We start from the raw sequence: 287,410 nt of genomic DNA, 5'->3' as shown, positions 1-287,410 counted from the left end.
TGTTATCTATTTATTTTATATAAACCTTTAAAAAGTAAACGCTGTTTTTCGGGGTCCTACATAAAAGCAGGCTGAGGGCCAGACTCAGCCCACAGGCTGCAGTTTGCCAACCCCTAGACTGGAGTAGCAGCTGAACTGATGGTGGCCTCACTCCAGTGTCTGGTGGTTATTGACGCTGTTCGCTGAAGGCCTTGGGGCTCTTCCTCCCAGTGGATTTCCATTCTCTCACCGCTGGAGAATGTGGCTTCTTATCCTCCTTAGGCTACAATGTCAGTCTGTGGGCAGCATCCAAGAGAGTGGAGGCGCAAGCTGTCAGACTTGGTAAGACAGCCTGGGGAGTCAAACAAAGTCACTCAACCACATTCTGTGATCAGAGGGAGCCATGAGGCCAATCCAGTTCAAGGGCAAATAGACTCCTTTTCAATGGGAGGACCTGCAGACGTTATGGCTGCAGACAGCAGAACTAAGTAGCAGATTTCCATTGTGGTACCTCCGATGGAGATCAAGGGCTGATGCTAGCCTTGACATTAGATTGGCTCTGAAAGCTTTATTAAGATAACTTTACATAGAGCCATAAAATGGAATTTATAATGTATAATGGCAACTATTGTTCTTACTCTCTCCTCTGCCCATTCTGCCCAGCCTGCTTCCAGTTCTGTGAGCACGCACTCATCTCCCTCAGCACTTGTTTCCAAGTGTCTGTGGCGTGAAACCATCAGCTCCCAGGAGAAGAGACCATGCCTACTGCTCTGCCTGGCTGGAGTATATCTTCAATACATGTGTATGAATTTTTTTTAGTACTGAAGTAAATAAGTCAATTTATTTTTATTTGCTGAAAACATGACTGTATACATAGACGAGTCAATAAAGTCCAGATCGACTTTAAATCTAAATATGAATGATAAAATACTAAATTCTAGAAGAATAATATTTAAGTATTTCAAGATGTTGAGATAACAATATTTTCAATAAGACACAATAAGCTCCAAGCAGAAAAAGTTGAGGAATTGGATATCATTAAAATTAAGAACTTCTGCTCATCAGAAGACTTCAGTAAGAACGGAACCGCAGCTGCACGCCAGCTAAAAATATTCACAATGCAAATGCAAGTCAAGGGGTTTTTATTTTACCAGGTACTTCTCCTTTGTGGCGCTCCTCACAAGGGGCAGTTTTTCATTTATTTGTGTAATTCTCAGGTTAGTTATCTGTCCTTATCTAGGTCTGAAGTTCCATGAAAGCAGTAATGTTCCATGATTTTACTCACCGTTTTGTTCTACTGCCTGATATTGTGCTTAATGCATAAAAGGCAGTCAGTCAATAACTTCTTAGTGAATGAATAATTCTAATTTAAACCTAACACAACATCAATGAAAAATCAAAATGGCATGATATATTTGTGCATTTAATTTTATTAATAAGATCATTTTTATTTGCTCATCTCTATCAGTCTTCTGTAGCAAGAATATGGAATATATTTAAAATTATACAAAAAAAGCAAAATGAATGATAAACAGGAAAATCTTAAAAAGTTGAAGAATGGCCTGCAGAGTAAAGACATGAAAATTTGAGGACTTGAACTATATTATAAAGATTATTTAGATTTATTGAAACCTAATACACTACCCCACAATAATTATTGAAAGCAAGATATGTATGGAATTTAACTAGCCTCACTGAGGTTTTAAGTCAGGTTATTTGTTTACTTCATGAAGATAAAACTAGTTTAAGACTAGCTCTATCTGTAAATTCCAGGACAGTATGCATCAGTTACATTTCACATTCAAATACTGTCCAATCAATCAGATATTACACTTCTTAGCCATTCTCCAAGAAGAGTTAGGAAGCAATATGCTTAATGATAAATTTGAACTAGCAATGACCTTTAAGGATATATTACATTTTAACTTTAGATTTATCTGCAGGTGAAAATCAAAATGTGACAGCAGTTTGTAATATATGCCGTGTATGTTCCAAGGCAGAAGTGATTCTGGAGAGTTTTCCAATCTATAGAAAATGCTGCTACTAATTGCTCAGTTGGATTTTTTACTACGTGTTTTCTCCAGATCTCATTGTAACTGTGTCTTCTTCCACTTGATGGAAAGCTTTGACACTTTATTATGCTTTGAAGCAGCTGGGGTGTATTTCTAATTGATGATTTGTTATCTTATATTTCTTTCCTGACTGTCCACATTTTTCATTCTCCTCAGCACTTTCCTCCCGCGTCTTCTGTCTTCCTGAACTAGATGGATGGTGATGCTTGGTTGCAGAAGTGCACATGCAGGCAGTATTTCCCACTCTCCTCTGCTTCCTTCCATCGGACTGCAGATAGCTGCAGGACTGATGCCACGTGATATGTATGTGGCACTTACACACTCACGAAGTGTGTTCACATGTGCTGTATCAGTTCATTATTAATACATCAGTCCTGTGGAATGGACGCTATTGCCACCTTCATTTGGCAGGCAGGGAAACTGGTGAACAAATGTTCCCGAATACCTCAAATTTAATGTGCCCATGTCAACCTCAGTAGCTTCCCATGAAATCTGTTTGTTCTCCTGGATTCTTGCTTTGGTTAAAGCAGCCCCACTTATCAGTCACCCAAGTTTAACCCTCCGTTCTTCCTTCTCCCTTATTCCACAAGTCCAGTCAGTCACCAAGACCCCGAGGGCACTCTTGCTGTCTGTCTCTGTCTCTCTGAGACCCCTGACCTCCTGATTCCTACACTGCTCCCCAGAAAGCCTCTCTCTCTCCTGAGCTTGTGCCATAACGTTCTATCTGCTCTCCTGACTTCCAAGTTGCCCATCTAGTCCTTCAAGACACCATGAGGTCTGTCTCCCTCAAACCCAGATCTTTTTTTTTAATTATACTTATCAGTGTGACATTGGTTCATAAGATTATGTAAGTTTCAAATGTACATTTCTATGATACATGATGTGTATATTGCATTGTGTGCCCACCGCCCAAAGTCAAATCTTCCATCACCATGTATTTGACTCCTTTTACCCTTTACTACCCCCCAAGCCCTTTCCCTTTGGTAACCACCATATGGTTGTCAGTGTCTGTGAGTTTTTGTTTGCTTGTCAGACCCAGCTCTCTTCACGTGCTCCTGTCCACAGTGCAAAATCCAGAGCTCCAAAGCTCTTCCCAGTTCGCCCCAGCCTGTCACCTCCTGCTGTTCCGTTTCCTGCTGTGGGTGCGTTCTCATGCACTTGTCTTTGTACCCGCTGTTCCCTCAGAAGGCAGTTCCACTCCTTGATCCCATGGACCTGAGAAGCATACCCACCTGGCTCACCAAGGCCCACATCTTCTGTAATAGTGGTGGAATCACTGGGCAGGAGTGGGAGAGGAGGAAAGTCTTGTTAAAAGAGAATTTTGATTCGGTAGGTCTTGACAAGAGGCATGGGAGTTTGCACTTTAACAAATTGATAGGTGATACTGCTGGTTGGATGCCCACACTTTAAGCAGCGTGAGAGTCCAGAGCTACCCTGTCCAGTAGAACTTTCTGTGATAAGAAAAATGCTCCCTGTTTTCCAATACTGCAATGTAGGCACCGATCACTGATAGCTACTGTGCGCCTAATGAGACCGAGGAACTAAGTTTCAAATTTTACTTAATTCAAATCTAAGTAGCCACATATGACTAAGTGGCCACCAGGTTGAACAATGCAGATCTACATATATTCCTTTTCATCCATCAAGACTCAGCTTCAACATGGCCCAGTTTCAGGACCAGCTATGTAATTTGTGGAACCCAGTGCAAAATTCAAATGCAAGGCCTCTTCTTAAAAAGTTATTAAGAATATCAAGACAGCAACAGCATAACATTTAACAAAGCACAGGGCCCCATGTGAGCGCAGGGCCCCTGTGTGAGTGCAGGGCCCCATGTGAGTGCAGGGCCCCATGTGAGTGCAGGGCCCCTATGTGAGTGCAGGGCCCCATGTGAGTGCAGGGCCCCTGTGCGAGTGCAGGGCCCTCTGTGAGTGTAGGGCCCCATGTGGGCACAGGGCCCTGTGTGAGCTCTAAATCTTTTGTTGTCATTTCAACCATCTTCGCATCATCTTCACCAGGAGAAGATTCTATTTCAAGGAACCACTTTCCTCATCCATAAAAAGCGACTCTTTATCTGTTGAAGTTTTATACTGAGACTTGGAATTCCTTCACATCTGCAGGCTCTACTTCTAACTCTAATTCTCCTGTTATTTCTGTCACATCTGCAGCTGTGTCCTCCACTGAAGTCTTGAACCCCTCAAAGTCATCCATGAGGGTTGGAATTAACTTCCAAAGTCCTGTTGATGTTGATATTTGACATATTCCCATGGATTGCAAATGCTCTTGATGGTATCAGTGATGGAAAATCCTTTCCAGACAGTTTTTGATGTCCTTTGCCCAGATCCATCACTGTCTATGGCAGCCATAACCTTATGGAATGTATTCTTAAATAATAAGACTTGAAAGTCAAAATTACTCCTTGATTCATGGGCTGTTAGTAGGCATGGAAACATTAGTCTCATTGTGTCTCTCCATCAGAGTTCTTGAGTGACCAGGTGCATTGTCAATGAGTAGTGATATTTTGAAAAGAATTTTTTTTTGAGTAATAGGTCTCAACAATGGGCTTAAAATATTCAGTGAACCACGTTGTAAGCAGCTGTGATGGCTTCCAAGCTTTGTTATTCCATTTCTAGAGCACAGGCAGAGTGGATTTAGCATAATTCTTAAGAGCCCTAGGGTTTTTCGAATGGTAAGTGAGCATTGGCTCTAACTTAAAGCCACCAGCTGCATTAGCCTCTAACAAGAGAGCCAGTTGTCCTTTGAAGCTTTGAAGTCAGGCATTGACTTCTGTCTAACCATGGAAGTCCTGGATGGCATCTCCCTCCAACATAAGGCTGTTTCAGATACATTGAAAACCTGTTGTTTAGTGTAGCCACCTTCATTGTCTGAAATCTTCTAGATAACTTGCTGCAGTTTCTACACCAGCACTTACTGCTCCACCTGGCGACAACTTTTTTCTTTAAACCTCATGAGCCAACCTCTGCGAGCTTCGCACTTTTCTTTTGCAGTTTCCTCACTTCTCTAAATCTCAAAGAATTAGAAGAATTAGGGTCTTGCTCTAAATTAGTTTTTGGCTAAAGGGAATGTTGTGGTTGGTTTGATCTTCTATTCAGACCATGAACTTTCTCCGTATCAACAATAAGACTCTTTCACTTCATCATCACTTGTGTGTTCACAGGAGTAGCATGTTTAACTTCCTTCAAGAGCCTTTCCTGCGCATTCACAACCTGGCTGATTGTTTGACTTAAGAGGCCTGGATTGGGCCTATCTCAGCCTTCCTTCCACCTGCCTTCCTCACTAGGCTAAATCATTTCTAGCTTTTGATTTGAAGTGAGAGACATGAGACGGTTCCTTTCACCTGAACACTTAGAGGCCACTGCAGGGCTATTAACTGGCCTAATTTCAAGATCGTTGTGTCTCAGGGAACAGGGAGGTCCAGTGAGGAGGAGAGCAGTGGGGAATAGCTGCTCGGCCCACAATATTCACTGATACAAGCTCACCACCTTAGAGGGTGTGTGGTTCATGGTCCCACAAAATAATGACAAAAGTAATGTCCAACATCACTGATCGTGGATCACCATGAAAAATATGATAGTAATGAAAAGTTTGGAATATTGTTAGAATCACCAAAACAGGACAGAGACACAAGTGAACAAACGCTGTTGGGAAGGTGGTCGCTTGACGCTGGGCTGCCGCAAACCTTCAGTTTGTAAAGAAACAACAATATCTGTGGAGCACAATATATTCTGAAGCATAATAAAGTAAGGCATTTAATAAAGATGGCAAGGCAGAAATAAATGATCGGAGAAGGAAAATTAATGCACTAGTAAATAGATCTTTGGAAAAAGTAAACTTATTAGTTCTTTGGAAAAAGTTTCTAGTTAGTTCTTTGGAAAAGAAAACAGACAAACCATCAGTTAACCTAATCATAAAGAGAAAATACATAGAATAAGAAATTACAAAGAAGATACAAGGTTTAAAACAGAAGAAAATTTAAAGCATTTAGATGACTTCATTTAACTTCATGCAAATACATTAGAAAACCTACTTGAAATAAATAATTCCCTTGGGAAATGAAAATTTCCAAAAGTGTTCATAGTAGGGATAAAAGTACAAGCAAATCAATTTTCATAGACGAAACACTACAATTTGAATGTCTGTCTAACTAAAACTAGTTGAATAAATTGTGGTACATTCAAACAATAGAATACTATTAGGCAAAGATCTCTATGAATTTATATGGAGTGCTTTCAAGGAATATTAAATGAAAAAAGAGCAAGGTATAAAAGAGTATACATAATATAAACAGTTTTGTGAGGAAAAGAGGGGAATTAAGCCTACATATATTTGCTTATTGATAAAAGAAGAAATATAAGGATAAACCAGGAACTAATGCGAATGTGGAAATGAAGCTTCTCTGAGCTTCTCTCTTTATATGGGTTTTACTTTTGAACTATGTAAATGTTTTGCATATTGAATCAACAAAAATTTAAAAAACCCTGATATCGAACCCTGATATTGCTAGGTTAGCCACAAATTAACCTAGCTAATGGAACTGTCAAGTTGATACCGTGACCATTCAGGAAAAAAAATAATGTAACTAAATTTTTAGCATAGTCATCCCCTGATGGAATGTATTTTTAAGTACAAAAAGAATTGCAAAGAACTATTGACCTTTTGCTAGTAGGTTTGTTTTTTGTAGTATCAGTGAAGGAATTCTGAAATTGTTTTGTAAGCATTGTCATTTAGGGACAATTGTTGGAAACCAGGAGGTTTCCTCACTATGGTAGAAGGGTGGTACCAATTGGACTATAAGTTTAAGAAGAATCATGTTTTTTAAAAATATTGTTTGATTTGAATTGCAACTATTGGTATTATTCATGGTTCTTTAAAATTTTTATTTTCTAGCTGGCTCTCCTGAAAAAGCCTAGAAGATAATATTCCAGTAACATTGGGCATATCTAGTACACAGATGCTGATTTCTAAACACTGTTCTCCACTGAAAGGAACCCAGGTCCTTAGGAGAAAGTGCTGATCCCAACAGCTGGGATACGGGGAGGACACAGTGCGTTGGAAATGCCTTGTGCTCAAAAGTGAGGAAGTCCTCAAAGCTAATGGTGACATGTAAAAGGACACAGGAGCTAACTTAAAGTTGCTTCTGCTGGCCAAAATTTGTGTTAAGTGAAATATCAAGAAGAGTAGTGATGGTAATGAATTACATTCTCTTGAGTCAGAAAACCCATGAGTGCTTAGGGACAATTCAAAATAAAGATGGTGATAGAGGCGAGCTTTCTTCTTTCAAAGCTTGCCAGCTAATACATTTAGGAAAAAACTGCCCTGGCTGTTGTGGCTGCATTGGTTGGAGTGTCCTCTCATAAACCCGAAGGTCATGGATTCGATTCCCGGCCACAGAACATGCCTGGATTGTGGGCTCAGTACCAGGTTGGGGCACGTACAAGATATTTCTCTCTCACATAGCTAGTTCTCTCCCCCTCTTTCTCCCTCTCTTCTCCTCTCTCTGTAATCAGTAAGCATGCCCTTGGGTAAGGAGAAAAATATGTAGAAAAATATAGAATTAGAAAGATCACCATTATAATAATTCAAACAATTATCATCAATGGATGCTAAAATTATTGGGTGAAAACCTGTTGAGGATTATTGGGCAATATGATATTCACATATCATCATGTGCCACCCAACAGATTATTTATTAATAAATTAATAAATTTATTAATAAATCAACTCTACTTTATTACAATAGAGTGCACACACACACACCCCCCAGAGTGTGTTGAGATAGCCATGATACTTGGAAAGTTTCAGTAGCCCAGAAGTGGGAGATCTCCAACAGTAATTTTTTGTGGCAGAAGAGACTTCCATTTGTCTTTGGGTATGATGTTTTGGAACACTCCTACATCTGGAGGCACAAAAACATTTTTCCCGAGGGAACCTGAGGCTACCAGAGGAGAGAGGTATAGGTTGAGAAGCTAATCCAAGTCCTTTATTTTTTAACATAAATCTGATGTGTCTTGCCACAGAGTGGTATCTGAGCAAAGCCAAAACCCTGCAGAATCGTATCTTCCACAGGAGAAAGGGTCATTTTTCATACTTGAATTTAGATTGTGCTCTGTTAGTTTCTGTCACTGGGGATGTGCACACGTCCTTCTTTGTGAAGTAACGCTCAGAGAACCAGGGCAGAACCCTAAAGCTGCAGGAGAGAGACACACCTGATCTTCCACCAGGACTTTGAAGAGGTGACCAGCACAGAGCAGATTGTGGATGCGCCCAGTAAGATTCCATAACCCAGAATGTGCTGATGTTGGCTGCTGATTTACTGTGAACATGAAGTTTAGGAGCGGGTAGGGCTCAGGGTAACCATAGCCCTGAGGGTTGAGCAGGGACCATTCTTTTGCGAGAAAGAGTAATTCTACTGGTAATCCACCTGAATAGTAGTTATAAATTACTGAGGAACTTGAGAGGAAGAAGAGCTTTTTCCTGGCTTGGGTCCTCATTGAGAGTTTAACATAAACCTTGAGGCATCAAGAGAGTTGGGAGCTGAACAGGGAGGCAGTCAAGGCAGGGTCCCACTGGAGGGTGGCGCCTATAAGAGATGCCATTTCTTAGAGCGGTCAGAAGTGAGTACCTACATGAAGCTTCCTTGCCAATCTGTCTCAGCTGTGCTGCGGGGATTAAGGGAAGAGAGAGAGTGGTAACGGCAGAAGTTGAGGTAGCAGAGATGTCCCCAGTTAGCAAAGACACTGTTTTTCAACATGTACAGGTCATTAGACATAAATTTTACAAAAGTCAGTTAACTAATGGCGTGTCTACCCATTAGTCATTGGTTGTGTCTCCCTCTTATAACAGGTCCACAATCTCCTATCAATAATACCAAAATCCCAATGGTTTCTAAATCAATATTTTTCATAAGTTTACAACTATTTCATTTGCTGGCAAAACTTGACTAAGACTTCTATGAGATTATTTATACTTTTTACTTATCTCACTTGGTTTCTAAATATTCATATGATTTACTGCAGAAAATTGATGTGTTTGTTAATAGGGCACTGCCTCAGAGTTCTCTTGGCGTGCTACGTGGCATGGGCCCCGTAAATCTGAATTCTAGAACTTGTTGGCGAGAGATAAGCATTTAGACCTAGATAAGGGATTGGTACCTGTATTAACTTTCATGCAAGTTGGAAATCAGCCTCAGGGCCCGGTGGGAATCAGGGCCTGTTTCCTTTGGTTCTTGGAAATAAATGCCCTACCCTCCCCTGCCTACCACACACATGACCTTGCTCTAGGATAGAATCTGCAAACTGGCGTGTATCACTTGATCGCGGATCTTGCCTGGTCCACACACGTTTAAAATACTAAGTTGCCAGCCATTGAAACTCAAGAAATTACCCATAAAAGTCTAGATTTCTAGTGTCCCGGGAAATTGGAAAGCTAACATTATTTAGTCTGTATTCCGGCAGATCAGAAATTCGTTGGGACTGAACAGTGGCTGTTTTGTTCAGATGGGGCAGTTGTCCTTTTTGACACAGTCTCCACCATGCCCAAATAGCTACCAACTATGATGTGAGGTTCAAATTAGGAATCCATCTTCCTTCAAGTCAGTAGTTATTTTTTTTGACAGGGATGAAAAGGGTTGGAAAGCTCACTTCATTTATTTTTATTACCCCTCTAGGTCCCATAGACATTTTAATGTTCAATCCTTGCTATATCCCCCAGTGAAAGTTTTTTTCCTCAAACCCCTGGAAACCCCATGCAATGGGGGTTGCTCTGTCACTCTGACCCAGCAATGACCTTAAGTTGACTTTGGCTCTGGTCAGAGCCCAAGACACTTTTCCGTAAGAGGCTTGCTCCTCATCTGACTCACTCCATGTCCATTTCTTTCTCCAGGTCTGGGAAATCTTAAGAGCTGGCTGTCTTCATTTAAACCCTTTCCAATGAGTGCATATCTGTAGAACCGTCCTGTAGCTTTTCAGCCTGTGCCAGCTGGTGCTGCTTTCATTCTGTCATACTGAGGTCATGACCCTGGCAGGCAGGGTAGGAACTGTCTCCTGTGAATAACTGTCTCCTGTGTCTCTGGCTTCGATGACGTGCCCTTGTTCTGATCCCCAATGATCCTAAATGATTTATTTCCTGGTTTTCAGTGTGTGTGTGTGCGTGCGTGTGTGTGTGTGTGTGTGTGTGTGTGTGTCTGTGTTTACTGCAGAGCTGGCACTTTTGTGAACCTGACCACACAGCTCCCAGGATGGACCCAAGGTCTTCATCCTAATAGGTGATGGAAAGAGAGCACTGAGCCAGGGGCCAGATCTGGCCTCTACTCCCAGCTACACCCTCACTGGCAGGAAGTCCATGAATAAATCACTTTCCTCTCTGGCTCTTGGCTTTCTCTATTGTAAAGTCAGGCGATTATACTATAGATGTACTTGATATCCTTTTTGTCCTGCTTAATAGTCACCCCCCTCCGTGGGTAAAACATGTTTGATTCATTTGCATGAGGCCACTCCCTCTTTGGTGTCAGTCTTGGTTGGGGGACCTTAATAGAAGAAACCATTCCTCTCTTTATCAGTTGCCCGAAGAATTTCTCACTGATCACGGAATGCACAGGCACACCTCATCCTATTGCACTTCTTCACACTTCACAGAGGGCGGCTCTGGTTTGCTTATTGTTCACAAATTGAAGGCAAAAAACCCTCTGTCAACAAATGGATTCTGACTCACTTTATTGCCGTGGTTGGGAACTATACCTGCAGTATCTCTGAGGTATTCCTGTACTCCAGAGGTGACCTCTCTCCTGGGTGCCAACGTAGAGCCTGACTAAGACCAGATTCAGCACAGCGGGGTGGGGGGCAGTAGGCCCCCGACCTTGAGATCAAATCCTGGGCAGGTAAGTGCCCTGCTATGGAGAGGAACAAATGGAAATAGATGTAATTTAATTCCATCATCCCTTTTGGTCCTTCCTGCAGAGCAGTCTGCTCCTGTTCTTGAGGTCAGATATTGGCCTCCTGCTGGCAGGCTTCATCTCTCATGGGCAAGGGCAAGAGCGAGGACCTTATATCAGACCTCTGTTCGAATCAGGGCTTAACCACTTAATGCTGTGTGACCTTGAGTCATTTATCTTACCTCTCCTAGTCTGAGAAATGGGGCAGTTATATTGCCTTTTACTTAGGTGTGTCAGGATTAAATGAGATAATATATGTAAAGCTCTTCGTACAGAGTCTGGCACATACTAAATATCCAAAAGGTTGTGTATAATTTTATCATTATTAGCACATTTTAACTTCCCAGGGCCTCCCAGCCTCTCAGTGAAAAATTATGTCCCATCTCAACAGTATGACAACAATTTTTCTTTTTTCTCAAAAATTGGCTTCCGAAGAAGGCACTCCATTTAACTCCTGTCTTTGCCTTCCAAGTTCCCACTGACAGCCTGAGTAGATGCTTCCGGCAGTACCTAATTTAAAAAAAATTAAAGGCCACAACTCAAGCTCCATTAAACCTAGAAGAATCAATTCTAAACTAAAAGGCCACTGCTTCATTTTACCCTTGAATGTAGCCCCTGATATAAGCTACAGATATTCTTAAGGATCCTCTAATAAAAGAACATTTCAGTGATCGTGACATTTTCATTGCTTTAAACATTTTTTTCTGGTACAACAAATGGATATGTTTTACTGGCTTCAGTGAGGATTTTTTTATTCATATTTATTTTCACATGCAATACTTTAACTCATTCTGTTAAAACAATTCAAACAACGCAGGTAAAATGAAACTGTGAAAGCTCTTCTTATCACCATTCCTTCCCCTGCAGCTGCTCCCTGCCCCGCCCTGCATGCCCCGCCCCCAACCTCATCAAAATTCTACTGACCTTCCAGGAGAAACCACCACTGGCCTGCTCTTTGACCTCTTTCTGAGTCTTTTCCCCCATGAGCCATTTGAGAGTGGGATTTCCACATGTATATAAATGAGTGTGGGCTACACTTCATACTTTGTGTCCAGCCGTTAGAATAGGGTAAAAGTGATGGCATGTTACTTTCAAGATTAGGTTACAAAAGACAAGATTCCGTCCTGTTGTCTTTCTCTCTGAGCCCTGGGGGTCAGGGGCGGGATACAAGCTGCCACATCGTGAGTAGCCCTCTGGAGAAGCCACGAGGAAAACATGCTGGTCTCTGGTCAACAGCCATTTAGAACCTGAGATTTGGAAACAGTCACAAGAGTGAGCTGGAAATACATCCAGCTCCTTTCAAGCCCTGAGATCACTGGAACTGTGGCTAATGCCCTGACTGCAGCTTCCTAAGAGACCAAGCTGCCCCTGCTTCCTGGCCCACAGCCTGGAGACAGTAAGTGTCTGCTGTTTTAAGCTGCGAACTTTTGGGATCATCTGTTATGTATCAGTAGATATGATGGTGAATTGTGCATGTCAACCTGACTAGGCCATGGTGTCCCTGCTGGTTCTATTTCTCTGGAGAACCCAGACTAATACAGACTTTGATACCAAGAGTGGCTTTTCTTTGATACCAGAAAGTTAAGGATCAGTTTTCTGAATTGGTTCTGAGGTTTCTGGAAATGGCTCTCCAATCTAATTAGATGAAAAGATACTAATGACTGTATCACTAGAGGAGCACTTGAGAGGCCAAGATACGGTCTGGTGATACAGGTATGCAAAATGTCTGCATTGGGTACCCTTAATCAACCTTTCATTAGAAGTAAGGATCTGGGTGACTGCGCGTAGGGTACTTGCAAACATATTTGGAAGTCTAAAAAATATCACAGGGTTGCCTGGCTGCTCCTAGTGTTGCTGGACAAAGTCGAGAAGGAAAAGTGGGTTTCCCCAAGGGCGGGAGTTCAACTTTCCAGCTCAAGCCTCACCTAAGTAACCTGAAAACTTACTTCTACGTGACGTGAAGGATCTAATCTCCTATAGCTGCAAGGCTGAGGTTGCTTAAAATCAGCTGCTGAATCTCATCCTGTGATCAGCTGAATTACAACACAGTTAACTCACAGCCTCTGCAGGGTGTCTGTTAAATAGGGCATTGATTGGGAAACAGTGGGATCTTGTAAACTCTAATGTGACATGTGGGAAGACCCTGATGAAGCTGGAGACATTGAGCCCCTAAATTCTGATGAGTCTTCTTTGCCAGTGGAAGGAGACTCCCCACCCCCAGCAGAAGCACCTCTCCTACCTCCAAAGGTAGTAGCAGCCTCTCTACCCGCCTCTGAAGGCATTAGCCCTGTCTTGTCAGGAAACTGTATTGGCCTCACCTGAGGCAGTCGCGGTACCGGACCACGTGGACTCCTCTTGGGCCCATCCCCACTGCCTCTCTCTGCTTCTAGTCCTATAATTAGACTTGAATCCCATCAGGCTCCTAAAAATGAGGTCTAGATTGTCAGAGGCATGCAGCCAGAGCTGTGCGCCCTGCAGTATTCTCGCAAGGTAATTCGGGGAGGAAGTGGTGGCGGTTTCCAGGGCAGGAGGATGCGGTGCTATTCAGGCGTGCACGGGCCAGAGTGACCATTCTGAGGTTTGGGAGGATACAGCGTTGATAAAACTCACGGTAAAGCTCTGGCTTCATTTACGCATGCTCTAAGGAATGGTCACATTTCTAAAGCTTCAAATAAACCAAAAGGCCCCCCTAAAAGAAAACCTGCTAAGAAGAGTAGATGCCCAGCTCCCTCCAAGCGGTGAGAAGTTGGGGATAAGTGTTTCGCCATTTGGTGGGAAGATGGCTGTGTTTACCTAGCTACCGTTGCTTCATTTGATTTTAAAAAAGAAATCTGTGCCCTGGCTGGTGTAGGTCGGTGAATTGAGCGTGGGCCTACAAAAAAAACAACCACGGTTCGATTCCCAGTCAGGGCTCATGCCTGGGTTGCGGGCCAGTTCCCAGCAGGGGATGTACGAGAGGCAAGCATACATTGATATTTCTCTCCCTTTCTCCTTCCCTTCCCCTCTAAAAATAAATAAATTTTAAAATCTTTAAAAAATATATAAGAGAAAATTGTTTTGTGGTTTGCACTGGATGTGGAAATCCAGACCAGAAAATCAGTCTGATCTACTTTCCCCAAAGCCTAAAGTAGTTAATGGTACAGAACAGAAGAATGAAAATTAAAATACATTTCAACAGAGGAAAGTGAGGACTTCTCCAAGTGTCCTGGAAATAAACCAAAAAACATCAAGTCAAATCTGCTGCTTCAGGAACAATTTTGTCCCTGCACATCCCCACGCCACCCCCAGGCCAAGATCAGGACTGGGACCGGGAAAGCTGGTCTGAAACTTCACAGCCCACCGCTGCACCACTGCCACACTTCCTATCCGTCATGCTGCTGACTCCACTTCTCTGTGGACCACCAACAATTCCTGCCTGCCTCCCCCGCCCCGACCCTGCCCCAACCTGCCACATGTACAGAGGCTGATGTCCCGGGAAGGATGTTAATTCCTTGACATATGAGTGGCTGTCACACTGGTTCCTATAATATATGGGTTCCAAACAAAATTTTAAAAAAAGAAAGTGCTCCAACCTGAAACCAAGAAAGAGACGCAATGCTTAGTGGATCTCTTCAGATTTCAGAGGCAACACATTCCTCATTTAGGTGAATTACTCTGGCCCATTTACCCACTGACGTGAAAAGCTGCTAGTTTTGAGGGGGGGCCAGGAAAGAGAAGGCTCTGCAGCAGGTCCAGGCTGCTGTGCAAGCTGCCTTACTCCTCAGGCCATATGACCGAGCACATCCAATGGTGTCTGAAGTGTCGCTGGCAGACAGGGATGCTGTTTGGAGACTGTGGTGGGCCCCTTGGGGTGAACCACAGAGCAGGCCCTTTGAATTGTGGAGCAGAGCCCTTCCATCCTGTGTGGATAACTGTTCTCCTTTTGAGAAACAGTTCTGGGCCTTGGTGGAGACTGAATGCTTGGCCATGAGCTCCCAAGTTAGCATGTGATCTGAGCCACCCACCATGAACAGGGTGTCATCTGACCCACCGAACCGTAAAGTTGGGCGTGCGCAGCAACACTGCCTCATCAGATGGAAGCGGCATACGTGGGATTGCACCCCAGTGTGCCCTGAAGGCACAAGTAAGTTCCGTGAAGAAGTGGCCCCAATGCTGCTTCTGCTACACCACCTTCTCTCTCCCAGCCTGTGCCTATGGCCTTATGGGGAGTTCCCTGCAATCAGTGGGTTGGCAGAAGAAGAGTAGGTTCAAGTCTGGTTTACTAATGGTTCTGCCCATTAAACAGGCACCACCCAGAAGTGGACAGCAGAGGCACTACACCCATTTTTGGGACATCCCTGGGGGCGATGGGCAACTTCAAGCATTACACTAAGTTCACTTTACTTGGAAAAAGAAATGGCTAGACATGTGATTGTATACTCATTCACGGCCTGTGGCCAATGGCTTTGCTCAGTGGTCAGGGACTTGGAAGGGACATAATTGGAAAATTGATGACAAGGGAATTTGGGAAACAGGTGTATAGATAGACTACACTGAATAGGCAAAGAACATGAAGACATGTGAATCCCATATGAATGCTCACCGAAGGGAGACCTCAGTAGAGGAGGATTTTAATGATCTAGTAGGTAGGATGATCCTTTCTCTGGATACCAGTCAGCCCCTTTCCCAGCCACCCCTGTCATCACCCAAAGGGCTCACGAACAAAGTGGCCATGGTGATGGGAGTGGAAGATGCTTGCATGGGCTCAACCACATGGACTTCCACTTACAAAGGCTGGCTGGGCTGTGGCCACTGCTGAGTGCCCACTCTGCTAGCAGCAGAGACTAGCAGCGAGCCCTAGGTATGACGCTCTTCACTGGTGCACGCAGCCAGCTACCTGGTAGCAGGTTCATTACATTGGAGGGCTTCCATCAGGGAAGGGGCAGTGTTTTGTTCTTCCCAGGAGTGACTGTGCTGGCTGGGGGTTGATCCTGGCTGTCAAGGGAAAACTGGACTTCTACTCCGCAACAGAGGTGAAGAAGAGTATGCCAGGCACAAACATATAACACATTAGGGTAAGATTTCATAAAGAAAGTAGAACGCAAATATGATTTCAAGGAGAAAAGAATGATGTGAAACTTTTGACTATTAAATAAATGCTTGTTTATATATATTTTACATGGATGCTGGTAACTTTCAAATTGTTAAATTGAGTTTCTATTGAATTTATTCAAAGGACTGGTGTGTTTTATTGTCAATATTTATAATATACCTCAAATTATAACCACTTAAGCTTATGTTGAAACATTCTAGGTAACTTAAAATTGTGTAATAGAGTTTTAAAAAAATTCTTTGGAAGATTTACTGGCAAAAAGTTTGAAGACTACTGCTATAAACAACAACATGGAAAAAGGAAGAGGAAAGAGGTTAAAGATTTTTCATTTAAGTTATGCTAATTCTTAAAAACAATAGGGGAAAGGGCAATTATTCAATCTTCTGGCACTAACATGCTGAGCAGAGTCCAAAGTTTGAGGGGAAAGTGAAAGCTACTATCTTCCCTGTAGAGGCATAACCTAGAAGTTGAATTCATCTCTTTCTTCTACTTCTATCCACTAAACCTTAGTTCAGAGCCATACATAGCTATGGGAGAGGCTGGAAATGTAAATCTAATTTTGATGACCAAATGCCCAACTAAGAAAATAAGAGGTCTTGTTATTTTTACAACTGGTCATGCAGCTTTAGTTTGGTATTAATGATTTCCTTTCTTCTTCAATGTTCTGTTTCTTTAAGGACAGAGTACATGATAAGGAAAGCAGGAGCTTTCCTTATACCACTGCTTTGCATTCTCTTTCCAATAAATAAATTCCTGTTTGGAGGCAATATTGACTAAGAAAGAGTGATGGCATAAAGAATATTCAATAAGTACACAAATATTAGTGCTGGCAGAAGAATGATGGGTAGGGAAAGCCTATTCAAATGCAGAGTTAAGCATCTATTGCTGTGGTCTACATGATGAAAAGGGTCAGATAAAACCAGCCTGGCAGAAGGTAGCTGTCAGAATCCTAGAGGCATGGTACCATCCCGGTGCTAGGGTTTGCTACCTTGCTGGGTTTTAGGTATTCACCAGTGGTAGGGTTGGCCTTTGTGAGGAAAAAGCCCATCCCGAGTGCATGCATATGCCACGTTTGCAAGCAACTATTGGTACTTTGTTCGTCAGATAATTGAAGACACACCCAGCAGACTGAGGAAGAAGGATGACTGACATTCAGGGAAACAGTTCTCCTGTGCGTATGGTAACTAAGAGCCTTTCCCCCTGTAGGTTTGTGTCGTTGAATAAATGGGACATGGATTAGTTAGTTTGCCTTGTAGTAAAATAAAATTTAACAAGGCTTAAGTAAGATAGAAGTTTAACTCTTCCATGATAGTTTAAACATAACCAGTCTTGGGTTAGTATGGTATCGGAGATCCAAGTTTAACCTGTCCGATTGCTCTGTTGTCTCTAGCGCACTGCAGTGCTTTGATGGTGGCCAGATGGGAGGAGAGTTTGGGTGAAGACGTGAGGGGATTAAGAAGTACAAATCGGTACTTACAGAATAGCGATGGGGATGTAAAGTACAGTATAGGAAATGGAGTAGCCAAAGAACTTATACTCATGACCAATGGACATGAACAATGGTGGGGGGGACTGCCTGAGGGTGCTAGGTAGAGGGGGACAAAGGGGAAAAAGTTGGGACAACTCTAATAGCATCATCAATAAAATATAATTAAAGAAAAGAATACTGCATGCTTGCAAGCTTACAGTGGAAAAGATTCATCATTACATTCACATGTCGGGCAGAAAGTCTGAAGTCTGAAGGGAAAGTGAAAGCCAACTCCCTCCCCTGCTGAGGCAGGACCCAAAAGCTGAGCCCATCACTTCCTCGTACTTCCTGTCCACTAAACCTTAGCTGAAAGTTGTAGATGCTGCAAAGCAGGTGGGGCAGTTCAGTTGCTCGCTTATTTCAAGGGCTCAGAGCTCACATGAGGCTCATAGCTCTTCTGTTGGATGGTACAGACAGAACATTTTCATCCCTTGTAGAAAGTGGTATTGAACTGGCTCCTTGGGCTCAGACTGCCAGTTTATAGGGTACAGAAAAGCTCAAATAACAAATTAAATTAAATGATGTCATGAAGAACTAACCAGCCAAATGCTGAATCTGAAGCATTCTAATGGATAAATGACCAAGTTTTTTCAATAGTTAAATGATATTTTAAAAGGGTTTTAATAGACATAACATTCACCTGTGAGGAGTAATTTTTGAATCCTAATTTGAACACACCAGCTATAAAAAAGATAAATTTGAGATAGGAAAATATGAATATAAGCTGCATAATATGTTATTATGAAATTGTTAATTTTCAAAGATATAATAATGGCATAGTGGTTATGTAAAATATAAAATCCTTTCAGCTACAAAAGCATACTAAAGTATCTAGGATTTGCTTTAAAATATTTAAGCAAAAAACAAAGGGAGGAAGATAGGTGAAATGAGATTGGCCAAACTTTAATAACTGCTGAAGTTATGTGATAGGTACATGAGGATTTATTATGATATTCATAATAAAAATGAGAAAAAGAAATAAAGGTGGCAGCTGCTAATAAGCCCACGCTGATTATTGCTCTGCAGGAACAAAGCCTTGAGTTGCCAAATGTCTACATTTTTCAAGAGATGTATGTTAAATAACAAAATCCAATTGAGTTATTGCAGGTCTAATTAGCTTTTTAAAAACAAGTGGTGAATTGCACAACATCCAGTCTAGTAAGCGGGTAGGTGCCCCGAGGGGCTGTGCAAGGGGGAAGGCATTTTCCGGCAGAAGGAGGAGGGGCTGGGGAAAGGAAAATCACCTCGTCTCCCTTTCGGGGGCGAAAGGGTTTATGTGGCTGACGCCTTCATTGGTGCTGAGGAGAAAATTCCAGACTGACCGGTCAAGACTACATATCTAGGAAAGGTTAGAACTGCAATTAGTTAGGTATTAAGTTTTGGTCTGGTGATATGGGTTCAGCACAAGTGACTTAATGTTGGGCCTGTTGTCTCTCTTTTAACAAGTGAAAAGAGTTTTAAAAATTAAAGCTCTTGATTTCATACAACAAAAACAATGTGACTGAGCAAAACACATCTGTGGGCTGGAATTTGTCCTTGGGCCATCTGTTCCTGGTTTAGGAAAAACTTGTTTTGGTAATGAGGTGTTTTACCCTGAATTTAGAATGCATTCAAGCTTTCAAATAACTTCTGGAAACCAGCAGTAAAGGTTGAGCGTCTGAGGACAGGGAAGTGAGTGACACATCCCTGCTGCTCAGATGTGGCTCTGAGTCTCACTGGCCGGGGGGGGGGGGGATGTAGTGAAAAGCTTATAGCACAGCCTAAGTGTATTGGGGAAGAACAGGCAGAGATGCAGAGTTAGCCCAGCCACAGTGTCATGGCTGAATGGTGACCCCCCCCACCCCAAATGCACATGTTGAAGTCCTAACCCCAGTACCTCAGTATGTGACTGTATTTGGAGACAGGGACTTGAAAGAGGTAAATTAAAATGATTTGCTAGCGTGGGCCCTAATCCACTGTATCAGAAGAGGAAATTAGGACCAAGATAATCACAGAGGGAAGACCAAGAGAAGACAGAGAGAAGACAGCCATTTTGCAAGCCAAGGACAGAGGCCTCAGAAGAAATCAAACCTGCCAACACTTTGGTCTTGGGCTTCTAGTCTCCAGAATTGTGATAAAATAATTTCTGTTGTTTAAACCATGTGGTGGGTGGTATATTTTTATGAAAGTCCTTGCAAACGAATACACAGGGAAGCCTTATTTTGCTCAGGGAAATCTGTGAAAGGTTTTTAAAGCGCTACCCATGTATTTACAATAAAAGTCCCAATTTCCTTGTGTCATTTCAGGAAATTCTAGGTTCAAGGCACAGACTCTGCATCTCTCTAAGCAAAGTCATCTCTTCTATGACTTTAATTGCTTTCCATATGTTTATAACTTTGTTGTGGACTGTTCTGCCTGTTCTAGGGATTGTAACTCTACCCCTGTAGCTAAGGAAAAGTCAGTGACCTTTGGAATGCGAGCTGCAGGAGACAAAGCTTGTCTCTGGTAGCAAATGCTGCCTCAGTTTCCTATCCCTGCCCCCAAAGCATGGTCGGAAGTCAATGATGGGTAAGACCCCTCAGAGGAGGGGCAACCTAGGCCAGACACGACTACTTGGGAGGCCATCATGGAAGGATTCGGTGGGGGGGGGGGGCTGCGACAAAGAAGGAGCAATGGATTGCTGTCCCCCCACCCCCAGTTTTGACATAGCTCGAGTCCCCATGTTCTCTGGGAGAAGCGCTTCCTGGCTCTAATCCCCTTAAGCCTGAATACCTGATGTGGAGGGGTGCAGCTCCTTGCCTTGCTAGAGCGTGTCCTGGGGAACAGTCTGGCATCACAAAGACTTCCTGATAAACCTGTGAAATCTGCTCTGCTAAGAGTGCTTTCATTCATATGTTAAGGGTTCAAGCAGGAAACCCTAAAACCCCTGTTCCTGACAGACTCTGACTTGGACTAAGCCCTCATATTTCTTTGAAATGTTATCTACTATTTGATCCTTGCCCCCCCCCCCCCCCCCGTATTCCAACCCAATAAAAGCCTCTGGAGGAGGAGGCTCAAGGCCTTTTTCCCCTGAGAAACTGGCCACTGCTCAAGCCTTTTTCCCCTGAGAAACTAGCTATCTCTCCTCCCCAAGCAGATCACATCCTGTCTTAGGCATGCTTACTCTCTTCCGTGCTTGGCACGCTGGGGGACTTGCGAGGAAAGTCGCCCCCACACAACTTTAAAATCTGTCACTCAAGCATCATTCTTTTCTCTACACCTGACCATTCCACTAGCCACTAGACATGTTCACCTAGCTTTCTCCTAAACCCTAAGTGAAAACATCTTCCTGTTCTACCTACTCTCCAAACACACTCCTCTTATCTTGTTGGTTACTATTCTTCAGTTGCAAAATAGAGAAATTTGGGACTCGGCCTAGGCTCTTCCCTCTTCTTTACCACACATCTAATCCGTCACCAGTTCCAGCTCACACCCCTCCTAATAATCCTGACTCCCCTTACTGCGCCAACCTGCCTTGGTTCAGACCCTCACTCTTTCCTCTTTAGATTATTTCCTACTCTTTTTGGTCTCTCTCTTCTCCAGTCCTCCATTTTGCCTTGGAGCAGTCTTCAGAAAATGGAAATCTCACAATGTCATGTCTCTGTTTAGAATCCTCTAATGATATCCCATCATCCATAGCACAAAATGAAAAATCTTATGCCTGTCAGGCAAGGACCTTCCCCAAGAGGATCCGGCCTGCTTTCCTTGGTCTCATCCTTGCACTTCTCCATGTGTGCACAGTGTCACCATGCTCAGCTGCTAGGAGTTCCTCAAATAAGCCATTATTTCACAGGTCCTTTTATAGCATTCTCTCTCTTTTCCTTCCCTGTTTGCCCGGGGAGCTCCTGCACATTGTCGAAGACTCTCCATAGTCATCAGCCCCTTTACGGAGTCGTGCTCACCTGCACCTTCCCATGCACCTTCTATTCTTGAAGAAGGTTGGCGGAGACCAACCAGCACAGGCAGAAGACTAATGCCTGTAAACAGCTCTGCCTACCTGTGCTCTAAAGTCACCCAGAGGCACCCCGGGAAAGGTGCTGGTCCTACCAGGATGGCCGGTCACAAGCTGCCGTCAGAGGAACTGGGAGCCACTGGTCTGGCTGTGCGGCCACACCAACAGGCAGGCCATCCTGCTAATTTGAACTGTTGCATGAGGTCTGTGAATCCTTTTGGCGGCCCTCCCTTTGATGGGACACCTGCAGGCACACAATTAGTGTACATACACGTACCTGTGCCCAGGTCGTTGGGACTCTCCCGCCCCTGATGCTGTCGTATTGACGGTGAGCATCCTCACTAGAACGGACCTGCCTGTCCTGCCCGTCGCATCCCCCCCTTCACTGGGGCAGCCACTGTGATTGATCAAGAAAACCATCTGCTCCTCAGGTATCAGAGCTCCCTGCTCCCTGACGACTGCCCCTCCTCTGGGACTCAGGCTCTGGAACGAGCTGCTCCACACCCTCCTTGTCACTGGGACACCACCTCTGGAACAGAGTTGTCACTGGAGGAGTTGAGTAGCCAACACCAGATCATGGCCAGTGTTTGATTCTCCACGAGGGATCTGCTATCCGTCTCTTTTGGTCCTAGCAAAAGGGAAGAAAAAAATCTTTGGAAGCAAGATCTCGTTATCTCATGCCTTTTTGGTTTCCTGCATAATCACTTCTTGTTTGTTCTTTTATAATAGTTCGCAAAACATTTTTAAACATGCTGATTTGCCACCGCAGTGCTAAGTTGAGTAAATCATAGCAGTGGAAATCAAGTACTAGTTTTAATGTTTCAAGGCCCCCAAAACTAACCTGGGTTAAACAATAAAGGGAAGTTAGTGTTTTATGAATGGTAGCTGAAAAATCTGGAGGTCGGGCCAGCTTCAGGTGGGCTGGACTATGCCAGTGACTGCTGAGTCTTCCAGGAAGACCACTGCTCTCACTGAACCTCGGAGAGCAGATGGAGCACAGGGACACCAGCTGACAGCAGCCGGAGGATGCTCCATGGTGTCTCCCTGGGGGTCAGCCTAGGAAGAAGTAGAGACCTGCCGCTCCGTCTCAGAGCATGGGGAACACGGGACATTGGGTATTTCCCAGGACCTTGTCTGCACCTGGCAATGACATACGGCTCTGGTGGGCCCACACCCCACCTCAGAGAATCTGAGGAAAGGTGCGAAGCTCTGAAAAACGGCTTTTACTTGGGTCATTCCGACAGAAAGTGAGTTACATAAGACAAATAGTTTAATTAGTTGGACTGGACTATGTTGACTAGATTGGAATAAAATTTACCTTTTCCTTCTTACTACTCATTGCATTGGGGGCTTATTAAAAATATCAGCTAAGTTATGGAGAAGTTTTTAAAGGCCACATTGTTTACTGAACATATGATTATATAATGAGTAGATTTGTGACCTCACTGTTAAGCTTATTTTGCTATTAATAAAGTATGAGTGTTCACGAAAAATTTGCAAAGTTGTAAAATGTGATTCTTATAGAAATATTTTTATAAATTACTGTAAATATTTTTATAACTCACCTTCCAGTGTTTTTCTGAGTAGATTTACATAGTTGAAATTATGTAGGTTTTTTAAAAAATATTTTATTTATTTATCTTTAGATAGGAAGGGAAGGAGAGGAGAGAAATATCAATGTATGGTTGCCTCTCATGAGTCCCCTGCTGGGAACTGGCCTGCAACCTAGGCATGTGCCCTGACTGGGAATCGAACCGCGAATGTGTGGTTCGCAGGCCCGTGCTCAATCCACTGAGCTACACAAGCCAGGGCTATGTATGTAGGGTTTTATTTCTTTCTTGTTTAATATTATATCAAAGCACTTTTCTTTATCTCTATACATATAATTTAAATGAGTATATTATTCCATTTTATAATACCTCGGAATTTACTTAATTAATCTTTTGATGCTGTATCATATTCCTTAAAGAAAAGGAAAAAGTAAAAATATGTCTGTGTTGAAATGTACATACAAGTTACAGAATAACTTTAATTATTTCTTATGCTATACTGATTCTTTTCCTGAACTTTATCTTGGTTTATAATGAATCATATTGAAATGTTGGTCCAAAGTGCCTAATAACCTCTAAAAATGAAGTGTCACGTGCCTCAGCAATGCTGAAGTTGTTCACCTGACCAATGCGACAAAGGCAGATCAAAGGACAGGGGAAAGTTAGCTGGTGAATGTGGGTGGAGTGGATTCCCAGGTAGAGCCGGGACTCCTGGTAGGTCAGTGGACTGGATGTCTGCCCTGCTGTGCTTGTGCAAACTGACCAGGTCTCTGCTATAATCTTGCAGACTAACGAGCTCGCAGAAAGGATTTAAAAAGACCAGAGAATGCTGGAGCATTATTATTTCCATTTTTTTCTTTTAAAGCACACGCAATCTCTCCTAATTGCTTTTAATAGATGGTTTTTATAAGGAGAAGTATGTATGTGTATGTGTTTCAGTGTGAGTAGTGTGTCTTTTTGTGCGTGTTTGAGAAGCACTTCCTAGTTTTGCACTCAACAGCATCTCCCTCAGTGTGCTGGCCTCAGACGGCTTGGCTGACTCCTTTTCCTTGCCAGAGGTGAAACCAAGTGCAGAAAACAGTTGACATTTTCCATTTCTTTGGCACAAATGACCTGGATCCTGAATTTCACTTGGCTCTGCATAACTAGCTACATAAATGTGCATATAAAAAATAAAATTGAGTGAGAAAAGAATGGGAACATATAAAATACTGTCTTTCCTTTTACTTGATGAAGCAATCAAGTTGTTCTCTAAATATTTCCATTGTGTAAATCAGCAGTATTTCATGGGCATTGTGTTGCATTTCTGGTCACATATTTAACTGCACATCTCCAAAATGGTAATAGTTACAAGGTACAACAACATGTAAAAACTGTTCTTAAAATTTGCTTCTGGTAGCGTAGTCGTTATGTTGTATGGAATCTAAATTTCTTATTTTAGCACTGACTTCATTCCCATTCGGGAAGAAGTTTCAAAAGGAAAATATCTAAAAAATGGTCAGATTTTCCTGTAGTTGAATTCTGATTCAGTATGTAGGGTCCAATTATAATGAGAGCTGTACTCTGGCCCACTTATTAAGGTCAGCGAAGATAGAATTCTATACATCTTAATCAAATCTCCTGTGACTAATTCAGTCCATAGGATTATGCTTGTCAATATTTTACATGAGGCTTCCAGTAATAGTGCTCATCCTATCAGTCAATATCAAATTAACTCCAAGATTACTGAAAATCTGGAATAAAATACTGAATCATTCATTTTTACTAGCATAGGTAAAAAAATATGTATTGCTCTGGAGAAATGACTCTTGATTTTTTAATGTAAAATTTATGACATGGTTGGAACTGTGGAGAAAGCCCTGCCCTCCCCTCCACGCAGGAGGAGCAGCTCAGAGAAAACAACCAGCAGCCGTCATGCCTGAGACATTGGTGCACCCTTGGCTTGTATACCTGAGGCTGCCTGGTCCCAACTCAAGTTGCGGAAATTCTATTCAATGTAATGTCGAACTAACGCTTCAGCTTAATAAGCGTTTAATGAGCAAAGCACAATGCCAGTTTGCATTAAAAGGGGACAGAGAAGTCTCATAAAATCTACGGACTGCAGCCAGGCCTCACTGGAATGGAACACGGACCAGACAGCTTCCTCCTCTTCCCCAGACTCACAAATCCTCTTCCGTTTTGTCCTCTGTTTCTTTTTTCTCTTTGCCTTCATGGCGTTCTGGCTCTGCCATGTTTCTGCTTTGTTCCGCTTCATGTCGCCCTCCGGTTTCTCCTTTTACTTGCTTGCATGTGACCCGTCAGGGATAACCCCAAATGACTGCTTTGGATCCTAAGTCTACATGAATCTTCCAGTTAGGTTTAGTGCATTTACATTACGGTGTGTGTGTGGGTTTGTGTTCAGTTTCCAAAATCAGAAGAAGAGAATCTCATTGGTCTACTTGAGTCAAGTATTCACTCCTGCTCCGATCGACTCTTGCCACAGCAAGGAGGGTTCAAGGGTCAGGTATAATTGGGGATGTTCCCTTTATTCTATGCACTGCACAGGTAAATTATCCAAGAAAAATAGGATTGGGAAGATGAGCAAAACGCCAGTTCCGGTCCCTACATTTCAGTCTTATGGAATAGGCCAATATACTTATGTATGTATCATTTTAGCCCAGGACAGATTGTGATAAGTATACAGAAAGATCCTAAAATATGGAGGAAGGCAGGATCGAGATAACAAGGTTGTAGGAACAACTTCTGCGCTTGTTGGACACTTGGTATATCAGTAATGCCTCAAATAATAGCCTGGAGGTGAGGAGTGAGGAATGAAGCCCACGGAGATGTGGTGCGGATGTAGGTCTCACTTGAGAGGCAGCTGGGTGTCTATTCTTCTGCAACAGGAAATCATCAAAGGTTTGTGGTCAGAAGAGTCGCATGATCAAGTCTGTGTTTCAAGAAGATGTCTTGGGGCATGGTAGATCAATTTAGCGCGGTGTGGGGGTGGGAGTTCCTGGAGGAGGACAGGCGCTGGGCAGATCAGCAAGGCTGCATGAGGTGTGCCAGGGTCCGAATTAGGACAAGGCCATGGACGACAGTGCTCATGAATAATTAACATATTTAAGAAAGATGATGTAGCTTTACTGTGGAATGTATGAATAGTAGCTGGAGTCTGGAATGCTGGCAAAATGTTAAATATTCCTAATAAAATCTGACATGATTTTCAAATAGTTACTTTTTAGGTGTAGGGAAGAGGAAGACTATGAAGATGGTGAAGTGTTATAATGGTAGGTTTTAGTTAAAAAAGTACTTTCTGTTGGCCCTGGAGGACTGCTGCCAATGGTCAGGATGGACGCCCCTGCTCGGTCCACACCTGGTGCGTTGGTGCCATAGCTGGTGTCTCCATGGGGGATGAGGAGCCGCACGGCAGTGATGGGGTTGGTGTGAGGGGAATTGGAGCTGTGCAAACACCAGTGCAGGGGACACAGTGTCGAAACTCGGATCAAAATGCTGATGAGAAAAGAAATCCCAGGGGCCGCAAGTTGGAGAGTTCCATCAAATGATAGCATCCTCGTTCTCTGGAAGGTGGTATGTACAATTACCTTTAATTATTTTAGAATAATTTTCTACACACCTAGATACTTTCTATCAATCAGACCATTTTCTCTATCTGGAATACTTTTCCTTTACTCATTGTATACATGAATTTATTCTAAATTAAAGCGACATATTCACATACCACATAAATGCATTCTTCTCTTAAACAGTACTGAAGTATAGAAGAGGGTGGATTGAAAAAAAAACAGAATTATCTTTTGGAAGACAGGCCCTTGTAATGCAGGCTTCCCCCACTAGGGGAGTGTTCTAGGAACCCATCTGTATCAGTGCACCAGCTGGCGTTGTTGTGAGAGGCTGCGTTTGGTGTAAGTAAATTTTTTGGGAAGACTCTTTCATCATGTTTTCCCATTTTATGATGATGATGGGTGATTTACAAACACACCTGTCCACACAGTGCTGAGTATTCAGAAGTTTCTGACCCAAAACGGTGTGACCCCTGTGCCCCACCCTCCCTGTTCAACTGATGTCACCCTGAGTGGCTGTTTTTTGTTTTCCCAAATGAAAAAACTCCTCGAAAGCAAACATGCTGATGTGGAAAAGGTGAAACAAAAAATGGCAGACGCACTAAAAGGCATCAAAATCAATGAAAACTGTTTTGAGCAGCAGAAAAATGTCTCAATAGGTGTATTGCATAAAATAGAGAGTACTTTGAAGGTGACTGAAAGTTAAACTTGTCAGAATAAATACACGATTTTTAATGAATAAATTTTAGTTTTTTGGGTCCCCCCTTGAATATAAAATATTTCCCTCTTCATGTAAAAAGTTTGGCGTATCAGCGTGCCAGCTGAAAAGGCATGTTTCCCAGGCCTCCTTTCAGCCACGTGTGGCGTGTGATAGTTCTGGCCAATGAGGTACAAGTTAGAGTGTCTTAGGAGACATTTTGGGAGCCTGAAGGTGCTCCCACCTGGAGAGCTACCTTTGGACGTAAGTGGCCAAAATAACCCCCTTTCTTGTTTGTGTCAGGGTTCCTGTTCTAGGCAGCTACATACTGTGTACTTGCAACCTCTAATATTAGTTCCACCCCAGAGATAAACATTCTTAATTTTTAGTGTATGTCTTTTGTCACTCATCTATAGTCATGCATTAAATTTTTATTTATTTTTCCCCAAATGGGATAATACTATATGTATTATTCTGAACATTCTTTTTTGACTTAATAATGTGACATCTTTACATGTCAGCACAAAAAGAGTTATCTCACCCTTTTAAAAATATTTTGAAAAAGATTTTCTTTTTTTTCTTAAAAATGACGCTTGCTTATTCAGCAATGAGGAAAAATTGGAAATAAAAAGCAACAAATGTCCTTAAATCCCACTGTGTTGAAGTAACCAGCATATCAGTGGTGACTATTTGTTCTGTTAGGGTTATTTGGAAATAACAGGAGTCATTCTCTCTGACTTCCGCCTGCATGTATATGTGTACGCACATCCACAAACATGCACACACACAGAACAAGCATAGGCACAGGTGCAATCATGCACACACATGCAAACATACACAGCTACTACACCTGGAAAAAGGAGAGAAGTAACTCACAACATCAGAACCTATTGAGAAGTTTTTAATTTAGTTGAATTAAATAGAACTAGTACAATGCTTTTGGAAGGTATGACTAAAATAGACATAGAAAACCAAAGATATACCCAGATTCAAACCAGATACTATTTTAATATCCACAAGAATTATAGAATTAATAATAAGTGGTTGAGACCAAAACATATCATATTAATATTTTATTTAGCTAAAGAATTTGTGTATATTCAAAATTATGGAGTTGTAATATTAGTAAGAATTTTACCTATTAAATTAACAAGGTAGTCTTATGATTGATTATAAATTCAGTTCTAGAGTTTAAGGCTGATTCAAATTTATGAATTTAAGTAAAAATTTTACTGTTCGTATATATATTAAATATTCAACAGGCCTTAAAGTTTCAACATAATTTAAGTTGAACTCATTTAATTCATAAGAATGACTTAATTACTTGGGAATATTTGTCATTCAGACAATTGAAGGACTTAAAAAGAATGCATTAAGTGTATAAATACAGTTTAAAATATTTAAAAGAATTTAATTGAGTTAGAAAACTTAACCAGCTGTTAATTGAAGGTCATAAAAGTGACGGTTCAAATCTGCTAGGCTCAGAATGGAATAATGGGGTTTGTAAGCTGAACTTAAATGTTTAAGGAAGAACTAAGTTAGACTTTGTGAATTAATAAATTGATTTTAATTTTTAAAACCAAGTTACCTCTAAATTGCTTTTTGTGTGACTACAAAGAAATTCACAGTTATGCAAGGGAAAAAAGCTGAAGTGAGGGCTTAAAGAATTGTTGAGTTTGGATAAACACTTCTTTACCTTTAAAATATATTGTGTCTTATATCCCCTAAGGCAAAGACAGAAGAGCATAAAAACCATTAAAGATTTATAGTTATGTTTTTAAAATAATGTTATAATTTTAGCACTGAATGTTTTTCTGCTCTGAAAGATAACAGAACTAACACTGGTAAGACAGGATGAACAACCATCCCTTCTGACTTAAAAATATGGACCCTCAGTGCTAAAATCAGTGTCCTTGGTCACCTTTGTGGAAGGCATGGTTAAACTCTCAATTTTAACACCTACATTTGAGACTTAAGGCTTCAACTTACTATCTATTTATCATGGGCAAATGACTTATTTTTGTGCCTCTATTTTCTTCTCTGTAAAATGGTGATAAAGCAATGAATATCCCCAGATGTTGTGAAAATTAAATGAGTTATGATATGAAAAGCACCTACAATTGCACCTGGGATGTAATAAACACTAAGTATTACCACCTGCTTTTGCTGGGGCCTCCCCCACCCCTTTTTTTTTTACTGTGTTTCTTTTATTCCTTTGCTTCCCCAGCTGTTAAACCTTCATTTTATACTTAAATAGATCTGATGATTACTACCAGTCCTTTGATCATGGCTTGTCCAGTTTTGACATTTTTTTGTTTTTGTCTTGTTTTTCTTCTCTTGATTTATTTCTTGGTTGACTGGATTTTATAATCAAGTAGATTATTTTTTTTAAAAAAAGAAGCTCATAGGAGCTGCATTCTCCAAGTTCTTTGGTCTTTGAAAATGTCTGTTGCTTTGCCTAGTGACCGAGTGATATTCTTGGCTGGATGTACTACTCTTGGGTTCCTTTTTCTTTCAGCTCTTGGAAGACAGTTCTCCAATTCTTTCTGGCACTGATGTTTGCCATGCCAAAGTCTGAGGCCAGCCCGACTCTTTTTCTGTTATAAATGCATTGTTTTGCCAGAATGCCTGAATATTTTTTAAAAATTTAATTAATGTTTAAAATTCTTAAAGCTTAATAACCACATTATATCTTGATCTATGTCAAGATATGTCATTTTTTTCTTATAAAATATGTCCTAACTACAGGTTTATTATTTCTTATACATCAGTGAAATTTTACTGTATTTTATTTTAAGTACTTTTCCCGTTTGTTGAGTTTTATCTTAGGTCACCTGTTGAGTATCGAACAGGTCATCTTTGTCTATTCTTTATTTTATTGGGTTCTCTGAAATTGCTTTAATCTCTTTGCCTGCCTCCTCAGCATTCATTACGATGTTCTCCAGTCTTTCTTGTATGCCATATATCGGACAGTGCTAGGCCTAACTGATATAAGTTTCTTCTTTTTCACTAACAGGACCCCAGACATACGACACAGTTCTGGCCAAAGAGCTATACGTGTAAGTCTACCATGTGGCATTTAGGAAAACTCCTTGTAAGTCTACACGTGGGATTTACGTCTGACCAAACAGGCGTGTCCCCTTTTTGTTTCTTTCTTCCATTGTAGATGGGAATACAGATGCAAAGCATAAGGAGAAGAGCTAACTTGGTAGTGTGAGGTGTTTGCAAGGATGAAAAATATGTGCCAGAACTAGCAGGCTCATTGATGGCTCTTTTGAAGAATCAAGAAAAAACCACTACCGCAATTTATTTAAACAATTGTTTAGTCAAGTTTTCTCTTACATACAGTTGAAAATAATTCCTACTGACACAGGCCATTTACTCAATATTTAATTCTTAGCAATGTTAAAATATGGAGTACTGTATTCATTTTTGTGTCATCTTTAGTTAGAGTCGTCCTAATCTATTTTGGGGGGGTTTGCTCCAATTTTGATATATGTGCTACTGAAGGGAGCAGAATATTGCTTTTTCTTTAATGGTGAAAAATATTTAAAAGGAAAACTTTTTTAAAGATTTAAAAGTCAGGCCGCCAAGATCAAGATCACCCTCAGTGATGACTGCCTGAGTCAGTGGGGGGACCACCAAAAGGGGGAGAGATGCTGTCGGGGGGCCGTTCTCCTCAGCGAATCCAGTGCTCTTTCCACCAGGCCATCGTTGCTATTTTCAAATAAGACGACCAGGTGTTGTTAAAAAATTATATGCTGTTTCCTATTGCTTGTTAGGAAGTAATCCAGAGGCTCGAATTCAGAATTTGAAATGAGTTTGAAATCACCCTGATAATATGCATATTGGATAATACATTTAATAACAGATAATTAAAGCAAGAAAGCATGAAATAGTCCAACTCATAAAAAGGGACTATAGTCGATATTGGCTTAGGTTTTGGAACAAACCTATACCTTTTGTTATGACTGAATTAGAGTTGCCTGGTGGCTGTGCCCAACTTAATTAGCACTTAGGCAGACACAGTCACTAACTCCTCCAGGTCCCCAGGACACTGCTTGGTTATTGCTTCCACTTACTATACTAAGCTCACTGATGGGTAATGCCTTGCAGCGCTGAGAATACCTGGTCCTAATAGGTTTCGACTTCTACATGATTAGAAGGAGAAGCAATTCTAATTTAGTTTCTCGTTCGTTTTAACTTGAGTTAGCAGATGTTCTATGTTTACTGCGGTCAAATACATAATTTGCATTATGGGAGAGCCTATAATATCAATTTGTCAGGGTCTTTTTTTTTTGTTATAATGTGGCTTTAATTTCCTGCAAAATGTTGCTATAAAAACAGGACACATTTACTTTGTAATTCATGTAGAATACCCCCAAAGCAAAAGTGTGCTCATAAAAATCAAGCAATATTTTAACATTAGTTTTGGTTGAAGAGAGAGTGAGGGAAGTAGAGGGAACGAAGTAAGGAAAGGGCTACAAGGGGAGTGAGGTGGACAGTGAAGCTCTTGACCTGCCCTGGAGGCCACAGCAGCTCTCCATGGGGATGGGTGGGGCAGGGGAGGGTGGGGGAAGCATGCGCCTGGAGAACGTGCCTCTTTCTAGTGTAATGTTACTATTCAAAAACGTGTCTTGTGTGTAAATTTTTTTCACAGGCATGTAGGTGCTGAAGAAGATTTTTGTGCAACCACCGTCTGGACAAATGGAGGGGGATGCACATATCAGCACTTGAGTTTTGTAAGTGCGTAAACTTATCTAGGGTGGTAGACCGTATTTAGAGTTAATCGAACAAAAAAAAAGTTTGTTATTTTAAGCCTCTGAAGTTTGGGGGGAATTTTTAGTGCAGCAATAGATAACAAACACAATGTATATCCTAAGATCGTTTTGATGACTAGATGACAAGTGAAAAATACATATTATCATTATGATAATATGTGTTTTATCATATTATACCAGGACTCGGGTGTACCAGGACTCTGGTCAGGAAGTTACTTCTTTTATACGGATTGCACAATTCTGTTCATGTGTTCAATTTTTGGCACTCTGACAACTTTTAGCTCTTGTTTTTAGGTTCTCTGAATTCTTCTGCCACTCTTAAGTTAGGGGTTACAAACATTCCTACTTTCACTTCACATTGGGAATATAATTGGCAAAAATAGTGAATTTCTAGATCTTACAATACACATAAAATACATTATGTTGAAAAAGTATTCAAAGCTCTTTGAACACTTGCATATACTCATATAGATGAATAGGGAAAAAACTGGTTTTTGGCTCATATGCTGAAAAGTCACTTTAGCAAAACGCACATATGCTCTGTAAGGGTTTACTATACTTTTCAGACCATAAGACGCATCTAGGTTTTAGAGAAGGAAAGTAGGGAAAACATTTTGAAGCAAAAAAATGTGATAAAATATTTAATAACATACATAACATAATATTTCACCAATGTAAATGTAAACAGAACTCAACAGCAGCATTAACAACCATTATTCTTCCCAAATTGGGGGCGGGGATGGGGGGAAGTGTGTATTATAGTCCGAAAAATGCAGTAATTAGAGGGTGGTTACTTCTATAATCTCCTGTATCTGGGCCTGAGTCTTAAAAACTAGGGGTCTTATCAGTAACAACTTCACCTTTACAGATATTGGTGGATAATGCTCACAGGATAGTATTTTAATCAGATAAAGCCCAGGTCGCCCTAACACGATTCTGGTGGAGGCTGAGCAGGCCAAGAAAACGAATGGAGAGAGCTGGATGGGGAGCTCAGGTCCTCTGGGGGCTGAAATACTCAGCCCCCGCTGTGTTCTCCTGCAGGAACGTGAATGCCGGGTTGCCCGATTCTCCCAAGTTTCAAGAGAAGATGGCAATCTGGGGAGTTGCTTATACTTAAAATTTAAAAAGCCCTCTATTTAAAAATATTGTATCATTTAAAAAACACAGATCAAATAAAATGTCTGTTGAGCCATTTCCCAGGTACCGAGAGATGAGCAAGAAGCTGGGTGTATGGTAGTAATTACATCGTGGACTAAGTCTGTGCCTCCTGGGAGTTTCCGAAGGTTGTGTTGTGCACGTTTCTAGGTGTCAGGTAACAAGTGCGTGGTTTCTGTGAAAAGGCTGGTGCTGTGCTGCCTCATCGGGCAAACTCAGTGGTTAAAGTCTTCTCACCAAGGGCTCTCATTCATCCAGACGAAAACTAGTGAAAATTTCCAAGACAGACATTTCCCCTGAGTCTGTAACCATGTACAAGTGAACACACAATGGCCTACAACCATTTTTACTGGTAAGGAGAATTCAGAAAGGTTTTCAGCTGATTTACTGACAGGAACTTTTGGCAAGCGTCTGATTTCTACATCAAAGTAACAATCAACAAGGTCATTATTCTTGTTGTTGATGTGTTAGAAGTTTGTGTTTTTTCTAATTAAGAGATTTTAAGGAGCTATTCATACTTTTTCCTTTTCTTTTTCTCACAATCTCATTTTATTAGTTCTTTAATTCAGTGAATTTAGAAAGAATTTAACAAAGAAACCAGGAATCTGTAGAAAACAATTACAAAGCTTCAAAAGTTAAACATATTTCTTTTAAAAATATTTTATTTACTTATCTTCAGAGGGGAAGGGAAGGAGAGAGGGAGAGAAATATCAATGTATGGTTGCCTCTTATGCATCTCCCGCTGGGGGGAACTAGCCTGCAACCCGGGCATGTGTCCTGACTGGGAATCAAACCGTGATCCTTTGGTTTGCAGGCCCATGCTCAATCCATTGAGCTACACCAGCCAGGGCTCAAATTAAACATATTTCTAAAATTATTACCTAAGCTTTTGTTTTTCAGGTTCCAAAGGTTTATTTTCTTCTTATTTTTCCAAAAAGTTTCCAAAAATGTTCTATACAAAAACATATTAATCACACACAAAAAATTTAATTTTTTTTTACAAAGAAGAAGAAGAGAAGAAATAAAATTGAAAAAGAAAGGAAGTGGAAAGGATGTACATAAAATTGTTAATCGTGGTTTTCTGAGCTAACTAGAAGGAGCACAAATTAAAACTGAAGTGTATCATTCATACTTCTACTCACTCAAATTATATTTATCACTACCACATTATGACCTCCAACTGAACACCTGGGCAACTCCAGTGGTGTCGAAGACAGGGAGCTCCAAGGCCCTGGAAGTATCGGAGTAGAAACCAGAATGTCACTTTTTAGGGAGATGATTCCCACCAAGCATGGTGGGAAGTAGGACAGAACAACTTCTCAAGAATCTTCTAAATGTTGAGTACTGGCTCCCTGAAAATACTGCCGCAGCAACCTATTGATGAAACAAAGCCGTGTTCATTGCAGTAATAGAGGAGAATTATCACTGTTTCAGAATGTGGAGAGCGAAGGAAGGATATTTATGAAGTTTTTAGGGTATGGTTTAAGGTGGGCCTTAAAATGCAGGGTGTGGGAGATGAGGGGGAGGGCCTGGGGATGGCAGGGGTAGAGGGGAGGGCTTGATTAAAACTGGCAAGGTCCCACAGAGTAGTTTACATTTGGCAGCTCCAGGGAGGGGCGGGTTTCAAAGCAAGTCTTGGAGAAACCGAGTTGAGCCAACTGTTATTAGTTTAGTACTTTCAGGAAGTTCCTGAAAAAAGCAATAACATTTACAAAATTATTTTCTTGGGCAAGAGTTTCTTAAAATAGGGAAGTCATTTTACTGCAGTTAAACAGTAAAATCATAATGCTAGAGACAGTTCTTCATTCTCCGATGCTGCTTTCCATCCTGGCAGGGGTGGAGGGGAGGGCTTGATTAAAACTGGCAAGGTCCCACAGAGTAGTTTACATTTGGCAGCTCCAGGGAGGGGCGGGTTTCAAAGCAAGTCTTGGAGAAACCGAGTTGAGCCAACTGTTATTAGTTTAGTACTTTCAGGAAGTTCCTGAAAAAAGCAATAACATTTACAAACTTATTTTCTTGGGCAAGAGTTTCTTAAAATAGGGAAGTCATTTTACTGCAGTTAAACAGTAAAATCATAATGCTAGAGACAGTTCTTCATTCTCCGATGCTGCTTTCCATCCTGGCAATCCCGAGATGCTGTGATTTCTCTACTTTACTTGGGAGTAGGATAAATGAGAGGAAAGAAGAATGATGGTCTTCAGCTACCCTTTTAAATACAGATAGTTCTTAAGTGCACTTCATTTTTCTTATTTTAAAAAGTTGACATTTTTATTATAAAATCAATACATGTTCATTATAGAAATTTTAAAAAATAGAGAAAAGTTTAAAGGAGATGGGGTAGGGTTTTCTCCTTTACCTTTTTCTCTATTTCCTGAAGTTTCTATAATTAACTTCAAACTAATTAACTTGAAGTTTCACAGTTGATGACATCTTAGATTTTAGAAAAAGAAGTTTATATAAAACTGGAGGGAAATGGGATGGACGTAGTTTATGATGTACATGTAATAGTTTATTACATTTTTTTCTTACTTTCACACATACATGTTTAGGGGTTGGATTACGTCCTCCCAAAATTCATAATCTGAAGCCCTAACTCCTAGTACCTGTGAGCGGGACTGTTTGGAGATGGGACTTGTATGGTGGTGGTTAAATTAAAATGGGTTTGTCAGGGTGGAGATCCCTAATCCACTGTGATTAATGTCCTTCTAAGAAGAAAGATGGACATACAGAGAGATATCAGAGGTGAGCACACACAGAGTAAAGGCCATATGAGGACACAGCGAGAGATGCAGCAGTCCCCAAACTAAGGACACAAGCCTCAGGAGAACTCATATCGGCCCATTCCTTGATCTTGGACATCCAGCCTACAAGACTGAAGAAAATTTCTGTTGCCTAAGCCACCCAGTCTGCGATACCATGTTACGACAACTCGAGCCGACAAATACAATGAGCCTACATAATTACCTCTTATCAGTAGTGCAATGGAAATTCCAGTCCAGGACTTCCATGTTTGAATGTGAAATTCTCTGCCCACCATCATGGATACACAGTCATGTCGAGAACATGGGCTCCTGGTCGTGATTTCTTAAGCAACTGTCAGGTAGACAGTTGCAGACAGTTTTATTTTGAGGCTTATCATGGAATTCCAGGGGTTTGACTATGTTATTTATTGGGTTAAACTCTTTAGATGAATTGAATTCTTTTTTGAAGGATGATAAATAGCTTCTCCTAACTGTCAGCATGAGACATTTGACAGATTGATGGTCAATATCTTAGTGACTGTCCTTGATGGAGCACAGAGGAGTCATACCAACCTCCCCTTGCCTTGAAAATTCTGTGTTCTATTCCAAAAACTCTGATAATCAGTTTCTACAGCCTTTTGACAGCATGTTCCGGCATGTGGCAGGCTGTCATTTTGCAATTGTGTTAGTGACAATAAGGAAGACAGCTTTATTTATGTATGCGTGGTCATTCCTCAGCTGCTAATATTTACTTCACATAGGGAACACTTCTGCAGCTCTATCTCTATGCTCTTTGGGTACACAGTTTTTGAAGACAATTTAAGAAAATTAGGACTCCAAACGTAGGTAAAAATTTAACCTTAAATGTGGTTATCAATGCCAACTTACTACTCAGGTGATTGCTGACAAAATATTTTTAACTTCCCTGGTCATACAAAACCAAAGACTTTGCTAAGTTCATACAATGTGGCACCTCATCCCTTTATTGCAAATATAAGGTGTACCTGAATTTTTAGATAAGAGTTGAATAACAATAGATATCTAAGGAGAAAGAAATATGAAAAATCCTAATTTAGGACCAAGCTTGAATACAGCCATTTCTGCCTTCTGAGAAGAGTAAGGATGGGCAGGATACAGTAATTCACACCTGCAGTTGGACGGCATGTCTCTGGTTCTCTCTGCCTTCTCCTCACAGACTGCCGGGGTGGCCAGAAGACTTGACCCAAAAGAGTACCCAAAGCGCAACTTCGATGGTTTGCCAGGTACGACTGTCATGCAGTTCCACCCTTCATACCTCTCATTCAAAAAGTCCAAAAAGCTGCTGTGTATGTGTGAAGATAAGTTTAAAAAAATTCTGCCTATAAAGGGAAGGAAGAATGTTGCCTCATTCTTTCCTTTTGAAAGAGTCTTTTTAGAAACAGAACAGGCCCTGAGTTTCTACTTGAGCTTTTGGAACATATATAAATCTCTCCGGGGCTAGAGAAGTCCCACGTCTTGTTTCCTGCTGCGGTCCAGCCACAGCAGGGTCCAGGGATTCCCGAGGTGGGTAAGGCGTTGGCGATGGGTAACAGACGACATCATGCCTCAAGGGACAGTGAAGCTCTGTTCTGTTTATTGCAAGTACAAGCAAGTCTTTATATTTTCATTTTAGGTAGTGATTAACATTTGCAGTATAGCATGATCAGTTAAGCAGAAAAAATTAATACAAAGGTAACCAGGAAAAATACGAAAGTTCCCATAGATTCAGTTATAATAAACAAAGATTATTTTGACCAGGAGAGCCATAAATCAGACAATTAGAAGTAGCTGTATGTACAGAATTTGAATGTCTTATTGTTTATTAAAAGTCTTAGAATTTGGCATGGGGCAAAAGGTATGCTAGACCAAGCAGAGGTTAGGAAATTCATTATAAGGCCTTTGTGATGTCTAACTTAGCTATCTATCCTTTTCTGTCTAAAATGTTTCTCTGTGTACTATAAACTCTGACTCTTTAGTAAATGTTACTACGTGTTTAGTTTGTAATAACTAGCCAGCTTTTGTTATTTATTTGCCTGTCTAATTGATATGTATTCTTATTCAAGGTAAAGGAGGGGCTGTTACTCTAACAACATTTAGACATACAGGGACTTTGTTCTCCGGTCAAGAAATTATTTTGTACAACTTCATTGGAATTATGCTAATCAATGAACCTGAAGGACAAGTGTCTAACAATCCCACCACCTTTCAATCACCCAAACAAACATGTAAGGAGAAATAGGTAGGAAATCCAGCCACAGTTGCCTCTGCCTTGCAGATCATCTCAACCGTCCCGACCATATCCCTGGGCTGTGGGTAGGGGTCTATATAGTTTTCACTTGTCTCCTTGGAAGACCCTTTGTATCTGTGGGTAAGGAACAGTCGTGGGAAAGTCTTTCTAATCTGTTCTTCCCTCAACTGTTGGCGGCACAACCTATGTTTGCAACAATAACCTGGTTCTTTATTAACTGGCCTTAACTGTTGATTTAAGAGATCTAATTTATTTTTCTTATTTCCGGTGCACCATGGCAGTCCTGATTGCTTTAAGTTGCTCAAACCAGGGTAATTTATACAACTTGACATGTTTTCCCTTATGGTTAACAATTATATTACTCTGGCTGTCGTACACCCCTGTATAAGGGAGAGGGGAATCTGTGGAGATTTCTCCATCCTTCCAGGCAGTTCCATGGGGAATACTAATGTTTTCCCCTGAACTGGTCCCTCCTTTGGGGGTGATTTTTCACAGGAATAAGTAAGTACAGTACAATGTCTATATTCAGTAGCAAGAGTAAAATAATTAAAATGAAACAGCCGATTGTCAACCCATTTTGGATGCCACATTCTCCTCCAGGGAGATGAGTTCCTTGAACTTGAATCCTCCATGCCCGGACCTTGTCAGACCACATGGTTGGAAGAGGACATGGCAGTTTCCCTTTGTAGATGTGCCAAACTCAATGCCTCGTATTCCCTTGAAATGTCTCACAGGACTCTGGAGTGAGTCTATTTTGAGTGGCTCTTTGCCTCTCAAAGACTTCAGAGCAGTTTCGTAATTCTTCTGCTTTACTTAACTACCTGTGTGAAATTTCATCCTGACTTTGGAGTTGCTCGTGGGCTATCTATGTGTGTGTGAGCCACTCTGCTGTGTCTACTCAACACTCAGGGTTTTCCTTTTTCTCTTTTCTTGTTGACATCCAGGGATCTCGCTTTATTGGTAGGACTTTTAGTTCCCTAGCATGCGTAAATCACTTATTTTGTGCTTTAGAAAGAAGTCAAGAAGAAGATGTGACCTTTCCGTAGAGAAGAGAGATGCTATCCACAGCACAGCATCCTTCACAGAAATAATTTTTCAAAAGCACAAGTTTTGAGCCAGGGAGGATCAGGAGCAATGTAGCATCTCCTCCCTGACCCTCCTCCCTCCGAACACAACACATGGATTTTATTAGGATCTTCTTACAGGAGGTGACATCTGGGACAAACATATAAACTGTTCATTTTTGGCTTAATAGGGGTCGACCTTATATGGATTGTTGATTTCTATTTTTCTCAAGGAACACTTGTGTAATATTTTCCCATGTTATGGATAACTTTTAAAACACCCATTTTGATGACTAGGATAACATAAAATGGATACAGAAAGTTTTATTTAACTATTTTTCTCTTTCCTTTTATAGATATCATTTACATAGCAGTTCTTAAAAAAACCTTTTTATTTGGGAATAATTTAAAAACTATGGAAAGTTTGCCAGAATAACACAAAGAACACCCACATACCCTCTACCTGGAGTCACTTACTTACCTCGCCTCCTCCTCTGCCTTAGCCTTTGCTCTTTGCTGCGGTCAGAGGAGTGTTTTCGTACCAACTTAGGTCAGAGAGCGGCGGCGGGAGTCTGCGAATTAACTGACAACAGCCAGATACACGGGACAGAAGACCAGGCTGATTTACACCCACGTGGGAGCACTTACAGTAGTGCATTTAGCAGTTTAATGGGAGGAAAGGGTGCAGCGGGGAGCGGCGGAGAGGTGGTTAAGGGCTTCTGTGGGGAGGTGGAAAGATTTGATGGGCATTCTCATCCTGAGCAAACCAGCAGTGTCTTTCCTGGTTGGGAGCTACTCCCCGGTGGAGGAATTTCTGGCAGCTAAATTCTTACTTCCCCGTAGTAAGAGTCTGTTTCCTCCCAAATAGAAAACTCCCCTGGAGGGGGGTTAATAACAACTCTATTTCCAGGGGTCTCTGCTTTACTCAGATGAGGAAAGTTCAAATATAATCTCTCTCTCTTTCTGTCGATGGTGCCTCCAGCCCAACATCTGGAAATCACTGGCTGTCCTCGGGACTGAGAAGCTGGGTTTGTAGTCTGCTCCGGTTATTAACCTTGGTTTTAGTTTTGTGTCCATAGAAATGCGGAATTAAATACTTGACTGCTTGAACCATACGAGGCTAACTTTGGGAGCCCCCTGTATCATCACCGGTTCAGAATAGGTCACAACAAAACACGCCACACTGGCACACTGATTATTTTGAATTAATGGTCCTTGTGAAGCAGCCAGTACAAGAAGGATACTCGGACCCTCCTTTGTCCCCCTGAAAGTTGGAGGGAAACCGCCCACGGAAAGAGTAGCGTCCCTGGACCAGGTGGGTAGAAGGCATTCTTAGCACCAGAGACAGGAAATTTACTACTGAGAATTTATAACCAAACCTTGCTACTTTTCCACCATTTTATTTCCCCAAGCTTAAATCCCTTTGTCTTGCTAATTCTCCACGAATGTACTGTTTCTTTGTCTAAAATGTATAAAAGCTTCCTGCTTTGGTTACTTCTTTGGGTCTCCTATTTTTAGGGGGTTCCCATATGTGCATACATAAATAAAAAATGTCTCTTTCCTATCAGTCTGCCTTTTTATTTCAGGGTGGGTCTCAGCCAAGAACCTAGAAGGGTGGAGAAAATTATCTTCCTCCCCTGCACTGCCTCCTGAAACAGACACAAGGCTGGAACTGAACTGACCTGCTATCAGGACTACGAGACTGGTTCAAAGAGGTGGAGGAATCTGCCCACTCAGCTTCTGGGCTCTGGAAGTTTGGGGAGATTATTTTTTAAGACAGAGCAGACACAGGAGAAGCTCTGGAAACAGAGTTGAATTTACCCCTTTGAAAGGGAACTCTCCATTGTTTAGTGTTTACCTCTCTGTACCAGGGAGAGATGACTGTAAATAACAATCTGCAGCCCTGGCTGGTGCGGCTCAGTGGATTGAGCGCCAGCCCACAAAGGAAGGGGTCACTGGTTCAATTCCCTGTCAGGGCACATGCCTGGGTTGCCTGCCAGTTCCCAACAGTGGGTGGGAGAGGAGCAGCAGATTGATGTGTCCCTCCCTTCTCCTCTCTCTCTGAAAACAAGTAAATAAAATCTTAAAAAAAATAACAACCTGCATAACAACCTTACTTGTTTACTGTGTCTTTCCTGATAACCTCCTATAACTGACCTCCCCAGGCCCCAACAGTTTTCTTGAGCTGAAGATGGCGTTTAACTTGGTGCCTTGGGACAGTTTGGGGAATTTTACCTGGTTTTCCTGGGTGTCCCCAATGTATATATGAGGCATACATGTTGACAAACTTCTGTTTATCTTCCTTTTGTCAATCTGTCCTTTATTATGGGACAGGTTCTTAGCCCCAGAAGTTAGAAGGATAGAAAGTTAGTTTTGCTCCCTCAAAGTGGGAAGACACCTTGAGACCATGCAAAACATTCTGCTATTCATTAAAAGTTTTTCTCTGTATTTAGCATTTATTGATGCCTTTTGCCTGAACCAATCTATGCAGTTTGGGCTGAAAAACTGAAGATTTTTTCAATCCCAGCATTCTTTTTACATTTATAAGTCAGCACTTTCTCACACCTGCAGTACATGAAATTGTGCTTCTTCCCACCCTCGTGAACATCTGTTATCTTTCTAACATACTAGGTTAGAAAGTGTATTATATTTTTGTGTTTCTTAGTTTGTCAATACATTTATTAATTTTTAACTGTGTTCATTAAAAATCTGTTTATATATTATGTCTACCTTTATCAAGAGCTTAGTGTTTTATATATCTGAACTGGTGTTTATATATATTAATGTGAATAACCCATTTTTACATTTGTGGCAATTATTTTTCTAGTTTATTTGCATTTCAATTTTGTTTATACTCTTACCTTAGATTTACATACTTATTTTTTATGTTGACTCAGATACATCCACATTTCCATTTTCGCGAATTTTTTTCCATTGAGAGAATACTTAGAAGGTCTGTTTCATAGAGTAGTATATAACAAATTACGTCTAAACACTTCTGTAGTGATTATGTTAGGCTGCTGATATTGAAAGGGGCTTATCGTTAGGAAAGAGAGGGGATAAAGAACAATGATGATTGGTTCCAAAGGATAATTTCATAAGAGTAACAGTTATTAATACTGAAACTGTTAATGAAAAAGATTGTGTGTGTTTCTAAGATCTCTTTTAATATCAGGATCATTCACAAATGTCTCCTTAGGGTCAGGTATAGTTGAAAGGTAACATTAAGCAGAAGACTAATTGCTACAAAAGATCAAACGGGGTAAAGACGCCCTCTAGTGGAAGATCGGGTCCTTCCTCCAGTCGAGTGGAAAGAAGAGAAAACGCTCCACTTATATGATTGCACTGTGGGCTTTTGCTTTCTCTCCGAACAACAGAATCAATAACAGAAATTAATTCCCATATATGAGAAATTAATTCCCATATGAATTCCATTCATACGTTCTTTTAAAGTTGGTTTTATTTATTTAAATTATTTCTAAGGTGCATTATCCTATAAATAGAAAAAATTGAATCGTTATTATCAACAGTCTTTTGTTTCCCCTTTTGATAAAAAGTCAATCACGCCCTGGCTGTGTGCCTCAGTGGATCGAGTGCCAGCCTATAAACCAAAAGGTCACAGGTTCAATTCCCAGTCAGGGTACACATCTGGGTTGTAGAACAAGTCCCCCACTGGGGGCCAGTGAGAGGCAACCAACTAATGTTTCTCTCCCTCTCTTTCTCTCTTCCTTTTCCTTTCTCTAAAAATCTATATAAAAAAAGCCAACTTCTCTTTATTGACAACTAACTTTATTCTTCCTCATATGGTTATATAAGTAAATATTGATGTGTTCAATAGAGAGTCTGTCTTCAGAATTTGCTTTAATTTCATGAAACAAATTTCCTTAATATTATGAAAAAAATTTTCAAAGTTATCAAAATTTCTAATGACAAATATCTAGAAAAGAAGACATTGACAGAAATGCACATTTTAAGACTTTCAATTTCGATGTGCTTGGAAGAGAGAAAAGGATGAAGGGACTGAGAGCACAGAGTTGATTTTTGTGTGTGTAAGGGGAAGGTATACTCACAGAGGCTGGCCCAGGGTCTTGTTCACAGTAGAAATCAATAAGCATTATTGATTTGAGGTGAGACAAGTTATTCCCTAAGCCTCTGAAATAAAATCTCTTCTCTTTCGGAAAGTTGTTAAAATGACTAAGGTGATGAAATACCTGCAAAAGGCAAAACTCCGCTGTTTCATTGATTTAAAACTGTCTTCTAGGCGCCCACACAGTCCTTCAGTTGTGACAGGAGAATACTGAAGTGCAATATTGGAAAGATGGTCTTTTCAACAAACAGTTCTGGGCCAATTAGATGTTAATCTGGACAAAAAAGGAATCTTAGTGTAAGAAAAATCAGTTGCAAGTGCATTGCATAAGTGTGAGCAGCAAAACAGCAAAGCTTCTTATAGGAAACACAGGCATCTCAGGAATAACAAATATTTTCAGACTGGATACATGTGGCACTAACTACAAAGGAAAGGGCTGATAAATTGTAGTAAGTGAAAATTAAGAACTCTGCATAAAAGCACGCTTACAAGAGTGAAAATGCAAGTCACACACTGAGAGAAGACATTTGCTCTCTCTCTTCAGTGAAGGGCGGTTATCAAGAATATACAAAAATCTCTGCAAATCAGTAACAAGGAACACAGGAGAAAACTGGACAAAAGACTTAATAGGGACCTTACAACAAAAGATATTCCAGTGATCAATAAACTTATGATACTGTGTTCAACCTCCTTAGTCATCAGGGAAAGTAAACTCAAATCAAAGTGAGACAGCACTGCAACCAGAGATGTGTTGGTGAATGTTTGACAGGGGCCTTCCAGAGGGTGGAAAAGGGCATACGTGTGTGCATAATAAATTGACAAATAATAATAACACATACAAAGTGTACTCTTTACTGTAAATTCCATATAGCTGATTGATTCTTACAGAATGCTTTTGTTGAATTGTGCTAAACTTTGTATCCGTATCTAAGGTTGTATTTCAACCAGGCTTTGATAATTTTTTTTTTTTTAGCGATTCACATCCTATTAGCTATAAGCATGACGCTTTGGGGTCATTAATATTTTCCGTATTACTTCCTTAAGTCTGTAAAAATCAACAGAACAATAAATCAAGCCCTGATTGGCAGCATTCCCCAGTTTCCATGGCATAAATACGCCACCGTGGTCAATTTCGAACTACCTACAGGATGCTGCTGCAGAAGACGCACAGCAGCGCAGCAGGTGGCGTTTCCATCACACAGATAGTAGTTCATGGAAATAACCTTACTAGCCTAGATGACAGTCAAGTGTAGTCAAATAATTAGGAGGTAATGAATTTTGAGTACTTATTACCTTTGTTTTAATGTAACTCATTTAAGTTTACACAATTTAATTTTCAATAATGATTGTATTTAAGAACCAGCTCTCAAGGGTACTGAAAATTTAATAGTTGGCTCCCGAGAGCCAGTGAGAGCGAATGCCAGTATCCTGTTGAACCTAACAAAACCTACCTAGCAGGGGAGGCCCCGTGCGTGACCCGACAGTTCAAAGCCTGGATATAGCTCCATGCACACATGAATTCACCAAAGACACTGGCGAGAATGGTCACAGCAGCACTATTTGTAAGACCCCTGAATTAAAAGCAACCCAATCGTCTATCAATAATAAAATAGACAAATAAACTCTGGTGCATTCAATAGGAATAAACAAACCATTGTTACATGTGCCAACATGGATGAATCTCATAAATATCATGTTGAGTGAAAGAAGCCAGAGCCAAAAATATACATGCTGCATGTTTTTATTAATATAAAGTTCAAAAATCGGCAAAGCCATCTCCAGAATGAAAGTCAATAGAGTGGCCGCCTTGTGGGGCTGGAGTGCAAGGGGAAGTTCTGGAGTCTTGCCTCTGCTCTTTTTCTTAGCTGGCTCTGTTTCCGAGCATGTAATTTATGACGTGTGTGCTTTTCTGTAAGTGTTGCATTCTAATAGAGTATACTTTAAAACACTTTTAATACACACTTCCCGAATTAGAAAATAAATAAAACTGACCTAATAATTTTGAGGTACAAGTAAGTTGGCTAATTTAATTATTTATGAAGAAGTAGGGGAGTAGAAATGGTAAGTGACAGAGTCCCATTAAGTCACCCTAAGACCCATGAAAGGAATGTCATTCCTTTGTGACTCAGTCCTCTCTGCTACAAAACAGCAGTATTGGTGGATCACAACAATGATTGAAAGGAAAAGTGTATCAAATATCTGTATTAACCTTAAACATAGCTAAACCCTTTATGAAGCTAAATGATGTCAGAGAGTAATGTATCTGAAAAAAGTCGACATGGACCCTAAAATTATGACTTTAATGGTAAGGCTGAAATCACCTTTTTAAAAGTTTTCAAAGACATAATAACCTTGCTCATTTCTCCCCCCATGGCTTGGACCCCAGAGAGGGAACAGCTGCAGGCTGGGAAAATGAAAAGCGAAGGACTGCCTCTTAGTGAAAGACGTGGTAGCTGGTTGAACAAATGCTGGAAGTGGAGTGAGGACTCCGCCAACCACAAACGCAGTGGGAGGCAGGAAGCAGCTGTCTGCTGAGATGCTAATTGTGACATTATATGTTGCAATAAAAATATTTGCCACAGATTAGTAATTGCAATAAAATTGTATACGTAGACCTTCAAATTCATATCAGTGTCTTTGGAAGGTTTTCTCTTCCTACAGCTCATGAAAATGTGACATATGAAAGGACAGTGAGCTCTCTACACCAAGACCCTCCTTCTAGGAACTTTGCTGCTAGAGCACATTTTACATTTCATAAATTTTTATGCCTGTTTTGCCCTAGACTTTCCTTTCCACATGAATTATTTAGCAGAACTTAGTTTGAAAATGTGTGATAAGTCTAAAAGAGTAATCATTTTAGATGGATGTGATAAAAATAAATCATTTCTTGAAGGTTTGTGTGAGCTTCACACTTTGGTCAAGGGTGAGAACCATCACTGAGCATCAGTTTTGCAATAACTCTACCCAATCTCCTTTGAAAAGCAGTTGAAGGTCTTGGAACTATTTTAGACATTTGGCTCTGCACACTCGCCAACCTGATAAATGTGACTAATAGGCTCGGACTGACCAAACAACCACATGAAGACATCATCTGGGTAAATCAAACAAGGTTTACATACTTAAAGGTGCAGCACGTAGTCAGAGCAGGTAGAGTATTCAGCTGTCACTTCCTTTGAACAGAAAGTAGTGCTTCCACGTGAGGACCCCTCAAAAGGGCCACACCACAGACGCACAGCTGGAGACGGCAAAGCTGAATGAATGAGGCTCTCATCAGGCCTTTTGGAGCTCAGCTGCTCCTTCAAACAGTCTTACACACCGTGCGCTACAGCAGCGCAGGACAACTGCACCCTGGCCAGGTGCGCCTCATCCGTGACATGTTAGGTTTGCAGAAGTAGAGTACACAGTAATCACATGCCTAAATAAACTCATTCAGCATGCTTAGCCTCTTCAAGCTAAAACAGCTTGGGCCAGATATAATCCTGAACCTTGTGCTGTGGAACTAGAGCAAGGATCTGTTACCTGGATAACACTGGGAGTTACGCTGATGCCCGTCTGGACCAGCTCTTGGGCCCAATCTACAAGTACAGACTTATGTGGACAAGAAATCATGAGAGTGAAGAAGGAAAAAAATATCTGCCCCCATCATAGACTGTCAAATTATGTAGTCACTAGGCGCTGCAAGACAACTTTTCTACATCATTATTTAATGATGGTTTTATTTTTGTTTGTTTTTGCCTTCTACCCTGTGCACTGAGATATGAGAAAATCTATATCTGGCCACTCTTCATCGTTTTGGAACAGCTTTTCATTAGCTGAAGCACCCAGTTGCTTTGGACATGTCCTTCCTTTCAACCCAGTTTTGAATAATAGGATGTCAAGTTTCAGTGTCTCAATGAAATCCCAGCAATTTGGCTTCATTATTTGGCTTCATAATATTTTAATCTGGAAAGAATTGCTTGATGTCACAAGCAATTCTTGTGGCATCACAAGAATTGGTCTATCTTAACTACTCTTTCACACTGACAGCCTTACTCATCCGGTCTCATTCTCATGGGACAGAGAATTGATGGGGATCAGAAGCCAGACTCAAACCCTAACTTTACCACCTACAGTCTTGTGATTTCTGTTAAGTCCCATAGACCTTGAGCTTTGCTTTCTTCATCAGTGAAGCGGGATCAGTCTACCTTGTGTGCTTGTGGTGACCGTTCACATACTGTTTGCCACCTTGCAGAGAAAAGTCTTTCACATGTAGTTTATGCTCAGTAAATATAAATTGTGTCTAAATCTGACAGGTTAGTCTTTTGCAATGTAGCACATGCAAAAATTCTTTATAGTTTATACTTTTCACTGCCATGGATGAGTGTTATTGAAAAACCTCTAAATTTCAGCAATGAACTAATTGTTAGGATTTTAGAGGATGAATTTGTTGTGTTCTGAACAGAGAGAGGTTAGAATGCTTGCAGCTAAAAGCATTTCCTTGTATGTGAAGTTAAGGCTGTGACTACATGCCAAGCAACTCATGAATAAATATAATATTCTGGGCCACGACTTACCCTCTTGGAAGCTTTTTGAGAAAATTAATCAGTCTAGCCAAGAATTTGTTGAACTCAAGTAAATTTTCACTGAGCTGTTTGATTGTTCACTGCGTTAGGTGGATTGAAGGTTATTGGAGAGGGGCCATAGCTGACAGTGTGGTGGCTGGACCAGGAAACAGCAAGCTGCACAGTGATGCAGGCAAGGAAAATCTCTCGGTGTAGGGATTAAGATTTTAATTGGTTTCTCAGAGCCCTTGCGGACTCTATTTAGGAGCTAATTGCGAATTTTAAAGGACTATTGGAAGAGTGCAATCACAACCATTAGACCATTTAGGGCTGTATTACACCATTTGGGCTTTCTATCTTACATTCATAAATATTAATTGATTGCATTACCACTGTCTAAAAATGGCCTGATAAATATTTACCAAGAACAGCCTGCTATTAGACTTCCTAACTTAGTGCTTCCAACTGTGTTAATTTTGTCAATGCATGTGCAGATTACTAAGCTTGTATAGGGACTCCAAACTCAGAAGAGGCAAAGGTCGGGAAGTGGGAGGGAAGTATTTGAAAATTAACAAGGAAGGGACAGGATGGTAGCAGGTCGGAGGTTCATCTCTCTCTCCGCCTCTAGTTACTGGCCGATGTCCTCCATCCACTCACAGAATCTGGGCTCTGTTGATTAAAGGAGCCTGCCCTGAACTTCTGAGCTAGTGATGCAAAGAAGCAGAGGCTGATGGGAAGCCTATGGTGGCCATATAGGGAGTTCCCAGGGAAACAGGGTTTTTGCTCCCAGCAGCAGTAGCTGCACCTGACTGAGGTGCAGGCTGCAGCCTGTGTCCTGTGAAAGTGTGGCCTGACTGGGTGCGTTGGCTCTGCTGTGTGTGTGATTCGGGGTGCTCCTCCTGGCTGCAGGGCCCTGAGTCTGGTCTTCCACCCTCTTTTGGATTTGGGGAGCCGACTGAGAGCAGGTTCACAAATTCCTTTCTGCTAAATTAGCCAGAGTCACTTTCTTTAGCCTGTCACTAAGAATATAATGTGATAGAGTAATTAATTACATTTTTAAAAAGCCAATGTTAGGCTGTCAAAAATGTCCATAAATCGGATTTGTTATGGTGCACCAGTTTGAAACCTCCGAGATACATTATAAGCTCCTTTCTAAATGAGTGGGGGAGGAGGCAATAGGAACAGAATCCATGCAAGTTTGGTGTCTCCATTTTTTTCTCCTCGTTATCCAAGGAATATTTCATCCTATCTTTTTTAAAAAGGTAGTAACTTTAGAAAATTGTTATAGGTTCAAAGAAAAGGCAAGGGTCAGGGGTGGAGTGTCTGGTGCACAGAGCGCATCTGGTTTGCCTGAGCCTCGACTCACCGGGGTGCCTGTGACAAGCGGGCTGGAATAATGCGTATTCCACGAGACCTAGAATGATAGTGCAGCCCAGTGAGGAGGACAAAGGAGACTTTTTCCTTTTCTCTTTTTAACATTCATACAATCAGTAAACATTATCTACTTTGGGCAAAACATTGTGCTAGCTAGCAATCTGGACTCAAAGAGGTACGAGTCTTCTTAAAGGAAACATATTCACTCATTAATGCATTCATTCATTCATTCATCTTTTAAATATTTATTAGACTCTACTGTATCAGACCTGATGGATACAAAGTAGACAAGATATAGTCCTTGCCCTCAGAGACTTATGGTTAATAGGTACAATTTGCACAACTAGAGAGTTGGGTAGCCTCGTGATACACAGGAGCCTATTATATATATTTATTTACTTATTAGGTTATTTATTTATTTGTTTTTGTTAACATTTTAAGGATGTACTGCCGGTTACCATAGCTTATGGTATTTTTTAAAAAAAACTGATACTCACTGCAGTATCTTGAGTTCATAGATTTAAGCAGTATGTATTCAGAATGTTATAAATATACACAGATTATACAGGCAAAGGTATGTTCCCAAAAGTGACATGTACGAGTACATTAATTAAAAGCATGCATCTAAAATTATGAGCAAGCACCTTTTGAAATGCAGAAATGTAAACTTTTAAAAAATGAAGATAGTATCTATGCACTTCAAAAATTGAATGCAGTTTATATGAGAGATAGATGACAGCTACAGGACTGTACTCTTCAAAGCCAGTTACCCGATATTTTTCCTGTTACCTAAACAATTACAAAGACACTGAAAAGAAAATTACACTTGCATTTTAATCACCGATCAAGCATTAAGGAAGTTCTGCAAAAAGTTAATGCAACTGAAAGGTTTCAAACTCCAAATTAAAGATGAAAATATGGGTTGTGAGCAGATGAAAAATAAAGCTACAATTGGTTTATTGAGTGGAATCAAAAGTGGTCAATATTTCTTTAAATCTGGGAGCGTAAGACCTAGTTGGATCAGTAAGCTGTGAAGCCATGAAGAGGTAAGAAAAATCCAGGAGTTCAGTCACAATTCACATGCACCGAGGAGGCTGGAGAAGATGATCTTTAATGTCCCCTCCAGCACTGAACATCGATTATTCCGTGACAGCTGTGCGAGAAGTGTCAGGGGGCAGAGCACGATGAATTGCAATTCAGAGGTGCAGACAGTAAGTACTGTGAGGTCAAAGAAGGGAATGACCGCCCTGGGCTGGAATGTTTTAGGAAGACCATTTTAAAAAATCTGAGCTTCTGAGCTACAACAAAAGCCCAATTCAATTAGGAGAGTGACTGGCAAGAGTCTGCTTATAATACAAATTCAGGCCAAGCTGAGGAGAATAAGAAACATAAAATACTGTAGAGAAAAGAGAAAGGAAAAAGACAGTATCAGCAATTTGGTTTCTGAAACACATGAAAAATATTAAGTAGCTATTATGCTTTTCATCCTTTTAATACTCTTATAAGGTAGGCAAAGTATATCAGCCCCACTGAGAATCTCCTGTGAGTGAGGAATCTGTTAAAAATGTGCTCCATTACAAATAATAGAAAAACTGACCAATAGTGACTTAAAGAAATAAAGTGGCTTTTTTTCCCCTCCCTTAAATAGAAAGAACTCTAAATGGGGCCAGCTCTTTCTAGCTCCCTGCACACCGGGCTGTAGCAGGGTGGCAGTTGCCTTTCTTGCTTCTTTTTGTAAGGTCAGGAGATGGCTGCTGTACCTCCAGGCACCACATTTGCATTCTAGACAGGAAGCAGACAAAACGGCAAAGGTGCGAAGGGCGAGGGCAAGGGGCACACCCACTGAGTGTGTGCCTTTCTACTAAGAAAGCTGAGGTTTTCCTGTGAGATTGCCCAACAGACTTTGCCCTGTAACCTGCTGGCCAGAATGACGGCCCGTGGCTGCTCTTACTGGTAAGGAGACTGGGGAGAAGTGTAATGTGGATGGGGTTAATCGGTCAACCAATGATGAAGACCAAAGTGCAGAAGCCTTGTGGGGAAAAAAAGGACAAAAGGGAAAATCAGGGAGTTGTTTTTCTTAAACAGAAAAACTTACCCTATATGTTTAAAAAGCAAACTTTTTAAAACTTAGTGGTAATTGTAGATCTGCTTGCAGTTGTAAGAAACAAAACAGTAAGATCTCTGACCCCTTTACTCTGTTCCTGCTGATGGCCACCTCTTGCATAGCTGTAGTACCATATCACATTTGGGATACTGACCTGGATGCAGTCAAAACACAGAACGTTTCCATGACCTCTAGGATTCTTCAAGTTGTCTTTTTACAGTTTCACCCACTCCTTTCTGCTCTTTGCCTCTTTATTTATTTATTTCTGATAACCATTCATCTGTTCTCCAGCTCTTTAATTTGGTCATTTCAAGAATGTTATGTCAGTGGAATGATACAGCATGTAAACTTTTAGAATTGGCTTTTTTTCTCTCTCCACTCAGCGTAATTCTCTGGAGAGTCAGGCAGGTTGTTGTTTGTAAATTACTGTTACTGAGCAGACCAGGGCCCTTCCATGTGGTGCCTTGGTCAATGACCCAACAGTTAATGCTGGAAGGCGCAGGTCTTTACATACCACATTCCAACCTTGGGAAAGCTTAGAGCACCTCAGCTCGGAGCTCTCCTTTCCTACGAGACCCAGCACTTCCCATGATGCCCACCAGGCTACTAGCCAAAAACATCCCCAAAGTTCCCCTTGTCCTCATCTGTGCAGGTTCTGGAACTCGTTGTTATCAGCCTCTGTGTAATAGTTCAGAAAAGCGTGTGTCATGTTACTCTGGATCATGGTGAAACTCAGGAAAGGCACAGGTCTTAAAAGTCCAGGTAAAATCCAGGTGCAGCAGATCAGGATTTTACCAGGCAGTACTTTGCAGCTCCGGGTCAGCTGGAGCGGGCACGATCACAGCAGCAGCATCTCCTTTCTCATTAGTCCAGGATGCATGGCCTCCTTCCTCACTATAAACTGCACAGCTGCTTGCTTCCTTCTCCCTTCTCACTGCTCTCTTTCCAACTGCAAGGTCAAGAGAATGAGTGGCTGCCATGCCTCGTTTAAATCTGGCCCGGAGCTTCCACGATCCCATGTCTGACTCCTCCCACAGTGGGTTACATTTGCCAGTTCCCCATGTCTTCTGACTTCTTCTGGCTGCCATTGTCGGTCAGGGCAGGTGTGGCCCTGAGAACTACCTCTAAACTCTCTCATAGGTGCAGGAAACTCCTTGCTACAACATGGGTTAAAGTCACGCCCATTTCCCTGGACCCCATCTCCACCCCCTCAAGTGCAGCAGACACAGCTTTTTAATATAACTATGAAGTAAGCCAAGTTGTCATAGATAGGCAAAACCTCCCAATCACTGTGCTTTGCTTCCCCCAGCCCCGAAGCCTGGTTTATGGGGGGAGGGGAAGGGGTTGGGGACTTTTCTCTGATCTCTGCTCTATCCCTAGGACAATACTGTAGTTAATTTCTTCTTGTTGTTGAATGGTGTGGACGTAATACAGCTCATTTAATCATTCATCCATTGAAAAATATCTGGGATGTTTTGGCAACTAACAAATAAAGCTGCTATAAACATTCCTGTGCACATTTTTACGTGAACATTAAGTTTTCACTTCATTAGGATAACTGCCTTGGAGTACAATTGCTAGGTTGTGTGGTAGTAGTATTTTTAGTGTTTTAAGAAAACTGCCTAGTTGTTTCTAGAGTGACTTTATCATTTTTCATTCCCATCAGCAGTGTATGAGCAACCCAGGTTGTTGGCATCCTTGCCAGCATACGGTGTTCTCACTACTTTTTACTTTAGCCATTCTGATAAGTGGCCAGTGATGTCTCAGCGTGCTTTTAATCGGCACACCCCTAATGGCTAATGACATGAAACATCTTCATATCTGTTCACTTCTCTACTAAATAGTCTCTTCAGTGCAATGTCTATTCATGTCTTTTGCCAATTTTCCAACTAGATTGTTTTTCCACATTGAAGTTTTGAGAGTTCGCTACACATTTGAGATACTAGTCATTAGGTGGTTATGATTTCCACATATTTTCCCCACTCAGTAGCTTGTCTTTTTATCCTCTTAATAAAGTGTCTTTCAACACAGCAAGTTTTAAAATCTTGATGATGTCCAACTTACCAACTTTTCCTTTTATAGGTTATGCTTTTGGAATCAAATGCAGAAATTCCTTTCCTAGTCCTAGATCACTAAGATTTTCTCATGAGAAACGTTTTTGTAAAAGTTTTACAGTTTTACTTTTTATCTTAAATCGGTGATGCATTTTGAGTTAATTTTTGTAGGAGATGTGAGACTTAAGTCAAGATTTATTCTTTTGTTTATGGGGGGACGTTCACTTGTTCTAGCACCATTCGTTGTGAAGGCCATTTCCTCCATTGAGTCTCTTGTGCTGTTTTCAAACTTCAGTTTGGCATATTTGTGGGAGGTCTATTTCTGGTTTCTTTATTCTGTTCCAATGGTCTATGTGTCTGTCTCTCCACAAATACCATGCAATCTTCAATACTGTAGCTCCATGGTAAGTCTTGAAATCGAGTGAAAAGATTCCTCCCATTTTACTTGTTTTCCCAAAGTGTTTTAGGTATTCCATTTCCTTTGCTTTTCCACATAAATTTTAGAATAACTTTGTTTTCATACAAAAATCACCTATTGGAATCTTGACAGGAATTGAACTAAATTTATATGTGAATTTGGGGAGAATCAATATCTTTACTAAGTCTTTCCAGCTATTTAGATCTTTTTTTATTTCTTTTATCAGCATTTGTAGTTGTTAGCATGTGGGTTTGTACATGTTTTGTTAAATCTACCTAGGTTTTTCATTTTTTGAGCAATTGTGAATGGTATTGTATTTTTAATTTCAGTGTCAGATGTGCATTGGTAGTGGATATATAATAAATACAGTTATTTTTAAATTTTTATCTTGGATGTGTGACCTTGATGAACTCATTAATTCTAGGCAGTGTTTTGTAGATTCCTTGGAATCTTTCCATGTAGGCAATTATGTTATTTGCATTTAAGGGCAGCTTTATTTCTTCCTCTCTGACCTGTTTACTTTTTACTTCCTTTTTTTGCCTTACTGGGCTGGATGGAAGTTCCAGCCCAAGGTCGAGTAGGAGCGGTGAGAGCGAACGTCCTTGCCCTATTCCTAATCTCAGGGGGAAAAGCGTTAGATCTTTTACCATTGATTATAATGTTAGCTGCAGGGCTTTTGTTGATGTTCTTTATCAAGTTGAGGAAATTCCCCTCTATTTTTATTTTCTGAGAATTTTTTTCTTCAGCCCTGGCTGGTGTAGCTCAGTGAATTGAGCGTGGGCCAGTGAACCAGAGGGTTGTGGTTCCATTCCCAGTCAGGGCACATGGTTGGGTTGCAGGCCAGTTCCCAGCAGGGGACACATAAGAGGCAACCATACATTGATATTTCTCTCCCTCCCTTCCCCTCTAAGGATAAATAAATAAAAAATCTTTAAAAAATATTTCTTCATTGCCTGCTTGTTTCTGGTATTGCTGGAACTATTCTGATTTTAATCCCATGTATGTGACCTGGCTTTTTCTACCAGCAGCTTCCAGGATCTTACTTTCATCACCAGTGATCTGGACCTCAGCATCACGATCTCTGGTGCATGCCTATTTTTATCCATTTTAATGAGAATATGGTGCATCTTTTCAACCCATAAATTTCATGTCCTTACATTCTGAAAAACATTTCTTGGATTATTTCTTCATTATTACTAGTTTTTACAATTAATTGGAAGGCCTTCTTCAATCACCTGCTATAAAGATCACCTTGCTTATTTCTTGAAACTTGGATGAGAACACTTGGAAAAAATACGGTTGTATTCTTCAAATACTTGAAATTCTGTCCTGAGAAAGAGTTGTTAGACATGGTCTATGCTGTTCTATGCTCAAGGTATGAAGTTACAAGGAAATATTAAGTGTACTATCAGGAATCACATTCCAATTGGAATGGCCTAAAATTAGCATGGACGTCTTCGCAAATAATTATGCTTTACATTTTTTTTTTCTTTCATCTCTTCAACAAATACTCATTTGAGCATTTAGGATGTGGCGGACGTTAGATATACGATGGTGAACAAAACAAAGGGACTCTCCACAAAGTTTACTCTAATTTCTACGTGTAAGTGTTCACTGATAACTTTTAATCATTTCACGAAAAATCAAGTTCCCACTGAGGCTATCTGAAACGTGGGCGAGGCTGGGTTGGAGTTAACTCCGGCCCGTTAACTTCCTTACCGATTTTCTCCGATCGGTAAGGAAGGTAACAGTGAAGTTGCTGGGCATGCGTGTCAAGCACCGCCGCACGCCGGAACCCGGCCTCTTTTCCTCCGAATCCACGCAGCCGCCGGGCCACCAGCCCGCCCCACCACTCGCCTGGACCCTCCCCTTTCACCGCCCCCATCCACCCCTTTAACTCGCGACTCTCAGCCCGCGAGATTTGGATCTCTCCTCTCGCGAGACCTTCACCGTAACGTGCACGCTTTAGTGGTTGTTGGAGCGGGTTTACTTCCGTTGTGGTTTGTCGGCAGGTCTGGGTCTTTCCCCGAGCTGTTGAGTAGGTTCCGGGAACCGAGCGAGGGCTGCTGTCGCGCGGGCGTCCCTGTCTAGGCAGTGGGGCGGACGTCCTGGGCTTGGGCCCGCCTCTGGCCACGTGCGCGCCGCGGGTTCCGGGTCCCAGTGAAGTGTTACCTGGGGGAGGCGGGATCCGGTGGGTGGCCCACGCGCGCGGCGACACTGTCCGGGGACTGCTGTAGCTCCAGTCCTCCAGTCCAAGGTACGAGGGTGTTAGAGCGGCCTCCGTGCTGACCCCGCCCTGGGCCTGCCGAGGTTGGCACCCGGGTGACAGGTGAGGTCAGTGGCTCGAGAGCGTCTTGCAGATGGGAGTCTCCGGAATTCGCTTCTTTTTGGTATTAAAGAAGTTATTTATCCAGTGTTACCAAATGGAATTGGTTTTCCTTATTTGCTGTGTTACGAGGCTTCAGAGAGAGACGAAAGATTTGTATAAAGTGAATAGGGAAATGACAAATCCCACGATAATCTCTTTCTTTTTAAAATTAGGGCATACAGCATAATGGAGTATATGACAGAATCCACCGATCGCACCCCTGGACACATGTGAGTCACTCCCCTTTCCGGTCCCCTTTAAATTTAAAGATGTTAAAGTGAGTCTGAAACCCAGCCACATTGGGGGACGCTTTTGTTTTTAAAAGGGGAATTCTTCGTCTAAGTGAAAGAATTGGAAAGTTTGTTGCTGCAGATATTTCCCTTAAGAGAATATATTCACCATATGTTCTTCTAGGTTAACCACATGTGGTATTTAAAGTACTTACAATGAAATAAAATGAAATATTCAGTTCTTTAGTCTTGCTAGCCACATTCCAAGTGCTCAGTAGCCACGTGTGCCTGATAGCTACCATATTGGGCATCACAGATTATAGAACATTTCTTTTGAACAACATCAGTGATTCTCAAACATTTTCTGCTCCCAGTATACCCAGGATCATGACACTCCCATTAGTTATACTGAGTCACTAGACATGATACTCTTTTCATCCTTTAAACATTTTCTGCTCTGGGTAAATGTTTATGTTTTGGCAGTCCCTGTGCTATGCTGAGGCTTTAAAAAATTACTTTTGACCTATAATGCCACCTGATTACTGTTAGAAATAATTTAGACTCTTGAGGCCCTTTGGACAGTAGGTAAAGAATCTTAAAACGCTGAGATTATAAAAAAGAAAGGAAAGCCAAAATTCCAGAAACCCTCAAGATATGGTGATTCTTTACCTACTGCCCCTTTGAAGATTGTTTGTTTTCCTATTTGCTGCTTAAGAGCAGAGATATTAATGGCCCTAACATGGAGGATTTTGTTTGTTTGATAGTTTTAAGATTTAACCAGTGCATTTATGAAATCTAACTTGTAAATTTTATGCTTTATTTTTTTAAGCTTGTGCTGCGAATGTGGTGTTGCAATTAGTCCAAATCCTGCCAATATTTGTGTGGCCTGTTTGAGAAGTAAAGTAGACATCAGTCAAGGCATTCCGAAACAGGTCTCTGTATCTTTCTGCAAGCAATGCCAAAGGTATGCTGTGATACTATTCACCCTACTTACAGTTGAGATGTATGTATAGGATATGCCGTGGTTACCAAGGTACATGAAAAAAGTGCATGTGATTGAGATTTAATTTTATTCATGTTGATGTTGCCAAAGATTTTAGAATTTGTAATTTTGTAGTGTATTTTTTAATTTGCCCTGCTAATCTGGTGAAGATAGTGTAGAGGTATTTGAATCTGGTCTGTTTCTCTTAAGAGAATAATAGGTTTGATATATAAAGTCAATAGATACCAAGCTGATGTGTGTAAGAGTGAGAACAGTTTACTAAGGACATTCTTCTGTTATTACCATGAAAGATTTTTTTCCCCCTCAGTCAGTAGAAGCTGTGCATGATTTAAAAAAATCACCTATGTTTTAAGTGATATAGCAAAGTCTTTAAACAAATTACATCTATGAATGTTCCCATTGTAACTAAAATCACAGTAGTTGATGGGGAAAAAAGCTCACATATCCGTAATGGTCTGAAATGAAGACTGGATTTGAAAGCAGAAGACCTTCTGAAATTGCTTAAATTCCTTATTTATTAACTTCAGTTACTGCCATAAACTGCTTATGTCTGCCTTGTAGGCCATTGGGTAACACAAAACTGCCCAATGAAACTGTGTAAAATTATGCCTGTGATTTCCCAAATGGGTTAGGATTATAGCAGTTCTTAACTTTTGTGGAGGGGGAGGGGTTTATGAATGTTTTTGCACGTTTGAAAAGTGTATCTCCTGTACATACTCCTGTATAAACACATGAAAGTTTGTGCTGTTTCAGGGGGATTATAGTTTGCAGGCGTTGCGAATGTGAAGCTTAATTTATTATAACTGTTTGCTATTCTTAAAAGCATGGTAGAGTAAAACACTGGACAAAGAATCAGGATACCTAGTTTGTTTTGGATTTCCCACAAATTAGCTTTTTTAAAACTCTTGACTGTTAACCTCTTTAAGCATTAATTTCCTCATCAGACTGAAGGGGCTTCATTAGATGATACATGAAGCCCTTTCTAACTTGAAAAGCATGCTTATATCAAAGCAACTTGTGTAATATTTTTGAATGAACCTTTAAAAGTATGCTAAAAAAGAAAAAGGACTCACATAACACATTTAGAAGTACTCGGTATTTAACAAGCCTTTATTGGGCACTTACTCTGTGATAAGCATTGTCCTAAGTCCTGGTGGGCTGGGCTAAAAAACTTAGAGTACATGCATGAAGGATTTCAGTTTTAACTTAGATGCTATGTAAGATTTAAAAACTTGAATTTTACAGCTAAAATTTGGAAAAGGAATTTAAATAGGTGAATAATCTGAACTATTCTGGTACATAGTATGAGGTATTAATTTATCTTTGTGAGAAATAAGCAGTTCTTAAGCATTACAGGTATACATTATAAATCATTTTAATGGCATTTTAAGATGATTTTTACCTGCTTTTCAGAGTATAGATTCAAGGAACTTTTGGTCATTTTGTCATCTACACTAGAATTTTTATGGTGCTTGCAGCTCGGCTTTTGCAAATGCCCAGAATTTTACCTTTTTAAGTAAAGCTACTGGTCTAATGGAAAGTTTTTTAGAACTATTAGAATATATTTGGGTTGAGTGCTTTAGATTAACTGTGGGTTATTATATTTGGTTAATAATCAGTGTTATATCTGCATATGCAGATGGGAATTTTTATTTTTCCTTGAGAGATCCTGGGGTTCAGGATATTGTCTTCTCTCTCAGATATTTCCAGCCACCAGGAACTTGGATACAGTGTGCATTAGAATCCAGAGAACTTCTTGCTCTGTGTTTGAAAAAAATTAAAGCCCCTCTGAGTAAGGTAGGTCAAATAGCTGAAAAATTTTTTGTAGGAATATCTTTTTAATCTCTCATTTTTGGTAAATCCTTGTATAAGTAGGTTTTTCAAAAGTTACTATTAAATGTTATTGTTGGTAAGTATTCCACTATAAATGTTGTTCCATGTTTAAAGTTAAATATATTCTTTTTTTAAAAAATATTTTATTTATTTATTTTTAGAGAGAGGGAAAGGAAAGGAGAGAGAGAGAGAAAAACATCAATGTATGGTTGCCTCTCGCGTACCCCACACTGGGGGCCTGGCCCATAATCCAGGCATGTGCCCTGACTGGGAATCGAACCAGTGACCATTTCATTCACAGGCCTGCACTTAGTCCACTGAGCTACACCAGGCAGGACAAATATATATATTTTTTTATGGAAATGAAAATAAGTCTGCTTTAAAAGATTTAATATAGAGTCAAATTTGTCAGTCATTTATCAGGAACCTCTTAACCTGCAATAATTTTGGGGGAAAATATATGTATGAAATTACTGCTCAACTTTGTCTTTTTCCTTGTGTATTGTTTTAAATCTTCATTTTGTTGTGTTTTGTCTTTTATTTTTGTGTTCCTGGCAATTTTCTTATCTTTATCTTTCTGTATTTGTATTGATTTTTTCCCCCAGCACTAATATTTTTTAAGTTTCAGAGTCTTGATGTATTCTGAGGGTTTGTTAATAGTTGTTTTTTTTTTAAACATTTCTATTTCCTGATTTGTCTGTCTCTCTCTGTGTCTCTTTGTCTTTTTTCTCTGGAGTCTGTTTTTTGTATAACTTGGTCTTTTTGCTCTTATACTTCAGGCTTTTGTCAAATGTCTGGTGAGCCCAGTGTGGTGATGGCTGGAGCTGGGCTGGGCAGAGGGGGACAAAGAGGATGGAAATTGGGGACATCTGTAACAGTGTCAACAATAAAGAAGTTAGCCAAAATTTTTAAAAAGGACACATTGCTTTCTTTTTTTAAAATCCTCATCTGAGGACATGCTTAATTGATTTTTACAGAGAGTGGAAGGGAGAGGGATAAAGAGGGAGAGAAACATCATGTCAGAGAGTAACATCGATTGGTTGCCTCTCATATGCACCCCAACTGGGGACTGAACTTGCAGCATAAGCATATGCCCTGACTGGTTTATGGGATGCTGCTCCTGCTGACTGAGCCACACCAGCCAGGTCAAGGTCACAGTTCTTAAGATGAGAGATGTTAAGTATATTTGCAAGGTGTCCTGGAATAATAAGGTATAGAGGGAAACATTTGTAAAACTGCAAAGATGCAGAAGAATTGTCTGGGAGATGTCCTCGAGAAGTAGGAAAGTGATAGGGTGTAGCATACCAGTGGAAGAATACTTTTCTTTGTTCATTCACAAATACTTGGCACTTAGTCTTTACCAGCCTTTTTTGGGAGCCTGGACTGTTTCACAGAACAGAAAAGATCTCTGCTCTCTATCAGGGCATTCTAGAGGTTGGTCTTGATAACAGGAGCATAGACATTTCATTTATGATAATGGAAAAGTGTTGGCATGTGGTAGCTTCTGGAAAATCTCTCCTCTTTTTTTTAAAATTGTGAAGACAGATGGGTGGGCAGTAGTTATTGAGGGAAAATCTATTATCAGGTGTTTGAGAAGAGGGGAAGGTATGAAATAGACCTCTGGGCAAGTGGGAAAGGGTACCAGAACGATGGATGGTTGCTGGGCAGGGCTGAGAGTTACTGTTATAAACTTAAAGAATAGTGTGGTGTGTGTGTGTGTGTGTATATTTCTCTAGCCCCATCATCTGCATAGGTAAGGCATAGAGCAGGCAGATCACTGGATTTAACCAACATGATTTAGCCAGATGAGTAAGGTAAAGTGAGAGAGGGACCTAGGCAATTGAGTGTATACATGGGAACGAGTGAGGATTGATCTTGAAATTAAACTGGGATAGGATAGAAATGAGTAGATAAGGAGGGATGGGAGATAGTGGAAAGGTGGTAGGATGAACAATTTGTGGATTTCAGTAGATTGAAGGGTTTTTAGTGTCCAGGACTAGAGAGAATGAGCTGAAAATGTAGATGATAATCAGATGTTTGGAATTGAAGGGGTTGGGGTGGGAGATTCAGTTAGTTACAAGTAGGAAGAAGGACAAGATCTTGTGGGGAAAGGAACTCAAAAAGAAGGGAGAGACTAAGGTATTTGGGGATTATTTATGAGGATATTGAAATCATTAAATATTAATATTGTGGAAAAGAGTGACTGATCCAGGATCTAAAAATCTGTGAGAAATGAAAGCAGTGACCCAAGGACTAATAGATGACTAACAAAGAAAGAGGTGGTTAAAAACAAATTAAAAATAAAAAAAGCCCTAGCTGGTGTGGCTCAGTGGATTGAGCGCTGGCCTGAGAAACCAAAAGGTTGCCGGCTTGATTCCTAGTCAGGACACAGGCCTGGGTTGCATGCAGGTCAGGACCCCAACTGGGAGCACATCAGAGGCAATCAACAGATGTTTCTTTCCCTTTTTTTCTCCCTTCCTCATCCTCTTTCTAAGAAGTAAGTAAAATCTTTTTAAAAATTAAAAACAAAATAAAAAGAGGTGGTGACATAGTCCCAAGACTTCAGGTTTAAACCTGGCTGTATTTTAGGAAGAGGCAGGGAGAATGGTTTGGAATAAGTGGTTTAAGGACAAGAAGGTTACCTCTGTGGCTCATGGTCGAATAATGGGAGGAAAGTGAGAAAAGTATCAGTCATTACTTTAATTAGCTGCAGAGGAACAATGTACGAGGTCTGTCCAGAAGGTATCCAGCCATGCAAAATGAAAAATAGAGACATTTATTGAAGAAGATAGAAGAAACATTGTACACAGCACAATGATGCCTCAGTCCCTTTCAAAGTAGGCACCTTGGGACCTCACACAGTTCTCCTAGTCACCATCAGCTGCCCATCATATTTTTCTGAATCTTGTTGATCTGAAATCTCTTCCTTTTCAAAGGTGATTTGAGTTTATAGAAAAGTCAGAAGTTGTGGGGCTTAAAAATCTGTGCTGTAGGGGGGCTGAGTCACCTGGGTGATTTGATGTTTTGCCAAAAAACTCTGTATGAGACATGATGCATGAGTGGGCACATTGTCATGATGAAGCTGCCAATCACCAGTTGTCCATAGCTGTAGCCTTCTGTATCATCTGAATTGTTTCCATGGAGGAATGTTTGAGCTTAATGCAAAATAATGCTTAATGCAGATTTGTTGATCTGCTCAGTCATTTTGAATGTGATGACCTTACAGTGCATGTGCTCACTCAGTGGCATCCACTGCCCCTTCTGACTGGTACAGTGAAGTCGTTATTGTTCATACATGTGCACATTCCAGTCCACTCTGTTTGGCTGCCAGTTCACACCAATGTTGCGCAAACTGTTCTCATTATATTAACAATGGCTGGGCTTTTCCCAAACAGACCTTGTATATAATCGAGATTTCGAAGGTAAAGGGAATGTTCTGTGAAAAGTTTGGGGATTTAGGAGGTTTTGTTGATAGTGATTGTTGAGTTCCAGAGTGTTAGATGGGACAGAATAAGGAATATGTGGAACCATATGGAGTTTGGGGTGTGGATGATGAGGGGTGACTGAGGTATTTGGGACTGCAGTAAAAAAGGATAAAGGGCCCAATAAAGTTGACTAGTCCTGGTTGTCTGAGGACAGACAGTTTGGTGAGACTGTTGGGCACTGGTGAAGTGGAGGTCAAGGGTCCTCCTCCATTTCTGCAGATGGAGGTTGGAAACTGAGTAAAAGGCAGCCTTCGTGCCCGTGGGGCTTCCTCTCAACCCCTGCGGATGGAGACTGAGGGAACAGAAGCTGCCTGTCACCCTCTGTGTGTGCTGCTAGGGTTTGCTTTAGCGGGGAGCCTAGTGGTATGAGGAGAGTCTTACCCTGGAGTGCTGCAGCTACACTAACTAGTCTAGCTCTCACCAGACAGGGCTTAGTTAAATTATCACCTGCCCATTGATGTCTCTCAAATCTGTTATCTGGAGCTCAGATTTCTCCGTAGAATTCCAGACTAAGTATTATGTCTTGTTAGCTACTGAACATGTTCACTTGGATATCTCATAGATTAATCCTCTTAAATGCAAATGTCCGAAACCAAACGCAGCATCTTTTCCCTATTAAATCTGTTCTTTGTGTCAGAAAAATAGTATTATCTAGATGCCCAAGCTGGATACTTGAGCATTATTCTATTGGGTTGGCCAAAAAGTTCATTTGATTTTTTCCATAGGGTGGCTCTAGTAGTGCTTGGTTGTCTTTAACTTCATTTGAAACAATTTTGTTAGATTGTGTTATGACAGCTGTCATATCAGTGTACATTAAAAAAAACTTAACAAATTGGTGAATTTTTGTGTAGCCATTTTAATATTGAAGATGGAAGAACATATGCAACATTTTTGGCATATTATACATTAATATTTCAAGAAAGGTACAAGTGCAACTGAAATGCAAAAAAAAAAAAGATTCGTGCAGTGTATGGAGAAGGCTCTGACTGTTTGAATGTGTCAACAGTGGTTTGCGAAGTTTCACGCTGGAGTTTCTGCTGGACAGTGCTTCACGGTCAGGTAGACCAGCTGAAGTTGGCAGCAATCAAATTGACACATTAATTAAGAACAATCAGTGTTATACCACATGGGGGATAGGCAACATACTCAAAATATCCAAATCAATAAAGTTATTGGTGAAATGAAAAATGTATCTTTTATTTTACAGAAAAGCTAAATAGACTTTTGGCCAACCCAGTAAAATCTGTTCTTTTCCACCTGCCATATCTGGATATTAAATCCTATAGATTTTATATGTTAAATAGCTCTTGGATCTTTTTGCTTCTGTTATTTTTAGTACTTCCCAGTTCAGCTTGCTTATAACTCCTGCCCATATTATTGAAACAACCTCCATTCTTATTCTCTCACCTCCTTCTTCAAAACATCAACTTCAGCGATATTGAGCTCTGTTCAGCCTCTCACATACAGTCAACTGTTCTTGCCTCTGCTGGTCCTGCTTATTTAGCAGTGCACTGCCATATTCAGTGCACGAGATGCTCTCTAGTGAATATTTGTTTGTTTGTTTGTTTTTGATTAAGCCACACACTTTAATATTAGATAATTCAAGTAGAAACTTGTGTTTACGAGATTTCTGGTGGATGATGAGGTCACAGCATCTTTGCTTCTTTATAAAAAGTGTAATGTCCAAAAAGAAGATCCATTCAAAGCATAGTATACTATTTTAAGGAAAGGGTTTTTATTTTTTTCCTATGCAAGTAGTATTTCATTTTTCCTTGAATTATACATGTTGTACTAATGTAGTTCTTAGATTGTCCTTTTATTTGCTGTTTTTGTTGCCATACCTTTTATGATACTTTTTTTTTTACTGGTTGTATTGGGTAGTGATACTAATCACAGAGTCCTTAAACATCTCATGAAATTTATTTGTTAATGAATTGTTCTTTTATGTTTTTCTCCTCATAAGGGAACTCAATTTTTTTCTGTTTGTGTTTCTTGGAAGGTCCGGCTTGTAGATGCGGGCTTTGTTTGGACTGAGCCCCATTCTAAGAGACTCAAAGTTAAACTGACTGTTCAGAAAGAGGTAAGCCGTGCATAATTTCTCAGCGTGGTTAACGTGTAGGTAGTGAAAGTGAAGGGGCTTTTTGTAAGTTATTTTATGACTTGATAGCTTAAAAGGACATGAATACACTCTTAATTTTAACTCCTTGTTTTCTTTTGGATCATCAGCATAGATGATCAGGTCACTCATAATAGCATCCATTGCTTATGGCTTATGGTTAGGGGGCTAAGGTCATGTTTTCAAAGTTACTTTATTAGAAAAAAATTGAAGTGAAAACATGAGCGAGGGCAGTGCTTCTCAGACTTGGCTGGTTATCGCAACTCACAGTAACAGAGCTAGAGTCGGTTCGCTGGGTGTGGGACACAGGAATGTGTACGTTTCGAAAGTTCCCGCGGCGATTTCAGGTGATTGGCTGTGTCTGGAAACAAATTAGGAATGTTGTCTTTTTTGATAGTTTTTTGTCTTATTTTTTCTTCTGAGGATAAATTATATATACACACACATATACAAATATATATATAAGTATAGATATAAAAAATCTGCAAAAAAATCCTCACAAGCGCTTCAACTAAAGGTAAATTTGAAATGTTAATATAGTCAGTCTTATGAATTAAACCTATATGTCTCTCTTGAAATAGTATAACTTGTGACTTTACATTGAACTGATTTATTATTGATATTCTCAAAGCAATCATGGAAAAATATTTTGAGTTAAACATTAAAGTGTCTTTTTAAGGAAAATACTTGTAACTAAATGGAAAGAATGAAGTAGCATGATTGTTGTTTTTTTTTTTTTAATCAGGTGATGAATGGCGCCATCCTTCAGCAAGTGTTCGTGGTGGATTATGTTGTTCAGCCCCAAATGTGTGGAGACTGCCATAGAGTAGAAGCTAAGGATTTCTGGAAGGCCGTGGTCCAAGTCAGGCAAAAGGTGATGAGAGAAGGATGATGAGTGAATCCTCCAGCTCGTGTTTTTTCTTTGTCAGTTACAAGCAGCTAATAAAACCTCCTTTCTTGTTCCTTTTTTCTAAATTCTTAATGCTCCCGTGATAGTCTAGGTCTCTGGAGCATTCACCTTGAGAAATGTGATAATTTCTACAATGTAATAATTGTAGATCATCTGTAAAAATGATTTTAGTTTTAAAAACCAATGTGCCATATCTACGGGTGGCTTTTCTTTGCATTTCATCTATTAATCTAATATTGTATTTATGTTTAGACTTTGCACAAAAAAACTTTCTACTACCTGGAACAGTTAATTTTGAAATATGGAATGTCTCAGAATACACTTCGTATTAAAGAGATTCATGGTGAGTTAAAACGTAAAGGCATTTGAAATGATGTCAGAACCCTTTAATCACTGATCTTGCATATCTTGAGAAAAGTGCTTAGAAGTGTGGTCCTGATCTTTAAATTCAGAGGAAAAATGAGTATCAGTTATGTCGCCTGAAGAAAATCTTGTAGGCTTTGTATCTGACCTGAGTATTATCTGTAGAGGTTAATAGTCTATGTTGGTGAAGCATAGTTTAGTGACTCTGGTTTTAGAAGTAGGGGGCACATATCATAAAGTATAATTTATACACTGTGCTAGAAGCAGTGAGACAGAATCTTGCTGCCTGTTTAACCTATTGTCTGACTCTGGCTACCTCCCAGGAACATAAGTACCCCTTTGTACCTGGTAACTTTGTTTTGAGTAACTCTTGGGAATAAGGAGATCCAAATATTCTAGCTAAGGCAGCTAAACAATTATATTGTTCATCACTGTGGCAGAATTATCCTCACAGATTTTTTTTTGTAGTAAAAGACATGGATACATTTCGGGACATACTTTGCAGTCACTTTCAAAACCAAAAATATAAGTTTAACCACCCCCTCTTTTTTTTTATCCAGAGGAGTTAATGTCCCCCTTGCCCCCATCCCCAAGAACAGTGGTTCTTGGTTTGATTTAAATGAATGTGTTGTTTGTTTGTGTATTTGTAACTTTTAAAAATCATAATCATAAAAATTCCAACTTGGAATAATATGTGAATAAAGGATGACCGGGTCCCTTTTATCTACTTGTCATTCCTAGAGGTAGCCCCTTAAAACAAGATAGTGTGCTGTGTACTCTCTGTGTACATTGTGACGTAATTGGTTTCCCTCATGTGGGATAATTCTGAAATATTCTGTGACTTCAACATGTTACATTATATATTTGGAAACCTTTCCATCTCATTGCATGTGATTCTATTTCATTATTTTTTACCACTTCATGTGTGTGCTTATTAATCAATGTCTTTAATTAGTTATTTCCTATTACTATATTTTGCCACATATAATGTGCATTTTTTTTGCCCAGATTTTTGAGGGAGAAATAAGGATGTGCATTGTACCTGAGTATTACGATTACATGGCATGGCCATGATAATCCCGTGTATAATACGCACAAAAACGTGGGTACACATTATACACGGGAGCTCATTATACATGCAAAATATAGTAGTTGGCTTATAAGATGTTTCATTTTCTTTTTTGCTGCAGCAAACAAATGCTGACATAAATGCCCGTGTGTTTGTTTATTTAGTGGTTTTTCTGTGGCATTGAGTTTGAGCCGAAATTGCTAGATGAGTATGCTAATACCAAATTTTATGTGTACTGCTAGGTTGTCTTCCAAAATAGTGCCATGTTACAGTCCCATGACTTATGAGTTTACATTTTCCCCAAATGCTTGCCAACACTGCGTAAGATTGTATTAGCCTTCTAATTTTTGTTGTTCTAAAGGAGAAAGTAATGGCATCTTGTTTTATTTTGCATTTCCTTGATTACTAATGAAGGTTAATATTTGCATATGTGTATTAGCCATTTATGTTTCTCTCCAATGTGATTAACCTGTTCTTCATAATGTATTTTTCCTCACGTTATTCAGGATGTCAGTCTCACTACTTATGCGTGTGTGTACGTGTGTAGAGTGCGAATGCCTTTGGGAGCATGTTTTCGAGCAGGAGCCTGAAAGAGCACACACTTTTTGTAGTGTGTAATGTCTTATTAATTTTCCTTCTTTAGTTATGTAGCTATGGCTTATGACTTTTGTGTCTCACAGGGGAAAGTTTTCTATACTCACAAGATTGTTTTTTAAGAGTCTTGTGCTCTACTGACTGAGCTAGCCGGGTGCACCTCCAAGATTATTTTTTAAAAAGTAAATTATAGTTTATATTTTACTTTTGGATCTTTAATCTTACATGGTAGGAGTTTTTCCCAGTAAGTTAATTAACTTGCATTGTCTTAAAACCTACTACCAAATTGTCTCTTTTCCCCACTGATTTGAAATATCTCCTTATTCTTACATGTTAAATTCCTTTATATACGTGGTTCACTTCTTGTTAATTTTGTCTCACTGCTTCTACCACAGTATATAAATGATACTTTATAATGTGTACTCCTTACTAGTTCCTTTTTTTTTTTTCAAAACTTGATTGATAGTAAGGGCATGGGTTCTAAAACCAGATTTTGTCGGTTCGAATCTCTGTCCCATCAGGTTTTTGCTGTCTGACCTCAGGGAAGTTCTTTAACTTCTTTGACCTCAGTTTTTCTATCAAGAAAATGGGATGATGATAGCGCCTCCCTCATAGGAATACTGCGAAGATTAAATAATGTGTGAAGCATTAAGAACCATGTTTGATGCATAATTACACTTACTCAATTCTTTCCTATACTTGTAACATTTTATAGTTTTTCTCATAAAGATTTTGAGTTCCTTGTTGGCATTTTGAGCTACTCTGTACTATTTGTTATTGCAGATAGCAACTTTCTCATTATGTTTTCTAATTCATTGTTGCTAATATATTAGAAAGCTATTGATTTTATATGTTGATCTTTCTGAAATTTCATAATATCACTAGTAGTTTACAGTTGATACTCTTAATTTTTAGGTAAACAGTTATGTGTTAACAGTGATAGTTTTATTTCTTAATTATGTTTTTTATTTTAAATATTTTATTGTGGTTTTGATTTATATTTTCCTGATTAGTGACAGTGAGCATTTTTCAGGTATTTGTGGGCGATTTCATGTTTTCTTTAGGGAAATGTCTCCTACAGTTCTGCTTCCATGTTGCAGTGGGGTTATTAGATCTGCTATTGAGTGGTAGGAGTTCCTAATATATTTTGGAGATTAATCCCTTTTAGGTTAGTCCCATTTGTAATTACTTTCTCCTATATTTTTTTAGATTGTCCTTTCATCATGTTGATTGTTTCTTATGCTATGCAGAAGCTTTTTAGTTTGATGTAGTTCCTCCCAGTTTATTTTTATTTTTGTTGCCTGTGCTTTTGGTGTCATAGCCATGACGTCACTGCCAACACCAATGTCATAAAGCTTTCCCTCTCCCTATGTTTTCTTCTAGGAGTTTTATAGTTCAGGTCTCAATTTGAGTTGAGTTGATTTTGTGTATGGTGTAAGACAAGTGTCTATTTCACACTTTTGCATATGGATATTCAGTTTTCCCAATATCATTTGTTGGAGACTGTCCTTTCCCCATTGTGTATTCTTGGCTCTCTTGTTTAAAATCGGTTTACTATATATGTGCGAATTGATTTCTAGACCCTCTATTTTGTTCCATTGGTCTATAGGACTGTCTGTTGATACCATACTGTTTTCATTCCTGTAGTTTTGTAATATATTTTGAAATCAAGAAATGTGATGCTTCTTCTTAATGGTATCTGTATATCTTTTAAGAATTTTATAGTTTTAGCTCTTACATTTAGGCTTTAAGTTAATAGCCCTTTTGAGTTACTTTTTGTTGATGGTGTGAGAGAAGGGTCTAAATTCATCTTTTTCACATGGGTATCCTACTTTCTCAGGAAAAAGACTGTCCTTTCCCAAATGAATTGCTTTGGATCCTCTGTCAAAGATCAGTTGACTGTAAATGTAAGGGTTTATTTCTGGGAATTTGAGTCTGTTCCATAGATGTACATACCCATCCTCAGGCCAGAACCACACTGTCTTGATTACTTAAAGCTACTGAGTTGTGAAATTGGGAAGTATCATGTTCCTGATAACTTTATCTTTATAATTGTTTTAGCTACTCTGGGTTATTTTAGTTTCCCAGTTACTGAGTTGTTTGGAAGAATATTTCTAAACATTTCTTAGCAGGTGGTTTTGCTTTTAGTTTCATTTTATTGCTGATTTTTCATGCTGCATTGTGATCAAATAGTGTTATCTAGTAATTTATACAATTTTGAATTTATTGAAGTTAAAAAATCTTAGTATATAATTATTTTATGAATATTCTTTTTTATAAATGTTCTTCGAATTTTTAAAAATTGTATGTATTATTTCTTGAGACCATGTTCTGTAATTTCAATTAAATTAATCTTGATAGTTTGTTATTAAATCGTTATATTATGGATTCAATTTCTATATAATTCAGTTTATGAATCCTTCCTATTTTTGGTCAGTTTGGTGTTATACTAGTCCCCCACAATGATTGTGCATGTGTTAACATTTCTTAATTTTTTTTAATAGTTTTTGTTTCTGCATCTCAGTGCTGTTATTAGGTGCATTTCTATTGTTCTCTTGGTAAATTGTCCCATTTACTACATAAAATATCCTTCTGTGTCCTGGAGTTTAGTGTTTTTCTCCCCTCCAGTTGACCTTAAGTATTATTATGTTTGAAATTAAATTATGAATCTTATTTTTGTTAGCACTTGTCTGAATTTGTTAAATAATTTGTTTTATATGATACCCCTAATACATACAATATATTTTCTGATAGTTTGCTTTTTAGTACACATTTAATTTGTTGTATAGTCATGTTAGTATATAATATATTTATATTAAGTATTTAATATATTTGTTACACATGTATTTTCTGATAATTTGATTTTTAGTACACATTTAATTTATTATATAGTCATGTTAGTAGAAGATAATCTTATTTTGCAGAATTACATTCATGTGGCTTTTGTTTTTAGATGGACTGGATTTCTATTATTCTTCAAAGCAGCACGCTCAGAAGATGGTAGAGTTCCTTCAGTGTACAGTCCCCTGTAGGTACGTTCTGAACTGAAACGTGATTAAGCCCCAGGACCTGGGAGTGGATGTATTCCTGTCTATTCTTCAGACTGAGACAGCCTCTCATGCTAATACATTTAAATCTAGTAGGCATACTCTCACAATTAGTAAGTGTTTGCTGGATTTTGTCACTCTAAGGGAAGTATTAGCCTAAGAGCATGTAAGAATCACTTTGGGGTTGTGCACCTCACTCTGTGGTAACAGGCACTGTAGTGCTGAACCATTGATTGAACATTTTTAAATAAGAGGGAAGAAAGATGGGGTAGAGGGCTTTGGGGAAAGCTTAATGGAGGAGGAAAGACTTCAGCACCTAAAATGGGAAATTTTCAAAGGTAAAGTTTACATCGAAAAGTGTGATGAGTGTGAACAAAGATTTGTGGACATTAGTTTAGCTTTTAGTGGATGCTGTTTATAGGTTAGATTGGCTGAGGCAAGGCACGTTTTGGAGATTTTTAGTAGATAACGTTGAAGATAGTTAGGGTGTAGTCATATTGGTGAAGGTTCGGATGAAATTAGGCTTCACCATAGCAGACGTCAGGAAGCTGTTTCAGACCTTTGATGCTGATTTGATTGGGTGAAATTTGATATTCTGAGACTGTACAAATAAGGCATTTGTCTTTTTATTGCTGTTAACTTTTTCTCTTAATAGGTACAAAGCTTCACAGAGACTGATCTCTCAGGATATCCATAATAACACATACAATTACAAAAGCACTTTTTCTGTGGAAATTGTTCCAATATGCAAGGTACTTTCTCTTATTTAATTAATCTGTGTCTATAAGAGTGCAAGTAATTAATTGGTTTATATGTAATTACTAGTTCCTGGTTTCCTTCTGGGGTTGGTTAAAAATTTAGAATAACTTCCTTAAGTGATTTCTAACACACTCAGCTATGTTAAAAAGGTGTTAAAAGTAATTATGCTTAAAATTAAAATTGGCATACCCTTTATTTTGGTGTACTAATTAAAAGGCCGGTTTCAGTTTTTAATGTCCTTATTCCTTAAAATTTGTGATCCTAGTGGACATAGGACAATGCTATGAAACTTTGAATACAGGAAATGACATTAAAATAAATATCAGTGAACCACTTTGGAATATGTTCAAACTGGATTTTGGCAGGATGAAACTAAACAGTATTGTGGAAATGAGGCCATAGAATCATTTTTGTGATTTAAAAACATAATCTTAATAACACTTAAAATGTAGTTTATCATTTTATTTAATTGTACTAAGGTAAAACCCTGCTTTAAAAACAGAAGTGGATTAAAATTTCAACAAATTGTTATTGAGGATTTATTGTATAGAACGCTGTGTATGAAGGATTGTGTATCTAGAGATCTCTGTCATATAGGAATTTATAATTGATATTTAAATCACTAATAATGATAAGTGCTATAATTTATTGTGAGCATTCCATATAACTTAATATCTAAGTATAGTTATATCTCAGGTACTTGTTGGCCTCAGAACTCATCACACCCTGTACTTGATGCATTTTGACAAGAAAAAAAAATGTTTCGGCACTTGGCACTTGCTCAGGACTCCTTGTACTTGCTAGAACTTGTATGAGTCCCGATGCTGCTCTGCAAGAGAAAATTCCTTATCATTTGGTACTTGTTGGTTTCGGCACTCATCATGAGTACCAGAACAAATTAATGATGAGTACTGAGGTACCACTGTGCTTGAGTGTATTTCACCTCTTTACATCTCATTATAACTGAGGTGAATTATACTGTCATTTTGAAGATGAGGAAATCAAAGCTTGGGGAGGGTAGATGACTTGACAAAAGTTACCTTACTACAAAATGATGAAGGCAGGATTCGTACCTAGGTCTGTGATTCGTAAGCTTTAAAGCTGTCACCACTAATTTATGATAGGGTACATTACCGAGGGGTGAAATGATGGCTTAATACAGGGTCAGCACAATTTTTCTGGAAGAGGCAGATAGTAAACATTTTCAACTTCAGGCCAGGTATTTTCCTTTGCATCCATTCAGCTGTTGCTGTTTTACAAAGTTGCCATAGATAATAGATAAATGAATAGCTGAGGATGTATTCCAGCAAAACTTTATAAGATGGACTTGGACCAAATTTGGCCTGAGGGACATATTTTGCAAAACCCTAGTTTAGAACTGAACATTTTACTGCTGCAGAGCCTGGGAAATATAAATTTAGGTGAAGGGCCTATTTAAGGCCTTGATTATTAAGTGCTGTGAGCGATTCATACAAGTCCCTGGATGCATACACAATTTAAAGGAGTATTTTCATCAATCTTTGGAGACTAAGTTAAAAAGAAAGGACTGGACAAGATGTTGTTAGGGATGCACAACAGGTCTTTTCAGTGGAGGAGCCTATGATTGTAAATGGATACAGCTTAAAATGTAACCCAGATTCTTTTATGTTTTAATGCAGTTTAAAAACAGATAACCCCATTGCTGGTGTAATTTCCCAGTGTACACATAGAAGTCTGCTTTTGGGGGCATTAAATATATGATTATATATTGTTATGTGTAGCCTTGAAAGAGAAACATGTGGCTCTCCTGAAATTTGTTTTTTGTGGAGATTGAAGGAAGTCATTAGTAGATTTAGAAAATCACTCTTGATGATTAGTACTTTGCTTAGAATATACACTATTAACATAGGGTGATAAGCATTCACACTTAAACTAAATTGAAATAACTTAATAGTTTGGTGAATAGGATCTCAAAAAACATTATAGCATTTTTATTAAGACAAATATCTTAAGAAAGTATGGCTTATTTTAAAGATTCTTTTGTTTAGGTACTTTGTCGATACATAGAATTAAAAATTCATTGTTTCAGTTTGGGCAGATGCACTTGGATCAGGTTTACAGTGTGAGTGTTTTTTGGAGACTGTTACTTAGTATTTGCTTCACTCTAAATGTTAGTTCTTATGTCCAGGATAATGTTGTTTGTCTGTCTCCAAAACTGGCACAAAGCCTGGGAAATATGAACCAGATTTGTGTGTGTATTCGTGTAACCAGCGCCATCCATCTCATAGATCCAGACACCCTGCAAGGTAAGTTGTAGGAGTTGTTTGCCTTGACAGTTCTGTCTAGCAAGCTGTAATATTTATGTTGTAATTCATCAAACATTTTCAATAATATTGTTATGAAAAACTGTTTAACATTTTTATTATTTAATTCTTATAAAACACTGCAATGTTAAAACTTTTGGTAAGTTAACTCTTGTATTTTTTTTAATGCTTACTGGAGGATGTACCTACTGATTTTAGAGCAGTGGGGACAGGAAGAGAGAGAAAGAACATGGATCGGTCGCCCCCTGTGTGCGCCCCGAATGGGGGTCAGACTGCCACTTTTTGGTGCCTGGATGATGCTCCAACCACAGGAGCAGCTTGGCCAGGGCCGCCCTTGTAGTTTTCACTTGAAGAAATAATTCTGTGAACTTTCAAAAACTTACTGGTTTTATGCCATTTATTTTTATGGAAATTGACTTATTTACCTCAGTTTACTTTTGTGACTAATTATTTAAGTTCATTGCCAAATTTTAGTGTATAGCAAATATTTTAAAGTTTGGAACATTTGATTTTTTATAATCCAGTAGAACACTTAGTTTAAATATGAATTTTAACTCATTTCATCATTATTATACATAATTTTTAACAGTCTGTTAGAAAAAGTATTTTTAAAAAGATTTTATTTATTTATTTTCAGACAGAGGGGAAGGGAAGGAGAAAGAGCGGGAGAGAAACATCAGTGTGTGGTTGCCTCTCATGCGTCCCCTACTGGGGACCTGGCCCACAACACAGGCATGTGCCCTGACTGGGAATCGAACCAGCGACCCTTTGGTTCACAGGCCACACTGAATCCACTGAGCTACACCAGCCAGGGCTATAAAAACTATTTTTCAAAGAATACCCCGCATTGATAGGTGTCTCCTTAGTACTTGTTTGCATCTCTTAATTTTTTCTTTTTCAGTATTTCCTGTAGTGTAAGTTTTCTGTTATTAAAAAAAATTGAGTTTATTTTGCTCTTCTCCAGAAAGTCATTTATTATCTTTGTCAATTAGATTAGAATTTATCAGTCAAAGGGTTTTTTTGTACAGTATTGGATGAACATATGTCAGGTAAAACTGAATTTTTTTATAAAAGTACCTAAGATGACTGACAGTGTTTCTAAATATAATGCTAGCACATGAAAACTATACAACTGACTGGCTCTGACCTTACATTAAAGTCACTGAGCTCTGTTGCCTTCTGATGATAATAATGACTTAAGGTATGTTTGGTGCCTGGGATTCCTCTCGTGTTGCGAGAAATTGGGACTGATTCGTGGGGTAAATGACGACTCTGGAGAGTAGACTGCCACTGTGGGTCCTGCTGACCTGGTGCTTCCCATTTTGTCTGCACCAGCCTCTCCCGAGTTATGTTTGACATTTGTTGATTTTAATGTACTTCCTTTCTCTTCTTTGATAGTCTATGCTAATTCTTAGTTGCAGATATAGATGGAAATACTTTCTGGAGTCACCCTTTCAATAGTTTATGCCATCCCAAACAGCTGGAGGAATTTATTGTGATGGAATGCAGCATAGTTCGAGATCTAAAACGCAAAGCAGGTGCCGGAATGGTATCAAAAAAGGTAAGTTCCACCCACCCCCCACACCTTTTTTTTTCCCTTGCCCAACTTACGGTATTGATCACAGTAATTATGTGTTTCTGGATAAAGCTAGTACCACACTACGTTAAAAATGCATTCCATATCTATATGCTTTTAACATATAGTCATTGTGGTGAAAATTATCAGACTTACACTGTCTGGTAAGTATATTCTTCTGTGAGAACATTTTTTTTAATGTTGTTTATTATGAAAAAGCATTTTCTTGCTTTACTTTTGTGCAGGAGGACCAAATGATCAGCTAATCTTTTTTGACTTTTTAAAAATTTTCAAACATTTGAATCAAATATAAGCTGTATTATACTAAGTACTGAATACTTTAGTTTGCATTTCTGAAACATAGGAACATTTTCTATATGATCAAAGTATTACATATATAAACATCGTCATGTATATTCACATTTCCTCACTTGTCCCAGATCATCTTTTGTGGATTATTTAATCCATTTGGAGATCATACATCCAACATGAATATTATACCTCTTATATCTTTTATTTAATAATAGCCCCCCTTTTTTCTTTTTCGTAACAACTTTTTAAGGCAACTCAGACATTTGTCTTGTGGATCTTTATTATTGTTTTCTCAAGATGTCATTTAATTTGCTACTTAATCTCTTGTAGTTCCATTAAACTGGGCAGTGGATCTAAAGGTTTGCTTAAATTTAGGTTAATTAATTTTGGCCAGAACATTTTGTTGGTGATGCTTTGTATTTTCTATGGTGTATCTAGAGGCAAGTAATGTTTGGCTAGTTCACTGAGAGCGGATCTCTCTATTATGATTCTGTTCCCTTTGTTACTAGCCTGTCGGTCTGATTTACTTCACCCTTTCCTCCTTTCCCTCCCTCCCTCCCTCCCTCCCTCCCCTCCCTCCCTCCCTCCCTCCTTCCCTCCCTCCCTCTTACATTGCCCCAAATTTAGCCACTTGGAAACCTTTACAGAATCACTTCTATGTCTTTAATTTTTTAAAATTTATTTAATTATTGTTCAAGTACAGTTTTATGTCTTTTACTCCCATCCTGGCCCACTTCACTTCCATTTTCACCCCTGTTAGTTTTTGTCCATGTGTCCTTTATACTTGATCCTGTGAATTCTTCCCCCTTTCCCCTGAAATTCCCTCCCCTCTCCTTTTTGGTCCCTGTCAACCAGTTCTCAATTTCACTGTATTTGGTTATATTTTGCTTGCTTGTTTGTTTTGTTGTTTAGGTTCCTGTTAAAGGTGAGATCATATGGTGTTTGTCTTTCACTGCCTGGCTTATTTCACTCAGCATAATGTTTTCCAGTTCAGTCCGTGCTGTTGCAAAGGGTAGTAACTCCTTCTTTCTTTCTGCTGCATAGAATTCCATTGTGTAAATGTACCATAGTTTTCTGATCCATTCATTTACTGACGGGCACCTAGATTGCTTCCAACTCTTGGCTATTGTAAATTGTGCTTCTATGAACATTGGGGTGCATGGGTTCTTTTGAACTGGTGCTTCAGGGTTCTTAGGATATAATCCTAGCAGTGGAATTGCTGGGTCAAAAGGCATATTCATTTTTGGTTTTCTTAGAAAATTCCATTCTGTTTTCCATAGTGGTTGTACCAGTGTACAATCCCACCAACAGTGAACTAGGGTCCCCTTTTCCCTACAACTTCTCCAAGTCTCTATGGGCAATTAATATTCGACAAAGGGGGCAGTAATATAAAATGGAGTAAAAATAGCCTCTTCAACAAATGGTGTTGGGAGAACTGGACAGCTACGTGCAAAAAAAAAACGAAACTCAAGCACCAACTTACACCATACACCAAAATAAATTCAAGGTGGATAAAAGACTTAAATATAAGCTGTGACACCATTAAAGTTCTAGAGGAGAACATTGACAGGAAAATCTCAGATATTCCACGCAGCAACATTTTTACTGATATGTCCCCTAGAGCAAGGAATATAAAGGATAGAATAAACAAATGGGATCTCATCAAAATAAAAAGCTTCTGTGTGGCTAAAGAAAACAGTATTAAAATAAAAAGAGAACCAACTGTATGGGAAAACATATTTGCCAATGATACCTCAGACAAGGGTTTAATCTCCAAAATATAAACAAAGAACTTACACGACTTCACTCTAAGAAGAAAAACAACCCAATTAAAAAGTGGGCAAAGGACTTGAACAGACATTCTCCAAGGAGGACATACAGAATATCCAGAGACACATGAAAAGATGCGCAATATCACAAGCTATCAGAGAGATGCAAATTAAAACCACAATGAAATACCACTTTACACTGGTCAGAATGGCCATCATAAATAAAATTTTTTTATAAGTGACTTTTACTTTTTTAGAGCAGTTTTAGCAAATTAAGAAGAGTAGGTAAGAAATTTCCCATATACCCCTGGTCTATATACATGGATAGCCTCCATTATTAATATCCCAACAGAGTCTCCCTACCCAGGAACATCGAATTTCTCTCTGTTTACTTAGGATTTTTTTTTTTAAGTTTTGTTCATTAGAGTTTTGTAGTTTTTCTCATAAAGATCTTAGCATTTCATTTTTTGGTGGTGCTAATATAAATGGTATTGTGTTTTTAATTTTAAATTCTACATGTTCATGTTGATATATAGGAAAGTGATTGACTTTTGTTTGTAACCTTGTGTCCTGTAACCTTGCTATATTCTGGCAGTTTCTTTTTGTTCATTCAAATTTTCTACATATACAATTATGTCATCTACAAACAAAGATAATATATATATATTTTTTCAATCTATATATCTTTCATTTTCTTTGCATTAGCTAGGATGTCTAGTAGGTTATTGAAAATCAGTGGTAAGAAGGAAATCCTTGCCTTGTACCTGATCTTAGAGAGAAATCTTTTGAGTTTCTTACCATTAGGTATAATGTTAGCTGTAGGTTTTTTGTATATATTCTTTATCAAGTTGAGGAAGTTCCCCTCTATTCCCATTTTACTGAGAGTTTTTAACATGGATGGTGTGTGTTGAATTTTGTCAAGTGCTTTTTTTGTAGTTATACTCTCATATGACTTTTTTTTTATCCTGTTGATGTGATTGATGGATTATATTAAGTGATTTTCAAATGTTGAATCAGCCTTGCACACATGGGGTAAATACCATTTAGTCGTGGTGTACAATTCTTTTATATTTTGTTGAGGATTTTTGTGTGTATGTGTTTATGAGAGAACATTGGTCTATAGTTTGCTTGCCTGGTAATGTCTTTGTTTGGTTTTGGTATTAGGGTGATGCTGGCTTTGTAAATGTGTGAGGATGTATTCTATTTCTGTTATCTTCTGGAAGAGATTGTGGAGAATTAGTATAATTTCTTCCTTAAATGTTCGGTAGAATTCACCAGTAAATCCATCTTGGCCTGGTGCTTTCTGTTTTGGAAGGTAATTAGTTGTTGATTCAGTTTCTTAAATAGATAAGTCTATTCCTATGTCCTTTTGACATGACTTTCCTGGCCTTTGAAAACATCCTTAGTTTCTGGCACAACACCACAATGTTTAGAATCACATTGTGTTCCAGAATCACATGGTATAGTTCTTACCCCCATGTCTGAAATCAGGTGTTTCTTCAAGGATATAAGTCTGATTTCCTTTACTGTGAATTAATATTTAGAGGTTCTTTATCTGTATACTAGTGGTGCTCATTTTTACAGAGGTAATAATTGTGTTTTGAGATAAATATAACTTTTGATAATTTGGGAAAATCAATAGAAATCTAAGACTACTTTTCACATTTTTATTTAAAATGCAAAATTTAGTAATGTGCATTTAGGAATGTGCAAAAGTAATTTAGGAACATACTTTTATTATTTATAATAAATGTACAAGAATATCCCTTTCCCTAGGCATATATAAAACGGGATAATGTATAGTTTTGTTTGTTTTCAGAAAATACGTTTAGCTAGAACAGGTTCATAAGTCTCCTATAAATAGAAGCAATCTAAGAGCTAGAAAGTGAATCCTATCACATAGGATTTAGTCTCTCTCTTTTTGGTAACTACCTTTTTTTAAAATCATTTCTTTCCCAAATCTGAGACCTTTTATTTCACTCTCTTTTTATCCCTACCTCTTCTTTGCATCTCTTTAAGATTCCTTAGTTTTATCTATAATCTTAGTATTGCTCTTGATCTTAATGGGTCTGTCTTGTTAGTAAAAGGTATTGGCATGTGCTATACTTAATTCAGTCCAGAAGTCTGAATGTCAGTTAAAATTTCTTGTAAAATTCTGTTTTGGAAGGGTACTTGAATGGTTTTCTAGTTTAAAATTTCAAACTTGGGATGCTGTTTCTGCAATAGTTTTTTTTTTCTTTAAGTGTAGCACCTCAAAATAGACACCCAAACATTTAATACTGGTAGTAATGGGGCCACTAGGATTGCTAGATTGTTTTGTCTGAACCCTGATTTTTTAACTTTATGCGTAAAACACACAGGTTGCTTAGGATTGGATTTGAGATTCCCTTCCTTTGTCACTTGCTCTCTTTGCTCAGTCTGTATTAACCCATCTCCTGGTGGGAGCATTTCTTATGAAAATTCTACATGTCTGTTTTTAGGTGACTTGTTCATATTTTATAAAAGTCTTGGTGAAAATTTTAACAAAAATATTTGAGTAAATTGTGAATCTTTTTCTATACTTAGGTAATTTGTTAACTTTGACAGTGCTTCAGAGATCTGAAAAATAAAATAATTTCTGTTTTTAAAATGAAAATTAGGAAACCAAAATCAACATTGTATTTCAGTTTTCTATGAAATGCATTTTTGAGTTTCATTTTCTTTCCTGTTAAGCATACCCTTGGGGAAGTCTGGGTACAGAAAACATCTGAGATGAATACAGATAAACAGTATTTTTGTCGCACTCATTTGGGACATCTTCTGAATCCTGGAGACCTGGTGTTGGGGTTTGTATTACTTTATAGTATTTTAAACTGTCAATTAGCATTGCAGATTTTCTTCTGGAGCCAGCAAAGCTTTCTAAAATACTGAAGTTGTTTGTTCCAAAAAGAATTCCCACTAGCTTTATGCTCATTTTACTATTAATAAGTGAGTTAAAACTGTGGATTGGACAGAAGCCCATACTTAACTGCATTTTGGCCATCATCTTGAAACATCATTTCTTCCAAGAATCTGAGTAACTGAACTGTACAGTTGTATGGTCAGATCACCTTTATAGCTCTTTGGGGGAGTGGATAGTTTTTTTAAAGCATATGCTGCTGCGCAGATAATTCACTTTTAAAAAGTGGCAGCCATGTCTGTAAGGGGTCTTCACAGGCATAGGACAGTCCATTCAGATGCTGAGCTTGTCATCGTGCCTCACACTGTACTTTTGCTTTTAGAGTTTTAGTTCCTTTACTAGAGAATGAGGGGTTTTTGTTTGTTTTGTTTATTATAAACTAAATGGAACCATGTAACTGAATCTTTCAGACTTATATGTAAGCCTGTTTTGCTTCTTTATAAATATAGGTAAGGTAGGTGATAATGGACGTGTGAAACTCACAGTGCATTATCGTCTTTACTGTGAGCTGTAGAAGTGTGTTCCCTGTAGAGTGAACTCTGAGACTTTGGAAATGGGAACGTGTATTACATGTTTGATCTTAGAAGGAACTTTGAGGGGATCATCCATAACATAAAAAGTTGCATGGAAAGGAAACATTTTTTTGACATTAAGTGTTTTATTATTTTCATTTCAGATTTGATTTGGCAAACTGTAACTTAAATGATGAGCATGTCAACAAAATGAAATCAGATAGAGTCCCAGATGTGGTAAGGCTTTAGATTTTTCTCTTTTATCCTATATTAACGAGCATTGATGTAACTCTTATGGGTAAAATGCACAAGGTCATGTTTTTAAAAATAAAAAATTAATTTAGAGATTTCTTTTGAAATTGCACTTAAGGTATAATAGCAGAGGCCTTCATTGTAAATCATTTTTCTTAGTGGAGAAAATCCAAGATTTAAAGAGTGTTTTTGTTGCTTTTATAATCAAATGTTCATATTCTGTCAAAATGCTTGATACTGTTCATAGAGGAAAAAATACATTTGCAGCTAAATTTGATGACCTTTAGAATTTATTCAGGTTTATTCTTTTGGCTCAGTTTATTTCATGTATTGTTCAATTAAGAAGGCATTTAGAGTTAAATTCTCTTTCTAGTTTGAATATAATTGCAATGAAAATGACCTTCATAGTAGCAAGTCTGAGGGAAAGAATCTGACTTTTGGGAAAAAACTTAAATTGTAACATGAATTTATAAATAAAGTCATGAGCAACAGTGAATGTGAAAGATCCTATCTCCCACTTCCTTAATCTTTTAAAATAAAATTGATCTCTTTGGCCGTGGGCAAAAATTAAGTCATGGTGTAAGAAGGACTCGTCTCCTCACCACCCAGTTGTGCTTTAGTGAGTTAATAAATTAGGAAATAAAGCTCAGCTCAGGTGTGAGTCTGAGTAGGTCTTTCTGAATAGATCGTAACAGGAGATCATGATGGCCTTACAAGATTTTGTTTTGTGTAAAATTCTTAATTCATGCTGCAGTTTTTAAAACTGTTCTAGGGCATACAGTTGTGAAAGATATATATATAGTTCTATAAGTGCTTATTAGTACAAATAAAAGGAGAAAAAGTGTCTATGATAATGTTTCAGAATGACTTACATGAATGGTAGCTAAAAACTGAACGATGGTCTAAAAAACACACCAGATACCTAAAAGTTTTGAGAAGAAAGGAAAAACAATTTTGGTTCACTGAAAAACTGCAGTTAGTAAATTTTAACAATTATGCAAATAATGGCTGAATGCATTCTCATAAAATAGTAAGTGCCTGGAGAAAAATATTAAAAGTTCTCTTGACACCGCCTCGTGATCCCTCCCTCCCTCCTTCCCTGGAGGTGTAACCACTGTGGTCAGTTTGGTGACTCGCGGGCATTCTCATAACCTTTCATTTTCTATCTTTATTGGACTTTGAGGCCATGTTACCCAGTTCCCGTTTTTTGTAACCTTCCAAATATTCGTGACTTCTAGGTATTGATCAAGAAGAGCTATGACCGCACAAAACGTCAGCGTCGTAGAAACTGGAGACTGAAAGAGCTTGCGAGAGAGAGAGAAAACGTGGATACAGACGACGAAAGGTCCCACTTTCCTTTGAACCTTTTATGGTTTTTATCTATAAAGAAGTAGCCATCACACAATTTATTCTTGAACTCAGAATTAATTTTGTGTTTTTACCAATGTGTTGATAGAATCAGTATAACATTTAACACATATTTAGTTTTTATTTCCTGGGTTATGACCTGACAATTGCAGTGTTACTGAAAATAGTTTATTTGAAAAGTCAAAATATAAGAAGTAATTAATTACCTTGTGGATATCACAAATAGCAAATGAATACTTATGGCTTGGGGTGAAAAGAAAATAGTTCATTGATATCAAATATGCTATTTTTCGAACAAGTTAAGGAGAAATAGAGGTTATGTGTTCTAGAAAAGTGAACTGGATGATTTGTAAAGTGGCCTGACTAATGATGGTAAAGACAGTGATGTATGAAAAAGTGAAGTTTTAAATAAAATCGTGTCATTAGCTGTTAGTGCAGAATAGCATATTTCTAAAACATAATCTCATAATGTAGTTTAAAACAAGTGTGTATTAAATATGTAATGTTAACTAGATGTAAGTATACTTTTGACTGTTTCATCTTTAGTCTTAAAAGTGTGTATATTTTCAACTTGGTCATAAGAGTTTTTTTTGAAAATTGGAGTGGGAAGGAGCCTTCTCATTGTATTATACTTAAATTTACGTCACCTATGTTCAGTTGTGTATTTATTTTATGATGTAATTTTGAAAGAAAAAATGTAAAAAACTTGTCAGAGTACTTAACATGCATAACTGACAAGCAAATATTTTAAAGATTTTAATCTTACATATTATAGTGCTGAAAATGAAGAAAAGATAACTTCATTCTTGCTAAAGGTGAAACATTTAAATTTTCTTCATTCTTTTATAGACAATACCAAGATTTCCTTGAAGATCTTGAAGAAGATGAGGCAATTAGAAAAAACATCAACATTTACAGAGGTAGGTGTTGGAGTGTTTAAGTTGTGTTCCCCCACAGGGATTATTTTGGTATCTTTAACTTTGATTCTGTAAATGACTCTTATGTTTTTAAAAACTACTCTGCCCAATCATTTATTTAAAAAAATCAGAACAGTAAAACTTACTAAAATGCTTGCTCTCCCACATTTGGTATCATTTGCATCCTCGCACGATGCCTCAAGTTCTGGACCCCTACACTGGTGGGTATTTAGTCACATATCTATGCGGTCCAGTCGTTCAGTGGGTGTTGAAATGCCCACTGTAGGTATGATACAGGAGCTGTGGATGCAAAGTGGTTCGATAATAGTAATCATGGTGGGGGCAGGCGCTTGCATATTTCCGTATTTGTATTTACATGAAATCCTCCTTGTATTTTTTCTTAGATCCCACCATTCCTGTGGAAGGTGACACCGATGATGAAGGAGCACCTCGAGTTAGTCTGGCTGAGATGCTTGAAGACCTTCACATTTCCCAGGATGCCACTGGTGGAGAAGGTGACTCGATGATGACGTGATGGGCTCGGCACGTTGGAGAAGACGACCCTTTGTTTCATCTGTGCCTCCGTATCAGAGAGAAGTTTAGTTTTAAACCCGAATAAATACGGCTGTTTTGATTGTTCACTCAAAGTGCTGGAGATTGATGGCTTTTAAATTTTAGGTAAGAAACGTTATGGAGAATATTACTATTACTTGTATTTAGGCCACTTTAGGTACAGGGTTTTATTGGTTTGCTGTTTTCTGAGACACAAGTATTTTTGCATAACATTAGTGCTGTATTTAAAAAATTTAAAAGTTGTGATTCCTTAGATGTTACCTAAATCTGCAAGCATAAAACAAGCTTTTACATTTTTTTACATTGATTACTTTAGTAAAAAAGGATATGAAGAATAATTTTTAATGTGAACTTGTTACTTTGATTCACTTGAAGTAGGAAGTTAGGGTTCAGTTTATCACTGGACATTAAGGGGGAAAGTTAATCTTTTTTATTAACATCTTTAAATTTTAAAAAAAAATTACTTGTTGATTTTGGAGAGAGAGAGGAAGGGGGAGAGAGAGAAACATCGATTTGCTGTTCCAGTCATTTGTGCATTTGTTGGTTGCTTCTCATATATGCCCTGACTGGGGGATCGAACCAGCAACGTTGGTGTGTTGGGACAACACTCTAACCCACTGAGCTACCTGGCCAAGGCTGCTAATATCTTTACAAGTTGATAAATCGGAGGTTATTTTAATTTTTATTGCAGAAAAAATATGTTAATTATTTGTAGATTTGTAGCAAACATAGACCACTTATTTTAAGGTTAAATAATAATTTATACCATTGCTATTTTTGCCCATGCCAGCAGGTTGTGGCAGTAGCTGCTTATGTCAAAAAATGTCTTCCTGTCATTTCAAGGATTTTCCTTTTAAAATTTTGGTGTACAAATTGAGAAGGAAGGCATTGTCTCTATGTTTCTGTCACTGAACACAACCATCACAAAGAGTATTAGAATCCAGCATGTAGATGATGAAACAGTAAAAATGGTCTTTGTGCTTTATAAAGCCACGAGTCAGCTATGAATGAGGAGTGCCTTCCGCATCCTTTAAAAAAACAGCTGGCTTGGGTTTTGAAGTGTTTTGAGAATGAACTAGTAAGATCGTATTTCTCTGAGAAGATCATACTGACTAAGTGTGCCAGAACTAAGAGCTATTTAAAAACTTGAAGTATACCAACCCCTACATAAGGAAACTGAGTGTTGAAGGGAACGTTTTCCGTTTTTTAAAGACTGGACTCCTTAGTTCTGAAGTTATGAATAAAGGTCCGAACCTTCTGTATGGCTTCTTTTCTGTCTGTGTTTGCCTGTTCTTTGTCAAGACTTTGAAAAACATGAAAATAAAAACATTTTCTCTATTTTTTGTGTCCTTGAGGTGATTGATTGCATCGGTGACATACCTAATGCAGTTTTCCAAACTGGAATTGTGTTATTTAAATGCTTGTCATGTGATTTACCCACTGAAAAATATAGTCTCCTATTAACCTTTTTTAGTCTTGCTCTTTTGGATGTCATGTCTTTCTGAGTAATGAAAAGAAATTGTTGGTTGAAATCGGCTGTGACAGATGCAGGAGTGTAGCTAAGAGAAAAGCTGTAAGAATTACACAGAGTTATACACCTTGATAAATCTACCATTTTAGAATGGAGTCTTCAGGCTCACCGGCCCCAGAGTACTCTTGTTGATGTCCCAGAGCTGACACAGTTTGGCAATGCTGGTGTTCATCAAATTCACAGGAAGCTGATTTTCAACCCAGTATATAAATGAGTAATTTCTAAGTCAGTGTGATCTGTTGTCTTCTTTGGAGCCAGATCTGTGCCCGAAGCTGCTGTTTTATAGGCAAAAGTCAGTTGAAGAGCAAGGGAACAGATGAGGGAGAGTTGCTGGTGTAATTCAGATGTTTCACAGCATCAGTCTGGTTCCTTGCCATGGCTGAACCCAGGGCTTGGGGCTGGGTCCCACGGGTGTGGTCAGTGTTGAGTCTGGGCCAGAGTTTACTCTGGGCTTTTACTTTTACTAAATGTGTTCATTTTATCCTTTAGATTACTTCATCTGTATTTTTAGTCCAAGGGATGTTTACTTCTTATAATAATTTATTTTTAATTTTGACATTTTCAGACAAAGAAAAGTTGCAAGATTGGTACAAGGAATTCCTGAGTTAAAATTTGCCAGATATTAACACTTACCTGATTTGCTTTCTTTTTAATTATTTTTTTCCTAAACCACGGAAGAATAACCACAAATATTTCATTGTTTTCTTTTCCCCCAAGGAGTTTCTTTACATAACCATAGTGCATTGATCAAAATCAGAAAATTAACATCAGCACAATACTGTCACCTAATTGAGAATCATAATGAGATTTTCCAGTTCCAACCATACAGTCCTCTACAGAAAAAACAAATCTAAGATTGTGTATCGCCTTGGGTTCTCATGACTTTTAGACTTTACCTGGGCCAGTTGCTGAGTTTTATGTTCTATGTAATTGACATTTTTCAAGAGGCCAAGCCTGTTATGTTGTAGAATGACTTCAATATGGGTTTGCCTGATGTTTTCTCATAATAGCTTCAGGTTTAGCACTTTCTGCAGGACTGCCCCAGAGGGAACAAGGCCATGTCCTCCGTGCCTTGTGTCGGGAGCACTGAGCTGTCCGTCCAGACGTTCTCAAACCCACTCAGGTTACTGCTTTTCTGTTTTAAGGAATTAAAGGTCTTAATCCTGTATAACTGTTATTTTCACTTTATTTTTTTTTAATTTCATTTTTAAATTAGAGGTAGTGATGTTCACTCTTTTGATTGACAGTGCTATAAATTTTAACACAGATTCATGTTATCCTCACCACAATCAAAATACAGAACAATTTTTTTCATTCCCCTCAACTGCCTCAAAACTGCGTTAGCCATTCCTTTGTTTTCAAACCCTTCCCCTCACCTTAACCCTCGCAGCTTCCAATCTGTTCTCTGACCTAGGACTTGCTTTTCCCAACATGTGTAAGTGAAATCGTACAGTGTGTAGCCTTTGAGCGTGATTCCCCCCGCCCCTTAACACGCCGTACTGGATATTCACCCAAGATGTAAATTACCAGCAGCTTGTTCTTGTCACTTAGAGTGATGTTGCGTTAAGTGGACGTAGCATACCATAGTGTGGGGGCGACTTCTCCGCGAGGTCCCCCCTGGTGCCACAGACGCACGTGAGTGAATAAATACGGCCGAGACAAGATGAGATCTGTTTGGGGGAGGAGGAGTGGGCTGTGGCCAGTTTCTCAGGGGAGACAAAGGCCAGCGGCGGCCAGTTTCTCTGAGGAGAAAAAGGCCTCGAGCGCCCTGCTCCATAGCCTTTTATTGGGTTGTAATACACAGGAATACAGGGCGGCAAGGATCAAACAGTAGATGACATTACAAAGAGGTCTGAGTCAGTGTCTGTCAGGAAAGGGGGTTGCAGAAACTTGGCAGACATATTCATTTCCTCTAGGACCCTTATCATATGAATGAAAGCACTCTTAGCAGAGCAGATTTCAGGTTTATCAGCAAGTCTTTGTGATGCCAGATTTTTCCCCAGGACACGCTCTAGCAAGGCAAGGAGCTGCACCTCTCCCCCTCAGGTACTCAGGCTTAAGAGGATTAGAGCCAGGAAGCGCTTCTCCCAGAGAACATGGGGACTTGGGCTATGTCAAAGCCCGGGTTGGTGGGGGACAGAGAGTCCATTGCTCTTTGTTGCAGCCTCCGAGTCCTTCCATGAAGGCCTCCCAGGTGATCCAGTCTGGCTTAGGTTGTCCCCCCACTGTGAGGGGTCTTACCCGTCATTGACTTCCGACCATGCTTTGGGGGCAGGGAGAGGAACTGAGGCAGCATTTGCTACCAGAGACAGGCTTTGTCTCCTTTGGCTGGCATTCCAAAGGTCGTCTCTCGCCCTTTGCCACAAGGGGTAGAGATACAATTCCTAAAATCAGGCAGAGTGGTCTGCAACACCATAGGTTCTCTGTTCTGTTCAGCACATTTGAATTTCCAGGTTGTGGTGAGTAGGAGTAAAGCTGCTGTGAACGTTTCTGTACTGGTTTTCATTTTATTTGGGTAAATAAACTTGCCGGATCCTATAGGTGTATATACTTGTGTATGTAACTTTCTGAGAATCTGCCAAACTTTTCCAAAGTGGTCGAGCTTCCTGCCAGCAGCGTATGAGCCCTGCGGTTGCTCTGCATCCTCACCAACCACCACCTGGCGGTGTCAGTTTCTTAAGCCATCCAAGTAAATGGATGATGATGTATTTTTGTAGTTTTAATTTGTTTTTTCCTAATGGCTAATTGTGTTGAACATCTTCTCATGTGCTTGTTCTGTGTATATCTCAAGTCTTTTGTCTACTTACTTGTTTCCACATTGAGTTAATTTTTTGATGTTCTTTCCATTTTATTTTGTATTGATTTTAGGTATGCAGCTTAGTGCTCACACAGTCATACACTTGCACAGTGCACCATATTGCATGTTATTGACTATATTCCCTGTGCTTTACTTTACATCCCACGACTATTTTGTATGAGTTGATTTTTTATTTTTATGCTTGCCACATCCCAGAGTCGGTCAGTGGGTACCTATCTCCTGGTTCCTGTGTCCTTTTAACAGCTGCACTTCTGTGTGTATTTGCTCTTGTTCATGGATGCTGATACCATAATGTAAGTCAAGTCTTCGGGCAGGGTTTGGATTTTCCTCGTTCGGGCCCCATACGAGGTCTACTTTGGCTGATTTTCACCGTAGGATTTAATTTACCTAAAATAGAACAACTTACTTAAAAATAGGCCAGCCTCATCAGTTGAATCATCCTGTGAATTAAAGGCTTGCGGAATGGCATCGTGAGAGCAGATGGAGGCCATGCGTTCTCCGTTTGTCCTGTCACGTGTAGGGTTGACCCAAGCAGGGTGGCGGCGACCTTGATAAAGGCAGGGAGTCAGTCTAGATTATCTCTTTGAACTTCAAAATAGTGTAAGGAGAATACCGTACTCAGTTTTACTTCTTTGACTTAATACGGTGTGAAAGAACTGCCTTGTTTGCCGAGGGAAGAGGCGTGATTCGGGGCGCCTTGTGAAACAAGTCCTCTGTAGTATTTAAAAGCCACTAGTAGTGGTTTGCTGGCTGCTGTGTTACGAGGCAGTGCTGTTTGTATTGCTGCATTTGATGGAGGTTATGTTTTGTTTTTGGGGGGGTTTGCACTGCAGGGGAGCCTGTCACACAACCAATTTCACTTAAGTGTGGGTATTTATAACATTGTGGTGAAGCACTTTAAAATAATATATGTACTAGCACTAGTGTACGAAATGCTGAGCAAGTAGTTCTAGAGAAGCTGTATTATATAGAAGTATAAGCACGTTTTGCAGTCAGCTTACTTGCTACCTATTAGGTATGTGACTTCAACTTCATGAACCTCTACTTAGTTCTTTATCTTTTAAAAAGGGGTAATACAGTCCACTACACAGAGTTTTGGTAAAATTCTCCAGCATGGTCAGTATGCAACAAATTGTACTCATTCAATAAATAGTATTTATTTAAAATTTATAACCACAGCCCAACCAATGTGGCTCCCTCATGTTGGTTGGGCATCCCCCAAAGCAAAAGGTCACTGGTTCGATTCCTGGTTGGGGCACATAACCTGGGTTTCAGGTTTGGTTCCTGGTTGGGGCATGTGCAGAAGGCAACCAATCGATGTTGCTCTCACGTCAATGTTTCTCTCCCTCTCTTCTCCCTCCCTTCCCTTCTCTAAAAATAAGTAAACTCTTTAAAAAAGATTATAATCATAGAGTTAGTGTTGAGCATTTAAACAAGTTGAGAAAAAGCATTTTGCATGCATACACTTTTTGGAGCAGCACAGGGCTGGTGCTAGAAGATGTGTGTGCACGTCTCAGAGAACTGTAAAGACAGAAGCATAAATTGCCCGTGTTCCCGCACTAGGGAGATTCTCACTGTCAACATTTTGGAATTCATTTTCTGTTCTAATGGAATTTGTTAGTATTTTAAAATTATTTTTTTAGATCTTCAGAAAAATGGATAAGACAGTTTCCACATTCCAGCTTCCTGTTACCATTTTATACAAGTATAATATATTCATTAGGCTTAAAGAGCCAATATTGATATATGTCATTATTAACTAAAGTTCGCAGTTTATTTAGATTTCTTTAGCTCTTACCTAAAGTACTTTTCCCCTCCGGGATCCCATCCAGGACACCTTGCTACAATTAGTTGTCCATGTCCTTAGGCAGTGGCAATGTCTCTGACTTTGCTTGTTTTTGATAAACTTAACAGTTCTGAGGAGAGCTGGTCAGGTATTTTGTATGACGGCTCACTGTTGGAATTGTCTGATATTTTTCTCTAAGAAGACTGAGGTTATGGGTTATTGGGGGGAAGACCACAGGTGAAGTGCCATTTTTGTGATTATATCGAGGGTATAAACTAGCAACACAATTTAACACAGCTGCCATTGGCTTTGATCACCTGATTCAGGTAGTGATTATCAGGCTTCTCCACTGTAAAGTACTTCCTTCCTTTCCCTTTTATGAAACACACAGGAATGAAGGCACTGTGCACAGCCCATACCTGAGGAGGAGTGAGCCATGCTGTTTCTCCCGAGAGTTGGGAAATCTGCATTAGTCACTCGGAGTTCTTCATAGGGTATTTGTCTTATTTACTAATTTGTTTGATCATTTATGGCAATGTGGACTCATGAATGCTTTTTAAAAAATATTTCTTTTTGAAGAGGGGAAGGGAAGGAGAAAGAAGGAGAGAAACATCAAGTGTGGTTGCCCTCTTGAGCACCCCCTACTGGGGACCTTGCCCGCCGCAACCCAGGCGTGTGACCTGACCCGGAATCGAACCGGCAACCCTTTGCTTCCCAGGCCCACATTCAATCAGCTGAGCTACCCCAGCCAGGGCTCGTGAATGCTTATTCTAAACTTTGGGTTATTATCTATTACTATTTTGTTGTTTACATGGTTCCACCTTTGGGCATTGGAGCTCTTTGGGTTGGCTTCCGGGCTCCTTCTGACGTAACCCAAGTGGGGTTCTGTGTTTATGTGAATTCATTTATTGCTTTTTTTCCTACAAAATGGCCATTTTTTTTGTTGTTGCTGATGTTAGCAAACAGGAGGAGGAGAATACTAGGTAAGGGGAAAGAGAAGAGAAGGTCATTTTCCATGAGGTTATTAGGGGGAAGACAAAGAGGACTAGCAATTTTCAGTTTTGGCAGTCTGGAGAGACTCCCGTGTTAGGATTTGAAAGCAGGTTCTTTTCGTTAGGCGTGTTCAGAGCCGTGATGTTCACTCTAACATGCTTCTTTACTGCTGGATATTTGGGAATTAACTGAAGCTCACGGTAGCTGGGTAGAGGCTTCCTAATTTGGGGAGTAAAGTCATATGACAGCCCCTAGCTTCGGACTGCAACCCAGTTCAGTGGTGATGACATCGTCCATGTCCTGTACTTTACCCCCATTGCCTATGATTTGAGAGTTTCCAGTGTAAGCAAGAAGATAGAAATGCCTTTTTACAAAAGTTTTAAACTTGTGATATGACGCGTCTTAGAAGTTCATTTAGTTATTTAAAAAATAGTTTTTAGTGCAGAAGAGTGTAAAGAGTTGCCGGTCTGATAATAGTTTTCCCTTACCTGGTGCTCCCCGCGAGCACAGGTAGTTCAGTGTCAGACTGTAGTGTGGCGTGTGGAGCTGTGTGTGATTTTACCCTCAGCATAGGAATGACTCTTTCAGGAAGGAAGGGAGGCTGGGCATGTTCTTTGTTGTATAACTGTTTTTTTTAAACATTTTCTTTTTTGTAAAGCATGAGGATACAGAAGAAATGTTTACTTAAAAGGGTCCCTGACATTATTTAGCTATCTTTACCATGCTATTACATTTCTTTCTTTTATATGACATCATGGGGAAGTATAATTTTACTTACACATGTGTGAAAGGAAGTATAGAATAGAATTCAGTGATTGGCTTAGGAGCTGCATGTACTGGGTTCAAATCCCAGCAGCGACCCTTAGGCAAATACTTACCTAAGTAATTTTATCTGTAAAGTGGGAACTCAGTTGTTTAAAGAATTGTGGGGTCCTATTGTTATGAAGTTAACAGAAAAGCAGTATTTTTCAGATGGTCTTTATTCTCTGTAGTGATATGAAGCACCAAAAGGAAGTGCAAAAAAGAAGACAAGTGGGGCTGCAGCAATAAAAAGGAAGTTGAAGGGGTGATACACAGAGATCAGAGCCCCAGGTGCCACAGCCCCGGGTCGACCAGCTGCTCCGTGGTTGCAGGCAGGCCCGGGCCTGCCAAAGAGCTGCTGCTCCACCGAAGGGGGCTGCCTCTGCCCCAGCCGCCCATCTGGAGTCGCTCCATTTCCATGGCAGCCACAGCCTCTGCCAGCAACCGTCACACTGGGAGGCAGGGCCTTCCTTCTGAAGTCTTCAGCTTCCTCAGTGCCCTTTTGCCACCTGGTAAGAGAGCTGAGAAATGTAGTTTGACGTCTCCCAGACTCAGATGTAGCACTTGAGAGTAGCACATAGGAGGGTGGGTGGGTTGAAAAAACTAGCTTGCACAGAGACTTTATACATACACACATATCTCATAATAACTGTGGCTGTCTCTAGGGAGGAGAACTCTCAAGGGGGCTTGAACACAGCAGTGGAAGGATGCACTGGTTTTACTCTTTGTCATTTGGGCTTTGTTTTTAGTACCTTTAGATTCACAGAACTGAATTGATTATACTTATTTCATGGCACATTGACTCTGGTCCGTGCAAGTCATGTCCATTCCTGTCTCCTTCGTCACCCATGCCAATGTAATCCTGCAATGAACAGTCTCATCCCTGTACAGTCGATCTGCTGGGAGTTTCTGGGGCATATACCCAGTGTGGTAGGTAGCCTTTCAAACGGCTCCCAGTGTCCCCTGCCTCCTGGTATTCATGCTGTACCCAGGCCCTGCTTCTGAAAGATAGTTAACACGCATCACACTAGTTTCAGGTGCACAACATAATGATTCACATTTGTATACATTGCATTTAGTTACTAGCTGCATGCCCTTCTTTAATCTCTTCCTTTTAATGTGGGCCGGACCCAGCGGTTACCTCCTAATGAAAACCATATGGCAAGTGTGATGAGATCTCACTTCTGAGCTTAGGTTACTAAAGATCTGAGACTCTGTCTTGCTAGTTCTCATTCTCTCTTCTTTGGGGAGAAACTTCCAGCAGCTCCCTAAATGAGCCCGGAAGCCAGTGGTTGGTTTCCCAGGTAGGCTAAGGTCCCTGTAGTCCCAGCTGCCCGTGACTGCTGACGACTGAGACTTTTGAGATACCCTGACCCAGAGGCGCCCAGCTGCGCCACGTCTGGGTTCCTGACCCACAGACACTTGAGAAACATGTTTGTTTAAGCCTCTAAGTCTTGAGGTGGTTTGCTACACAGCAATAAGTAGCTAGCACGCCCAGGACTGTGGCGTTTGGGTTGTAGGGCGTGTGCGTGGGCACTGGACCAAGCGCTGCTGGATTTCTGTCCTACCAGCGACGCTTGAGGCCTTCTGTGTCCACACACTTGCACTAGCGCTTGTGAATATCAAACATTAAAAATAAGTTTGGCCAACCTGTTACATATAAAGTGATCTCATTTTAAGTTTTTTAATAACATGGAATATTTCATATCTCATTCTAGCCAGTGCTTATACATATTTTTTGCATATCGATTTGAAGAAATGTCTTATATAAGTAGCCCTTGTGGATTTTAGACATTGAATATATATTCACTCATTTCATTGCTAAATTTTCAAGTACTGTCAAATACTTATTTTATAAATAATGTGGTAACAGTCCATTCACAAATCTGGGTAAAGATGAGGTGTGGCTGTGGGGTAAGTGATCTTAGTTTGATAGAACCTTGCAGGAGTGGACTGATGCATTTGGTCCCAAAATTACAGAAACTGTAAGAGAGAGTATCTTGTGAAATAAAATGTGCTTTTTCACTTTTTGTTTTTTTAATGAGGGGAGGAAAACCCCCAATTTTGTAAACAATCATTTTAGTTTTATTTAAAAATGTCCACCAGATGGCGCCAATGCCTGATAAATACTTAAAATTAGCCGCATTTATTCTCACACTTACTTTAAAATCTGTAAAAACAAAAACATATTGACAATGTAATGAAGGTTCTGTGATCCTGTAACTAAAAGCACTTAATCTGATTGCTCTGTAATTATTTACTGGAGTTTATTTCACTTGAGTAGAAAGCAGAGCATTTTAACCTCACTAGGCCCCGAATGGTGGGGTTTTTGTTTCTTTTCTAAAATTAATCATTAGGTTACGAGTAGAGCCAGGTTTGTTGTCCAATTTAAAACTATATTTTAGTGCTTATAAAATCTGCATGTTGGAGAGAATAATGGAAATAAGTGCTTCACTGCTGTAATTTTGATAATGAATCGGAAATGAGAAGAAGAGCCAACATCATCCACCTCACTCACTGGACAGATGTACAAACCCTTTTCATTTTGGAAAAACCGCATAGAGAAATTTACATTGACTATATTTAGAAATGTATATTTATTTTCTATATTTACTAGAAAATTTACTATAAATTTACATCTGTAGTCCTATGTTCAAGGACTATAGAAGTCACTTCCAAGCAACAGCCTAGGTTCCAGGTTGCAAACTAATACCATTTACCCTGAGTACTGATGAGTCAGGCTCTGGGTCTGGGATGTCTGAGTATCTTAGAAAAGTTTCTGTGAGCTCCCTCTCTCCTGTCTTCTGAGGGTTAGTTTTCGTGCCTCACTGCTGCACCGACAGACCCAAGAAGCACCAGGCTTTTTTCATCCCTGGAAAACATCTCCACAACCTTCTCACTGCTGTTCACCAGAGGCGGGCACTCAGTATGCTTTCACTGTTAGAACTATGCTTTAAAAATGCTGAATACCAATATTTCCCAAAGTATTAGTGAAACTCTAGTCTTTTCAGAAGCTACTTGGGTAACAAAGTGTTCTGTGGTTAAGCATTGGCAAACTATTTTTCTCTTCACATTGATAAAGGTCATGGTAAAAAGGCATTGAAGCCCTAGAAGCAGTGATTCTTAATGGAGCAATACTGCCCCCTCCGGGAAGTTTTATAAAATGGTCGTGAAAGTGTTTTTGTCCTCACTCTGGTGGCCCAGGGGTCATGGATGCTGGATAGACTGCAGTACACAGACAGTCCCATGAAAGTAAGACTTGTCCCTGAGCTCCTGGGATTTGTCCCTATAGTCATGAAGCTGAAAACTCTGTTCATCATTAAGCTTCAGACAGAACTGTTCTGTGTGTAAACACCAAGTAGTTGTGATTTTACAATCATTGACACTGAATGTCTTAGGAATACAGTGACTATATAAATGAAGGGAAGGTTGTATTTTCTTGTGCTTGGAGCTTTACAAAGAATTGTTTTGGTTATTTCAGGAAAGCACATGACAAGCCAGTGCCGCTGGTTGTATTCGCGTCGCTGGCCCAGCACAGCCTTGTGGACTGTGCCTGTAGCCGTCATATTCGCCGCAGTTCTCCACGCGGATGCGAGCGTCAGGCTGCGCGGGTCTTTCGGTTTAGTCATTCCCATGCGTTTGCTTATGTTGCTGGTGGTAGTGGCCTCTTTGGATGTCATGTTTGTGCAGGACACGTCTGCAAACTTGCTTCCGGATGGGAAAGGAGACCAGGACGCGTGTTTACACCAAGGGCACAATGTATCTGGTAGGGTTGGGAATCCCTATTCTCGGTACAGAAGCTGGAGAATATTCTTAACCCAGCATTTGCTAAATTAACTTGATAATAGCATATTTTGTGTAATCTGTTAACTTTAAGGAAAGCCAAATTAATGCAAACCCTGTCATTAATGAGACTTTATATGGTACTTGGTATTTCTCAAAGTGCTTTTCCACGCCTTACAGCAACTTATTTTAACAACATTTGACGAGGTGCTTAGCACTGGTATGCTCATTCTGTGGATGGAATGAGAGAATTCAGGTCACTTTTTCCTAGGTCACTCAGTGGTCTGTGGCAGAGCCACAGACAAGATGCCTGCTTCCCATTCTTCTTCATCTCACGGCTCTGAAAGTTTGCCAGTCCTGACCCAGGCCTCCCTCCGCGGCTCCACCTTCGGCTGCCCGGAGTGGGCGGGGAAGGGCTCGAACTCTCCTTCTGCAGCGAGGCCTACGGTGCAGAGGGAAGCGCACCAGTTTCTTACTTCCGGATTCCGCCTCTGGCTGCGGGCCTTTCCAGTTCATTGCCTTTCTTGTGTCTCTAATCAGAAGGGCGATCGCGGGGAGGGAGAGAAAGTGAAACTGCAATCTGATTCAAACTGCCAGGTGGAGTGTGGGATTTGTGATTTGGCATTGCTTTGCATTACTTCGCTTGCCTGTTATCTTGTTTTTCCTGGGGCTTGTGGTGGGTAACCAATTCTGGCTGAGATCACAGGCCTATCATAAGGCGTCTTTATCCTCAAGGGGAAATAATAATGGCAGACAGGGCTTATTACACATTGGGCAACGGTCTAAGTGTCTTTTGTACATTGACTTGTGTAATCTTTACAAAGATTTTTATGAAGTAAGTGATAATGTTATCTCCACTCACAGGAGGAAACTGAGGCAAAAGAGGGTGAAATCACTCACTAAAGGTTATACAGCTAGTAAATGGTAGAGAAGTGTTCAGTGCTTGGCCCCAAGGCATATACACCGAGAAAGTGGTGAAACCGAGATTGAACCTGGGCAGTCTGGCATCAGAGAAAAGGTTATAGGTTACTGAAGAAGACAGACTGGAATATACTCAGTCAGGGCAGTTGAATCATGTGGTTTTCCTTTAGGGTGAGTGTTGGATAGCCTAGTCTGAGGTTTGGTTTTGACCTCTAAAAGGGTATCCTGGCATTAGAGGTCTTTGAAGGAACTCTCTACCCCTAAGTCTCTCCATTCAGGTGTCATAGTCTCTTACATTCTATCCCTAAAGTGTCGTACTTTTGAGTTTTCTTCAGGATGAACTGTTAGAAAGATATAGTAGTCTTAAAAGACTAATGTATTAGAGTAATTTTCAGGCACATGTCAGTGACTAGCAGTTTTGAGCAAAGCTCCAAAGAGGTGGGAGGGAAACTTCTGGCCAGCTCACCTCCTTCCTTCTTTCCTTCCCTATTTCTTCCTTTCCCCTTCTTTGGCTTGGCTTGTACCTTCCATCCAAGTAATGTGAGCAGGAAATAGCAACAAAGAATAGATTTAAAAAGAGGAGCAGGATATTTTTATTTGATGCTGCTGCCAAGTTTCACCAACCTATTATGCTGGGTTTTCCATTTGTCCCTTTGATACAGGGTGCAGCCAAGGGGGGGCCCCCAAAAAAGATTTGGAATGGTGTTCAGAATTCAAAGTGTATAGGAATATTGGAGAGACATATAAGATGTCCTCACACCTCCCCCCAGGGGGAAGGGACCAATAGAACAGGGCTATTGAGAGCTGTTTTGCATAGCAACAGTTTTGCAGCTAACCTCTGGAATGGTCATTTAACATGTCTATAACCTTTAACTGGTTTCATAGATGTGTTAAATAGCTGCGGCCAAGTTTTGAGCCAGGGAGAAGGGAGTGGCTTCTACCCAAGATATAACTAGGGGCTGCGCCCCTGAGTGAAAGCGCCTGTGTGAGGGCTTGGAAAAGACTGGCTCTGGGACCTGAGACGTGGCAGCCATAGAAGGGGGAGCAACAGTTTTCAGGAGAGTGAAAAGAGTACCACTTGGCTTTGCCAGAATGGGGACCTCTGCAGCCAGATGAAAGGGAGAGCCACGAGGTTTCAGCAAAGTAAGGGTCCCCTCTTGGCCAGGTGAAGGGAGAGCCATGCGGTTTGGGGCAGAGTGAGGACACCCTCCAGTCAGGTGAAAGAGGGAGCTACGTGGTTTGGGCAGAGTGCGAACCCCCTCTTTCCCAGGTGAAAGGGAAAACCACGCAGCTTTGCCAGAATGGAGATCCCTGCAGCTTTGGTAGAAGAGGCCCACGCAGCTTTGTGATGCTTCCTTTGGCTGTGTGGCCTGGAAAGCAGGAGAGACTTTGACTGGAACTGGGTACAAAGAACTCTTGCCAGTGGACCATGAGAGGGTACTGTTACCAAACAAGAGAAGAGGTTCGAGGGGGAGCAATATATGGCCCGCCTAGGGATGCCAAAAATTGCTACACAACAGGGGCCTCTCCCAAGGACGGTATACTAATATCTACTGGGCTCTTCTGTCTGGCGCCAATTGGAAGGACATCTCTCAATGCCAGAGATTTGTGAAAAGGAAACAAAATGTTTATTTAATGCTATTCAGGCCTAACGCCTCCACTAAAATATCAAAGTCCTTTAGGGTATACACCTACACCCACACAGCTCCCGCTTCTCCCACTGTCCCAACTCCGGGTACCGTAAATCAGGAAAAGAGCACACGTCTGTGTTGCAGGCCGCTGGCACCGTCAGCTGTGTCACCGTGCAGGGAGTTAATCCAAAGTACTGTGGTACCCTCTCATGGTCCACTGGTAAGAGTTCTTTGTACCCAGTTCCAGTCAAAGTCTCTCCTGCTTTCCAGGCCACGCGGCCAAAGGAAGCACCCCAAAGCCGCGTGGGCCTCTCCTACCAAAGCTGCAGGGGTCTGCACTCCACCAAAAGCATGTGTCTTTCTTCTTCACCTGGCTGCAGGGATCTCCATTCTGGCAAAGCTGCGTGGTTTTCCCTTTCACCTGGGAAAGAGGGGGTCCGCACTCTGCCAATACCACGTGGCTCCCTCTCACCTCACCAAGAGGGGGGTCCTCACTCTGCTGAAACCGTGTGGCTCTCTCTCCACCTGGCCAAGCAGGGACCCTTCATTTCCTGGACCCGGTCTTTTTCCAAGCTCTCACACAGGCCCTGTCACTCCAGGACGCAGGCCCTAGTTCCATCCTGGGTAGAAGCCACTCCCTTCTCCCTGGGTCAAAACTTGGCCACAGCTATTTCACATATCCATGAAGCCAGTTAAAGGTTATAGATATGTTAAATAATTATGCCAGAGGTTAGCTACAAAACTGTTGCTATGCAAAACAGCTCTCGATGGCCCTGCTCTATTGGTCTCTTCCCCCTGGGGGTGGGGGAAGGACATGTTATATTTCTCTCCAATATTCCTATACACTTTGAATTCTGGACACCATTCCAAATCTTTTTTTGGGGGGGGCCCCCTTGGCTGCACCCTGTATCAGTACCACAGTACTTTGGACTAACTAGAGATCCTTCCTGACACAGCTGATACCAGCAGCCTGAAACACAGACGTGTGCTCTTTTCCTGATTTACGGTACCCAGAGTTGGGACAGTGGGAGAAGCAGGAGCTGTGTGGGTGTAGGTGTATACCCTAAAGGACTTTGATATTTTAGTGGAGGCGTTAGGCCTGAATAGCATTAAATAAACATTTTGTTTCCTTTTCACGAATCTCTGGCATTGAGAGATGTCTTTCCAATTGGCGGCGGACAAAAGACCCCAGTAGATATATTAGTATTCTGTCCTTGGGAGGGGCCCTTGTTCTGTAGCAGTTTTTGGCATCCCTAGGTGGGCCAAATATTGCCTCCCCCCTTTCGGACCTCTTGTTCGGTAACACCTTTGCAATGTTAGTGCAAATGCATTCCCCACCCAACACGTGGGGCAGTGCCTCTTTTTGAGGTTGTGCTAACTAGTCATGGAGACCAGAGCTGGCGCTTGGACAAGGCAAAGCTGCAGGTGGAGCACTGGGTGAGACAGGGAACTCATGTCGTGTCTCGAGGCGGTGGGGAGCACGTGACCGGCCAGAGATGAGGTGCAGGGGGACCAGCCCAGGAAATGCTGGGGACCAGTGGCCATGTACCAGGGGACTGTCTGCTTGCTCAGGGCTGGGCACTGGGTACTTTCAATACAATGGCAAACAGGTTAATGACTTTACTGGCATCTTTCCATATTCCCGAATTCAGACTTTAAAATAAGACAGTAGATGTTTTTTTTTGAAATCTCAGTAGTGATGAATTGTTCCTTAGAACTCCTTAACAGCGTATTTTTTTCTACCCTGTACACACAGTTATCCAAATAGTGACATTTACAAGCCAGAGTAAAGTTAGTATTTTTTTTTACGTTCCTCTTACTACATGCAAAAGGGAACATGCATCATACAGAAAAGAATGATAGGGATGATTTATTCCAAACACCACTACAAAACATTTTCATAAAGCAGGTAGTAGGTATTAAGAAGTTAGGTGCTTCGAATGCTGAACAGTCCGCTCCAGGCATGTGTCACCAGAGACACTCGGATGGAGAGCTCCGGGCAGACGGTCTCTGGAGAAGGCTGAATTAAATGAGTGGCCGCAGTGGCTTTCTGTCGCCGCACTTGACCAGGATTAAGAAACCACAGAATTCAGCATCAGCCTTCTCGGGCTCCATTCCCGCTTCGCTGTGAAACCCGAGGAGCCGAGCAGGTGCAGTGAATGCTCCGCACCTGTTAGAGTCCCGGTGCCTGTGCGTCAGGAACTGTGAGCACCTACCCGGCGATGAAGGGGAAGTTATCTTGAAAACGGAAACGTTTGTACCATTTACCAGATTGTCATCACGCGTTAATTCTAGTTCATAATGCAAGTAATTTAAACGAGGCTCCCTTTTCCTCAGTAATTGGATTCTTTGTTATGATAGTAGTCTTTTGGTAATGCTTATTTAACCATCAGAAGCATCGTGGTTTGTCTGAGTCAGTTGCAGTGATGCTGATGGAGGAAGTCTGAGGTGCGTCCCTCAGGGCCTCAGGTCACCCGCATTCAGCACTGCTCAGGGTTTGAGTTCCTCTCTAACTTTGCATAACTAGCTCCTTTCTCAGTGGAGTTGCATTCTCTTCTAAATAGTCGAGAGAGGCCAATTTCTGATTTTAAAACATCCGCAGAGCATCCTGAGTGGTCACGGGGTTTTTCTTTCCATGTGGGCCTCAGTATCTGCGTGGCTGCCCATGTCCTGTAGATTGTATAGGTGGCTGCAGGTAAGAGGGCGGCCTCTACTTTATGTCTGCGCCCATACGTGCAGGCCAGTCTAGGTCACCCAGCCAGGTTCTAAAGCAGGGGCGTCCAACCCATGGCCTGTGGGCCACATGCAGTCCAGGACGGCTGTGAATGTGGCCCAACACAAACTCGGAAATTTACTTAAAACATTACGAGGTTTTTTTTTTGTGTGATCATATGTCACAATGTATTTAATGTGTGGCCCAAGACAACTTTTTTTCATCCAGTGTGGTGCAGAGACACCAAAAGGTTGGATATCCCTGCAGGCTTGAGAGGTTGCAAGCCCTCTCTCAGGCACCATGCTTGTCCTTCTTGACTCTGACCCATGAGGCAGCCTTACATTCCCAGGGCCTGGTCACAACAGCCCAGAAAACCCCTGAGGCCCAAGGGAGCCTTAGAATTGATCAGTGTGACCTGAGGCATCAGCCACGGCACGCCTTGGGAGAGAGCTGCATTCTCCTGAGCCTCTACTCCCCAGTGTCTGTCCCCTGTGTTCTAAGGTATCTCCAGTGTGGCCTGGACCCTCCGTGCTAGAGACTGCTGTCAGCAGCTAGCTCTGTCTGCCGCAGGGGCACTGGCAGCCCCGGACCACACTCCACTTTCTGTCTGGGCTGCTCTTCATAGCGTCTTAATTGTGCGGTCACTTTTGTTTTCATCATTATAGTTCTCTTGAAATACTTCTTCCTATTTTAAGGCCCAGCTCAAATGTCACTTTTTTTCCCTGAGGGCTCCCAACTTGAGCAGCGTAGGTCACTCCATAAAGTGCTGTTGGCGTGACAGGTGACGCTGTTGGTTGGGTGCTGGGAGCCTAGACTTATCTGCTGGAGCCAATACCTAGGATGGATGGAGCTAGGGAGTTAGGATGGGATCAAATCAGAGAAGCCAAGTCTATTTTAGATCCAAAGAGCAAGCATGGGATGGATAAGGGGGGACGAAGTTCAAAGTTTAGAGGTACTGTTGGACAGAGATGAAGCTGGGAATTGTAGGAATGGAGCTGGAGGTTAAGAGGTAGTTGCTTGACCCAAGAGTTTTGTGGTAAGAAGAGCTGGGTTGTCCAGGGTTTTCTGTCCCTGAATTGCTTGATTTGCTGACAGATACAGGGCTGAGCTGGTTGGCAAGTGATGTCATCCTCATGGCTGAATAAGCTGTCCCTCTCCCAACAACCACGACTTGGCAGCCACCCATGGACCAAAGTGCCTTTGCGGGGGCTGTGGGATCCGGCACCGTGCACCAAGGGGATCTAGTAGAAGTCTCACACGCCCCTACATCAGATAATAAGTATATGAGAGGGCATTGAAAAGATGTGGCTCCTACAAACTGTGCCCCACACTTTATTAAGGAGCTCGGCCGTGAGCCTCTGGGGCTACCTTGCCAGGAGATCCCCAAACAAACCCACAGGTGCCCCTTGAGCTCTGCGTACATCACCCTCCTTCCCTCCACTCAGTGTGACTCCCAGAGCAGGCTCCCACTGCAGCAGCGGGAACACATACAGAAAGCCGACCTGAATCCATGGGCCTGGGAGGGACCACAGACTTGAACTTCAGCACCACCTTTGGAAAAACAAGCGGAACTATCATCAACCAGCATGATATGTTGCAGGATCAAGAGAAGGCATACAACCTTAAGGATTCTTGTACAAGAGAGCACAAAGTGTGGAGCAGATGCATCCACAGCATGGCTCAGAGTTGCTGGCAGGGCCGATGGAGATTAGTAAAGACTGGAGGAGGGGACTGCTGCTTCCGAGGAGAACACAGCACATCAAAGCCTCACCTACATGCAGAATCACGGAAACATGGCATCACCAAGGATTGTGATAATCTTCCAGGAACTGATCTCAAAGATGTGGAGATCTGCAATTTACCTGATAAAGAACCCAGTATAGCTGTTTAAGCAAACCCAATTACAAGATTATGCAGAAGGACAATTCAAAAATGAACATGAAAAGGAAAATGAACATGAAGAAAATGAAAGTTTAACAAAGAGATAGAAAAAATCATAAAGAGCCAAGCAGACAATCCAGAACTGAAGAATACAATGAATAAAATGAAAACTTCAACAGAGAGCATCAAAAGCAGAATAGATCAAGCAGAAGAAAAAGGATCTGTGACTTAAAAGACAGGAACTTTGAAGTTGTCTAGTCAGGAAAGAACAAAGAAAAAATAATTAAAAAAAAGGTGGGAGAAAGCCTAGGGATCAGTGATGCACAATGGAAAAAAAGTTGCAAATTATTGGAGTTTCAGAAGGAGAAGAGAAGGAAGAAGGGGTGGAAGGCTTATTTAAGAAACAGCGGCTGAGAGCTTCCACAATCTGGGGTGAGAGTTAGGTATCCAAGTTTGCGAATCTCATAAGTCACCAAACAAACTCTACTTAAAGAGATTCTCTCCAAGACACATTAGAATAAAACTCAAAATTAAAGACAAAAAGAGAAATATTAAAGGCAGCAGGAAATAGGAAGCTTGCCACTTACAAGGAAACCGTGGATTTCTCAAAGTAAACCTTTCAAGCCGGGAGAGAGTGGGATGATACATCAAAGTGCTGACAAACAAAGAAACCCAAACTGCCAAGCAAGGAGACTGTCTCTGGCAAAGTTATCCTTTGGAAGTGGAGACGTGAAGGCTTTCCCAGACAAAGAAAGCTGAAGTACTTCATCACCACTAGAAGAAATGCTGATAAGAATTCTTCCAGCTAAAACAAAAGGATGCTAATTAATAACATGAAAACATACAAAAAATAGAATATCCTGGTAAAGGAAACTGTTTAGTGAAATTCAGAATACTCAAATACTGTAATATGGTGGTTAAATATTAACCACTTAATTCTAATGTAAAGGCTATAAAGGTTAAAGTGCCAGAATATTAAAAATAGCTATAGCTCCTATAATTTGTTAATACAAAATATAAGAAAAGGTAAATTGTGACATCAAAACCATAAAAGAGTACAGTTTTTGTGTATAATAGAAGTTGCTGTCAACTTAAAATGTACTGTTTTAGCTACTGTAGAATACCTTGTGTAAACCTCATGGTAACCAAGAAGCAAAAACCTATAGCAGATTCACAAAAGATAAAGAACAAAGCATCAGAGCATTCCACCAGAAAAATAAGACAAAAAGCCCCCCCAAAACAAAAACATGAATTCACAAAGATAGGCAGAAAGAGAGGAAAAGGGGGATGATAGAACTACAGAATAGCCAGAAAGCAATAAGATGGCATTAGTGAGTCTGTGCCTATCAATAATGACTTTAAATGTAAATGAATTGAATTCACCAATCAAAAGGCACAGAATCAATGAATGGATAAATAACAAATAAATAAACAGACTTCAAGCCAAAAATGGTAACAAGAGGCAATATCATTATATGATGATGAAGAGGTCAATTCATCAAGAAGTTGTAGTAATCATAAATATAAATATATATATATATATATATATATATATATATATATATACTCATCAGAGGACCTAGATATATTCAGCAAATACTAACATTTGAAGGCAACAATGCAATAATATTAGGGGGCTTCAATACACCACTTTTAACAATGGATAGATCATACAGACTAAAACTTAATAAGGAAGCACTGCACTTGAAGTACACTTCATACCAATGGACCTAATAGACATGTACAGAACATTCCACCCAAACCCCCGGAATGCACATTCTTCTCAAGTGCACATGGACCATTCCCCAGGATAGATCCTATGGCAGTTCACAAAACAAATCTTGAACATTTAAGAAGATTAATATCATACCAAGTATCTTTTCTGGCCACAGTGGTATATGAATCTAGAAATCAATGGCAAGAGGAAAGATGAATAATTAATAAATATGTGGAAATTAAACAACATGCCTACAAAAAACCAAATGGGTCAAAGAAATGAAATGGAAAATTAAAAAAAAACATTTTGAAACAAAAAATTGAAAAACAGTATACTAAAACCTATGGGATGGAGCAAAAGCAGGTCTAGAAAGGAACTTTATAAGTGAGAAATACCTACATTAAGAGAAAAGATATGAAATAATTAACTTTACATCTTGAGGAACTACACCAAGAAGAATAAATTAAGCCCAAAGCTGGCAGAAGGAAGGAAGGAACAAATCAGAGTAGAAATAAATGAAATAGAGACCAGTAAAACAATAGAAAAGACCAGTGGAACTGAGACCTGAGAAGATGAACAAGAGTGATGGAGATGCCAGCTAATGCTGCTGCGGTGATCCCTTTGCAGTGCACGCGTTTCTGGATGGGGAGGGTGGGAGTGAGAAGGTACAGGATCCCGGATTCCATCAGAGTCGTGTTGCACACCTTAAACTCATACCGTGTTAAATATCAGTTCAACAATGCTCAGTGCTGTGGGGGCAAAAGGAGAATTTTTAAATGCAGTCTTTGCCCCTTAAGGAATCATAGTTTAACTGGGAGAGAAAAAGCATACTTTAAAGAAAAAAAGAACAGAACAGAGTAAGACGAGACTGAGTTTAATTAAGGACCACAGCACTAGATTGAAGGCCTACTAAGTGGACGGTGGTTGGGTCCGAGCTGAGGGCAAGGGAGGGCCTCCTTCTGGTGTCCGTGAATGAGCACAGACACCGGCTCGTTCACAACCAGCAGTCCACGCCCCACCATCCTCCCGCGTGCCGGGAGCCTCCGTGAGGTCTGCGCTCAGACCACACTCGGCATGAACGAAGGTAAGGACAACAGCAGAATCCTCAGAATGCCACCTTAGTCCGTTCAACGTTCTTCTGAACACGCTGGGAAGAAATCTCAGTTACCATGGGAAAGAGCTCCCTGAGCCTTTCTGTTTGGCCTGAGAGCGGTGCACGGAAACAGCCACGGCCGCGAGGCCACTGGCATTTGACTGCACATGGGCGACACGGGTCGGTCTGCCTCTGCGACTCGGAGAGCTTCCCAGCTCCACCTGCACTTGACTCACCCCGTCGGCCTCTGCTGCCCGTGCTGTGGCATGTTTTCCGTTCTGCTAGATCGCCCTCCACTGCTTGAAAACACCACGGGCAGGCACCTCTTGGTGCTAAGGGACCAACATGGCCTAGGATCTCTCCCCAGGTTCTGCACATTTAACACCGGCCTTTGTTAAACTTTTTGAATTCCTCTGGGGCATGAAATAAGATGTTCTCACCAGTATCTGGCTTTCTTGTCCTGGCCGTGCTGTCAGGAGAGAACTAGATAACAAAGCCTATGATTTATTTGGACTGACTCTATTAAAAACTGACAGAGTGATGATTTGATCCCAATAATGCTATGTTCTTACTCTGCTTTGATGATTCGCCTAGTTGTGTCTCTGCTTGAAGTGACTCTTAGGAACGAATTTAAGCTCACTCCAAGCTGTAAGCTCCAAGAGTTTAAAACAGTTCACACCACCTAAAATCTCAGTGGAACTAGCTTTATCACCACCAAATTGTATAGAACTTTCAATGTCTTTCCTGAATTATTTATAACCAGAGGATTGAAAAGTCCAGACAACTTACAAGTTCCCTTTTTGACTTACTTACTTATCCTTCGGGTGTTTCAGAGGGACCTGCGCTGGTGGTACAGTGACGAGTCTGTTGGTTGAATCGTTCTACACTGGTTCACTGGGCGTCTACTCTCTGTCATAGGTTCTACGTGTTGAGGAGAGAACAGCAAGTAAAGCAGAAACCTGCCCTCGCTTAGTTGAGGAAGGTAGAGAAAAAAAAAGGAAATAAAGTAATTAGTTATTTGAGCATGAGAATCGCTCCTGAGAAGGAGAAAACTGAATTGTGACAGGGGATGTAGTTTGGGGGAGACAAGTAGGGAAAGTGTTTAAGTTTTAAATATTGTCTAGAAAGGCCTTGCTGAGAAAATGACGTCAGAGCACAGGTGTGAGTGAAGGGAGGAAGTGAGCCACGTGGGTGAAGGGGGTAGGCGTGCAGGGGCAGCGGGGTGGGCAGGGCCCTGAGGGAGGGTGTCTAGTATGCTCCACACCAGGCTGGTGATAACATCGGCGCATGGACACAGTGTTTCCTACACCCTGGATGCTGCTCTAAAGGCTTTGTATCCATTGTTTAATCCCCTTGTGTCTCCCCAGTTCCCACTTATCGATGAAGAGATTGAGGCACGGGCAGGTTAAACTTGCTCAGGGTGACTGAGTTGGAAAGTGGTAGAACCCAGGCAGTCTGGCTCCAGAATCTGTGTGTTCAGTGACCCCCCCTGCTGCCTGGTGTTTAACCCTTTGGAGATGCGGAGGTCCTTGCTCGTCACGCTGCACTGTGTGCTTTTCAGGAGGGAAACCTTCTTGATCTCACTATTGGTGTTAGTTGTGTTTGCCTGGAGCTGCAGGCTTTTTTCAATCTAATGAACACTGTGACCTCTGCTGATCATGATTTTGTCTTGGCAACCAAATATTTCAAGGTCTTCTCCTGTCTTTTTTTCCCTAACTTCGTGTTGTTATATTTTGTATGTCATAAACTACTATATTATATCCTCGTAGATATAGGGAATGATGAATGAATAGAAATATATTTTAAAAGGAGGCTCGTGGTACTTAGCAGTTCAGAATTGGGAAGCCAGCAGCCCTGGTTCTGGGAAAAGCTGCTCTTCCAGCTCGGCCTTCGCTACTAGAATTCCCATTTGTCCATTTTCACAGCCACGACCCTTCTCCTGTGGCTCACAGTCCTGAATTCCTGTGTAGCTGATGGAAGAGGAGAGAAGCAGGCTTCTCTCTGAACCCCCAGCTCCAACTGCTGCAGTCGGTGTGGCAGTGAGGAGAATGGGCCAGGATCCAGCAGTTCATTCCCCAGCTTCTGCCTGTCTGGGGTCCGGTCCTGTGCCTCTTCACTGTAGAGTGAAGATGGAAAGTGGTGCCTACCTCTTAGTGTTGGGAGGATTAAGTAGGATCATGTTTACATGTACAGTGCATGGCACAGAGCTGACCTCATATAAACACTGTGGAAACTGTAGCTGCTATTATTACAGTTATTCTTATTTAAGGACAACAGACAGAAACCCGCTGCACTTGGTCGAGATCTGACTCTCCATCTTATCCTGTCCAATGCCCTGAGGGACCGCTCTGTGGTACTGATCCCTCGCATCTTGGCTCCCAAATAGACACAGACTATTGGGAAAAATAACAAAATATGAATGGGGAATAAAACAAGCACAACTAGGTTTCAGCTTACTAACTAAAGGTTCGGTCAGCGATACCCTGGGAGAGAGGATGAGAGGGAGAGGAGCTGTGTCACATGTACCTCTGCTTTGGAAGCTGGTCCCCCTCCCCTGAGCCCTTTTTAATTGCTCAGGAGTAGTCTAGGCTTCTCATAAAATTGGCCCCGACTTGTTAGGATCTCTTCAAGTTCTGTAAGAAGAAAATGATCCCGCTAAAGAGGCTTAAGGATTCTAATTAAATATGTTTTCATTAACTGTATTAGATTTTTTTTAAAGGCTTTTCCAGACTGTCCTCGTGTTTGATCATTTTGTTTTATCCAATAGGGATGTTGAACCCTGACCTTCGTGGAGTGGTGTGGTGTCAGGGAGGAGCAGGCACGCTGGGCCGGCTCTGGGCTGTGCAGTGGCCGCTGCAGGGACTTCGGCCCAGGCAGCGGGGTCCTCGTCTGTGAAACGGGGTAGCACCCGCCTCACAAGGCCATCGCCAGGATGAGGTGGCCTGGCTGCGGGGAAGTTCCTGGCAGGTAACAAACTTTCAATGTTGTTCGTCTGATATTTTTGAAACAAAAAAAAATTATTTTACGTTCTATCACATCATTAGGATTGCTTAATTTTTCAGGATTTTAACATCCAGTTTATGGATATCAAAGCCCTTTGCTGCTAAATCTGTCTCTTGCTGGGTTTTACAATTGCTGTGTGACTGCCTATCGGCCTGTCAAAGAAACAGCAGATGATTCAATGTTGATATTGCTGAATGCTTTGGTAAAATGGTTTTATGAAAAAGTTTAAAACTATAGTTAAAATGAAACTTTACTTTTTTAAGTTTATCTGTGGACAGATTTCACAAGTTCATAGTTTTCTTACTTTTAAGGTTTTATCTTTTCTTATGTAATTATCACAAAAATGTGAATATCAGAATAAAATCACTTATAATCTTATTGCCTGGAAATAACCACTATTAATTTTCAATATTTTTCTTTTTTATACATGTAGTTCTTTATAGGATTTTTTTCCACCTAAAAGAATATCACAAGTGCTCTCTCATACCGCTAACATTTAAATTACTTTCATAATGGATATACTCCGATCTGTATATTTATTTTCCTAATTTACACATAAGGGTTTTTCAAAGCATCTCTGCCAGAAATGTTCTTGAATGTCAACCTTTGTGTGTGTTTCTGATTAGTGCTGAGAACAAACTTCCGGAAGTAATCTTGTTGGGTCAACCTCAAGTGTCTACTGCTGTGTAACATGCCCTCTAAACCTAAAACCTGTTGACTTAAAACCACAACAATTGTTCATTTGCTCACAGTTGTGCAATTTGGGAGTAATTTGTTTCTGCTCAGTGTGATGCTAGCTGGCTGGGGTGGCTTTGCTGGGGCCGGAGGGTCCGCTTCCTAGGTGACTCTTTCACATGACTGACACACTGGTGCTGGCTGTCCTCTGGGGCCTGTGCTCTCCACCTGGTGGGCTTCTTCACTGGATGTCAAGATGGAGGAGGTGGGATTGGCCAGTACTCCGAGAGGCTGTGGCCTGGGACTGGCACAGAGGCTCTTCTAGAATGCTCTTTTGGTCAAAGCAGTCACAGGCTAGATTCCAGAGGGAAGAAAGACCACATTCTTTCTGGGGCAAGTGACAATTTGTGGCTAAGAGCACATGGTTGAGGGATGTTAATGCATCATCAAGTCATCTTCCAGAAAGTTGTGCTGATGTGCAATTCCACCAGCAGCTCATGCAAATACCCCTTACCACACTCACCAACACTGAATATTAAAAATGTTAAATATCTACTTACTTAATAAGTAAAATGTGGGATCTCGTTGTTTTACTTTGAATTTATTATTGGGCTCCCAAATATTTGATGAAAATTTATATTTTTCCATTGTGAACTGTCTGCTCATTTTGGGAGGCAACTTTGTATGTAAACAAACATGAAATTATATGAATTGTTTGTTTATTATTGACATGAAGAATGTGTCATATTTGTTGTGAACATTCCTTTTATTTCTCTAATTAAAAACTGATAATCTTTCCCTCCTAATTGAGAAAAGAATTAGACAAACTATTTTCTATTAAATTCACATGTATTGGTCTCAAAATAGTGATATATATTATAATAAAATATTTGGAATTAATGTCAGTTTTACCCAACTAACATGTCAACAGAAAACCTAGAATAATATGATTTATTAATTAGCTACATTTTGGAGGAACCTAACCAAAAAAGAATTTACATACTTTATAGGAATCCAAATGGAGGAGCAAAACTGTGTCATCATCCGTCAATTTTCTCTCTGTCTCTTAGCTGTCGGGTGGACAAGTGCCTTCCCCTGTCTGATTCTCCAGGTTTTGAACTGTAAAATGGGATAATGGCAGGTGTGCCATGAGGCTGGGGGAAGACACGTATGGGGGGCTAGCACAAGCGGGACCTGGTGTGTGGTGGGCGCCATCATCATCTGCCTGTTACATTCTGCCTCATGAATCAAAAAGACCTATGGCAAGAACATCGGAGGAAGTTCTCTGAACGGCTTTCCAGGCCAGGATCTGGGCGTTGTGTCCATTCAGCTCACCTCAGCGTCCATAACTCCCGGGTGGCTGTTTCCTCACCGCGTGTTGCATCATGGTGCAAATCAGGGGCCTTGTGGCAAATGGCACATCACCCTTGTCAGGTCCACAGCCGGAGCAAATGTCCTTGGGATCCTATGGCATATTCCTTGAGAATGACACTTGGGGAGTTTCTCGGGGCAATGTGGTGTTCAGTCTTACCGCTCTGAGACCTCTGTGCTAGCATTATGACTAATAATACCTTTTACTTTTACGGCACATGTACACACAGGACTTCCGTGTGTTTTGCCTCCTTGGATCTTCCCAGCCATCCTGGGAGGTCTGCAGACAAAGTGAGGTTATTTTCCTTTTATGCACGAGAAAGTCAAGGCTGGGGGTGGATGACTTGTCCAAAGTCACAAAGCTAGAAAGTACCAGATCCCATAAGAGATGGCGTCTACAGGTGCCACCCAGAATTCTCCTGTTAGTCCACTGCCTGACTGTCTGGCGAGAACATTGCAGTGGGGCGTCCTTGTGTGAGGAGAAGTACAGGATGGATATTTTCGTTCTGCCTTCTATTAAAATCAGTGGATGGGTGTAGAAGTCACTGTGGACGCTGTGTCATTATCTATGTTTGGATCCTGCCTCCATCTCTCGTTGATTGTGTGCCCCTGATGAAATTATGTAAGCTCTCCGTGCCTCAGTTTCTCCACATGTAAAATGAGAATAATACTGCTACCTAACTCATAGGACTCTTAGGGCTTAAATGAAACCGTCCGTGACAAGCACAACGCCTGGCTTACAAACACCTACTAAAACTCTTCTTCCCTGATGTGATCTGCGAAACTGAAAGCGTACCTCCTTCAACAGGTCTGCACTGCTGGCCTTTCACTGTGCCCTGGGTGTCAGGCACTGGTTTCAGGAAGGCTCTGTTGGGAGGGAGTATCTTCCACGGGAGCGCAGCCATCCACAGTGTGCACAGTGCACAGCTTATCACTGTTTATCAGATTAGCCCAAGGAGATGGAGCACAAGACAGGTGAGTAGTGATTGTTTCTGGGGAAAAAAAATCAGCTATTAACCATAGTTAACATTGTGGTTTATTTCTTGCCTTTCTTATATAACCTTCAAAATATTATAATTTAAAGAGAGGGGATATGCCACCCTAAATACACCACTTTAGCATATTGATTATTTTGAATTAAAGTTACTGAAGAAATGGCCAGTGTGAGAAGGACTCTTTGACACTCCTTTGTTCTGCCTGGGAACAGGAAATAAGTGTACCCTGTGAAGGGTGCCCTCCCTGTACCAGGAGGGTGGGAGGCATCCTTACCACCAGAGGTGGGGAATTTAGGGCCCAGGAAGCCATATAACCAAACTTCGTTGGTTCTTCACTAATTTACTGCCCCATGCCCAAACACCTTGATCTTGTTAGTTCTGCACAGATTCACTGTTTTTGTCAGGCAGGTGTAAAAGCTGCCTGCTTTGGTCACTTCTTTGAGTCTTACATTTTTTTTATGGGGCTCCTTTATACACAAAATTAAATGTGTTTTTCTTCTGTTACTCTGTCTTAGGTCAATTTAATTATTAGGTCAGCCAAGGACCCTAGGAGGGAAGAAGGGGACAGTTTTCGAGCCCTACAGCATCATAACAGGTAAAGACTCTGTGATCTGCCTTCTTCACTTCATGTTTACGTTACCTTCCCATCTCCTTAGTCATCCTGAAATTTGGTTCTGAGTCACACTGGACTCTGTAGGTGGAGGTGCTGTTATTTGCTACCAGTTTGGTATGGGAGAGAGTTTTATTTTTTTTATTATAGTCAGTAAACATCCTTTCACAAAAATCTTTTGAGATCTTTTCTAATTATATCCTTAAAATAAATCCATAGAAGTTGGATGACTAAGTCAAAGGGAATATGCATCTTGAGTCTTGAGAAATATTGCTGGACTGTCCCTATGAAGTTTTTATCAATTTACTTCTCCCACCCACAGTATGTGGATCAGTGATGAACTCATTCGAGACCTTCCACGTTTTCTCCGAGCCAACTTTTCACCCTTCCTTCTGGAGATATTCCTGTACAAAGCCTCCACTTCAGATCTGCCCTCAGTTCCAGCTATATTATTTTTGATTATTACTATTTTTACATTGTTTTGTTCAGTGTTTCATAAACATCCTTCATGATGCTACGTCTAGTCCTTTGCCATGCCCTTCTGGAAGTGTCTTCCTCCTCTCCCTTCACCTCTGAATCATGTCCTTAATTCAAGTCCCAGCCCAACGCAGGCCTTTCCTGATTGTCCAATTTGGCAGACTATCCTCCCTCCCTTGAGGTCCCTCCACCTCCTATTGTCTGTGCCGCTCACTTGTCACTCATCACATGCCAGCTTAGTCTGTGAACTTTTTATGTGTGCCTGGCTGTTTTCTGAAGGACAGGTACAGCATGACATTACACTGAAAGATCCCTCATAACATACCCAAATGTAGCCTTGTGTACGTAACTATGTTGTGATAGATATAATATATGTCATAATGGACAGTGTGAAGCTCTGATGAGGGTCTTTGAGTCTCACACCCAGGTCTGCGGGCTCTCAGTCTGGCTCACTCTCAGCCGGTCCTTGCACTTCTCCTGCCTATTAGGAGCGAGTTTCAGGTTCAGAGCCCTCACCCCGGCCTCAGCATCTTTGCACCTTCTCTTCTCTCCTTCCCATCTAGACGGGTCTCAAGGGCATTATGCTCAGTGAAAAAAGTCAATCTCAAAGGGTTATATACTCTTATATATCTTATGTGATTCCATTTATATAATATTCTCAAAATGACAGAACTGTAGAGATAGAAAACAGATTAGGGCCGTGATGGGGCAGAGACAAGTACCGGGAGGGTGGTGAATATAAGTGGAGAGGACAAGAGGCTCCTGGGGGCTGAGGGAACGGTCCTGTGAATTGACTGTGGCAGTGGCTACATACTCGGCATTGCATATGCATGTATTGCACAGAAACTGCACACAAACAGACACATGAGTGCGTGTAAATATTGGTGACAGCTGAATACAATCTATAGTTTACAGTATTGCAACAATGTAAATGTTCTATTTTGAGATGAAAGGTACTATAAATATTTCAAAATAAAAAGTTTAGACCATCTAAGTAGTGCATAAAAATGCCCACAAAAATCTGTCTGTTATTAGTAATTTCAATAAAGACAACAATGATTTTGAACATAAAAAAGAAAGTGAGATTTCAGGCCTTGCTGCTGGGTGAGATAGAGGGCTCCTCACTGTGCAGGTGCTTCCAGGCAGTGGGGAAGGTAGTTGGGTGAATGGCACAGCACGACAGGGAGGGGAGCACACAAACAGATGTATTATAATCTCTTAGTCAAATAAGTGGAGTATCTCCAAGCCAAGTGCGATAGAAATTGAGAGGAACTGAGAGGACTTTCAAGTGTCCTGAGGGGCTGGGAGAAAGTTTCTTGGAGGAAGTGATTTCTGAAGTGCACCTTGAAGGATGAGTCTGATTCTGAAGGTTCAGAAGAGAGGAAGGAGATTTTTTTTATGTACGTCTTACATTTTTTTGATTAAGGTTTTCTTAATCTAACTTTTACTCTTCTCTCAAACTTACTCTTTCATGCCTTTAGCCTATGAAGCTAGACGTGTTTATATATGGTAAAAATGGACCATGGGGACTGGATTGAAATGTGTCTGTTTTGAAGTTCAAAGAACATTTAGAATCACTTTATAGTTCTTCAAAGAGAATTACTTTGCAAGCAAAGTCCCGGGTTCTATTGCCATTCGCCTGGAGGTACCAAGCTGCAGTCCCAGAGCTAGGAACCCTGCCAAAATGAAAGAGTATTTCTTCACTCTCATGGTTTTTTTATTAGAAAGAACTTGAAAGATGAATTGAAATGGAAAACGATGTACTGCTGACAATAAAGAATATTGCTCCTGGTAGGCGAGGGGCACAGCAAACTGTTTTCAGTTAATGGAGTCTTGATTCTGTAGTTTCTTGCATTTACTTAAATCTGGGCTTTAGCCCAGAGAAGCCAGATTCCAAAGGAAAGCTACGTGCCAGATATAAATAGCGCTGGAGCACAAGCGATTCATTCCATCATTTGTTGCAATGAGGGACTTACATTTTACTTGGCTCTGCTTTTCCTTATTGGCAGGTGTTAACTGTATTATTTACCTAGTGAAGTTTTACTGTATTCTGGCATGCACAAATTCATAGTTTAGGAGAAGCTTGAAAGAGCCCTTTAAACTATATGTTGAGAAAAGATGCTGTTGCAGGGCCAGCCATTAGAGTTCATGTGCAGTTATAGAAAACCCCAGACATTTGGTTGAAAGGATCCCTGGGGACCATCTCATTCAACAGCCTCATGTCACAGGCAAGGAAACAGGGACCAGGAGAAAATGCTTCTTCTTCTCCAGTGAATAAGTGGTTTTCAAGCTGTTCGTTCATTCATTCGTTTCTTTAATGCCTTCTGAGCACCTGTGAGCCAGATATGGTTCTGGGTGTGGGAAGCACAGGGACCTGTTCCCAGGGAGCTTCTGTAAGTATTTGTGTGAAGGAGGGGCTAGGTAATGAACAAGTAAACCAACAGACTGCCAACTTCGTCACAGTGTTAAGTGTTATAAAGAAAAGAAGTCTGAGGTGAGGAACTTTCTGATGGGGTGGGAAAGCTGAGGGAGGGGGGCCTTTTTGAGGGGATGACATTTAAGCTGAGGTCTGAAGGATGAGGAGCCACCTGTTGAAGACACTGGGGGAGATTGTCACAGGTAGACGACGTGTCCAGGCCCTGAGGCGGGAAGGTGACAGGCAGGTTCAAAGAGTGGAAAGCAGACTGTGGGTAGAGAGGGAGATGAGCCCGAGGTCCAGGGCCTGAAGGCCTTGTGGGCCCAAGGGAAGACTTTGAAGAGTTGAAGGATTAAACACAGGAGCTGCAGGCCATGATTTATAATTTTAAAGTACTTTGTTGAGTGTGATGTAGAATGGTAGAAAGACAAGAGCAGAAGCAGGAGACCAGCACTATAGTCAGGCAGGCGAGAAGGTCATGGCCTAGAACATGGTGTTGGCAGAGGGCAGAGAGACAAGCGAATGGATTTAGGATATGTTTTAGGACTCTGGTTGGACTGGATTCATGTGTAAGGACAAATGGGAGGAATCAGGAGGGGGTTTTTTGGCTAGGGCACTCGGGTAGGACCATTTCCTAAAACGGGGAAGTCTGGAGAGGAGCAGGCTGTGGAGAGTGCCGGTGGGATGAGGAATCACTTATCTGAAAATAAAAAATAGCTATCAAGATTGGGACAAACAGGAGCAGATCTGAGCAGTAAATGAAGGCCTCACCGACAAGTTAACATCCGAAGGGCACAAAGAGCCAGCTGAGAAAACGTTCCGGATGGAGGGAACCACACGTGTGCAAAAGCACAGGGAGGAAATGGCCAATCGGAGGTGAGCCAGAGAAGCTGCCGGGGCTGCAGGGCAGGGAGCGAGGTAATTAAAAAGAGTGGTTTCTATTTTTCATGTTGCTCAGAGACAAGTTTAACACTACAACTTAGAAAAAAGAAATACTGCTCTTTCTCCATTTATAACTGACCTGATTTTCCTCACAGCTGATGTCCCAAATAGGAGCTGAGACTGAAAGCAGAGACAAAAGTGTAAACCTGTCAGTTTATGGTATACTCATTGTTTTCAGACGACTCCACTGCATTTGCAAGGTGGCGGGGACCTTGCAAAGGTGAGGTCCACACACAGTTGTCTTCAGCCCTCCATGACAGGAGGAGCCAAAGCTCCTGTCTTTGTCTAGTTAGTCAATAGGGTTGAGGGTACTTTGCTGGCTGTCTCTGGAGGACTCCTGGTCTGTTCTCTGGGCTAGTTGGCCTGGAAATCTTTCCTGCAGACTCGCCCCTACTTCTGTTCACTGTGATGCCATAGTTCCTTCTCCTTGAGGTCTGAGGGCTCCTGTGACTCCCAGTTTAAGGTACTTCACAGTCACCCCCTCATTGCTCTGTGGCATCTTGGCCAGTGGCAACATCAGCTTCTTCTCACATCCTTCACGATGCAGGCCGGAACCTCTAGATACCTTCTGTGCCACGTGAGAGCTGAGGAATGCTCTGGGTCACTAAGTGCTCACACCACATAACTGGGATGTGCTGTCGTTTTTACTTTGTTGCAGGCATTCATTGTTGTCACAGATGACCTATGTAGAGACATCTTCCCTGGGCTGTAAACAGGAAGTGGTAGCAGTTTCTCTACTCTCAGCTTTCTTCTTAACCTTTGTCTGACAGCAGCCCCTCTGATCTTGTGGTCTGGAAGGTGTGTAGCCCATAACACATATGTCCGACAGCTCGCTTTCCTTATGTCTCTTCTCTTCCTAGCAAATTCTCTGAGCTGGAAGGGGTTGTGTCCTTCTTCCTCCTTATATGGTTTTAAAATGTATTTGCAAATATTTTAATACTCTTTCCATCAGAAGGTGGAGTGTATGTCACTCCCCTTGAATTTGTAACTTCCTTCATGAAAAGAATGTGACAGAAGCGAGGCAGCATGACGTAAAACTGGATTAGCAAAGGCTATATGCTGCTTTCTCTGGGGACTAGCTCTGGGGGCCTATAGCCATCATGGGAGAAGCCTGGCTACCCTGAGGCCACCAGGGTAGACGCGTGTTGGGGGGAGGGTGGGGAGGAGGGAGAGGTCTGAGGAGCTTGTGTGCCCTGCCCAGGTGCTGACATGCAAGTTAAGGCGTCATGATCGTATCAGTCTCAACTCCTGTCTCCCTACAACCTCAGGAGACACCCTGAGCAAGAAGCACCTAACTAAGATTATTCAATGGTTAGGTTCCTGAAAAAAAAAAAATGATTGCTCTTGTTTTAAGTCATTCTTTTAGGGTATTTTGTTAATAGCTGACTAGAGTACTCACTCCTCCTAGAGATTACATTTTTATCAGTGTTTCTCTTTTATCTTAAATAATCTCTACACTCCGGCTCCTACGGAAACTGTAGGTCTAGCCCTTTAAGTAGAATGACCAATTTCCCTGATTTGCCTGGGACTTAGAGGGTTTCTGGGATGTTGGACTTTCAGTGCTAACATTGGGGAAATCCTGGGCAAATTGAGATGTGTTGGCGACTCTACTCCAAGGCTTGCTTTTGTTATATATACAAAGGAAGCTGAAATAATGTAGAGATTTTGGAATTACTAGGTATTACTATGCATTTTGAGAAGAAGTAGCTTTGAGCATGGCTGCTGACCCTTTGCTCTAGGTGGTATCTGCCCTCCCAGTGGATGGCTTGGTTGCTACAAAGCCAATGAGTGGGCTATGATAAGCAAAGATGGTTACAGGATATGAACATACGTCAAGAATACCTCATTACCTACAGTTGGGGAAAATGGCTAGATAAGGTCACTGGCTCCCCCAAGGGCAATTGTGACAAGTGTGTGATTTTGACTTCCTTCCAGGGCTCTTACCTCTATACTGTGTCACTTCCAATCCTTAACAATATTACCATGTGGATATGGTATAATAGTGAACCCTAGAAAATATTTAGGCAGAGAGAGAGAAGTCTGTGCCAGTAGAAAGTTCACCATCTTCAGCTCTAGGCAGCGCAGATTAAGCTGGAATTTAATCTCAGCCACACTTGCACACACTAAGTGCCAGAAAAGACATCTTGCTTAAAACAAAACCCTGAACCAACTTCAGGTCTGTGTTGAAATAGAGTGTTTAACGATCTCGTAAATGTTAGGGGGAAATGGTAGGCTCCGGCCCCGCCCCCAGAAGAAGCCCAGGTGCCTCTGGAGCCTCATTTTAGGGCTCTCCTTGGAGGCCAAGGTGGAGGAGGCTTCCCGCTGGCATCAGGGCTGGTGTAACAGGATATGGGCAAACGAGCCTTTCTGGGTGTGTCTTTTGCAAAGAAACCCAGACTGCTTTGGCTAATAAATAGGAGGCTGGAAACTATCTGCACTGCCTGGAGCTGAAGATGATAAACTACGTGGGAGGGAGGGTGGAGAAGGAGAGCATTACTCTGAGGTCTGACTTGGCAGCAAACTGCCGTTATGGCGCTGCCATCCCACCCCTGTTTAGAAACTGTACGTGTTGTGCTTGGGTGTGGGCTCTGTGTGTACCCAACAAGCAGACTAGAGCTTTCATCAAAGAAGGGAAATTGGTCACTGATATGACTCCAAGGACTTGGCGGCCGCAGCCCCAGCCCTGTCCTGTCCAAGCGAGCCAGGAGGAAGCTCTGTTCTGACCAGCAACGCAATAGGGTGACGAGTATGTGAGTCATACCTGATTAGTTCAGCTGACATGCGTGCAGGCATGAGCAGCACTTCATATAATGATTACAAGAAAAAGCCCTATAATTTTGTACAATTTGTGTACAATCCTAGGACCCATTCATGCGAAACTAAATGTTAAAACAAACAAACAAACAAACAAACAAGTTAAAGCTCTTGGGATAAGATAATACTTTGAGGTTTATAATCTTGTCTCTTCTGTATTTCCTCCCTTCTCTTCCTTCTGTTGAAGCAAGTAGTTAAATTGAATCTGTCCTTTGCTTCCATGGAGGGATATGTTTGGAAGAAAAGCATGTCTTTCTGGCTTCAGGGAAGTGGGCAGGATGTGGGTCAGAAAACACAGAAACAACGTATAAGGGGAACCTCATCCAAAGAGAAGATTTCTCTAACACTAGAGAGAGAATCCAGGCCTGGGAAGGGGTGATAGGAGAACATAACGCTCAGAAGTCCTGGGACAGGGATGAAACATGCCCTGAAGTTTTCAACATTCACTCATTCGTTCCACTCCTGTGTACACCACGCACTATTCTAAGAGCAGTGAACAACTTCATCAAGACCCTTGTCCATATGGAGCTTACATTTTAGTGAATATATAATGTATGAGATTGTGATAAGCCAGACACTATTCAAAGTGCATAGTGGCCTGCATTTACCTCTCACAGCCAGTTGAGTTAGACACTATATTCCCAGTTTGCAAATAAATAATTGAGACAGAGAGAGTTACATAATTTGCTGATCTCACAGCCAGCAAGTATCAGACTTGATCATTGAACCTAGACAAGCTGGCTAAATTTTTTCTTAACTGCTTGCTTAATTTTCAGGCGGGGCTTAGGGAGGGTGGCAAGACACGAGTTGAGAAAGCTGCTTGGGCAGTTTCTCAGAGACTCCCGTGCGCCAGCCTGGTTAGGGAAGCAGTGGAAAGACCCTGAAATTCTATTTCTGCCTGCCCAGCACGTGGGAAACTCAGAACAAAAATTAGACTCAGTTAAAAAATAAAGAGAATAAAAATAATGAAAAAAAACTAATAAAAGAAAGAGAATAAATATGTTTTTTGTAATACTGAATTTGTGGACTGAGGTCCAGCTGCATATTCTGAAAAGTGTGGGACTAGAGAGAGCTGTGTGCCCCCCCCCCGCCCCGCATTTCCTCCCTTGAACGGGGTATTGTAAAAGGAAGACCTAGGGTTTCATGATTGTTAGAGCTGGTAACCTAATCAGGTCAGGACGTATGTTCATTTTTTTTTCTCCAGAGAAATGAGTTGTTAGAATTCTACATGGGTGTGGTATACTCTGTGTATCTATTACTCTCTGATCGGTATGAATATATCAGATTATTTGGTTCCCTCATGAAATACAAATCAAGATTTGTAGTAGAGTGTAAATCCTGCAATAGGCAGTTAGTACGGAGCTTCCTGGGGTCAGTGCCATGAGCTGCCCACATAGGGAAAAGATTTTCAAATCTATCTAGTTGTCATATTCTGGAGATGTATTAGTTGCATAAGCAGATGCAGGTCCTAGCTGCACAGGTGGAGCCTGTTCAATTTATCTCTGTTTTTAAAAAAGAAGTCATTCTAATGCATTGGTTTTTAAAGCCAACTTTTCTTAAGGTATGGGGCCACTTCCCTTGAACCAGTTTGAGTAAGTCACCCATGTGCTCTAAACTCTAGATTTTTTTATGGAGTTGGATTACCACAAATATATAACTCGGTTTGTCTCATGCCTATAAAATGTAGTTTCCCTGGGCCGAATTGAAGAGTATGATCTCATTTATAGAGACGTAAGAACATCTCTATAAAACTGTTGCTTGAAGACATTGTCTGTTGTGTTACAAATTTTCCTTTTATGTAAGAATATGGTGCTTTGTTCCTTCTAGAACTTACAGACAAATTGGGTTCCTTTCATGATAAGCAGTGTGAACTCATGGTCCACACTCACTGCTATTTCATTTCCTCCTCTCCTGCTTGTGACCCAGTCCCTGACACTAGGCTTTCTGTCCCCCGCACTCCCCCCAGGCAGGGGGCCAGTGACTCCCAGTTCTCTGCATTCCCAGTTCGGCAGTCATCACAGGTGTTACGTGGGTGTCTTGCTCTTCCTCTTGCGGGCTCATGCAGAAACTCCCATGATGCTGCCTCTTCTTTTCCTAACCGAGGCTAAGGCGTGAGGCAGTCTACAGCATTAGAGGGGGAGAGGGGACAAAGATCTTGGTATTGGTTTTCTGTTTGTGTTATAACAGATTACCACACACTTAGTTCCTTAAAACAACACAACTCTATCCTTTACAGTTCTGGAGTGCAGGCATTCCAGAGACCCCATTTGCTTGCTAGTGAACTGGGGTAACGTCCAGAGAACCCCATTTGCTTGCCTCTTGCAGTGTTCTATGGTTACCTGCATTTTTTTGGTTTGTGCCCCCTTCCTCACTGTTTAAGTTTATCACTTCAGTCTAAGTGTCTGACATCACATCACCTTCCCTTTGATTCTGACTCCTCTGGCCTTTCTCTTTTAAGGGTCATTGTGATTATTGGGCCAAACTGCATAATTCAGGATCATCTCCTCATCTCAAGATCTTTAATCTGATCACAACTGCAAAGTCCCTTTTGCCATGTAAGGTAGCATAGTACAGGTTGGGATGGGGAAATAGCATATGGATATATTTGGGGGGCTATTATTGAGCCTACCATGAAGGCCAACAATGACCCTGGTAGGCTGGAGATCCCCCAGCAGCCAGCACATCCAAGGCTGGAATGTGCAGCAGGCCTTCCTCAAAGAGAGCACCTCTCAGTGTTGGGCGGGAAGCCCTAGTGGCTCTAGTGCCCACTGTGAGGAAACAATAGCTCGAGGCATCGGAATTGGGCAGTCCCAAGTGTTCACATTCACATTCCCAAGTGCATTAGTCAGGGTTCACCAGAGAAACAGACCAGTAGGATGTCTGTACATGTACGTGTAAACAGTAGGATATGCACATATATGCGTGTGTATGTATGGATGTACACACACACGGAGAAATTGACTAAGATTGATTGATTTATGAGGAATTGGCTCACATAATTATGAAGGCTGAGATATCTCACGATCTGTTATCTACGCTGTGAAGAACCAGGAAAAGCAATGGTATAATCCAAGTCCAAATGCCTGAGAACTAGCGGAGCTGATGGTGTAAATCCCAATCTGAGTTTTAGAGATAAAATCAGGTGTTCAACTTAAGCAGTGAGGCAGGGAAAAAAGGGGGTGATTTTCTCCTTTTGCCTTTTGTTCTATTCAGGCCCACAATGGATTGGATAATGCCCACCCATACTGGGGAGGTCCACGTGTTTTACTGAGTCCATTGATTCAAATGCAAATCTCGCCAGGAAACTCACAGATACACCCAGAAATAATGTTAATCTGGGGACACCATGGCCAATCAAACTGACACATAAAATTAAGTATCACACTGAGGGAGAGGCTGTGCGTATTTGGGTTTGTCACCCTCCATCATGAAGTTCCCCTACTAGGCACTGACGAGTTTGTATTGATTAAATTTCCTCTTAGTAGGATTGATTCAAATATAAAATTTGATGCACAGTCTGTTTTTAGTTTTCTCGGAATTAACCTGATCGCTTATTTTTATTATAAGTGATAGCAAATGCTTTTTAGAACATATTTGCCAAATATGTTTATGTATAAGTTATATATAAACATATTTAGCAAATTTTGGCTTATCTCTGATTTATGTTTAAGGAAGACAGTGAACCTACCCATCATGACGGTAACACTAAGAAAAGTCAAGGGACAGTAACTGTGAGATAAATGTGGGGAGGTGGTATGTATTATGCTTATAAATAGAAAAGAAAAATAAGGATTATTCAAAGAATTGACAGCTGATGTATAAACTACAAATAAGTACATTTGAAAGGGGGGAGCTGCTGAAGTTGACTTGGCACAGATGAATCTTATGTAGCGAGAAGAGCTATATGTTGAAAAATTCACCTTACCTTTAGTTATTTAATAGGTATTTTGATATCTAGGAGAAAGAGAAAAGAACGTAGAAAATCCAAAAAAGTTTCTCAGAGCAAAAGGACTATCATAGACCCAGTGAGAAAGGTGCACAGTGGTCCAGTGATCAAAACGCAGATGAAAGGTACCTGCATCCGGGTCAGACAGCAGAGTCCAACGGGAGAAAAAAGAGCATCCGATCTGAGATGGGGAGTGATTGTCTTGACTATTACAGTGACACAAGCCGACAAGGATATTATTTTGTGAAGTGAGGAGGATATTCTTTGTCAAATTACTCCTACCAAAGGGCCCAAGGCCAGAGTGAAATTGGAAGACAGGAAACCCTAGGAGGGAAGAGAAAAGTCAAAATGCTTGGTGACAAGGCAGAACTTTATTTATTAAAGTTTTACTTTGGAAAATTTGAGAAAGTAAAGTTCAGCATTTTCTTGAACTGAAGCAAAGAACACTTTCTAAATGAGACCGAATGAAACAGTCACCTCACCACTGAGTGAGTCAGTATTTATTTGCTCATTATGGTGACCAGAAAAATCTGGTTTGGTTTTTTAATTCTGATGGTATCAAATTTTATAAATTTTTTTCATTGGCGAAGTGTTTTTTTAGATTTATTTAATTATTGTTCAAATACAGTTTTCTGTCTTATACTCCCAATCCTGCCTACCCCCCCCCCCCAGTGCTCCCACCTCCCTCCCATTCCCCCATCTTAGTTTTTGTCCATGTGTCCTTTATACTTGTTTTTTTTCTAAAGGTTAAGCAAAAGTAGTTCAATCTTTAGTAAAAAATTAAAAAGGATGTCCCAACAGTAGAAGAGGTTCGTTCTTATACATGAACTCCATTTGCAGAATGAAAAGTGTCCTCATTTTCAATGTCTTTGTGTGTCAGAGTTGATGGAATATCTAGATATTGGGACGTGGGCAAGGAACAAGCCTACGGGAAGTGCTGAGGCTGGGACCTGTAGTGGGAAAGGAGGCTCCGGGGGGTTGGCTGGGCTTGGCCTGTACTGAGAGCTCTCCTCCTTGACAGCTGCCCTTAGAGGGCACAAAACATGTAGCCCTTATCACATTTGGAAATCCCTACATGCATTATTAACATTCAATCATGAGATTTCTCTTAAAAATCCACATTTCTGACTTCTCTTGAAACGTGATAGCGTTCTACCATAGCAGCTATCAGGGGCTGCTCGTTTGGGGTAGCAGGCCCCCCATTGTCCATATTCTTCCCACAGCTCCACTCTCTTCAGACGTAAAGGCTGAGCGCCAATTGCCATCCATCCATGTGATCGCACAGTCGTGTGTCTTAATGGTCGAATTGGTAGGATATTAGAATATGTCCTGTAACTTTGTCTGTGTATCAAAAGTGGGATGTAGACCAAGATGCCACATGATTCAAGAACTACAGGAGAAAATGTATTTTCTTCTGGCAGCTGAGAGTATCCTAGGATTCATATGCATATAAGATACATCTGTACAGAAATCATCTGCCTTTCTTACTCATTATTCCCTGTAGCCTTTAGGTTTAAGATGCCTGTTTTTTCTTTTTTACCTGTGATATCATCTCTGGGCACAGATCACCCCAGAGCCCGAAATAATATGTTTCTTATCCCAAGAGGCAGTTCCCTTTTTTTCTATGAAGTAAAACTCTAAGTATTTTTATGGTGGCAAAGTGCCCACAGCTAGGTCCATGCCAAAAGCTTAATTGCATTCCCTTATTTCTCAGCTTCCCCTGTTGACAGCCATGTAACCCAGTTCTGACCAATGATATGTAGGTGGAACATGCCAACACACCAGGGAATTTCTTGAGAAGGGGACAAGTGCCATTCATTTGGTCCTCGACCTTTACACTCTTCCTTTCTTCCCGCTTTGAAGTGGACAAGTGTTCTCTGGAGATGCAAAAGCCATCTGGTACCCATGAGGAGTTAGCTTCAAGGGTACAAGGGCAGAAGCTAATTTTTAGAGAATACTGAGCAGAAATAAAGCCAGAGTCTGGGCCCTTGGGTGCAGTTGAGTAGCTAAGCCAATTGCCAGTAAATGCCTAGGTTTGGTTACATGAGAAAAATAAATCCTTTATTGTTTAAGTCAGCAATTTTCAACTGGTATGTCGCGAGAACTTTTAAAGCACAAAATACCTGATTATTTAGTTAGGGGCAATGACCTCTTTTCCCTTAGATTGTCAAATAAAAAATGACAACAGCCAACATAACAATAGCCATCCAGTGTGAATGAATCAAAATTGTATCTGTTTTTGTCAGATCAGCAAAAAACTGTATGTTTTTGGTGTGCCGCAGAATTTTAGTGATCAGCTTATATGGCCATGAAATGAAAAGGGTTGAAAATCGCTGGTTTAAGTTACTCAGCTTTTCTGTTACTTGCAGACAGAGGCATTTCTAATTGATACATTCCTCTTCCCTCCCCTTAACTGATAGATGCATAACGGTTTCCACTGTTTCTGCACTCCTCACATCTGCCAAATTATGCCAACACCCAGTTCAGTTCCCACTGGACAGTATTTGCAACACATGGTGCTAGCACTTGGAATGGGACTTACAAAGATGAGCAAGATAAATTCCTTGTTTTGAAGTAGCTTGTTATCTCTAAGGGAGAATTAGGTAACTGCACACAGAACTGCAGCACAAAGTAGAAAAAGGGCAAAGCCATGGAAGAAGGGCCGTTGTTACGGCGTGTTCAAAGTGTGGCGACCTAAATTCTGCTGCTCTTAGTTTCTGGCTGAAGTCCTCTGGAGAGATTTCTTGAGAAGTTGGAATTTGAGATAAATCTTGAATGTTGGACACAATGTTAGAGAATCGCCTTTTAGGTAGAGCGCGTGGAGGGAGGAAAGGCATCGAGGCAGAAACAGAACACCTTGGGCAGCTGCAGCTCCCTGCTCCCACGCTCTAGGCCCACTGGTCTCTCTCCCGGGGCTGAGCCGTCACGCGTGATTCTCCTCCTGCTCACTGGTCTGTCCTCTTCTCCTGCCTGCTGGCCATCCTGGCGATATTGTTTCCTCAGAGAGGTGTGTCTGGGCAGCCAGACTCAAGTAAGTCCCACCCGCTACTCTGTCTCGTACAGTATTCTTTGGTTTTACAAAGTTCAGATGTTCAGTTGTTTAACAATTGTTAGTATTTGTGGAAGATCAGCTTTATGTCAGGCACTAGGCTCACCTACTAGCTAGATTAGTGAATAAAAAAGTCAAAACCCATGGCTGTACATTTGGATGAGGGGACAGAAGATAAACGAACAAACATAAAACAGTTACCTATCCTGTTAAATGCTAGGAAATAAGGGGGTAATCTTCTTGGGAGAAACCTGGGAACTAGCAAGATAGGATGAACTCTGTTAATGACAGAACCTACTTCAGAGGATTTTGTGACAATAGTAAAGAGAATAATATACATAAAGAGCTAAAGCACTAAAATGAGTAATTATAAATTTGTGTGTATTTCAAAGCAAACTTTTCATTAAAATACATATATAGGAAAGAGCACAAATCAAAAGTGTGCAGCTTGGTGAATTTTTATAAATGAAACATACACATGTGTCCAGCCCCACATCAAGAAACAGAATATGACTCGGACCCTCACGTCCCACTGGGCTTCCTTCTAGTCACTTCTCAGACTGAAGGGTTATTATTCTTTTGACCTCTAAGCACAGAATGATTTTACCTACTTTTTGAGCTTTATGGAAATAAAATGATAAGGAATGCATCCCTTTTCACTTTTTTTCTCCTGAAAAAATGATGTGTTTAACACTGTGGGAATTTATAAAAATATATAAATTGTATTATAAACATTGTTATTCAAAGAAATAGTTTTGGATCTATTCTAAAAATTTAGACTTCACCAAGTAATTAAAATCGGTGTTGATTTTATTGTTAGAAGAAATATTAAATTCTTGTAAATCTTAACTGAATCTTAATTTCTACATAAATGATTGTTATATAAATAATCAAATATAAAAGTAGTATAGTGAGAAAACAAATGAACATGAATAATTATTTGCACAGAGAGGAAAACAAAAAATCAACAAAATAAAAAGACAACCCAGAGAATGGGGAAAGAATTTGCGAACCATATGTCTGATAAGAGGTTAATGTCCAAAGTATGTGAAGAATTCAAGCAATTCAATAGAAAAAACAGAACAAAACTGAACCAGCCAACCAAACAACCCCCCATATAATCCAGCTAAAAAATTTGGCAAAAGACATGAATAGAAATTCTTTTCAAAGGGGATGTACAAATGGGCAACAGGCATATGAAGACACGCTTGACGTCATTCATAGTTAGAGAAGTGAAGATCAAAGCCACAGTGAAATACCACCTCATGCCTGTCAGAAAGACAAGAGACAGGGAAAATGGAACCCTTGTCCGATGTCGGTGGGGATGTAATCTGGTACAGCCACTACAGAAAACGGTATCGAGACTCCTCTGGAAATGAAAAATTAAAAATACCTCTCTGTGCCTCAGTTTCCTTATCTAAAAAAGGCTATCGTGGGGAGATTGGAAGATTAAATAATTTAATATTTATACACTGCTTAGACCAGTACCCAGAACATAGTAAGTTCTACAGCACTAATTGTTAAATAAACTGAAGGTCCATCAGAGATTTTTGAACATGGAAGTGGCTTTTTGGAGCAGGGTTTTGTAATAAAGGCAGGGCCAGTGGTCCAGCTAGAGCTACTGTTTCTGAGAGGCTGACTCTCACCAACCCAAGGTGCGTGTGAGAAATACTGGTGAGCCACCACATGCAGAGAAAAACATTAGAAATGGGATGAGAGAATTAGATTTCAAAGGTCCTGCCCTTTGCCTCCACACACAAGTTGTGAATGGGCAGTATAATTTTGGAATTATAACTTGTAATTAGAAAATTTTCATCTTTTGTAACCATCAGATGGTAGAGCACACATAGTTATTATAGTGATGGAATTTCGGACCTGCAGAAAGGAATTTTTTCCCATTGCACTGAAGCGGCACAATGTAACAGTCTGTCCCTGTCGCCTATGCGTAAGGCTGCTCTGTTGAGATTTGCAGGAATTTCTAGTGGAAATTTCCACCAGGGAAGTCATCTGTGTTGTGCTAGATTATCCCACTGGAGTCAACTGTGGAACAATGAGTATGTAGGTAGGAATCTTGGAAGAAACAGATATTACACTCCAACTGTGTAAATTGATCAGTTTAAGGACCATTTACAGAGTTAGGTAAAACAACAAAGGTTGGTGCGGAGCCTAGTAATTTTGGGGAAACTGGACCACCATTTACCTCTGAAGGGGCAATGGCAGGAAGGGCTTATGAAAACCTGGGGAGGGCCGAGGACAGAACCTGTGGGCTTCGAAGGGAGGGAGCCATCCCATCAATGGCTCCTTGGTAAGGAGGGAGCTGCGAGAGTGAAGGGCAGAGTTTCCTCGTGCCTCACCATTCAGTCTCCTGTGCACCCACGGGCTGAACCTGGATGGCAGCTGAAGGCCCAGGAGCCCGTTGATCCAGTTCATAAGCACCAGCCTTCCCAAAGCACACAGCAGGGGGAGGAGGCAAGAATGTGGACCTGAAGGGGCAAATATCAGATTTCCAGCAGAAACAGAGAACCGTGGCATGGCCAGGCAGATCGTTCGGCTACTTCCAAAGTCAACCTAATCTCATAAAACAACTGCAATAATATTAATAGTAATAATTGGTATAATAAAAATGTGGCTTTTATCTGTTTTATCTATAGGCCAGGCATTGCTCTCATCACATTGCATACTTGATTTCATTTAGTCCTCACAATATTCACACAGCTACTATCACTGCTGCCGTGAAATTAGGAAAACCGAGGCTTAGAGTTTAGAGGAGTTAAGTGACTTGCCCAAAGTCCCACAGCTCACAAGAAACTCCAGAGTCAGTTTAGTCCCGGGTTGTCTGAAGCCAAAGTCCATGCCCCCCCAACTTTTTTTTTTGTCATTTGAGTAATCTACTGATCTGTAGGGAACTGCTTCTCAAGATGTGGAAATGTAGCTTAGCACCCACGTGGAAAAGCAGTAGGGGACATGGCGGCACACAGGACCACACCTGTGAAGAAGTTTTCCCGTGGGGAATTAGACCTGCATTATATCTAGGCCGCTTTGTGACTTGCTCTTGCTAAAATTCTCTCACCCTGAGTTCAGGTACAAGCCCTTGCTATATATCTTTATAGTAATTTCCTGAAGTCTGTGCTAATTCTCCCAAGGATTGAAGTGTAACCAGACCTGTTACTCTTATCATTCCCTTGGATTTGCAACATTTTTCCACATCCTCAACGGTAATCTATAATGGCTGAACCCTAAAAACTGGTTTGATGGACTGAATTTACATATTGGGTCCTAGCAGCCCTTGGGTGCCACTTGTCTTAATCCTTATTTGTGCTTTATTATATATATTATTTTCTTAAGGTCAAATCTCAAATTCAGGGACAGCAAATAGTAGGTTTCACAGGCTTAACAGCTACAATTGATTTCAAAAACAGAAAAGGGGGAGATTTTGGGAACCACCCTGCCTGGTTTCAGAAGCTGTCACCCCCCCCCCCCCCCCCATGGCTAAGGCTGAGTGAGCAATCTTCAGACCATAAGCCACTAAAGAGACAAAGCTTATCTCCCTCGTAGGAATGTTGCTTCATATCCTTTTACTTCATCCATAACTGGCCCCCAGTGTTTGATTGGTTAGCCAATGACGGGTAAGATTCCCCAAGGGGGGATTGACCTAAGACAGGCATGATCATGGGGAGCCCCCAGGGAAGGACTTGGGGGGCTATAGCAAAAGGGGGTGATGGACTCTCGCCCCTCAGCTTTGACATAGCCTGAGTCCTCGTTCTGTCTGCGAGAAGTCTCCTAATCTCTTGGCTGCCTTACATCCCTGCCTGATATAAGCCTGAAACAATGACAGAGAGCGGTGCAGCCCTGTGCTGGGAAGCGGGGTTTCCCTGGGTGATCGGACCTAAGAAAGAATACATAAAATCCTGTGAAAACTGCTTTGCTAAGAATGCTCTCAATTAAATGATAAGGGTCTAAGCAGGAAATGAGTTTGTTTCCCAAAGTTTTGTAGCCCTTTAGCTAACTGACCCTGACTCAGAATGGGGCCTCACAGTTCTTTGTATGCTATTGATTGTTTGATCCTTACTGCCTGACAATAATTAATGAACTTTACCTGTATTCCTGTGAAAATTGAAACCCAACAAAAACCTGTCAAGGTAAAGGTCAGGGCGCTCTCCTCTTGAGAGAGTAGCTGTACCATCTTTTTTCTTTCACGGGACTCCGTAGTCTGTGTGAATTTGTCTCGTATCTCATCCATAATGCCATGGACGCTGCGGTGTCCATATCACTGATCCCCTTCACTTATGCATTTACTTAATGTATTTCTACTTAGGTGAATATATTTGCATGAAAATTGAAACACTACAGAAATTTATAGACTCAAATGTTCTATTTAGTCCTCCTTATTTCTGTCTCTCAGAACATTTCCGTCCTCAGAACTTGTCACTGTTAACTGTGGGTAAGTCTCCTTCCAGACCCTTTTCTCTATGAATTTATAAATTTACATGTACATAAGCACATACATAGCTATTCTATTTAATGTAAGTAGGGGCATTTTATTTATAATTTTCTTTTAACTTTTTTTTTTACTCTGGGCTTTATTTTCTACTTTGGACCCCTCCCTACCATAGAGGCTTGAATTATTTAATTATCCAGTAGCATATAAACACAGGTATATAGTTAGGTATGAAGCTTCCTTGTGCTTCTAGTGGTACACAACTATAAAACCCCAATAAATTAAGGACCAACAAAATTTCAAAATAAAAATTAAATTATGAGTGTTAATGCAGTGCAGTTTTACATGAAATAAAGCTGTAGGTGGTTGGATTTAATGATAGAAAGATATTTTATTTCTTATTTGACTTAAATTTTTAAAATTTTGAGCATGACGGGCCATCACTTATTTTATCATTACCATCATCATTATCATTATTGTTTTTCCTTGAAACAGTAAACAATACATTCTCTCTCTCTCTTTTTTTAACACTGCATTGTCTTTTGATCCTATGATAAATCAATGTAATAGTGCATGCTCCCCAAACCTTAACATTTAAAAAAACCCATTTAACAAAAATATTTTCTATGTATCTCTACGAATATATGTTCTGGTAAATAGACTTTTGCAGCTGATTATTATAGGAGTTACAGTCAAAGAGTCCATTAGCCTCCTGAATGGAAATAACAATTATACCATTATCTATGAATTATTCTATACAGCATGACTCAATTCTCCAACAAAGTCTTTCTTCCTCAAACTATTGTTAAGCTTTTGAATAGCACAGGATGAGGTAATTTGGCCTCCAGTTGACCTTGGGGGCTTGTTGCCTTTCTAGGTCTGTTGTAAGCCTTTCCTCAGTAGCTGCTGCAATATTATTGCACACAATGTTATTTTCACGATGTCAAAACAAAATCTCGTTTTATTAAGTAAATTAAGAGACTCAAGTTTTAGTCCATGAAAATGTCTTTCAATTTTGAATGTCTTTGCAAATCTTAAGATTTATCTTTATAATTGGTTACCACAAATCACCTAAGTATTGGATTAGCCAAAAAGATAGTTTGTTTTTTTCCACACAATGGTGCTAGTAGCTATTAGTTGTCTTCAATTTCATTCAAAACAGTTTTGTTAGATTTATTGCGACAGCTGTCATATCAGTGTGCATTTAAAAAGAAGCAACACAATTGGTGAATTTTTGTGTAGCCATTTTAATATTAAAGATGAAAGAAGATATGCAACATTGTCTACATATTATGCTTTATTGTTTCAAGAAAGGTAAAAATGTAACTGAGACTCAAAAAAAGATTTGTTCAGTGTATGGAGAAGGTGCTGGGACCGAGCCTGTCAAAAGTGGCTTACAGACTATGGGGTTTTTATAGGGCAGACAAGAATTGGTGTTGATGTTCTGCGCCCGGTTTTTTTTGGCTAGAATTTTGAACCAACTGTTCCCGGAGGTTTATTTATTTACTGAGATAACTCTGTATTGCTGGATGATGCTTCCTGGTCGGGCAGACCAGTCGAAGTTGATAGCAATCAAATCGAGACACTAATTGAGAACACTCAGTATTATACCACGTGGGAGACAGGTGATGGACTCTAAATATCCAAATCAATAAAGTTATTCATGAAAATGAATGTGTCTTTTATTTTATGGAAAAAAGCTAAATGGGCATTTTGGCCAACCCAATACAATAGCAAATACAAAATGTTGTCATTTGGATATGAGGACACACTAGCTCAAATGCATTCAGTTGTCTATTAACACATGGAAGATAAATGCTATCCCTTCAAATGATCAATTGATAATAACCTGGTTATAAACATCAGAGCAAAAATTCAGATCCTGGAATTAGGGGCTGTTTGTGGGCATTATGTGGGTATCTGGATCCAGTCTGATCCAGGATATACCCTAGTTATTTTTTCAAGAATATCAAATATATGAAAATGAAGAATTAAGATAATTGCCAGGTGTTTGTGGATAACCACCCCCGACCCTGTGTAAGTGAGAATTTCCCAGTCTCAGAGTCACTGTGCACTGTGTTCTACTTTTCCTCATGGGGTACCAAGGCAATCGGAATTGAGGGCAGGGAGGCGAGAGCTACTGGAATAGAGAGAAAACAGACCTCGTCAAGCTCTGACAGAGTTTCTGTCTGTTGCAGGCAAGGAAGTTAGTCTTGAGAATGGGACGCTGTGGTCTGTGTGTGTTTTTATCTTCCCAGCCCCCAGGCCAGGGAGGTATTTCTGCCTTCTGCAGTGAGACTCAGGGTAAATTCTTTCCAGGGATTTTTAGACCGTGCTCAATGATGCCAACCTTGCAAGTTACCACTGTGCTAGTTCACACTGTGGCTTGAGGCCTTTCTTTTTCTGTTCCAAGATACACTTGCTCCCTTTAAAAGATCAGAAGGAAAGCCACAGTAGTGGTTGTGTGGTGTGTAATGACTTCATAAATACATTAACTGCTGTGTAACTCACAGTCGGCAGAAATGGGCTTTGTTTCTAGACCTTTCCTTAGGATTCAGTATGAGTGTAACTCATTGAAAGAGAAGTGTCCTCCTGAAATATTACTTGTTTCAAATGAACTGATAGTTGGAAAAAAGAAACAAAAGGTTGATGTTTCTCTTTTCTCACCTGCCTCTCTCCTTCCTCCTTACCTCCCCCCTTTCCTTCTTCCCCCTTTCCGATCCTGCTTCTCCTCCTCTCCCTTCCTCTTCTTTTTTTTTTTTTGCAGGAAGATACCCTTTAGGTAGCTTTTTTGACTCAGAAGTGTAAAACAAGACATATTCCCAAGTTGATGAAGTGCATCGGGGTCAGAGCTGTTACTAGACAAGGATCTCCAAGACTCCAGGAGTGCTCTCCATACCAGCCATCTGCTGAGGAGCACACATCGCCACTGTATTAAGAAACACTCAGCATTGTGTAACTGCAGTTAATAAAAATAGAAGGAATGAAGGAAATAAAGAACTATCATTAGGCAAATACCATAGTGGTAACTTTTGCAGGCAAGATCTGCTGATAAAGAAAATTAGTGGGTGAAAGTTGAAGTAGAAACAGGATTATTAGCAGAAGCTCAGTATCTCCCCCAAGGCATTTCTTAATTATGAAGGGAAAACAGTAACTTGCAATGGAGAGGCCCAGCTGATGCCACAGTAACCAAGTGATCAAAGCTCATCTCTGAAGTCACAGCATTGAGACCTATCAGTATTGTGTAACTCTTGAAAATGATGCACCGAGAAGGACATAGCTGCTTAATCAGGAGGAAACATCAGATCAACCCAAACTGAGGGATATTCTACAAAATAACTGTCCCATATTAATTGAAAGTATCAAGGTCATGAAAGACAAAGAAAGAATGAGGGATAGATCGGAGGAGATTAGAGACAACCAAATACAATGTGGGATCCTGGACTGACCCAGGGACAGCCAAAAAAAAAAAAAAAACACCCTAGAGAAATTCGAGTAAGATCTGTAGTTCAGTCAAGAGTATTGTACCATATTAGCTTCCTGGTTTGGATAAGTGTGCTGTGGTTATACAACATGTTCGCATTAGAAGAACCCGAGTGAAGAGAGTATATTTGGAACAGGAAACTCTGTGAACTATTTTTGCAACTTTCTGTCAAGTCTAAAATTATTCCAAAATAAGAAGTTAAAGTTAAAAAAACCCCCAAAACTCAGGATGGAGACTCTCTCCTCTTGACAAGGGAGGAAGAGCTTGAAATTTTTAGGACCGTCCTTGGCGGGTCAGGCAAGCGGACAGGATTAAAGACCTTTGGGAACATTTCTGTATTGAAGTTTGGGCGAGGAGTTGTTGTGTTTTTTTTTGGCGAGGAGTTTTATTTTGTCCTCTCTTTCCCATTCTCCACAAAAATATCTTGCTTTTCCTTGATAAGTGCAATTTGAAAATTGTGTTGTATTTTAAATGTTATCATTATAAAATCCAGAGCACACAATTTTCCCTATTGGGAGCTCATTTTCTACTTTAGAGGGAGAGAAAATGAGCTTTGACTTTCCCAGTTACTGGTGGTAGTCTGCTTTTAGTATCTCATCTTTTAAGTGAGTCACAGTGGTATCTAAATCTGATAAAATTAATCAGCAAATGTCTACTCTCCACTTGCCGAGAACTCAGAACAGAGTTGCAATTCTCAGAAAGCTCCCAGTTTCTTTGGAGAAACAAGGTGAATGGAGAGTCGTCAGGGAACAGCCCCGAATGAAGCTCCTGATGAGGTTACGGTGCAGAATCTGAGAGCTGCAGGAGGAGTAGGTTGCCTGCAGAAGAGAGTATTCGAATAGCAAAACATCAAGTTGTACACCTTAAATATATACAGTTTTTATATGTCAGTGCTATCTTAAAGCTGTTTAAAAAAAAAAGAAATTTTTTGTCTTGAATTGTGGACAGAATTCCAACAGATGGAAGAGAAGGAAAGGATTCCAGGTTAGGAGAGAAGAAGCCACCACTGAAATGTGAGAGGCCGTGACGTCTTTATGAAACATGTTCTAGTCTGCAGAGAAGTGTGCGGATGAGCACACTGGGTTTGCTGGTCAATGACAGAAATGGCCTCCTGGGGTGAGCAGTGGACGTTGGCCTGATCAGATCGAGTAGCCAGTAGTAGGGGATGAGGGGAGCATGAACGATGGACATTTCTAGCAACTAGGTCAGGGATATGAGGTTATAAACCTGCAGCAGATAACACAGAATCTTTGAATGATTTGGAATAGGGAGGCTGTTGTAGCAATCCAGATGGGACCTGAGGCCTGGCCAGGTTGCACCTTGATAGTGGGGTTAGAGAATGTGATGACTATGAGGGAAATGGAGAGAAGTTACAGAGGACTTGGAGATTTTAGGCACGGGTGGGTGGATGCCAGCCAGTGCCACTGACGGCAGAAAATTCAAGAGGCAAAGGGATTTAGGGGGAAAGGGCATCCTTTTGGTATAAAGTCTGATATTATAAGAGATTCAAGTGAAAATGTGTTAGTAATAGTTTTTTAGACTCACTTGTTCAACAATGACCTGTTTTGTGCCAGGATTTGTGCTGGGTGCTGGAGGTACAAAAACATGTGTATGGTGTGTGTGTCACCCTCAGGGAGTCTGGTAGAGACTTGGAGGGAGGACGAAAGGCTCTAGGGGCACCAAGGAGGGATGGTTTCCCCAAGGTGCTGGGAATATGGGACCACAGGCCAGGCAAAATGTGGAAGATCTGAACATTTCACAATCATGAACAAGAAGGAGAAAGTGGAAGCCCAGACTGGCTGCATTTATTTTTAATGAAAGAAAAAAGGCAGAAGGTCAAGGTGTGAGTGCAGCTGAGATGGATGCTGAGAGGGAGAGGGAGAAAGTCCGGTGTCAGGGACAGAGGGAGAGGTACTGACAAAGTTGCAGGAGAACCTGTAGTGGAGTCACAGACAGTAAAGAGACAGTTTCAAGGAGTAGAGTCTGCTGATTGTTGAAATTTTCAAACAGCTTCGAGGGGGTTGTTTCGTTGGAGTGCAACAGGCAGCAGTGTGGGAACAAGTAGAGAGGGAATGAAAACATTGAAAGTATGGTGAAGTGAGTGAAAGAGACCTAAAAAACAGGAAGGTTATGGTGGTGGGGGCGGGGCGGGGCACTGAGAACAAGTGATGTAATGTCTTCTCCACCTGTTCACTCTGTTCAAAACATTTATTCCACTGCCAGGCACTGTGATAGGTGCTTCACATGTACTTCCTCCCTTATCTTCACAAACTTTTGAGTGGATACTATCTATTCAGCAAATATTTATTGGGGACCCCTTGGTGCCAGGCGGCAGGGGACGAGGCAACAGGTGGGCATAAATAGACACAGTTTTTGTCCCGGGGGTACTTACTGACTTGGGGGAATTGCCATTGAATGCATGTCACACGGGGTGCATAACTGTGAAAGGAACAAAGTGTACTACCATATGGGACTTGGGGTCCTTCAAACAGGGCTTTGCTCCGGTCCACCTTTGCCCTGAGAACAAAAGTTCTGCTGAACAAATTCGTAGAGGAGAGCCCATGACGTCTTTACAAAACATGTTCCAGTTTGCAGAGAAGTGTGCGGATGAGCACACCGGGTTTGCTGGAACTTTTGGGGCCACTCCGATTGTGGGCTTTGATGTTAGATGACTTCAGGTGGAAACTTGTCCTGCCGCCTTCTTGAATCTTTTGATTTATCTAGGGCATTTTTTCAAAGTCAAGAATGGTGCCAGGAGTGAGCTCTGAAAGTGAGGGAGCAGGTTTAGCACGGAGCCTGGGAAGCTGAATCGGGTTAACCAATGTCCCCTCCTCCCCGGCCTCCCAGCGGCAGCCTGGCATTTAGAACCTGAAGACGCTCCTTACCGGCGTGAGAACCACTGAGTTTCCAGCAGCATCTCCACTCCAGCCTCTGGAATTTCTCACTTGGTCTTGGCACCCTATTTCTGCTCTCCTAGCTCCTAATTACTTTCCGTTTGCTTGGATCATGATCTCTGCTTGTAACCTATGGCTGGTTTCTCGTTTTTTCTAAGTTGGTTTCTGTCTCTGGAGCATCATGCTTCCCTCACCCTGATAAGTTTCATCACTTCCCCTAACCTTTACCTAGGAATATATGCCCCTTATCTGCACCATTGTGTGAAAGCAGATAGACTTTCCAGCTTGGTTTGAGCGTTCTATTACGGTAATTAATCCAGGGTTATCCTGGTGCGGTTTGAGGAAGTGAGAAGCCAGTCTGTCCTCCCAGACGTTTCTGAGCTTCTAGGTACTTCCAGGTCTTACAGGGAAATGTGCCTTTTAAGATTTGTATCTTTGCATGACTGTGACGTAAAGTCACCATCATTGGAAAGTACTCGTTATTATAATACATTTGAGAAATGTGACTGTTCAGTAGAAAAGCATGAGCACCAAACCAGAAGCGAATAAAAACAGGATTCCGATGTGGTCCCGCTGTATTTTCCACCCGATCAGTGTGCTTTCCTGTTCGCCCAGCCATCCCCAAACTGGGTCTCAGAGTGTATCAGCAGGAGTGGTCTATGTGTACCCGAAGCTCACCAGAACGTAGCACCCTTCCCCTACATGGAGTTATCGGCTCATTACCTTTGATTTATCGAAGAGTCCGAAGCTCTCTGCTAGAGAACTCTTTCCCTGACTGGTGCTGTGAAATATTTTCTCCTCTCCTAAAACTCTTTAATAAGAGTTTTATTAAATCTTTTTCTCCCTTCCAAATAACCCAAGAATATCACCTTGAAGTGACATTTTAAGCCTTTTGTATGTAAAGCAGGCTACCACGGTTACAAAAAGCCCGGACTTTATTCTTGCAGGCATTTAATGTTTTGCGTTTTGGAAGAGATGGTCAACTCCATTTACAAAAGGTTGTATTTTGGGGCCTACACAATTGGCGAGGGAGAATATTTATTAGCGAACAAACTGATCTTAATTGCTTATTTTAATGTGGCTAATTGTGATTTATCTTTTCATGTTACTCAGCCATCACTTCATGTAGGAAGCCTTTCCTGAATACCTCCACCCACCCTCGAGAACCCTGGGCGGACAAAGCAGGACGTGTGGTCACTAGAAAGACCTGTCTAAATCTCAAAGTGCTTACCCCATTGATTGATCTCCTGTAACCACAGAGCATCAGTAAACAATACAATGCACCCCCCTGCAAAAAAACTCCAAACCCTAAAACCTATGGATGTTTAGAAGAAGGTACCATTTCATCCTGCGGTTAAATACATTTTTCTCTGGAGCTGATGTTCTGGGTTCAAATTCCAGCCTTCTCACTGACTATGTAACCTTGAGCAATTCTCTTACATAATCTGCACCTTGGCTTTTCTCATCTGTAGAATGGGGATAATAGTATTGATGTAGTGTCTTCCTAACAGGTTGCTCTGAGGATGAAATGAGTTACATATGCAAAATGCTTACAACAGTACTTGGTACATAGTACAAGCTACATAATTGCCATCTATTATCATGGCATGTGGTTGGCCTAGAAGAAGAGGTAGAGTTTGAACCGGAGCTGGAGGATGCGTGTGAGTGGGTAAAGACAGCTGTGCGCCAGGGTGTGTGCACGTTTTTATACGGCTGTAAGTAAGGATAGGCAGTTAAGGTGGGTAAGTAGCTGCTTTCATTTTATTTCTGTGGTCTCCATCCACTGCACTGGTTTGGGACAGTAATTCTCTGGTGTTTGACTCAGTGGAACCTACACTTCACTTCCCTTCTCTCGGCCTCACAACAGACACTTATATTGTCGATATGTGTTCATAATGGTATTCTTTCCAGCGAGCTAATGCAGCCTCAGAGTGCTTCTCAGCACGGCCCTCCGGGAGGGCCTCCCTGTGTTTGGAGGAACGAAAAAGACAAAAACACAGGTGCCATTCCCAGGCGAGTCCCTCATTTCACAGCAGGGAAACCTGCAGCCTAGAAAGGTGAAGCGAGAACTAGAACTTGGGTCTTACTGCTTTGTGTTTTCACCATACATGACAGGTATTTCTTTTTCTATCACACGGATCATTTGGTTGGCTTAGTTACTAATTAGAATGGTTTCTGCCACTGGTTACATTGGTGTAGCTTTAGGTGGTTAATATATATATGTGTGTGTGTGTGTGTATATATATATATATATAAATGCTTGTGTACATGTATATGCGTATATACAGCTAAAAGTTTATAAATAACACTGGTAAAACTAATGGATCACCACAGTAGTAATTAGTAAAAGTGTCTTGTGTAGATAGCAAAAGAGAGTTTGTGGACTGAGAGCGCTCAAACTGAGATGTGGAATATGGCTCAGAGCGTATTGTTATAAAGCATTTATTTAGTGGGGAGGCAGTGACTGTTTATTTGTCATGGTGATTGGTTCCTGTATTAGAATTTTCTTGATAGGAAACTGGTTCGTGGTTACCTCACACCAATTTAGGGAAACAGTTTCAGAGGCATAAGCAAGAAATGACCCAGGTCAAGTTAGCCTTGCAAAATAAGTTAAATTAGCATGCCTTGTCTGACTAAACTAATTCTGCCTGCTCGGGGAATTGTCGAGGCCGGTCTCTATTGGTTTTTGATTTCTGCAGTATCATATATATGGTATATGCATGGGTATGCAATAACTATATCACATTCAAGTGTATAGCTGAAAGTAATGATAAACACGAGGAAGCCAGGTGTGACGCAGTCACCCACCCGCGAGATGCCCTACAGCATTACAGTGTGATGCACAGCCACGCGTGCTCTGCGGCGGGACTGGCGGCGCCGTCTGTCTGGCTGCACCACATTATTCCGACAGGATCTGGTGCTTGGGGGGAAATGAAGAAGCCCCGCCAGGTTCATCGGCCGCCGAGTGGGTGTACTTAGAGCTTCATGCCCATAAAGCATGAATTGTGATCTTTTACTGCTTTTAAATGATGCATGGTGAAATGACGGAAGACATTATTACATGGAATAAAATCCAGTGGGGATGTGATATTCTTAACTACTTAGTATTTCCAGCTCTTAGTGAGTTGTTCCGTACTTTTTCTGAGGAGCTGGAGGGAAGTCGTGTTTGTTGCAATTAAAACTGTATCTAGAGAAACAGTGAGGCCTTGACTGTGTAACAGACATGTTCAGGGAACCCAGCGAGTGGCAGTGAGTCGTGAGTGGAGTGTCCAGCTCCAAGCTGGATTTTAGCGACTTGCTTAGTTAGCATTCACTGAAACCCTAGTAAAGAGCTTCTCCATCCTGGCGGAGCATTAGAATCACCTTGGGCAGCGTTTTCAAACACCATGCTGGGAGCGGGGGACTCCAGGGATTTTGATTTAATTGTTCTGGGCAGGGCCAGGCATTGGTGGCTTTTAAAACCGTCAGATGATGCTGATATATAACCACGGCTGAGAACACATGGTTTGATACGTGGGTAACAAATGTACCAATTAGCCTCGTGTTGACCCTCCTTCTTTTTAAAACTTCCCACGTGGGGGTTGCTGTGTGAGGACATGCAGAGCAGGAGAGAAGTGACAGGCAGAACACAAGGAAGGGTCAGCAACAAAACCCTCCCTGCTCGTTCGGACTTTAAAAACTCCTTGTAGGTGAATCGGTCGCTTGATACAAATTCTAATGACACATCATGTCTGGAATATGACTCCAGACACCCTAAACTGGAATGGTAAGTTTATTAATTTATTCGTGGATCTGTTCATTTAATGAGCTCTTACAAGAATGCATGGGGCAAAAAGAAAAGAAAACCGGGTCTGTACGCGCCTGCATACTCTCGTGGGAACTGACATTGCAGCTGCACAGTATGGATATATGTGGGCCATAGACTCTCACTTTTCTCTCTCCTTCCTGGGAGCTGGCTTCGTTCTCTGATTCAGGGAAATGCAGTTCAGGGCTGGGAGAACGGGACCCCCTTTGCATTATAAGGTGCAAGAGAGAAGCTACTAGATGGTCACATAGGACAGCTGATTTTTCGGATACTTTGTCTATTGGCTAGACCAGGGCATGAACCACTCTCCTTGTTTTTGATTCTTCTCAGAGCTGCCCCTCCTCACCCTCAATCTCTTGTGCCTCCCATCCAGTGGTGAAAATTGAATTTATAGAAACCAACAATTTTTCCTGCCCTGCTTGTAAGGAAGGGGCAGGGTGAGGGCCATGCAAAGGTTAAAGGCACCGAGGGCCTGTCGGGAATCAGACGAGGGAGTTTGGGGTGGGGATGAGTCGGGATGGCCACCGAAATACAAGCTGAAAGCCCCAGGGGGCCTCTCCCTTAAATCCACCACACACTGAATGAACTAGATTTTTCTCACCTGAATCTCAGGCAAAGGACCAATTGATCGCTTTTTGGGATTTTTGTGTATCTGTTGGCTTGTTTGTTTTTATTTATGGACCATATGACCTTTCTCCCACACAGCAGTGGTTAGTGTTAGGGCCACAAAGGCCATGGAATGCCAGAGAAACATCAGGTTCCTGTCAACTACCCAGAACAGCTTCAGGAAGCTGAACTGCTGAGTCATAGACTTTCATAGACTGTAGACTTTTTAACTGGAAAAATCTCTGCAGAGATTTCACTTCCTAACTTTCCAATGAGGTTACTGAGCCTCGAGAAATAGTGATGGAGTGGGACTGGCGATGGGGCAGAGGGATCCTTACAAACTAGGCCATGGAGGGAGTCATAAAAGCCACGGTTGTGTAGAGTGAGGATCAGTTGTCTGGTTATTCAGAGGATTTTTTTTACTTTGGGCAAAATGAGTTATTTTAACAAAAGAAAGTGAAAAATGAATATGAACGAGATGTAATTTAGATATGGCTCATGCTAGGGAAAAATGTGTGAGATCAGGGAAGTTCTCTGAAGGATAAAGACAGAAGTGAAGTACTGCAATTTACTTGACAGTGAGGCCTTTCCAGTATAAACTTAGGAAACAAAAAGATAATGTTCTTTTTCTATTTTCCCTCCTCTTGCCCAGTTTCCCTCTCTCCCTTCCTCCTCATCCCTTTCTTCAGTCTCATCAGAGTGGGCATCCAAGCTAAGAGACATGGGTCTCTGCTCAGTCACTGTTCCTAGTGATCGGGACTAAATGCCACCCAGGGACCTCACTGCCCTCTGTGGGTGGCTGTGCCAGGCCGAGGCTGGGAGGGCGAGGCACGGGGACCTCTCCTCTATGTTGCAGTGTCCCTCCTCCCCCACGGTCAAACATATCGATCAAGTGATGCCTCTGTTAGAGACAAACAAACATGCATAATGAAAAAGAGCAATTTGAATTTTAAATTTCATGCGGCTTGGAAGTGTGAATATTGCCAATGGAATATGTTATTTCTGCTCACAGAGAAGCTTCAGAAATAAGCTTTGTTATCACAGTAAAGTCACTATAATTTTATTTTGGAACTTCTGCCTCCTATTTTCCTATAATTCCTAAGAGAATAAGTAAAATTAAAAATTGTTCAGCATTGTCTTGCTAATGCACCATTAAATCTTCTTGGTGCTCTTATTTTCATTATTGTTGGCATAATAATGAGGGAATAAATCAAAAAGAACCCAAACTCTAAAGTTGGTCCTCAAAGACTTTCCAAGACCTGAGTGTGTATTGGGACAGTGTAATCCCTAGGAAAAACCATGCTATGGATATTTTGGTTAGTCAGTTTTCATGATTGAAAGTACCTAGAGAATAAACTTCTATTTCACGGGAAATATTGGAGTGCTTCCTTCCGATCAGAAGTATAAGGACTCTTGATGAGATATAGTAAAGCTTTAAAAGCTGGAAAAAAGTCAGAATGTATAAAGTTTTTTTAGTTCAACCTCTTAGAAATGTTCTATCCTTTCTTACGGATGGCCAATCAGCTGTAGAAATAACTCCTAAAACAAGGAAGACATTTTCTTTGAGTGGGTTAGACATTTAAGGAAAAAGATTTTGTGTATTTAGTGGAATTACCTCTTTGGTCCAACCATTAAGACTTTTCTGTCTCCAAAATGTGCGTCAAATCAGACCATGTATGCCTGTCTCGATGCTGTGACCTCCCTCAGCTCTCATCTGCATCAGGTCTCCCTGCTGAGACTCAGGTCCCTGTCCCATCTGCTCTCACACAATAATAGCCAGTGTCATCACCTTACAGTGTGACATCACCTCCCTCTCACACTGATGCCCTGCTTAAAGTCCTGCATTGAGAGAAGCTTGCGTTTTACTCTAATCTGACCCCGAAGTGCACCACTGTCCCCAACCCTCTGTGCCTTTCTCTCCAGCACTCATTTCATTAGACCTTAGCACAGTTCAGAAATATTTCGTTTGCTTATGTTTTCTTGGATAATCTTGCCTACAGGATTGTATGACCCATAAATTCAGGGAGTTTTCTCTTTCTGCCTGTTCATCTTTGTTTCCTAGTGGTAAGCTCAATGAATGGTATATGGTAGGCATTTTCCCCAGCACTTTTTAAATTAAAAAAATTCAAACATACAGTAGAGAGAATTTTACAATGAATACCCGAATATCTACCCCCTAATTTCTACTGCGCTGTCTTCATCACTTAGTTATCCATCTCTCAATTTCTCTCTCTATTAATACACAGTTGACTTTTAATACATTTGTTGAATAAATGAACGAATGAATGACTGTTACTGCTTTGGTCAATAGCTGGAATCTGTCCATTCTGAGACTGACCATTCTGTTACGTTCCCAAGGATGTGTATCTGCTAAGCTCTGTACCAGGGACTGGTGTGGACACTGGGAATTCAGAGAAATGGTTGAACTTCCTGCCTTCCAGGAGCACATGCTCTACCAGTGAGAGGAAGACAAAAGTTAGTGATGAAAAAAGAAAGAAGCAGAAAATGTGGACTTACGATTTTTTTGCACACATGACTTAATAAAGACTGTCAAGTGTTATCTTGATGTTAAAACTGCCTTAGTTTTTGGCAGTGTGTGTGTGTGTGTGTGTGTGTGTGTGTGTGTATTTGGTTGCACAAGTACATAAAAGCAATTGTTGACTTAGTGAGTGACAAAGGTTATTGCAAGCCTATTGAAACCATGAATCTTTGGCTCCCTCCCTCCCTCCCTCCCTCCCTCCCTCCCCCCTCCCTCCCTCCCTCCCTCCCTCCCTCCCTCCCTCCCTCCCTCCCTCCCTCCCTCCCTCCCTTCCTTTTCAGTTTTGTATAATGCTTGAAGCATACAGATAACAGAAGCAAAGGAAAAGCATACAAAAACTGTTTCCAATCCAGGCTAACTATGGTCAAGGTAAAGAGCATTTCTGCCTAGTCTAGAAAATCAACAGAGCAGGCGGGGCAGGTAGAGCTGTCTTCTCTTCTGCAGATTGTCCTGCCCCCAGAAAACTGTATTTGATTATATATATTTTTATACCCTGTATTTATTATTTTGATTGCTCAGAGGAAATGCTTACCTTTAAGGTGACATTCTGGGGCAGTGATTTGTAATGTCATTTATTAGGCTTGCTGTGTCTATTCACATTTATTTTAATTCTTATTTATAGAAGGAGGATTTTAAGAAGGTCAGTGCATTATCTTTGTGGTTGAATTCCAAGAATACTTAGCAGGGGTCCAGGTAATAATAAGGGTGTTGAATCACTGTGAACTGGGAATGCATCCAAGTTCATGCTTTCACTGAGAATCCTCTGTTAAATATTTAAAAGCAAAAACAATCTTTCAAAATAGGCATGTGGGCCCAGACAGCATAGAAGCGGTGAGCACAGTACATGGGTAAGCAGCAAAGGCTGTTTCTCTGACCTCAGCTGTCTCCTAATACTTACTTTTCTTTACCCCTTTTATTTGATGGAATTCTACTTTCTTTTTTAAAAAATATTTTATTTATTTATTTTTAGAGGGAGGAAAAGGCAAGGAGAAAGAGAGAGGGAGAAACATCAATGTATGGTTGCCTCTTGAGCACCCCTTACTGGGGACCTGGCCTGCAACCCTGGGATATGCCCTGACTGGGAATCGAACCAGCGACCCTTTGGTTTGCAGCCTGGTGCTCAGTCCACTGAGCTACACCAGCCAGGGTGAATCCTACTTTCTAACATGTTGGTGACTTCCATTCCACCAACTTTCATTTGTTCACATTCTTGTATGGCAGACATTTCAGGGCCCAGGGGGTCCTGACCTGGATTTGCTTCCTTGCTTTGCCACTAGGATCTAAAGACCTTGAGCAAGAAATGTACCTTTCCAAGGTCCAGGTTCCTTACCTGAAACTGGGAGACCTTAATACCTACTTCAACATGTGAAACGTGTTTACCACAGAGAAGACCTTTGGTGAGCGTTGGGTTTACTCTACCATTTTAAGATTAGTTCCCACAGTGGATTAGTAAGAAATGATGATTTAGGGGAGAAATATGAGTAAGCACTTAGACACTATCTAGTGTAGTATGAGGAATAAAGCAAATCTGGAGGTGGATATTTTATTTATAAAATTAAACCTAATTTATTTGGCAAAAATAATAAATACATGTTCAGATCTGTTTCATCTACAAACCAGGTATTTTTTGTTTGTTTGTTTTTGGCAAACATGCAAGTTAATTTGTCATGCCAAACATCTTTCTTTCCAGCTCTTTTTGGAAATTGTTTTTCCATAACACAGAGGTGCAAATACTGTCCAAAAACTATTTACATATTTACCCTCCAGTATTATTAACATTAATGTTTATTGAGAAGAAAGAAAAACTACAATGCTTGATCTTTGGCATTCACATATGACTCAGTAGCATAATTAAAAACTTATAATATTTTTAAGATAAACGCTTTGAAGGAAATTTAATAAATCTCATTTTTGCTCTACAAAGGAGCCACTACATCAACGCATTTAACTGGAGTGGTTGAGTTCCTGCTGTTAGAATCTTATTTCCAGCCTATTTATTAGCTTTTCTTCCTGTAGCCCAATACATGCTACCCCTTCGCTGAGTGAAAGTACAGAAAAAAAGCAATTTCTTTTTTCTTTCCACTCCCAGCATCATGCAAGGTAAGACAACATCATGAGTTACATCTGAATGTACTTTGATTGTATTTTGTTTCCTATACTTAAAATTATTTTGTAGTATTATACTTACTAGGTTATCTAAAATCAACATTGTTGATTTTAAATTGTTATAAAGCCAGACATTTACAGGCATTTGGAACAATTCATGAACCATGTCTGAAAGAAGGTAATTACCTCCAGCCTATTCTTTTGCACTTGAAGTAAAAGAATTTTAGGTATCAGCAGTTCAGTAAAAAACAATACTTTAGGGGGTCCATATAATTTATTCACATCTTTATATTGTAAACAAAGATATGATATTTTTGACAGTAGCCTATGAACAATTTTTAAAAAATATATCCTTTAGTATAGAATAGGTATCAAGGGAGCATTTTAAACATGATTCTGGTAGGTCTCTTATAAGCCTACTTTCCAGAAAAGTTTTATATGAAATATGCTGACTCAAAAAAAATTTATTTAAGTTGAGAAAATATGGTATGTAAGGTAAGGCCATTGTATTATCTATGGTCTGATGCACAATGTAATGTGTACAAAAGAACTGAAAAAACCAGCTATCTCAAATTTCAGGCAGGATATAAGGGTGCATAGAGAATCGAGAGCTTTTTAGGTCAGAGAGTGAAAAAAGACAGAGTACTCAGCTAAAACAAAAATTGTAAGCTACATAAACATATCAGTGCCAATTCATAGGGTGTAGACAAGATCAATTAGAAAGTGAAGTGTGATAACCACACATTTTGGAGAAAAATTCCCAAGCCAGGCGGATGTGGATTGGAATAAAAACATAGGCAGTATACACCACCATAGCAAAAATGGTTAGTAAGATGGTATTGAACATGGATTGCTCCCAAGGCTCCAGGACAGCGCAGCAGCTAATGATTTGGTATTGATAGTAGAGCCAGGAGAAATAGTCCTTCACACGCCTGAAATCCATTGTCAACAACTTCAAGCTGCAGAAGGTCCGTCCTGTTAAAGAAGGCAACAGATTAGGAGAAAACTAAAATAAGGAACCAAAAACAGAGTCTCCTTGGATTATCATGATTTCAGCATATTAAAACCTTTCAAAGAAGGTTAACAATCATTGAATGGGTTAATATCAATATGATATCAAAATATGCACAATGTATAATAGGGATTAATAATGTTGCTACTAATAATTAATACTAGATAGCAACATTATTAATAGTTACATTAATCTAAAATGATAATTCCTAGTGATAATTCTAGTAATAATAATATCTAAAACTTGAGCCTAGCCACATTTTCTGTAGCCATGTATATAGAGAAAGATGAACATGAATTTTCTATTTCTTACAACATATAATCTGAAAGAAGATTTAAAGAACTTATACCCAAAAATAAATTTAAGGTGGATAAAAGACTTAAACGTAAGTCGTGACAGCATAAAAGGCCTAGAGGAGAACATAGGCAGGAAAATCTCAGACATTCCACACAGCAATATTTCTAATGATATGTCCCCTAGCGCAAGGGACATAAAGGAAAGAATAAACAAATGGGATCTCATCAAAATAAAAAGCTTCTGTGAGGCGAAAGAAAACAGCATTAAAATGAAAAGAGAACCAATTATATGGGAAAACATATTTGCCAATGATACCTCAGACAAGGGTTTGATTTCCAAAATATATAAAGAACACACACAACTCCACTCCAGGAAGACAAACAACCCAATTAAAAAATGGGCAAAAGACCTGAATAGACACTTCTCCGAGAAGGACATACAGAGGACCCAGAGACATATGAAAAGATGCTCAGCATCACTAGCCATCAGAGAGATGCAAATTAAAACCACAATGAGATACCACCTCACACTGGTCAGAATGGCCATCATAAACAAATCAACAAACAAGTGTTACAGAGGATGCAGAGAAAAGGGAACCCTAGTGCACTGCTAGTGGGAATGCAGCCTAGTGCAGCCACTGTGGAAAACAGTATGGAATTTCCTCAGAAAACTAAAAATGAAATGGCCTTTTGACCCAGCAATTCCACTGCTGGGATTATATCCTAAGAGCCCTGAAACACCAATCCAAAAGAATCTATGCACCCCAATGTTCATAGCAGCACAATTTACAATAGCCAAGTGCTGAAAGCAACCTAAGTGCCCATCAGTGAACGAATGTATTGAAAAACTATGGTACATTTGCACAATGGAATACTACACAGCAGAAAGAAAGAAGGACCTCCTACCTTTGCAACAGCTTGGGTGGAACTGGAGAGCATTATGCTAAGTGAAATAAACCAGGTGGTGAAAGACAAATACCATGTGATCTCACTTTTAAGTGGAACCTAATCAACAAAACAAAGAAGCAGGGAAAATATAATCAGAGCCATTGAAATTAAGTACAAACTGACAGTAACCAGAGGGGATGTGGGAGGAGATAGTGGGGGTAAAGGGGGGAAGAGTTTTCAGGAACAGCTATAAAGGACACATGGACAAAACCAAAGTGGGAGGGTGTGATCGGGGAGAGAGGTGGGGGGGAAAATGCAGACAACTGTACCTGAACAACAACAACAACAAGATTGAGTACCAAAGAGAATATAACAAGTCTGAGATTGCTATCTTTAGAAGGGTCTACTTGCAAGTTTGGCCCTTGGCTGGCATCTGGAATCTTGAGTTCTGGAATATTCTCTCCATTCTCTAATGGATAAAAATGATTCACTATGCCTAGATTGTGCAAATGCTGTAATTGGTGGTGAACACCTGCTTTGTTCTGGGTGTCTGAAATTTTGCTAATTGTCAGACAGAGGGTGGCTGAGTAACTAGTCCCAATAGAAAGCTTGGTACTGAGTCTCCTTGGGCAGAAACATTGCACATATATCACTTTTTGCTGTTAGAGAAAGGGACGTAGCTGGTGTGTCCACTCGTGAGAGGGAGAGAGAATAGGGAGCCTGTAAATGAATTTGCTCAGACTTCACCTGTGTCTTTCTTCCTTGTTGATCCTGTTGAATATCCTTTCACTGTAATAAACTATAGCTGTGAGTAAAAAATATATAAATATATATTTTACATATATAAAAGGGTTTATATAAATAGGAGTTATATTAATTATAAATTATAAAGATTTATAATATATATAAATCCTGTGAGTCTTTCTAGTGAGTCACTGAGAATGTGGGTGGTCTTGGGGACCTCTGAAAAAATGGGAAGTTCAAAATGTACCTTTGGATAGTGATTTGTTTTTTGGATATAGAAATTTTGAAAGTTATATAAAAATGGTTTTTTTTTTGGCCCTCAGGTAGGAGACTTATAATCATGTGTAAATCTTCCTAGAAAGAAGAGCATCTATCATATCTTAAAATGATCCTTAGGAAGACTTTGCAGACTTTCATAGACATTATAGGTATCTATGGGTAGGTGTCTATGGGGACACAAGGTGACCTTTGTGCCTGCTTTGCTTACCCCTAAAAATAATGGTTGCCACATTATCTAAGTCCATTTTGATAACTTTCACTTTTCAAATCACAGCTAAAATTTTTGGAGATCCTTTCTATCTTCTGATGTGAAACTATTTATTATTTTCTCTGATTCTCCTTTGAGTAAAGCAAGATATTTTTGCTCCATACTGTGGGCTTCTTAGACTTTGAAAAGACTCTCACAATCCTAATGCCTGGCACAAAGATGACCATTGGTAAATACTTGCTGAATAAATGACTAAAGCAATGAATGCCAAGTAACCAACTCAAAAAAGTGATTATTGATCACTCATAGTCTCAACTTAAGTAAAATAATGGTTCACTGTTGATGACTTTCAATAGCTTGGATTTTGATAAGGCCACTTTCTGATAAGGATAATTTTCACAAAACCTTAAAATGGAAAGTCTGTGTTAACAGGTCATAATTATCTGTGATAATGGCCAAGATAATTCAAATAAGCAGATAATACAACTGAAGTTGTTTTATTTTCTTATGAAAAGAAAAGTCAGCCTCCCATCTTTCCTTAAAGCTGAGTGGGAACAAAGTAATTGGACCGAAACGCCTTGTCCTGGTAGGTGGGACTCGGTGTTTGTTTATTCCTGGCTCTGGTTCCACAGAAAAAGCAATGACCAATCGCATTAGGTCTTGAAGGAAATGAAAGACAAGACTGATCTTTTCAGTAAGAGAAATTCTACAAGCAACTGAGATTTTCCACAGAAAATGAGAAGTCCTCACCGTTTGAGCTTTGAGGCTGTCCCACTAGACAACTGTATGTTTCAAAGCTGAACCTAATTAAAAAAATCTCACTCATGGCTACCCACACTTGCTTCCTCTTCATTATCTAGAAAGCGTTTGGGGTGGTGCCAGGTAACCGACCAGGAGCATGAGAGCACCTTCGTCAGGTGTCAGGGTCCGGGCTGTGCTGGGTGAGCGTGGGAGGGTGATGCCTCAGACGGGGAGAGAGCCTCCACTCAGGAAGCTCGGCCCGGTTGGGGAGACAGGTAGCAATCAAATAATCATACAGATATATAATTATCAACCACATTATGCCCTAAAAGAAAAAAGCAATCATAAGAGGCTGTGGGAAACCTGGTCCACTCTGAGCATATCTCTGAGGGAGAGATAGTCGAGAGAAGATCCAAGGGATGATTGGTAATCAAACAGGTAAATAGGTAGTCAGGTGAGGAGAATGGCCAAGAGAGAGGGATCCACTTGCACTTTTACAAAGGTTAGAAGTGGGAAGGAGCTCGGTAGGTGGTCGAGGGGAGCAGGTAATGGAGCACAGGCATCTAGTGAGGGAGGCTGGGAGTACGAGGAAACCGAGGAGGAGGGAATGGCCAGAGGGAGGCCGAGCACTGTAGGGCCCGCTTGCATGGCTAAGTATTTGGCTTTTATCCTGTGAGTGAGGGGCGCTCCAGAGGTTTTTAACAGGGGAATGCGGAGGGGCTAAGGCTTTAAGTTCCTATGGACACATTGCCTCCCTGCATGAGTCTGAAGCCAAGTTGAAATGATTTCGAGTAATAATCGTCTAGAAAAATCTATGCCTCTGCTCTCTTATGGGTATTACTTACTGAAAATCTACTGTGTACTGAAAATCTGTCTAAAATAGTCTTAATACTCTTTTCAACTTTATAAATAAGATCAATTAGTCATTTAGAAATAATGACTTTTTTCTCTATATATTTTAGCTTTGAAACATGCACAAATTAATTGCCTGGCCATTGCTTTCTGTTCTAAAATTAAATTTCTTGCTTGAGCACCTCTGATGGACACCTTGATTGCAGCCTTGTGAGAGAGTGGCCCCGAGACAGGGGCACTCAGCTAAGTTGTGCCCGGAGGCCTGAGCCATAGAAACATTCCTCATGCCAGAGGCAGATACCTTGTAAGACCTTGCACACATGTTGCTAGTGATTTAAAGAATTAAGATAAAAAATTTTTTTTTCCAGTTTCTATAGCCCCCTGTATCATTTTCCAACCTTCTCAGTAGGCGGCTCTGACATGTAAATAGGGCTTTAGATGGTCACATCTCACTTTCCTCTCAAGAAATCTAAGAGTCAGTCAATAAAAAGTGTTGATTTCCCCCTTTCCTTGATTATTTTGCCCCATTTTTTGATGACAAGCAAGTGTAAGGATTGTTTATTCATTGTTTTTTATTATGAAAAGGTGTGAAGAAGTGAGTTTTATTATTGGTAAACCATCTGCTACATGCTATTGTTAGAATATGCATTATATTTAGGTTCTGTTTGCCTAAACTAGCAATTTTCAACCTCTTTCATCTCATGGCACACATAAACTAATTATTAAAATTCTGTAGCACACCAAAAATTATACATTTTTCATGGATCTGACAAAATAGGTATAATTTTGATTCATTCACACTAGATGGCTATTACTCTGTTGGCTGTTGCCATTTTTTATTTGACAATGTAAGGGAAAAGAGGTCAGTGCTGCTGACTAAATAATTAGGTACTGCATGTTTTAAAAATCCTTGCACACACCGGTTGAAAATCACAGGCTTGAGTAATATATTTTTACTGCTTTTTAAGTGTGTATAATCCCTATGGGACTACATGAAAGATTTTTAAAAAACTGTTTCGGACAATTTAAGATGAGTAATGTGGGTAGAAGAATTTATTAATTTATTAAACAAATGTACTTTGAATACTGCTGTGTGGTTTCTTCTGAGTAGTAATGGCTACAGAAGGAATCATGCTCATTGTAGACAGATGATACTCTTCTAGGCACCAGCAAGCCGGACCATGAAAACATTTGGTAAACAAGTTACTGCATGGCCACCAGACACAATGCGACACAAAGGGGAGTCTAATAAACAGACTTTGCAGGTTCCCTGTCTGCCTTGCTTAATTTATATTATGCCAAGGTAATAGCTTTTTTCTTCTAAAAAGATTTTTCTGAGTTTCTTCAGGCTGGTAAGAGGGAAGGTCAAAGGTCCTTTCTGAGTCTTTTGTGTCTTAAAAATAACTACCTTAAAATAACCAAAAGGCAAACTCTGCTTCCCAAGTGCAATCAAGTCACCTTCTTCAGGAAGCCCAGTGTAGTACCACATTCTAAGATGCTTAATGAATTTGATTTATTAAAGTTTCTCTAGTAATAAAAACAAAAAAATATTTTTGTAAGATTATTTGTGGTTTAGAAAGTGGTTTCATTGCATTTGCATAATGCAGAATATGACCTTGGGAGTAAAGTTAGACATTGGTTGAAGTCCTGATTCCATTACTCACTGGCTCTGTGACCTTGGTCCAGTTACTGAATTGTTCTGAGCCTCAATTTCCTCACTTGTAAAATGGAGATAATAATCTACTGTTTAGGGTTGCTGTGAGATTAGTAGAAATGCAAACAAAGTATCAGTTTAAGAATTTGCATATGCAGGAGATACAGAGGTAGAAAGAAAGAATCTAACTGGAGAAAGACATTCCTCTCTCCTCTTCTTTATTTCTTTATTCTCCTCTCTTCTTTATTTATCAAAAGTAATTATTAACAGACTGGTAATTGCACTAAAAATTGGAGGCTGGTGATGGAGACAGTCATGGCCATTGCCCTGAAGGACTATAATTCAGCTGAATATATCCCACCAATGTCTGTTTTAGGCAATATTTCCCACATATATTAGGACGCTAAAGTAGAATCCAGGAATGATAGTGGCTGGATGGACTAAAGATTGCCTAGACCAAATCACTTATTTAAAAAAATGGAGGGAGATCCAAGATGGCTAAAGAATAAGTGAAAACTACAGTAACCTCATCCCAGGACCAATATGGATTTATAACTAAATTGTAGAGACATCATCTTGAATAACCAAGTAAACACTAGCTGGAGAGAAGCCTTATAACCATGGACAGACAGAAGAAAACACTTCCCACAACAAAACTGGTAGACAATATGGAGGAGATATGAGAGGGCTGGCTGGGCTCCCATGGGTGGTAGCTGAGGTGCTGAAGGGATATTTCAGTGGCCAGGGTGTTACCCTGAGAAGAGTGGGGTCTAAACCCCAAACTGGGATCCCTACTACAGCACCAGAGCCAGAAAGAAACCCAGATAACATCCAGCTGTGAAAAGCAGAAGGGGTTCTGTCTGCCAGTGAGAGATGGCTGGAGACACAGAGATCCTCTTAAAGGAACAAAGCACAAAATTTCATTTGCAGTCACTTACCCTTGGTGCCAGCAAAGGGAGGGAAGAGTGAACTAGAGATGCTTGAGGAGAAAGTGTGGGGTTGGAGGCTCTGGGGAGAGAACTGAGGGAATAGCCCCCAGGATCCATGTGCTGAGTCATTCCCCATACTGTAGGAGCCATCTCTCTCAGGCAGAGCACTCCTCTCTGATGGCATCAGCCTAAGGGGAAGCATTAGTCCCACTCACAGGAATTACTCTGCCCCATCCTGCGGTGCTTAAGCCATGCTGATTACAGATTGCTTAGATTAAAAAACTGATCAATTTAAACAGTTGATTAGTTTAACATCTAAGGCAGAGAATACAAAGAAGCCAAATGGGGATACAATTTTTCAGGAGAACTAGATTAATGGAAGTAAGCTATTTATCAGAGTTTAGGGCAATGATTATAAGGATACTCAACAGCATAAAAAAAGACATAGAAACCATAAAAAAATCAGAAGTAAAGAATGCAATATCTGAAATAAATAATACACTAGAAGGAATAAAGAGTAGGTTAGGTTAAGCAGAGGATAAAACCAGTGTTTTGGAAGGTAAAAAAAAATCAGGCAGAGCAACGAAAACCAAAAAGAATTTTTTAAAATGAGGAGAGCCTAAAAACATTATGAAAATGCGAAGCATAAGTACATTCTCATCATGGGAATACCAGGAGAAGAAGAGAATGAGCAAAGGATTGAGAACCTATTTGAAGAAATAATGACCGAAAACTTCCCTAATCTGGTAAAGGAAAATGTCACAGAAGTTCAGAAAGCTTAGTGAGTACCAAACAAGTTGAACTCTCAGAGGCTTACACAAAGACACATCATCATTAAAATGACAAGGCTTAAAGATAAGGATAGAATCCTAACAGCTGCAAAAGAAAAGCAGGTAGTTACCTCCAATTAGACTGTCATCTGATTACTCATCAGAAGTATTTCAGGCCAGAAGGGAGTGGTGTGAAATATTCAATGTGATGAAAAGCAAGGACCTACTACCAAGGATAATTTTCCCAGCAAGGCTATTATATAAGATTGAAAGCAAAATAAGGAGCTTCCCAGACAGGAAAGAGCTAATGGAGTTTGTTCACAGCAAACCAGTACTGCAACAAATGTTAAAGGGTTTGCTTGAAGAAGAAGGAAAAGAAAAAGGGAGAAAAAACGGAGGAAAACAGTTTAACAATAAAATGGCACTACATACCTGTCTATCAATGACCACCTTAAATGTAAATAATTTAAATGCTCCAACCAAAAGACAGAGGGTAGCTGAATGGATAAAAATACCAGATACATATGCTGCTACCAAGAGACCCATCTGAGATAGAAATATACAAACCGACTAAAAGTAAAGGGTTTGAATAAGATATTTCTTGTAAATGGAAAAGAAAAAAAAAAGCCAGGGTAGCAGTACCTATATCTGACAAAATAGACATTAAAACCAAGTCTATAGTAATAGACAAAGAAGGACACTACATAATGATAAAGGGAACAATCCAACAAGATGATATAACCCTAGTAAACATTTTCACATCCAACATTGGAGCACCTAAATATGTAAGGCAAATCTTGATGGGCATAAAGGGAGAGACTGACAGAAATATAGTCATAATTGGGGATTTTAACATCCCATTGACTTCAATGGATTGATCTTCCAGAGAGAAAATCAACAAGGAGACAGCAGCCTTTATAACACACTAGATTAAATTGATTTAACAGATATCTTTAGAGCATTTCACCCCAAAGCAGTATAATATACATACTTTTCAAGTGTACTTGGAACATTTTTTAGGATAGACCACATTCTAGGACAAAAAACAAGTCTCAATAAATTTAAGAAGATTGAAATCATATCAACCATCTTCTCTGACCACATTGCTATGAAACCAGAAATCAATCACAAGAAGAACACTGAAAAACACACAGAGACATGGAAGGTAAATAACATGTTATTAAACAATGAATGGGTTAACAATGAAATAAAAGAAGAAATCAAAAGATACCTTGAAACAAATGAAAATGAGGACACAGCAATCCAAAATCTGGGGGAACATAAGGAAAGCAATCCTAAGAGGGAAATTCATAGCATTACAGGCCTATCTCAAAAACCAAGAAAAACCTCAAATAATCTAATTTCACACTTAAAGGAACTTGAAAAAGAACAACACACAAAGCCCAAAGTGTGTAGAAAGAAGGAGATAATAAAGATTAGAGCAGAAATAAACAAAATAGAGTCTAAAAAACAACACAAAAGATCAGTGAATCCAAGAGCTGGTTCTTTGAAAAGATAACAAGATTGACAAACCTTTAACCAGACTCATCAAGAAAAAGAGAAAGGACCCAAAAAAAATAAAACGAGACATGAAAGAGGAGAAATAACACCCAATATCAAAGAAATACAAAGGAGTGTAGAAAAACATTATGAGCAATTAAATGCCAACAAACTTGAAAACCTGGATGAAATGGATAAGTTTCTAGAAATATACAATCTCCCAAAAGTAAATAAGAATCAGAGAATCAGAATCTGATTACATCTAATGAAATTGAAGCAGTAATAAAAAGAAGTCCCAACAAACAAAAGCCTTGGACCAGATGACTTCACCAGGAAATTTTACTAAACATTCCGAAAAGAACTAACACCTCTTCTTCTCAAACCATTTCATAAAATTCAAGAGGAGGGAAGCCTCCCAAACTCATTTTATGAGGCCTGCATTATTCTAATTCCAAAACCAGATAAAGACACTACAAAGAAAGAAAATTATAGGCCAATATCATTGATGAACATAGGTACTAAAATCCTCCACAAAATATTAGCCAATTGAATACAGCAGTGCATCAAAAAATCATACACCCCAATCAAGTGGGATTTATTCTGGGAATGCAAGGATGGTACAACATGTGCAAATCAATAAATGTGATTCACCATGTAAGCAAAATGTAGGATAAAAACCACATGATCATATCAACTGATGCAGAAAAAACTTTTGATAAAATCTAGCACCGATTTATGACAGAAACTCTCAGCAAAGTGGGAATAGAGAGAATATACCTAAACATAATAAAGGCCATATGTAACAAACTCACTGCCACTTTCAAATTGAATGAGCAAAAACTACAAGCATTCCTGTTAAGATCAGAAAGAAGACTGATGTTTGCTTTCATTTCTCTTATTTAATATAGTATCGGAAGTTCTAGCCAAAGTAATCAGACAACAAGAAGAAATAACAAGGCATCCAAATTGGAAAGGAAGAAGTAAAACTGTCTTTATATGCAGATGACATGCTACTATACATGGAGAATCCCAAAGATTGCAACAAGAAACTACTAGATCTGATAAATGAATTCAACAAAGTAGCAAGATACAAAACGAATATCCAGAAATGAATTGTAATTTTATATGCCAATAATCAAGTAACAGAAATGGTAATTAAGAAAACAATGCCATTAACAATTGCTACAAAAATAATAAAATACCTAGGAATAAACCTAACCAAGAATGTAAAAGGCAGGTACTTGGGAAATTATAAGATGCTGAACAAAGAAATTGAAGATACAGTTAAGTGGAAGCACATACCATGTTCATAGATAGGAAAAATTAAAATCATTAAAATGTTCATACTACCAAAAGCAATTTATAGATTCAGTGCAATTCCTATCAAGATTCCAATGATGTATTTCACAGAACTAGAACAAATATTTAAAAATTTTATATGGAACCGCAAATGGCCCTGCATAGCAACAGTGATCCTGAGAAAGAAGAAGAAAGTTGGAGGAATCATGCTACCTAATGTCAAACTATATACAAGGCCATAGTAATCAAAACAGCCTGGTACTGGCATAAAAAACAGACACATACATCAATGGAACAGAATAGAGAGCTTAGAAATAAACTCACACCTTTAGAGTCAATTAGTATTTGATAGAGGAAGCAAGCACATATAGTGGGCTACCAGTAGGTCATTCAAGAAATGATTTTGGGAAAATTGGACAGATACATGCAGAAAAATCAAATTAGACCATCCTCTTATCCCACACACGAGTAAATTCAAAATGGATTGATGACTTAAATGTTAGACCATAAACAATAAAAATCGTAGAAGAAAACAGGCAGCAAAATTTCAGACATTGCTTGTAGAAATTTTTTATCAGATATATCTTCTGAGGCAAGGGAAACAAAAGAAAAAAAACAAATAGGAATTCATCAAACTAAAAGGTTTTTGCACAGCAAGGAAATGATCAACAGATTAAAAATTAAAACTATAAAATCGGAGAACATATTTGCTGGTACATCGGATAAGGGGTTAATACCCAAAATTTATAAAGTATTTATAAAACTCAATGCCAAAACAAACAAACAAACAATCCAATTAAAAAATGGTCATAGGACCTGAAGAGACACTTCTTCAAAGAGGACATCCAGAGGGCCTATAGACATATGAAAAAATGGTCAATGTCAGTGATTATCAGAGAAATGCACATTAAAACCACAATGAGATACCCTCTTACACCTTACAGAATGGCTATAATCAATAAATAAAAAATAGCAAGTGCTGGTGAGGATGTGGAGAAAGGGGAACTCTTTTGCTTTGTTGATGGGGATACAGATTGGTGTAGCCACTGTGCAAAGCAGTATAGAGATACCTCAAAAAATTAAAAAATGGTTCTGCCTTTTGACCCAGTGTCCCCACTTCTGGGAGTATACCTGAAGGAACCCAAAACATTAATTCGAAAGAACCCAAGTACCCCTGTGTTCATGGCATCATTATTTACAATTGCTAAGATATGGAAGCAGCCCAAGTGTCCATCAATAGATGAGTGGATAAAAGAACTATGAGACATCTACCCAATGGAATTCTACTCATCTATAAAAAAGAAGAAAATTTTACCCTTTGCAACAGTATGGATGGACCTGGAGGACATTATGCTAAATGAAGTAAGCCAGTTAGAGAGAGACAAATACCACATGATTTTACTCATATGTGGAAATTAATGAACAAGCTGAATTAACAAAACAGAGACAGACTCATAGACGGAGAACAGGTGTCAGCTAGTGTGGGTGGGGAGGTTAGCGGGTGGAGAGACTGAGCACAGGGAAAAAGGACTCGTGGGCGTGGACAACAGTGTGGTGGTTGCTGGGGGCAGGGAGGTATTAGAGGACTAAATGGCAATGGAAAAAATATAATAATGATTACATTAAAAATTAAAAAAATGGCTGAGCCAAGGGCTAACATTAAATTGGTTGACGTTAGTTAAATTGTTTTTTCAAACCAAATTGAAGCAATAGGACCAAGTGGAACATCCTGTTTTTGTGAACCGTCACTGGATGAAAGAAGTAGAAATTCCAATGGTGGTTTTCTGTGGTCTTTGAAGACTCAAAGTAGAGCAAGGACAGTGGGATCAGGTGTGTAGAATATGTGGAAGGCCTCAGCCCCACCCTCCTAGTTTCTCCAGACTCTTTCCTGCAACCCCACAGTTCAGATACTCCTCTAGCTGAATGAAGTTGTGAAGGCTAATTTATTGCAAATATTCCTGGGAACCAGTAAAACTAAGGTTCTTGTTAGTAATGTTCATCTTAGCATGATAAAAGTTTTTCCAGATTAAGGGGAAGAAGAAGAAGGAGAAGGATTAAGAGTTTGGGGAGCAAAAGGGATAGACTGAGTGAGTCCTAAAGGGAACCCACTGAATGGATAAGGACACTGGAGCAGTGGAGAATAGCAAGGACTTGGAAGTCCATGAAGAAGTTATCTCCCAATTGATTGGAGAGTAACAGGCTATTTTTTTATTTCTGAATCTCACTGCTCTTTTACCAACAGGTGGTGATGTTTTTTTCTCTCAGTAGATTTGTGTAGAGTAGGGAAGGATACAAAACTTCATCTCCTTTCCCAGAATGAGAGGGAGAAGACCTGGGACTTATGATCCACATTACTGAAGGGGGAGGGCTTTGTTCTGGCCTGAATGGAGTCAAAAGTTAAAATAAATAGAGCAATAAAGAAACCACGTGTTCACATGAACCCAAGTGTGAGTCATGAAATGAGAGCACAGCAAAAGGAACATGCAGGGAAGTAACGAGAAGCGTCTGGGCATGCTCAGCAGGTTTTTGGTGGTTTTCTGTCCATAGGAACAGGACCGGTGGAAAGTTAGGCAACTGCAATGTAGGATGAGTAGCAGCTGTTTTGGTAGGGTCTCACTTACCTGGGGAATATTTCAGAAGAGCTGATCCTCTTCCACCTGAAAAAATACTCCAAATTATTGGACTTTTTCATTAAGGCACTTCCATTTCTGAACTCTAGCTAAAAAGGAATGTTCCCTCCTGGGGAAAATAAAAACACCAGGAATTTCCTTCTAAAATGTCAGACAGAATCTGGGGCTGAAAAGTCAGAGAGACCTCCAACTGATTTTGGGTTAACTTCTCCTGAACTTATTTTGTTATTATACATCAATCACTCAGCTTTTTTGTGCAATATTTGGAACCTGAAAATCTGAGAAGTGAGAAAAGTGTCCTACTGTTGCAGAATGAGATGCTGTATCTAAAAAGGGACTGTGTGCTCAGAAGTAGCATTCTTTCGAAAGAACTCAATATAACTTAATTAAGTTCAAACCTTCCTTAAATCATATTATTTATTTTAAAAAGAAACAGAGGGATTTCCTTCCAAAGCATACCACATGGAAAGGGGGATTAAAAAAGAGTAAATTTACAGTGGAGAAGACCGATAACCATACTGCAGCCAGTTGGTCAAGGACCACATCAGCACCGATAAATCACATTGATAGTATGTATCCATGATATCATGCTGTGACAATGGTACATTACCTTGGGGTCTTCCTCCCAATAGCCCGCAACCTCAATCTAATCATGAGGGGAAAAAAATCAGGCAAATTCTAACAGAGGAGCATCCTGCAAAAATTCTAAGCAGTGCTCCTTAAAATTCTCAAGGTCATCAAAAACAAATGATGGGCAGTGAAAAACTGCCTAAATGAGCCAAAGGAAGCATAACTAAACGTAACGTGTTATTCTGAACGGAACCCTGGAACAGAAAAAGGATAGTAGGTAAAAACTAAGGAAATCAGGTCAATGATGTCATGGCATGTATTAGCTGAATTCAAATCGATGTCAATTGTAAAAAAAATAAATAAAAATAAAATGAAAAATACCTAAGGAAATCTGAGTAAAGTATTGGCTTTACTTAATGATAGTATATCAAGATTTGTTCACTAATTGTAACACATGTCATACTAATATAAGAATGGGATACAGGGTACATGGGAACTCTCTGTAGTATTTTCTCCATTTTTTCCTCTGTAAATCTAAAACTATTCTAAACAATAAACTCTATTAAATTTGTCTGAAGGCAAAAAATTGGGAAGAGATTTAAAGGTCCAGAGTTATCCCCATTTCAAACTCTAGTGAACTTTTCTTATGTTGTTCTGACCTTCTGGAAAACTTTTCTTAAAAACTCTTAACAGAGTTCAATAATACCCTGCCATGAAGGACTGGTTTTCAAACATTTTTAAACACAGCAGAGAGCAAAAGTACATTGCACATTGAGAAGCAAGTTACACACGCACACATAGCCACATAACCAAAAATAAATGTCTCAGAATAATACTCTGAGGTACATGCTGATAGTGTCTTTTCTACTTGTTTGAATTGTTTCTACTGTATTCTATGTTATTCTCTTTGTTCATTAAAAAATACCTCCATCGTGAGATACCACATCAATTTTTTAATTTACCAGTTTCAATCTGTAGTTAGAAAACCTTACTTTAAGGCTTAACTCAAATGTGTCTGCACTGCCCAGTATGGCGCCCCTACTCACATGTGGCTTACGGCTACCACGTGTGATAGTGTGGTTATAGAGTACTTCCATCAATGCACAAATGTTGTCTGGCAGTGCTGTGGACTCTCTCTTTGCTTGGACGGATGAAATGGCCTGCCAACCTGTCTCTTTTTTACGTTACAATCTCTCATGTTGCTGCTGGAATTAACTTTCTAAAGTTACAGACACTTCTGTTCTTGAAACCCTTAAGTGGCTCTCCATTTCCTATGAAATAAAACATTCATTCATTCATTCATTCACTCATTCATGGTTCGATTTCTCTACCTCTCCAGCATCATTTCTGAACTCTCCTGCTTAATGTCATTCACTCTTAAGCTTCCATGTTTTCATTTTTTTCTTTTCTAGAAATGTTTTTTGTCCCCCTTTCTCTTCCAGATAAAATCCTTAAAATACTTTTAAGACCTAGCTCCTATATTTTCCTTTCCGGAAACATTCTCAGGAGACCACCCTTCCTAAGGAAAATATATTGCTCTCTTTAATGTGTTACCATGGCAGCACTGTTTCAGAACTTACCCTGTGTTACATTTAGCTGTGCACGATCGGTTTCTCCTCTAAGTTATGAGGCCGTGGACTACTGGGGACATGCCACAGTCGTCTCTCTATCCCGAGTGCTCGGTGTGAGTGCGGCCCGGTGAGCTGACCGGCTGGCGGACTGAATTTTTGGGTTGTTGAAGGCAGGGACTGCACTTGCACTTATTTTTTGTTTTCATAGTACAATGTGAGGCACGTAAAAGGTGCCTATGAATTATTTTTCTCTGCTTTTAGACAATTCGTTCTAGATTGTTTTCGGCAAATCCAGTTACAATTTTTCTTTTTGTAGGATGAAAGGGAAATGGTACTAAGTCATTTTTTTTAATATAACAAATGCTTTTCTACTTTCTCACACTGTGAAAAGTTCATGGACTCCGCGGGGAATTAAGGAAATAAAACATTTGTATAGTGGTTTTAAATTCTATTAAAATGGCTTTTACCAGTGCTTACTCTGCATGGGTAATAATTTAAGACTGGTGGGTAGAAAAGTGGTTCCAATGGGAAAAAATTCCAGGATGGGAATAAGACCTGAATTCTACTGAAGCCTTTTTTTCTTATTCTTTCTTTTCCTTACTTTCTCCCCTGCCCCTTACTTTTCTCTTCTCTTTACTTTTTCTCTTTATTTCTGTTCATTCATTCACTCATTCATTCATTCATTATACTTTGTGTCCCCGGGCAAGTTCCAAATCTTTCTGTGTCACAGCTTTCCTGTGTAAGATGAAGGTAATTGATAATTGCCTCCTAGTCTGTCTCAGTGATGTGGTAAGAAGTGTAGGGATAGGTTTTTGAGCTCTTTGGAAGTAATAGTAATAGTAATAGTGTTTATTGTTGTTTCTCATGAGTCAGTACAACTTTAAACTATTTTCAAGACTTTACTAAATTATAAAGTAAAAAAGTCTTTGTGGACTATTCTATATTGGTTACTTCAATAATGGAGTGCTTTGTATGTTTTATAGGAAAAAAAGACTTAGCCCTTTTTTATGTGTGCTAATTGAATTGCCTAGTACAGCAAAAACAAAAACAAAAACACAACAGTGCATATATATAGCCATTACCACAGACACTACTTGTAAGGCCCTACAATCTCTGAACAAATTTTCAAATACGCCTCGGACAGGGTCACCAGCTAGCACTTGTGGGCTGTGTACTGCACAGTTGTATGTGATGGTTCTTGTCTTACAACTAATTGTAAGCTGCTTCTTTATTGTGAATCAGCTCATATGATTAATGGCAAAACCTCCTGTATCTATGTAAGAACTGGGCACAATATAAGTTTATTGGCTTCAGAGTTTCCAGATATCTTGCTCTAAGTTTTCTGTGAGTGACTACAATATTTTCTGGGCCCCTAAAATGTTCCATCCTTGTTTAACATTTTCCTGGAAATTTTCTTTCCATCTTAGCATACTCTTCAGCCATCCTTTGGTAAGCAATTTGTCATGCTGATATAGGGTGAAATTAGAAGTCAGACCAGAAGTGATGGTTTCAGAGTCCACATCTTTAGGGGGAGCTAAGAAAGCCAACTTAAAAAGTTTATAGTGAGGACTTTGGGCTAAGATGGAGGCATACATAGACACACTGTACCTCCTTGCACAACCAAAATAAAGACAACAATTTAGAAACAAAAAATCAACCAGAACTGACAGAAAATTGAACTGTATGGAAGTCTGACAACCAAGGAGTTAAAGAAGACACATCCAGACCAGTAGGAGGGGTGGTCAGGCAACAGTGCAGAGGGGTCATGGCAAGGGGTGGCTGGCAGACCCCAAGAGGTGGCAGATTGGGGAGGGGTACGGGGTACAAGGCCTCTGGGGGACAGGGCAGTCCCACATTTGCACTCAGATAAACCAGGTGAAACTGGGGAGCAAGACAGACCTCGAAACCCAGGGTCCCAGTGTGGGAAAATAAAGATTCAAAACACTGATTGAAAACACCTGTGGGGGGTTGAGGTGCCAGGAGAAACTCCCAGCCTCACAGGAGAGTTTGTTAGAGAGACCCACAGGGTCCTAGAAAATATACAAGCCCACCCACCCAGGAATTGGCACCAGAAGAGCCCAGTTTGCTTGTGGGAAGAGGGGGAAGTGACTAAAAGCTGGCAGAGAGTGGGGCAAGCGCCATTGTTCCCTCTTGGCCCCACCCCCACATACAGCGTCACAACCCACGCTACTGGCTTGCCTGCCCTGGGGAATACCTAAGGCTCTGCTCCTCACTACATAACAGGTGCATCAAGACAAAAAAAATGGCCCAAACAAAGAACAGATCCAAGCTCCAGAAAAAATACAATTAAGCATCGAAGAGATCGCCAGCGTATCAGATGCACAGTTCAAAACACTGGAGATCAGGATGCTCACAGAATCGATTGAATTTGGTTGCAAATTAGATGAAAAAATGGAGGCTATGCTAAATGAAATAAAGGAAAATATACAGGGAACCAATAGTGTTGAAAAGGAAACTGGGACTCAAATCAATAGTATGGACCAGAAGAAAGAAAGAAACATCCAATCAGAAAAGAATAGAGATCCATTTTTAGTTTTTTTTAGAAAATTCCATACTGTTTTCCACAGTGGTTGTGCCAGTCTGCAATCCCACCAACACTGGATTAGGGTCCCCTCTTTTCCACAGCCTCTCTAACACTTGTTGTTTGTTGCTTTGTTTATGATGGCCATTCTGACCGGAAGCAACCTAGGTGCCCATCAGTAAATGAATGTATCAAAAAATTATGGTACATATACACAATGGCCTTCTATGTAGCAGAAAGAAAGAAGGAGCTCCTACCCTTTGCAACAGCATGGATGGAACTGGAAAGCATTATGCTGAGTGAAATAAGCCACATGTTGAAAGACTAATACCATATGATCTCACCTTTAGCAGGAAGCTAAACAACAAAACAAACAAGCAAGCAAAATAAAAACAAAGACACTGAAATAGAGAACAAGGGGACTGTGACCAGAGGGGAGAGGGGAGGGAATTTCAGGGGGAAAAGGGGAAGGATTTACAGGAATTAGTATAAAGGACACATGAACAACAACTAAGGGGGGTGGAAATGGGAGGGAGGTAGGAAGTACTGGGGGGGGTGGCCTGAGATGGGAGTAAAAAACAGAAAACTGTACTTGAACAATAATTAAATAAATTTAAAAAGAAAAGAATAAAGGAACAAGAATTCAAAAAAGGAAGAGAGGCTTAGGCCATCTTTAAATGTTCCAACATCTTAGTTATAGGGGTACCAGAAGGGGAAGAAGAAAAGCAACAAGTGGAAAAGTTATTTGAACAAATAATAAAGGAGAACTTCCCCATTCTGGCAAAGGAAATAGACTTCCAGGAAGTCCAGGAAGCTCAGAGAGTCCCAAAGAAGTTGGACCCAAGGAGGAACACAATAAGGCACACCATAATTATCTTAGCCAAGATTAAAGATAGGGAGAGAATCTTAAAAGTAGCAAGACAAAAGGAGACAGTTACCTACAAAGGAGTTCCCATCAGACTGTCAGCGGATTTCTCAAAAGAGACCTTACAGGCAAGAAGGGGCTAGAAAGAAGTATTCCAAGTCATGAAAGGCAAGGACCTACATCCAAGATTGCTCTATCCAGCAAAGCTTTCATTTAGAATGGAAGGGCAGATAAAGTGCTTCTCAGATAAAGTCAAGTTAAAGGAGTTCATCATCACCAAGCCCTTATTATATGAAATGTTAAAGGGACTTATCTAAGAAAAAGAAGATAAAAAACGTACAGTAAAATGGCAGCAAACTCACAATTATTAACAACCACACCTAAAACATCAACAAAAACAAACTAAGCAAACAACTAGAACAGAAACAGAACCACAGAATTGGAGATCACATGGAGGGTTAGCAACAGGGGAGTGGGAGGAGGAGAGAGGGGGAAAAGGTACAGGAATAAGTAGCATAGATGGTAGGTAGAAAATAGACAGGGGGGAGTTAAGAATAGTATGGGAAATGTAGAAGCTAAAGAACTTATAAGTATGACACATGGACATGAACTAAATGGGGGGAATGTGGGTGGGAGGGGGTGTGCAGGATGGAAGGGAGTGAAGGGGGAAATAGGGCAACTGTAATAATATAATCAATGAAATATATTTTAAAAAAAGTTTATAATGAAACAAAGCCAGAGAAAAAAATCAAACAACCACAGGGCAGTTAAGAAACTTTCTTTATGCATTCATGAAATATTTGGACAATTCTACAGACTCCTCAGAGAGAAAAAAACAAATCAGTGTAAGTCAAAGCATGTTACTGCTTTTAGGCAAACTAAGTTACTCTAAGTTTATAATCTTGTACATAGAAGTGAATTACTGAAATAATGTACTGAAAAGAAAAAGTCACTAACAATTTATCCAATTTGTTGGTACAGTGTCGGTTTGAGTTACATAAAGAACAGAGTGTTTTCATGGTTCTGATCCCTTTACTGCCTCTCCTTTCTATTAACACCGACAAAAGCGGAATCGTGGGGAACACGTTATTCCAGTTCAGCTATCATCTGAGGCCATTGGGCAACATGGCACGTGTTGAGTAACTGTATATTCAAAGCTGTAGTTATTGCTTTGCATTTTCTGACAGACTCCAGAGGGACTTATGAGTGAAGGACCTCTGGCTTGGGAAAAATTTTGGAATTCAACTTGAACAGAAATTTCATTATAATTTAAGAACTACAAAATTTAGATTAGATCAATCTCAATGTGTGGCTCTCAAAAAGAAGATACATATTTTGAAATGGAAAAGAGCAGCAAGTACATTAATGTTGAGTAGATGTTACGAACAGGAAGAAACATTTGTAGTGGGGGTATGATGCATCTTGTCTTGTTCCTACTGATCTCTCATCTACTCAGAGAGGAACAGGGCAATGACTCCCGGTCATTTCTGCCAATACTGGAGGGGAGAGCAGGGCTGCTGGACCAAGTTTTTAAACGACAATGTCATTTCTTAGAATAAACTCTTTGTTACTATTTTATTGAGAATAACAAAGGAAAGAAACCTGGTTGTCCAGGAAGGAAAGAGGAAAGAGGATAGCTTCTGGGTAGCTTTTTTTTTTCTTTCCGAAGATATTTTCTCCGAGGATTACCAAGTTGTTTTTAGAAGTAAAAATGAAAACAGCTGCAACACTGATGATGGCCTTAAAGCCATGAGAAATTATTTTTACAAAGTCATTTAATGTACACGATGTTAAAGCAGCATTATTCACAGTAGCCAAAAAGTGGGAGCAATCCAAACGTCCATCAGCAGATAGATGGGTAAAGAAAATGGAGTATATACAGACAATGAAATATTATTCATCCTTAAAAAGTAGGGAAATTCCGATGTGTCACAACATGGAAAACCTTGAGGGCATTATGCTGAGTGAAGTAAGTCACAACAAAGATAAACGCTGCATGATTTCACTTACCTGAGCTATGTAGACTAGGCAAACGCATAGAAACAAAGTAGGATGCTGGTTGCCAGAGGCTGGAGGACACAGGAAGTTGGGAGTTGTTTGATGAGGATGGAGTTTCAGTTTTGCAAGATGCAAATACTCTGGTTGCCCAACAATGTAAATATGCCTTACACTACTGGAGTACATTTGACAATGGTTGAGAATAATAACCTTTTATTTTATATGCATTTTACTAGAATTAAAAAGTTAAATGTCAATGAATAATTCTGAAAATTATGAAGGACTGAAATTGCAAAATGTACTTAGAAATAGTCTGACTATTATTTTTAAAAAGTGATTGAGATTCTTAGTTTCCAATGGGGCATTAATAGCCTAGCAAAATTCCATAGATATATTGTCCAAAGTTGAGTCAACAGCCCCAAAGGTGTCCTAGTAGGAATCGTGAACTCCTGATTGGGGTTCTTTCTTCTTGGGAAAGCTGGGAACTGCCAGACTATAAACTTCCTTCTGAGAGGAGGGTTGACGTGTTTAGGTTTATTCTTGGCATCAGTGAAATTCCAGTAGTTTAATTTTCTATAGTGTTTGTGGAAGTTATAAATTCTATGATATGCCTATCTGTTTTTAATAAGGATGTCAAATAAGGGGCTCATAAGACCCCAACACCCACGGCACTTAAAAGGGAGTAAGAGTGAAAAAGTGGCTTAATCGTTCGGTCGAAATTACTTTTCTGTCTTTATAAACTGCTTTCCTGAAAACTGTGTTCTGTGCGTATTGTAACAAGTTCTGCCTTTTCCCTTTCATCTCTGGCTCTTGCCCATCAAACTCACAATTTGGTAAGCGAACTTACATGCTTACTGTTTGTTTCTAAGGGCTTGGTTTTTTAGGAGCTAGAAGCTAGACCGTAAAATATGAAACCTTTATCTCTTCCCTACCTATTGCCATTCTATTTAATGTAAAAAGTCCTCAGGAACAGAGAAGCCTTTTTGCCGAGGAGGAGTTTGAGGGTGAGGAAGGTGAGTTACTGGTTTGTCAACAGCGTGCCTGCTGAGCCCCTGTTCTCAGGGTTCTGTCCATGGAGACCTGGCTGTGCAGGCAGCTGGCCAATCAAGACTCTTCCAACAGTATTTTCTTAGATTACTTCTCTGTGTTTTTTGTCATTATTTTGGTAACACTGAATGAGTTTGCTCATAAAACTTTTTGTTTGTGTATTTTTTCTGTCCTTCATCTTCCTTCTTCTCTTTTTTTTCCTTCTCACTTTTTCTGGCTTATTCTTTATTTCTTATGCCACTGTCTGAAAGCTTCTGGTGATGAGCTCAGTATTTTTTACATTTTGGTGGCTAGCAACATTGATCTTTCATAGGTGTGATTTCTGTGAGAAGAGTAACACGGGCTGTTGCTTTTCCACTGCCCTCCCTGGCCTGCTTCTGTATCTTACTTATTACTGCTTTTAGGAAAATGAGTGGAGAGGTCGGCTTACTCTAAGGGTCAGCAATGATGAAGTGTTCTTTCTACCAGCCCCCAGACCAAGGGACATTTCTCTCCTTGGCTGATTATAACATTAGGGGTGAGGTGGTTTCTGAGTGGTGATGGGGGGAGGGGAGAGAAGCACAAGGCAGGAATTTATAGGGTTATGTCAAAACTTGCTTTTAGGCAATGAAATACTCTAATTAGATTTTGTAATCTTGTATTTAGAGGTGAGTTACTTAAATGATGAACTGCACTGAAAGAAAAAAGTTTACTGACAATTTAGCCAAGTAGCTTTTTCATTCTCCTGGGAAGAACCACGTGAACGTATTTCTTGTTGTTGGCTTCATTCTCTTTTGCCTTCTCCCAAGCACATGGCTGGCTGCATGCGCGCTTGTAGTGAAAAGTGGAGAAGTGCTGAAGTCCAGGCCTGTTCTTTTAAATGGGTAACAATTGTTTGTTTCCTAAAAATGTTGTTGATTCTCAAGTAAATGTGCAGAAGGCTTGTGACAACTGAGCATAGTAAGAACAATATTTTCAGCCAGCAGATTTTGTAATCAGTAGAACTACAGGCCTCCTGGGAGAGATGAAGCGTTCTTTTTCTTCTTTGAGTGAATGTGGGCTTGTTTGTCAAGAGTAACAGAAGAAATATCCCAAGACATAAAAAATATTTGGATGTAGACATTACAGTAGGTTGAATGGTGCCCTCCTCTGGCCCCCCCCAAAAATATGTCCACATCCTGGAACCTGTGACTGACTGTCATCTTACTTGGAACAGGGCTTCATAGATGTAACTGAGTTACAGATCTCAGCAAGAGATCATCCTTGTATTAACCAGGCCAGCCCTAAATCCAATGGCAAGTGTCCTCAGAAGACAGACATGGAGGAAAAGGTCATGCAAAGATAGAGACAGAGAGTGGCAATATGTAGCTACAAGCCAGGGACCACCTGGAGCCAAGAGAAGCGTGGACGGGCAAGGGAGAATTGTCCCCTAGAGCCTTCAGAGGGAGTGTGGCCCTGTGGAATCTTCATTCCAGCCTTCTAGCCTCCAGGGCCGGGAGAAAGTAAATTTCTCCTTTTAAGCCACCAAAATGTGGCACTTTGTTACAGCAGCCCTAGGAAACAAATTTAGATCTCTTTCTTAAAAGCACTGGAATCTTATAATTCAGAACTCTTCAGGGAACAGATACAGCATTTATTAAGAACCACTGTGGCAGGCACTGTCTAGCTGCTTAACTTTGATGAGTCCTAATTTTTAAAAAATTAATTATATTTACTGAGGTGACATTGGTTAATGGCAACATATAAGTTTCAAGTATACAACATTATAATTTGATATTGGCATCCTGTATTGCACACTCACCGGCAAAAGTTTAGTTTCCAGCTGTCAGCATGTATTTGAACCCCACCTGTCATTCATATATTTGAATATACTTAATTTACCCCATGGTGGACACATGGGGAGCTGGGTGAGAATCCTGGCGAGAGGCAGCTTGGAGAGGAGTGAGGCTCTGGCTCTGGACTCGGTCTGGGTTTGCCCTGGCTAAGGAACTCCACTGCGTGGACTTAATTTCCTCAATTGGAAAATAGGAATGATAATAGAATTTCACACAATTTCTGGGAAGATTAACAAGTATAAAGTATTTAGAGGAAGCATAAGAAGGGTAAAGAAATGTTAACTGTTATGATTATTACACACTATGCTAATACACAGTTGCTAAGGCAAAGAATAAAAGAGAATGAGATTTTTTAAAGGCAGAACAAGTGAACTTTATTAGTTATTACATTAGAAGTCACTTTCAGAGAGATTTTCCTTTTGAATATTTATTTAGTTCTGGCGTGGTTGTCATAAGGAGATAAAAATATATATTTGCTCATTCCAGAGATGGGGCTCATTAAGTTTTTGTAACTTGCTATTCTCAAAGTCAAGGAGGAAATAATACTGGTATTCAGCCCTGGATTTTCCCTCTCCAAAATGATTTATCACACCACACTGACTCCTATAGCAATGCTTTCTGAATGCTAAGTATTCAAGAATTATTTTTTGAATTAGCACAATAGGCCTTGTTATCAATAACTTCAAAGTAATATTAGAGCTGCCCAAACTATTTTGAAATAAAGAAATTATTGTCAACCATTTCAGAACCATAAATCTCTTAAAAATTATAGCAAAAGGGAAAAATTAAGAGACAATCATTTAGAAAATAAATCTATTTCTTTTTGTTCACACCCATTACTCTTTTTTCCACTTTCTGTAGATTTAATAAAAATGGGAAGGAAGCTAGTGATAATCTAGTTTTTTAAAAAAAATTCTATTTCTCTTTTTTCTTTCTTAAAAATAAAAGAAACAAAAAGAAAATGAACATCCTAATATGAACACTGACCATCCTCACTTTCATTGTTAACATTTAAAAAAATATCTCATTTATTTATTTTTAGAGAGAGGGGAAGGGAAGGAGAGAGAGTGGGAGAGAAACATCAGTGTGTGGTTGCCTCTCGTGTGTCCCTTTGCTGGGGACCTGGCCTGCAACCCAGGCATGTGCCCTGACTGGGAATCAAACTAGAGACCCTTTGCTTCACAGGCCCTTGCTCAATCCACTGAGCTACACCAGCCAGGGCCCACTGTCAACATTTTTAAAGAAAAATGTTCATTTATTATATTTCTCTCTTAATTTGTCCCATCTGGTTAACTAATGACTTATTAACACACTACTCCTCTCTTGCGTCAAAGGTCTTCCAGCATAAGATGCTGCTCCATTTAAATAAAAGATGAAGGATGCAGAAACAGAAGCAGCCTTTAACTAACAGACCCATAAATAAGATAGTAGCTGGTGCTATGCAATCCTGACATTGGCACTTGCACTGGAGTTGGCTAGAGGTTCTTAACCTGGAGGCCAAAACTTGGGAGGTGGGGTGAGGGATGTCTACGAACTCCTTGAAATGTTTGCAGATTTTGCATAAACAGTTTTCTGCATAAACTGCAAAGAAACCTATAATGAATGTAAGGTAAGAACCAATGTTTCAAGGCCTCATTACTAAAGCTAAAATTGCCACACTTTCCTCCTTTGTGTCATCTTAAATGCCATTACAATATCAAGTGCATAATAAATGTTTGTTGGTTGCTTAAGTGAGAACCAGAAACTTCATCTTGTTAAAGATGTTGTAATCAAAAGGGTCAGATTTCTAAAAGCAAGACTCCATGAAATAATCAGGAGAATTTACCTGCCTGGGAGGGTCCAGGTTTGGATTCTTGTCTTTGCTCTTCCACAGAATGATCCTGGGTTACTTCTCCTCTCTGAGTTGCTGTTTCTTCATCTGTAAAGTAAACATTTGAATCAACTCAAAGATACCTTCACATTTAAAACATGTTCCTTGTAAAAGATTATTAAACCTCTTTGATGGGTGTTCTCCCAGAACATTTTAGAATGTATGATAAATACAAGGCATGACAACCTAGCCTTATTTTAAAAATTCTTTTTAGAAAAGGTAACATTTTGAGGACACCTGATTGGCTAGCGACTTCACAATGTACAGCAAGGACCATAAAGTGTCATATTACCACCTATGGCAAGGTCGAGAGGGTGCCCCAGATGGGACAGAGAGATGAGGCTAAGTGCCCCGCCCCTTGCTTCTACCAGAGCAGCCTGCTTTCAGTCTGGTTTTATATAGTGCGCTTCTGGGTAATATTTTGTTTGTAGGAAATGTTTCTTGATTTGAATTAGTCTCTGTTGATATCCATGGAGAAAACAAGAAAAAGTAGATTATGTTAATCACTGAATTTAAAAATGTATCCTTAAAAAAAAACTACTGGAAACAGAGTCAAAAACCCTAGGGCGTGTTTCTTATTTTGTTATTATTAGCTTGTCATATTAGGCAAGTCAGATCATCTCTCTAAATTTCTGTCCTCAGATATAGAATGATGATAGTATCTTATTCATAAGAGAATTATAAGAATTAAATAATTTTTGAAAGTGTTTTGAATTGGGAAAGCATCATAAAGATGGTTAGTGAGTCTTCAGTAGGGTGCCTGAGGTCTATGTACTTTCTCCTGACCCTTGTAGCATTTTTGTTCACCTGAGTTAAATCAAAGAAAGTATGAGATCAAATTGCAGATACACCCAAATTACGGAGTGGAGTTCTATAGGACCAGGTTACAGAATGACTAAGGGTAAAACTTTTGAGGAAATATAAAGTCTTATTCTTTACTTTGAAAAGTCAATTGACCAAGGGCGAGATAGGGAGAAATGTGGCCTATGAGCAGTTTAAGTAAAAAAGACTAAGAAAGGAATTTTACTTGACTGCAAGTTCATTATGGGTCAATAGTGTTGTGCTGTGGTTGGCAAATAAATAAATAAGTGATCCAGTCATCTTAGTTCATTTGGGTTGTTATAACAAAATACCACAGTCTGGGTAGCTTATAAACAACAAAAATTTATTTCTCACATTTCTGGAGACTGGGCAGTCCAAGATCAAGTTGCCAGCACCGTGGTGTTCTGGAGAGAGCCCTCTTCCTGGTTTGTATCCAGCACCTTCTTGCTGTGTCCTCACATAGTGGAAGGGGCAAGGAATATCCCTGGAACCTCTTTTACAAGGTCACTAGTCCCATTTATGAAGGCCCCACCTCCTATCACCTTTGGAGTTAGGATTCAACATATGAATTTTAGGAGAATAGATTCAGGCCATAGCACCATTATATGTTTACACCATTACATAAACATTATATGTTTATATGTACTGTTCCACAGATGAGAAAAGGGGGCTACAGCTCTTGGTTTTGATTATCATCTTTCTTCTAGCTGTTGAAGACCATCCTCCATCAGGTTGAGCACATCCCTAGGAGCCAAATGGAGAAAGTCTGGAAGGTTTCCAACGGGAAATGTTGACAGAAGATTTTGAGGGAGGAATGTGTCATGGAGGTCTTAAAAAACCTAAAGGTTTTAAATGGTATTATAGGCTATTGTAGAGAGGAAGGTTTGGAATTGTTCTGTTCTTGAGAAGAACCTCAGGAAAACTTTAAATAATAACAGCTACCTAAAGGGAAAGAGGTTGCCTCATTGAAGTAGTGAGAATTCCGTTAAGGAAACTATTAAAGCAGATACTGGACAACACCTTCTGAGGGTTGCTTTCATCACAATTATTATTTGTTTCTCTTATTTGCTAGTGTTGACTGAACATAAATGGATCAAGAGGTTTTAGCTAGAAACAATGATGAAGATTTATTCAAGGGTCTTAAAAGTTTGCTAACTAGAAACATGGCTAGGTAAAACCTAGAACTGTTCAGAAAAAAAAAAGATAAGTTCTTGCTGGAAAAGTCACATCCTTGAGGGTAATCAGTCTTGATTCTTGGCCCTTGTATTGATGCAGGACAAATGTCGAGTGGAGAGGATGCTAGACACCAGGTGGGCTGGCCATGTAAACATTTTTCCCCTAAATACTTTAGGGGCTGTTACAGACTTATCTTACAGGATTTATATATGTACAGCTCCAGGCACAACTGGAAGGTTCAAAGGTTTAAGTTCCCAGGCTAGTTAAAGCAAGAATAAAATTGTTTTTCAAGCCTCAACCTACTTGATTTTAACAATTTAGCAGCTTGGCCATAGAGACTCCCATTTTATTTCTTCACTCTTTCTTCACTACAAGCATTTTATTTCCTCTCCTTTTAAGAGATTTCTTTTAGGTGATTCTATTGAACCCTTCGGAGACTATGATGAAGGAAGCTACAATGGTGACTTCCCTTGGTCTGGAAGGAAGAATTTGCCCCAAAGGCTGTGGGGCACCATGTTACCTGTTTTGTGTTTGCACCAGTGTTTGTTTCCTGCTAAATGGAGGAAAACTTGTAGAACAACAATTTTGTCTCATATTATAAACTAATTTTTCTGCCAATCAAAACTAGAACTAGGCCAACCTGATTGATTTTTTCTTTGTTTAAAGTTTTAGGCAATGGAACATTGTATTAAAAATGTAAGGGCCAAGTTCTCCCTGTGCAGTAGATAAAGCCTTAAGGAATAAGAAGAGTTGGTAACTGGAGTATTAGGGGCAGTCACATATTCTTTCTATGTCTATTTTTTTCTATCAATAAAGTGACAATAAGCTAATTTTACTTAAAAATTACTTTTCAGAGGGTGAATAAAAGAGAAGCAGTTTATCATCTTTACAAGATAAAAACCATGTTATTTCCCTCATGGTTGGGGAAGAGGTACGTGAATTCTCTCTGGTAGAAGTAGAGGGAAATGTTCAAGTTACTGGGTTTGCATAAGTTGGTCGCAGGTTGGCACTCCATCTCATTTAGTAGGTAACAGGTAACTAACTGCAGGTGAGGAAGTAGTATGATAATTCTGACTCAAGGTCTCACACAAAAAGAGGGTCATTAGATTTTCAAAAGAAAGATAATGTAACACTCAGGTTTAGATAAGACTCGACTTCAAATAAAGTTTTATTTTCACTTTTCTTTCTCCTTGTGCATCAGTGACCACTTACTGGACAGAGACGAACCGGTACTTGGACTGTGTGTGGGGATGTGGGTGTGGGCGCTGCGGAGGCATCGCGCTGCTCCGGAAAGGGTGCTCTGGAAGTGCCACCTTGAACTTTTTCTCTTCCAAGTGTTTTTAATTTTGTTATTCAATAACCTACTTTTATTCATTTCCAAATTCTCTTTTTAATCTTTTCAAGGATCTTGAACTCAAAGTGATAACTTTAGCTTGAAATTCCTAATAGACAAGCCTTGATCTTATAATAGAGCCGAAAGGGCAGGGATGCAATATTTGAATAGCATACTGTCACCAAGGAAACTGCTATTCTACATAGGTAATAATACATATTTATTGAGCAACTCTCAGAACTTTGCTAACTACTGTATATGTATTACCTAATGCAGTTCACTTAATGACACTGTAATGGAGGCACTATCTCTAGACCTACTTGACAAATGAGGACACTGAGGCATTGGAAAATTTAAAAACTGATCCAAAGTCTAACAGCTATTGTACAACACACACTCTTAATTACTCTGCCAGACTGCTGCTCTATGCAAAGAGCTCTGATCATAATCTAGCAAAGCATCCATCCATCCATTTGTCCATTCATTCAATCAAATAGTCAACAAGCATGTAGTAGGAGCATAGACTATGAATAAGACTGACAGGCACTCTCCTTGGGCAGCTTTCTAGAGAGGAGGTGGGACAGCTATTCAAGCACCTGCACGCAGTGTGGGAAGTGCTGTAAAATCACTTCCTTAGCACTTACTTATGACAGGGAAGCCCAGTGCGCTGGGGCATAGAAAGAGGCTCTAACCCAGTCTGGAAGTGGCTAAGACAGGGAGGCCAAGAGTTCTTGTCCTCATCACTGTGTGCTTCAACCATTTTGTAGCAAAAGGCATACAATGTAACCTCTTTAAAGCAAAGTCCTTCTGTGCGTTGCTCCCTTAGGGCCTGCTACATCATGGCTGCTCAGTTAAAATGTGTTGAATAAATGAAAATTCTAATGCTCCATAGTAACTTCACAATTACAGGGTATCTTTTAACTTATTTCTAATGACTCTGACCATTCTTCTTCTTTTTAAAAACTGACTCGAAATAGAGAGAGAGATCAATTTATTGTTCTGTTTATTTATGAAAATAATTGTTTATTTATCAATAATTGTTCCATTTATTTATGAAAATCATTCATTGCTTCTTGTATGTGCCCTAACCAGGGATCAAACCTACAACTTTGGTGTATCAGGACAGCTACCCCACCAGAACTCTGACATTCTTAAATGCTTCTTCTTTAAGCCTGAAATAAATATTACCTTTTGACTTAAAAAATCAAATCAGTGCTCCCTTTTAAGCCATTTTCTTAAGCCTATTCCAGGAAAGCTTCCATACCCATTATATTGGACTAGAACAATGTGTCCTCAAGGCTCTTTTAAAACAGGTGCCCTGACTAGAGATTCTGGGGCAGCCTGGGAGAGTGGAGACTCTGGTTGCTTTTCACCTTCTTCTTTGCCAGCTAACCTGTGGGATTCCATGCTTCATTCTGTAGTGATGAAAGGTTCATTCTCTCTTCACCTTTGTGAGATGGCTTGGAAATTTTTCTTCCCCTCAACCTCTTCCCTACTTTTTCACTCTTCAAATGGTGTTAATTTTGGGCAAGTGGTTCTTAATTACTTACTACACAATCAGCTGGCAGGCTACAAGAATCCAAGGCAAAGCAAGAAAGGCCAACAGAAAACCAAAAGCCCAGGCTAATGATTTCCCTCAACAAGAAAGTTTGTTATCATAAGGTGGTGTTTTATTTAGATTGTAGTTCTTGGCTGTAGAGCAGGTATTACATTTATATCTTCCTTGTGCCAGCTTGAAATGTGTTGGGGCTAATGTAGTACCTTCCTTAGCAAGAAACAACAAACCCAAGATACCAAATTAATGGTGATGGGAGGGGAAACCAAAGCTCCTAAGGGGAGGAGTTACCTTGGAGCTGGTAATCCTTGCAGCTCCTCCCAGAGTCACATGGCCAGGTTTGTGTGCAGTCTTCACACGATATAATCACATAATTTGACTTTCTAGCGTGATGCCACAGTTTAACACTGTACTTCATTTGCTTCCCTGCTTAATGTTTCTCCAGAGCCTTAGCTTCTTCTCATATGCTATATCATTTACTTATTATTATTATTATATTTTATGTTTTAGATGTTTGACATCCTCTCTACAATTTAAGCTCCCACAAGAGCAGGACTTTTGCCTGTTTTGTTTACTCACCCAAGGCCTAGAATTGTCCTGGTAAAGGGTAGATGCACAGTAAATATCTGTTGAATAAATGAATTATTAATCCTGATTAAAGTGTTATTAATAAATAATAACTATGATCAAGTTTTTCCTAGATGTATTTAATTTATAGTAAACAGACATCTAAAATTATTTTATAGAAATCTTCTAATTGGACAAAATATGACAGTCACAGGACCATCAACAGGATCTGATGGTCAGAAACCACCCAGCACCCATGTTCATCAGCATGGTATCCTCTCTTAAACATAGTCATGGAGAGATAAACCTGTGCTGGTGGGAATGGAAAAGCTTGAGGATTCCTGGTGCAGATAGACTTACTGGAATCCCTATAGCTCAGGGTAAGGTTTGGTTCAGTGTTCTTGTAACTGGCCCTGGCATCAAGTTCAGGTGCTGCTTACCACCCCCATGAAACTCAGTCACTAATTTTATATTCCTATTTTTGGACAAAGCGTTATCATCCCATTCCAAAATTCTTAGTACAGGATCAGACAGTTCATCAGAACTCAAAACATAAAAGACAAACAGAGGAATACATTAATCATTTGAAAGAGTTTTTCTTGCACTTGACATTGCTGTAACCACAGGAGATGCTTCCCAGCAGTGACATGCCAGCGCACTCTGAGGACCATAGCAGCCACTCCAGCTCTTCCTTTTTCCAAGACTCCTACCTCCAGGGCCAATCTAGTGGAAGCGAAATTGGGCTAATCTGCGTGTCAGATAACCTCCCTCTCTCATCCAGTGTGACCTCTCTGAACAACTGTCCTGCAGAACTGAGAAAGGACTGGACTTATTTAGAAGCAGAAGGAACAACTGGCCTCACTGGGCTTAGATTAATATTCTGAGTGAGTGAGTCCAAAGAGATAAGGCATTGCAAGCAAATTCTCTATAGGACTACACTAATGACATTTGACTTTTATTTTATTTTTTATTCTTTATTCTGTTACAGTCGTTCCAGTTTTTCCCCTTTACTCTTCTCCATCCAGTCACACAGAAGAAAGCTTGAGCAGGTATGTAAATACATGCAAATCACATAGCTGTGTAACATCTATGCTATACTTAATTATTTCATATCTTTCAATGTGACCCTTGGGAAAAAGCCTTATATAAACAACTGGTCTAGTGGTACATGGGGATTCATGAACTTCAAGTTGTAAACCCAACTGTTTTTTTTAAATACCTTGGATGATTTATAAAAATCGCAGCTTTATTGAGATATAATTAATATACCATAGAATTTACCCATATAAAGTACATGATATTAGTATACTTACAGTTACGCAGCCATCACCAGTCAATTTTAGACCATTTTCATCACCAGAAAAAGACACCTCACACTCTTTAGCAGTCACTCCCCATTCTTCCCCACTCCAGCCCCACCCAATTCCAGCCACATGCAAACATGAATTTACTTTCTGTCTCTCTGGGTTTGCCTGTTGTGGACATGTTATATACATGAAATCATATAATATGTGGTCTTTCACTTAGCATAATCTTTTCAGTCTTTATCCATTATGTAGCATGTATCAGCACTTCATTCCTTTTTTTACTGCTGAATAATATTCCGTTGTGCCACACGATATCATGTTTTATCTATCCATTCATCAGTCAATGGCACTTGGGTGTTTTTACTTTTTGACTTGTATGAGTAATGCTGCTGTGAACATTTGTGTACAAGTTCTTGTGTGGACATAGGTTTTCAATTCTTTTGGAGATATATATATATATACACACACATATGCCTAGGAGTGGAATAAATGGCTGTGTTATATGGAACCTCTATATTCAACTTTTTTGAGGAACTATCAATCTATTTTCCATAGCAACTCAACATTTTATATTCCTACCAGACATATATGATGGTTCCAATTCTTCTACCTCCTCTCCAACAATTGTTATTATATATGTATATATATATATATATATATATAGCCATTTGGTTGTTTTGAAATGGTATTTTGTGGTTTTGATTTTCATTTCCCTAAAAAGTAATGATAATAGGCACATTTTCATGTGTTGACTATACATTCTGTACATCTCCTTTGAAGAAATTCTGTTTCTAGAGAAATGTCTAGAAGCCCTTGCTCATTTTTAAATGGGTTTTTTGTCTACTAGTTGTTGAGTTTTCCTTGTTTTGCCTTAAGAATGAGGGATGGTTGGAAGCAGACAGCCTCAGCCCTCTCACCTGCTCTTGACTAGAATAGAGTTTCTGCAACACAAAGCTGGGGTGGGTGAGATGCTTGTGGCCTGCTTTTCCCAGAAACACATTTTGCATGCTGCAGCCCTGGACTGGGATTACTTTGAGAGGGAGCCCTCTGTTCTTCGCTGTACCTGCTGGAAGTGGGGTACTATGATACCCACCTGGAGGAGGGCAGGGAAGTGGGTTGTGGCTCAAATGCTACAAGCTCTTGCTGTTATACTGAGTTTGGTAGACTGTCTTGAATTCATTTTCTTCACTTGTTGCATTCTCTCAGGACAATATCTAGAGACTAAATATTGTTTATCCATAATTTTCACTAGATATTGTGTTGCTAAAGTGTGTTGCTACACCAGATTATTTGTGTAGCTCCTCATACCACCATTCTGGAGGTTTAGTCCCATTTGGATAATTTTTAATGACGATTTTGCATCTTGTATACTTGGTGGTAAAAGAGTTTATACTGATGTAGTAGATATTGAGTTAGAAAGAACAATTGTTACAAAAGTATTTGCAAATTCACAAACCGTGGGTTAAGAAAACTCTTTGAAGTTGATGACTGGTTAATTTTCAATGTTATACCCTGTGAAATTCTAGACTGCCTATGCATTTGGTTTGACAAACCATTTGTAATTAATTGTTATTAAATAGTTGTATAGAAGTATTTGAATAATGAGTATGACTGCATTTCATATAGGGATTTGTTGTTATTCTAGTAATCTATGTTCAAAGCCATCATGACCATTGAAAACATTCAAAATGATGCTATTTTAAAAAACATAGGAATAATTATAATGTGGAAATCAAGTCATTACCACCATTAATAGGTTTTAGGCAATAACCCAAAAAGTTCACAAGCAAAACTGACCATGCATTTCTTAATTTTTTTTTGTTTCATTCAAAAGAACTACTGACCCACAAAAAAAATCTTTTAGAAAAACAATTGTCCCAACTTCTCTGATGCGTTTATTTGTAGTTTTAGGGTAAACATTTACATTTAAAAGTTATTCAAAATCTGTATCTGGCTGTGGGCTGAGCTAATACATTAATTGCCAACCAGTTGAATATCACTTTAGCTGGAACAGACCTAGAACCTCTGCTCATACCTACCCACTCCTCTCTCCCCCATGGCAAAGTTAACTACACCTCTCTTTTGGGGTTTAGAGGTCTGGTTTCTTACAAATGATCACTTAAGCAATTTTGAGAAAATATGTAGTGCTTAATGATTATGAGAAAATGTTTTAAAATGCATTCCTTGAAAATGCATCACTCTTGGGGCAGTTGACTTGTGTGCATTATTGTCTGAAGTAGCTTATGGGCAAAAAGCATCATATTGTATAAGAAATTATTGTATATGAAATTAAATAAAGAGGAATACTGTAAGAATGAAACAAAATAGCTCCCAAAGGTATTTCTCTGAATCGTTATTACCGAACTACAAAAAGATAAGTCATGAAAGTCATTTACAAAGTAATTTTTTTGGGCTTGGAAAGTTACTATAATAAAGTTTAGTTTCTATTGAGTGAAACATCATAGTTTCTAACATAAAGGCAAATGGAAAAACCCATTCAATTCTTAAAATTTTAGTGCAGTTACATACTAAACTGATAATGGCATTAAAGCTCGGCATTATTTTCCCCGATAAAGGCAGAAATTGTATCGTACCAAAAATACGTTTCCAGCAGATACTTTAGAAGATGCTTACCTCCTGGCTGGGTGTATGTCTCTGCGGCTTAGGTGAGCACCGGCGCTTTGGCGCCTCTCCAGGCGCTACGAGCTCCCCCTGCGCGGGCCGCCTCCGAGCGTCTCAGAGTTGGGTGTTCGGCCGAGGTCCGCGCTATTGCCAAAACTCCAATTCTGCCAGACTGATGACGGGGATTAATTATTCACAAAAGGAAAACACTCCCACGCAAACTTGTGTCCAACTGCCCTGCTCCGGTGACTCCTTTCAGAAGAGAATGCCGACTGCACCACTCCCCTCCCCCTTTGCTCTATGGTCCCAACTTCCTACGCGCTACCACTCGGTCCTGGGCGATCAGGCTCGTCCTCAAAGGAATGCAGCCCAGCGACTTCTACATTTTTAAATTTGTCTCTCTGCGGCTGGTTAGCACTTCTCCCCCATCAGCCTTTCAGGAGAGGGCGCTTTCCGGCTGCTGGGGAAGCCTGGGCTCTGAGAGCAACCAGGGAGGCTTAGGCGTCGCTGTCACCTCCGGCTGCTGCAGTAAAACCCCGAGCGTGGCGCGGATGGGGAGGAGGGGGTGGGGAGGCGCCCTACCCCCCAGCTTCGGGCTGGGAGCCCCGATACTACCAAAGGGGCACGTCCTTTGGTGGGGGTGGGGCAGATAAACTGGAGGCGCAAGGTGGACGCTTTGGGGCTTTAGCCTATCAGCCCACGTTGACGCGCCTGGGCATCTGTCCGCAGACTTGGGCAAGGGGGCGAAACCCTGCGGACGCGGAGCAGGGCTGTGGAGTGAAAGTCAGCAGCCGGCTGCGAAGTGAGCCCAGGGCTCCAGGCCGGGGCAGCAGTCTGCTGAGCAGGTATCCCACTACATTTTTGGTTAAAAACCGAAGAAAGCAAATCCTTTTAGTCCCGGTAGCTAGCCAATTCCCCCGCCCTCCCCATCTCTCCATCCTGCCACCTTTCATCCGCCCAGGGGCCGCGAGGTTAATCGTGGAAAAGCTGGACTCCCCCGGTAGACAGATGGAAGGATCGTGCCCAGGGAACTTGTGTGTGCTCACTCACAAGTGGAGAGAATTAATTTGGGCTCGGACTGCAGCTAGAAGGCAAATTGGGGAAAGAGTGCTGGGAGGTGGCGCGGTGCTGCAGACACTGCGCCCGGTCCCGGGCTCAGCTCCCCGGCGGGCGTGCTCGGCGCTCGTGCTCAGTTATCTTCCCCGGGAGGTGCGGACGCGAAGAACACCGGTCCCTGAAATCCGCAACCAGAACCTCATCGATCCCTGCCCTGCCGAGGGAGGCTGAGTGCTCAGATTTAACGCCTTTGCTGCTTGCTGAGAGCGCAGAGGCCCTTGAGGCTCTCAACCCTGAATGTCTCCTTAGCCCAGACTCCTTCTGCCCAAGACACAGACGGTGCTCAGGGGCTAAATCATTTTGGGGGCGACACCCCACAGCCCCCCACTGCCTAATGAGGAGGCACTGGACTTGCTTGGCCATGGCTGACGGGGGTGAAGCGCGAATTTTAGCTAGTGGCAGGTGTCTGCTAATTTTCTCAACATTCTTCAAGCAGGCTCCGCGCTGCTGGTGGAGGGAGACTCACGGTACTGGGCTGGGGGTTCTCCATCAGGGGAGCGTGTCTCCAGAGGAAGCTGGAGGTGGTTGGGGCCCGCGACGGGAACCAATAGAAACTGCGCACCTTGGAGCCGGCGTTGGCAGTTTTCCATCCTTATCTTTGCCTTCTCCTGTATGTAAATATTAGCAACCAATGCTAGTATTTTTAAATTTTCTTTATCGCTTTTTGTCGTTCACACTCCTTATCTCCTGGCTTCTCCTGACAAACCTGGTAATGTTGGCAGGACAAGGATGGTCACCCCCGCTTGGAGAGACGAGGAACTGAAAACCCGAAAGTGACTTGTCTAGGGTCACAAAACCCGTCTTGTGGTAGGACCAATACTATTTACACTAACTTGTGAGTTTCACCCACTACTGAGTTTCCCACTTGATTGCGACATGCGCCCCCCCCGCCCCCCCAAGTGATTGTACATTTGCGGAAGTATAGAAACAAGTCTCACTTCCTGCCAAAGTTCTGTGGGATGGGTATGAGACTCCGCAATTACTCCAACTGGAGGGTGGGAGAAACCGGTGCAGGTGGCAGAGGTATCCAAACGATTAAAACTAACCTTAAATGACAATATAGAACACAACCATACACAGATACACCTTTATGTACACTTTTGCATCTCCAAATAGAGAATAGATGCTTTTCAATACATAGGTAGTGTTGTAGGCAACAGATGAGTCAATGCACGCTCTCGGAGATGAAGATAGGTTTCAAAGATCTCTAATTTTATTGATTACAAAATAATAGTCTAATTATAAATTTGGTGGCCAAGCTTTACCTGCGCAGGGGCGAACCCTCGGGGTGTCCAGAGACACGGTGCCCAAAAGGGCTGCAGATGAGAGTCGCGCCTGGCTCACAGACTACGGGGTTCTTATAGGGCAGAGCAAGCGAATGCGGGGTTACAGAAGCAGATGTGGCAGTTAGCTATTAGCCAGGTTGCTAAGTTAAAAAAACGGCGAAAGTCTCTAATTGGTGGTTGGGAGCTGGGGTCTTATCTGGCGGGCCTTGGTCAGTTACCTTATTTGGCTAGGAATTTTAACCCAGCCGTTCCCTGACATTTATTTATTACCCAGTCTCAGGAACTGCAGATGCCTAACGGCTGTTTGTATGTTTCTACTACTAATGGCTATTACAGGTAGAACATCCTCAAAACTTAACTGGATCACCTAATAAGGATGAACACAGGCAGAAATCCTAAAGGCTACAGCACCCATCGAAATGCAATAAGGATAAAATTAACAACAAAAATTTCCTCCGATATGCAATTGGAAAATTTTAAATACTTTAAATCTAGATTAAAGAGAAGCACAAATGGAAAGTTACAAACTATTTTTATGCTGGCATAAAATATTATTACTTTCCTAGATTAGAACTTTTTGTACTATTCAATAGAATTCTGAAAGTATTTGAAGGGATTGTCATACAGTAATGAAGTTTACATAAGGTAGTCTTCACTGAGTCACCAATTACCTACGTACCTTGGGCTAAACCAACTAACTTCTCTGGTACTATATCATACTTAAACCAAGTACGTGGATAAATTCCTGGAATGCATTGATCAATGAAAGGAATCAATACCAATTTACTTCTGGATAGCTTAAGGAAAGCCCATTAGTAATCTTGTATTTATTTTCTCAGAGTAAGTGGGTAATTCTGTTTTCCGTAAAATGGAAAATACTTGTTCCTTTTCCGTTACATTGTTAAAGAGATGAAGCTGGTATCCCCCATTAGTACTGATTCTTTTGATTTGGTTTCCCTCTGTCAGTGTAGACTTTTACTTTCTTCATTAGCTGGAACTGTCAGGTTAAAAACGAAACAAACCAAGAAAGTTGTATGGCTTGGATCCGTGAACTCTGCCAAGCTTCAAAAGAATAATAATAATGATAAAATAATTACTATTATTTATCCAACTAATACCACCAAGGTTTCCTTAAATCATCTCTTTTTCTCCATATAAGTAGGACCTTTTGGCAAGATGGACCCTTTTATCTAGTTTTATAGACAGTAGACCAGGAATCGCAGACAATGTAACTCTTCCTGAGGTTACACAACTTTGGGAATTGGACACCGAGACGAGGACCCCGTACTCTGTTGACTCGCTGTAAATGACTTCTCCATGGCTTCTCATGTATCATTTTTTCTGAGAGAAGCTGGGTACGTTGTCCTGATGTAGAGAACAGATGTAGAGCCAGACCTCTGTATTTAAATCCCAACTCGACCACCTAACCTGTAAGTTAAGTTGTGGATGAGGACAGCTTACTTAAACCTCTCTAAAAGCCTCAGTTTCCTCATCTGCCATAAAAGATAAAAACACGTTGAATTATTTAAGTTAATAAACAAAGAGCATGAAGAAGAGGGTGTGGCCCTGAGCAAAATATCCCATAAGTGTAAACTACTTTTCTTGTGAGCATTCAGTGAGATTATAATGCATGCAAAGCAGTGTTAAACTTAAAATTAAAAAAACACCGAAATGAGAAGAAATTTTTTTTGTTGTCCAAAGAATTGCAATTCTGGGAAGCACTGATTTAGGCAGAAACCTAAATTGTATTCCAACAATGGGGTGCAAGCAGAGGGGTTTTTATGAGAAGAGGAAGGGAAATAATTTTATAAGTAGATGAAAGGAATTTCTCTTGGTGGTAATAAGCTAAATTATTTGCTAGCTATACATGGCTGTTTACTGATTCCAAAGAATGTCTTCAATTTGCAGCCCTTGTAGTCATGTTATCTGTTTTCCTATTAACTCCACAGACAGTTGTTTGGAGTGTGGTGTTGCTCGGGCCCGGTTTGAAGGTTGTTTTGCCCGGTTTAAACATTCTAAAGCATCGAGTAGCGGGCTGTGCAAGGCAGTTGCTCTGCAAGGGCGGCTCCAACTCCATTTGGAAAGGGTTCTGTTTAGTCAGCTTTTCACAGCAGTTTGCTCAGTGTCTGGCCCTTAGAAAACCCTTAATACATCTATTTTACCTTTTAAAATGTTTTATTTTTATAACATACAAAGTTTTAAACTAGTCTTTCAGGAATGTTAGTTTCTCCTTCCTCTCTCCTTCCACCCATCATTCTCCTTCTCGTTCTCTCGCTTCCCATCTCCTCTCCTTCCTCTTTTTTTTATGCCAAGTACCTATGACTTACTCAGCTGTATTTTCCATGAACCACTTTTTTCAGGGAGATACATTGTTTACCATAATATTCCAGACCAATATAAAACACACTTTTATTCAGTATTCTTTACTTCCCCCATTTCTGTAAAGACTTTCACTAAAATAGTAGTTAATAAAAATAGGAATATTTGGGTTATGAAAGTAGACGTTAGCTTAGACATAAAAACTTCCTATTTTGTGAGAGGCAGATTAATAGATTAGTACATTGAAGATAACAACAAAACTCTAAATATTTGAAGTACAGATGGGTCTAAAGTGGCTGGCTGTATTAGTCAGCATTCTTGAGAGAAACGGAATGTGTGTGTGTGTGTGTGTGTCTGTGTGTGTTTGTGTATTTTCATTCTTTGGGGAGAAGCAGAGATAGAGATAGATAGATTGAAGGGATTGGCTCACTAGATTATGGAGGTCGAGAAGTTCCAAGATCTGCAGTTAGCAAGCTGGTGACCCAGGAGAACCATTGGTTTCAATTCCATTCTAAAAGCTGGCAAGCTAGAGACTTGAAAAGAATAGATTTTTCAGTTCTAGGGTAAAGGCAGGAAAAGACTGACACCCAGGTCAACATTCAGGCAGGAAGAGTTACCTCTCATTCAGAGTTTTTGTTCTGAGTCTTCAACTGGATGAGGCCCACCCACATCGGAGGGCAATCTGCTTTACTCAGTCTACTGATGCTAATGCCAGTCTCATCAGAAATGCCTTCACAGACACAACCATAATATCTGAACAAATTTCTGGGTACCCCATGGCCCAGTCAAATTGCCATATAAAAGAGATTATCACTGTGGCCAAATATTTTGAATGAAGCAACTGTTTTACTTTGGATTTTAACATGTAACTGCATATCCTGCCAGAACAAACTTCCTTTGTCTGTCTTTGCTACAGGATTCATTGCTTCTTTTCAGGCTTTTGATAAGCAACAATCTTCTCGGATTTCTATTCTTATCCTTAATTAGTCGGAGTAAAACTCTTCAGCTATAATGAATAACTATGTAATGAGAAAGGGACTTCGACTCCATTATTGACTGTTCTCCACTGAGGTGTCACCACTTTCAACAAAACAATTTTCTCTGCTCTTACATACTATTACAATTTACAGCTGCTCCAGCATTGTGATGTTTTGCTGTGGAACATTTGGCATTTATTGTAGAGGTATTGTTTTAATTACTGTCAAATTAAACTTTTAGATCTGCGTTGCTATTAAGGATAAAAAGAACAAACCAGAAGTAAGAAAATAAGGCAACAAGCAAATTCAGATGTCAAGAGTAAACAGGAAAAGAAGCTATGGAAACACGTGGCAACCAGAAATGCAGCCAGAGTCCTTCTGTTGCAGTGCGTCCCAGTCTTCAGCTTCCGGTCTCGTCACCTGTATTTGAAATTGATAGACGGCTTTATGGGAGGCATCAGGGGCTTTCTGAAGTGTCTCACAAACCACATACTATTCACTATTCACCTCCTTCTTGTAGGACTGACTTTTAAAAATCAGGCAGATCACAACATGTCTTGTCTGTGTGAATTAAAACAGAATCTCACCACAGATAATGACCAAAAGTTAACATCGATCTCCATCTTTTTATTTTTCAAATGGCTGTCATACTTTTCTACTTTCCATTTTTAAACAGCATTATTAAGATATAACTCACATACCATACAATTAACTCATTTATATGATACAGTTCAGTGATTTTCATCATACTCACACGGTTGTGTAAGTATCATTGCTGTGTAATTCCAGAATATTTTCATGATCTTCCTGACCCACCCAAATCCCATATTTTATAAGCAGTTGCTTCCCATTTTCTTACCCTCACCTCCAGACCTAGGCAACCACTTATTAACTTTCTGTCACTACAGATTTGCCTATTCTGGGCATTTCACAGAAATGAAATCATATGATCTTTGTGACAAGTTTCTTTTATTTAGCATAATATTTTCAACATTTATTTATGTAATGCATATCAGTTATTCATTCCTTTTAATTGCTGAATAATAATCTATTGTGTGGCTACCACATTTTTATTTATTTATTTTTCTTTTTTAAAAAATTACTTTATTGTTGTTCAGTTACAGTCGTCTGCTTTTTCTCCTCCCCCCTCCCCCCACCCCAGCCAAACCCACCTCCCTCCCTTGCGTCCACCCTCCCCCTTGGTTTTGTCCGTGTGTCCTTTATAGCTGTTCCTGAAAACTCTTCCCCCCTTTACCCCCACTATCTCCTCCCACATCCCCTCTGGTTACTGTCAGTTTGTACTTAATTTCAGTGGCTCTGATTATATTTTCCCTGCTTCTTTGTTTTGTTGATTAGGTTCCACTTAAAAGTGAGATCACATGGTATTTGTCTTTCACCACCTGGTTTATTTCACTTAGCATAATGCTCTCCAGTTCCACCCATGCTGTTGCAAAGGTAGGAGCTCCTTCTTTCTTTCTGCTGCATAGAATTCCATTGTGCAAATGTACCATACTTTTTTGATCCATTCGTTCACTGATGGGCACTTATGTTGCTTTCAGCAATTGGCTATTGTAAATTGTGCTGCTGTGAACATTGGGGTGCATAGATTCTTTTGGATTGGTGTTTCAGTGCTCTTAGGATATAATCCCAGCAGTGGAATTGCTGGGTCAAAAGGCCATTTCAGTTTTAGTTTTCTGAGGAAATTCCATACTGTTTTCCACAGTGGCTGCACTAGGCTGCACTCCCACTAGCAGTGCACTAGGGTTCCCTTTTCTCTGCATCCTCTGTAACACTTGTTTGTTGATTTGTTTATGATGGCCATTCTGACTCGTGTAAAGTGGTATCTCATTGTGGTTTTAATTTGCATCTCTCTGATGGCTAGTGATACTGAGCATCTTTTCATATGTCTCTGGGTCCTCCGTATGTCCTTCTTGGAGAAGTGTCTGTTCAAGTCTTTTGTCCATTTTTAATTGGGTTGTTTGTGTTTTTAGCATGGAATTGTGTGAGTTCTTTATATATTTTGGAGATCAAACCATTGTCCAAGGTGTCATGGGCAAATATATTTTCCCATATAGTTGGTTCTCTTTTCATTTTAATGCCATTTTCTTTGGCTATGCAGAAGCTTTTTAATTTGATGAGGTCCCATTTGTTTATTCTTTCCTTTATGTCCCTTGCTTTAGGGGACATATCCATGAAGATGTTGCTGCGTGAAATATCTGAGATTTTTCTGCCTATGTTCTCCTCCAGGACTTTTATGGTGTCATGACTTATATTTAAGTATTTTATCCACCTTGAATTTATTTTGGTGTATAGTGTAAGTTGGTGATTGAGTTTTATTTTTTTGCATGTAACTGTCCAGCACCCCCAACACCATTTGTTGAAGAGACTATTTTTGCTGCATTTTATGCTTCTTCCCCCTTTGTCAAACATTAGTTGACCATAGAGACTTGGGTTTATTTCTGGGCTCTCTGTTCTGTACTGGTCCATGTGCCTGTTTTTATGCCAGTACCAGGCTGTTTTGATTACAGTTGCCTTGTAATACAGTTTGATATGAGGTATTGTGATCCCTCCTGATTTGTTCTTCTTTCTCAAAATTGCTGCAGCTATTCAGGGTCGTTTATGGTTCCATACAAATTTTTGAAGCGTTTGTTCTTTTTCTGTGAAATATGTGATTGGTACTTTAATAGGGATTGCATTGAATCTGTAAATCACTTTGGGTAGCATGGACGTTTTGATGATGTTAATTCTTCTGATCTATGAGCATGGTACATGCTTCCATTTGTGTCTTCCTTAATTTCTTTCTTCAGTGTTGTATAGTTTTCTGAGTACAGGTCTTTTACCTCCTTGGTTGTCAGGTTTATTCCTAGGTACTTTATTTTTCTTCTTGCTATATCAAATAAGATTTTTTTCTAATTTCTGTTTCTGATGTTTCATTATTGGTGTACATAAATGCCTTTGATTTCTGGATATTGATTTCTGGATATTGACTTTATATCCTGCTGTTTTGCCAAATTCATTTATTAGGTTGAGTAGTTTTTGGTGGAGTCTATAGAATTTTCTATGTACACTATCATGTCATCTGTAAACAATGACAGTTTTACTTCCTCCTTCCCAATTTGGATGCCTTTATTTTTATTTTATTTATTTATTTATTTTAAATTATTGTTCAAGTACAGTTTTCTGCCTTTTACTCCCATCCCAGCCTACCTGCCCCAAGGATGCCTTTTTTCTTTCTTTCTCTCTCTCTCTCTCTTTCTTTCTTTCTCTCTCTCTCTCTCTCTCTCTCTTTCTTTCTTTCTTATTGCTGTGGCTAAGACTTTCAGTACTATGTTGAATAGAAGTGGTGAAACTGGGCATTCTTGTCTTGCTCCTGATCTTAGTGGGAAAGTTCTAAGTTTTTGTCCATTGAGTATGATGTTGGCTGTAGGTCTCTCATATATGGCCTTTATTATGTTGAGGAATGCTCCCTCTATTCCAACTTTGCTGAGTGTTTTTATTATAAATGGGTGCTGTACCTTATCAAATCCCTTTTCCACATCTGTTGATATGATCTATACCACATTTAAAAATATTTTTTATATTTATATTTTCAAATACTTTTTAATTTATTATTTTTTAGAGAAGGGAAGGGAGGGAGAAAGAGAGGGAGAGAAACATTGTTGTGTGGTTGCCTCTTGCACATCCCCTACTAGGGACCTGGCCTGCAACCCAGGCATGTGCCCTAAACTGGGAGTCAAACTGGTGACCCTTTGATTTGCAGGCCAGCACTCAACCACAGAGCCACACCAGCCAGGGCTATACTACATTTTATTAATTCATTTATCATTTGGTGAACATTTGGGTCATTTCCACTTTGGGGTTATTAAGAATAGTGCTGTTATTTGTATACACCTTTTTGTGTGGGCATATGTTTACATTTCTCTGAGTGAATGGTGAGGTCATATGATAACTCTATGTTTAACTTTTTGGAGTACAGCCAAACTATTTTGCAAAGTGGGTGCACTACTTTACGTTCCTACCAGTAATGGATGAGGATTCCAATTTCTTCATATCTTGCCCAACACTTTTTTTTTTTATGATTTTAGCCATTCTAATGGATGTGAAGTGGTATCTCAGAGTGGTTTTGATTTACACTTTTGTAATGAATTAATATTGATTTACATTTTTCAATAAAACCATTGCTAAACAAAGGTCATGAGGGTTTACTTTTACATTTTATTCTAAAAGTTTTAGATTTCACATTTAGGTGTATGATTCATTTTGAGTTAATTTTTGTTCATGGCATGAGGTAGGTACCCAAATTCATTGTTTTGCACATGGATATCATATTGTCCCAGCACCATTTGTTGAAAGACTATTCTTTTTCCTTTGAATTGTCTTAGCACCCTTGCCAAAATCAATTGACCATTTTTATGGGCTGTATATTTGTGTCCCCATCCTCATTTGTTGAAATCTAATCTCCGTTGAAATGGATTACCAGTGGCATTTGGAATTGGGACCTTTGGGGGGTTATTAGGTCAGGATGGTGGAGTCCTCATGACAGAGATTAATACCCTTGTAAGAAGAGGCCAGAGAGCTAGCTTTCTCTTTCTACCTACTGAGGATATAACAAGTTCACAGTCTGCAACCTGGAAGATGGCTCTCACCAGAACTCAGTCATGTTGGCATCCTGATTTTGGAATTTTAGCCTCAAGAACTGTAAGAAATAAATTTCTGGTTTTTATAAGCCATCTAATTTATAGTGTTTTGTTATAGCAGCCCAATCTTACAATCGTATGTAAGGGATTATTTCTGGACACTCAATTCTATTCTACTGACCAGTAAATCTACCCACATGTCATACCATGTTCTTCTGATTAATATAGCTTTATAGGTTGTGAGGGTGACTTTTCCTGCAAGTCCCCCCATTGGCCACGGATGAAAGTAAACAATACCAAGACATGAGCTGCCTGGGGAGGAGAGGTGGCCAGTTTCTCCAAGGAAACAACAGCCAGGAGTGGTGGCCAGTTTCTCAGGGGAAAAGGCCGTAAGCCCCTTCCTTCAGGGGCTTTTATTGGGTTGTAATACACAGGAATACAGGGTGGCAAGGATCAAACAGTAGATAACATTTCAAAGAAATCTGAGAGCTTAGTCTGAGTCAGAGTCTGTCAGGAAGGGAGTTTTGCAGAAACTTCAGGGTTTCCTGCTCGGACTCTTAACTTATGAATGAAAGCACTCTTAGCAGAGCAGGTTTCACAAGTTTTTGAGGAATTCTTTGTGACGCCAGATTTTTCCCCAGGATCAGCTCTGGAAAGGCAAGGAGCTGCAACTCTCCCCATCAGGTGTTCAGACTTAAGTGGATTAGAGCCAGGAAGCCCTTCTCCCTGAGGACATGGGGACTTGGGCTATGTCACATAGCCAGGGGGCATTGGTCTATTGTTTGCTCTTTGTTGTAGCTCCCTCAGTCCTTCAATGATGGCCTCCCAAGTGATCCTGTCTGGCTTAGATTGCTCCCAGCTGTGAGGAGACTTACCTGTCAACAACAGACCATGCTTTGGGGGGCAGGGAGAGGAAACTGAGTCAGCATTTGCTACCACAGGCAAGCCTTGTCTCCTGTGGCTGACATTCTGGAGGTCACTCGCTCATCCTTAGCCACAGGGGGTAGAGTTACAATTCCTGAAACCAGACAGAGCTATTCACAACAATAGATTTTCTAATTTTGTTCTTTCTTTGAAGATTGTTTTGACTATTCAGGATCCTTGCATTTTAGAATTAGCTTGTCAATTTCTGTGAAAAAGGCAGCTGAAATTTTTATAGGGATTTTCATCCATTTCTACAGATTGAATCTGTAGACATATGGGAAACATGTAATATTAACTATATTAAGTCTTCTGATTCATGAACATAGGGTATATTTCTATTTATTTATGTCTTCTTTAATTTTTCAACAGTTTGTAGTTTTTCATGTGTGAGTCTTACATTTCTTTTGTTAACACTTTTTCTAAACCCCAAATATGATAAATCTTAGCAGTGTCTAGAAACTATGTCTTGATCAACCTTTCATCCTTCCTTCCCTACTTAGTGTCCTGAATTGTGGTTGGCATCACCTGTGCTTACTAAAGCAAATTGAGAAAATCCCTTTTATGTATATGGGGAGTTCATGATATTATTTTCTTTTTACTACAGCATTTCATTAAGAAAACAGAAAAAGTACTAACTGCATTTAATAATAAGAAAGTTAATTGACAGATAATATATTGAGGCTAAGAAGGTTAATTGTCATGGGCAAAGATGCTCAGTCTATGTCAAATATAAAATTAAAGCACAATTAAGCATTTCATCTTTGTATTAATTGTATTGTATTGTATTAATTCTAAAAGCTTTTAAGCCAAGAAGCAAATGGAAAAAATCAAGAAGAAAAAGGGAATGGCACTAACTGATTTTTATTGAATTACAGTAAAAATATTTATTGTCATATCATCTCCCTCCTTTAGGGCTAAAAGGAAGATTTCACTCAGGAAATATGTTTCTTTCATAAACTTGTAAGTTAGCAAAGAGTTGGAAGAGCCATTTGTGGCTATCTCCCTGCCGCATTTTACATTCTTGTACCCTCCCTGTGAGGGTACAGGAATCTCAATGTAAAATTAAGAAATTCAATTAGAGATGCAGCAAAACTTCTAGACTCTATTTTCTACTTATGTTCCAAAGGTAGGAATCTTTTTACAAGGCGATACCTCCTAGAATGTTGTCTCTACTTCAGGCTTAGAACTGAACATCTAGTAAAGCATTTGGTTGAGCATCCAGCAGAGAAGTTTGTGATGGGGTGAAACCGGTGTTACATTACTGCAATTGGAAGGAGAGCAGGAAGTGGGTGTGTAGCATTTACTGAGAACACTCATCAACCAGGAAGACATGGTCAAGGTCAGGAGACCAGATGGACCAAGAAGAGAGTACTAGACCTGGGCAGCAGATATTTCTGATTACAGGATTCTCATTAGAAACTGGAAAGGAGGTCCACCAAGAGTTTCTTGGTGATGAAAACAGGAGGTGCTTTAAGATAATGCCTTTTACCTAGGCAACAAGACATGGTGGGCCCAGAAGACACCACTTTGGCTGACTGATGCCTTTCAGGTCTGAACTGGAAGAATGATGATGGTTGCCTGGGCCCAAGATGAAGAAACTTTCAATTAGAAGTTGTTAGAAAAGAAATGACTTAATATTCCAGGAAGTACTTCCCAAGGAAGCCAGGTCAACATCTGTGATAACAAAGTGTTTTTTTCTTTATAAGACTATGTAAATAGAGGGACAGGGGCTTCTAAAATGGGGGTGAAACAGAAAAAAACTTGCAGATGAAGCTGTGAGTAGAACTACTTTCAACCACATTCCTTATTTTACCAGTTGTCTGAGAATCACACCAATGAATATGAAGGAGAGGGAAATATTTAATGGAGGCCGTAAAATAAGACCACTGACCTATGTGAGTGCGTATTTGTAATTCCATTATATGAAAATCATTCTAGAGGTCCACAAAATTTGTAATTCTGTGGAGCCACAAGCTTGACTTCTGAATTTCAGGTTGGAATGAAAGAGCAAATTGCTTAGTTAGAAAATGACCTACCTAGTGAAAAAGAGGTGATCTTTAAAAAGTTGGGTTTTTTGTTTATGTTTTGTTTTTTAACTTGCCAGCAATTCTGGTAGAAATAGGTAGTAGGTAATATGAATATTTACAGTAACATATGTGAACAACGGGTTTTACTTCAAGTGAACCATATCTTTCATTAACATAGATAATGGAGTTTATATGGAGGAGATAGAAAAGTTTCATATTTCTTTTCAGGAGTTTTTTAGAGTTTGCAAACACTAGGATAGTCTTGTCATGAAATTGCATTTCCATAGTAAGTATCCAAGTCTAATTAAGAAGAGAAATAAAAATGGGAAGACTTCATTTATTCATCTTAGTGTCAAGGAAGCTCAGAGTTTCTTAAAAAGAAGAGTCAGATTATTGTTGTTGCTAAGGAAAGTAGAGATACAATTTTGAGTAATAGGTTACCTATATATTTCCCTCAGATTGTTGTGTGAGCAATAAATGATCAGTTCCAGCTTATAAAATGGAAACACTATTTGTACTATGGTGGCTTTTGGCTGTAACATGTTGTTGTGATGAGTGTACTCAGAAGTCTCTTTGGGATGTCTTTGAAAACTGCAAATCCAAACGTAAATTCTTCTAAGGACCAAGGATAGTTCAGGTCCCAGGAGAACAGAGCCAGAGTGGGACTCATTGCTTTTAGCAATAAAGGATCTGTTTTTTTAAAGATTTTATTTATTTATCTTTAGAGGGGAAGGGAAGGAGAGAGGGAGAGAAAGATCAATGTATGGTTTCCTCTTGTGCATCCCCTGCTGGGAACTGGCCTGCAATCCAGGCATGTGCCCTGACTGGGAATCGAACTTCGATCCTCTGGTTGGCAGGCCCGTGCTCAGTCCACTGAGCTACACCAGCCAGGGCAAAGCTCTGGTTTTGAGGAACAAACAACAAAACTGTGAATCTGGACCCATGGTAGGACCTGATGGTGGTTCTGAAGCTGCTAGGAGTCTTGGAGCACAAGTCTTTGTTCTTTGATTAACACAAGCAGGGCAAGTCGTCTCAGTCAGCAGTACATCAACATTTGTGTCCTCCCTGTTGAGGGTTTTGGCTCTGAGACTATCTCTACGTTTAGAAATTGCAGAGGCAAGAAGTTGCTATTCTTTCCCCATCAGCTCCCCTCCCCACAGACATTTTAGGGATGAACAAATGAATAAATGCTAAGTCCTCCTTTTTACTTTGAAATCAATAGTAAAGAAGGAAGGAGCAATTAAGAGTAGATCAATAACTGAAACAAAATGAGCATTTGGAATTTCCCTTTGTTTTCTGCTTCAGGTTTTTAGTCTGTATACTGAAACAATCTAATAGTTTGAGTTCACTATAGCTCAGTGATATTACAGTTTATTTGCACCAAATCTCCTATACTGAGATTTTATTTTCACCATGCCCTTTCCTTATTTTTTAGATTAATGTATTTTTTAATTCGATGATTGGCTTTCCATGTCGTCAGTCATTCCTGGATGCACACCCTGCCGCAGTGTGCACTCCTCCTCCAGGTCTGCAGAGACCCACTTTTCACGAATCCATCTTAAAATTATCTTTCATGGAGGCTTAGAACAAGGGTTTTTGTCTCAGCAGATTTCAAGACAATTTTAGTAGTAACTGTAAAAATTTGAAGTTTTAAATAAGACTGGAGCTCATTAAAAAATTAAGTGGAGGCAGTCTTAAGGGAGAGCTATAAAATTTGCCAATCAAGGACTATAAAATTGAAAACTTCAGGTTTTTTTATTTTTCTTTCCTTTCTTTTTTCTTTTTGCTTAAAACACATGGACAGACAACAGTATGGCGGGTCCCAGAGGGACAGAGGGGTCAAAGGACATAGGAGCGGGCAAAGGGAGGATGAATGGTGACGGCAGGAGGCTGGGCTTGGGGTGGTGCACACACGATACAATATACAGATAACATATTGTAGAATTGTACACCTGAAACCTGTATACTTTTATTAACCAATGCCACCCCAATCAATCCAATTAAAAAACCACTTAGAATGCATTCGGTTGCATGTCGTGAGGTATATATATAATGGAGAGTCGATTATGCTAATACTATTTGTTAAACAGTTTATTCTTTCCTAATGATTCAAAATGACATTTTTATTAGTTGTTATAGTCTTCTTATACCTGTGTCTGCTGCTTGACGTTATTCTATATCACTGATTTATTTCTACCTTTTGGACTCAGGTGTGCACTATTTTATGAATCATATTTCTTGTTTTATGATATCCTGTCACTGTTGGTTTATGAATTACCTACCTCCTTTTATTTAGTGGGTTTGACAATTTAATAAACACCTGCAAATTCAGAGAAAAAAAGAAAAGAAAAGGGAGAGGGAAAGAAAAGAGAAGAAAAAGAGAAAAAGCTTCAATTCTGCATCAAGGCCACTATGGCAGAGATGGGGAGGGAAAGAGTGGGAAAATGTCAATGGGGTTGTTGAAAGGTAGTTAGGAAGAGATGTAAGCAGACAGTTTTCCCTGAATGAAAACTGAATGAAAAGAGGAATAAGGAGAGGCTCAAACAGGGAGAGAGACAGGATAGAGAATGGGAGACAGGAGGGCAAATGCACTCAGGTGACACACGTTTTAACCACCCTAGTAAACAATACAGTTTTATTTGTGCCCTTCTGTAATTAGGGGTGGTTTTTGGCCTTCTGTATTAACCGTGAAAGATGAGATGACCATCCTTACCCTCCCTGTTTTTCTTTAAAATATTACTTGCAGCTCTTATAGTTGAATTTTTGCTTGTTTTTGAGGATATAATTAACATTCTTTGCAATGCCTGCCCTCTACAGATACATCGAATAGTATTCTGACTTGGCTGGGAAATGTCTTTTCTACTCTTGTCTACTAAAGCTAACACTTATTTTCTCCAAGTCTAATTATTTAGTACATATGCAAGGCAAATTTAACACGAAATTTGCCTTGGTTTTCTGTAGGTTCAGCTATCTGGATGTTTAGATTATCTATCAGAAAGTTGGTGCCTATCGATGTGATGAATAAGATGATGTTTGTAAAGGAGTTTTTCCCATGGCCTTGAACCTTAGCAGGTGCTCAGTAGTTATTATTGGGTTGGCCAAAAAGTTTGTATAGTTTTTTCCATAAAATAAGAGACACATTTTCTATTTTCAGCAATAGCTATATTGATTTGGATATTTGAGTATGCCAGCTATCTTCTGCCTGGTATAATATTGATTGTTCTCAATTAATGTCTTGAATTGATTGCTATCAACATTAACTGGTCCACCCAAACTTGGAGCATCCTCCAGCGGGAAATGTCCAGCATGAAACTTCACAAAGCGCTTCTGACCCATTTGATGTCACAGCACCTTCTCCACACACTGCATGAATCTTTTTTTTTTGAGTTTCAGTTGTGTTCTTACCTTTCTTGAACAGTAAAACACAATATGCCAGAAATGTCCTGTATTTTCTTTCATCTTCAATATTAAAACAGCTACACAAAAATTCACCAATTTTGATAATTTTTTAAATGCATGCTGATATGATGGCTGTCACAATACAGTCTAACAGATTTGTTTTGAATGAAGATAAAGACAACTAAGCAGTACTAGAGCCATCTTTCAGGAAAACAATCAAAGGAACATTTTACCCAAACCCATAATTTTCTTCCTTAACAGTGAAGTTGATAATGGAATTTTTAAGTGGCAGAATTATAATCTAGCATTAAATGGGTTAACTAAAGCTCTACTGTGCATTCTGAGTAGATATTATGTTCATATATAAATAGAGCCTTGCTAAGATCCAACTAAAATTGAAATTTCAAAAAAGTCACACACTCACACAGAGACATATATAATTTTTCTCCTCCTGAAGTCACAGCTAACCTGATCTTTGCTTCTCACTGTGACCGGAGCTAGAGACTTGTTAAGCTAAATGAGCTCAGCTGAGACTCTGGCTGTCAACGTTTATGCAGAACCTGCATATTAGCTTCTGGGTCTGCAGTGGTTTGCTTCTGGCCAGGCATAAACATTGTACATGCATAGTTCAAACTGGACTTACTAGTTGTTTCATATATAAAAGTATGCCCTTTCATTTTGTGAAATGTAGCGACTTTTGTTGCTTGCATTTCAGAAGTAAATACCTTTAGCATTTATTCTTGCAAAGTATTTTTTCTGCCTAACATTTGGTAATATTTCCTCATTGTCAATAAGTAAAATTTGACTTCCTGCTTTGTTGGGTGGGCATTGTTAACTTCACTTCAGTGCCCATTGAGGTTGGAGATCTTTAAGGAGAGGCCTTTTAGGAATTAATATTACATGACAGTGGTTCTCAAGGCATGGTCTTTAGACTAGTAGTAGTATTAGCTGTACCTGGGGACTTGTTAGAACGTCCCCCTGGGCGTTCTGACACATGCTAAACTTTGAGGGCCCTGTATAGGAATATGAACCTTAGATCAGTCATTCTTTAGGAAGAAGAGAAAGAGGGTATCAGAAACACTTGGGTTTCTTCTTTTTCCAAGCTCACACACTCTCCTTCCTTTCCTATGCCCCTCCTCCTCCTATTACTGCAGAGGGAGTCATGATTCTGAGACTCTGACATATCCTTTGGAGGCATTGGGGTGAACCATTGGACTAGGTGAATTAAATTTTCTAAGAGACAATCATGATGGAGTCACATCCCGACCTTATACTTTGTAGGGTACTTGTTTAATAAAGATGTGTAAAGTCCTGTTGTCTTTGCCTCTGCTGTCAATATACTTATAGCACCAACTGCTCTTGTGAGTTAGAAATAGGTGAAGACATCAGCTGTTTTATAATCTTGGACTAGCCTCTGGTTGCGGACCTTTCCCAGGAAATTTAAAAATGTTTGTACTCTTTTCTGAAACAAAGGTTTTAGTCATATCGTATAATGCCTTGCACTTCAGGTTTCTCAAAGGGAAGCCCCCCTGCATCGACCAGCACTGAGAAAAGACAGTGCAATTGTTGGCATGTCTGTGGGGGCACAAGTTTTGGCTCTGCTATTTGCTACACGTGCAACCTTGGGAAAGTTCTTTTACTCCTCTCGGTCAGTTTCTTTATATGTAAAATCAGACATTATGTGATAATAATGTCTACCTCTTACCAAGTTTTGAGCATTTAATGAGTTACTACATGCTAAATTCCTGACTTTATAAATGCTCAACAAATGTTAGATATTACTATTATGACTGTTGTTTTATGAGAAAAAAACCTACAACTCCAAAGATAACTAATCAGAACACTAGGTAATAATGTAAAATACATATAATGTATCAAGACAGAGTAAAGAAGCTATGAAGTCAGATACCCACAGGTTTGATTTTTTGGTATGTATCTTATGGCAAATAATTAAGCTGTTCATAGACCTTGATTTTCTTATTTGTGAAATGGAGACAATGGTATCTGCTCTGTGGGGCTGTTGCGAGCAGAAAGAACATTTTGAAAGAGGCTGGTATACTCAGTACAAAGGCCATTATTCCATTTATTGCTGCTTGCCTTCCTTAACTAAATTTTAAATAGCAACTTCCCCTTCCTATGGAAATCTAGGGAGTCTGATTTAGAGGGAATGTATATATGCTGTGGAATCACCCATATGCCAATTTGCTATTAGAATATGACTCATTTTTTTCTAAATTTAGTGTTGCTTAATTTGTATGCTATATGCTTTTCTCAGAAATCCCTATGTTCAGATCTAGTTATAAACACCGGATAATAAAAGAAAGAAACATCAATGAACTGCATTTTGGGGAACTACTGCAGGTCCCCCAAGCAGGGATGTAAAGAGGACTTACCTTGTTGGTGAGCAATCATGCCATTTTATGTTTGTACAGAACTCTTCTACTTACCAAGGCTTGTACATTTTATTATCCTTTCAATTGAGGCACAACTTTGTTAAACAAATACCTTCAACACTGAAAGTTGTCTTCAAAGAAAGGGTTTATTGAGCCATGTGCTAATCAGAAAAAGGACCAGACCCTGAGCCAGACTGTGTGAGCCAGCAGCAGCAGGCCTGGTTGGAAAAGATAAACATGTCTGCTATCCTGGGGCTGACAGGGCTCTTTTATATAGTCAGTTCTGTGGGAAAAGACATAAGTTATTTTTAAAGAATTTACATAGGATATAGATAAGGGGGGGTGGGAAAATGTGAAGCATAACAAGTTCTGGGATAGGTGAACAGTCCGTAAGGAAGAGTATTTCATAGTTCTGGATTGGTTGTGGGCAATGGTCTGGAAAGTTCTGTGGTTGTGACTGGCAGTTAGCTGTTATTCCTACAAAACAGCTGAAATAGCCACCTGGAAGTTGATTGGAGTTTGAACATACGTTCACAAATGTGAGCAATTTTGGACCTGCTAACTTATGAACTTTCCTTGTCTCTCTCACCCTCTAGCCCACTGTTATTTAATTTAGGACAAACCAGAATTTTTCTCTTGTCAGCTCGCACATGGTGCAAGGCACAGTACCTAGTTTGCATTCAATTAGTCCTGACAAATGCATACACTTCTATGAAGGTATAGAACATTTTCATCACCCAGAAAGTTTCCTCATTTCCCTTCTCAGTCAATTCCCTCAACCTCAGTCCCATCCAACTACTGTATATTTCTATCATCATGGCTTAGCTTTTCTTGACAGAAAACTTTATATAAACTGAATCATGCAGTCTTTTGTGTCTCTTTTTCCTTTAAGTATAATGCTTTTGAGAATCACCTGTGTTGTTTATGTATCATTAATTTGTTCCTTTTTGTTGCTAAGTGATATATTACTGTATAAATAAACTACAGTTTGTTTATCCATTTTCCTGTTGAGGGACACCTGGACTATTTCCATTACTTCTTTCGATCAACAATATAAGGATGTTGGATAGGTAAAGGGTTCTACTACCTCCATTTTCCAAAAATAGGAAACTACAGCTCAGAGAAGTGAGGCAACGTAAGGTTCCACCACTGGCAAATGATGAATCCAGCAGGAGGATCAAGTCTTCTGGTTCCAGGGCCTCTGCTTCACTGTCAGTTCCAAGGTCTGTCTGACTCCAGGATTTGAAAAAAACTCAGGAAATCAAAATTTGTGAATTCAGCCCCACCCTGGGGTAGCCCTTGGCAACCTTAGTTTCTCAGGTGCAGTGAATGATTTCTGAGCCTCGCTCAACAGTTGAAACAGGCAGAGCAGGAGGTTTGGACGACACTGGGTTAGATTACAGACATTCGGATGTCCTGAGGATGCTATAGGAAGGCAGCTTTGTCTTCCATAGTGCAAAGGGATGAAATGCACTATGTCTTCCATCTGCAAAGGATGGACGTGTAGCAGACAGGCCTCTGTTGAACACCAGCTCTGCCATGCATTCATTAGCTGTGGGTTACTCAACTGCTGAGTCTATTTCTCCATCTGTAAAAGAGGTAGTTTAATGCTTCCCTCCCAGGTCCTGGGGAGGAAGTTCCTAACTCAGACCTTTTCCACCTGCATTCATCAAGGGAACATTACAATGTGCCCTTGACCTTGTTATGGGATTTCCATTGTTTGGAAGAACTAATCCTCCCTTTATCACTGAAGATACTAATTCATTATTTATAAACTCTGAATAGAGACAAGAAAGCTTACTTGTCAGTAAAGTCCTCACAAATATGAAGCAATGGGAAGGACACAGTGGGATTTGTTTGCTCTAAGAGAGCTGGGAAAAGAATACAGCTAGTGTTCTTTGAAGTCACTTTGTTTTCTCATCCCTTCCCAAGAAAAATGCAAACATCTTCAAGAGGATACCCCTTGTTCAAGATGCTGAGTGGGCTGCATGGTTAAAGGCCTGTGGGAAAAGCTAAAGGACAGTGTTTCACTGTCAGGCTTGCATCACTCCATGTCTGCCTGTTGTGGATTTGGGAGTGTTTCTGGGTCTGTTTCTCTGCTCATAACCCTTACGTAGCATCTTTGTCACAAGCCTCAGAATTTGATGTGAAATTAGATGAGCTTAGTTTTCTAATAATTTACATGAATGTAATTGGTTAAAAAAAGAGTGGTTTTATGTGTATACTACATAATTTGAGATTAACTGTGCATCTAAGACAACTTTACAGTGTGTAAGAAGATTGTATGTGGATGATGTAATGGTAGAATATATTAAACTCTGATCATGGAAAATTGGGAAGAGTCATAGAATAACCTAGGGTTGGATGATTAGCGTGGTTAGTAAGAGCTCCTAATGGAAATTTTAAAGAGTTCATGACATGACTGAGCATTTTCAACCAAGATTTTAAAAAGATGATCTCAAGTGATTAGGTGAGTACTCACTGCTTTGCAGAACATCTCTGCTTCATAGCACCTACCGGTAATTTTTCCCTCAATATTTCCAAGAAAAAAAGATGTATCTAAAGAATCAGAGCTTGTACTCAGAGAGGAAAAACAATCCTCGCAGTCTGGAAATCAGCGTGCTTGCAAAGTATTTATGCAGGAAAGTAAATGGTATGCCTCATTTATGGCTTTTCATAATCAGACTTTCAACACTGTCATGCTGCTGGCTCAGCTTTTCAATGTGACAGATCCTTCACGTGTGGGAGTGTAGCTGGACAGCCTGCGGTCTGGCCACTTCTGCCATGTACGTGCATAACACAAAGATTGGGGGGGAAGGAAATAGTTTTTTATTAACAGGGTTCCCAGTTTGAGGGGGCTGGGAATGTCCCTGTTTCAAGGAGGCCTCATTTGCAAAGTATAGAAATTCCCTTGTTCCCAAAATGATTTAAGTCCAAACCCATGCCTAGAAGTTCCCCATTTTTGCATATCTGTAGCCCAAGGTTGTTACTCAAACAGGTCTCCGTATCTCCAGCTAAAGGCTCTCTCTTTCTCTGGTGCCAGAGTCACCATCACCTCATGCTGCGCTCTCTCTCTCTCTCACTTGCTCTAGGGGTCTGGAGTATGCTGCCAGATTACTCCAGATGGTTGTGTAAGTGAAGCTGCATCTGTAGGGCTGGGGTGCCTGAGGCCGTTTACACCCCTGGGGCCAAAGAATGTTCCTAGCTCACACCTCTGTGTGCTGTTTCCAGCCTCCATGAGCTGCTCTCAGGGTGAGAAAATGGAAGCAGTCTAGGACGAATGCAGTGTGTTGCACAGGGGCTGGCACCCAGCGAAGCACACACCCCAGCATGGGGACTCTGCCTCCTGGAGCTGGCTTCCAATTTTGTGAGGCCTAAGCGCCGAATACTCCTGCCCAGGCGGGGCAAGGCAAGAAAGGCAGAGGCTTCTGTCCGCATTCTGTTTTCAAGTCCCTTCCCAGAATCCCACTGGTTGGAAGCCGGTGGGAACGTTCAGCTTTTCAACCAATGAGGGCCATGTCAGTCATGTCTGTCTTTGCCCCTCTTCCTGTGTCCTGGTTCCACAAGGGGTGAAGTCTCCAGTCACACACAGGTACACAAGCATCTCAACCTGGTTTGGGGCGTTAAGCCCCTGCTGCTCATGTAGCCGCTGTGCTGCCTGTGTAGTGAGACTCACCGATTGTTTACAGTAGCCCCAGGGTATGGCAAGGCTATCAAGCCCTGGCCCTGGTTTCATCCCCTCCTTCTGCTGGTTGCACTGCTCTGTTGCTAGAGCTTTGCGTAGCAGTTTGTTTACAGTCGCCTTGGGGTAAAGGCCCTTTTCCAGCAGCCTCTCCCTTCGGAGAAGGGAGGCTGCATCAACCTGCCACCTCGGCAGTTTCAGTCCACCCTTCTGGGGCGCAGGGGCCGACGGGTCTGGGTTCCCTCAGACTGCAGTCTCCCCTACTCTTCAGTAACTTGGGTAGACACCCTGCTACAGAAGGAAAAATGAATATGCCCCTAAATTCGGGGTCCCTTTTTTAATGAAGAATACTTGAGAGGAAAGAGATGATCATAAGAAAAAAATTAAAAAGGTAAAAGGAGTAACCATAGGATAGAGAAAAAGGCATCCCTTGCAGTGGATGTTTATGTGGCAATTATTTGGAATTTTTGTTGGAGAACACATTCCTTCAGAATTTACATTATGTTATGTATTACTGCCAAGTGTATTGCATCCTTTTTGTATTTATTTCTATGTCTATATTCCTTCAAGGCATAAAAAAAGACACTTTGAATTTCAGGCAACAATAGAACATATTGTTGTAGACAACCGGCGGGTGTATACACACTCTCGGAGCCAAAAATTAGTTTAAAAGAATTTAATTTTTGTCAAGGGGTCAGATCAAAAAAAATTCTTTGGCCAAGCTTTACCTGCGCAGGGGCGAACTTCACAGATGTGACTGGAGCCACGTAGCTACCCAGAGCTACCAGATGGAAGTCGCGCCTGGCTTACAGACTACTGGGTATTTATATTTTCTAGCAAGCAAGCAAAGGCATACAGAAGCAGAGGTGGCGGTTAGCTATTGGCTTATTTAAAAATGGCGAGGGCCCCTGATTGGTGGGTGCTGCTGCTGGTGGGCACTTTCTGGCGGGCGGGTTAGTTACCTTATTTGGCTAGAATTTTAAACCCAATTGTTCCCGGATGTTTGTTCATTACCCTGTTCCAGGAACTGCAGATTTGGGTTGGGTAATGCCCTAGCTGTAATTTTCCTAGCTGGGTATAACAATATCATTTTAGTCACTTTTAAAAGATTTTACTTATTTATTTTTAAGGAAAAAGGAGGGAGAAAGAGAGGGAGAGAAACATCAGTGTGTAGTTGCCATGTGCATGCCTCCAACTGGGGACCTGACCTGCAACCCAGGCATGTGCCCTGACTGGAGATTGAACCAGTGAACCTTTGGATCACAGGCCTGTGCTCAATCCACTGAGCTACACCAGCCAGCGCCATTTTAGCTATTTTTTTAAAAAAGTTAACATTAATTGAGTGTTTGTTCACATGCCAGGCACTGAAATCCTCTCTTTTATGTATATTACTTTATTTGAATTTTATAAGAATCATATGAGGAAAGTATAATTCTTATTTTCACCATTATCCCCATATTACAGATGAAGAAACTGAAGGCAAGGTTAAGTTGTCATGTTTAGACAGTCGGTAAGTTGCAAATGTCAAAGCCAGGGCATTTAGCTATGACTTTCTACTATACCAACCTCTGCATGGTAGAAGTCTCATTGCATCCTTCTCCATTTCCTTGGCATTCAGCTCAGTGCCTATAATGTAATGTTTGTTGAATTATTTATATAGCCCAAACATTTTTAAAGCAACTTTTGCAAGACTACTGGTGTCCTGAGATCCCTTTTCCCCCCCGCCATGCACATAATAGGTGGAGATTATGAAAGGAAAATTTGAAATCCCCTCTGGAAATGTTAGCTTTGAGATGCCAAGTAGACACTCATGTGTGGATGTTGGTTAAATAATTGTACTTATGGGGCTAACGTTTAGGGGGGAAGTCAAGGCTAAAGATAAAAATATGGTTGTCACGAATGGATAGATAGCACTTAAAATCATGGGCCTAGATGAGATCTGTATGGTGAAGATGGGACATGTGGTGGGTGCAGAGGTCTGGAAGAGATAGGGCTTAAAACTTCTTGGGCTTCTATAATTAGCAGCTGGGTATAAATGAAAAAAAAAAAGTGAGTTGGAATAGGAGCAGCAGTAGGAACCATGGATGCTAAGAGATAAAATGATTCAGAAAGATGAGTGTGGACAGCTGGGTCAAAACGAAATGAGAGATGAGGTTGCATGTGGACAAAGAACTAACCATAGTGTTTGGTGATGCTGAAGGTCCTTGAAAAAAGTTGGTCTGTGGAAAGGTGGGGATGACAGAAGATGAGAGTGGTTGGAAATAGAGTGGAGAGTGAGGATTGGTCAGTCCTTTAGAGTTTTGCTATGAAGAGTTGTTAAGGGATGGGGCAGAAGCTGAATGGAAGCATAGGGTCAAGGGAGATATTTTATAAATAGGTGCTATTGCAGTATAGTTATTCCCCTGGGCCAGAGCATTTAGCTATGACTTTCTACTACATCAGTCTCTGCATGGTAGAAGTTTCATTTCCTCTTTCTTGGTTTCCTTGGCATTCAGCTCAGTGCCTGTAATGTAATGTTTGTTGAATGCTCATGCCCAGGGGAATAACCTCATAACGAGGGAGAAATTGAAGATGCATGTGAGGAGGGAGGCTGGCTGGAGTGAGTTTCTTGAGGAGATAGAGGGGCAGGGAACAGATCCCCAGTGGACAGTGGGGCTTACATGGGAGATGACACTTCTCCATGTTTCAGGAGGGAAGGAAGCTGAGGTGCTGGTGGTGGAGGACCTTTACATTATATTGTTAAACTCTAAAAGTTGATGGATTTTGCATATGCCAACTGGTATGTTTACTCTTATGGAGAAATATACGCACAGAAAATATTCAGATAATTGCGACCCAAGATGGTGGACAAGTAAGTGGAAGCTACACTAATCTCCTCCCAGGACCAATCTGGAATTACAACTAAATTGTAGAGAAATGAATCAGAATAAGCAAATGAACACCAGCCGGAGAGCTGGAATATTATGCTAAGTGATATAAGCCCGTCAGAGAAAGACAAATTCCATATGATTTCACTTACATGTGGAATCTAATGAACAAACTGAACTAACAAGCAAAACAGACACAGACTCATGGATGGAGAACAGATGACAGCTGGGGTGGGGGGAGCTTAGGGGGTGGAAGGATTGAGCAAAAAGGAACCAGGACGCATGGACATGGAAAATAGTGTGGTGATTGCCCAGAGGAGGAGGGTATATGGGGACAAAATGGTAATGGAAAAAAAATACAATATAGATTAAATAGAAAAGAAAATATTCAGTCACAAACTGGTAGAAGAATAAGCTGAGAATATTTCAGAGTAAAGGAAGGAATTTTCCATAATAGTAAATGCTATAAAATCTTAATAAAATGGTAAAATCGGAAAGTTTTAAAGACAAGAATTGTAGTCTTGTTTTTCTTCAAAAACTGAAATCTTTGTAGAAATAATACGAATAACAATGCCTATAATGAATTGTTGTGACTTCTGTGTACTGAGAACCTGTCATATTCCTGGGACTTTTCAACCATTTTTGCCGATCTTCACCACAAAGCAAAACAAAACTGTTTTTGGATGGTCCTCCAAGTGAGAAAACTTCCAGTGAGGTTCTGCAAGGTTGAATGATTTGTTCAAGGTTGCTCAGCTGGCAAGGTGAGATTTAGATTAAACCTCATTCTGGATTCGGAATTGCTTTTTCTCATACGGTCTCTTGATATAGTAAATGCTTTGATATAAGTAATATTGCTATTTAACATAGGGAAAACATTTGGCTCAAAAAATTAAATTCCTCAAATATCTGAATGCATTGCATTTATTTCCACAAATTACTCCTATTTTTCTTCTAGTCTAATGTATAGATACAGCTAAAAGGAAGGAAGAAAGGAAGGGAGGTAGGGAGTGAAGGAGGGGAGAAAGGAAGGAGGAGAGGAAGAAAGGAGGAAGGAGGAAGGGAGAAAGAGCTGTGAAAACTAGAGATAATAGTATCATGAGCCCTCATATCCCGTGCTCAGCCTCATCAAGGGTCAATTCCTGGCCAGTCTTGTTTCATCTCTATCTAATCTTTTTCTTTCCTTGCCAAAGATTATTTTGAAGCAAATCCCAGACTTCATACCATGTCATTCATTAGTATGTCATTGTATACTGCCAAAAGGTAAAGGTTATTTAAAAAAATGCAACTTCAATATCACTATCATGTTTGAAAAATTAACAGTAATTCCTTAGATTTGTCAAATATCTAGTCAGTCCCCTCACTTCATTCCAGGCAGGGCCTGCACGGTGTAGATGTTTGAATCATATCTAGGAAGGTCTCTGGTAACCTGTAGTTTCTAGAGCCTTCCTGCCCCACCTCCACCCACCTTCCCATTTGTTATTTGTCCTGTAGAGTTTCTATATTCTGGAGTTTTGCAGGTTGCATCACTGGGCTTTGCTTTCACATGTTTTCCTGACTTGATGGTTCTTGGAAACTGATTATTAACTCTTGATCTGATTCACCAATATGAAAGCAGTCCATACACCATATATCTCAATATTTTAAAGTTTCAAACTAAGCTATGCCCACAGTCAGCTGGTTCTTCTCCCTTCTTAGGGCTGAAGGAGTCTCATGCTCCCTGGGGCCAACCTTGACTGCTAAGTGCCCACGTGGCTGCCCAGGTCCGCTGAGGAAGGGCAGGGTGGAATCAGGCTCTGGGCCTGGGATTCCTGGCTGAGACCGGATTCACCTGCACCTGTGTGGGAACTAACCCACTGAAGCTCCTGGAGTGCGTCCAAAAGTCAGTGTACTTACCTTCCTCTCCCTTCTCCCTCAGTCTCTATTACATGCTCCCAAACAGACCAGCACTGAATTTATTTTTAGTTCCTTGTTTAAATTTTAAAATGTGTTCAAAATTTATGTCCTACTGCACACTGTTTTGGTGTGTTTTAATATAAGCTATTTCAAATCAACAAATTACCCCAAATCTTCAAGTGAAATAGGTGTTCCCGAATAATGCACCTGTGGCTCCCAGTACAGCATCAGCCACTCCCACGGGCGTGGTGCACAGAGCTCTATCTGAGCAGCAGCACTGAAGTATACGCCTTTGCTGAGTCCTGGGAAGGACCTTGGCCTCTGGTCCTCTGTGAGGTCTGAAATTCCATTTGAAATGGTGTTCTTCAAGCTGTATGTTCCCCTTGACAATGCAGGCTAGAAAAGGGAGCATAATAAATTATTCACACTTTATTGGTGTCTAGCGATAGCTCAAGGAGAGTGTGCATTTCAATAATGATAGTTGCACAATAATTGGCTATGGGGAAAATCCTAAACAAAAATTGAGTGGTAGTTCTATATTTTAGAGAAAAGGAAACCAAAACAATTACCTGGAAGGCATGGGACTGGTTGACGAACTCCTGGGGCATCTGTACCTTATTTACTTCTGGCTTAATGTCCTAGCACATCGGAGGCACTAAATAAATACTTGTGGAATGAAAAGCTGGGGAAAGGAGGACTTACATCTCAGGTCACTGTGACTTCCGTTTGGGGGAATCGGAAGCTTTCTGTGTCTTGAGGACAGATTTACGTGAACTCATGGAGGCTTTCTGGTCATGGTACTGCCACCATCCCTGGAAGCAGGGGTTGGAGTCTTGCCTTTACTACATTCATCCATTCTGTGTCCTGTGGCTTATTTCTTTTCAAGGTCTTTCTTATTTCTTAGTTTCTTCCCCCCTTCCCTGGCTCCGACTCTGGCGATTTCCCTGTTGGAGAATTATTCTAGACTTCCAGTTGGTGTTTCTGCTCTCAGACACTTTCCCCCAAGTATTCCCATAGGCTGGCTGCCCGATAGTATTGCTAACTCACACATCGCATGTGTTTCTCCTGCCCCCAAACCTTTACTGATGCCTGTGACCCATTGAATCCAGTTGAACTTCTTTTCTTGGTGTTGAAAAACTTCCTTCTCTCCTCTAACCTACCTTTGGGCTTATCTACAAAGCCACAGACATAAAACCTGTTCTCGACAATCTAGTTGTTTTACAACATTTCTTCATGCCTGAGGAAATGGTATGAGAACAGTGTGTTAAATTGTGAGATGACCCTTGACACTTGATGGTAATCAGCTCAAGGATAGGGATTGTGTCTTGCACATCTTTGAATTTATTCTCCAGCACAGCAAATACCCCTGTGGAGATGCCCACCAGTGAATCCAGTGTCAGCTTCCTATGGGGTGCTAGGGCAGGAGAGTGCAGCATGCAGGATGTGAATGTGGAGGGCTGTCCCTGATGCTGAGACATGGGGACAGGGGATGTGGAAGAGGGAGGGAAGGACGAAAGGTGATGGGCAAGAGGGGAGAGCCGGTGCATTTTATGTGAAGACACATTTTATGTGAAGACACACTTCCTGGAAGTGTTGGATGAGCGTGGTCTATCCTGATGTTCTCTGGTGTGGTACAACAGCAGGCTTACAGACTGGCATGTGATGAGAAAGAAACACCAAGAAGGGTTCAAACTAATGTCAGGGAAAGGGCACAGGTGGGTAGAAACCCTAATGAAAACTTGCGCACAGGTCCGTAGGTTGAGAGCTGAGAGGCATGACCGATGGAGGCCGATGACCAGGTTTCTCAGTTTGGAGATCGATGCCCTTTTAGGGCAAACATTGGCTTAGCAGGGATTGCTGGTGGCTAAACCTCATCTACATGCAAAAACTAGCCTGAAAATTTTGATGAGCATTAAGTTAAGATACTCCAGTGTTCCTGTAGCCGCACACCAAGGGGCCTCGGGAAGGGGTCTGTGGACTCCAAAAGCCGAAACTTGGGCCTGAGACAGCCCTGATTACATTCTTTTAACTCTTTCCCAAATAGCATTTATATTTATTAGACTCTATGCTTTTATTTCTGGTGCCCCAAACATAGCTCTTTTCTATCGAAACACCACTGTTAATAGAATTTTTTAAACACAAATGGAACAGTTCCCCTCACCTTCTCTTACTCTCCCTCTCCCACGGTGCCTTCTCTGTTGCTTCCCCAGAACTTCATTTTGCTCTTTGCCGGGTTGGCCCCCAGAACTGAATTCAAAGTAGAGCTTTGTAAAGGAGCGGGGGGGCCCAGAGGTGCACTGATTCTTTTGTTTGTAGCTACAGGTTTTTCACTGCAGTAGTAAGAACACTTAAAGTTATAGGAATTAAAATTCTCTTGGGAAATTTTCATGTGTGGTAGAACAAAAGTCAGGAGACGTCACATGGTTGCCACTAACGATAGGACCTGTTCCAGTGCCAAACATTCTTTTCAAAGCAAATATGTATATTTGATACCTAAAAGTTTTGAAGGTACAAATATTGACTCAGTAAATGGATGAACCCAGGTTGAACAAGCACTGTTTTCTTTTTTTGTTTGTTTGTTTTGTTTTGTTTTCCACAAGGGTTGGGCCTATTATGATTCAAGGGTGACTCTGACTAAGGGTTACATATTTTTCCTCCTCAGCTGATGAATTTTCTGGAATGAGATCACTCCCTGCCCCTGTCCTTAGATTATTTAACATCTGGGAAAAATGCTAAAAAGGTTTCTATCACACCAGGCACCTCTTTGAAAATTCATTTTATGGTTGAGGCTAAATACCTGGTCTCATCCTTCCACTTCTTTAGTGACCCCTGTTGATGAGTCACATTAGGTCAGTAAGGGACTTGGTGAGACTCTCCAAGTTGATTTTTAGTGTTTGTGTTTTGAGACTGGTGAAAAAAAATTTGTCCTCTTATAAATAAAGACTCTTAAGTGATAGAATTTCAAAATGCTTTCGGAATTAATTCTGGACATAAACATGTATACAAAGCCCTAAACTGTGAAGCAGTATACTTTCATAAAATCATAAACTCTAAGACAGAATGCAAAGTTAGTTGTTCTTACATATAAACAGAACAAAGCAAGGTATTCATAGCTGAACCATTCATATGAAGGGGTAGTGCCAGGGGGTGCAATGATTTAATAACACTTAAAGTTTCTATCTTGAAACTGAAGAGTAGGCAAAGAAATCATTAGACAAACCTGCTTGCCACATCATTTTTGCAAAAGCCTATGAAATCATCTTCAAAAAGTGTATTACATCAGAGGCATTTGAAAATATGTAATTGTTAGGTTTGATGTATCTGTTATTGCTGGCCCCGAGTGTGGATGTAGGCTACCAAGTTTCTTAAGACCCGCCAGAAATTACCCCATCCCTGGTGGAGCTTGGCCGCCCAGGCTCCAGGGGTGTCGAGTGATGTCTCCACGTGGCCCCTCATCCCTGCCAGGGGACAGCTGTGGTTGAGGCGCCGGGTTACCCAGGGCCACAGTTTCCTGGTACATCAGGGTTCTGGGGCCTCATATTGCAGGACCTTATCTCTACTTTTCTGCTTCTGGGCACATGTTGTTTTGAGGATCTTGGATTCAAACATGTAGTGACAACAATCTATTTGAGTTAATAATTTTTCAGCAAATCTTACATGTGCAGGCATAGCATTACATTAGAAATCTACAGCTGCCTTCTGTAGTAAGCAGTGCGTGTGGTATAAGTTAGCCCCTTTTACAAAAACAAATTCGGAGTCCGAAGAGGGCAAGAAACTGGCCCGAGTTCTAACTGGGATTCTCTCACTCCTTGATTTCGATATTTAGCTGATTGTCACTGTGAAGGTTTCACAGACCTTGGCATTCCTGGCAATTATTCTTAAAATCAGTTCACAGAATATTATTTTTGGAGTAAGCTGGGGCTCTAGAAATGTTTGAGGTTAAAGAGAGGAATCAAGCTTTTTTGGAAATGACTCACCTATGTGACAGCCCCATATCGCCCCCTTATGGAACTTTCAATATTTGCACAATTCTTTACCAAATTAACACATCGATATATATATTTTTTTTGTATAATAAATTGGCTACTACTGAAATTTTGCCAAATTTAAGGGAAATGTGCTTAGGGGCAAGTCTACCGAATACTTTGTATGATTTCTCACTATATGCCATAGCCCTTTCTACCTACATGTTTGGAACTGATCATTTTGTACACATTTTACATAATACATCTAACAAAATGGGGTGGTGGTCTCATTTTTTTCTGAACTTGAGGGATAACACAATGGCTTGCTTTAAATTTCATATTTGTGAAGTATTTGGAAATTTGGTTAACGTTTTTTAAAGTGGTTTGATTTCCGGCTCTGCCCGTTGCTAGCTAGCTGCATAACCTCAGGCATGACTTAATTTTCTTGAGCCTGTGTTCCTCTGTTTTAAAAAAATGGGGGGAAGAATAGTGTCATTTTTGAAGCATTTGAAAGAATTCCTGGTGTGGTGTCTGTGTGCAGAGGTAAAAGCAGCAGGTGGTGACGGTAGCAGGTGTAGTGACCCCTGGTCTTACTCTCCTGGGGAGATGTACTAAAGGAGGTCAAGGTCATCCTACGTTCTGACCTCTCTGATCCTATGGATGCAGGATGAAAGGGGAAGGAGGAAGCACCGAGAGCAGTGTTCTCACCTTTTCCCATCACAGAAGGCCTTCCCCTCCCAACCACACCTGAGAGGAGCAGGGGTTTCAGTTAAATGTCATGTCAACCAAATGAATGACCAAGGTTTACTCAAGGGCCCTAGGGTTTGCAAACTGGACATAAAACTAGGCAATATCCAGAGTGTTCTGAAGAAGAAGGAAAAGTAAAGAGCTCTTACAGCAAAAAGTACACTCTTGATAAGAATCAGTCCTGCATTCTTAGCATCTGGGTTGGTGTGAGATAATAACCTTCCAGATGTCTTTGGTCGGCTGATCTGAATATGTGAGATATATAGATATAAACATAGATCTGGTCATAACTGGATAGTTGAAAAGTTTAAGTTCCCAAACAAGTTAAAGCAAGAGTAGAATTGTTTCCTTATGCCTCAGCATACTTGATTCTAGTATTTTTAACAGCGTGCCAATAGTGACTCCATCTTACTTCACTCTTTCCTCAGCTGGCAGGGGCTCCTGGTATGAGCCACAGTTTCCGAGCGCGCTGGGGAGCTGGAGGCAATGGGGCTGCTTCAGATACTAGACTCCTTCAGCAGGGTACCACTGGTCTGCCCCTAGGATCACACTCCCCAGGTGCTGTCGCTGGCTGGGGAGAGACTCAACAGATAAATGAGAGCAGGCAGGCAGTGGCGAGCTGGACCAGGGGGCACTGACCGATGTCTAAGAAATGGACTGGAAGGAGGCACACTGACTGGTGACAGGAACATTCTGCCCTCTTTCTCCCGGTAAGAACGGGGAGAGAGCGGGGACTCAGGAGGAAAATGACAAAGGGTTGGTCGGTGAAGGAGACGAGGCCAGCTGTGAGTGCTCAGTGGCAGTGAGGAAAGTTGGGATGCTGCCCTCTCAGAGAGGCCCTGTCTTATCCTTCCAGTGGGTGACGTTCCAAAGGAGTGGCACCTGAGTTGCAGGAGACACATGTGACACCTCAGAGGGACAGAGGAAGGATTCACAGTTGTCAGACGTTTTTAGCGCATGCTCCGAGAAAGGGAGCCCGAGGCTTCTCTTCGTGTGTTGGGTAGAACAGCAGCAAATTTTCCTGGCAAGTGAGCCCAGGGGGACATTTTCATGGAGATCAGAGTTGTCCCAGGGACACGGCCTTGTGCCGGTAAAAGCCAGGCTGGGGTTTGGAGTCTCTGTGCGGAGGTCTGCAGGGAGCTGCAGTTCTCACTGTGAGGCCTTCTCTGGCAAGTAAGACTGCTCGTGGGGCTCCATCTGTCCTCTTTCATTTATTTATTTGTTAAAATCTTCACTTGAGGGCATTATTTCATTGCTTTTAGAAAGAGAGGAAGAGAGAAAGAGAAGCATCAATGTGAGAGAGAATAATGGATTGGTTGTCTCTCGTGCCTTTCAGGACTGAGGATTTTATGTGCCCCCACCAGGGACTGAACCTACAACCTAGGTATGTGCCCCGACTGGGAATGGAAACCACAACTTTTCTGCCCTGGGTCGATCGATGCTCCAGCCAACTGAGCTACACCATCCAGGGCTCCATCTGTCATCTTTGGTGACATTTAGAAACTGGAGCATTAATGGTTCATGAATATTTGGGAGTCATGAACATTTGGGCCGTAGTTTGAGAATCAGGGAATCTCAGAACCCTTTGTGTTGTTCACTAGTTGCCTTATTTGTGTCAGTCTTACCATAACTAGGAAATACTTTGCTTTTTTGAGGTGAAAGACACTGTCTACTATTTCCCACTGGTTCGTAAATCAGTATGACCCAATCAATATTCAACTGAATTTATTCAATGCAATCAAACAACACAGAGTAGAGGAAGTGAAGAAAATACTTTGGAACAGAATTGGACTAATTTGGAAGTTCAGTGGAGAAGATACAACAGCGACAACATCGAAATGATAAAAGATGATTTTACTGGCCTTTTGACAGGCAGGAAAAACTAAAATGTATCCTACCACCTCCTAGGTTTCGGCAATATTTGTATTTGTCAGGGTGGGAAAGAAATCTATGTTTCTGAACCATTCTAAAACTATTTGCCCCCTAAAATATGCCAAGACCCAGGACAGGCCACCCCAAGGTCTCCCACAGTGCGGGCCACCCCGAGGTCTCCCACAGTGGTGTGTTATTTGGGGATGAGATCCCTGGAGCAGCAGCAGTGGGAGTGGTGCTGGGACAGTCCTTGGTCTCCCGACATGCAGCAATGCCCCCCCCCCACCCTGGGCCGGCAGGCAACCCTATCACAAGGGTTAAAATCCAGGGCCAGCCCGTATAAACGGACCTGGTAGCACCTTCACTAAGTCTCTACCTAAGCCCAGGCTTTGCTTAGATTCCTTTCTAGCAAAGCACTAACTCTGTCCTCTCAGTTTCTCACACGGCTACTGTTTCTCTGTCTAAAAACTATACAACGGTGCATCCTTTGATCATGTCTTTGAACTTCATTTCACAATCTGAGCATTGTATATTGATTCTCCCAGGTGCCTGTATTCTGTTGGTTTTTTTCCTGTTGACCTAGTATGGTGTCAAGTTCATTATTTTTAGTTCAGCCATAAACACTGAAGAAAGGTGGGGGAGATTTTCCTGCTCCCCAGCAGGAAAGGAAGGAAGGAGTCTCTGAGATATGTATCGTATAGATTGGTGGTCCCTGACCTTTTCGGCACCGGGGACCAGTTTGTGGAAGATTGTTTTTCCATGGACAGGGTGGAGGGAGATGGTTTTGGGATGATTCAAGGGCATTACATTCAAGCTTGCCTCCTGCTGTGTGCCCAGATCCTAACAGGCTTGGACTGATGCCTGTTCATGGCTGAGGGGCTGGGGGCCCCTGGTATAAGTGATATTAAAATGACATGTTTGAGTGTGTGTGACTTAACATTGCTGGTCAGGCAAGACTTTAATAATATAGCCTTTATGTAAACCCTAAGAATAGGCACAAAATTTATTTCTTCTAGATGCTGGGACTATTTTCAGATCCTGCCAGCTTGGCAGCGAATGGAGGGGTTGGTTCTCGGATGGCAGGTTCCCCTGGAGGGAGGCCAGGCTGCACTTGGCCGAGTTGTAATGTTTTCATCTGAAGTGTTGGCATGGAGGCTTTCACCACTGTCCCTTCCCGCTCCCCATTAGTTTTAAATGAAGGCCAAGGTTGGATGAGGGTCAAGGCTGGCACAGAAGTGAAAGACATAAGGCTGCTCGCGTACATTTCATCTAGCAGCCTTCCCTCCCGTGACATCCCCAACACATCTCCTACTTCAGTGATTCTCACTTGGGGTGATTTTGTCTCCTGGGGACATTTAGCAGTATCTGGAGACAGTTTTGATTGTCATGAGTAAGATATTTGCTACTGGCATCTAGTGGGTAGAGGACAAGGATGTTGTTAAACATCTTATAATGCACAGGACAGTCCCCCACAACAAAGAATCATCCACTCCAAACTTTCAAGAGTGCCAAGGGTGAGAAACTCCATTCTGCATATTTGTGTGTCAGTAACACTTCACTATGTGTCAGCGTCACCTGGAAGTCTGGGAGAAATGCAGACTCGGAGGACACATTCTAGACACCCTGGGTTAGAATCTGCATTTTCTTGAGGTCTCTGGGGTGACTTGTAGGTGTGCTCAGTTGTGAAAGGCATAACTAATGTTTTCTGAGATCTACAAAGGGTGAGGCAGTGTGATAAGTGCTTTTGGGTGACTAAGTCAGGAGATATAGTCCTGCCTAGGTAAGGTCTTTGAATTCACAAAAACTCACTTCCGGGTCTATTTTTGTTTTTCCTTTTCATTGAAATTTCTTCCACTCACTTATTTGCTTCCTCCCCTCACTTCTCTTCTTGGTGTTCTGCTTTATCAAGGCAATATTGATTTGTCTTCCTCTCATGCATGTGCATTGCATTTTCTAAGTCTTTAATTTTGAGCCAAGCTTGGTAGAAAGCCCAAACAAACAAAACAGAAAACCCCACACAAACCAAACACTTATCTCTTTAATTAAAGGAAATTGTTCTAGGGGGAAAAGTAGTAGAATCTGGAATGACAGCCATACTTTCTGGAACCTACTATAATACAATTACATTCAGCTTCTCTGCACCAAGTCTTCTTTGCTGAGAAATTAAAAAGGCTGCAATAAAGTCTTCCCAGCTCTAATTCAATAAGGAGCCCCGAGCCGTCAGTCTCTTTGATATACCTCCCGTCAGCACAGCTTTAGGTTTCGAATAGGCAATTTCCCTACAGTCCTGGAAATTTACCAGACTGACTTATCTGCAAAACTCTGCCGAACCAAGGTATAATGGCAGAACTGATGAAAAGATAAAATTTAGTCTGCACACTATGCCAGCAAACCATAAAATCATCTTTTAGAGATCTTATTCAGAAATTCTCTCTTGAGCTGAAATTTTAAACCATTAAAGCAAACACCAGTTCACCGTGAACAACATTCACTAAGCACCCATGATTATAAAAACTGGAATAGAAATTGTGGAAAATTAAAAAATATATTGGTACCGCCCTTGGCCTTTTATAACCTGATGTGTGGCCTGTGTGTGCATGTGCGTGTGGTGGGATGGACAAGCATCTGCAGGAGTTCGCTCGTGGTAAGTATGTTAATCCACATACCAGTAAAAAACTGCAGGAGTTTATGGAGAAATATTCATTTTTCTTTGTTATAGAAAAGTAGGTTTTGGAAATTTTTTTTAAAGGACTGAATACGGCCCTGGCTGGTGTGGCTCAGTGGATTGAGCATGGGCCTGTGAACCAAAGGATCACGGTTTGATTCCCAGTCAGGGCACATGCCTGGGTTGCAGGCCAGTTCCCAGTGGGGGATGCACAAGAGGCAACCATACATTGATCTTTCTCTCCCTCTCTCCTTCCCTTCCCCTCTAAAGATAAATAAATAAAACAATTTAAAAAAAGGACTGGCCCTGGCTGGTGTAGCTCAGTGGATTGAGCACGGGCCTGCGAACCAGACAGTCGCGGTTCGATTCCCAGTCAGGGCACATGCCTGGGTTGCAGGCCAGTTCCCAGTGGGGGATGCACAAGAGGCAACCATACATTGATCTTTCTCTCCCTCTCTCCTTCCCTTCCCCTCTAAAGATAAATAAATAAAACAATTTAAAAAAAAGGACTGATAGGCCCTGGCTGGTGTAGCTCAGTGGATTGAGCGCGGGCCTGCGAACCAGAAGTCGCGGTTCGATTCCCAGTCAGGGCACATGCCTGGGTTGCAGGCTAGTTCCCACCAGGGGACGCATGAAAGGCAACCATATATTGATGTTTCTCTCCCTCTCCCCTTCCCTTCCCCTCTAAAGATAAATAAATAAAATTAAAAAAATAAAAAAAGGACTGAATGGACTACAATTCCTAAAAAGCTGTGGTTTTCTCATTGGCATTTTATATCCTGGTTAATAATTACATTAAATTTCAGGGAAGTTTAACTAAGGAACTTGCTTAGACCTGAAATTCTTGGTTTATTACTCCTACTCACACCTGTTTTTCCAAGAATTTCTTCACAGCTATATTTTTCAGCACATCTGATCACTTTTCCATAACTCTTTCTTTTTTCCTGAAAACTGTAGTAATACCAAAGCAGAGATCTACTCTTTATTACTTTTGAAAGACTTTATTTATTTTTAGATAAAGGGGGAGGGAGGGAGAAAGAGAGGGAGAGAAACATCGATGTGAGAGAGAAACTTCAATCAGTTGCCTCTCGTACATTCCCTGACCAGGGACTGAATCTGCAACACAGGCATATGCCCTGCCTGGGAATTGAACTGGTGACCTTTTGCTTTGCAGGGCAGCGCCCAACCAACTGAGCCGCACCTGTTTGGGTGAGATTTCCTCTTTTTGATTGTGGGTCTAAGTCATACATGAAAGATAGTGAAACTATTATGTAAACCTTGAAGACAATCTGATAAAAACAATATGTCATGGGAATTTTTATCAATTTAATTAAACAAAATTTATCTTGCAAAAGTTTGTTTAATTAAACAAACTTTTGAAAATAAGGCCTGTGGTAATCACCGAGCACATACTTTACCTGGCATCTACAGTCATGTGCTGTATAATAATGTTTGGGTCAACTTTTACAATGGTGGTCCCATAACATGAAATGGAGCTAAGAAATTCCAATTACCCAATGATGTCATAGCCATCATAATGTCATAGGGCAGCATGTTCTGTATTGAGTTGTCACAACCTCTTCCCAGCAATGCTATCAGCTACAAATGCCTGGGGTGCTCACCTGCATTCCAGTGAGCTTCTCGCAGGCATCTGTTTTTCCTAAAAAAAGTTAAGGCTGGACCTGCTCTAGTGGCTCTTTTTAAAAAAATTTTTTTGATTATGCCATTACAGTTGTTCTGTTCCCCTCCTTCATTCCCCTCCACCCTGCATCCCCCCGCCCCCACGATTCCCCCCCTTTAGTTCATGACCATGTGCCTCAAGTTCTTTAGATTCTATATTTCCCATACTATTCTTGCCCCCCTATCTATTTTCTACCTACCATCTATACTACTTATTTTCTGTACCTTCTGCCCCCTTCTCCTCCTCCCACTCCCCTGTTGCTAACCCTCCATGAGGTCTTCATTTCTATGGTTCTGCTCCTGATCTAGCTGTCCTTTTAGTTTGCTTTTGTTTTAGGTGTGGTTGTTAATAACTGTGAGTTTGCTGTCCTTTCACTGTTCATCTTTTTTACCTTCTTTTTTTTAGGCAAGTCCCTTTAACATTTCATGTAGTAAGGGCTTGGTGATGATGAACTCCTTGAATTTGATTTTATCTGAGAAGCACTTTATCTGTCCTTCCATTCTAAATGAAAGTTTTGCTGGTAGAGTAATCTTGGTTGTAGGTCTTTGGATTTCATGACTTGGAATGCCTCTTTCCAGCCCCTTCTTGCCTGTAGGGTCTCTTTTGAGAAATCTGCTGACAGTCTGATGGGAACTCCTTTGTAGGTGACTGTCCCCTTATCTCTTGCTGCTTCTAGAATCTCTCCTTCATTTTAATCTTGGCTAATGTAATGATGATGTGCCTTGGTGTGTTCCTTCTTGGGTCCAGCTTCTTTGGGACTCTCTGAGCTTCCTGGATTTCCTGGAAGTCTATTTCCTTTGTCAGATTGGGGAAATTCTCCTTTATTATTTGTTCAAATAAGGTTTCCACTGGTGGCTGTTCCTGTTCCCCTTCTGGTACCCCTGTAATTCGGATGTTGGAGTGTTTAAAGATGTCCTGGAGGCTCCTAAGTCTCTTCTCATTTTTTTGAATTCTTGTTTCTTCATATTTTCCTGTTTGGCCATTATTTTCTTCTTTCTGGTTCACTCCCTTGATCTGAGTCCCAGTTTCCTTTTCATCCCTATTGGTTTCCTGTGCATTTCCCTTCATTTCAATTAGTTTAGCCTTCATATGTTCCTCTAATTTGTGACTAAAATCAACCAGTTCTGTGAAGCATCCTGATCACCAGTGTTTTGAACTGTGCATCTGAAAGTTTTGCTATTTCTTCATCACTTAGATTTATGGTCTCTGGGGCTTTGAGATCTTCTTGAGCTATTTTTGGTCTGTTCGTGCCCCTTAATTATGAGGAGCGGAGCCTTAGGTGTTTACCAGGGTAGGGTTGCCCAGGTCTCTGGGTTGTGACGCTGTATGTGGGGGCGGGGTAAGAGCGGGGAAATGGTGGCCCCCTCTGCTGCCTCTCCACTGGGGCCTTCTCTGTCCAATCTCACTGCCCACCCCCTCGCTGGTCTATCTGTGCATGAATGCGGGACCACAGTCAATCCGCTGCCCTGCACCCTTGCTGGGTACCCCGGTCACTCACTGGGTCTGCCCGTTGCAACCCCATGCCTGGGATCCGTGCACCTGAGTCCGTCTGACCGAGTTTTCCTGTGCAACCCTGCTCCTCCAGCTGCTGGCTTCGCCCTTCTTACCAGTCAGGCTGAAGAATTTGTTGTTATCAGACTTCCAAAAAGTTCAATTTTCTGTGTTCTGGCTGTGTTTTCTGTTCCTAATATTTTGTTGTCTCTAAACTTGGTTGTGGGAGAAAGCACGGGATCTCCACCTATGCCTCCATCTTGGCGGAAGTCTACTCTCTAGTGGCTCTTATTACTACTGCAAGATGCCAGTGGCAGGGAGGGGGAGGAGACAGAGACAGAGACAGAGAGAGAGACAGAGATGGAGAAGAGAGAGCCTGGCGTTCTGCTTTTATTGGGGTTGAGGGTGGAGTCCTCAATAGTTTCTGTTGAACCTATTTAGAGTCAGGAGGCTTCAGCTAGAAATAAAGGATGAAGATTTATTGAAGGGTCTTAGAGTTTACAAACTGGAAACACATCTGGGCAAAACCTGAAAGTGTTCCCAAGAAAGGAAAGTTAAGAGTTCTTATTGTAAAATCATCCCTGCATTCTTAGTCCTAGGATTGGTTCAGGATGGTTATCCAGCAGATGTCAGACAGTCTGGATGATGGATGCCAGGTGGTGTGGAGGATGGGGCCAGGAGACCCGGTCACATTCTGTGTCCTTCAGTGGGTAATCAGAGGGTTATCTGCAATTTGATGTATGTCCAGGCATTGCCGCCAGACTAGAACGTTCAGAAGTTTAAGTTCCCAGGTTAGATAAGACCAAAAAGGTCAGTTCCTCATGACTCACTCTTCATAATATTAGCAATTTAGCAGCTTGGTTAAAATGACTCCATTGTGTGATTTCTCTATCATCATCCTTTCCCTTGAAATTTTAGAGGACTCACTTATCATTGGTGAACTAAAAATGGAACAATGGGAATTTTAAGCACAGGAAGAGCAAAAAAGAAAAAGAAAACCAGGTAACCCAAGTGATCAAATCTCTGGATTAACCAGGATCTGTAGTACAGAGGCGCATCCCTGGGGTGAGTCAGCCTGGCTCTGTACCTGCGTGTGTGACTGGCACCAGCCTTCCTGGACATGGAGGCCTCTTGGTAGTGGAGGCCTAGACAAGCCAAGTTAAGTCAGGCACTTGCATTATTACTCAAACAAAAGCTACATTTCAGGCTTCGCGCTATGACTATTTCCGTCTTCGTGGTGACGCTGGTGTAAACGAACCTACAGTACTGTCTGTCATATAGAAACACAGCACAGAAAATGACGGTTGTAGGTCATACTATCGAAGTCTGTGCGAATATATTCTGTCATGTTTGCACAATGCTAAAATCACCCAAGGACACATTCCTCAGATCGTATCCCTGTCACCAAGCAGTGCATGACTATGTTTGAGACTTTAATAGTAAGGCTCTAGAAATGGTCTCCAACTTTTCCTGAGATCTAATCAATATTCAAAAAGTCACACACTATCTGGAAGTGACAGGTAATGAGAAAGTCTTTTTGCTCATACCCATGACCTGGCAAATGACTACCTGTGCCAAATTACATCAGTATTTGGACTGAACTGCTGAAGAAACCCAAATGAAATTGAGTCATATTAATCCTTATTCAGTGAGGCAACCACATCGGGAGGTTAATTTTTAAAAGAAGCTAGATAAAACTGGGTTTAGAAGATAAATTTTATAGGGCAGTGCTCACCTGTTGAAACAGGGCAGGTGTATTCTCACTGTGAGATTCCCATTGAAGTAATTGTGGGTGTGTGTTCACTACCCTAGGAAACGAGTCTACTTCATTAATAATGCTGGCCTTGAATTCTCCATTCATGCTTTTATTCACCCGAATGGGGTGAGTCGTTTTCTTTCTGAACTGCATCCTGTGTTTACATTTCCCCACGTGGCTTTTGCACAGCCTCCTGCCTTTGGATTAGACATCAAAGCTGGGAGGACGGGTTAGGGGGGTGTGTTTCGGTTTTCGTTGTTTTTTAGTGAGAGGATGAAAAGGCATCTTTGGGATTCTCTAGGGGTGCTGGCCAATTAGGGAGCTAACAACCTGTAAAGAAACTCTCCAAAGGAGTTCCGAAATTCTGCTCCTGAAAACAGGTGTAAAGAAAGCACATTTTGGACAATATTGACAGATGTATTTTTGTTTAGTTTTATAAAGATCAGTTCTTTTTCTGCTAGGCTTTTACCTTGAAGCCTGAACCACGATGACAAGAGCTTCAGGGAAGGGGAGGGAATATGCATCACCCATATCCTGCCAGGGACGCCCTGGACCGAACAGAAGGGGTGAACAGAGGCCGAGGGAGCACATAGTGGGACCGAGGGTCTGAGTGGCCTCATTTAGGCCGAAGGGCTGAGTGTGGAAATATTGTAGGTAGTGGGAGAGCACAGGTTAAAGAAGAATGGCTTTGGCTCTACTTCCTTCTTGAGAAAGGGGCATGTCACGGTGTGATTCTTCCCATAGCGACGTGGTTAACTGTGGGGCCGGGTATGGGAGTGAGGACCTGGTTCCCCAGAGTACTCCTGTCCTAGAAGTTTCTGTGAGCGCTGCAGAGAACTAGCTAGATGGCTAAAGGCGCTGAGGGGTGAACTTAAAGGGGGGTGGTTATCTATTAGTGTGGTTGGGACAAAGTGACAGTCTAATCAAGGCAGGGTGGCTGACCTTGTTCTTCGATTGTTCTTGGATGCGGCACTGGAAAGCAACATTCCTAGTTTTTTAGGGACTATTGTTCTTCCTCCTTTTAAGTGATTTTTCTACTCTTTTCATCGTCACTGTCAAGTGTGACAATGACAGTGCAGCTCTCCACTGAGAGGTTTCAAATGCTATTAATCTTGTGGGAGGTTACTAAGGAATTTACGGCACTTAAATGTTCCATCTTCCTGTTTCCTCCATGAAAGACACACTGTGGAACAGGTGGTTTTGCAGCCCAGAGTAACCCAGTGTTAACGAAATGCTGTTATTTGAACAGAGTAAAAAAAAAAAGATCCAGACAAGAAAGGCAGCTGTGTTGAAAATGTCCACTTGAAAATTTGAGGGGTAAAAAGCCCTAATATTTGCCAGGGGTGCTGATGGCAGTGGAAATCTGTGCATTTTGAATGTTGGCATATGGTGCTGATGAACATGTAGAGGCCATGCAAGGTCCGAGACTGTGATCTTGCATGAGCACAGAGCGGTTATGAAGCGGGCCGAGAAAATCCTGCAGAAACAGTCAGATGGCAGACTCGGTCCCTGCCACCCTTGTCCCTGGGAACATTCATCCTTCAGCAAAGAAAGCTAGAACTGACTTCTTTCATGGCTCCGCGCAGGAACGAGTAGACAAAATTTTTGAGAAGGCAATTAATCTGCGAGATGCCAATAAAGTAAAAGTAAAAAGTGAGATGGAGGAAAGTTTGTCCCTTGTAGAATAACTTATGTGAAGAGACCAGTGCCTGGCATGTGGTATTTAGTGAACAAATAACGGAATGATATTTCTTCACAGCACACGGAATGTTGTTTCCTAAAACCAGCATTCAGCAGCCACACGCTCGGAGCACTGCCTGAACGACCCCAGTTCTACTGCATCTGTTTCCCACTGTGCCACGCCCTCCCGACCACACTGACTGAGCGCCACTGTGCTTTGCCAAACGTGAAAACATCTGGGGGGAGAGTTGTTAAATGAAATGCAAGATACCCAGTTAAATTCGAACTTCAGATAAATAACAGTTATTTTAGTGTAAGTATATCCCAACTATTACATGGTTCCTGCCTGTTCAAGCACTTTATTCCTTTTTTTTCCTGTCTGAATTGGTTCACAACAACTCATTGACTTACTGCATGTTTATTCAGCAGCTTCTCTGGGTGCTGTGTCCTAGGCGCTGGGAGAAGAGTGAACAAAGCCCACCTCATCTGCTGCCCGCACGGAGGGCGCTGAAGAACGTCATAGCCAAACAAAGGAAAAGGGCTGACATGGGCAGGAAGCCGGGGGGGGGGGGGCACATTGTATGGTTAAGTCCTATTCAGGGAAGACATCTCTGAGATGGTGACATGTGATTAGAGGACAGAGCGCTGCGAAAATGTGAGTCATGTAGAGATCGGGGACAGCACTGTCAGAGGGGGACAGTGAATCACTCCGAAATCTAATACAATTTAGAAAAATTTAAAAACTGTTAATTTCTTAGCAGCACTCTGTTCTGACCTCCCCTGACAATGATCTTTAACTGTCCATTTTCTGGGTGAATCAGAGAGGACACGAAGCAACCCTCTGACAGGACGTCCTTGCTTATAGCAGACATAGGTGGTGTTCTAGGCAAAACCCCGCTCGTTCTTGCAGGGAGCTCTTGTTTTTGTTTCTTCTCTGAAAAAGCCTGCATGATCATGAGGGGCAGTGTCTTCTGAAGCAGCTTCACTGACTCACAGGGACCCCACCCCATGAGTCCAGGCGGTGGTGGAGCATGTGCTAGTCTTTGAACATCAGAGCTGAGTGGTCAGGCAGCTTTACAGTGTAACTCAATCAATTAGTTATGGGACTAGCTTTAACATGTAAACACCTCCCCCCATAAGGCATATTTCTCCATAAAGTACTGAATAAGGGCCACAAGGAACAGTGAGCTGATTTTCCTGAATCAGAAGTGCCTCTGCCTCCCAGCGTCTGGGCCACGTGGACCCCTTCACCTTTGGAAAGTTCCGTGTCTTTCCAGCGACCTCCAGCTTCCCCTCTACTGCTGAAAGCATAAACCATCTTTCATAAACCGTCTCTTGACCTCATGTCTTTCTTGAGCTGTTGCTTTATTTCTGGGTCCCCTTTCTGTCAAAATTCCTGGAAAAAACTGTAATACTTGTTGGCTTTATTTCACACTTCATCTCTGTAATCCTTGCAGGCAGGCTTCTGCCCCCTCACCGCCCCCCCCCCCCCCCCCAGGACTGCTCTTGTCAAGGTCGTCATCACCTTGACACGCTCTGCTGACATCAGGGTCTGCCCTGGCCCACAGCTTGTGAGGATGGATCCCTCACTCTGCTCCTGCGAACAGTCGCTACACCTCATTCTTGGCCTTCCCCTACCTCCCTGGACAGGCCTTGTCAGCACCCCCTGCTGGTGTCCCCTTGTTACCCCGAGTTCTAAACAGATGTTCCAGGGCGCGGTTTTCAGACTGCTTTTCTTCTCTCTCCACACTTGTTCTCTTTATGCTCTCAATCCATCTCTGCTGTCTCCAAAATATGTTTCCAACCCAGCCTCTTCTTTGAATACCAGTCTCCTGTACCCAGCTGCCTATTCGGGAGCGCCTCCGCACCTCAGAGGTGTCTGCCCCCAACTTCTCTGACTGCTGCTCTCTCTCCGGCCCACCTTCCCACCCTTTCTCAGCAAACAGCCATGGCTTCCTAACTCGTCTTCCTATTTCTACCCTCTCCCTGGAAACAGGAGTCTGAGTGACTCTTTTTATGCATGTCGATCGTATCCTGCCTATGCTTAACACCCCAACTTTCCTCCATCTCGGAGTAAAAGCCCGAGGCCTGAGGCTGGCTGCCGAGACTCTCCGTCCCCAGGCCTCCCACTGCCCTCCCCTAGCTCACCGCGCTCCAGCCGCCCTGGCTTCCTTGCTGTGTCTCACCAGTCAGACCCACTCCTGCCTCAGGACCCTTGCACTTGATGTTCCCTGTCCGTGGGGAAGATCCTTACTTCAGAGCTTCCTAAACTCGCTGCTAAGATGCCGATCATGCGTGAAGCCTCCCCGACCACCTCCGTTTCCCCGGTGCGTTCTACCTCCCTTGGCAGCTCTGCTCTCCCCTCTGCACCGGTAACCTTCTCGTGGGCGTGTCTGACGCGCACTGAGCACGTCCTCCCTACTCCACCCCTCCCGCACGTGAGCTACTGGGCAGCGGTTCTGTTTTCTTCGTCCCTGTATTTGCAGACATCAGAAGGCTGCCTTGCAAATGTGGGTGATCAGTAAATATTTATGCAATAAAAAAACCCCAGTTTGTAGTACATGGTCAGCCAATGGGATAAAATATTCGAAATTAAGAATTAATCTGGTCTTTCAAGATGCTTCTCAGAAGTTAGTTGTCTTTCCTCAGTTTAGACTAATGGCTTATGAAGTTTCGATGATAAATGGTACTGTGCGTACCATCCTATAAGTAATGATAATTTCAGTAAGTCCATGCAATAATGACTAATACAGGCATAGTTTTCATCTGAAGCACTGATTATGATTATTATTGAAATTCAATTTGTACATTTTCTTGCATTGAAACAAATTATATAAAAATGTAAAGTCATTTTTATATAACAATGTGTTATATACAAAAAGAAGTATTTATAATTCTTTACTCTTTGCAAATGTTCTTCAGAAAGATATTTTCTAGGGAACATAAATTGAGCTGTCTGCCTGCTTGTAGAAGCGAGTAATAGATGAGCTAGCATTGCCCTCTAGTGGAAAACATGAGACATGCACTTCTGGAATCTCGATCAAAAAGACTTCATTCTTTTAGATTTGTAGGGATTGACGTTTCTAATTTACCATCTGCTTTTATAGTGTTGAGTTAAAATTTATAAATTAATACTTAAAATCTGAATTATATAAAAGATTTAAATAAGTAATGTGCAAAAAGTATAAATAATCAACTTTTAAAAAGTGTTCACATTTCATAAGCAGTCAAAAAATAAATTAATAAAGTGGTGATATTTTTCATCTATAAAATCAACAAAAAGTTTGAAAATAAAATGAAGGTGTGAACAAAAGAGGCACTTACATTGTTGGTAGGAGCAAAAGTTAGTACTGGATTTTTAACCTGGGGTCCTTTTGGTGGGGGGGTGTCATTCTCTAAAATTTTATGAAAATTTTTGTGTGTATTTGTCTTCTTTTTTCTGAGCAGAGGTGAAAGTTTCTTCAGATTATCAAAGGGGTCCATGCTCCCAAATGTTAAGAACAAATGTTCAAGTTATTTCTGGGGGTCAATTTGACAATTTGTCCAAAAAAAAAAAAGCCACAGTATGAGCATTTAGAATTGTTTTGCACAGCTGAACTACAAACCACTTAAAACTTTCAAAAACAGAAAAGTTTCCAATAAATTCCAGTCCCAGTATGGGGTCACTATGGCTATTAGCAACTGTGCTTTAGAATTAATAATTTTTTCACTTGTAAATATTACTAGCAAAGGACTAGTGAGGGAGTTTGGGTAGGGAAACAAGAATCTCTAAATCTGATTTTTAATTTTTTTAACTGAAAGTCACCAAGCAGAATATTTTTAGTACAATGGCACCATTGAAAACCTTAATTAAGTTTATCTATCTTTCTACTTGATCTTGTGTTTTATGCATGAACCTGCCTTCTTGGTCCTCAGCAGAGGCGGGGGCAGTGAGGGGCACAGTATGGTGTTGTTAAAACGCCTGCCCAGAGGGAATCCTGACTGTGGAAGTCCATAAATGCAGCACTCACAGCAGATAAAACAGCGACAGACAGGGCAGGATCTTCAAGTTACAAGGTAAAGAGAAAAAAAGCCAGGCGCAGGACGGTCCACAGTGCTGCCTTTGGTGTGAGTTTCTGTGCATCAGTGTTTAGAATTGTGGAGGAGACAAGAGACCTTGGTGGCATCAGCTGCCTCCATGATGGGGGGCTGGGGGGCTGGGAGGCATACAGGGAGGCCCCTTTTATTTTTACTGCAAACCTTTTGTGCATCCTGTGCTCCCTCATTAAAAAAATACTCTGCGTATGGGTCACTTCTTCAAAGAACAGAAACAGAAAACCACGATGAAAGAATTTTGTCATGACAAAAATACTTCCAGACTTCAAAGTCTGGCTGCCTCGTTTTGAGCAACATCAGAATGTCACGTATTTGGCTGAAGCTCATCATGAGGCTTTTGGTCAAGCTGTGCCACATTTTTTTTTATCTCCTGTTGCAGGGTTTCTGAAATCCCATCTTGTCAAACAAAGTGATTTTTAGCTGAACTATTAATTGTAATAGATGGAAGTAAACAATAAGTTTAGGATATGAATTGTGGTGTTTCTATTTTTGAAAAAAACTGGATAAAATCCTAGAAAGATCTGCTGATCTGCAAAAGGTCAGACCCTTTCTTTTACTGTCTGTAACGTTGGGCATTCATGCTCCTGTGCAAACTGGCTTGCGGTGTAAAAGGGCTGATGACCCGAGTTATAATTAGGTCCTGCTTGTTTCCTTTGGAGTTTATAGTCCAGAAAACTCACAGAGAGGATGAGCATTTTGTAACTTTCTGTTATAGGGTGAAGTGTGCCCTTCTCCCCTGACCTCAGAATGTGACCTCATTTGGTAAATGGGTCCTTGCTGATGGAATTAATTCAGATGAGGTCTTACTGGAGTGGTGTGGGCTTTAATCCGATATTACTAATGTCCTTACAAAAAGGAGAACAGGTACACAGGGAGAACACCATGTGAGGCTAAGGGCGAGACGGGGGTGATAGTTCTGCAAACCGTGGGACACCCTGAATTGCCAGCAAAGCACCAGGAGCTGGGGCGGAGGCACGAGAAGAGATTCTCCCACACAAGAACCAGCCCTGCCAACAGTTGATCTTGGACTTCTAGGGTCCAGAACTGTGAGAGCCTGAGTGTCTCTTGTTCAAACCAGTTGTTGGTGCTGCTTTGTTCCAGCAGCTCCAGCAAACAAACATACCTTCTCATCCAAATGGCGTCAAGCAGCAAAATAAACCTCGAAAACCTAAGACAAAATCATCTCTTTTTAAAAGGTTATAACTTTTTTTAATGGTCAAGGAAGACTTAAGTGCAAATAGCAGAGATGAGAGAATCTGGTTCCAAAGCCCGCCGCTTTGCTTCGATGACCTGTGATTCTCTCAGCAAGACACGAGGTTGATATGATTCTCTCTCTTTTACAAGGAGAAAACTGAGTCCAGAGGACTGAGTGCTGATCCCAAGGTGGTGCAGACAGTAAGTCACGAGCTCCAGGCTTGGGTCCCGGCTGTGTGACAGACATGGTCAGGTTCAGAATCGCTGGGACTTGAGTTCGTCACCTGTGATATCAGGACACTCATTCCAGTCCTTTTCTAAGTGTGCAGGACTGACTTGTTGTTTTAGGGAAAGTGTGGATGGCAAGGATGTCAGTGGAGACATGGTGAGTGGTTGTCCACCCTGCAGAAGCTCAGCAAAGGGGCCATCGTGTGTGTGCATGTGTGCGTGTGTGCATGTGTGTGTGTGTGTGTGTGGTAGATCGTGATTGTCTGAGCGTATAGTGACAGGGAGAAGTGCCTCTAATAAAACTAACGCTTTCTATGAAATTAAAGAATTTGGCCGAAATTCTTTAACTTGTTTTTCATCACTTGAAGGATAAAGGGAAGGTTCTACTCTAGGGCAGCCTTAGTGACATTTGGTGATTATGTGACCCGACTTCCCTGGGTAAGAAATATTATTTTCTTTTACATTCACTTGTTGCACAGGATCTCTGGGTTACTTAAAATTTCTAAAAATTTTATGATAGCAATCAAATTGAAATCCTACCATTTCTACAAAATTCTTATACAGTGTTAACATTTATAATGTAATAGAACCCACAGAATGTTATCATTTGACTATGAGAAAAAGATATATGAATTATTATACTTAACGTTTTGAGAATAGTCACCATTTGCATACATCTGGGCCCACTCCCACAAGATGAGAGAAAACTTGCTTTTCTTTTTCTAACATATGCTATATTTTAAGGTAGAATTTCATTTAAATGCAAAACATTGTTATTTTAAATACAAAATGAAATCTCATTTGTGTTCACCTTCAGTTATATTTCTAATTTAATTTTGTCATCTGTAGGCACCTTTCCTTTTTCTTTTAAAAATATTTTATTGATTATGCTACTATAGTTGTCCCATTTTTTCCTCTTCATTCCCTTCTGCCCTGCATACACCCTCCCGTGTGCATTCCCCATCTTAGTTCATGTCCATGGGTTGTACATATACGTTCTTTGGCTTCTCCATTTTCCACACTACTCTTAACCTCCCCCTGTCTATTTTGTACCTACCATTTATGCTTCTTATTCCCTGTACCTTTTCCCCCACTCTCCCCCTCCATCTCCCTGCTGATAACCGTCTATGTGATCTCTGTGAATCTGTTCCTGTTCTAGTTGTTTGAGTAGTTTATTTTTTTTGTTCAGTTATTGATAGTTGTGAGTTTGTTGTCATTTTACTGTTCATATTTTTGATCATCTTATTTTTGTTAGGTAAATCCCTTTAACATTTCATATAATAAGGGCTTGGTGATGATGAACTCCTTTAGTTTTACCTTATCTGGGAGGCACTTTATCTGCCTTTCCATTCTAAATGATAGCTTTGCTGGATAGAGCAATCTTGGATATAGATCCCTTCCTTTCATGAGTTGGAATACTTCTTTCCAGCCCCTTCTTGCCTGCAAGGTCTCTTTTGAGAAATCAGCTGATAGCCTTATGGGAACTCCTTTGCAAGTAACTGTTTCTTTTTCTCTTGCTGTTTTTAAGGTTCTCTCTTTCTCTTTAATCTTGGGTAATGCAATTATGATGTATCTTGGTATGTGCTTCCTTGGGTCCAACTTCTTTGGGACTCTCTGAGCTTTCTGGACTTCCTGGAAATCTATTTTCTTTGCCAGATTGGGGAAGTTCTCCTTTATTATTTTTTCAAATAAGTTTTCCATTTCTTGCTCTTCCTCTTCTCCTTCTGGCACCCCCGTCATTCTGACGTTGGAGTGTTTAAAGTTGTCCTGGATGTTGCCAAGACTATCCTCACTTTTTTTGAATTCTTGCTTCTTTATTCTGTTCTGGTTGAATGTTTATTTATTCCTTCTGGTCCAAATCATTGATTTGAGTTACAGTTTTTTTATCCCTTCACTGTTGGTTCCCTGTATATTTTTATTTACTTCACTTTGCATAGTCTTCACTTCTTCATCTATTTTGCAACCATACTTAACCGTGGGAGGAACTCCGTCCAGCAGCGTGCTCCCCCCGTTGGCTGCAGATGAGAGAGAAGTTGTCCCAGACACAATCTTGCTGTTCTGGTGGGAAAGAGAATGAAAATTCCCTCTAGTGGGGGATGCCCGGAGCCCTTCTCCCAAATGGCTTTTATTGGGAATAGTATGTGCAGGTGTATACAACACACTAGCGTAGCTTATCAACCAATGTCAAAGGGCTATAGTCATACAAAACAGGCATTATCTATAGATAACAATGGAAGGAACAATGGAAGAGATTTGTCATAGGTCAGAGTCTGTGAGTCATGCTGACGCCAGAAAGTTTTGAAGACATATTTCATATTTCACTCCTTATCCCCTGAACTTAAACCTCTGGTATATACTACCAGGGCTATACAAAACAAAGCAGAGCAAGCTTTGACGGATACAATATATTTATAAGGCCTGGTCTCCACAGGAACCTTCCATGTTAGAGCTGGGTCATGTCTGCCACCTGCGTTTTTACCCGGTTTTCCAGGGAGACTTACCAGCCCCTTTCAGGGCTTGCTCCCACAGGGCTACAGTCTCAGAAACCACACAGCGTGGTCCCCAACACTCAACCATTACTGTGAGCACTCTGATTACCAGTGTTTTGAGCTCTGCATTTGATAGGTTGGCAATCTCTTCATTCCTTAGTTCTATTTTTGGAGCTTTGATCTGTTCTTTCATTTGGGCCATATTTCTTTGTCTCCACACATCTGTTACATAGTAAGGGGTAGAGCCTTAGGTATTTGCCAGGGTGGGGCAACCCATGTTGCTACATTGTGGAGCTGTATGTGGGGGGAGGGGTCGGAGAGGGGGTAATGCTGCTCACTTGGCTCTCGCTGGCTTTCAGTCCCTTCCCCCGCTTCCCACAAGCAAACCGGGCCCTTATGGTGCTGATTCCCAGGTGGGTGGCTTTGTGTACATTCTAGGACCCCGTGGGTCTCTCCAACAAACTCTCCAGTGAGGCTGGGAGTTTCTCCCACCACTGCAACCCCCACCGCTTTTTACAGCCAGAGGTTCTGAGCCTTTATTTCCCCACACTGGAACCCTGGGTTGTGTGGTCTGTCTTGCTCCCCAGTTGCTCCTCTTGGTTATGTGCACACAAATGTGGGACCCCCCAGTCCGCCAACTGCTGCCTTGCCCACCCCGGTCCTCCAGCTGCCACCTGGCTGTGCATCTCTTGTGCCCCTCCTGCCAGTCTGGACAAATGTTTCTTTCTTAACTCCTTGGTTGTCAGACTTCCACACAGTTTGATTTTTTTTGGCAGTTCTGGTTATTTTTTGTTTTTAAATTTGTTGTCCTTTTGGTTGTGGGAGGAGGCAAAGGGTATCCACCTATGCCTCCATCTTGGCCGGAAATCTGGCACCTCTCCTTTTCCTTTTTTTGTGGGTTATTAGTAAGGTTAAAAAAAAGACACTTAGATACTTTATTTAAAAATTTGTTACTTCTACCTAATTAAAGTCTGGCAAATTTGTGATTTGTTAACAACCCGTAATGGTGGTATATTTACTCACAATCTTCTCTCACGTATTTTGAGAGATCTGTAATTTTGTCCCACGTGACTTCTAAACAATATTTTTTCTTTATTTCTGTTACATAACAGCATATGTGAATAAGTATGAGAGCCATTAAAGCCCCCTCTGAGGAGTAGAGAGAGCCTCCGAGTCACTTCTACAATAGCAATGGCTGTCTTTTTTTCAGGTGTGTAAGTTCCAATTTCCTAATGCAGGTTCTCTGATGAGCTGTCTAGGGGCCTATAACCCTGTTCCTATTTTCAGCACTGCCCCGCTCGTCATTAGCCTTGCAGCGCAGCAAAGCGTTTTAAACAAACCTCTTCTGTTCGTCCAGACTCGCTTTAAATCACAGCTCCGAGAAGGGTCCAGCTGCAGATGGCCAGGCTTCAACAGCGCTCCCAGACTGCTGCAGCTTCCACCGGGGCACCGTTTTCCTTCCGTGAGATAGATGGAATGGAAAATAATATTCACCTTCGAGAAGAGAATTCACGCATTGTTGGTCTCGGAGAACCAATCACTTAAAAACAATTTACCAGCACAAGCTGGGCACCATTTTAGGGAAGCATGACAGAGAACAGGAGAAATTTGTTTCCTAATGATTTAACTGGCTGGTTCCAGCCAAAGCATATCAATCTGCTCATGTTTCAGAAACACGGCTCACGCCAGACTATGCCTGTGGACACAGAGGAACCAGGAGAAAGTGTCAGGACCCTTTTGTGTGTAGATGGTGGCCACTGATCGCCTGCATCCCAGCTTTCTTTACTGAGGCATTTTACCATTATTGGATTGTGTACTTCCATGAAAATAAACACTGGGATTAAGATGATGAAATGAAGTCTACAAAATATTTCTGCATTTCCTACTGCTGATGGTAGGAGCTGTGCCTAACATCCTTGAACATGAACGCAGGTTTTTCAGTAACATTTCCGGACTAAAATATGTGTGTCTAGTATCTTTTCAATGAGAACCTTCAGTCTCCAAGGAGAGATGGCACCATGGACTTACCTAAGAGACATGTATCATCTCAGTTCTGTTTTCTGTTGATGGGGTTATCACATCAGCAGTGACATTCATTCCCAAGTTTATTCCACAAAAGGATTGAGTGGACTATATTTAGGAATTATTTTTAATAGAATTCTCAGTGATTTTCCCAAGGAGTTAACTAAGCCACATAGGTTTCCCTGCTAGGCATACTGTCTATTCTTCTGAACACAAATGAATTATGTACCTATCAAAAGGAGTTTGAGAAGGATTTTATGAAGCATGCCCCCCCATTTATTGCCTCTTAGAGCATTGTAGCAATGGCATTTTCTCAGGCTCCAGCTTGTCCCTGGGGGTCCAAAGCCCATGCTTCCCCCCAGGGGACTGAGTGACCCACTATGCACCTGTTGGCATTTCTCCTGATGTTTCACAGCTGGTCGTGGAGCTGCCAGAATAGTTTCTTCCACAAAACTAATGTTTTGTTTTTGTGCGTCCAGCTCCTGCTTCTGGTCTCTTATGGGCCAGCTGATGTTATCCAAGGAAGAAGTCCCATTTCTCTTTTGGAAATTGAAAAGGTTGTCAATGGCTTCAAAATGGAGGAGTGTTTCTCAGCCAAACAAAACTTTGCCTGAAAGGAAATCACGACGCCCTGTGTACAGATGGAGTCCCTGGAGGCTTGGCACTGCCCTGGGCTTCGCCGCCTGGGGACAAGTCAGCGTGACTCATTGGTTTTGCCATGGGCATGTGTTGGCATCAAAATCCTGTCAAAGATCCTAGAAGAATTTGTGCTTACTGCTATAAAAAGTGTCACATTCATACGGAGTATCTTTTCGAGAGGTTTTGTGAAGAAATGGGAGCCAGATAGAAAGTTCTCTATTATGTAATCTACTGCTTTCCCAAGGGCAAATATGGAAAGAAGTGTTGCATCGCAGATGGAAGTTTCCTTTTTTTCTGAGAGAAAAAGAAAATAAATCCACTTTTATAATAGTTTTGGCATGGCAATAGCTCATTTATGGCCTGGCTTACCTGGCGAAGATTTTTGGTCACATATTTGAGTAAATCTTTCGATTCAAGGTTCTGCAGTGACAATTATGGTGCCATTGAAAAATTACAAGCTCTCTGACCGAGCTGCAGCCGGAGGCGGCCAAGTGCGTGAATTTTATGAGGCCGGGTGAAGACGTGCTTTTTTAGTCTGAAAATGAGGGTGCCGAGGGGGCAGCAGCCTACAGATTCCTGGGAATAGGGTAGAGTTTGTTTGAAAGTTATTTTGCTTAGATAACCTTAAAATAAGAGTTTGGATTTGAAATTCCTTCCTTGCTGCTAAAGACAGCACCAATAATTCAGCCTTGGCTGAAGACACCGTGGTGGTTAATTACATGTGTCTAAATTGGTTGGAGCGTGGTGTGCCCAGGTGTGTGGTCGAATATCCTTCTGAGTGTTTCTGTGAGGGTGTTTGTGGCTGAGAGTAACACTGAAGCTGACAGATTGAATAAAGCAGATTGCCTTCCCTACTGTGGGTGGGCTTCACCTAATCAAGTGAAGGCCTACACAGAACAGAGGCTGACTCTCCCTTGGATAAGACAGAATCCTTCCTGCCTAACTGCCTTCTAACTGGAATATTGCCCTTTTTTTTCCTGCCTTTGAACTTAAATAGAAATATTGTTGCTTCCTGGGTCTCAAACCTGCCAGCCTTTGGACTGCAACTGCACCATTGAGCATCTGGGACTTGCCAAACTTCATAGTCATGTGAGCCAGTTTCTGATCATCCACATCTGTGTACACATGTCTGTGTCTGCATCTGTGTCCATGTCATATCTATGTCTAGGTCATGTCTGTGCCTGTGTGCGCGTGCCTGTCTGTGTCTTTGTCATGCCAGTGTGTGCCTGTGTCTGTCTGTGCCCGTGTCATGACTGTGTCTGCATTGGTGTCATGTCTGTGTGTGCCTGTCTGTGTCACATCTGTGTGCGCCTGTGTCATGTCTGTGTCTGTGTGCCTGTGCCTGTGTCATGTCTGTGTCATGTCTGTGTCATGTCTATGTCTGTCTTGTTTTGGTTCTGTTTCTCTGGAGAAGCTCTGGCTGATACCAACACTATCATTGATGTGAGGACAAAAGAGACGACTTGCCTGACTTACGGTCAAGCCCTGGAGAATCCTGGTGTTGCTCCATAAAGATTATTTTAATCTGGGAAATCAAGGGATGGCACTTTTGATTCCATTTACTGTAGAGAAAAAGCTGTAATGTTAAGAACTGGCCCCCAAATTCCTCTTAGAGACGAATGTCCCTGCTGGGAGTCACACTTGCTGGGAGTCACACTTTGATACATGTGTGATTGGATGGATTTGTCACTGCCAGTTTTGCCCAAATGCTGGGCCTGGTGAGTTGCCCCTCTGTATCTCCAGCTCTTTTTCTGGGGTACTTCTGCAAATCCTAGACTTTTGAAAAATGAAGTCCATATGAGACATTTTGGATGTGGGGAAATCCAGATAAATGTCCTGCTATTAGATGGCACCCCCCATCCCCGTCCCAATTAGCGATGGGAAGAAAGCTGACAGCCTCTCGGCGGAGTCCCGGAGCTGTCTGTGGCTCGCTGGGATGCCTGTGGGGGTGGGTGGGCCCTGGCTCAGCTTCCGTCCGGCCCCCCGCAGACGGCACCTTAGGGATATCGCTCCCCTTGGTGCCGACTCTGCTCCTCCACTTGCTGCCCACTCCTCGCTTTGTGACTCAGTCCTTCCTCCTGCCTCCTCTCCAGCGATGCTCTGGTACATGCTCTCCTCCCTGTCACCTCCTCACTCAGGTAACCCTCATTTAGTTCCCATGGAGATTTGAAGGTGGAATTTTCCACTTTTCCTTCAATTTTTTTCTAATGATTTATTATGATTAATTCTGTGCCGTTTCCCTCAAGGCTTTCCTATTTCCACTTAGCAGCCCATTGTAAATGTAAAACAGAAATCAAAATGTGGACACAAAGCAAGAATCCAACAACAAAAACCCCATACATGGTATGCTCTTTGCTTTTTATGCCTGTCTTTAAACTTCTGATTTTTTTCCGAGGTGAAGTGGCTGCCTCTGGCTGACTGGGGAGGGTCAGTACAAGGAAGTGGTAGAAGAACAGCAAAAACAGGTTACAAAGAGTTTCCCTGGGTCAGAGGGGACCCCTTGGTGCCTAGGCATCAGCGAGTCCCAAAGCTTCACAGAAGAGCCCACACTGTTTTATATATTAGAAAGAGAATACCTACCTGACAGAATGGCTCGATGTGACCCTTCTGTGGAGCCCCTTTCCCCCACCCCCCCAAAAAAGTTTCAGTCAAATGTATTTGTGTCTCCAAGGCTTGTGTCTGAGAAGGGCTATGATGGGCTCTGTGTTGGCTAAGATAAGGCAGACTCTAAGGACGTCAGAACTTAGAAGTGAGGCTGGGCAGATGCCAGTTGCTGCCGTATTAGCAGAAACCTTGAGATGGAGCTTTGGATTTCATGAACTATGAAATTATTGAGCAGAAGGAAATCTTACCTGAAGATCAAGGGTGCAGTGAGACCTCCAGCTGACTTGAGAACTATAATAATTTACAGCTTCGTGATTAAGCCCTTACTCAAAATCAGAAATGGAAGTAACTTGAATGTTAAAGATGACAAGATTGTTATGTCAAAGATCACTGCAATTTTAATTTCTTATTCTTGCCAGATAACTTCAGAATTCTCGTCTCTGAGCAGCCATAAGCTACTTTTCATTTCATTTGAACAATTTTGATTTATTTCACATTTTCAGGAAGTTGCCATTAATTTCTGCAAGGAAAAAAAACCAACAACAGCATGCCAGTCAGGGCTGATAAAGCAGAAGAGGATTTTCTTGAAGAAACACGGTTTCCAGGAGGACTGGCGTGCTAGCCTTGTACCTCAGCAGGAAGGGCAGCAGACTACACAGTCGGAGCCATGGCCAGGATGGCACCATGTAACCAAACTCAGGGAGGCGTGGTGCTGCCTTCACAGGGCCCTGGGCACCTCCCGTTTCACCACCGCTGCCAAAGGCGCTGACCACTGCGCCATCTGCCGCTGCCCCCAGTGCCATAACAGATTCTCTACTCTTCCTGCCTCTTTGTCCAAAATGGCAATACCCAGCTGCTGCATCTAACTGGTCAAATCTTCCGCTAGTCTGTGCCCTCACTGTCCGGGGGGCTGGGGAGCAAGCAGGTGGACTTTGTGGCTTCCATGGTGGATCGTAAACGTGAGCAGTACCTGGGGTTAAGATGGGGGTAGTATGCCAAGAAGTCAAAAGAAAAATAGAAATTACAGTTACATACAATATTGAGAGAAGTTATGTTTTATAAAAAGTATATTTCTTTTTTTAGGTTGCTTAAGTGAAAGTGATGAACATTCAAAGCAATAATATACATTGTATATAAAAATGGACACGAATATTTTTAGATAATTTGGGGGGGGAGCAGATCCATAGGTTTCATGAACTTTTCAAAAAGTTCAGGGTCTTCTCATACTTTCCCCAATGCCAAATTTTATTTCTCAACTCCATCATCTAAAGAGTTTGAACACATCACACACAGCAAACATTCCTTTAATGTAGAAAAACACTCTTAAATCCCTCATAATGAAAAATACAAATTTAAGTTACAGTAAGATACCATTTATTGACAATCACGTTGGCAAAGCCTAAAAATTTGACCACATCATCTGTTAGTGAAGCTGTTGGGAAACTAGCTCGTTCCTGTATTGCTCATGGGATGCAGAATCGCCTGACTCCTGTGGAGGAAAGTGTGGCAACATGCAGCAAAATTACATGTGCGTAATCCTAGGAATCAGTGTCAGTGATGCATTGGCAAAAATGCAAAATAGCATATGCACAGAGCTGTTCATTGTGGCATTCCTGGCAATGCTACATGTGGTAGGTCCAATCCTAAAATAGATCCAAGATTCTCGCCCTGCTCTCAGTCTCCCAAGCATGCTTGTATAATCCTCTTCTCCTGAGTCTGTAAATATGATTGGATATCGCTCCCAGGATTAGCCTATGTTATATGACAAAGGTAAAGGAACCTTTCAGATGTAATTAAGGGCCCTAATCACTTGACTTTGAATTAATCAAAAGAAAGATTATGCCAAGTGGGTCTGACCTACCCATGAGAGTCCTTTAAAGAGAGATTCCCTTGGTGGCTTTGGAGACGTTAGCTACCACGTGTGAGAGGACCCTGGTAGAGGTCCGATGAGAAGGGCCCGAAGGAGGGTCTTGGTTTCTGAGTGGTCTCAGCTGACAGTTAGTGAGAAAATGGGGACCTTGCTTTACAAGCACAAGTAATTGAATTCTTTAAACAACCAGTGAACTTGGAAGAGGACTCTAAGTTTCCTGTGAGATCACGGTCTTGGCCGACACATTGATTTCAGCCTGGTGAGGTGCTGAGCGGAAGACCCAGATAACCTATGTATAGACTCCTGCCCCACGGAACTGTGAGGTAATAAATCTTTGTTGTTTTAAGTGACTAACTGTGTGTCCATAATTTATTATGGACCAATAGAAAACTAATGGAAAACACCCCCAAAATATACATCAGTAAGGGACAGATTGTGTGGACGATTGTACAGCCACACATGGGGTCTTCTGTAGTTGTAAAAAGGAATAAAGAGGATCGAGGTGAGGAATGGTGTTTCCACGTGCTACCTTTTATATAAAAAAAGGCAATATGCATATATGGAGATCATTATTTATATTTTCAAAAAAATGGTGGACTGATTAACTAAAATAAACAAAAATGGTTTACTTAGAGGGTAAGTCAGGGACTAAGGAGGAAGAAACAGGACTCGTGTGGGACTTTCGTGAGTGTGCTCATACCTTGTTATATTTTTTGACTTTGGTACTTTGGCTTACATACTAACAACAAAATTACATAATGAAAAGGAACCTCCAAACATGAAAAATGAATGGAAAGGAATCTAGCTGCATATCAATTTAGTAGCATAATCACAAACAAATGAATTATGCGATATAACTTTATTTTTTTAATTTTTAAAAACTTAAAAAAATTTTTATTTATTTGTAGGGAGGGGGAGAGAGAAAGAGAGGGAAAGAAACATCAGTGTGTAGTTGCCTCTTCTGTGCCTGCAACCCAGACACGTGCCCTAGACTGGGAAGCAAACTAGCAGCCCTTATGTAATATACTTTAAAGCACAGTCTTTTGATTCTTCCTTCTTAGTGGGGTGTATCTAATGACAGATTTATGTATGTGCCCTAGGCAACCATTGATCTACTCCAAGTAGGATAACAAAGAGGCCCCCAACCAGACACATGAAAGTAAAAATGGTGAAAGACAAAGACAAAGAGAACAATCTTGAAAGGAGCGAGAGAAAAATGACTCTTCACACACAAGGAAACTCTAATAAGATTAGCGGTGACTTTTCATCAAAAATAATGCTGGCCGTGAGGTAGTGGGATGACATTCAAATAACTGAAAGAAAAAAATTGTCCACTAAGAATCTTGCATGTTGCAAGAAAGGTGAAATAAAGACATTCCAGATGAATAAAAACTGAGGTAATTAGTTGCTAGGATCCACCTTATCTGAAATACTAAAGGATGTTCTTCAGGCTAAGAGTGAGTGATCCCAGACCTTAATTCGGTTGCACACCAAAAAGCAAAAAGTAGTGGTAAAGGTAATTACGGAATTATAAAAGACAGTACCAATGTTTATTTCTTCTCTTAACTGCAATTTAAATGTAACTGTATGAAACTATGTATATAGTTGAATTGTTGGTCCTATAACACATAATGCAATGTATTTGACAAAATAGCACACAGGAAGTGGGTGGGAGCAAAGCTATTGAAGTCAGGAAATAACATGAGATGGTAATGAATCTATGGAAACAAAGGAAAAGAACCAGAAATGATAATTAAGGAGATTAATGTAATGAACCCTAGATACATACTTGCTCTCTTTTATTCTCTCAACTTCTTTAAAAGGCAAAATTATATAAAGTAATAGCTAGAATAACATATTGCTGGGTTTGTAGCATATAGATATAATATGTATAGCAATCATAGAACAAAAAGAAGAAGCAATAGAGATCTATCCAAGAAGATTGAAAACATTGATCGACACAAACACCTGTACGCAAATATTCATAGCAGCATTGTTTTATAGTGTTCAAACATTGGATCAGCTTGAATGCCTGTCAACTGCTGAGTAGACAAAGAATGTGGTATAGCCACACAGTGGGTTGTTCAGCCATTGAAAAGAATGGAATACTGATAATGCTCAATAGGGATGAACCTTGAAAATATGCAACATGAAAAAAAAGAAGACCAAAAAAACTGAATATTGTATGATTCTGTTTATATGAAATGTCTTTTATAGGCGAATCTACAGAGACAGAAAGGTTAGTCATTGCCTAGGACAGTGGAATGGGGAGAGGCAGAAATGGGGCTTCCTCCTGGTGGTTATGGGGTTTCATTTTAGGGAAATGAAAATGTTCTAACTCTATTATGGTGATGGTTGCACAGTTCTGTGGTATAATAGAAGCAATTGAATTGTATGCTGTATATAGGTAAATGCAGAGTATGTGAATTATATTTTGATAAAACTGTTAAAAATAAGTCTAGTGGAATCACCTCCACAGGACATAGGCATCAACTGGAAAGGAGGTCCCAGTGCAGGGGAAAATTTAAGGGTCAAAAAGACTGACTACATTGAATTGAAACATAGCACATACATATAACCAGTGAGTGTAATGCCAGGAAAATAAAACAAAACCAAGTATCTCACCACTCACCACTGGAGGCTGCCAGAGTACCAATAATTTCTCTGGAAAACTGGAAAAGGAAAAGAACCAAGCTCATCCTGCCTTGCCTGTCTGAATTGTATATTTATGTAGCTGAATAGTTGGTGAGGGAAAATTCTTCTTTATAGAATTATGGATAGCTAATAGATGCAGAAAGAATGGCAGGATTAGAAAATCACTCTTCTGCAACTTCTAGCGAAAGAATACCTCTAGGCAATGATCATGTATAAATGATAAAGGAAGAGGCAAAGGTTGATGCAGGAATTTTATAATGGGGTTCAGGCTGACAACCTGAACCCTCTGATTCCATCCTTTTTAAAAAAGATAACAGCTTAATTGAGACATGATTCACTCTTTAAGGGGTAAATTTCAGTGGTTTTCAGTCTAGTCACAGAGTGATGTTACTATCACCACTATCTAATCCTAGAACATTTTTTAAATCACTTCAAAAAGAAACCTCACACTTACTAGCAATCACTCCCCATTTTCCCCACCAGTCTTTGGCAACCACTAATACACTTTCTCTTTATTTTTTAATTTTTAAAAAAGGATTTTATATATTTATTTTTAGAGAAAAAGGAAGGGAAGGGAACAGAGAGGGAGAGAAACGTCAATGTGTGATTGCCTCTCACACGCTCCCTACTGGGGACCTGGCCTGCAACTCAGGCATGTGCCTTGAGTGGGAATTGAACCTTTGGTTTGCAGCCTGCACTCAATCCACTGAGCTACACCAGCCAGGGCTACGCTTTCTCTTTATATGTATTTGCTTATTTTGGATATTTCATTTAACGGATTTATACAATAGGGCTTCTTTCACTTGCCATGTTTTTATGCTCATCTGTGTTGCAGCGCATCTCAGCACTCTGTTTTTTCCAGTGGTTCCTTTTAATCGAGTGATGTTCGACTGTGTGAACACACCGCATTTGTTCACCCATTCACTAGCTGGTGGACACTGGGTTGTTTCTGTTTGGGCTGCTGCGAATAACGTTCCCAAGAGCATTTGTGTACAAGTATTTCTGCCGACACAGGTGTTCAGTTCTCTTGTTTATGTACCTGGGAATGAAATTGCTGGGGGTTTTCAATAAGTTATGTTTAACTTTTTGAGGTAATTCCATCTTGTCAATAATATAGGAAAAATCATGTATTTATGCGCCTCATGTGTGATGTAAGAAAAAATTTACATAGCATACCCATAAAGTAGTCTAGTCAAAAGGAGTGAGTCTGAGTACAGTCAAACATAGAGATCAGGAGCCTGTAAGCTTGTTTCTGTCAAGGGTCCGACAGCCAACACTTCAGGCTTATCGGGTCACGTGATCTGTGTCGCAGATTCTCAGCATTGCTGTGGTAGGACGAAAGGACATACGGCAACACGGAGATCAGCGGCATGGCTCTGTCTCAGTAACACGATTTACCGAGCAAGCAGCAGGTCGCATCTGGCCCACAAGTCACAGAGCGCCAATCCTTGCTTGAGATTTAGTAAGACAGACGTCTTTTTTTAAAAACCACACCAAACCATTCATGGCATGGAAAAGGCTCCCATTCTATTTTTCCTGCAAATGCTTTCTTTGATCTCGTACTGCGTGTTTCTTGAGCAGGAAATAGAGAGGAAGCCTGAGTGAATGGGAAAGAACACATGGGTTTACAGTGTATTTTCCTGGGACTTTATCGTGCCCCCCTTCCTCCTAGTGGTGAGAGACCCCTCTGCTGGGAGCAATTACAGTTCTTAATCCCTATGGCAACAATAATCTTTCCAAGACATGAAAATTAGATCCGAGGCAGATGAATCAGAATTTTTCTCTCAATTTCTTTTCAAAGTGAAGCTGCAAGAGAAAAGCTATCTTTTGTCTCATGTGAGATTATAAGGGTATGAACTCCAAGATGTCTCTGACCAGTTTTAGGTTCGGGTAGTCCATAATCTTTAGAGAATGAGGCCAACCGGAAAGAAGAGGAAAAGTGTGTGTGTGTGTGTGTGTGTGTGTGTAAGAGAGAGAGAGAGGGAATAGGGAGAATAAGCAGGGAGGGGAGGGGAGAGATGTTATTTGCAACTAAAGAGTTCTTTTTAACATGCCCATTTTAAGGAATTTTAAAGAGGATTAGGAATACTATGTGTAAAATTGCTGACAGTGTAGATTTTTAATAAATGGCATTTTCTTTGATTAAATCTCATTATTTATATTGTCTGCATTATTATTTAATTTCCTGTTTATAGGCTTTGCCTTACAACCAGATGGTAAATTCCATGGAGGTAAGAACTATGCATAGCACAAATCCTTTTGCTTTCCAGAGGGTCTAGCACGAGCTAAGTTAATCTCTGTGAGAAGATATGCTTCATTGATAAGTGGGAATGTGAAACTGTGTTATTTGATTATAGCACTAGAATGACCTCCACATTGTCTAATGAAAGTAGTCTTGTTTTCTGTGAATTAATTCCAAATTAGCAGTAACATTTTCATAGAAGACTCTTATCAGGATTATTACTATTTTTTTCAGTTGATGAAAGGACTTGTTAGTTAAATGCTAAGAAAACTTTTTCTTGGAAATTCATGGATGAGATGTTATTGCTTATGTAATTTAGGTTCTAATGTTGAATATTTAAGGCACATTTTTAGCTTAATTGCTGGAAAGCAATATTAGTACAAGTTGAAATGGTTTTAAAACAGAGGAAGACAAAATTATGGTGAACATGTCATTTGGAATAACTGCCATTCTAAACAAAGTCTGCAGGAAGTCATTAGAGGTATTTAGAGCAATTACCTAATGGCTCTTAAAAGACCCATAAAAGTTGGGTTTATTTACTTTCTACATTTAAAGGCTTTAAATATATAATGATAACATTGCTGTCCTAGTTTTTAAATAAGTGAAACTCTTTTATTGTTTCTAAAAGCCGAGTTGATTGGAACCCTAATATGAAGCTCACTTACTTACCAAATGTCGGGCCCACATCTCAAAAAATTTAAACAAATATGAATATGCTGTAGTAATAATGTCTAAGTGAGGCATATACTATAGTTTCTTCTTTTTAGCAAATAATAATTTTTAACAGTTTTCTAATTCTCAGGAAATATTAATATAATTAAATAAATATTTGTCACCCCAGTAATAACAGATATTTTCTCATTTACACTTACCTATTGTATTTTGAATAAAAAATGTCATCCAAAGAAAATATCTTCTTGCGGTTCCTGTGATATATGAGCATCATTGATTTGCATAAGTTATAGGAAAAAACCTGTGACACTTTTGCTCGACTTAAATCAATATTTAATTTTATGCAGATAAATATTTTAAAATTATATTCTTGACTGTCATTTTCGTTCATGATGGATTAACAGGAGCAAGATTTATCTTAAGCAACCAAATAGCAAGACAAAAATCTATGAAACAATGGTTTATTGGGCTAGAGGCAGTGCAGGAGAGTGATGTGTGAGAGGTACGAACAAATGAGGTGAACCTGTGATGGCTCAGGCTACAAGCTTAGGCCAGTTTCTGGGCTGCGTTGCAGGGAGGGGAGCCCAAGCAGAGCCAGGCAGTCTCCCTTAGCTGAGGGAGCAGAGTACAGGGTTCTCGGAAGTCAGGTACTTAGGACAGAAAGGGTAAATTACTGGGATAGACACCCAGCTCTCATATGTTTATGCAGAAAAGATCAGGAAGAAAGTGTATGGAACACACACAGAGTCTGAATTAGTTTGTGTTTCTGCCAGCCAGAGAGGACAGGGCTCTTCATTCCCAGGACATCGAGCAGAGGGTCAAATTAGCCCTCTACAAAGTGTAAAAAACCATGGCAGAGAGGCCAAATCTGGCCCTTTTTTGTACAATCCACAAGCTAGGAATGGCTTTTACATTTTTTAACATCTATTTTTTTATTGAAGTATAGCTGACATACAACTCTATGTTACTTTCAGGTACAACATGTATATTATGATGCGATCAGCATGACAAGTTAGCAGCCCACCTTTCCCTGTACAAAGTTGTTACGTTATTGACTGTGTTCCTCATGCTGGATATCGTCGTGACTTATTTATTCTATAACTTGAATTTTGTTGTTTTTATTCCCCTTCATCTTTTCTACCCATCCTCCCACTTTCCTCCCCTCTGGCAGCCATCAGTTTGTTCTCTGTATCTATGGGACGGTTTCTGTTTTTTACATTTTTAAAGGGTAGTTGAAACCAAATAAGAAGGCTATGCATCAGATTATGTGAGGGGGACCAAAAAAATCCCAGAATTATCTTCAGGAGGGCAGACTGCATATAGTACAGGCTTCTCCTGCTAGGCGAGTGTTCTAGGAACCCACCTGTGTCAGTGTACCAGCTGGTGTTGTTGTGAGAGGCTGCGTTCAGCTTCAGTGAATTTTTCTTTCTAAGACTCTTTCAACTCATTCGCTCATCTCATGATGGGAGATGTCGACAAGTGCATCTGCCCACACTGCTCTGAGAGTCAGCAGTTTTTGACCAAAGATGGCATGACCCCCATGCCCCGCCCTCCCTATTCACCCTGTCTCACTCTGAGCAAATTTGTTTTGTTTCCCTGTAGGAAAAATTCTTCAAAGGGTAAGGTTTTGCTGATGTGGAAAGAGTTAAAACAAAATGGCAGGAGCACTAAAAGGCATCAAAACTGACATGTTCAAAAACCGTTTTGAGCAGTGGAAAAAATATCCTGACAGGTGTATTGCATCAAATGGAGAGTGCCTTAAAGGTGACTGAAGTTTAAACATGTAAGAATAAATAGACAATTTTTAATAAATAAACCACAGGTTTTTTTGGGTCTCTCCTTGTGTGTGACCCACAAAGTCTAACTATTCACTGTGGTCTTTTACCAAAAAAGTTTGCTAAGCCCTACTCTAGGCTAAAGGCTGCTCTAAACCTGCCTAATAGAGCTGAGAAGCAAATCTCAAAAAAGCATGTTTTCAAGTAAATTAACAACATCCTAGAGCTTAAACATATTTTAAGGGGGAAAAAGTAGATCTCTAGGATTCATCTGTCTTGCATTACTGAAACTCTGTATTCTTCGACTAAGCCTCTTGTGCCCTGCCCCCACCCCCATGCTCTGGCAACTACCAATCTCGTCTCTGCTTCTATGAATTTGACTACCTGAGATTCTTCATATGATTAACAAAATTGTATTGTACACTTAAAATTTGCTAAGAGAATTGATCTTATGTGTAGTGTTCTAATCACACACACACAAAATAAATGAAGAGGGCAGGAGGAATCTTTTGTAGGTGATGGGTATGTTTAAAAAATAGTTTATAGATAGGTATGTTTATTGTATAGATTGTGGTAATGGTTTCATGGATGTATATTTATCTCTAAATTCATCAAGTTGTATATGTTAATTATGTACGGATTTTGACCCATTCCTTTTTATTTTCACTGAATTCTCCAATTATTATTTTTCCAGCTTTACTGAGATAAAATTGAGAAATAAAACTGTAAGATATTTAAAGTGAAATATGTGCAGATTTCTGTGTGTGAAGCACATCTCATTAAAATACATTTCAGAAAGAGATACTGGCACAGTGATGGATAAGCAGATCAATGGGACAGCGTGGAGAGTCCAGGAGAAGATCCACCCAGATGTGTGTAATCAATTTTTTTCTCTTTCTCTTTTTACCCTGTTTTTTTCTTCTCATAACATTTATCCTTACCTGACATTTTATATGATTATTTAATAGTTGTCTGCCTCTCCTAAGTATTTTTAATGTCATGAAAAGTCACATAACATGATATCTCTCTTCACAGGTTTTTAAGCATACAACACCATGTTGTCAACTATAAGTGCCATGTTGGACAGGAGATCTCTAGAAATTTTTCATCTTGCATGAGAGGAACTCTGTGTCTGTTGAACAACTGCAACCCCCTTTTCCCTGGACAGCCGCCGTTCTACTTTCTATTTCTGTGAGTCTGACTCCTTCAGGTACTTCATTCATGTAAGTGGAACCATACAGCGTATGTCCTCTCAAGTTACTGGCTCATTTCTTTTAGCATAATGAAATTATGTCCTCAAGGTTCCAGCATCCATGTTGTGGAATATAACAGGATTCCTTTTTTTTTTGTAGTTGAATAATATTCTGTTGTATGTATATGCTGCATTTTCTTACTCATTGGTCACATGGGGCATACTTAGGTTGCTTCCACCTCTTGGCTATTGTGAATAATGCCATCGTGATCACAGATGTCTAAACATCTCTTCGAAATTCTGATTTCAATTCTTTTGGATAAATATTTTGAAGCGTGATTTCTGGACCACATGGTAGTTCTGTTTTATAATTTTTTGAGGAACCCACATACTGTTTTCCGTAGCAGTTGCCCCAATTTACATTCTCACCAAGGTTTTGAGTTTCTCCACATACTCTGTACCCCTTATTTCCTGATTTAAAAGGAGATAAAGGTCATCCTAACAGATATGGGGGTGACATCTTCATTGTCATGTGGTTTTGATTTGCACTTGTCTGATGGTTAGTGAAGTTGGACATTTTTCATATACTTTTGTATCTTTTTTTTTTTGAGAAATGTCTATTCAAGACCTTTGCCCATTTAAAAAAAGTGAGTTATTTATTTATTTATCTTTTGGTACTGAGTTTTAGGGTTTCTTTATATATTTTAGTTATTGTCCCCTTATTGGATATATGGTTTCTGACTATTTTCTCCCACTCCAGAGGTTGCCTTTTCATTCTTGGAGGGAGGAGTTACAAAGGGGCGCGTGAAAATCTCAGGTGGTGAATGTTTATTATCCTGAGTATGGTGATGATTTCATGGACAGACAATGAAAATCCATGTGGTAAAACTCCTCAGACTGCACACTTTCAAATATGTGCAGTTTGCTTCTTGTCAGTTGTATTTTAGTAAGTTGTGAAAAAGGAAATATAAACAAAAACAAACAACAAAACCCCAGAAATTTTTTGTTTCTTTTCTAAAGTATTTTTTGTTTGGCACTACATAAACTATTTATATATTATATATAAATTTACAAAATAGTTGATTTCTTCATCTTAAAAAATTTGTTACATGAATATGTTAAAAATATTCAGTTGCCAGTAGTTTCTTATTCATTATATAACATGCCATAATTAAATGTATTTCAAATTCTGGGTAAGCAAAATAGATTAACTCAAATTAGAAAGCAATCCAATGGAACAGTCTTTGGCTTAACATTTTAAAAACGCACTTAAGCACAGTATTTTCTGTATTCACAGATGAGAATTTTTACGTTTTTGAGTTCCAGCCTAATCGGCTTCTCCCTTCATCCCTTTATGAAAGGAGGAGGTTGAAAGCCCCAGGAAAGTTGGCTGTGAGCAGAGAGGAGCCAGTCTGTTCTGGGCAGAGGCAGCCGCAGCACTGGCGTGGTGGTGCTCTGACTGATCAGCTAACCCCCAGCTGTGGAAGTACAAGGCCAACAGAAACACTGGGAGATAACCAGCAATGGAAATGGACTTGACACTTACCACGGGCAAATACTACAATGAAAAATCAACCATGGTAACAGGGAAAATAGCTAGCACTTATCTTTCCACTGCTTAAAAAAACTGCTTCACATACATACATTATTTCCTTTAATGGACAATAGTCAAGGACCCTGGAGTGAAGTAAGTGCTCAATAAAAGCTCGATAAATGAAGGGATTGAAATTCCTACTAGTGCCTAGCAGCCTGTAGGCACCGAGTGTTTGGAAATAATTCTCTACAATCTCACATCTGCACATCTGGTGAGCATGGGAACAGACTACCTTTGTTATGAACAATATTCAAGAATGTTTGTGTAGCACACAGCCCTGGGAGATAGAGATCATGTGTCCCTTCAGAGCAATGGGAGGTTTGCTTATTGTCCATCGTAATAAAGGTGTCTCTTTTTTGGAGCAAAAGCCAGACAAGTTTACTTTCTGTTGTAAAAGTTTTGTGATCCTTTTGCCAAGGGTTCTTTTCCTATAGTGCATTTCACTGCATATGCAGGTATCATTTTGTCTTCTTTGTTTTGTGTTTCTTAAAAGATTTTATTTATTTATTTATTTTTAGAGAAAGGGAAGGGAGAGAGAGAGGGAGAGCAATGTCAATGTGAGAGTGAAACATTGATAGGTTGCCTCTTGCACACCTCCTACAGGGGCCTGGTCCATAATCCAGAGATGTGCCCTGACCAGAGAAAACTGGCAATCTTCAGTTCACTGGATGAAGCCCAACTCACTGAGCCACACAAGTCAGGGCTCATTTTGTCCTCTCGATGTCACACTGCGGGAGCTTGGAGAATGGGCACAAATGGCACTACTCTGGCCATTGCTACGAGGTGTAAACTCTCCTTTGTCTCTGACCAGGGAGTCTCATGTGTCTTGCCAGCATCCATTAGACTGTGAAAGGCTAAGTGTTAGTTTGCAAGTAGGTTAAAGTCTCAGACCCTTCACAGTACTTGATATCCTAAACATGCTTTTTGCACTAAAGTGCATAATCTCAGGAAACTTAAAAATTGGAATAGGTAGCCAACAATATGGGGGGGCAAAAGTAGGTTTACAATTGTAAGTATTCGAACCACAGTTTATTCTTGCATTGCTATTTATTAGTTATTGTATTATTTTCCATGTGAACAGCTGTAAGCCTGCTTTTGCCCAGCTCTGTATTAGATAAGGAAAACAAATTAACAAGTAAAATCTAACTAAAAATACAACCTCCCCACTCCCCACTGTTCTATGTTCTGCAGAACAGGGGCAAGATAAGCACCATCTTGCTTTGGGGAAGAATAAAATAAATGAAAGAGCTTACTTTATGATAAGGTAGTAGATCAAAACAATTATAGGGACTAGAAGAAAATACAGAAGTTGGAACACAATAGAATATCAGCACATAGAAAATTGAAAATTAAGAAGTTGACTCAGGAAGCTTTCAAAAAATTGATTTTTCTGCAATTTCTGAAAGAAATAATAAAATATCACTAAGAGTATTTGTATCTGAGAAGTCAAATGGGATAAAAGAAAGTTCTACTTTATATATTTTGAATTTTGTATTATTTGCAAGTAGCATTCAAAGCATGATTTTTTTTAGAGTAAAGAAAAACTACTCAGACAGTAGGGACTTTACCTTTTAGAAGATTTACTGAGGAAACTGTTCTTTTTGGGATAGCTGGCAGTTGGTTTTACAGAGGTAATGATGTCTTTCCCTTTTGAACCTACTATTTTTATTAAGGAAGTTGTTCAAAATAGGCTCTTTTATTCCAGGCCTGTAAGATAAGAAAACAGCCACCTTTGCTCTTGGATAAAGGTCTGAGGTTACCTCGAAACTGAAAATGTACACCTTGTGTTCTCTTCAGTAATGTCAATTAGAGATGTACATATTTTACTTCTAAAAGAGGGGATAGAAATAGTTTTCTTAAAAGGTTTTCAATTGGGACTATTAGTCCTCTATTTGGGTTTGTTGAGGATTGAATAACTGAGAATTGGAGATGGTCTGTCAGTGGCATAGATCTTGCTTTTGGGTCATGTTTCCAGGAAGTCAAGAGGACATAGCCTGGCCAGGCTTAGAGCCACCGTATGAGAGGCTGGTTCTGGGCACAGAGTGCGGCTCATCCTTGACCATGTCTGGCCCAGCACCTAGAGAAACCTGCAATGACAGTAACAAATTGGGCACTGCTTTGGGTGATTTCTACTGCCACTGGCATAAACTGCAGGCGCTGTCCTACTGGCTGGGAGGCTCAGGTAGTTATATCTGGAAATTAAGTCTTTAGATTAAGTAAACAACGCTGGAGTTCCTTGGGAACATCTCAGAGGAATACTGGGATAAATATGGGGCCTCTCGCAATTGTAGGCTGGAGTCTGGAATTATAGTAGTAGTGAAAAAAACTTTCTTGTTAGTCTAAAATACTAAAATGGAGCATGATTATTTGCTTATTAAAAAATTTTGAATGTGTTTAAACATCCTTTAATAATTTTATTATTTAAAATATTGATAAAGCAGAGATTCAAGCTTGGGTCTAAGTGGGATTTGAATATGACTAGAATGAATTTGTCAGTTGGGCCCAGCAGACATCAGTTTGTAGGAGGCTTGAGGAATATTTGTTGGGGAGAAGAAGCCAGTTTTGCTGAAAATACCCAGTGAAAGCAGTCATCATTTGGGAGGACATGCCCTGAATAGAGCGTATTCACTACTGGATTCAAGTTGCGTCACATGTCACCTCGAAAGGTGTGAGAAATTAGGAAGAGTTGTTTCAGAGAAAGCCTTGTAAAACATTGAGGTCTCTTCTGGGGGTGCTTTGGAATCCAACTAACAAAGGCAAACAGTAAGAGAGAACACTAGGTCTCTTATTGCTTGACTCAATGGGCAAGAAACTAAATGGTTTTTTTAAAAAGGTTTACAGCAATCAAAAAGATAATTTTTTTTCTTCTGGTAGTCAATTTGAATGATGATCAAGTATAGTGAAATGTCTAGTTGTTAAAATTTGACTTTATTTACACATTAAATGACAAAATAGGAGAAAGCTCTCTGCCATTTCCTACTGTCATTTATAATTTCACCAGAGCTTAAAACAAATGAAGATTTTTATAAGATTTTTCCATGAGAGGGAGGATGAAACAAAACTTCATAGCAATTAAATTTTTATAAAGAATAAAATTAATTTCAAGCTGTATGGAACTTTCAAAATTCCTTGTTATCCATGGAACTTTAATTTTTTAAATAGGAAAGTTTAAGGAAAAATTATATTGTTAAAAGTAAAAGACTCTGAAATGTGAAGACTTGCTGCTGCACATGTAATAAGGGAAGCTTTTTCCTTTAATTCTTTCTCTTTTGTGTCTGATCGAAGTTGTCATGGTCAAGTGCACAGACCTGTGACACGAGATACACATCTGGCGAGTGAAAGTCAGTGAAAGATAAAGCAAGCTGAAGCAGAGAGCCTTTCTGGACCGAAGCCCAACAGTGCAGATTTGCTTGCAAAGAAAGCCTACAAGCTCCTTCAATTCTGTGTCGGAAATATAATCTGCCTGGTGAGGTAGCTGTTTTATAAAAGAACTTTTATTCTGGCCTTTATTGTTTTCCTCCTAATTAATTATTTTGAGTATAAATGCTACCCTAAAGAAGAACATGAAATATTTAATAAAGTCATCTGGCTTAATATATATAATAATAGCAATATATATTGTAATTATGTACTAGGATATATATGTATGATGTGTATGTATATACATATATAGATACTATATAAATGTTTATATATTTGATTTTTTATCACTCACAATTTGAATTTCACCTTGACACCTTTTTTTCAGAAGTTAATAGATGAAAAGACTTCTTTAAGTGGCTGTGATGGCCAATACAGAAAAGTTAGCATGTACAGGCTGCATTAGTGCAAAAATGCCAATTTTCAGGTTAACATGATCAGTCACAGGAAAAGTGCAGTGTTTTGTGGAACAAATCAGAAGTCAGAGGCACACAGCTTAGGGTTGAATTTTATTCCCGAGTCGCTGATGAAGTTACGACTGCAGGTGTGGTGAGTCAGGGCAGCTGCGTGGGGCCCGTGTTACCTGGGACCTGGAATGGCTGGAAAGCTGGTGGCATTCAAGGAGGCCCCTCCTGGTTAAAATCACTTACCTCACTGCGTAGACTCCACTGTCAAAGTGGAAAAGAGTGTTCACCCACTTTGCCACGTCAGACTGGGCTTCATACCACGATTTCTTCAGGGAGGCTTCATTCGATTTTTTCACACTGATTTAAAAAACTACTTCATGTTGTGCCAGATGCATAAACACTCCCTTCCTTTTCCTCTGAGGTTTGTCCACAGTCTGGTGGTCTATGGACCATAGTCTGGGCTCAGACTCAGGTGCAATCATTTTGTACTTCCCCCTCCTGGGGTCATTCCAGAGAAATCCTGTTTTATGTGCTCAAAAACAAACAAACAAACAAACAAACAAACAAACAAACAACTGTATTTAAATATGTATTGCAATAATCGGTAGGATTTAAAAACTGGAAAATGTCTAAACAGCCTCCAGTAGATAAGCAGTGAACAAAAGGTGGTGTGACCACATAACGGGATGCTATACAGCAATAAAAGAGAGGAAGGGAGAGAGACACCTGGTGTGGAAAAACCTGTGAGGTACATCCCTTAGTGAGAGCAGGTTAAGAACAACATGTACGAGGTAGGACTACTTATTAAACATAAAGCAAACAATACTATCTATTTTTATGAGTAAACATATGTACGTAAACATGATATAAATGTTAAAGTTTGGAAGGGTTCGTAGGTGAGAACCGTGCTTCACGGGCTACTTTGGGGCTGCAGGAGTAGGAGACAGCAATTTCGGGGTTGTGCCCTGTTTTGCATTGAAAGGAAAAATACAGTATTAGATGTTACTTTTAGTTGCAAATTCATGAAAAAGCCCCCCTCCTCCATGTCATAGGTGAGGAAAGTGATGTTTGCTTGCCGAGGACCTCGGAGCGCGCGTTAAACTCAGACGCCAATGCAGTTGGTTGCTTTTTCCAGAGCCGCGGCTTACTTCCTCATGCCCAGCTGATCGCATCAGGCATTTTCGAGGAAGGCACAGTGACTGTGGGCGCACGGTGGTCCTCCCTGATCTGCAGTTTTGTTTTCTGTGGTTTCCATTACCCACTGTCAACCATGGCCTGGGAATACTATTAAATGGAAGATTCCAGAGATAATTCCTAAGTTTTAAACTGCAAGCCGTTCCGAGCACCTCATTTTTTCTCATCACCCAGGCCTTGTATCATCTCACGTCATTGCAGGAAGGGGAGTGGAGTACGATATGGTATTTTGAGAGAGAGAGAAAAACCACATTCACACAACTTTTCTTACAGTGTATCATTATAACCTATTTGTTATTAGTTATTGTTGTTTATCTCTTACCGTGCCTAATTTATAAACTGAACCTTATCGTAAGTATATATGCCTAGGAAAAAAACAGTGCGGGTGGGGTTAAGTCCTATCCCTGGTTTCGGGCATCCTCCGGGGGTCTGGGAACATATCCTCCGTGGATGGGGTTGGGGACTGACTACTGTGTACATCCTCAGCATCAAGAGGCAGTAGCTGCTAAGAAAAGGCCAGCCAGGGCTGGGCTGGGAGACTTTATCAGGGGCGTCAAACTCATTTTCACTGGTGGTCACATCAGCCTCACGGTTGTCTTCAAAGGGCCAGATGTAATTTCAGGACTGTATAAATGTAACTACTCCTTAACTGGGGGCCAGGAGCTCAGCGCTTCCAGGTAGAAACATGGTGCCAGGCAGGATAAAACAAGGTAGAGGGCGGGATTCGGCCTGCCGGCCTTGCGTGTGCCACCTGTGCTTTAGGTAGTGGCCTGATTAAACATGTATTTGTCAATGTCTGAAAGTAATCAGGGCCCCAGAAACACGAAGGAGGAGGAGATAGATGATTCCCAGGATGCCCATTATATGATGAGAAATACAACCACACAGGCGGTTGTACTTGTATCATCCTGTACACAGTGTTCTCTCCAAGTCAGCACGCGACAGGGGAAGCCAGCTGATAATTAGAAACTCACTTTGTATTTACCATGAGTAATCTCTATGTCAAATTATTAAGAGTGATATGCTCAGCACATTCTGAGCCCAGAATCAGGAAGCACTTGGTGAGTGTGGAATCAGAAGGAAAGGATTTGCATTAATCAAATATTTCACGGCATCTGGTTAAGTTAATCAGCTGCATCCAGTCATAATGCGGATCAACATGCTAATGTGTCTGTAACATTTAAATCCCATTGGCCCAGGCTCCTTGGGCTTGTCTAGATGGCTGCTAATTCTGTTTGTGACTCGAAAGCTCCTTTTTTCTGTGTTTTGATGGCTGATCAGTCCTCTTCCATAGGTCCTGTCTTAGATATGTTAATATACTCAATCACATACCATTTTGTCTGTCTGGGACTTGATTTAGTTCTGATCCCTTTTGTGTTGCTCTTACAATCTCCTTGCCACCTCCATTTCTGCACTTGGCCTGCTCTTCCCCTTCCCTGACTTCCTCCTGCTCAACAGTTCCCTTGTCATTCAGATTGAGCAGCAGCTTAAATGTTGGTTTATTAGAAAGGCCTTCCCGGAGGACCAAGTGTAAAGAAACCACTCAGTCCTCCTCTAGACTTCACTGTATTGTAATTTGTGCGGAAGTCTTATTAGTATTTGGTACTTACTGTTTACATCATCACATTTTAATTTTTGATTGTCTCTCCCATTGGGATATAAACTTTATGAAAGTAGGGGCCTTTTCAATCTCTGTGCTGCTCTGTGCCTAGCATTCAGAACAGAGTCTGCCACTTGGTAGGTTCTTGTGAATTCTTGCTTGCTAGTGAATGAATGCATGATCTATCAAGAGGCCAATCGTGCTTTTGTAACTTATAAGTTCTTGGAAACATCTTATTTAGCCCCTAATAATGACAGAGAAATTTTAGAAATGAACCTGGCCAGTAATCTACAAGTCCCAAGCCACTTCTCAATGGATGGCAGGCTCATTCAATAAAGGAAAGAGTTGTGTGTTGGGGGGGTGTTCAAAATGTCACCCCTGTGGCTGTTCCACTGACAGGGCTTCCTCAGCAATAGAAGCAGATGCCACCGAACACTCAAATGCTGCCCAAACAATAGATTCCAGTGAGGAGCCTTCAAAAACAAACAAACAAACAACTGTAGAATCTCCTAAACAGGAAACTTGTTTGATGTTATGGTGCCATGCCCTTAGAGTGTTAGGGTAAAAGAAAATCCTTAAACCAAAGGGAAAGCCGGACAGGGTCCAGCCAGTGGAGAGCTAAGACTTCAGTGTTCCCAAGGCATTTGCATTTCATCAGATTTCAGAGTCTTTCTTCAGATTCAGAAAAGTCACCACTCCTGCCATCATAAGAAACTCACCTTTCACTGGGTAGGGGCAAATCTGGAAAGAAATAAAACAGACTCTTGTCTAATTGTACGTGAGACTGAATTTTCCAATGTGTTGTCCAGGAGAGGGATCACTGATAAAGAAACATCTATAAGGTAGGAGATGATTACAAACATTGATTTATTTTATCTTCCATTTGGTCTTTTGGAATAAGATCCAGGCTTTAAAAAGTCCTATTGATATGATTTGCCTCCAGGAAATAAGAATATGAATTCGAATGATAAGCACATGCAATTGACAGAAGGCAATCTTTTCTCCCTGGTATTCATCTATTTTTTGCATTGATTTTTGAAATGTGAAAGGCTGTGGTATACAGTATGGAGTCATTCTTAATGTTAAAGCCACTAAGTTTGTGAATATCTGTGAGATAAGTAAAATCACATTCTAAAGGGAAATGATAATATATCGGCATTGCTGGGGTAGAACTATGTATATTTGGTTCCATGCAGTACAGGGTGGGGCAGAAGTGGGTTTACAGTTATCAGTAGGTGAAACACAGAGTTTATTCTTGTGTTATTAATTATAGTATTTTCCATAAAAACAACTGTAAACCTACTTTTTCTTCACCCTGCATTTAATCCCCTTTCAGAAATGAGGTGCAATGAAGGTCTTAAAAATTAGGTTTTGTTTAGATTCTAATGCCATGGTATATCTTTGGTAAAGATAATTTAGGTAGTTGTATGAAAAATATGGTTTCTATCATAACAATTATCTGGAAAGAGAAAAAATGTTTTTCTTTAAAAAATATGTTATGCCTGTGGTCTTTTGCAGAGCAATTATGAATAGTAATAAAAATTTAATATGCATTTAGTTTCTAATGATATGATTATTGGAACATTACATTTCTAGATCTATTGGTCCTTTTATTTTTACTCCCTTCTGTAAAGGATTTATAATTCATGAATAAAAATTAACTGCTAGCTTAAACTTGACTTGAGGATTTTTAGGACAGAAACTAATTTTTTATGTATTCTGTTCTTTCTACCATTGTTCAGGGCAAAACACTATGGGCATATATTTGGATGTTAATGATATTTTCATTTTTGAAATTTCATAGAGGACTCTGTCATTTATTTTCTACTTTTAACAAATCAATTTTTCTAATAATGCATTTGCACTAAAAAATGAGGAGATGCTATGCTTCTGTGGAAATGAAGTCAGGCAAGTCATGAAACAGATCTCGTATCTGAAGATCTTTCTAAGAAGTAATTTCTTTCTGCAATTTACATTTCATCCATTCCTCTTTTCTTCTCCCTTCTTAAGTCTACTGGTAGAAATTCAAAATGATACTAATAACTACCTTTTTAAATCTTAAAATAAAACCAATTAACTGGAGACATACAAAATATTGTTTAATTAGGCTAAGGCAAGGAAGAAAATATTCAATTAAAACATGGGATCCTTTATCCCATTTCCTTTATTGTTGGTTGAAGATACTTGGCTGCTTTGTTCAATTTCTGAGATTTATGAGATATTAAGCAAGAGACCATATTAGAAAAGAAACTTTATTTTCATTTATGTGATACCTACTGTAGTTACATGACATTTACTATAATTTAGTCTTAGTGGGAGTTTATAAGATTTGAAATCTGAGGGCTTTGCATAATCTCCTTCCAAGTGTTTTAATTGACATTCTGCTATAATGAACCCCACAGACCATTACCTGGCTAATTGCTTGAGTTACAGTGCTTATACAATGCCATTCTGTGTCCTTGGTCTTTTGGGGTATTAAATAGCAAGACTGCTCTGAAAGAGGAGGTGGCTGCTTGTTTTCATGTGAAGCAGTAACCTCCTGATAGCTTTTCCAGGGACAGACCCCCTTCTGTTCTTTCTCTGGGCTGATACCAAACCTGATGCTTATCAGAGACACCTGTTTTTCTGGGGTTTTCAACTCTCTCTTGGAGAGCCTTTGACCTCTAAAGGGTCTTCCGGATCCACTGCCACAGGTAGGGACTTCCATGACCTGACTCCTGGATTAGTCCTGGAGTAGGGCAAAGTGACAGAATAGGGAAAGAACAATATTTAGTTCTGGAGAGCTATGGTTAGCCAGGATTTGTTGGGACAAGAGTCTTAATGCTTTAGAATTAGAAAAGGGCTTTTACCAGCTCATCTCGTCCAAACTCATTGTTTTTCACAGAAGGACAATGAACCCCAGTGGTAAAGGGACTCACCCCAGGTCTCACGCAGCTCTCAGTGGCAGGCTCAGGCTCCCTTTTATGGACTTAACCGAATCCAGATCCATGATGAGGTCTTGGAGTTTAATGCCAAAATGGACTCAGAGCAAAGCAGGAAAGTTCTAACATCGGCATATCATCACAATCCCCCCAAATGCAGTGTGGCCCATGTCCTTCCATGTCTCTCACCTTTTCTTGATGAAGGTACAGGTCAGTGACAATGGTGTTGTGAATGGTGAGGAGATGGGTAAAAATCAACTCCAGTACCCATAGGCCTAGGTTGATTTCTCTTGTGGCTTCTGATAAAAATATTTCTATAGGGTCTGCTCTACCCTTAGACATGCTGATTAAAATGTCTGAGATGCTAAACAGCTCTGAAACGAGTTCAGATTCCAGTGGGCAAGACAGGGACTAATATCTTGGGGGGGTCTTTGTAATGCCTGTTGACATCCTCAAACTCCTGTTTTTTCCGCTGTTAGTTTATAAGATATCCAGAGCACTGCCATAAGTTCAAAACTCTGAAAAAAAGAGAGAGAAAAGGGAGATTTTAAACATTGCAGAATTGAAAGACAAGTGGCACTTTGGTAATTGGAAATACTTTTTATAATAACTTAGTCTTACTGGGTAGGCTGAAGCATTTTTATAATAAAGCGTTTATTCCATGCCATGTCATTAGTGGTTTTGGTTCCTATCTGAGCTCCCTCCCTATGAGCACGTGAGAAGGCTGACCAAAGGACCCACCCGTCTCTCGGCACTGAGAAGCAAGCCTGGCAGCGAAAGGTAAGCTGCTACTGATGAGAATTCCGTGTCTCTCAGGTTCTCCAACAGACGCCTTCTGCTTGTAAGACAAACTCCTTTTCTTCACAAACCTCCAGTCTGCCCTGGCTGCTTGGTGTGGCTCAGTTTCTTGGAGTGTTGTCCCCTAGACTGAAAGGTTGCAGGTTCGATTCCTGGTCAGGAACCCAGTTGGGATGCATGTGAGAAGGTAACCAACCAACTGATGTTTCTCTCTCACATTGATGTCCTTCTCTCTCTAAAAAAAAGATCAGTGAAAAAATGTCCTTGGGTGAGGGTTAAGACCTCTGATCTGTTGGATTCTGTATCCTGAAGCTGCCCTGGAACTGCCCTTCTAGGGAACCTCTGCTGTTTTGGATGGACCCGATAGAACGGGAGAGATGGACCTGATAGAACGGGAGGGATGGACCTGATAGAACGGGAGGGATGGACCTGATAGAACGGGAGGGATGGACCCGATAGAACAGGAGAGATGGACCCAATAGCACGGGAGGGAGCTTGCTTTCACCCCATTTCTGTGACGCTTCCCTGCTGAGAACACCCCGCAACATGCATTCTGTTGGTCTCAAAAAGGTGAAGCAGTTTCCTTAGGTTGGGTTATACATATTTTAATGAGTGCATAAATAATTTATATGAAGGAAGCAGAAAAGTCTCAGTGAAATCTCTGGGAGTTTCTAATATGAAACCCCATTTGCCTCCATGTAGATTTTTGTTAACATTCAGTTAAAATTCTGTTTTTCAGCAACAACTTTGATAGGTTATGAACTGCCACCGGGACCAAGTAATTAGCAAATAAGTGAGCAAATCAATCATGTTTGGACCCCGTTGCTGTTTTCTTTTTTGAGTGAACAAACTTTACTTTTTAGGGTAGTCCTAGTTTTACAGAATAACTGAAGAGAAAGCACAGAGAATGTCCACACACACCATCGCCACCACCCTCCACGCACCCTTCCCTGTGCACGTCTGCAAAGCTGACCACAGGCTCAGTGTCAGCCGCTCATTCACCCGGTGGCTTCTCCCACCTCTTTTCTATCCTTAAAACGAGGAAGCCCTACAGCAGGCGTACTCAGAATCTGGGTGTGGGGAAATAAGATGAAACAGAGCCCCATCCTTAATGATTTCCTTTAGGTTTTGAAAATATGGAGCCAGGGCCTATTTTCATGCCTACATTTAATGTACACGTTTACCTGTCTACTCATCCGTGTGGGTGAGTTCACTTTCCACTCAGCAGTTACCTGAGTTATTACTTCGTCCTGCCCAAGCTGATTGCTCCCAGCTCCCCTGAGTGTGGAGTTTTTTCTCCACACCCAATCCGGCGCCTTGGGCCTCACCTGCCACTTGGATCGTTTGACTTGGTGTCTGTCACGCTACCTTGATTTAAAGGTGGGAGGGGAAGAGAAGCCGCTGAAAAAGTGCACAGAGGAAAAGAAAAATATCCACATTTGCTGCCAGACTTTATTTTTTATGGCGTTAGATTGTTAATCAAAGTCAATCCCTTTTATTTAACAAAAATATGCTGAGAATGTGTCTTCATTTTACTATCCATTTGTTAAATATAAGAAGCATTTAACTTGGTAGAATGTAATGTTATAATCATTGTACTTAATAAAACTGTAATGGATTCACTTATTTAGACACTCTGGGAGAAATAGCCTCCCACTGGATAATAGAAATTATGGTGCTTTTGGAGCATCTATCAACACAAAGGGATGAGCAGAGCTCACCAGAGTGATTACAATCATGTGGAACTGCAGTTAAAAATAGAGTGGGAAATGGAAATCTGTAGTTAAGATGTTTCTCCTCCTTTTGATGGTGTGATATTTACCAGTGAACTAAAGATCTGAGCTCTAGAAGGCCTGTGTGAGTTTGCTGGGTGAATTGGGCAGGAGAAAACAGCTTACAAGAAATTCTAACAGTTCACCCTTGTGCTTATGTAGCACTGAGAGTTCAACACCAGGCACTTTAAAAAGGAAGAGGGTTGTTTGGCCGATGCACCTCTCATGGAGGGAGAAGGAAGTAGGGGCAGCAACTGTCTCTCCCCATTATTTTTCTTTGTATTTCCTCCTGACATCCTTATTTAATACGCTCCTGTTGTGGCACATTCTGCCTTCGAGTCTGAAATGGATGTGATGTGGTCCCTCTTGGCTGCTGCTCTGAACCCCCCCCCCTTTTGCTCACTTATTTAAGTGGGAAAGTCACAGGGTGCTGCTGACATGCTCAGAGCAAGCTGTGAAGGCATCCATTTCTTGACCTAGGCTCTTGGTCTCTTACAATACTTCCTCTTTTCCTTCCAAACCTCAGTCCAGGAAAGGCCCCTCAGACCAGGCACACTCACCTCACCCATCTTTTACAGCAGAGGTTTGGGCGAGGTTCTCGCTTTGCCCCTAAAATCAACTCAGAAAAGCTACGAATTAATTACGTAGGCTGCAGGGACATAAAATTTAACAAGCCCCATTTCTATGCAAACATCTCCATGTCTAGGTGGTCTGCCTAGTGCAAAATTATCTCTAATTCATTGTATATTTTAAAATAAAACCTTGACCTATAACTAAACCTCACCCTGTGTTTCTAAAGAAAAATAATTCTTAATCATATTGTTTAGGAATTTCCCCACTCACAGATTCATACTTTTTCTCATTCTCATTTTTTTCAAAATGATATATATTAGAACCACCATTCTAAGAAACCTCCTAGCGTCAAAATATAAAGTTAAATCCTAGTTTAACCAAGTCAAAGATTTCAGACTGAAATTAAGCACAGTAATGACTACTTTCCAGAACAGGTCGATCTCTTTTAATTTGTGAGACAACGTCAACAAACTGGCGTAGGCCTCATCTCTTATTGCCCGGACTCTAACAGCTCCTGCTACCTTTTATTGCTTATTGTTTTTGTCCAGTCTGCAACCACCTTTCGTGTAAAAGCCTGGGGGTGGGGGTGGGGTCCCTTCCCCGCTTTAACTTTCAGCGACTTCTTACAGTTTGTAGAATAAACCCCAAATCCTGCAGACGGTCTACAGCACCCTACAAGGTGTGTCTCGCTGTGCCAGTCCCCCCTGTCTCGCTGCACCGGTTCCAGACCTCCTGACCTTCTCTCCTGTGAAAGCCGCTGGTGTCTGCTGCTTGGGAAACTCCGGAGACCAGCCGCTTCCGGTGGGTCCACGTGGTTTTCTCAGGCCTTCCTCTCAGCTTAAGTCCTACTTCCTCAGTTTTTTTTCTAGCCGCCGGTCTGAAATAATCTTCCCTTGTCTCTCTTTGTCAAATCCCTATTTATTTCCTCCACTGCACTCATGACAGTCTAAAATATTGATTTTTTAATTTATTACTCCCATTGAAATGTGAGCTCTAGGGGAGCAGGTATTTCATTTTATAACTCCTGCATATACTGTGGTGTCTGACACAGAGTAGGTGTTTAATAAACATTTATTGACTAAAAAAAAAGAAAAAATGAATGAATGAGAAAAGAACACAGCAAGGACTATTGGTCATAATGAAATGTGGAAAATTGAAAGTAACCATTCACCTAAGCAAGGAATGCTGTGTGTATAAAAGTTCATCCTATGATTCTGTACAACTCTAACTCAGAGGGAAAAATGCTCTAGGCATGGTGAAAAATATCCTCACCGTGGCAGCCCAGCAACATATCCACACATATCCATGTGCCCCAAATTATATTTTTATATATATTAAAAATATGTATACTGGATTCAGCATTGAAGAATGCAATTGAAATACAACACTGGTTGGGAGATATATTTGCAGGCTCAGAAAATTGTGGGAGGATATTTTGACAAAACTTTGGGGACATAATTGGATACAGCTAATTTCTAACAGATTAAGATGTGGATGGTTGAGGAGTAGTTGGTTTTAAAAAAAGAAAACGTAGGATTGGATGTAAGACAGAACATTCTGGAAGTTCATGATGAAAGTGGAGGTGAAGTAGAGAGGAGTGGAATAGGATTCGGTCTGGGGCTGCTGCAGGGGTGTCCTGCACAGAGGGATTCAGCGCGGTCCTTAGGTGCTCAGGCAGTGATGGAACGGTGGGCGGGGGGAAGCACAGGTGCAGGCCTGCCACTGGGGGCCTCTGGCCGTCAGAGAAGCAGGGCTTGGCTCTTGATGCCCAGGGTAGGAACTGCCAGACACACCTGCCAGCGGTCACGGCCGCTTGCAGAGCCGAGGCAGACAAACAAACATGTGGGTGCGGCAGAGGACACCACACAACTTCAGTTCTGTCCAAGTCAGAGCGTTCGGGGCCCATGCAAGTGCCTCTCCTGGGCAGAAACTAAATGGGAACCCAGAAGAAGTAGTTCTTAGGCTCTGAGTCCCTGAGATGCAGGGAGTGCCATGGTACCTACCCCTCTAGGGTGGAAATGGTACCAACGTGGCACAATATGAGAGAATAGGAAATACTTGTCAGCACATTAAAATACTATTTCTGGCTAGTTAATTTCATCAGATATAATCCTCACAAAAATAATGGGCAACAGTTACCAAGGACACTATGTTGAGAGCTTTTCATGCATTATCTCATTAAGTTTCAGAACTGTACAAAATGAAGCTAGTGTTTCTATTTTAGAAACAAGAAACCAAGACTTAGAAAGGTACAGTAGCTTGCTCCTAATTGAAGAACTAATAAGTAGAAGATCTGAACTTGATACTTAGGACTACCTGCCTGCAAAGCCAATGGCTCTTAGTCCTTACACTACAGTATTTGATACTTGCTAGTCAGTTATTAAAGTTCTTTATTAACCATGGTCCAAGCCTCAACATAGAACTTTCCAGTCATCTCACAAATGTACACTATTAAGTTGGCATAAATACCTCATTTCTACTGGGACAAAAAAACAACTAACAAATCTTCCAAAAAGAAAAAGTCCTCCCATATAGGGCAGTATCTTAGTGAGAGAGGAGAGTACATTATTAGAAGACATGTAATATAGTATCTCCTGTATTTAGAATGGAATTTTATGGTATGAGCTATTTTTTTATAGACTGATAAACTGTCTTCTGCTATAAGACTACGTTATAGAATCTGAAGGTTAGAAGGAACATTGGAATTTGAAGCATCTTCAAGATCCCTTCTAATAGCATCTGAACCAGGGGTGGCCCAGTTTCTGCTTAAGAACTTTCAGTGGGTTCAACTCTTAGAACTGTGGGGGCAGATTGCCTGGGGCGGGGCAGAGGGAAGAGCACAGGGATGTTTGCTGTTGGACAAAGACAACGGTCTTACCTAGGCTTGCTCAAGTGTCTGTGGGACCGTTGGGAACTTTCATTTAGATTGTGTTTGGCTAGGGTGGCTTACTTGAGACAGCTCTGTTCCATGTGCCTCTTATCTTCTTTGGACCAGTAAGCTTGCATAGCCTTCCAATGGCAATGGCCAAAGTCCACCAGAGCAAGTTGAAACAGAGCAGGGCTCTTGAGACCTAGGCTTGGTAATGGCACCCTGTCATTTCCACTTCATTCGACTGGACAAAGTCACATGGCTGAACTCCAAGTCAAGGGATTGCAGTACAGACCTCATTTCTTTTTTGGGAGACTGTGCAAGATCCATCTATCCAAGAGTGTGAGTACAGGTAGGGGTGGACATTTGGGGACAATAATGCAGTTGTTTACTTCATTTTAGTTTAGCAAATATTTATGGGATATGTTATTTGCAAATACTATGCTAGTCACTTGGAACACAAAAAACTAGAGACCCAACTTTCTGCTCTTTAAATGCTTACAGTCTTGGCAGCCTTCAGGATGAAGGGCTTACTGTATTTAGGTTGATGGGGGACCTAAGCTTCCTTTTAGTTCTTTACTTCTAACCTCTCTGTGAAGATTTATACCTGCATTAAACTTCAGACTTGGCATTTGAATTATGTTTTTATTGTTTTAGTGGTTTAAAATTTGGAAAGCAAGCAAGTCCTTACTTGCTTGAGTCATGAAATTTTGGGTCTATGTTTTAATGTTTTTCCCCAAACATGAATACATTTTCAATTAAAAATTAATGACATATATGCACCGTCAGTCCGGTTGCTGTCAGTATTTGCTCCCCTGATTTCAAAGGTCTTGCTTTCCTCATATAAAAACTCTTGGGGAGCCTCGTGATGGTCTTCAGGTAGTGACTATATTATCCTTTAATATCTGTATTTAAGTTGGGGAGCAGGAAGCTGCCATGCAAGGAGTACATACATGAGGACAGACCACACCCCACACAGGGAGGCTGAACACTATCCCAATATCATTAGTTCTGCTCACCCCTTTTTCTAGCCTGTTGTTCTATTGCTGGACATGCTATGTTCCCTCTGTGACTAGGTCTGTCCAATACTAGTGTGTCATGTCAGAGACATGCTTCCAGTCAGAGACTAGGATGTCAGCGATAGACTTCTCATCTCTCCTCTCCTTCATGTCTACCAAGTTCACGTTCTTTCTTCCACTGAAGGGTCTGGAATTGAGCTCCATGAAGTGTCCAACTCAGTTCATTCTGCAGCATCTCCTACATCTCCTTAATCCCCAGGCAGCCTGTGGGAAGGGCATGGGCTGACTTGGGCGTCAAAAGGATCTAGGTTTTAATTCCAGCTCCACTGCTTCTTAATACTGTAATCTCATGCAAGCTACTTAATCTCTCTGTGCCTCAGTTTTATAATCTGTTATATGGGCAAAGCAAATCTTATTTTTTATGATTCATTTATGATATAATTGCAATAACAATTACAAAGTATTTGCACAATGCCTACATCGTTCTCATTGTTAGTTTCCTTTCTCTTCCTGCCCCGACATGCATCTCTCATTGGCCACCTCATGACTGGTTCATCAAGAGGCCATCACATACTTTTAGAGTAAAACTTAATTTGTATGCATAGACTAATAACAGATATGTTTTCACATGACCTCATTTGTTTAAGAGAACACAGCAATGTTTTAGAGCATTAACACTCACCATTAATTAACAGCAAAGTGGTGAGGAATTAAAAATTACCAACATTTCCCATTGGATATTTGCTTTGGCTTGATGTTTACTGCAGACAAAATCCTTAGAGATTGGGCCAGCTTTGACTTTTCTTTACATTCTATGACCCAGCACAGGACCTGGCACACCTCAGATGCTCAAATAAATGTTTGTTGAGCAAATGAATGTTTCATTGAATGGAATTGTATGAACTAATGAAGTTTTCATTATTTTATATAGAAACCCAGTATTAACGTTGTCTGGTTTTTGCTGAGACTTAGTCTGGCTGGCTGATGTGTAGTAACCATGTTTTCTGTGCTCACGGATGTGCGGGCTCAGGCTGTGAGGCCGTGGGGTCTGTGTTTGGAGGGATGCGGTGCCACCATCTGCCCTTCACACTTTCCTCTCTGCTGTTGCTGTGCATCATCTCTCCTACTAGACTGTAAAGTCCCTGAGGACAGAGTCCATGGCTTTGAGGACAGAGTCCATGGCTTTGATATAATTTCTCAGGGCTTGAGCATCGTTAATTTTCAGTAAGTACCGGTCAGAGGAAAGTTAGCATTTTTTGAATTTTTGTATCTTTGTCTTTGTTCATCTGTTTTTTTGTGTGCTGATTTATGTCGGTCTTCTCTATAGCTCTTCCTTTGATCCTACCCTCGGCTTTATTGTTTTTCAATCTTGTAAATGCCACATGATTTGTGGGAAAGTATTGAGGCTTTGAAATTAAACAGACTCGATTTAAGTTCCGAATTTACGACTTACTGGTTGTGTGATTTGGAGCAAGGTAGTTGCTGTTGGTGCCAGTTTCCTCATCCGTGAAGGTGAATGATAGTGTGTCACCTGTCTGGCGGAGCTGTTTGGAAAACTGATTGGATTGATGAATGTAAGGCTTCTACTCATCGTAGGGGCTCTATAGATAGCAGGTGTTATTACTATCTTTATTTACCTTCTCTTTACTCTGTTGCTATTTATTCTAACTACTACTTCCTTTTCCAATGAAAAGAAAAGCATTAATTTTTACCCTTGCCTCTTCTGCTAGCAGCCTCTGGAATGCTGGGAGTTGCCGGGGAATGAAATACTATGAAGCAGCAAAATTTCAATTCACAGGAACCCTTATATCACTTTAAACACTGATAAAACCCCTAATAAGAATAACTACTATTTACCCCATTAAAATAATACAAGGATAAAGATGAGTTTTCAAAAAAAAACCTCCCCAAATTTTAAAACAAAGAAGTAGAGAGTTAAATAACACATGAAGAATCTAAGAACATAGAATATATTTAAATTTATGTTTTTTAAAAATTCACTCTCCCCATTTATCACAATGGAGTCTACAAGATTGCTTTCACGACAGGATCATTATCCCTAGTAGATTGAAGGACTAGTTTACTCATATTTTCTTGAAATAATTGAGTTTGCTGGAGTAAACTATTCAGCTCGATATTTTTCATCTTTCTCTAATACAAATGTATTTGATTCCTATAAATCTGAGTAAGGTCAGTCAGGAAATTATACATATTTGTTTTCCACAGGGTATATGAGCTATTAAGTCATGTTGCACTTATAGATCATGTTTGCTACTTGGCAAGATAATTAGAGTGACTGAGAACAATATTTTAGAACATGTAATACAAGGAAAACAACCAGAAAGTAGAATTGAAGCAAATGTTCCTTATAATAAATGCTCTAAGTAAATATTTTATTGTGATTCAAACTCAAATTTGCATGTAAAATACATAAAATATCATTTAATATTATATACACTCTTCATTCCTATGGTTCCTATATATGTTCTCTCATATAAGTACTTGTTCATATTACTTTTCACTTAGATCTCATGTAATTTGTGTATGTATTCCCATTCTTTCTTCCCATTCTAGCCTCAGTTATGTGGATGTTTTCTTGGCTTTGTACTATTTTAATTATTTTGGCTATGGCTGGTATGGACACAATAGCAAAGACCACACCATACATCAAATTTACGAAGAAATCTGAGGAGAAAGAGATGCTGAAGGGACACAAGCCATCCAGTGCCCTGCCTCCGGGGGAAGAAGAGACCCCCTTCACAGAAGTGGCCCGCACGGTGGAACCAACCCCCCACACCTCAGTCCAAGATCCCGCCTTCGGCACTGCCACTCTCTTCCCCTTTGAAAACTTCACTCTGGATACGGCTGATTTCTTTTTGAATTGCTGCGATTGTTGTTCATCTGTACCAGGGCAGAAAGGAGAACCTGGCGAGGCTGGAAAGTCAGGTATTTGGAAATATATAAAGCCTCATTTCTCCCTTACACATCCTTAGAGTTGAGAGGTGGGTTGGGGGTAGAATTGCCCCAAGGGTTTCTGCATCGTCATGAACAGGGGTATAAGCCCAGGGGTAACATTTGACAAAGGCAAATAGGTACTGTGTGGCCCAAAGTGGCAGCTACTAGTCTTGTGCATGGCTATTAATAAATATTAAAATTAAATAAAATTAAAAATTCAGTTCCTTAGTCACACTAGCCATATTTCAAGTGCTCAGTAACCACATATGGCCAGTGGTTACCTTATTGGTCAGCACAGGTATATGGCATTTCTATCACTGCAGAAACTTCGGCTGGGCGATGCTGGTTAGAGCAGAGACCGGGCCTACCAACCCCAGCACTGGTGTGCAGCTCTCCAAGCTACACATGTTCGTGACCAGTATAATCTTTTCATTAAAGGCCAATGTAAAAAGGGAAAATGAAAATTCTGTTATCTGGTAGGGCTGTAAGCTGACTGATGGATTTTTGGAGTGCTATTTGTAGTTAGGATTAGAAATGGAATGCCTGTGAGGTGGAGAATAAAGCCAGGATTCAGTTCGCTTCTCATTGAAATTCCGAGTCAACACTGTATCTTTGCCCAGCAATTTTCTCCATTGAACGTCATGGTTACATATTTCGAACTTTCAGATGTCTTTCATATATACATTATGAATGTACTCTCAGTTTTATTATAATATATTTCAGCTTTTACATGTCATATAGCAGAGAATTGAAGGTAAAAATGAGATCAGAATGCCGCTATGCAATCTCACTATGCCCTAAAAAATTACGTATAAATATTTATTGTGTTTTGCTTGAAGAATTTAAAGTTATAAAATCAAGAATTACACATCCTCATTAAGGCTTTCATTCATTTCACCCAGCTGTGGGAACCTTTCTAGAAATGTGCTCAATAGTTACGTAGAGCTGAAATGAAAGGGTAACAGAGCCGGGCAGTGGGCTGGGCCACCAACAGTTCAGGGCTGCAAAAACATTATTGGAAATGTAATGAGACCGAGAAAATTATATTTACCAGAATTTCTCTTAGTATCATACTGGTTGGCAAGCTGCTTGGGAATAAAAACCCCCAAGGTCAAGTAAACACAGCTGGCTGCTAAACTGTCTTCTAATGCTGTGGGTCTGTAACATCAGGGCTTGTGTTTTACTCACTGGTGGATTTAGCTGCTTCGTTCTCAGAGCTCAGCCCTTCCTGTAAATTCGCGTGACAAATACTCTGAGGATGTGCCAAGTCATTAGTTTACTGAGGGCGCTCGTGTGTCTTAGTCTGACTGGTTCTGCAAAGAGCACCGTGCGTAGGAGCTAAGCATGTTGAGTCTCCCATGGTCTCACCTTGGGGAAACTTTCTTACTTCTCTAAGTCTGAATTTCTAAAATAGTAAAATGGGGGTAACAGTAATCCCAGCTCCACTGAATCATCAAGAGAACGGAATGACTTCATATGTGTAAGGACTCGGTAGGGTGCCTGGCACAGAGTAAGTGCTCAACCATTGGGTTTATTGTTTCAGTTAGCTGTGGCAGGAGACTTTCCCTACCTCCTGAAATACTCTGAGCCTGATAGGGTCCTGTTTTTAAGATAACTAGAGAGGTTTTTATTTTGGCTTTATCAGTGTTTTCAAAAACATAACTTAAAAAAAAATAGAAATCTAGTATGAGAGCCTCATTAAATAAACTTGAAAATAACTCATATCCTAATTTGTTCATTGAGTATTAGCTTATGCCATTTTCTCAGGGATGTATCCTTTGATTCTTTACATCACTAACTACAGGGTGATGATATCTATATTTGTGTGCCTATTGGTTCAATGTTTATCTTTCATGGACTCTCAGCTCTACGAGAGTAGGAACTGCTGGAATATATTTTTTAAGTTTTGTATAAATCTTTTTTTTTTTTTTTTTTTAAACATTTTTTATCTTTAGAGGGGAAGGGAAGGAGAGAGGAGAGAAACATCAATGTGTGGTTTTCTTGTGTTACTTTAAAAATTATAGTTGACATACAATATTGTATTAGTTTTAACACAGTGATTCAACATTCATATACCTTACAAAGTGACCAGCATGTAAGTATCTGTAATGGTATATAGTGATGATATTAATGACTATTTTTTTTAGCTGTACATTACATACCCATAGTTTACTTTATAACTGGGAGTTTATAATTTCAACCCCCTTCTCTTTTGCTGATCCCTCCGTCCCCTCCCGCTCTGGCAACTGTCAGTTTGTTCCAGGAATGTTGATGGCTGGTTCCTGATAGCTGGTAGGGTGCTTGGTTTATAGGAAGCCTCAGCAATAGTTCCTGAATGAATGCACTAATGAATGAGTGGGAAAACCCAAAGTGCTAGTTTTGTGGTTTTACTTCTGATTGGAAAGCATGGTCCACACGAGGCTAAGGGTCAGGGAACCATTCAGTTCTTGTTGTCTGACACAGCACTGCTTCCCTGAATCCTTAGATCACTGCCGTGAATCCAGTGACAAGTACTAATGTGCCCAATGTATCTATTCAGGTAGTACCAAATTGCAAATTGGACAAAATATTGTCATTAGAACTCTCTAATCGTTTATTCTCATCCAGATCTTATCATTTGGACACTGACAGTCATTAGTCTTAATAAATGACTCTTTTATTCTCCCCTGAATTATGATATTTTGAAAGAGAATTTTTTTCACCTTAATGGTTTTCATATCTCATTTCTAGGTCCTGAGGGAAAGGCTGGTAATATGGGGATCCCAGGGCCACCAGGAGTCATTGGACCCCAAGGTCCAAAAGGCCAGAAAGGAGAGAAAGGTAGGTAATGATATGGATTTCATGTCAAAACTCAAGGAATGTTCTGAATCATTTTTAGGACAGCAATTTGCTAAGTAAGTATCAGATTCTTGCAGGTGGAGTAATTAAAAAAAATGTAAATTTGGTTAAGCATATTGTGAGTTATATTTTATATAAAAATGTTAATTTATAAATATCCAGTTGGGAAATTTTAAACTTCCCTGGTGACATATCACATCCACGTGGGCACACGCATCTTTTCTCTCTCTCATTGGTCTCACAGCTGACCCAGTGACTGGGCATCTTCTCTAGAGAAGGGTCCCTCCCTATGTCTTCCTCATGATGCAAATTAATTACATACTAGACAGAACTAAGTAGGGTAGGCAATCCTATTCCATGGAGATGGACAGCCTGTCTGCAAAGGAGAATATAAAGTATCCCTCGGCTTACACTCAAATGGAGGGCAGTGTCCCTGGGGGAAGAGAGCTGAATGTGAGTGGATGCCGTCAAGCACGTAGCAGTGACCGGTCACTTCACCTCATCTGAAAATTGAGGGAAATAGACTAGATATTTGTTCATACCATTTCCTTTCAAAAAAAAAATTATAGTCACATAACTATAGATCTTTCACAGATCTTTTCTAGTTCAGAAACTCTATAATTCTATAGATGTAACAGTAAAGAAGGCATTCTGCCTGGAAAATCCTGGTTCTGTAAGAGCTTCAAGGGATTGAGGGAAGGTTACAGATTCACTGGGACCTTCAGAAATTCCTCAGTGAATACCGCCAGCTCATACAAATACCATCTATCCATCAAGTTAAATACTTTAGCCTCAGTGTCACATGTCAAAAGGCCTAATATCATCTATACATCACCCTCCACATGGCTCAGGAACTGCCTAACTCATTTCTAGTGGAAATTCAGTGAAGTAATTACTCAGCAAAGAGGCTAAGGTAAGAGAGAGCTACTTCACACTTGTCAGTTATCTGATTTTCATTCTTGGAAACATTTAATCCTTTTGTGGCTGAATTATATTAGCAGAAATCTCTGTGAAATAAAGATGAGTGATGAACCTCCCGAGTGATTCATACATTAGCCAGACTTCTGGAAGTAGAAGACAAAAACAGGGAAGTATCCTAAGATAAGGTTCTGAGGGCTATGCTTTGAAGAAGGATCAAAGGTAGAAATTCATTCAGCCAGTCTGTAGCATGGTGACTTCACTTCCCTTTCACTTCCAGACTTAGTCTAAACTCTTAGTTCAGATCTAAAGTTTTTAAAAAAAAATAAGTGACCTGAGTGACTGCGTTCTGGCCAATCACAACCTAATTGAGGAAATTCAGTGTAAGCATTTAAAATCCTTGAATGAACTTGAGGACCAGAGTAACTGCAGTGAAGGTCAGTATATGAGCATGGACAAGGGCTGGGAATAGAAATGGCCCTTCACTTCCATTCAGGGTGAGTTTATCTCCAAATGTGCACAGGCATTTTCCTGATGGCCTTAGAGTTAATTTCCAAATTTTGAATTTTATGTGGAATGGCAATGGAGGAACTAGGTGCTTGGAAAACTGCTGCGTGACTCAGGGTGGGATTTCTGTCACTGCTCTTGTGAAATCTGGGGGAGTCTCCTCTTAGGATTTTTAATTTGATTTACAATTTTCTTTTTCTTGACACGTGGAAACAAAAAATGTTAGTTATATATAAATAATGTGGTTGGTTAATCTGTACCAACCAATGTACTACATAATCATGTATGACGGTGTTCAGATTTCCGAACTTGTTTATACTTCAATTTCTTCTGTGATAAAAGTGATGACAAAAATATCTGTTTACCATTCTTGAAGGGAGATGTTGTAAACTTTCTTAAATTAAAAGTGTTCTAATGGGTGAAATGTGCTCTGTTATATGAGAGACTGTATTAATATCACATAAAAATTAACATTAAATTCAAAAGCCTGGATTAAATAAAAGTCATGTTAAGAGTTGGGAACATTACCTGGTGCAAAGTAGATGATCAATAAGAGTTAGCTATTATCATTATTGTTATTGTTATTGTCATTTACAATTCAAATAAGTCTAGTATGGCTACACTAACAGGATGGGCCTTCAGCCAGGTCCAGTATAAAAATCCATTTTGTGGCAAATATCTGAACACCCTGATTAAAACTTTTTAAATACAGTTTCTCCCAGTATTATAATTTGTTCAAAAGGCATGTGAAAAATTTTGCAAACAAAATAAAAATTGGCTTTTCTCAATGCTTTCTGTCAAGGACAGTATGTTCTTCTCCTACACGGGGTTCGTCAAGGTTTGTTTTATCCAACTGCACAGCGCTGTGCTCTGCGTTAAACTTACGTGGGGTACCGCACAACTTCTCGGGCACTGTGGGGAATGTAAAGAAGGGGACATTTTAACTGTCACTCAAAATCTATGCCAGGAAAAACACAGACACATGCGTGTGCAGCACGAGGCAGAGCTGAGAGCTCCGTGAGAGACCCGAAGAGCGGCGGAGACGCCGAAGGGGCAGCTGGGCTCTGTCTGGAGAGGTCGGCACTCACCCCAAATGCCCTTTACGTGGCTTACTGCCAACTGGGGTGCAGTATTCCTAGTGGTGCTCCGTAACCTTTCCCTGTATTGTTTGGCTTTATTATTTTTTATTGCATTTGGGGTAACATTGGTTAATAAAATGATACAGGTTTCAGGTACACAATTCTATAAATATGTCACCTGTGTATTTGTATTGCGTGTTCTCCGGCTCAACCATATTGTTTTACTTCTACCCATTTTGGTAAAGGGAGCATTGGCATGCAACATGGTTGCGAAATGGATGTTAGTTTTATCATAACTAGTACAATTAGAAAGAAGTTAATCTTGGCATCATTTTAGGACTTAAGGGAGAACGTGGGGACCAAGGAACAAGTGGTGTTCCGGGATACCCAGGAAAACCGGGAGAGCCAGGTAGGATATAAACTGCATCCATTGTGGCGTTTGAACTGTATCGTGTGTGCAGTGTGGCCCCTAATTTTCTTCTTGTTTGTATTCAAAGTTATCAGGAGGTAAGAGATAGGCCTTCTGATTTACAAATGTAATATATATATATATATAAATTGCTATTGTTTTCCTGATAGTGTCGTGTACTGGTTACATTGCAGTGCGGGTACAGGGCTAGGAATGTGGAGACTAAGTAAAGGTATTTGAGCTCTGTTCCCATCTCCAGCTGTCTTTGGGAAAAGACCCCTGGACTCTGGGTTTTTTCTTCTTTGCCTCAAATGTTTTGGTTTTGGCTGGACAATACAGAGATTCAGGAGAATACTTGGGTTGGGCTAAAATGCAAGTGGAGTGGAATAAAGAGAGTAACTATAGTTTTACTACTCTTTATTATCTTAAAACTAAAATAAAAATAAAACTAGATAAACAAGACCTAAATATAAGCTATGATTTCTCAGTGGCATTAGTTCTCCCATTACGGGACACATGTGTGATGTGAGTGGCTCGGTGTAAGCATCTCGCCTCAGTTAGAGGAGCGAAAGGACAAAAGGTTTGCAGGTTTCCAGCCCCAGTTGGTAGATGTCGTTCCTATTTTGTGAGCTCTGTAACAGTAGCCTGTTGTTTATAGCCTGTGTGGTCCTTAACATCATTTTCATTTTCCATTTCAGGTGGAGTCGGTCCTAAAGGGGATAAAGGAGACACTGGACTGGCGGGAGTAAAAGGACAGAAAGGCTCAAAGGGGGACACATTTGTAAACGCTACCAAAGGAGAGAAAGGAGACCGAGGGGCTGTGGGCTCACCAGGCTTGAATGGAGAGCCCGGGGACAAGGGGGAGAAGGGGGAGATGGGGGATAAGGGGTACTGTGGGAATTCTGGGGAGAGGGGGGGCAAGGGCGACAAAGGGGAGGTGGGGATGAAAGGAGAAAAAGGTAGCAAAGGGGATACTGGGATGGAAGGCAAAAGGGGCCCAGAGGGCCTGCCTGGAGCCCAAGGTGATTCAGGGGCAAAAGGACAAAAGGGGGAGTTAGGTCCTCCTGGTCTCATGGGACCTGTGGGGCCAAAGGGTGAGCTTGGGAGCAAAGGAGTCCGAGGCTCTATTGGGAAGAAGGGCTCTCGGGGCCTTAAAGGGTCCAAAGGGGAGGTGGCCAGAGTCCCACGGTCGGCTTTCAGTGCTGCTTTATCGAAGCCTTTCCCTCCCCCCAATGTCCCTATCAAATTTGACAAGGTTTTCTATAACGACCAGGGGAATTACAGCCCTGTCACCGGTAAATTTAACTGTAGTATTCCTGGGGCATATGTATTTTCCTACCACGTCACAGTGAGTGGCCGACCCGCTCGGATCAGCCTGGTGGCCTGGAATAAGAAGCAGGTCAAGTCCAGAGAAACACTCTATGGTCATGAGATAGACCAGGCCTCTCTCCTCATTGTCCTGAAATTAAGTGCAGGGGACCAAGTCTGGCTGGAAGTTTCCAAAGACTGGAATGGAGTGTATGTCAGCCCTGAGGATGACAGCATTTTTACTGGGTTCCTTTTGTACCCAGAGGAAACTTCCAGAATTTCACCATAAACTTGTGTCTTAACACTGTAGGTTGGAGTCAGTGGAATGTCAGGTGGCATAGAATAGTGCTACTGAAAAAATAACTTTCATTATTTTTTATCACTATAAAAATACAGAAAAAATGATATTGCTTAAGGTTCATTGCTATTGCTATTTTAAGGTATCATCTTTAAAAATAGTTACCTATCTGTATTTGAGGTCAGATGTCTAGTCACTCAGTAGATGGCTTTTTCATTTAGCATTATAATGGCATTTCTCAAGCCATTTAAGTAATTAACATTTGTATACAACAAATAAATAAGATTTATAATTAATAAATATATTCTTACTAAACATCTTTTATATCTCATATAAGTGCATGTAATTCTTTTCTGTGTGAACATGAGGCTACCAGCATTTCATGATGGGCAGGTATCACTGAAAAGTTTCTAACTCTGTTAAAAGGGTTGCCTTCCAACGAAGTGGAACTATGGCCATATTAGTTTAATTTGGGAAGAATACACAGAAAGAATGGTAAAGACTAGCTAAACTATCTTTACTATTAATCAGTATGCAAAGCTTTGCTTATAAAAAGCCTGTATTATATGGACTTGTGTGATGGGTAAAAGGTAAAAAGAAAGTTAATAAAAGTGTTGCTCAGTTCAATCCTTGCAAAGACCCAGCCATTCTTCACAGTATTGTGCTGAGAAGAACGGAATGTTCCCCCAATGATTCCAAAGTGAAATTAGAATATTACTGATCTGAGCGTTTAGCCCTTTCTCCATGGAAGAACATTTAATTTGGATAAGTTCTTTGGCTTTATTATCATCATCTCTATAATAATTAATTCCTACTATTCAGTGATAATAGTGCTGGAACAGGTGGGCATCTGGGAATTCACTTGCAGTGTGAATATTTAATAACTGAATATATAATAATACAACAGGCTCATTTTGAAAGGAATGAACGTATGGAATCTAAATCGAATTGGAGTCAAGAATGCATGTAGTTAAGCAGATTAGCAAATCAGAGAGTGGGTGATGGGGAACTTTCTGGTCTTGCCCTGACAGATGAACAAGTCTGGCAGTTGTTATTGTCAGTTGGCAATGCTATTTTCCATATCTCCCTCTTGAAGATTCAGAAGGCACATTATTGTACCACAAGGTTCTCACAGTAAAGAAATATAGCTTTGTTTTATCCAAGGGTCCCATTTTTATTTTGAGTACAGACTCATCAAATAACATGCTGTGGAACAGCATTGTGTAGGATGCTAATTTTAGAAATTCTGCATTAATTTCTTATTCGAAGACTACCCAGCAGGCTGGGGTAAGTTCAGTCTTGATATTTTCCCCTTCCTTGACCAGTTTTTCTCTGTTTAGACTGCAATATTGTTTAGTTGAGGCTTTGTTTATATTCGTCAGAGGGAGAATAAGATAAGTCACATGATTGAAATAGTGATGCTTTCACTTAGAATTTTTCTTTTCCATTTTGAGGACTGGGTGTTAAAGCCATTCATATGTGTGTGTGTATGTATACACATGTATGTATATGTATATGTGTATATATATATATATTCATTTCACATCAAAAGATGTGATGTCAAAGGCAGCTGGGCAGAGGACCAATAAGGGAGCAGTGACTTACATGGAGGGTATATGACATCCAGTGGTGTCTTCCTTGTGTGGTAAACATTTTATAGGAAGTCTCAAGTTAAGGATCCAGGGTTGGTGGTTAATTATGAACTTTTTCAGGGTACGCACCCCAAGGAAGTTCTTCGCTTTTAAAGTGGCCTGGAAGGTGGCTTCTAGGTACCTTCTGCCACTTTAGCTGTGAGAGGGAAGTGACACAACAGTGTTTCCATTTTCAACTCTATCATGTCTCCTACCTTGTTGAAAGCACATAAATAAAGATGGGATCTCTCCCCTCCCCAGGTTTTGAATACAGTCCCTACCTACCCCTACCCTAATGACTGCCAATTTCCAGACCTCTCCCCTGTATGCCTGCCCTGAGTATTAAATTGACGAGAATTAAACTGACACCTCAGACTTAACACGATGAAACCAAGCTTCTGAAATTCCCCTCCAGCTGCCCCTCCCAGATCCCGCCCTGAGTAGTTCACAGAACAGCCACTTCTGGTTGCTCAGACCAGAAACCTGTCATTTGATTTTTCCCTTTCACACTTAAATGCAACCTGTTAGGAAATCCTCTGGTTCTTTCTTCAAAATGTATCCAGAATCTGCTTCCATCATCCCAGCCAAGCCACCATCATTTATACCTGGGTTATTTATATAAATAATCTCCAAACAGGATCCCATAATATAAAAGGCATCTAGGGTTAAAATACAAATGGGATCCAACATTACATATATTTAAATTTTCAAACTTATAAATCAAGCTAATAAATAGTTTTTATAACATTGTGGATTCTCCTACTTTAATGTTTGCTTTTATATTGATAAAGTAAAAAAAGAATTCTATGGTTTTTATGTGACTGACAGTAAATAAAATATCAAAGATGACCGAATTACTGTTGTGCATGTCCAGGAGTTCTGTCAGTAGGCGGTTGAGGTTTGGGTGGGTAATGAGGGAGAAACATTAACTCATGAATTACTATATATTTATCCCATAGATGTTATTTTAAAACTTAATTTTATCAAATATGTTTTTAAAATAAACATTTCCAAATAATTTATGTTTGATGGACAGTTTTGTCGAATTAGACCACTTTTGTTGAGTCATTGTATTTTAACATTGCATTTTAAATGCTAATTTCAATTTGGTGAAACTACTCAGATGAATTAGCAATCAGGTTTGGAAATGAACTGTGAATTTTGCATCATGTTCAAATATTGTAACTGGGGTTGCATACGATATATTATCACTACTGTAAACAATACTGCCAAATATTTAAATTTCATCATATAAACTATGATCACTATATTGCCATTTTCATCATCTCTTCAAACAATATTCTAAAATCTAAATCTATCATAAGTTGTCAGTCTGGACCTGCACAAATCCAAATTTAGAGAGATATGAATTATTTAATATGTTTAGCCATTAAGTCTGCAACTGTCACAAACACTAGGCAGTTCATGAGCATTTCAAGAACGATGAACTAGAACACAATAAAAAGCAAGAAATGAATGCTTGGCCCAACTGAGATGTAATACTTTGTGATCCATGGCATTTATATTCTCCAAGAGGAAGTAGATTGCTTGTATTTCTCTTAATTAAGCACATCCAATGTTCAAATCCTCTCCATACTCCAAAGCTGTGTCTGTCTCCCAAGTTTACAGCAGTACAGCCCATTAGTCATGATGGCCATTTGTAAGCAATCACCTTTCGTTTGGTGCACATAGGGCAAGAGACACGGAGATGAGCTTCCCTGGGGCCTGAAAGGTGGCAGTCGTAGGAGCACATGGTTGGATCATAGGCTGTGCAGCACTGGAATTGAGCCCTGATCTCTAATAAACATGCCCTGGCTACTATCATAAATTTACATGTGGTTGTCTGTTTGTTTTATGTAGAACTTCCTAAAGCACGGGGCCGAGGACAGGGGGTCCTCTTGCTTGGTTCCAAAGGCAGTATCACCTATTTCTACTCTGACCCCCTTAAACCAAAGCAATTCTGTTAAAAGGAAGGTAGATCATCAAACTCCTCTGCTCAAAGCCTCTTGAAGCTCCCATCTCATCCAGAGTAGAAGCTGAATCCTTGCTATGACCAGAGAGGCCCCATGTGACCTTGCCCCTGCTCCCCTCTCACTGTCCCTCCTGCCATCTCCTCCACACTTGCTCTGGGCATTGTCCTCAGTGCTATTCCTCAAATTCCCAAAGCATATTTCCACTCAAGGCTTTGCATATACTGTTCTACCTAAATGTCTCTTCCCACAAGTAACTTGCATGACAGAACCCTTTCTCTCTCCCACACCTACCTTCCTTCCTTCCTTCCTTCCTTCCTTCCTTCCTTCCTTCCTTCCTTCCTTCCTCCCTCCCTCCCTCCCTCCCTCCCTTCCTTCCTTCCTTCCTTCCTTTTCTCTCATCCTTTTTATTTATTCTATTACAGCTGTCCCTATTTTTCCCTTTTGCCCCCTCTGTCCAGCCCACCCCTCTATCCCACAGTCAGTCCCCTCAATGTCCGTGCATCATTCATACATATTCTCTGTTTATTCCCTTCCCCTTCCTCTCACAATTCCCTGCCTCCTACCTCCCCTCCTACAGCTATCAGTCTGTTCTCTGTTTCCATGTCTCTGATTCTATTTTTCTTGTTAGTATACTTTCTTCATTAGATTCCAGTTATAAGTGAGTTCATATGGTATTTATTTTTCACTGACTGGCTTATTTCACTTAGCATAATGCTCTCCAGTTCCATCCATGCTGTCACAAAAGGTAGAAGCTCCTTCTTTCTTTCTGCTGTGTAGTATTCCATCGTGTAAATGTAACACAATTTTTTAATTCACTCATTTACTGAGGGGCAGTTGGGCTGTTCCCAACACTCAGCTATTGTAAATAGCACTGCTATGAGCATAGGGCTACAGAAGTTCTTTTGAATTGGTGTTTTGGGATTTTTAGGGTATATTCCCAGGAGTGGAATTGCTGGATCATTTAAATATCACCTTTTCAATAAGGTGTTCTTTGACACTCAATTTTAAATGGCAGTCCCCATGCCCCACCCCCTTCCCTGCTTTATTTTTCTTTGTAGCACTCATCACCTTCAAATGTATTATATTGCACTTACTGACCTTGTTTATTTTTGTTTTCCCACTGGAAGTAAGTTCCATGAGGCCAGGGATTTTTGTCTGTTTATTGTTTGATCCTCAGCACCAGGACATTAAATATGGGTTTAGGAATACAGATTGGTAGGGTCCACACCGAGATGGTAGTTGTAGAGTCTTTATAAGGTGGTGCTCACAGATCATCTTTGCTTTTGGTTTTCATCTTAGTTAAATACAAGCAAACACCAACTAAACCAATCTGTCTCAAAGTAAATAAAATGATAGTTTAGATTTCACAGTTAAGAAACCGGGTTCATGAAACACCATGTTTTAGTGTTTCAAAGAGCTACACATCTTTCTTTTTTTTTCCTGTGGGGACCTGGGACTACTGAGCTATTCTGTGGGTTTTCAGAACAACTATGAGAGGGGAGCATGTCTCTTGATATCTGGCTATGACGCTACTTCTGAATGGAGATCCAATTCATTTTTATCTCCCATCCAAGCCTAAAACAGGCCATCCTGTGTCCTGGGATACACTATAGTCTATAGCTGTAATTCCACTTATAAGAAGGTTTTAAAAAGAGGCAAGAAAAGTATAAAAAGGCTTAAAGATGCTGTAAGACTTGGAAGAATTTCTTAAGGAGAAGAAAAAATTGAGAGCACTGAGGCTGCCAGTGACAAAAGGGGGTGGTCAAGAGAGAGAGACACACGTTGGAATTATGGAGTCACAATTATTGTAATTTTTTATGTTCTAAAAATGTGTCAGACACTGAGCTTTGTGTGTCTAAAGTGCCCTAAGTAACATGTACTATGTTAGGTGATGGAAGCACAGAGCAGTTATGCAGTGTGCCAAAGACACCAGTGTGGTTGGTGGGGGGCCATAAACCCCACCCTTAACCAATGGAGCAGGGCAGAGTCTACTAAGAAGCTTAACTGGTGAAAGCTGGTATAAAGGGAAAAGAATGGTAATGGCCTTGTTTCTCAAAGCTATCACCCCGCATGGGAAAGGGGGTGAGAGGAGGAACAAGAATCCACTAGTAGCTGAGCAGGGGTGCAGGACAAGATAGGAAACCAGTGCTGATAACAGAGACTACAGTTGGATGCTCCGATCAGCCTAATGTATAATCTATGTAAATTCCGTGCAAAAATTTAGTAGGAGTACTTGATTGTTTTAGGAACTACAGTGAAAGTATATTTATTGTTGTTTGAATTACACTGCATCTAGAATCACATTGCATCTAGTAGAGATAGAGTGAGAGATTTGCATATTTAGGGTTCTTCTTTCTGAGGTAGGAAGTGCATAGAAGTGTTTCTCTTGTCCTGAGCTTATAGAAGGAGCTGAGGAAGCAGAAGCCTCCCTCTCTCACTCTGTGTAGTGATTCATACATGTACGGTTAGTGAGTGTTAGGCACTGTTTTTGGTACTGAGGATAAATTAGTGAACACAACAGGGAGAAAAAACCCTCTCTCTTCATAGAGCTTATGATGGAAAGGAATAACAAATCTATAAACTATTAATTATATAGTATTTCAGAAGGCAATGAATGCTATGGAGAACAATAAAGAAGGAGGGGGCGTGGGAGAATCAGGATAGGTGTGGGGGGTGAGAGGCATTTAAAATACATGTCGGAAAAGGCCTAGTTGAGAATGTAATATTTGAACCAAAATGTAAGGAAGGCAAAAGAGCAAGTCATGTGGATCTCTGAGAAAGCAGAGGAAACAAAAGAAGAATATCCCTCAGGTTGGAGCTTGCCTGGCCAAAGGTCAGTAGGCCTGTGGGAAGTGGAGGTGAGGTCAGAGAGGTAATGGGGCCACACACTGTGTGGGACTTGAGGCTCTTGGAAAGAAAGACTTAGGCTTTTACTCTGAATTTGGTATCTGTAAAGAAGCGCCACCCAGATCCCCTTCAAGGAAAAATGAGTACCCTTCTGAGGGGACAGTGCTTAGCAGAGAGCTTCTGACTGTCAGCACCTTCAGGGTCTGCCCTAGCTGCACAGCTGTCCCAGGGTGGTCCAAGTCTGGTCACGGATCAAGGTCTGTGAATAAAGGCTGGGCATCTCTGCTCTTCCTAGTCACCTGGATGGGCCACGCTCACTCCAGAGCTTCTGCCTGTTGGCCAAAGCTTTGCTGAGTCTTCCCTGCAGTTCAATTCTTCCTTGCCCAGTTCTGCCTCCTTTCCCTTCTCTCCACAGCAGTTGATCCCGAATAAACATCTTGTACCTCCATCTTTCTTCGAACACCTGCTTCTGGAGACTCAGCTGGTAATCATGAGATATAATATGTGAAAGAAAGTTGTAGAGGGTACACTTTTGTAGACCACTTGTTCACTTGTTCACTGTACATCTACACATGTGCACACCCCCATGTCACACTCACATTCACACATACCCCTCTATTTTGTTCTAGGTCAGGGCTGGAAGAATTAATTAGTTAATTGATTAATATTGGCATCACACTATTGGAAACTTTGAGCCTGATATTTAGATGCAGAAAACTTCTGTTTTCTGGCTGTAGTGGTTAAGTGTAAAGACTCAGAAACCAGATGAACTGGGTTAAAATTTTATTTGCTAATTGAGTTACCTTAAAGACACCTACTCTATTCGTGCCTTGGTTTTCTCATCTACAAAATGGACTTTTGGTATTATAAATGAGCTTATATTTGCAAAAACTCTTAGAACCATGCTTGGTATATAGTAAGTGCTAAACAGACTGTTAAATAAGAAAGCCAACTTTGTTTGAGTCAAATTTGAGAGAAGATATATTCTGTATACAGTATCAGGTGTATATTCACTTTTCAGCTGATAAGCTTGTAAGTGGAGAGGTGAAATCAGGACTGGTTTGGGCTCAGTGTAGTATCAGAGGTAAGAGTGTTGGATGAAATGAAGTCATGCATTTAATCAAGGTCTTTCTACACAACACCTGAGTTATTAAAAATAAAGTGTCTTATAAAGGATACATAAAATAAAATACTACTCCTTCGAAATGAGATTGAGGTTCACCCTTTCCTCAAAATCACTGTTAATAGAGGTAATATACCAAAGTGCAGGGACTCGCCTTCCTATTGAGGTACCCAGGATCACTGGATTGCCATGAGGACCGTGAGCTTCCTAGACACCTGAGTAAGGCACTGAATGAGAGCCTAACTAAAGATGGATGTTTTGCTGGTCTGAAAGGTAATGGAAGTGACAAATGAGACCCCCCCAGGGGACTATAGCAAGGGGTAATGGCAGGAAATTGCATCGGCTGAGTGATTAAGGCAATATCAGTACTCAGAAGACAGCAGCGGGCAAGTGGCCTTGGTCTCACTGCTGCCTCATCTGATCTGCCTTGCAGGGTAATGCATCTGAAATGTGTCTGCAGGGCCCACAAATATGTTCCTCTTCTGCTTCCTTTTTTCCCTGAGGATGGATAAATGAGGGACAAACATTTTGGAACATCCAGATTCTTAAATGTCAGAACTATCGCCAAAGCAGCACACTCACTCTCCTTGGATATTGAATACAAGTTAAAATTGCTTTTGGAAGGTTTTGTGAAGGTCTTATTCGTTCATTTGAATTCAAACAAATTAATGAGCACCTACTATGTACCAGGCACTGGGATCAATGCCAGGGAAATGAAGATGAAGGAGATAATTTCTTATCTTCAAAGAAGTCACAGTCAAATGGAAGAGATGAGTGAGTGAAGACAATAGTTTCATCTTTTCTGTCTCAAAGATGGTCAAAGACCCAATGCCATAGCTATTATAGAGGAAATTGAGAAAATACTTAATCCAGCAAGTTAGTTGATTGATGTTCTTATTTACCCCATAGAGTACTAGGCAAGCAATTGATTTCAAAAGTTTTAGCCTCAGGAGGAGAAAAATGTAAACAAAATATCCAAGAACAATATTTTCACAATTGGGTGTTACCATGTGGCACCCTAAATCTTGTTTCTAAGACTTTGGATTGACAAGCAGAAGACTACAGAGCTCTTTCTGGACACCAGAAGTTGACCAGGCAAAGTCAAGGACAAAGATGGCAGATAGAAGCCTTCACCTGAGCCCGGAAAAGATCTCAATAATCACCTCATCAGCTCCTCTTGAAAGATGAGAATCCAAGGCCTAGATTCTGCTGCTCAAAATGTTGACCCGAAGACCCACAGGTTGTAACATTCACATTTCAATCAAACACTTTTGAAACACTATTTTTTCTGTTTCAGAAAAAAAAATTGAGATATAATATAAAATATTATAAAAAATATTGAGATATAATATACCTGTAGAAAAAGAGCACAAATGTTAAATGTACAGCTCAGTGACTTTAAACAGATGCCTATATCCGAGAAACCAGCACCAGGTCATGTCATGGAAAATTTCCAGTACCTGGCAAGGCTTCCTTATGCCCATATCCAGTAAATCACTCCACCCTACAAACACTTTACTGTGGATTAATTGTGCATGTTCCTGAACTTCGTATAAATGAAATGATGCAGTTCATACTCTTTTATGTCTGGCTTTTCCCCCAACAGTCTTTCTGGGAGATCATCCATGATGCTGTGTGTATCACTAGTGCTTAAAATGTTGAACAGCTTTTCACATGATGATGGGCTATTTGTACGTCATCTTTTGTGAAGTGCTTGTCCAGTTTTATTTTTTTATCTTGCCAAATTTTAGTTTGTTTGTTTTTCTTATTGATGTATAGAAGTTCTTCAGATTGTCTTCTTGCCAAACTCCTGAGTTTTGATCCAGTTCTCTTTTTCTACAAGTCTGTCAATTTGTTTTTTGAGGACCCGGCTCTCTTTCACTCTTTCCTCTTGGTTTCCCAAACTCTCAAACACAAGCTTTTCGCTTCTCTGACGGTGCTCTGTATTTGTAGGACTAAAACTGCTTCCAAAAAATAAAATTAATGCTTAGATATAAGTGACTGAAATCCTTTGATTGTTACTTTAGTCCCTAGGTATTTATCTTTCAAAAGGAAGTGAAGCCAACCAACAGAATATCTGATGGTAGAATTTCAAAACTGAGAATGTTCATGATACATTTTTTTTTAGTTAGATTGGAGACAAGAATGCCCAGTGAAAGGCACTTCTTGATATCTCTATAATCTGAAAATGCTGTCACTGTTGTGAGTTTGGGGCAGTTATCTTTAAGAAATGTTGGACAGAGAAAAAAGTATTTATCAACAAAGGATTGCTTCATTAAAAAAATATGAGACAGACTCATAGATGGAGAACAGACTCATAGATGGAGAACAGACAGCTCTAGATGGGGAAAATTAAGGGGCTGGAGGGATTGAGCAAAAAAGAAAAACTCAGAGAGACAGAACCAGTGTGGTGATTGCAGGGAAGAGGGGGTGAGTGGAGGTGGAAGAGGGTGTGGGGGGATAAATGCAATGGAAAAATACAATAAAAATGAACTATTAAAAATAAGGAACTTTATCTTTGAAAAAGCAAAAACCCAGAAAACCTTAGGTCATTGGTCTCAGGATTATTTTCAAAGATTGACCATCAGTGGCTTACTGCCAGCTGGAAACCTTGTGGTGCAAACTTCCGGGGAGGCTGTTGTATTAGAAATCATTGGCAACATTGCAATGATGATTTTCCAGGAGATTGCGAAGCATGCTTATAAAGTTAGCGAGTGGTGTTAG

General features: G+C 40.6%; 3 protein-coding genes, 1 long non-coding RNA gene, 1 other non-coding gene and 1 pseudogene across 16 annotated transcripts; 5 read left to right on the top strand and 1 right to left on the bottom strand.

Moving 5' to 3' along the window:
• The first annotated feature begins 13,128 nt into the window (after positions 1-13,128).
• On the top strand, positions 13,129-14,379 carry LOC119046046 (survival motor neuron protein-like; annotated as a pseudogene).
• Positions 14,380-50,539: 36,160 nt separating this feature from the next.
• NMD3 (NMD3 ribosome export adaptor) lies at positions 50,540-85,618 on the top strand. 9 transcript variants are annotated; one of them, XM_037140972.2, is made up of 16 exons: positions 50,540-50,618; positions 56,525-56,581; positions 57,411-57,545; positions 59,285-59,381; positions 64,902-64,982; positions 65,764-65,892; positions 66,181-66,271; positions 70,908-70,986; positions 71,657-71,753; positions 73,928-74,045; positions 75,479-75,624; positions 80,433-80,545; positions 81,335-81,407; positions 82,661-82,767; positions 83,640-83,710; positions 84,112-85,618. In XM_037140972.2, the coding sequence occupies exons 2-16, from the start codon at positions 56,538-56,540 to the stop codon at positions 84,240-84,242; spliced, it is 1,512 nt and encodes a 503-aa protein (XP_036996867.2). In that variant the 5' UTR covers positions 50,540-50,618; positions 56,525-56,537; the 3' UTR covers positions 84,243-85,618. The 9 variants fall into 9 exon arrangements, with proteins under 9 accessions (XP_036996867.2, XP_036996860.2, XP_036996862.2 ...); XM_037140965.2 differs by lacking the exon at positions 50,540-50,618 and adding an exon at positions 51,284-51,360; XM_037140967.2 differs by lacking the exon at positions 50,540-50,618 and adding an exon at positions 55,929-55,995.
• A 23,107-nt stretch (positions 85,619-108,725) lies between these two features.
• Positions 108,726-178,700, top strand: LOC119046049 (uncharacterized). Its single transcript, XR_005081897.2, has 5 exons — positions 108,726-108,915; positions 111,806-111,972; positions 112,508-112,587; positions 133,452-133,639; positions 178,639-178,700. It is a non-coding gene; the product is annotated as an uncharacterized LOC119046049 (long non-coding RNA).
• SPTSSB (serine palmitoyltransferase small subunit B) lies at positions 145,455-182,155 on the bottom strand. Of its 4 annotated transcripts, XM_037140962.2 has the most exons (4): positions 181,592-182,155; positions 172,153-172,245; positions 159,912-159,947; positions 145,455-147,093 (listed from the first exon to the last, which is right to left on the bottom strand). In XM_037140962.2, the coding sequence occupies exon 4, from the start codon at positions 147,059-147,061 to the stop codon at positions 146,831-146,833; it is 231 nt and encodes a 76-aa protein (XP_036996857.1). In that variant the 5' UTR covers positions 147,062-147,093; positions 159,912-159,947; positions 172,153-172,245; positions 181,592-182,155; the 3' UTR covers positions 145,455-146,830. The 4 variants fall into 4 exon arrangements, with proteins under 4 accessions (XP_036996857.1, XP_036996859.1, XP_036996856.1 ...); XM_037140964.2 differs by lacking the exon at positions 159,912-159,947 and having other exon boundaries at positions 172,157-172,245; XM_037140961.2 differs by lacking the exon at positions 159,912-159,947 and having other exon boundaries at positions 181,592-182,151.
• Positions 160,787-160,874, top strand: LOC119046056 (small nucleolar RNA SNORD45). Its single transcript, XR_005081901.2, has one exon. It is a non-coding gene; the product is annotated as a small nucleolar RNA SNORD45 (small nucleolar RNA).
• An 81,527-nt stretch (positions 182,156-263,682) lies between the features above and the next one.
• OTOL1 (otolin 1) lies at positions 263,683-277,183 on the top strand. The gene is made up of 5 exons (XM_037140958.2): positions 263,683-263,713; positions 269,375-269,746; positions 272,486-272,575; positions 275,435-275,506; positions 276,205-277,183. The coding sequence occupies exons 2-5, from the start codon at positions 269,383-269,385 to the stop codon at positions 277,101-277,103; spliced, it is 1,425 nt and encodes a 474-aa protein (XP_036996853.2). The 5' UTR covers positions 263,683-263,713; positions 269,375-269,382; the 3' UTR covers positions 277,104-277,183.
• The last annotated feature ends 10,227 nt before the right edge of the window (positions 277,184-287,410 follow it).

This window comes from Artibeus jamaicensis, unplaced genomic scaffold, assembly GCF_021234435.1.
Source record: "Artibeus jamaicensis isolate MK-2021 breed Jamaican fruit bat unplaced genomic scaffold, CSHL_Jam_final scaffold_474, whole genome shotgun sequence".
Taxonomy (NCBI): domain Eukaryota; kingdom Metazoa; phylum Chordata; class Mammalia; order Chiroptera; family Phyllostomidae; genus Artibeus; species Artibeus jamaicensis.
Note: the sequence above shows the minus strand (reverse complement) of the source record. Positions and strands in the feature narration are given on the sequence as shown.

Excerpts from the sequence above, each read along its gene's own strand:
- SPTSSB (XM_037140962.2), bottom strand. The coding sequence starts at position 147,061 with ATGGATTTCAGGCGTGTGAAGGACTATTTCTCCTGGCTCTACTATCAA.
- NMD3 (XM_037140965.2), top strand. The coding sequence starts at position 51,335 with ATGACGGCCCGTGGCTGCTCTTACTG. Across the intron at positions 64,983-65,763 it reads AACTGACTGTTCAGAAAGAG|GTGATGAATGGCGCCATCCT; the intron begins GTAAGCCGTGCA and ends TTTTTTAATCAG. Across the intron at positions 65,893-66,180 it reads TGGTCCAAGTCAGGCAAAAG|ACTTTGCACAAAAAAACTTT; the intron begins GTGATGAGAGAA and ends ATTTATGTTTAG.
- OTOL1 (XM_037140958.2), top strand. The coding sequence starts at position 269,383 with ATGTGGATGTTTTCTTGGCTTTGTACTATTTTAATTATTTTGGCTATG. Across the intron at positions 272,576-275,434 it reads AGGCCAGAAAGGAGAGAAAG|GACTTAAGGGAGAACGTGGG; the intron begins GTAGGTAATGAT and ends GCATCATTTTAG. Across the intron at positions 275,507-276,204 it reads AGGAAAACCGGGAGAGCCAG|GTGGAGTCGGTCCTAAAGGG; the intron begins GTAGGATATAAA and ends TTTCCATTTCAG.